The sequence below is a fragment of the Athene noctua genome, chromosome 3 (genome assembly GCF_965140245.1).
Source record: "Athene noctua chromosome 3, bAthNoc1.hap1.1, whole genome shotgun sequence".
Classification (NCBI taxonomy): domain Eukaryota; kingdom Metazoa; phylum Chordata; class Aves; order Strigiformes; family Strigidae; genus Athene; species Athene noctua.
Window position 1 is genome coordinate 2,647,598 of NC_134039.1, and position 288,358 is coordinate 2,935,955.

The 288,358-nt window shown below is 41.2% G+C and overlaps 2 protein-coding genes and 1 long non-coding RNA gene across 5 annotated transcripts in view; 2 read left to right on the plus strand and 1 right to left on the minus strand.

Moving 5' to 3' along the window:
• The first annotated feature begins 7,996 nt into the window (after positions 1–7,996).
• Positions 7,997–128,201, plus strand: ATXN10 (ataxin 10). Of its 2 annotated transcripts, XR_012633272.1 has the most exons (13): positions 7,997–8,128; positions 13,415–13,606; positions 16,648–16,730; positions 36,843–36,939; positions 37,890–38,054; positions 50,204–50,284; positions 56,072–56,237; positions 61,259–61,367; positions 64,620–64,786; positions 93,386–93,449; positions 109,693–110,067; positions 126,869–127,014; positions 128,036–128,201. XR_012633272.1 is itself a non-coding variant. In XM_074901192.1 (11 exons), the coding sequence occupies exons 1-11, from the start codon at positions 8,004–8,006 to the stop codon at positions 109,878–109,880; spliced, it is 1,437 nt and encodes a 478-aa protein (XP_074757293.1). In that variant the 5' UTR covers positions 7,997–8,003; the 3' UTR covers positions 109,881–110,390. The 2 variants fall into 2 exon arrangements, 1 of the variants encoding a protein (XP_074757293.1); XM_074901192.1 differs by lacking the exons at positions 126,869–127,014; positions 128,036–128,201 and having other exon boundaries at positions 109,693–110,390.
• A 30,520-nt stretch (positions 128,202–158,721) lies between these two features.
• Positions 158,722–185,433, plus strand: LOC141958419 (uncharacterized). The gene is made up of 3 exons (XR_012633273.1): positions 158,722–158,927; positions 170,148–170,315; positions 184,783–185,433. It is a non-coding gene; the product is annotated as an uncharacterized LOC141958419 (long non-coding RNA).
• Positions 185,434–200,807: 15,374 nt separating this feature from the next.
• The window catches only part of WNT7B (Wnt family member 7B), a 94,568-nt gene continuing 7,017 nt past the window's right edge, over positions 200,808–288,358 (minus strand). For both annotated transcript variants that reach the window (XM_074901195.1, XM_074901194.1), the window contains exons 2-4: positions 241,380–241,606; positions 212,823–213,094; positions 200,808–201,485 (exon numbers count right to left, since the gene is read on the minus strand). In XM_074901195.1, the coding sequence (XP_074757296.1) occupies positions 201,006–201,485; positions 212,823–213,094; positions 241,380–241,606 (979 nt within the window). In that variant the 3' untranslated portion in view covers positions 200,808–201,005. The remainder of the gene's footprint in view (positions 201,486–212,822; positions 213,095–241,379; positions 241,607–288,358) is intronic.

Here is a 288,358-nt window from a genome sequence, read left to right on the forward strand (position 1 = left end):
CAGGAGAAGCTAATAAAACCCATGTAGTCTAGATCTAGCAAGTGGATAATGTGTGGCCGGCAGATGCAAACAGAGTGGGCTGATTTTATTTGTGTGAGTTGTGGGCTTAAGGAGGACGTTGCCCAGGTGAGCAGACGGACAACACCCTCCTTCAAAACTTCCTTTTATCTCCATACAAGCTGGGAAATTTATAGCTCCGTAACATTATTACTCCCAGTCATTAAAGAGTGTGGGATTTTTAAATTTAGAAAATCAGAATCTTGTCATGTAAATACAAATAATGACTTCTGCAGAAGCTGAACCTTACGATCACAGAATCAATCTAGGTTGGAAAAGACCTTAAAGATCATCTAGTCCAACCATTAACCTCACCCTGACTGTGTAATCAGCACATGCAGATGGAAATTATGTAATTTCTTTTATATTTGTGGCTGCTCAAGGAATTTAAGATGGTGGTTTTAAAAAAAATATTAATCTATATATCCCTTAACTTTAGTCTACTGACATGATCTTGTGGGAAAAAAACCCATAAAACATGGATGGATCAAAGCTTCCCTTCAGATACATAATTAGATGAACATTTTGGACAGCCTTTACATACTGGTTTAAAAGAACCATAATTTTCTTTTTTTTTGGGTCCACAGGTATGACAGCAAAGCTTCATCAGATATTTCTTTGGTGCGTTAAAGTTTTGAAATTAAAAGGCAGTAAAACATCGTCACATCCAGAAATCTTCTGAAGATGTTGCTTTAATAGCAATATTTGTTCCCTTTTTAAAAGTTTAGGTTGCGTGTTTCTTCCACAGGAATATAAAGCTGGCGTGGGACAATTCTAAGAAAATAAGATCTGAGATTTTTAACTGGATATTCACAAGTTTCACAGTATTATATCGCAATTAATACCCCAAATTTTCACTACCCTTTTCTCGTGGCTATTAAACTTCTCTTATAGCCGCAAAAGTTGACAAAGACCTAAAAAAAAAGATTCTGGAGAATTGAAGTTTCAACCCTTCATTTCTCAGTTCTGTATCTGTCAGCCAGTCTAACAAATCTCTCTCTATAATTGGATATATTTTGTCCTTAGAGACAGACAGACAATGCATATGGCAGCTTCCAAGTTACCAGCAGCATCTTCTCAAATATTATTCCTTAAGGTGACATAAGACCTCTCATAAATGCTCCAAAACCCAAACTTTGTAGGTATTTGTTTGCTAACGCCCAAGACACAAATCTCAGTCCTGTTGCCCTCGTTTTACAAAGCTTATCTGCTGACACGGTATTGTCAGTACAGAAAGCCTTTTAAAGTCTTGGCTCTATGTGATTTAGTTAGATCCTAACCTTATCTCTGTGTAGGCGCAAACGAAAGGATGCAAATGTACCTATCATCTGTGATTTCCGTTTACAATAAAGATTTGTAGATTCACTCGTAAAACCGTTTTATATTTCCCAAAGAGAATTAACGAATTAAATGACCTGAACGTCTGCAGTGACTAATACGAACTCCCCACAGGTTTTCAAGAGATGATTTTAGGCCGAGTTCTGCAGCCCATTATTTTACCTCCACTAGATGTCAGACTGTTGACAGAGCTGGAGGGGTTTAATCCCTATTTCATAGTAGAGAGCATGGATCAGGCAAGGTCAGGATCACAGCTACAATTCTTCACTTCCAATCACCAGCAGTAACCCAAAAGAGGAGATACTCTGAGTCACTGCATTGGGTTTTTCTCATTCTTTTTCTCTTTTAGCCCCTGTCTTTGCCCTCCAGGAGGACTACTTCACTTGTGAGTTCCTCAAAAATATTTAAGTGCATGTCATTTTACTCCCTGTCAGCGAGCAGGTGGTGAGAAACGTTTTTATTATTTCTGTTCCTTAGTAGGGATATTTATTTTTATTTTCGGGGAAGATGATATTTCAGAAAGTATTCTCACCATCCAGTAGTATAAGACAACTGAAGGAGCAAGGCTGGACTACAGGCTCAGCAGATGAATTAGATTTCCCAAACAGCAGAACCAGGATAATATTTCCAGGATTGTACACAGGATTTTGGAGGATTTTGCTCACAGATGCTAACCGGTGGCTTCTGCAGCCCCGAAAAGGTAAGTTTCCCACGTGCAGCTCTGCAAACGTGATACAAGCTCAGCATGTCAGGTTTAATGTGCATGTGGAGAGTGACTACACGCTGCATGGAAAAGCAGTGAGTCTGCTTGAACTCTCTGTCCTGTGATACAGAGTTACTCCATGTATGCACAAAGCCTGGTGAGCTCAATATAGAGCACAGGAGTGATTTATGTGCACTTATTTAATAGCAATTTTTTGGATGCTCGGTTGTCCGGGATGCTGAAGTCCAGAAAAACTGTTGCTGCTATCAAAACACAGGAAAAGCCAAGATTTTCACATGAGAGATGAGATCCGATTGTATTTGTATGGGAAATCTATATTATATGGCACAACTTTCAAACTTAGTGCTGCTCGTTGGGAGCATTTTCACACGGGAGTCTAGGACTTAAAATAACACTGGGCAGTTGAAAAGGTCAGGAGACTAGTAACTGCACACTCTCACCTGCACAGTCCTCCTCAAGAATCCTCCTTTCCCACAAAACTTTAAACAAAATGCTCATAACTTATTTCAGATAGCCTGTCTCTATGCAGCGCAATCCATTTCTGGGCATGCCTCTGTAAACCCACTGCTTACTGTCACCTTCCCCACATCCATCTTTTCTTCTTGAGTCTCGTGATCAGTATCGACAGCAGCCTGCCTTGTGGAGAGCGATGTCCTTCCCTGCTTTGGGGACTGTCTGAAGCAGCCCTGTCCTTTCCTACAGACATTAAACTGAATTTTTCCCCCGCCACAGTGTTAAACTATAGCATTGTCAACTGACACTCAAAAAGAGGAAAAATCAGTGACTTTTTAAAGGTTTAGTTTTACTCAAATTTGCATTACTTCAGCCTACAGGAAAAAGAAAAACGTCATTCAGAGTGTCTGATAGAGAGCGGACTGTACTCCACCTTCTCCTCTACGCATCCATTTTCTATTTTGCTTACGCTCACCTCCTTAGTCGTCCCAATCCGTACGTACCCTGGCTCTCACAAAAATGAGAACTCACTCCCCACGTGCCAATCTGAGTCCTGATTCAGTGTATCTGGTACAATAACAGAGAATAACTCCCCACGCTTTGTACAGGTCTCCCTGTCTCTGATACACCACACGCCATGGTTTTATACGCGTAAACACGCATGCAGGCACAACACAGAACTCAGTAAGGGTTTTGCCACTGGGTTCCTCCCAGTCGTGGTAATTAAATCCCGAACGTGAGATTTACTGTTAAACCCTGTAGTAATAGGGAGATTCTGTATCCACAAGGAGAAATTTCTAAACAGGAGGCCTCTCCCTGGCCAAGGATTTTGCTTTGCTTGTGCCCTCGCAGACGGTGATTGCTTCGCGTCACAACTACAAACCAACTGGGAGGGAAGAGGTCGCTGCGGCAAAGGAGGGAGGCAGGGGAAAGGCAAGCAGAGAAAGGCACTGGTTAGGATCTCCCGAGGATGCCTGGCCACCTCACATTCACATTCAAACAGCCCAAGAGGTATTTTCAGCTGGAGGACAGGAGAGGCACAGCTGAGAAATGCGTGGAAGGTGCAGGCAGAGCCATGCACAGCGCCTACGGGCCGGGATGGGGAAAGGACGGAGGTGGTAAAATAGCACGAGTGTTTCCTCTGTCCTCAGAGGCAGCTGTTGCCAAGGGCAAAGCTAATGACAAGCAGAGAAAAAAAAAATGACCTTTCCCTGGGTGTTTCCTGGCTGATACAGTTTAAGATCGGAACACTGGAGAAGCACAGAGGCAATGAGGCAGGGCTGGATGCAGCTCTCGCGCTCCCAGGGCTGACATGTACTTTAATGCTGTGTAAGACAATCTCTGTGTCTCTTACACACAGAAAACAGCAGGACTATGTAAATTAGTGTACACGTAATCTCCTTTAATTTAGCACCAGCCTTCTTGCAGCTGCATTTCCCGCCACACCAGACCAAACCCCAACGTTAAATTCTACATAATGTAAATCAACTGGTACACGAATGAGTTGAAATTAATGTACCATGAAATTGCCCAGGTTATGAAGGAACTAGACTTTGGGTACCTAAATAGTGTCTCTCCAATCCAGCTGAACAGGGCAAGGATTGTGTCTTTCCACATGCTCGTACAGTTGCCCAACATGATGATGGTAACGCCGACCCTGACAAAAACACCACGTGAATGTGGCATAAAAACTTTGTGAGGGGCAGATGATGGTTATGAAACTCCTCGTTCACTCTGGAAACCGGACTGCATCTAACAAATGAGGCGAGAGTATCTGCAGTGGCTCTGAGCCTGACAACTGTGCCGGGGACGGCATTTCATCTGTATTTACTTCTTGGAAGACACCGTTCGTTTCCATAACAAACTGCAAAGCGCTTTGAACATCTCCTCCAGGGCCTTGCAGGCTTTCTTTCCAGATGGAGGGACTTCTTTCTTGTGAAGAATTAAATTTATTTCTGCTATTACATAACAAAGGAGTGACACATACAACTCAACATCAAACGCAAACCCTCTTTTATGGCCCTCAGACATATGTGTAACATCTCATCTGAAGCCAAATAACCTCTGGAGTTGTTGGCTTGGGACTGCAATAGCTATTCTTGGGATGAAGGCAGTCTGCACAGCATCCATTTCATATGGACTCTTCATTGCTCTTGAGTACCTCCAGAAAAGGTAAAAGCTGTTTTGTGTTCCACCTCTGGTGGTTAAGAAGGTGGTGCTGTCTCCTCCCAGATGTGGTCTTCCTCATCTTAACATAGGTGTTCAGAATTCCTCGGCCAATTACTGTAATTTGCCTGGTGTAAGTGGGAAGGTGAGGACAGGCATGAGGGTACGGTGTGCTCCACAGCTCAGGGGATGCGCCATGGGGCTCACTGCTCACCAACAAAGGCTAATCAAAAGCATTTTCCCCAGAGCATCAATCAGTTTCACTGGATCCTATTAAGTACTAGACCAAAAATAAAAGCTTTGGTCTACAGCTTCAAAGCTCTGTGGCCCAAGTCATACTTAATCTAATACAGGCCCAAAATAAGAGACAGAAAACTAATATTTATGCCGGAAATATAACATGCTGTGGGATTTGCTTCTTCAGTGTAAACTTTAGTTTAACTTTAGTGTAACTTTTTCCAGAGCCCAGATTTTACTTTCTGGTGGAAGTTTCCTCCAATAAAAAAAGGGCAAGGCTAGTATACTAAAGTTGTGATTAGACTGCTTGGCCATCTCTCAATTATTTGAGACGTGAAGGATTCAAAGACTTTGACAGGCTTTGCCTCCTTTGCATTTGCTGAAACAGGGCAACCGTCTCCCTCCAGAGTCTCCGCTGGGATGGATCTTTCTCTCCAACCAGCTTCAAACACCAGTGCCTCAAGAGACTGGTCTACCTCTTAATTTTATGCAGAACCCTCAAAAATAGGTTCTGCATAACTTTCTTTTCAGATGGAGTAGTCGGCTCTAGGTGGATTGTTTCCCTTCTTGTAGTTCTTTAAATCTGTGCTAAGTAAAACAAACGTTATTTAGACTGTAAGCTCGTTGAGGAAAAAACTGGATCTTTAAGGGATCTGTCTCTGTTCACAGAATCAGGCAGATCAGATGAGCTTAAGCTGTAACATCTGTGAGTAATCTGGTAAAAATGACTAAATTCTATATTTGATATCCCTAAGATCTTGCAAAACTCCTTTATGAAAAGCCTATCTCAAAGTATTGCATAACCTTGTAGTAAAGGTGGTTCTGAGTATGTTGTTGAGAATGAATGAAAGCAAGGAAAGCCTAAAATGAGGAAAACTAAAAATGCTGTGGCTGTTTACAGCAGAAAAAAAAATAAATCAAGAGAGATCATATACAAGGCAAAACTATTTTTCACAAGGATCCACAAGTAATAATCAATAATACTGATGGAGGAGGCATTTGATGAAACAGGCAGCAAGTCTGAACAGGGTAAAGCTGGCTTATGGAAATTGTTGGAATATCACTAAGATCAGGGCTCTGTTAAGATTGCCAGAAAAAAAGACTTTTCTGTTCTTCATTGCTTTTTAAGTGTTCTTAAAAAGAACATATTTATATGTGGAGCTGCTGTATGCTAGCTAACCTTGCCCCAGGGTAAGAATGAGTTGCTTTTGTCTTCCTTTACAGTCAGCTGGGGTTAAGTTGAAAGTTTAACAATGTACTAGTTTGAATTAGAGAACTAATGCATCCCCATCTGATGTCTTGGACATCCATGGTCTAGTCTGTATTTTCAGCTATTTGATCTGAAATATTTTGCAATGTAACTCATCAGTGCACTGCACGAAAAATCCGAATACTTAATGGAGCGCAGGCTGGTTAACGGTCACCTTAAAACATCAGACGTTTTTTTAAAAAAAAAAAATCCCTAAACAGATATGTTTATAAAGGGTAAATTAAAAAAACTTGCTTACAAGATTTGTGTTTGGCAAAATGTCAGCTAAAAGATGAAGACAGTGAGTTAAACTGGACTGCTGGGCAAACGGCATCCCTTCTCAAACAGGGTAGGATACAACTAAATACAAAATTATACATTTGCAGATAATTTTCACTGAGCACACGTGACTAGTTTGTCAGATTTTAGCGTACTCTGCTGCTTCCTTCATTGAAGTTGTGATCTGCTGCTTGCCCAGGACTACTGAATGGTAGCAAGAATGTGCAGAATGGTTTTGTTATGTGCTGCAGCCAAGTCATCGCTGTCAGGCACAGCATGGCCACAGCCAGGACACTTTGTGACGCTTCAATATTTTTAATCTTGAGTTTCATTGCCTTTGAAACAAATTACACTTTATCCATGAGCAGGCAATTGTTAAAAGTAATAGGAACTGTTAGCAGGAATAATCTGCATGACTGTGATGGGTCTTGACTGGCATCTTTTACTTACTTGAATTCGACTTGTTATCTGAAGCTATTTTTGCTATAGAGCCGTCAAGAGCCGGTTGGTTTTGCATCAGTAATATACAATAATTAGCAGGAAGAGGCCTGGAAATGGCACTTATTAATGTACAAACAAGTCGGAGAGGGGACATCATAAACAGTCCGTCCCACTGGTAACCCAAGACATGCAAGTTTATTTCGAAAAGAGGGATACGTCCTTCAGGAACAGCCACGGAGGGACCAGTGCTGGGATGGCAACAAGGTGCCCTCCGCCCCCCGCAGCGGCCCGGGGAGCTGAGGACACGAGGGGAAAACGGGGGAAGGAGTGAACAGGGAGAAATTAATCACAGGTGGGTTTTTCTGACTTACATTTTCTGTTGGAGGTATTGCTTTCAGGTTCCTTCAGGTACTTTTCTGGTAAATGTAGTTTAGTTCCAGTTTAATGAAGGTTTCTGTTGTGTAGGAGAGTTTTAAAGTCTGGTGAAATTCTTTAACAATTTGGCCACAATTAGCCTTTTTATTCACGGCACGCTTCGTTTCTTCCCCTGATGTGTATGTTGACTTTTCACACAGATGTTTAGAACATGCTGAAATATTTACTTAGACTGGAATTTAAAAAAATAAATAAATAAATAAAATATTTGTTTAAAGGCGGGAGTCTCAAACAGCAGATGGGATGAGGGGATGCACCAGACTCCAGGCAGCCTTCACCCTGCTCCCTGAGGAAAGGCGGGAAGTTGTGCCCACGGTGAATTCTTTCACGGGAGGAGAAGGCAGGGCTTTACCCTCTGTGGGCCGACACAACAAAAATTAAATATTTATTTAAAGGCAGGCGTCTCGAACAACAGATGGGATGTGGGGAAGCACCAGACTTCCTGAGGAGAGGCGGGAAGTTGTCCCCACGGTGAATTCTTTCACGGGAGCAGAAGGCAGCGCTCCCGCCCGCGCCCCCACAGCCCGGCGGCCATTTTCCCGCCGGGCCCCGGGCCGGCCCCACGCGCCGCCGGCCGGGGCCGGGCCGCCGCCATTTCCGTGCGGGGCGGGGCCGGGCCGGGCGATGGCGGCGGCGGGAGCGGTGCCCGCTGCGGCGGCGCGGCTGGGCCGTGCTGTGGCGGCCGCGCCGGAGAGCCGCCTGGACAGTGTGCGGGCAATGGCGGGGCTGTTCCGGGAGGCGCAGCCCAGGTTAGCGGGCAGGAGGGGCCGCCCGCGGCCACGTGGGCCGGGGGAGGGAGCTCCGGCGGCGGGAAGCGGCGGAGGCGGCGGGCCCGGGTGCTCTGGGTTTGCCTCCGCTCCGGGCGCCCTCCTGGCCCGGGGGGTGTCGGCTGCAGGGGAACGGCCCCTCAATGCCCACAGAGCCGGTCCCTGCTGTGAAATCTCTGTCTTTTCCCGCCAGAGCTGTTTGTGAGGGCTCCGGGAGTCGCCTGTGGGGCTCGGGGGGGGTGACTTGTCCCTTCTCCTTTCCCTTGGGGTCCCCATGACGAACTGGCTCGTGGCCCTGCGCCTGTGGCAGGCCCAGGGGAGGGGGAAAAGCTTTGTGCCTCCCAGCTGCAGGTGACAAAGAGTTGCCCTCCTGGGCAGGTGCGCTCAGGGGGACTGTAGCCATGGGAGTAGCGGCTGTGGGACAAAAAAGCTCCAGTGGAGCCCTGTGGGGTGGCCCGAAATGGGTAAGATGTGCCGTGCTGGGGGACTGTGTCGTGCCCGTGCGAGGCCAAGGCCTTGGGATGAGGCGGGTGGTTGCAGGCTTTGGCAGCAAGGCACGTGCTGGGTTGTGGTGGCTTCAGTGGGAGGAAAGGTTGGGGAGGCCCTGTAGTAGGCCCTTTGAAATCAGGAGAGCCCTTTGAAATCAGGAGAGAGAGCATGGAGCTACTGGAGAAAGCCGGTATGGAGTGTTACTGTGTCTATAAGGTCGAGGGGACACCTCTGCAGTACCACACACTGCTGTTTGCTTGGGCAAAGGTTGGACATGCAGAAGTTCAGCTGCGTGACTGGGCTTAGAATCCCAGTTTTTGCTCTTCCTGGAAGGTGGGAGGAGGCATAGGTTGGTCTGAAGCTTGTGTTTCCTCGTCCTGACAGTAACTGTTTGAGGGTTGTTACACCTAAGAATGAAGAAATCAAACATTTTAGCTGAGCATAAAAGTATGGAGGTGTTTTGTTTTGTTTGTTTGCTGTGTTTTTTTAATTCCCAATGCTACTTTTGTTAATTAAATGCACATTTAAAAGTCAGGGAGTGTGGGGGAAGATGTACTCTAAAGCTCTTCTGATCTTTACGTGTACAGGAGACCATTCTTCTGGTGTTCATCTCAATTTCTCGAGGAAGAGAGGGGGACCTGTGCAAACTTTGGGCTTACTTGGCTGATGCTTTCTCTGTTTCCTGCCTTCCTCCCTGAAACATCTGCCACTGTGTTTGACAGAGGAGTGGATGTTCCCCAAAATAGCCACATTTAGTGGGTGCAGGTGGGCTGAAAGAGATATTAATTGCCCTTCCAGAAGGACAAAGCTGTAGTGTTAGCTTACATCCTCTAGGATGTAAGGGAATGGATCTGAGAGCAGCTTTAGCAATAAATTTGCCAACGGCAGAAAATACCGTTGTTGGTGCCGTTGAACCAGAAGGCACAACCCAATGGATGTTTGGTATTTGACGTTGTGATACTTAGTGACAATTCGTTTGTTATTATGTGATTGTTCAGTGCTTCTGGAAACAAAATAATTTTAAAATGTGAGTTCTTGTGGCCTGTAAGTCAGAAGCAAATAAGATGAGGAAATACTGCCCCAGCTATGAGACCATGTTGTGGAATTTGGGAGACTTGAATTCAGCTGTGTGCTTTACTCGAGACTTCCAGTGGTTTTGAGCAAGCGACTTGATTTTTTTATGCTTCCGTTGCAATCTATAAAAGGAAGAAAATGTCTTTATTACCAGGAATATTGTGAAGATAAATACATTAAAGGCATTTTAGGGACTCTGCTTACACAAGTGGAATTGTGTAAGTACCTAAAACATAGAGTGGAAATATAGACTTGCAAACTTCTGGATTGTTTGCATAATTCCTGACTAATTTCATGATATTTGGAGCCCTGGTCTTTTGAACAGCATTGCATTAATGTTTTGAGCTCTTTGTTCACTGTGATGTTATCTGTTCTATTTTTAACAGTCAGGCACTTAGGTCTTACAAGGAGTGACAGTAATCTTCCTTTTGGCATGGATACATGAATTCTGACTCTTTGTTTTGACTTAAGAAATTGTGCATGTCTTCCTTGTCTGAGAGCTGAGCTGCTGTACCCTTTTGTATTCCTGCTGACTACTCAATGCTGAATTCAGGGACAGGTGACAGCAGCAAATTGTGAAGATCCTGTTTTAGGCAACAAAACATAGGAAACAGAAGTCCGTGGAATATCCACAGACCAGTTCTGAATGAATTTCAAGGCCTGTTTACAATAGAAAGTTATTTTTTAATCTAAAAGCTATTTACCAGTCTTAAAGATTAATATTTAAAGATTAGGGAAGAGGCTATGGAAGGAAAATACTTTTCACTTCAAAAATACATTTTAAATACTTGTAGCTGCTATTTTTATCTGTTTGTGAATCTTTGTCTGCTGGGCAAGATTATTTTTTTTATAATGGTTGCAAGCATTGCTGTGGAACAGTTACCTGAAATCACTCCTGACTGATTTCTTAATGTTAGCTAAACACTTCCTGCCCTCCTTTCTAATTTGAGAATTTCACTTCTTGTGCAGAAGGATGATTTTTAAGTAAAATTTCTTTGTAGTACACAAATTTTAATGATGTATAACTGCTTAAGAATTGTGTTTACATTTTCTCTGTATAGAATCCTGCTTCATCAAACAGCCTTTAAGTAATCCCTCGTTTGGAACACCTTTTGCTTGTTCACTTAGGCTTTTATGTTGTAGGAAGAGATTTGATTTCTGCCCAGGAAGATCTGGCTTGAGCACATTCATATTCTTTCAGTGTGCAAGAGCGATTTGGAGGTCAAAAAACTGCAGCTATTTCCACGTATACAGTGAGGACAGGCACTTATGCACCTCACACTTGCTCTGTCAGGACACACAGGAGTTTCATCTTTGTATTTTACTGGAAACGTCTATGCTCTTAGGGTATTTTTACTTTCAATCTATTATTAAGTGAAAAGTTGTCACATCGTGCTTGTGATCCCGCGTCTGACTAAATCTTCTGTTCTGCTGCATAACTCCGTAATGAGAGTAGAAACCCTCCCAGGATAAGAATAACTTTAAGGTGTCCTTTTACCAGTAGAGTCACAAGAACGTGCACAAAAGTACTTGCAGCTTTTTTCATTTCTGTTTTACCAATTTCAAATAATTGAATGTTGTACAATAGTACATGTCTTGCACTGACCACTGGTTTCTGTATTTTGAAGTTGGGTCAGGAAATGACCAGTTTCATGTGATAATCCAACACATGGCATAGACAAGTAAAAAGGAAACTGCAGTTGGACTGAGAGTTTTCCTATTTTAGAATAATTTCAGTGTTTAAAAATTCAGCTGACTAACAGCTAATGATTCTGTATGGCATCTTCACTCACTAGAGAAAACGTGGCTTTTGTGTGTCTGGGATGGGGCCTGGCTGGGTGCTCCTTTCCCAGACTGTAGCTCTTCTGACGTTTGGGAAAAGTTGTGTCTGGATGCATTTACCATGTGTACCGTGGCGCGTCAGCCACTGAGCTGCTTTTGGCCTGCATGACTGTCATGAAGTGGCAGAAGTTGTACCACTTCTTGGAAGTCAAAGGTTCAAGTCCCATGAATGTCTTTTCTTATGTCTTAAAACCAAAACCAAATTCCAAACCTTTCTGGTTATATAAACTCCGCTGTTTTCTTTATGACTGAGAGGCAGAGCTGCTTTTGGTCTTTGTTGTGCCACTTTGGTGTTTTCCCCTCGGTATTACACAACTGTAAAATTATAGCTTCCCCCCAACCCCCCAATAATTCTCATTGATGGTGGGGTGGGGTTTTTTTATGTTTTCATGTAGATGGAGATTATGTAAGTGTATTGGTCTTGATCGACTGTGAGGTTGTAGAATAAAATACATCCTGGAGATCTGAAATCTTATGTTGTAGTAGTTGAATGATATTTGTGCATGTTGTATTTCTTGCAGTACAAGTGCTCTCCCTCCTTTTTAAGTCTGCTCCACACCCTAACAGACCTCAGTAGTGGATGCTCTGTAGTCAGTAAGATGTAGATGAACCTGGAAGTGTCACTGTTGGAGCAGCAATAGGGGTAAGAGGCTTAGAAGACATGAACTGTGAGTAAAGGCTGAGAGGATTGGTTTTAGTTAATGTAGGAAAGAGAAGATGGCAGGAGCAGGAATAGGAAATAGGATAGTCTTCAGACATGTGTAAGGGTGTTACAGATAAGATGCGCAGACGTGGCGCTTAGGGACATGGTCTAGTGGTGGAACTGTCAGTTAACGGTTGGACTCGATCTTCAGGGTCTTTCCCAATCTAAATGATTCCATGATTCTGTGGTTTGGTTTATCGACATGTGATCACTTATGATAAAGAGTAGGTAGAATTTCTAATTGTGCAAATATTTAGACATTTGAGTGAGCAGCAGAACACAGGTAATACTGTATCATCCACTAACATTTGATCAAGAAATTAAAAAATTCTCCTTTAGGAAGAATTTTCTGTGTGAACGTATTTTGTTTAATATTATTTTCCATTTCATCTTTTCCTGCTGTTCATAGCTTAGGAGGTATTTCTCAAGCTTATGTCTCAGATCTAACTTTCCTGTTTGATCTTGAGTACATGACAAGTCTATTTAAGGTTCAAGGTGGCTGCATCTGGATTTCCTTTTTCTGACTCTTGTCAGAAGTTTTGGATGGGCAGATTTATTGAGCTTTCCTGTAGGAATGTCATAAACACTCTTTGGAGTGGCTTCTTTTTACCAGTTGTCTGCTGAAGGAGACAGAGTTGACTTTCTCCCTTGGCTTTGATTCACACGGCAGCCAGCAGCTTTCTTCACCACTTCTCTTTCTCCCTCTGGTGAAATTTGTGGCAGGCTGTTTTTTATAGCAGAGTGTCTGATACCTCCTTCTTCTGAAACATCTAGAGCTGAACATCTAAACTGTGTTCATTATAATTAAAGCAATTCCTAATTCTTGAAACAACATGCAGTGTCATGTATAAATATGGTAACTATATGCATTAGGAAGACTGTTTGTTTGTTTTTTTAATTAAGATTCCAAAGAACTGTTGGAAAGCTGTGAAGAATAGTAAGGCAACACAACTCTCTCACTCTTTTCTCTCTGAAGAGGCTGGTGGTGTGACTGTGTGCATATGTTTTGCTCTTTCTGCTCAAAAGACCTTGTATAATATGAATAGTTAAAGATTGTTGCAGAAACATCTTTGGGTTTACAGTAAGAAGTGTAATTGTCACAATATAGGCTTTTTGATAGCAGTGCATTTTTTGGTTCACTACAAATTTATTTATTTCAGAGAAATGGCAGAAGAAAATGTATTTCGGGATGTCCTGGAAATCCTGAGGAACGCCTCAAGTGAAATTGAGCGGGCCTGTAAGGACTCCTGTGAATTGGTAGATCTAAACACCTGCCTGCTGCTCATAACAGAGTGTTTCAGATGTCTGAGGAATGCCTGTGTGGAGTGTGCCAAGAATCAACATGTCATGAGGTATGGTTATGATCCATTTTAACCCATACAAAAATATAACCTTCTGATGTTTGTGTGGTTTTATAGAGAGATTCTTATTTTACACCGCTGTGTTAGTTGATTTATTAACTGGTATTTCCTGCTTGATGCAATCACTTGAAATGAAGTATGTAAGAAACAAAAATAGCTGACCTATTTGTAGGTCAGAGTTTGGGGCATTGATGAATAATAGAACAAAGCGTTTGTGTCCTTAGTATGTGTTGATTATGCAAATGATAGAAGCAGTTTGGAAGTCTGATTGTAGAACTGTCCTTTTTTTCTCTTTCATTTCTTTTTAATTTTTTGGATAACGTAATGTGTAAGCAGTCAGTTATCAGTTACAGGATTAGTATGTTTTTTTAAGGTACATTTAGATCTGTTTGGCAGTTGTGGCAAGGCACAGCATGTAAAATTCAACTCTGGTACATATACAGGTAAACTGATATTAATGGATAAGAAGTTAGTCTAACTCCTGAAGTTATTTAACCTCTCTTATTTGCCTCTGTCTGTTGCAACATTGAGGGGATGCTTGGGATACAACCAGCTGTAGTTACTGAAAACCTGGTAGTCTACCTGCTAGTTTAAAAAAAACCCCAAAGCAACAACAAATATCATCACTCCCTCCCCCACCAAGAACCCATACCCAGCCAACCAACGAAAACCCCCAAAACATGCTACAAGTCTGTTAGATAATGAAGAATTGTGGAATACAGTCTTGAAATTTGGTTTCTTGGGACTTGTCAAATTTGGTTTATTGAACTAAATATAATTTTTACAGGGGACAAAGTTACATCTTCTGTGCTGGGGCAGAATTTTGTTAATGCCACAAAAGTTGCAGGACTTTTATGGAAAGCTGTTACTTTTAGAATAAGGTAAAGTCCAGACTCTGTTTGTATCTGGAGGTACTAGCACTTGTGATCATGGTGTGGGTCAAGGAACTGATTTGACAGAAAATTTATATGCTTGTTTACAAATTTTTGCTGGTAGATGTTCAGCCAGTCTGGGTTCCTTATTGTAGCTTACTGTAGCTCCCTAGTGACTCGTGTTAACAAAACCTGGGAGGAACAGATTGCTGTGGCTGGGAGTTGGCACAATTGCCCTTTTCAGTAGCATGACAAATACAACCTCGTCATGGCTATCTGAATTCCATTAGAAAGTAAAATTAGTGGAAGATGGAATAATGAAATTCAGATATCCAGCCTGCTCCTGGACAGGAATGAGCTCTGCACTGGTTATTCTTGTGCTGCGTGCTTGCCCTCACTAGGCACTTAAACAGAGCCTTGCTGGTTTAGGAAGCTGGAGGCTAATAATTGTCCTTTAGCCTGCAGGAGGGGGAAGGCCTCTGTGTAGAGAAAGTTCTGACCGTGTTTCTAACAGGATTCGGTGGGTCACTCAGCAGATGCAGTTTTGGCTTTGTAGCAGCATAATAATTTATGCTCCTTCTAATACGGTGCTCCGTGCTTTGAGCCAGCTCTGTATCTGCCATCTGTTTGTGTTGATTTTAAACAGTTGCAAATGCACAACTTGTTTAGGAAACAAATGTCCTGAATGATCAAAAGTTGTGAATGGAAGGGAAACGAATGTGCCTTTGATGTTGGTTTGAAGTGTGCAACATTCAGATATTCCAAAAAAGCACCCCCAAACTACAGATTGTTTGATCCAAATTGAAACTGATTGTTTCTAGGAAAGAATGCAAAGATTGTAAGCACATGGATTGTGTGACAGCTTTTAAACTACTGGGGAATACAAAGCTTTGTTCCTTCCAGGGTCAGGTTGTTTTGCTTTGTGTGCTGTGGAGAAATTTGGGGTCTGAAGGGATGGGAAATGTTTTAATAGATTGTATGTATACCAGTGTGCATGTGTGTATTATATATTTATAAATGTATCTTTGGCTTCTTTTCCTAACTTAATGAGGAGTGTGTCTAGAAAACATCTGCAGAAGACAATTCCTCAGCATTCACATGTGACAAAATGGTATTTTTAAATAACTCGTGCACGGGTGTGGAGGTTAGGTAGAGAAGGTATTGCTGTGTTCTGAAGTTTCAAGCACTCTGTCTTGGCTGATCTCTTCTCAGAAATCTTGACTACTAAAGTACAAGCAGCTTAAAAGCTGAAAACCTCATCTGTTTATGCTGTATTCTTTGAGTTTTGTTTTTTCACTGCTGTTGCATGCACGTCCTGGCCTATAATGTTGTCTACCTCCAGGATTGCTGATCTTTGGCCGTAGAAGTATTTTTTTTTTTTTTTTTTTTTTTTTTGTTTTTGTGTGTTTTTTTTTTTCATTCCAAATGGCTTCACTGGTTTATCGTCACTATCACCATGTTTTTCATGTCTGGAAGGGTTCAAGGCCAGGTTGCATGGGGCTTGAGCAACCTGGTCTAGTGGAAGGTGTCCTGGCCCATGGCAGGGGTGTGGGACTGGATGATCTTTAAAGGTTCCTTCCAATCCAAACCAGTCTGGGATTCTACCTATGATTCCTTCTCACTGGAGAAAGGATAAATGATTGCTAGACCTTCTCTGCTTCCCTCTGAGAGTTTTGTTTCTCTTTGAACTGTCCCTGTGGTTCATCTGATGGCCATCCCTAATCGCTTCATTGATATTTAAAATCCTCAAAAGTTTTTTTCCTAAGTACATTAACGCTTTTCCTGAGCATTTGAACTTCAAACAAAACAAAATTTTTTTACACAGATAAAGCTGTTTAAATTACAGGAAAAACCTGCTAATTTTTAACATCTGATTCAGAAGAATGGCAAAAAGAGAGGAAATGGTACTTAGCTCTGGACGTACTGTATCTAAAATTGTTAATATGCGGGTTGATGCAGTAAACCCCTTTGTTTTGCTTCTGCTGGTAATGATGTGGCTACTGATAGTCAGGCACAGTTAACTACGAGAAACTGCTTTTTATTTTAGTTTCTGAAGATGTTAAAGTCTTGCTGTTAACTTCAGTAAAAAGCCTTTTCACTTTATTTGAGTGTATTCATATCAAGGGATTTTTTTTTTTTTTCCTCCCAATTTAATAATAGGAACTTAGGTCTCATCTCCACATCGGTCCATTTAATCAAGTTGCTTGATGGAATGAAAACCAAAGAAGAATTGTTATTGACCGGTAAGGCTGTGGATTTTGTTAAATATGTAGCCTGCGCTGTATTTTTTTTTAACATGCAAAAGTCTTGTGGTGGTGTGATGTCACCTTACTAATGCATTTTATTTCGTAAGCAGGCGTAATTGTTTCTTGAATTGCAGTTAAGAATTGGGGGAGCCTTCTCTTATGCTGGTTGAACAAACTCTCATCCCTTCTCTTATGCTGCTTGAAAAAGCCCTCATCCCTAAGTCTAGTCCCGTTGCATTTTCCCTTAGCTGTTTTTTGTGAATTGTTAAAGGAAAGATATGTGGAAACTTGTTTAAACTTAACCAGAATATTTGAATAGCAGAAAGGAAAAGTTCTTGTAATACCTTCATTCAAAATATGTTCTGCTGTTTCACTGTCTTTTTATTTGCTCTGCAAACGTAGTGAAATGGAGAAAGACTCTTTATTTTGATGACACTTGAAATAATTTATATGATCCCAGGAAACAAATTTTAGCTGTGACTTTTTAAAAATTACTATTTTTTAAATTTTAATTTCTGTACTGTAGTTGCTGGCCATTTGGGGTAATATCTGCCAAGAATTAAGTACTAATTTGAATAGTGTTCATATTTCCTTAATGGATGATTTTTTTGTTTTCACGCAGTGAAGAGAAAAATCTGACTATGGTATCCTTCCTCCTTAATGGCAGTTATTGCTCCAGATTTCTACCAAACTCACTTCACTGGATATTAAGGCATTTTCTGTAATTCTTCTCACAATCTGCATTTCCCTGTGTGTGCATGTGGAGCTTGATACAGAGCATTGGACCCCAGTTTTTACTGTCTGTGGTTGCACAGAGTACGGAACATTTGGTTTCTCATGTTGCTTTTATTTCTTTTCACTCCCATTACTTGGATGAGGTTTTTACTGGGTTCCTGTTGCTGCTTTTCTATAATTTTGTGAAAGCAAGTGAAACTACTGTCATACAGTAACTTACCCTCAAACACCTTTATGAAGCTGGGAAAGAGCAGTGAAGTCCAGGATACTGTTTTTCCTTTTGCTGCTATATTTGGCTCAAAAGAAAGCCTTTCAGACATGTGATGGTATTATGCTTAAGCCAAGTTTGCTCCTTCACCCGTTGCTGGAATCCTTCATCCAGGGCAGGATCAGTGATGCTAGCACAGCCCTTCAGTGTGGGAGGACCAGAACTAAACCCTACGGGGCGCAAAAAGAGGGCTTGCTCAATCCCAGGATGGTTTGAGTTGGAAGGGACCTTAAAGCTCATCTAGTCCCACCCCCCTGCCCCGGGCAGGGCCACCTTCCACTAGCCCAGGTTGCCCAAAGCCCCGTCCAACCTGGCCTTGAACCCTTCCAGGGAGGGGGCAGCCTGTGCCAGGGCCTCCTCACTCTCGCAGGGGAGAATTTCTGCCCTAGATCTAATCTAAATCTACCATTTTTCAGTTTAAAACCATTACCCCTTGTCCTATCACTACATGCCCTTATAAAAAGTCCCTTTCCAGCTTTCCTGTAGCCCCTTTAGGTACTGGAAGGTGCTCTAAGGGCTCCCCGGAGTCTTCTCCAGCCACGACCATAAAGAGGAGGAACTGGTAACACACAGGAGTGACTCAAGCTGTGTCACAGGGTTGGACAGGGGGGACTGAGAAAAGGCATAGAAGGCAAGAATGTCCTGCCCCAGGGTTGTGAACCCCTTCACAGACCCGTAAGAGGAAAAAAAGAAGCGATGAGAAAGGAAATGGTGATTTTTGTCCCGCCCTACCCTGTCCTTGCTCGGGTCCATGAAAGGCTGTCCTGGGGAAGCGGACTTCCCACCTTCAGCTTATTCAAAGCATTGGGAATAGCAGTGTGAGAACACCACCGGCACCTGCAGGGGAGTGAGCAGGGTGTACCCCTTGCTGGTTATGTGCATGGCCTGAGGTTTCCCCTTTAGTCTTGTGGCTGCTGACCCCTCCTCGATGGATTGTCATGTGCACGTGTGCTGTTCTCCTGCTGCTGGGATCTGGAGCAGCAGCAGCAAATGTTACTCAGCAAAAAAGAAAGAAGAGGGGTGAAACCCAATAATTTGATTAACTGCTTCAGATTCTTTTTCCTAGCCAGTGTGTTGTAAAATCTCTTTTTATCACCTGAATTATGGGGGTCATTGACCAGAAAGTTTTTAACAGTGTTTCAGTAAAACGTGTTTTGTGCCATAGCTCTTCAACAAATCAGTTTGAGTTGTAACTAAAATTTGATGTGTTGACCCAGGGTAGATGGTTGGTTTGATACTGTGTGTAGTATTGATCTCACTGGGAAACATCTGTGATGAGCATGGCTTAGGTGTTCCATTGATGTCAGTACAACAACAAAAAATTATAGACAAGCAAGTGTTGCTAATTCCTTGCTGAGTGATCTGATGAACTTTGTTCAAAGTGAAAATTAAGCTAGTGCTTAGAGCACCAACTCCTTCAGCAAGGTGTACCTCAGAAGTTAAGTTACATTCAGCTGTGGATTATTAATCATACTTTCAAAAGCGAGCCAAATTGTGAAATTGGACTTCGATAGCACTGTTGAAACAAAAGAAGCCCATGAAATTAGGAAATGTTGCAGTGTGTATTAACTGTTTTTCTGCTTCGTGATTCTCTTCCTCATATTTCACACAGAAATTGGGTCGCAAGGCAAGAGTAGCATGAGTATTTTGTTCTAGCAGATAATTATGTGTTAAGTGGAATATTTCAAGTTGTTCATTTGGATATGTATCCTGTTTCCTCCTGTAAATGGTTGCTTGGATTTGATGATCCCTCTGAGTGCCTGTTATATCCTTAAGGTATTTTAAATACCTTCGTGTTGCTTCCATAGCAACAAAATACAAGGATAAAGTGGTAATGCTGTATTGCACAGTGAACAACACTTCCAGTTCATGTCCCTGTGACAGATTCCCAGAGCAAGTAATTGTAGGAGAAATAAATGTCAAGTTCCAACATTATTATATTTATGAAGAGGAGAGATTTAAAATTATTTATGGAGACTTATTTTAACCTGATCTGTGGTATGTTTTCACACTTTTATCTGTTGGTAACTGTTAAGACTGGCAAGTCTGAGTAGCGTGGTATTTTTTGTAGGGAAGTTCAGTGTAGTGAAATTTGTAATGGATAAAACCAGAAATGAAATAAAGTATATATTCTCTGGCCACTACTGTGACCAGTATGGTGCTTCCAAGGGAAGGAGAGGAATTGCCTGTTGTAACGTTGTATTAGTGATCAAAGCAGCAAAAAAGGAGGTGCTGTGCAAAGCTGTGTGGTTAAAAACTGTTGCTAAGATGCATTCATTTAAATCTCAACTCCTTTGCCTCTTTGCTGCTAGGAGAAACACTTTTTTTTAACAGTTTCTCTTAGACCCAAGTGTTATATACGTGGTTAATTTGGCTCCTTGCTTCACAACTCTACTGCAAGTTTTCAGCATATGTCTTTTGGTTTTTAGTGCTATAAAAAGTTAGGTAAATTCCTGCATGCTTGTAATGTACTTGTCCCAGCCAGCTGTGGAAAAAGCTGCTGTTTTGGGTACATGATAAACCACTGAGGCAATGGGCCAGAAAACCTGAAGGTGAGTTGGTATGTCTGTCCTGGAGTAGCTCTTTAAGGCTTCAGATATGTTTAGAAATAACTAGTTAATTCATACATATGGGATATAAAGATTGTCCAACCCCACCTGCAAGCCATCCATCCCTGCGATAATAATCTTGCTTTTTAAAAGAACATTTTTAGGCCTTGCCTGCATGATGTTGCTACAGGTCACTGTTTGTCCTCGTTCTTCCTCCCTTCTTACTTCCCACGTTAGTTTTAGTTGCATTCCATAGCCTAGTTTCTCTTTTCATAATTGTTTACTACAATACATAGTACTAATTTGTCTTGAGCAATTCCTATTCTGTAGGAGAAGGGAACCTGCTCTAAGGAATTGTACAGTGAAATCCAACAGCTAGATGAGCTCAGGGGTTGATAGGCAATGATGCTTAACAAGTGGTGAACAATTTGTAGCCCTTCTGGGCAGCATCAAGACTGATTTGTGTCAGGTAAGTCACATGGACTTGTAAATGTGCTCCGTTTTCTTCTTGCTCCAGAAGTCCTCCCTCCTTCTCTCTACGAGAGGTAGAATTTCCCAGTCAAAGAGAGAAAAAGCCATGTGCTGCACTTCTTGGATGGTATCTGAAAACTGGACTTCATCTCAGTGTTATTAAAACTGTATTGAATGTCTAGGAAGTGGGTGATTGTCTAAGGAGGTACTTAACCTTTTAAATTATGGAGCTTGGATACTCCTGGTGGGAAGACAAAGATGACAAATGCTATGCTCTCCCTCCCCAGTTAAGAATTAATTTAATAGAGATTGAAGGTGCAGGAACTGTACCTATTCATGGGAAAATGCTGCATGCAAGAAGGCCCGTTATGTTTCTTCGTTAACTGATTTAAGACCACAGTCTTCCAACAAATGGGAAAAAAACCCCAAACCCTCAAATTTTTACTTTTAGTCTTAGAAAAAACCCGAAGTCTTTCCAGAATACAGATTTAATGGAATTTTCGTAGTACTCTCTCCACATCCCTTTTGTTTTAGTTATTTTTTTAATTAAAAAAAAAGAGAAAAGCATCATTATAGCAAGTTGGTTTTTGTTTTTCTGCTGTGGGTACAAAGACCAAGAACACTTGCCAGAGGAGCAGGCTGATGAAGCTGCCAGATGAACTTTAACTGAACTTAAAGCAGACCCAGATCTCTTAAAAGCTAAGAAGTAGTTCAGTATGTTAGGGATTGCAGCAGACATAGGAAGTATCCTTGTCAGAAGCCCAAGTAGAAAATCTCCTTCACTTCATAGCATGTGTCTTGGTTTGGTTGTGAGGTTCGTTTTTTTTTTTTCTCCTTTTTCCTATGGCAAATCTTAAGCTTTCCAGCAGACCTTTGGGAAGGTACGTTGAGGTTTGTCAAGATGATGGATCTTTAGATTTTAGAGTGTGAGATCTGGATTTAGGATTCATCTCTGAAATCTGAAAAAAACAGATTAGCTTTGTTTCTCCTTAATAAATTGCAGTGAAGGAATGCTTGTTTTAAAGCAAGCTTGTGTTTGAGAGGCTGTGTCCCATTTGATCCTTTCATTGATTCCTACCCCCACCCCATCCCGGACAGAAGGAGCTTTAATCTTTTTGTTTGTAAATAGATCTTCTCAAACCTTTCACCGCTTCAAAATATTGCCAGTGCTGAAGAATGTGCTTTGAATTCCAGCATAATTACTCTAAAAGTATTTATCTGCCAAAATACTTTTCTCTCCTCTAGAATGAAAAGGCATTGAATGCCTGATAGCTACCCTGCGTGGGACAATTTGTTGTGCAGGTTCTCTGAATGAGTTGATTGTCCTCTCTGAGCAGAACTGAGTGCAACTGCATGACACCAGCCCGAGGGAGGTGCTGGGAGCGTCGTGCCAGCCTTCAACCTCAGTTCCAGGTGGCTGGTGGTAGCTTTAAACCCAGCAGCACGGGTCTTGTTATTGTTGAGCTGTGCTGATGCTGTGCCTCTTTAGGTTTTTAGGGGGTTTAACCAACCAGGGTAAGCCACATAAAAATGCATTAGTGGGAGAGCAGTAAGAGAGTACGTTCATGTCATGGGTATTCCTGGAGGTCTCGGTCAAAATCAGGGCCCAGATGTGCTAGCTGTTATACAAAAGTTTAGGTCGTTCACTGCTCTTAATGTTTGGATGTCCAGAAACATTGTGTAAATTATAATGGATGATAACCTTGAATCCTTGAACAGGAATTTGACTTTGCTTCCAATTTTCTGAAGAGCATTCAGGTGTAGTTAAACGACTACAGATACTCTTTTCAGAACAGAACTTAAAACGTGCCTTTAAAAGCAGTGATGAAAGATGACTCTATGTAAATTTTTTAATACTGTGCTTATTATAGTAACTTGAGCATTTTCTGGTAGGATGTTGAGCAACATGAATAGCGTATGTCTAACACCTGTTCACACCTCCTTTCTTGAGGGAGGAAGTGTGGGAAAATATGGAATATCATGTTTGAAACATTTTTCAAATACTCCAAATGCCATGTACTTACAAGAGAGCTCACAAGGGTTCAGCTTCAGTCAGTGCTCTTTACGTACTCAGACTGATTTGAACCTGATTAGCTATCGTGTATTTTCTTTTAGTTAATGAAAAAAACCCAACTGTTCTTGACCCATTGCTGCCTTATGGGTTGACTGTGGTCTAAGAAGAAAGTGTGTTGGAAAGTACTTTTTAATCAGTCAGTGTGGAAGAGAAGTACTCTGTAGAAGAAATGACAATAAGTAACCTTGGAATTCAGAACTCTGTAAAAATAAAACCAACGCTCCTTCGTAGAGATTTAAAAGAAAAAAAAAAAAGCATAAGGGTATGCGTGTGCTTCAAAAATAAGTGGTAATTAACCTAGGCTGTATAGAGCTTCCAGAGAGGATATTTCTTGCAAAAGTCAGATGAAATGGAAGGATTTAATCTTTGATGAAATAACAAGGCAAAAACTTTCTCCTGAAGTTTGCAGGAGAATGTCACACGATTGAGCAAAGAAGGATACTTGATTTCTTTGTAAACTCTTGAAGGTGAAGGCACGCTGTGTTTAAAAAGCCACTGAATTATAAGCTGTAGGAGTTTGTGCAGTACTAGAAAATCTTGTTGACGTTTTGTTATGAGAGATTTCTGACAAGAAATAGGGAAGAGGAGATCAGAAATTCCCAGCAGCTGCACTGGATAGCTTATCCCTTCTAAAAAGTTATTAATTGGAAGTACTTTTTAAGGGTTTACGGAAAAGGAAACGTTTTTGTTCTGCTGATGGAGAATCTGAGTAAAACAGGGAACTTTCAGTTGTTATGTTTGCAAAAGTATTCCTGAAAACAAAAATGAATGAATACCATTTAAGTGACACAAGCGATTTCTACTTCCTCGGGAGACGCTGGGAGAAATAAACCTTTCAGCTCTGTCCTCACTCAGTGAACTGACACATGTTTCTCTGCTCTGACCTGTTCCTAGTTCTGCACTCAGCCATTCGCAAATTGGAATTGCACTGGAAAACTGAGACTGGCTAATTTTGAGGGTCTGGAAAAGCAGGGGAAGGTGATGTTCTCAAACCTGGCAAAGAACGCTAAATTGATTTTCCTTTCTTCTTCTATAAGTGGGCAGCCGTGTTCCTAACCATTTTTTGATTCTTGTCAATATTTATTTACCTATTTATTTATTTTCTTCCCCTAGAAGGCAATGGCAACAGCATCACTGTTACTTTTGGTCCAGTTAAAGAGACTGTACCTTGGCACTAGGAAAAGGAGCTAGAAGTAAATACTGAGAACTTTTCAGAATGCATCTGAGTGGTACCTCTGCAGAACCAGCTAGTTTAAAAATCAGGGAATTTAGGGCTTATGTACTGGATAGGATTCTACCTATGGACTATTTTTGATACTTTCTTTTTTTGTGTACCTCATCATTTGGAATGACCGGTCATTTGGCAGTGTGTTTTAATTTAACAGGAAAGAGAAAGAGTGGTCAACTATGGAACCTAAATATTTTTTAACGAATGCCAATATTGACCAAAAGAGTCTGTCCCTCGTCTCTTGTGCTTCTCTTTTATTTCCTATTGAGTATCTTTCCTGTTTCATTTTATTCTTTAGAAAATTTGCGTTTTGCTTTCACTGGTTTTTGTAGTTCTTTAATCATGTTGCACTGAACAGTTTCATTTCCAAATTACTCCTTGTATTTTATGTATGAAAAATAAATATATTAAAATATGCCTGGAAAGTGGGATGGAACAGTAAATTTTTACTAGACAAGCATCACAGCAGAGTGAATATCCAGAGCTCACCCAATGCATTTGGGAAACAATTGCTGAGTTTCATTGCTTATAAACAGGTCTCTTTTTGCTGTCTGAACACGGGCTTGATTTTGGATTTGATTGTAATGTGACTTCAGTTGGAGATGATGTAACTTTTATACTGTATCCTGAAGGCTCAAACACAATGGCTACTAAATTTAAACCAACAGGACTTAGGAAGGAAACGTTAATCCTTCCTCTCTTCCCACATCAGTGCCCTCTATTTATCTCTGGAGGAGAAAGCATGCCGTTTTGTTGGGGATTTTTGTTGTTGTTGGTTTGTTTTGGGGTTTTTTTTGTGAGCAAATACTGTAAATCACTATGCAGCAGGTTTGTCTTACGAGTCATGTTACATGCTGATTTATGTGCAATGAGAAAGTTAAGTGGTTGTAAAGCTTGAACCATTTTACTTGTACAGTCAAAACATCACGAGCTGTTAAGAGGTGACATTTGTCAATTTAAGTTCATATTGATGCTAGCTTTTTTTTTTTTCAAGGGAGAGGAAGTGGGAGAGAGCAATTCCTGAATGGACCCACAGTCCATGGAGTTAATTCCCAAAAAGCAGAATGAAAGGAACGTGCCTCAGTTGTTTGGAAGAAAAGAGAATTTAAAAATCTGCACTTCCATTTATTTTTGTATTTGGGGTTTCCTTTTGCTTACTGCTAGCATAATTAAACTACCTATGTTTTACAGCTTAAATAAACCAGATGCTAATTTAAAGAGACTTTTTTTAGCCATATAAATAAGGGACAGCCCTCATCTTAAGGGCTGCCAGTTTCCGTGTGTGATCTTTGCTTTGTCTGTCTAGGCTTTTTGTATGGAGGATTGGTGCCAGTACTTTGCTGCCACTGTTAAAGTAAAAACTATAATTACATTGTCAAAATAATATTTATAGTATTTTCGGGGAATAATTGTGGGAGTGTGACGAATATATTATACTCATCAAACTTTTATGTAAACATAAGCATGAGTTTTTTATTTGAGTTATTGGTGTTGTTTTTGGCCTTTGTGTTTTTCCAATCTGTAAAAATAATATTGGGATTTTCATGGTCTTTGTAGCATTTGCAGAGTGTATGCCCTAACAATCAGTTGATACATTATCTGGTAGAAGTAAACTGCTATTTGCACTTGTATTGGGATTTTGGTTTCATGTTTCCATAGTTTAAGAAAATCCTGTGTTTTTTTGAGTTTTGCTATACCCTAATTATTATAGCTCAGAGCATTTTACTACGTTACCAAACAGGAAAGTTTTAAGTAATTGGTTTGTTCTCTTGGTACCATTTGAGGTTCTTCGGGTTTTTTTGGTTTCTTTGTGTTTAGCTCATTAATTTTATTTTTTTTTTAAGTTGTATTTTATTTTTTTAATTGAAAGGGAGCCTGAGTGCTTTTGAAAGGTGACTGTGAGCATCTCCCAGGAGCATCTATGCTAGGAAACAAGTACAAGGTTTTCTAAGAGTAGACAATTACCCCTTTACCAGTGAATGGTCCAGGCAGGACAGAGGCATTCTTGCTGCTGGGTGATGGTAAGTTACCAGATGCAAAAATGCCTCAGCCCTGCCCTATACTGCAGTTTTAACTTCACAACTGCTCTCTCTGTGCTGTGTTTTGGTGAGTATTGCCACAGCTTTTTAACGAGCTGTCTGTCTACAGAACATCTACAGCAAGGATTACTGCTGTGCAAGCTTCACCCTTCCAAAGCACGTCAACCCGATGCCATCTCCTCTTTGGTCCTCATGGTTTTGTCCTCATAGTTTGGTCCAAAGTCCTTTAAATGCTGTGGAAAGACTCTGATTTGGGTGGGCCTTAGTTCAGGTCTTTGTTCCAGGTCTTTGTTCTTTGGCCGTTTTTCAGAAACTGCAAAACAGGGAGCCAATTTCTACACCTCTTTCAGCTGTCTGCTGAAGGAAAAGAGCCAAACCTGGACTAAGAGGAGTCGAACTGAATTATCCTGATTTAGCAAACACTGAGTTCTTGTGCGTGTAGTATTGCCCCTGCGGTTAATTCTTGCTCCGTGCTCTGAGAGTCCCACACTGTGAATCTTGTGCAGTGTGTAAAGGTACAACTAACTGCGCCCTGCAGGGTTAGTGCAGTAAACTGCATTTCTGTGATGCAGCAGGAACTGTCATTTTGAATAAACGTCAGTGCTGCCAGTGCTTTCAGCCTGACACATCTGCGTTCGCTCACATGGCTTGGCTGTGACTTGCTATTAACACGGAAACTTTACTCATGCTTTAATGTCTTGTCTTCTCATAACGTCTGGAGCGGAGTGAGGTTTGAGGAGCGCAAGTTCAGATCCGCTGAAGAGGGCAGCTTTAGGACCAGGGACACTATTTAAATGCACTTCTTATATTCATGGGAGAGGAAGAGTTGGGAGTGGGGCTTCCAACAGGCCCTGGATCGTCATTACTAGACCCTTGATACCACAGGCAACTAGTTGTAGGATCTTGTGTCCACATACATTAAGCTCCAGCCTGCTGTGTTTATCCCTTGTTAGTCCCTCTTATTTTAAAACCTTTTCCTAACTCAGGTCTAAATGATTCTGTAAATATCCTACTGAGTTTGAATCCAGTGGTTCTTGATAGTGTTTTTTTTCCCTGCCTAGGGCTTGACTATTTACTGGAGTCCTGTTGCTTCTGCAGTGACTGAGTGATTGAAGCTGTGCTGAGCTGAATTACTTTATTTACTGTGGCCTCTGAGTAGAGGAGTGTATTATTGCAGCGGCTGGTTAAGGTACAATTTGAAGTACAGACCAGATCCTGCCTAATAAGATTCTCGTGTCAGATACTGATGGCATTGGAAGCAGGCTGTGGAATAGTGAACAAAAAATGGTGCTTTCTAGAAGTTCAACGCTTGTTGCACTGATGATCAAAACTGTCCTTTCCATGGTACTCATGGAAAGAAAATTTTATGGCCATGGTGGGAGACGGAGGCAGTGATTGTCTCAGAGCCAATGTAAATCATTTTGCTCCTTCTAGGGGAGATACTAACCTGAGCTAATATCCTGAAGTTACAACAATTAGTAGGTCAATGGGCTGCCTTGCAGGTTTCCCTTTTCTCCTTGCTGATACTGCTTTTAGGCAGTGTGTATAGCTGTTTTGTTATTTTTCTTGCTACTGCAATTTGGAGGCTTTCTAGTAAAGCCTGCCAAGATGTTGCTGATTTATGACACATGCATAGTGGTTTTATAATGTGGACTGATATCCACTTGGAGCACAAAGGAAATGGGAGTTTGCTGATGTCTATTTAATTAGAATGGTTTCTGGTTACTTTGGTTGAGGCTTGAAATGAACAGTGATGCCTGTATTTCTGTGGACTTTTAAATACAGCGTTCTGTAAGCCCTTTCCTTCCTTCCTTCCTTGCTCTTTACTGTCCCCTACCCTACCAGCAAATAATGTCGACAAGATTCATAATGAGGCAGGTTTCTCATCTACATAAATATATGTGAATCAAAACTTGCAGAAACATCTGTAGGTTTAAGAGGGTTGCTGTTGGTTGACTGTAAAGGGGGGTGGTGGGGAGGAAGACCGTTGTATTATAGATGGAAAATTGATTCCTTGCCTTTTTCTTTTGATGGAAAGGCTGTGGTGGTTTTGCTTTGCTCTGACATTGTGTGCTGAACCAGCTGCTGCACAGGGCAGCTCTGATGTGAGCAGGGCCATCATATTTTGATCATCTTACCTTACAGCAGCTGCTTGGTGGCTGTTTCTAGCTTCCCTCTACGTCAAAGATGGGAAGAGAAGCCAATCTTTATCTTGTAACGTGCTGCTAGGCTTTGGCCAGCAAAGGGCAGGCATCAGTGGAGTTTGCCAATTAAACACCGTCCCTGATAGATCCTGTGGTTATTGGCAGTGATGGGCGCAGTGCAGGTCACACGCTTCTTCCCTGCCTGTGACTGTGATGGAGAAGAGATAAAGGATACGTTTATTGTCAAAATTACATGATGTTCTTACAGGATATGACCAGATCTAGGTTGGTTTTGTTTTTCCCAGCGGGAACATCAGGATGGTAAGGTCAAGGTGGGAAGAATGGGGCAAACCAACCTTTTAATGCGAAAAGAGCTTCCTAAAGACAGAGCATCCTAAAGATAATGTAGGGAGAAAAAAACCGTAACTGTTTTCATGTATACTGGAAGAAAATGGCTGTACTGAAGAGCCTCTCACAGAGGGCTGAGAGCTCTAGGGTTCTTTCTCCAGGGAAAGGGAAGATGGAAGCGGGATGGAATGGAGCTGGAGGAAGATCCAGGCAAAGAAAACAACGTGAGGCATCTGCTTGTCTTTGGGTAAACTGTCACCTGTTTGGATAAAAATCCAAGTAGTTATAATTATGTCGAAGTTTACTATGGCATTTTGGATAAAAATCCAAGTAGTCATAATTATGTAGATGTTTGCTATGGCATTCTCTCACCCTTTTGATGATCATTGCCACGGTGCAACTCTTATTCTCTCCAGTTACATGAGCGTTGTTCTGGTGGAAAAGGAGAGGTCTGTCTGTAACTGTGGCTTTCCAGACACAAGCTGCAAGATTCTTCCACTCTACAGCATCCTTTTTTTGGTAGCAGCATTGGGCTTGGAGAGAAATTCTTTGTGCCTGTCCTTCACTTTTCAGTGAGAATTTAAGGGAATCTTGCCAGTGTAGAAAGGGAAAAGTCTCCTGGTACAAATCTTGTAATGTCAAGTTCTTGCCCTTTCTTCCATTCTCTGCGCCCACATCTTGTGTGATGTGATACGGACCTTAACAAGGCAATGAGAAGAGGCAAGCTGCCTTTATATATATAAAAAATAAGTAAAAATAACTGTTAATGCCCAAAAATGTGGTCGCTAAAACTGGTGTTGTATATTAATGTGGGTATGCAAGTAAAAATATTAAATGTAAGTGTTCTTGTTGATCCCTGTCTATTGCAAAAGGACCATGATCCATTTATTAGCCAGACACAATATAAATGGTCCAAGGGGGAAAACGAGTCTGATACCCTTTCTCCAGTCTTACAGAAAAAGATCACTTAGCTTTTCTAGGGAAAATAGAAGCCCTTCAGTGGAAATTTTGGTCTAAATGAAACAACATCCACAGTATGCCATCAAAAATAATTGGAGAAATTTTCTCATAATCCTGGTTAGTATTTTACATGTTAATTTTCTTTTTTTTTTTAAGACCTGTACAAGGTATCATGTAGTAGTGTGTCATATAGTTAGATACCACGAATAACACATAGTGGGTGGCCAGTCTTTTTTGTTATTTTTCTTGGTTTCCTGGCATGGTTTAAGTCCAGGTTGAGACTCCCCAGTACTTTCAAACTTGCTGATTTTGCTACAGCAGGGTCTTTAAAGAGACATTGTCTGTTAGATTTTAGGCTCAATTTTTAGGTTGATTCAAGAAAAAGAGTTTTACATCCTAACACATGCAGGAAGCTTGTAAGTGCAGTTCCCAAGTCTGCAAGCACTTACACCTATTTTACTTCACATAGGAGAGTAATCTCAGGCATGTGTTTTTGCTGCTTGTGGGGATATAACAGGAGTCCCATTTATTATGCCTTTAGACTTTAATAGATAATTTATTAAAGGAATGACCACACTTAGTGTTTGCTTTCTAAAAATAAAATGATTGCAATGAAAATACCAGCAGATAAAGAGAATGGTGCTGTATTTAATAAGCATTGCTAATACCGTGTGAATAGGAGTCAGTAGGAAGCTGATCTCATGTCAGGCAGTGGACTGTCAAACTGTGTCTTCTCCTAGTAAATGCCCAAATAATTTTTTTTTAATCTATCACGATGGGCTCTCATTAGAACTTAATTTGCACCAGAAGCCAATCTGATGAGTGGTCTGATGGTTTCTTCCAGCTCCCTTCTAACTCATTCGCAGCTCCACATTTTTAATAGCCTGGTGGGGATTTTTCTTGCCTTTGAGTCCAATTCTCCTTTTTAGTAAGAACAAAGTGTTGATATTTTGCCTAGACGTTTATCTTCCAAGAACAGAATGGTTGTCCAGTCACTGCACATAACGTTCTGTTAATATTAGAGTTGGCATTTCTGAAGGGAAAGAAAAAAAATAAGTGTGTTACTTTCTTTTGGAGGTGGAGGAGATGAGGAGTGGGAACAGAAACTTATTAAACACAACATTCTTGGTATTCACAGATGGTAAAAATGGGTTACTGGCCTGCACTGCAGCAAGTGCAGTGTGATCAAGGCGGAAATATAATCGGTAGCTAGACGTTCATTTTATTTACAGAAATAAAATACTAAGCACTATTTTAATAACTTTAAATGACAGAGCCCATATATGTATTGTACATTCTATTTGAGTAGTCTAGACAGACTGTTTTCCAAGGAAAATACATTTTCATCAGTATTTGTGGTATGATTCATGGTGGTGAAGAGGCAAATAACTCTTTTTATGACTGGAAGTCGCTTTAACTTGCAGCCACAAGGAAACAAGTCAATGACCGGATGATAGTGGTGGAAACTAACGTTTTATAGTAATAGAGGTCTACACCTTATGCTGAGTTGAAGGTTTTATTTTTCCAGGGGTGGCAATATCTCACAAAACATTCAGCCGTTGTTTACAAACAATCAGAGGTGGTCTGTGTCGTGGCTCGCAGGCCACAATTGAGATTTGCAAAGCTCACGGGCAACTTAGAAGGTCTCCAGGCTGTTGGGGGGCTGTGATTTGGTGTAAGTGCTTGTAAAGTTTTGAGTGTGCCCCCAGTGTAGAGGGAGCACACCAGCTCTATCTTTCATGCACCATTAATAGCAAAGCATTATAGTTTGCCAGCTTTCTGCTTGCAGTCTGAGTGATGTTGTACAGCTTTACACGTGCTTTGATTGGATTTATTTTATATCTCTGTGTAACTCTGGTAAAGGCAGAGGATTGTGCTTATAACTATCTCTGTGCTGTCTGCCCCAAATTAAAAGAATGGAAATCTCTTCTTACAACTGTTGTGTCTGCAGCTGGGTTCAAGATTTTTCAAAGGCAATGGTGAGCAAGTTCACAGGCTCCTGTTCTTGACTTGAGAAATTGTAGTAAGAATTTGAAAGATAAATCTGATTATCTACCAGGAAAGAACTCGTTTTCTGGAGGGAAGACATAAAAATGCGTATGAATATAAACAAATAATATACGCTATAGCAACATATGTGGTATAGTAACATAATGGTTGTGTGTAGCACTTTAATCAGGAAAGATATTGGGGGGGAGAAATGGCAGTTAATCTTGCTGATAGAGGCTTACCAGCAATAAACTCTTCTAACTTTAGTACTGAAATGTGAATAATTTTTTTCTGAAATATTATTACCTAACCATGTGGAGCAGAATGAAATAATGTATTGAGTTTTAAAATCATAAGGCTTAAATTCTTTGTCTGAATCACTTCAAGGATTTAAGTTTTCATCTAATACACAGTCTGATTCTGCAAATGATGCTGCATGTAATTTGTGAGGAGCAGGACACAGGGTCAGGCCAATGAAAGGTTCATGTGTGTCCTTCAGGCCACCTGGGTAGTACTGCAGTATAACTGTGAAATGAAAAATGTGTGCTAGAGCTGGGTTCAGTTAGTGTGTGATCATAAGAGATTGAAAGGAATAAACGGAGCTGTGGTCTTGAAGGTGCTGAAGTGTTTTTAAGCCATCCTCACACAGAGCCATAAGGTATCGGCTGCTTCATCTTCTGCAAGGTGGCATTGAGTGACTCTAAAAGATCAGTTTAACAAGCGCCAGGCCCCGAGGGAATGGCCTCAAGCTGCCCAGGGCAGGGTCAGGCTGGCTCTGAGGAAGGATTTCTGTGCAGAAGGGGCTGTTGGGCGTTGGAATGGGCTGCCCAGGGCAGGGGGGAGTCCCCGGGATCCCTGGAGGGGTTGAAGAGTCGGGCTGAGCCAGCGCTGAGGGATCTGGGGGAGTTGGGAACGGTCAGGGGGAGGGTCATGGTGGGGCTGGAGGAGCCTCAAGGGCTTTTCCAACTGAGATGATTCTGTGATACATGTAGACAAACATTTAGGTGCCAAAATTCATCAGGGTTTCCCCTTGTACACATTGCCCTGTTGTATAGAGATTATTTTCGTAGAACCTAGAAAATTCTCCATAACCCATTGCAGGCTGCTTATGAAAGCAACATGTAATCAGAGTATTTGCATTTGCTAAAGAACATCCTGCTTTCATAGGAACCATTGAAATCTCACTGGGGGGAAAAAATTTCTTCAGCTCTAGGGTCGATGTGTGTATCAGAAGTTATATCTTAGTACATGTAATTTCACAGTGGTTGACCATCAGGTTAAAAATAGTCTTGTTGACCACACACAGCGTAACATTTTTGTAAATTAAAATTTAGCTGTGCTGATAGCAACAGAATTATTTGTTAAAGTCAGTGCTTATAGAAACCAGCAACTAGGGGGTGGCCTTAAATTGTTAAATAAATCAGTCCTATGGAAAAGACAGACTTTTAAAAATAATTGTTATGAGTAGTATTTCCCAAATACTAGTTTATGCAGCTGGGAAGAGTGGTTGACATTACTTTTTAGCTTCATAAAGATCTGTATGTTTTTGGGGAAAAAGTGAAATAGTCTTGTTGTCATATATTTTTTTTCTTTTTTCTTTTTTCCTTTTTTCCTTCTCCTTTTCAGAAATTATTGAATGGATGGCAAAATGGTTTCAGCTGCTATACTGTGCAATGCAGCCCTCCTTAATAGGCTTCTAGATTTTCTTGCTTTTGCTGTAAGAACAGTGAAATTGTTGGAGAGGAGAAAAGCAGCTTCTGTATTCCACAGATTTCTAAGCATAGTTCAATCATACGTTGCAGCAGTCAAGTCCAATAGAAGTAAAACAAAAAAGAGAAACATGGAAATGAGATGCTAAGGAGAGGCTTCAATAATTGTGAATGCAAAATACTTCACTTTTATTGTAGCATTTGCATTTTTTAACGCATGCGTATCTTGCTGTGAATTAACAGCTCGAGTTGGATTGGGGTGGTGTTTCTTCTTTAAAGCATAAATACCAAAGTATAGATTTACGATGCTCATATCAAAATTCACTGTCGCTTGGTAGCTTGGTGCTAGGTTAGTACGCTTTCTCTGAAATCCTCTTTGGAGAGAAACACTGCGTATGAGACATTTGCATACTCCAGGACCCCCAGGTGCACCTGTGGGCTTTTTCGGGGGAGCATGTGTTTGTTTTTTTAAGCATAACCACCCAGATAATACTGTGGTGTGATTCAGAGGGCATGCTGTGATGAGCTGCTCTAGTTCTAGTTCTATAATGACTTTTAATGCTGTTTGCCCCTCGTCATCATTAACTTTCCATCTGTGACTGCTGGACATGGCACATAGAATCATCGTGTGGTTTGGGTGGGAAGGGACCTTAAAAATCATCTGGTCCCACCCCCCTGCCCAGGGAAGGGATACTTTCCACTAGCCCAGGTTGCCCCAAGCTCCGTCCAGCCTGACCTTGAACCCTTCCAGGGAGAGGGCAGCCACAGCTTCTCTGGGCAGCCTGTGCCAGGGCCTCACCACCCTCATCATCACAAATGTCTTTCTTGTATCCAATCTAAGCCTACCCTCTTTCAGTTTTAAAACTGTTGCCCCCTGTCCTTTCATGACAGGCGCTGGTAAAAATTCTCCCACCATCACTTTTATAAGCCCCCTTTATATATTGAAAGGTCTCCCCAGAGCCCTCTCTCCTCCAGGCTGAACCCCTCAACTCTCAGCCTCTCCTCACAGGTGAGGTGCTCCAGCCCTTGGACCGTTTTTGTGGCCTCCTCTAGACTCACTCTAACAGGTCTATGTCTGTCTTATACCGGGGACCCCAGAGCTGGGCGAAGTTCTCCAGTTCTCTGACCCTATAAGTCTGTCCAGCTGGTTGGTGAAGACCCTCTTGTCCCCCGTGGTCAGGTGAATCCCATCAGCTCCCACAGACTTGGCTTCTCAAAGGCGGATCCATGGTCATAGAAGCCAAAACATAAGTATTGATACTCCAGTACATAAACTGTATTTGGCATATGTCAGTGACCTGGCATCACACTCTGAAATGAGTTTTATTTTTTTTGTAATATGAATTAATTTTTGGTAGGGAAAAGGAGTTCAGGCACTGCAGAAGCAGTGCAGCAGATGCATTGTGGTTGTGACAGCTCAGTTACCTCAGGTGTTTGTAGAATCACATCTTTCTTTTGAATTGCTGAGATTACTTGCATGGGGAAATGTTGCATTATTAAGATATCCTCTTTTTCTGCTTACTTGTGAATAGATACAGTAGCTTTCATCTCAGATTATCTGCTTGCCCATGTATTGACTTGTGTCCTCTAATGTTAACCGTTACTGGTGAAAAAGCACTTACAGATGAAACGCTTTATTTTCTTCCCCCCCTCCCCGGTACATCCACAACATTGTGACCTTTTTCTGGATCCTCCTTACTTGTTCAGCGCATCACAACTGAAGGGCGGTGTTGGTTGCTTTCACAAATATTAAGACTCTAGTGTGGGATTAATGGAGAATTTGTAGATACTTATTAACTGCAAGCATGTTCATAGCATTTCGTCTTTGTTACAGTAAGGCAACTTTTAAAGTATCTTTAACTTCCCCCCCCCAAGTCTGTATTATTTTGTTGTCAGCTTAATCTCTACTGACCAAAGTGTAACTGGTAGCTGAAAAGGGTCAAGCAAATTTCAGGTAAAGATTGGAGTGTAATCAGCCAACTTCATGCCTCTTTGAGATAACTTTCTCATAGTAGAGTAGGTAAGGAGTTCATCAAGAAAAATAAAACCCTGTTCCTAGGATTTACTGCCTTGTTAGTTGGTGTTTTTTTTGTTTGTTTGTTTGTTTGTTTGTTTTCTAGCAGGGAAGTATTTCCATAAAATGTCCACTAGAAAAGTAGCGTGCCTTTGCTTGCTGTCCTTCAGAATAATTCTGAGTCAGCAAGATGGCAACCAGATGGATGGGAGAAACAGAAGTATAATGACAAGCAGAAAATAATAAAAAAGTGCAGATGTGCAGGGAGAGAGAACAGAGATCTCCAGAACTAAAGCACAAAGGAGAATATGACTCAAAATGCATTATGGGGAGGACGTATGTATTTTGGGCTTAAAAAATAGGTATATGGGAAAAAAAGTTACTATTCCCTAAGCCCGTGTGACCTCATTTTTTGTTCTGAAGAGGATACATGCCCAGACCTCTGTAGGAAATCTGGCTGCCAGCTGGCACAGCACCTTTCAAAGTGACCTAATTTTATATTTTCAGAACCTGGCAATATTGGCCACGTCCATCTGTAATAGGCTGCTGTTTGTAATATCTGTTAAACTGCACTTTAACACTTAATTTTAAGTTTCTTTGCCAACCTATTAATAAGGGTCAGGATACTGAGAGCTGTCAATAGGGCCAAGAAAAGTGTTTTAATTTTGTGAGGTCTGTGGGTTCATGCTTTTCTTTTTCATTAATTTACATCTTTTGGTGGGCTCTAGGATATTAATTTGTATGATGAAATAACATCTTCCTATATTTTAAGTTTGTATTGAGGGGAGGTGGGTATAAATCCTTTACAGTGATGGTAGAAATCTGCCGTATTAAATTCAGCGTTAAAATTGCAGAGTTATTGAGAGTTAATTTTTCTGGGATAGAAATCAGAAGGTATTGGGCACATCATTGTATTATATAATGATTTGTCAAGTTAAATAGAACTAAATGTGGGTAGCGAGGGAACAGATTCAGTTCTCTTGCTCTGGTTTTACATGCTGCAACAGAATTTTCAAGCTCTGTCTGCCAGCTTAGGGAGGGTGTCTGGGGAGCTCTTTTAGTAGCAGGCAGAGCTGCTCTTGCAGAGTTCAGGTGATGACAGGCAGCCTATTTGTGTTAATTTAATACAAAGAAGAAAGCTTCCTCAGATCTGGAGGAGGCAAAATGACCACTGCCATGTGGCAGCCACTGGTTGAGCACGGGGCTGCTTCAGTTTGTGCTAAGTGTAGCTCCAAGCTGTCATTGATTTCGATCTGTCTTAAACCTTGCCAGAGTCAATTAGCTCTTGTAATTGCTAGTTACCAGTGTTTGATATTGATAGAAGTCTGAGGAAAAACCCAAAAATATTTGTTTTGGGTATAACTCTAGAGTACTTTGTAAAATTATTTGTGTTAGAGGAGAAAATGCAAACATTTATGTACAGTGGCAGTGAAACACTGCACCCAAAGCTTAATTGGGATGGATTTTGTAGTGTCTAGCTGTAATGTTGGAGATAGTAATTTATATGAAATATATCAGTGTTTCTTTGAATTCCTGTTAATATATTTTTCTGGTTTTTTTTTGGTTTTTTTTTCTTTTCAGCTCTTCGTTGTAGTCTCCAGTTTCTTGGAAACATTGCAGCAGGAAATGGAGATTCCCAGAATAGCATTTGGAAGTGTGCTTTCCCAGATCTCTTCTTGTAAGCATGGATGCGGGTTTTTTTTCTAATGTCATTTCTGTGGTTATATTCAGATCTTTTAGACATGATAGTTGTTCCTCTACTAGCACCATGAAGCTCTGAAAAATAACTTTGGTGAGAATGGGACGGTTGAGACCATGTCCTGTAGATGTGTTGGTTGGTTTTTTTTTTGTCCACCGCAGGGGTCAGGACCTTTTTAAAAACCTGCTTGTTTTAAACTAACAGTAAATTGATTTAATTTAATAGAAACTGGAAGACAATTCTAGTTCAAATTATGAGCTTCAACATAAGCTTTATTTCAGTGGTGTTTTCAAGTAGTTATCCTCATTTCCAAGAACACAGCTTTTTCTTTATTCACTTTGCTGCTGTGCAGACCTGTCAGTATTTGTGGGTTAGATGGAATCTACAGAAGTGACTTAAATTTTATGTCTTCCAATCCTTCTGCCCCCCTTGTAATGTCACCGGAATGTCTTCCTGGAGGTTGGATGACATACATGTGATGAAATAGTATATGAACGATTTTGTGCAGACACATGACAATGTTGTTGATGTGTTTGGCCAGTTTTCTCATAGTGAGCTAGTAACAAAGGCACATTCATTTCAATTTGATAACCATTCTGAGTGTGTTTTTGGAGCCTGCTTGTCAGCACTAGATGTAGAAAGACCTTATGATAATAGAAGCAGATGATTATTATCGTTTCACCCAATTTCTAGATCTCCAGTTAGCTCCAACTTAGCATTAGGGTTTTTTTTAACTGCCTGTTAAGTTTGACCTTCAGTTAGGAGTTAGATATTTTCCTTTGCAGATGTCTTCTATCCCTCTTGGGCAATGACAAACTCACCATTCCCTAACAGACAGCAAAGAACAACTCAACAAGCTGAATGCCATGAGTCTGGTTTTCCAGGGTCAGTTTTAATTTACTGTCTTAACTCCTTATTTTCTCTTGAAGGACATGCCTAATGTACAGTGATGAGAAAATAGTTGCCTATTGTTGTATGGTCCTGTTCACCTGCCTTGATTCAGAGAAAGTGAGAGAACTTCTGGATCCTGGGAACTTGTCTGTGCCTCTTCGTGTCCTGAAAGTCTACAAAGAGGAGTTGGAGTCTGAGTGGTCGTATGTATCTTTAGATTTTCTTTCCCCTCTCTTAATTAGGTGTTTTTCTAGTGTAAATCTCTATTAAAATGTCTAAATCTGTGATGCTAATAAGTAGTAAAAACTATTTAGAAGTTAGTAACTTGGTATAGGGATAATTTTCACAATACTTTCACTGACTGTTTTGCTTTTTTTTATTTTATTAATGAAACCAAGTTCTAAAATGCAAACTAATTTATACTTCTTTGCTGGTTTGTGGAGATTTTTGAAATAAAGTCAACTCAGAATATAGTCTTAAAGACTTTGGTTATTGGGTCACGTTAGGAAGACTTGTATGACTAATTCTTGTGAGTGCTACATAAAATGTGGGTTTTTTCTTTCTTCTTTTTTTTTTTTTAATAGATCTGTTGTCTAGTGCAACATGCAGTCAATTTTACACCAAAACAGAGAAGATGTTTTGTTTGTGAATCTTGCGTGTTTCATTTTCATACTTGAAGAGCACCTAGTCAGTGGTTTTGTGTCATTGAGCTCATATATTTTTTGCTAATGGCCATTTTTGTAAATATTATTGTCAGTTACGCATTTGGAAAATGTTCTGCCCTGCATCAGCAAGGATACACATTCAGTTAACTGTTATATGATGCATTCCAAGGGGGTGAAAAAAAAAAGATAGTTTGTATGGGGTTTTTTGTATCTTTCTTTTGAAGGTCCCATTGAAATTCAAAACTTAATCAGGAAGAATTGTCAGGGGTTTACTAGTTATTTTGAAAGTCTCTAAAAAGAGTTTAAGATGATTCAATGAAAAGCAAATGTCATTTAATAGTTTGCTTTCATATTGAAAAAATGACTTTGTTTGTGTCTGGGCTTTTTTTCATAACCAGGTCAGTTTGCTTAGGACACAAATAGTTTTCTGAAAACAAACTTGAAGTTTCAGGGTCAGGTGACCAGATTTCTATTTTAAGTGACAAACTGAGTCTTTAGTTTTGGCATCTGTCAATATAAACACAGGTGAAAGATTGCTTTTCCAATAATTATCGTGATTATCCTTAATTTTCTTTATGTATTGAAGATACGCTGAAATGTGTTTTGACTGAGATATAAAAGCCAGGGAGAGCTGGAAGATGTTGTGGTGTTAAATTTATATTTTGAAGGTAATTGCAGAATAAATGCAGCATAAAAATAAATGCAGAGGTATCCAATTCCTTGATCTTTCTAGTCTGGGGTTCATTCTGTTGATGTTATGATGAAGATGTCTTACCTTCACCATGGATTTTTGATGTGGATGGGAAACGGTCTCTCTTTAGAGTAGTCTTGAAATGAAAAAGGAGCAAACTTCTATACAAGATCTAAGAGATGAGTAGAAAAGAGTAATCCTAGTCCTACCATAAGACAGCTGCAGAATGTTTGTGCTCAAACTCCTGATGAATGCTAGAGTTCCTCATACAGGAAACTTTCATATAGAAAAAAGCATCAGAATATCTTCCACGCATTAAGAAAATAATACATTTGGTTTTTTGTCAGAGCACTTCATCGTTGGCTGGTTAAGTCTCAAAGCTCATTATCACTTTTCCCAACTGAAAGAAAAAGTGATGAGTTTTTAGTACAAGTTTCTTGGCATTTTATACAGTCATCTTGAACCGAGTTATAAATGAAAATCTTTCAATAATGTTGGCACGGTTTTCAAGTCAGCGTAGGTGAAGTGCATTCACAAGGGCAAAATCTAAACCAAAAAGGGTGTTTCAACAGGGCAGTGTCACGCATTCAAGAGGGATTCAAACAGCATTACCTTGAAATTATAAAAGATAATTCCTTGGTGGAAAGGGGCTGATTTTTCTGTCTTTTTGTAGCTCTACAGCCTTTCTGTGATTAATCTTGTACCTATTTTCCCCTGTTTCTTGATCCTCGCTTTGTTTGTTCTAATACTCCATTTCCTAGATTTCCCATTTCAAGAAACACATTTACTCTCTGGTTCTTCCTTGTGTTTATCTCTTCTTATTCTGAGATAATCATCTGTCATGGCTGATGGTAATTTAAGCGGCATAATATAATCTTTTTTCATCTTAGATTTTTTTCTTTTTAAAGTGATTTTCATCCTGAAAAACTGTGATATTCATGTACTAGAATACATGTAGTATCTTTGGTCTACTTGGTGCAGAGGTGGGGGTATGAAAGTAACATTTTTACACCAACCCCTTTTTTTTTTTTTTTAAATAAAAAAGGATGTAAGAGGTTTATTTTTCATCTTTCCAGTGGAAATCTGCTAGTGTGTACCATTCATTACACAGCACTGATTTAAACAGTATTTTTTTTTGGTTTTGATTATGATTTTTCTGTCTTTTTTTTTTTTTTTTATTCTTCTCCCATCTTCCAGTTAAACATAGGTCAGTGTGTTACACTAATATAATGTTTTTATCTTGGAGCATACATGCATCTTGTGAGCCTGTACTTCACGGTGTATTTCTGTGTAGTTAAAGCAATATCTTGCAATATCTCTCTTTTTTTTTTTTTTTTTCAAATTATCAAGAGTTTTTTCTTGTTACCTTGGCAGTATTAACACAGCATGGAATTTGTAGGCAGCAAGTTGTTCTTAGTTTAGCTTTAATTATAGAGGATATTAATCCTATGAATAACTGACTACATTTTCACAAGGTACCTGCAGCTTGTATCTTGGATCCTTCTTTGCATTTTTCTATCACTTTTCCATTTGTAAAGCACATAACATAAGAGTATTTGCAAGTATTAGACCTGATGTCACACAGCTGAACCTTCCAGTCCAAACAGTTTTCTCTTTTTTTTTTCCCCTAGAATAATAGAATTGGCGTGTTTTGTAGTCTTGAGTTGAATCTGAAAGTCTGTTTCTTTTATTAGCACTAATCCTTCTACTGTGAGATAAATGTGCATGGATACAGTTGTGTAATGTAATGATGATGCCTTCTGTTACTTGCTGCCTTTTTTCCTATTGCTGAGCAGCAGGAATCCAGCTCTTGTGCTGACTTTCTCGCGTCCTGCCTCCTTGAGCAGTTCTCTCTGCTGGTTCTCCGAATTAAGGGGAGAGCTCTACTGATGCCTGCCACGTCTCATCTCTTTTCTGCAGGGAACTGTTGTGAACTTTTCACTGCTCTCTGTTTACTAGTGTAAAGTGCTGCTCTGTTCCCCTGATCAGACAGAGCAGGCAGCACCCCGAAATGGCTTCCTCACATGTACTTCGCTGTGAACGCAAAAGCTGAACAGTAAACAGGATTTCTTATTTTGGTAAAAGTAATGTTGTTTGCTTTGGCTGATGAAAACCAAAGATTCTTGTTTTGAATATAAGAACATTTTTTTGACAATGGTAAGTGGAAAAAGTAGGCTTTGTCCTTCGGTCAGTGTTGGTCCTGATGTGCAGTAATACTGTTTCTTTAGGACAGCTTTTGAAATTTTGTAGGTTTGTGTTACTAATACCTAATCTTTCATTAGAGCTTTCTATTTCTAAAACATTTTTGGATACCAAATGAATTTCAGTTTTTTGCAGTTAGGTATGTGAAAGACAGACACAGTCATTGTTGCTTTGAGAATGTGTTTAGAATAAGTTTTGACTCTGGTGTATTACTGCTTTTGCTTTGGTGTCCATTTTTATCATTGCGTATAATCTTCCTGGTTTAAACTAAGTCTTGGTTCATTACTTTTTTTTTTCCTTGTTGAAGAACTACGTTACCTTCTGATACAGAAGAGTGTGCATGAGATATAGTCAGGTAAAAGTGCAGAAGATCTCTGTCCCTTTTCTTATGAAGTCAAAGCAGAGCTTTGGACAACTCTCTGGCTGGACTGTAGAAAAAACATTTTGTCAGCAATTTATTGAAAACTTGGGGCTGTACTTCAGCTCTCACTGAAGTACATACCACTAGGATTGCTTAAATGAATTTACATAGCCATGGTATTTGCAACAGAGCCAGTTCTCTGTTGTAAAGATTTGGGTCCCTCATGCCACAGCTCGCAAAGTGCACAGCGACCGTTTTAAAGTGGCTGTTACAGCGTTATATGGGTGATCCGAAAGGAAGACTATTCTTCCTCCAGGAGGCTATGCTCACTGCTGGACTCCCAAATGGCCGAAGTTAAGATGTTCTTACTTGTTAAATTAAAAATACTACTTAATTCCTGCCTACCTTTTTGTCTCTCAGCTGGAGCATCCGGTTTCGTATTACACCGAATAAAAAGCAAATGCCACGTGTGTTTATTCCTCTTGGCTGGGGTTTCTTGCTGTCAAATGCTGCTTTTAGCTATTGAAAAACTTTCTTTGAATAACCAGGTGAGTTTTGGTTATAGGCAAAACTTTTGTTTACGATTTTATTCCCTTTTATTGTGCACTGAAATTTATGACTTAATGTTCCTCTAAGTTAGTATCCAATGAATTCCACAAATAAACACTTACGATGCTCAAGTTATTGTTGCAGTTGCTGCCATGAACTGTTGGGACAGGGAGAGGACATCCAGGACAAATATTTGATTTAAGGCCATTGACTGAACTGTAGTCTCTCCCACGGGGTCGTCCCTACTCCGTTCAGCTAGCACATGTTGGGCTTTCTACTCTTCACCCACAACAGAAGGGCAAGCACATCTTCAGAATCTTTTTTTGATGAATTGACAGTTCCTCCTCTATTCAGGATGCCGCATTCATGTTTAGAGTCCAGTTTTCCATCTGCAAGGTGGAAAAGTCCTTAGGGAAAGTTCAGGAGGAGCTCTTTTCAAGTGTGATGTCTTTGGCTTCTCCCTCCAGTCTTGCAGCAGTTCTGTAGGGAGACTTTGTCAGAAAATCTGAGGTTATTCTGAGCAGTTCCTCAGAGCTCCTTTTTTAGAACTAGCTGTTGGTAGCGGACCTTTTGCCGTTCCTCTTCTGTCTGCCATAAACCCTCTCCCAGAAAAAAAGAGAGCGGAGGAGGCATCTCTGAAGGCATGATGTAGCTTTCTGGAATTTTTCTGCCACATTTGCCTTCTTCTCAAATCATGAGATATTCAGTAGAGACAAGGATCTCCTGTCAGGGAACAGGGAATGTCTGAAGTGTAGCTATGCTTCCCTGAGAGGATGGGTTATGGGAGATAAGGCCTCAGTTTAGCAACTTCTGAATCTAATCAGTGATGGAAAACCAAGCCATCTACTTTCTGAGAAGTTTTTGAAACAGAGGAGAGCAATTGTGCAGACCAGCAGAGTGAGATTTTGAGACTATAAACTTAGATGCATTTTTAAAACATGTTTGTGGATTGACAGCATAACAAAAATTGCCTCAAAACTTGGAAGAAAGGGAGGTAACATTCATGAGTGATACACTTTCTATTAAGTATTTTCCATGGCGTGCTATGAGCTAAGAAAGACTTAATAAATTTAAGAAGGAAGTCAGTTCTGTAAGAAATGCCCTGGTCAAATTTGGTATTCAGTCCTTGTATGATCATACCTGTTTATCCAGACCAGAAGGTCTGAAGGCTCATTTCGTTAAGCTTGTGGTTACTTGTAAGCATCAGAAATGCTTCTATCTCTGAAATCTGTGAAGTTGCAGAATGTAATTCACACATTTAATAAATACTCTTTTGATTTAAGTACTGATACCTCCCCCTCTTTCTCTTTTAGAAGCTTGATCCTCTAAACAGCTCCAAGATTTTTTTTTTTTAATGTTGCTACCTGTGCCATCTTTAATACCAGATGCTGAGTGGCATTTTAAAATAGTATTAATTTACATATATTAAACAATGTATTTTTAAACCACCTCTAAACTTCTAGTCAACACAACTCCTGAACTTGTTTCAGGCTAGCAATTCTGTAATCTTGAATACTAGCAGCTCTTCTGAGGCTGCTGCTGCTGCTCTAACTCCCAAGAGCAATGATCTGAGGAGGCAGATTGTGTATCTCCAACTGAGGTTCTTCAAAACATTGCCTGACTGGCTGTAAACCCATTTGTTTTGTAGCTTTTGGCTAAAATCTTAGAGCAAGAAGAAACTGGAAGTTTTGGGGACTGAAAGCCGTTGAAACTTAACCTGTCTTGTCCTGACTGTTTGGATCTGTAGTTGGGCTTGCAAAGAGTGCCCAGAGCTTGCTGCTCTCAGAAAGTTTCAAGGAGTATGATGTTACAGAATGTACTTCAAAGCGTATGTCTTTGCAAAGACACTGGCTCTGCAGAAACAAGTTAGTTTCCTTTCTTTGATTTGATTTATGGCATACACTAATTAAATGATCCTATCTCCTTGATGGTTCTTTGCTGTGCAGTAGTTTTCTAGAAAACGTGTTGTTCTTTGCAACATGCAGCTACTCTCTAGGCTGTTAGCTTAAGAATTAATAACCTCTAAGTCTGGTGAAAAACTTCCATGCTGCTACAGCCTGGTGCGTGAGTGACCATTCCTGTCCTGTCTTTAGTCCTGAGATCTCGTCCTTCAGTGTAGTCTCCCCCTTTCAGGGGTTGGTTATGATCTGTTGCTTCCAGCTTGCTCTGCTCGTGATCACAGTTGTGGGATTAGCATTCCCTCTAAAATACTTCCTCTCGCATGGAAAGTTTTTCAACTTCTCAACTTCAGTTCCATTGCTTCTAACCTCTGGTGATTTTTTTTTTTTTTTGTCTTTTAGTCTTGCTTAGTTCCTTTCTATCTGTTCCCTAGCAGCAGATGATCTACCTTGTAAACTGTGATCATCTTTCTGCATTATGCATCTTTGGGTTCTGCTTCCTCCACCCCTCAGTTCCATCTTCTCTTTCTGCAAAGGGATGAGCATGGTTTTCAAGCCCTTGCGAGACAATAATTAATTTTCTCCATCTTTCCAATATACCTCTATAGTTGTACGCTGATTTAATTCTGAAGTGTGGACAAACTAAGTTGAACATATGTTAAACATGTAAGCAAATATACTTATTCCATAAACTAATTCTCTTTTTCCAGTGCTGCTTTCTTTCAGCAGCTGCTGCCTACCAAAGGATGCTATCAGGGAATTGGACATAGCCTTCCTTTAGGAAACAAAGCTGGAATACACTGCTCAGCAACCAGAATGTATTTCCTACTCACTCTTTTTCTGTGTGATTACTATCAAGGTCTGAAGAGTCCTCTGTAACAAACTCTCTTGCAGTTGCAAAGGAAAAAGAAAGCACAAGCAGAATCCGGAGTCAGGTGTAATATGCTGAAAAGGTTTGCCAGGCACTGCCAATTTAATTTTTTTTTTTTTTTTCAGTAAAAGCATTTTCTTAAAACATGCAGAGGGCTATGTCTTAAGCTCTGGAATAATGTGGAACCTTTAAAAAGTTGCTCCTGTGTGTTTCCCCACACATACACATCTACTCCCTTTTGGGTTTGTATTGATCAACAGCAGCAAAGTGTGTCACACAGTTTAGGAGCTACTGTGTTTAGAAGAGAAACCAGCACAGAATGCCACATGAGATCTATTTTAGAATATTGAACCTGCAAACATATGTGTTTTGTAAAATAATTAGGAAAAAGTAGTACAGAATTACATTATAATTTATCCTTACCGAGACCAGGGTGTATTTGAAAAGCTGTTTATTTTAGAAATACTTCGGTGGTTCCATTAGAGATGAGAGTATAGCTTGTGTCATCAGTTTTTCCAAGTGTGTGCATGGGGCAGTGTAGCTACTATGGAAAGAAAAAACAGGTTGTATTTTTGATTCCTGAAGAGCAAGTAACAAAAATCCTCCATTTTAAAATAAGAGGCGTAATATGCCTTTTGGCTTCCAGAAAAACGATATTAAGAGTGTGGTCAGCTGTTTGGCATGGGAAGTAAGATTTTTTTTTTGAACATCCACTTTCTCTTTTTGAAACCACAACTCCATGATGACTGTAAAGATTAGGATGTGGGGCTCCCCCTCCTCACTTTTTGCCTTCGGTTATTTTGTCCTGGCTCATGGAAAGAAGTGTGGACAGAAACTAGTGCTCCTGTGGCAAGGAGTGTCGCCCGTGGGCACAGACTTAAAGGCAAAGATGGAACTCCTCAGTAGAGTGCTTGTTGCTTAATTGGTAGGCATGTGGTGGAGAAACCAGAAAATGTTACCTTTTACCTTTTTTTTTTTTTTTTTTTTTTTTTTTTCATTTTGGGCTGTCAACTTTGTCTCTTCTCTGACAGTTTAGGGTGTCCTCTGCCCCTTCTTCTACGCTCCAGAAAGTAATTCTAATTTTTAATTCCAGGAAAGTTGGAGTTATTGGAGTTATGTTGCAGGTTCCAAGTTCAGCTGTGGTTTTAAATACTACTGACAATTGGAAAAATTTCCTTAATTGTAGAGTTCTGAGTAACTTCTACTTTCTATTTGCAGTAGCAGTGTATTGGCACGGATTTCCTCAGTCTTTCAAAGCCCAGCCTTACATGTTTATTTATCTTGTCACCTCTTTCTTCTTGTATATTTTATGGAGAGGGGGGAAGCAGGAAGTGATTGTATTGCTAATCATCTTCCGCTTCCTTCTGAGTAGCTCTTCAGAAAAATATCATTCCAGTGGTGTGCCTAATTAAATCTCTTTTTAATGCCTTTCAGATGTATCTATCAAATTGAATGTGAGCGTCTTCTGAGTCAGAGAAATATTACAGATAATCCAAACTCAGTTTCTTAGACATGAGAGTTGACTTGGTGGACAGGATCATGGCCTGTATTATGGGTAATGAAGATGGCAGGGTGTTCACTGTTGGGCTTGATTCAGCTCAGGAGAGGAGTATTGTGATGCTTGGTACTTGGAGTTGAGCCTAAAATACGGAAATGTGTCTAGCTGTCCTTCTTTTGAGCAAGAAGTGCTGGTGTTTGGGATGTATTACCTGGTTTCTAAACGTCTTTGTGACAGCACATGTGTTCCATTTGTTATTAAATAACTTGTAATTGTTTTTTAAATAGTTTTGATAGGGTACTTATGTTCTTGTGCAAGGACAAAAATTACTTCTGCTTCTAAAATATGCTTTGGTCCCAAACAATTCCTCATGAGGCATATTGATTTTTTTAGTATCTGAAAAGGCTGGTGATACGGCTTTGAAAGTTTAGCTGACTAAATTTTCTCCTTTATTTTCTTCAAAATTTGGATGATTTTGTTACATCTGTTTGTTAAACTACAGTAAAAATAACTATTTTATTCTTACTAAGTATTTTGGGTAGAGTGACATTATTGTAGGATGATGAAAAATGCTTTGGTTTTGAGACGGCAAGGGAAGTTTGCTGATCAAATAGAGAATCGCCGTGGCTTTTTCATCTTGCAATTGAAACATTAGTGAGGGTTTTCTTCCTCCTTTTCTGAGACTGAGGACACTGTTCTCTAAACTTGCTAATGGGATCAAATCAAGTTAATCAACTTAATAAGGAGCATGAGATTTGATGATAAAGTTGATTGCTTACACCCGGCTTTGATTGGAGCAAGCTTAGTGGTCATTTGGAATATACTGTGCGCAAATGCAGTTTATACCATTTCATCTTGGCTGCTTCTCAAGTTCAATTTGGTACAATGCAGCCCTTGTGCTATTGTAAAGTCTTTGAACTCCGAACATCTCCTCCTGTATTTATCTACTATGTAAGCACTTGATTTTTTTAGGATTTTAGCCAAACAATTTTTTAAAAGTCAAGAAAATTGGCATATTTAACACTGTTCATTTGTTACTGTGTTACGCTTGCATAACAACTTTAATTTTCACCATTTCCTTTGCTAAATTACAGTGGTCCTCAGTTTATCCCAGTGGTTCTACTGTTGGCCCCCAAAGGGAGTTTAAATCTCCTACGAAAGACTTTTGTGTGCATCTGAAATGCCATATTCAGTCAGTAACCCAAAACCAAATGTCTTTTTTTTTTTATTTTAGGGTTGTGGATGGTCTTACTTTTTCTGTTGTTCTCCCCTGCCCCAAATGAAAAACAGGAGAGCTGTGGACTGAAGATGCTAGATTTAATTTGCTGCATCCTTGCTTAACTACCACCAAAATTTTTGGGCATGGTAGCAAGAGTTGAAAGTGTTTTACTCTACTACTAATTCTTCTATTATCTTTTGGTGATGCTCTTGTACAATATGCTAGTACTCTATGATACGGTAATGCAGGAAGTGGTTGAGGAAAAAGAGAAATTTAAGTACAGAGGCAGAAATTTCATGTGAAGCATGAATAAATGCTTAAATACAGAAGCGAAAATCATCATGTTGTGAAATTAATAGGATAAGAAGTGTATTCAGAAGTCTATGCTCCTTTATAAGGGGAAATTTTATTCTAAATTACTGCAAGCTCCTCAAGCAGTAGAGGTTAGTCCACCAGACGTGAAAGACGTGTGAATAAATGCAAGAGTGTAGACCCAAGTAACGACTTAAAATGCAGGTTTTCCACTTTGCAGTAGTAATTACTAATGTGTACCTAGTAGCATTGGATCTTCATGTGATAATTATGGATTGTTTTTTAACTACAGGGCAAATAGTCAAGATTTCATCAAAATAATGTTAATCATAAAAATTAAGATATAAATTCCTAGTCCCAAATGCAAAATTGAAAAAATCAGGCTTCAGATTGTCTCCTTAAACGCACTTTTACCATACTTCATTGTCAGCTGAAATTTGTATGTTACGAGGCTAAGTACCCTGTTCTGCACAACTCCTATTACACTTTTTTTCTCTTGCAGCTCCAGATAAAAGCCTTTGCTTCTGCTCAGGTCCCTGAATAATAGTGTCAGTTGTTACCATTCTAATGTTTAACCATGGATGGCTTGTGTGCTGTGAATTGTCAGTTCAGGAGCTGTAGAAGTGTTCCCCTTGACTGCACTGCTGATGGCTCCATTCTGTTACAGCCGAGTCTGAGCTGCTCAGTTGGAATACATCTGTACTGTTGACTTTGGGGAAGTCTGTAGGCTCGAATTTATGTTGAGAAACTCTTGACTAAATGCTACACTGCTCAGAATGCCAATTTTAAATTGATGATTCCCTATGCCTATACTGTTGGTTTTTTTTTTCTTGAATGTGTGTGTACAAGTATCAGTAAAAAAAAGGACAGCACAAACCAGCTTTTCATCTCCCTCCCCCTTTTAAAAATGTCTAGTTTACAGTAACTGAAGCAGATCTGGGCTAAGTCCACAGTTACTGTTAGAAATACAATAGCTGTTAATTGTTTGGACCTCTTGTTCTCCTATATCCCCAATTGCCATAAGTATTTGTCCAAAAAATACTTCGTTGCAGCTGGAAGCCTTCTATGTGATCTTCCTGTTAGCTATGTAGTGATTTACAGCTACACAAAATAAAAGGCTGTCAGCAAAGTGTAAAAGTAGGGAGGAGGCAGAAGGAATCTGAAATTGCTTGGTTTTCATATTATTTTAGATATTCTTTCTCAGTAGGTTCATCAGCTCAGAGGATTCTCTGAGATTTGACCTGTTGGTGTATTTAATAGGTAGACATGCTGCTTAAAAAATGCATATACCTGTGCAGCATATATAACACTGCTAGTACTCCTAGGAATGTAATTTGAGGAAAAAAATATTTTTACGTACTTTGTTTTTTCCAGTAATGCTAAAAGCACATGTCTGGCTTGAAATTAATTGACTAGCATCTGCTGTTGAGTGCTGTGAATGGTGCTTGGGAAGGTGATCAGTGTAAATACTGGTATTAGCACGAAGCTAGACTGACCCTACCTACCTGCCTCATAGAGCAAGGAGTTAGAGTTGGTTATCAGCTTAGGCTCCTGTTAAACAGGGAGGGTATTTTTTTTTTTTTTTAAGTTGAGAACAACATTTTGCTGCCTTGCATCTGACGAAGAAGTTTCCATTTACTTCGAAGCTTTGTTAGAAGGTTTTTTTAAAAGTGAAATTATTTGGGCAATTTTTTGACTGAATGGGCTTAAAACCAGTGTTGTGATGAGTAGCATAACAGCTTTCAAGCTTGAACTTTAGCTTTTTGCTGAGATGCCTAAACAATTGGATGAGTGTTTTATGATTTGAATTGTGGTGTGCCTTTTGTATAACTGGCAAAAGACTCTAACCAACTTTCCTTCAAGCATTTGAGTGAAAGTGTGCTGAATTGATGGGAAATGGTCATTGCTCCATTAGGAAAAATACTGCAGAACAATGCACAATTATTTTGTGACGATTTGTATCAATTAGCAAATAGGACCAGACGCATGTCACACGGTCATCTACAAGTAAAAGTAACCAACGCCATTTGGAGTAAATGTAGATGCTCTTTTTGTAGCACCAGTAACACTTTTTTTTTTTTTTTAGGTTCTTGATTGTTACAGACCATTTGCTGAAATGTCCAGAGTTGGTAAAAGCCCTCTATGCCAAACTGAGCAATCAAGAAAGGTAACCCCAAAAACCAATGTGGCTTTTAGTATTTAGCATTCCATATAGAGTATCCTGTTCACATGATTGAAAAACTGTGTGGTTTCATAGTTGGCACAAAATCTCTAAATACATGTTTCTATGTCAGTAATGGTTTTAAATTGGTTGGTTAACATTACAGCTTAGCCACAACTGGCAGTGATTTATGTAGGGTTGCAGAATCCAGGTTGGCGCCATTACTCGGTAAAGAAACACTTCAAAAAAAAAAAAAAAAAAAGAAAAAAAAAAGACAAGATTTCATGCCTGTGTCTTGATTTCATAAGAGCACCACACCCTGCAGTGTTTTACAGCTGTATTTGAAATGTCCTCAGCTGTTCATACTTCTGTTGCAATAACAAGAAATTAAAAGGAAGCTTTTACTAAAGTTGGAAGTCTGTCTAATACTGATTAGCAGAAACTAAAAACTGTAGATGTTCAGATGCCTATGATTACTTAATCTTTTAGTATTTCCACTACTAAAAATATAAAATTCTTCAACAAATCTTCATCTTGAAAGAAACTAGCTAGTTTTCCTTCAAGCCTTTAAGTAAATGTGTTCTGAATTGATGGGAATTGGCCATTGGTAGAGTTGTGACAATCTCATAATTGCTTTAATAGAGAATCGGGGAAGATAAAAAATAATTTTGTTAGAATATTTGACTTTGGGAAATCTTGTACTGTAATTCTACAGCTCCTCCAACTGCTTGAAGATCTTGTGGTCTTGTTTATGTATTCAACATGGCTACTTTGTTCCCCATTTGCTCAGGGAAACTGCAGCTTGCCCCTATAGTTTTTGCAGGTGAAAGAGAAAGCAGTAAACAAAGCAGTCCCTCAGTGTTTTTCTTTCCTGTTTGTTTTGCTGTGATTAAAACCACAGTGTTATTACTAATGGGGATACAGAGTCTGATCACAGGTTACAAAGAAACAAAAGGGATGTCAGGCAAAGAAAGAGTATATGGTAGGTTGAGAACCATAGATACAATATTAATGTATAGGGATGGGATGAAAAAAAAAGGATGGGAATGATAAGGAGGGAAATATTGGCTTCTTCATTTATTCAGGCTGACCAAATGGGAATGAATATGAGCCGTGGCCTTACTGTGCCTGGAGGTGGGGGCACCTTAACCAGTTAGCAGGAAAGAGTGTTTTAAATGAACGAGCTGGATTTAGTTGGGAGGGGATGTCATGAATGGCAGTCTGTTTGTATGTTTTCGTAATGCCCTTGAGGACAGTCAGGCCTGGGTGTTCAGTCGTACTGTAAGCAATAGATGTAATCAGTTTCTAGAGAGGTTTCAGCTGGATTTGTGGCATGGACCATGCCTTGAGTGCAAGGCTGTTGGTGTCAGCATCATATGGCTGATCGTGTGTGCAATGGCTGCTCACAGCATATTCACCAAATTTATTACCAATCCCAAGAGTTCTGCAAATCAAGTAAACTCAATTGAGATTTCCAAAACCATAATCACAGTGCAGTTTATTACGAATTTGATACTGTTTAATTTACTGTCAAACATGGAAGTGGTGTAGAAATAGTCCTTTTGCATCAGCTATGGAAGAAAACCGTGCCGTGGCATCTTCCTGTATAACGTTAGCGTATTTAAGAATGCATTCTTTTGAGATATATGAGGAGACAAGTCCAAATGAGATAAAAACATTTTGACTGTCATTAACTGGAGAAAAAAGTAACCGTATAAACCAAAGCACAGGGAATTCATTGTTTCAAAATGAGACAAGGAGCTTTCACCGCAAGAGTTGCCGCATTGGGTGTCCAATAAGGCTGACTAAGTCATATAAATGAAGAAAGGACAGATGTGGTATTGAGGTGTCTGGGGAAAGCAGCTTGGGCTCATGAATATATGGTAACTCTCAGTTACAGTCTTCTCTATCATGCACATTAAATACACTTACTTTAAATGTATTTACTGAAACAAAATTAACTGTGCTGAGAAAGTTTGCGAATACATACGCTAGCGGTGACTGTTAAAGTTGGCAGTTGCCTTAGATAACCAAAGTATATGCAGTTGCATAACCGCAGTTATTTGCACTATTCACAGTATTTGCACTATTCAAAGTATTTCCTGTAATTGAAATCTAGTGCATTTGTGATACAGTGGCCACGGTGCGTGCCATGAAGTAGTTCTTGTTGTAGAAGCGGATCTGGAATCTGAATTTTCAATTAAAATAAAATTCCTGACTTCTGGACACCTTTCTCTTGCGTTTCCAAACAAATTTAAGCACTTTGGTTGCATGTCTGAGTTTGCAAATGGCCTGAAATAAATACTGTGATGATACGATCAGGTTTTTTAATGGTATCCTGGCTTAGAAAAATGTATGATGATGTGACAGTGCCTGCTGTTTCTCTGCAAGTGATTCTTGCAGAAACATACGGCTATGGTATTGAGCCAAAAGATTGTAGATTCTTGAATTCTTTGCCAGATTTGAGATTTCCCTGCACGTGTGTGCAAATATTTGGTAGAAGTATTTAGAAGAAGCTTGCTTTGCTTTAATCCAAGTTAGCCTTGAGCGTGGACAGTGTAAGTTAATGCCTTGATAGTCCTAATTATGTTGTAAAAATCTTCAAAATGAGTACATCTGTGTTGTTGTCCCTTTTAAGAAGGGGTCTTGTAATGAACAGCAAAAAACCCGCAACTGAATAGCAAGTGAATAGCTCCAGGCGTTTTTAAGATGCTCAACTACTTACATCTTTAGTTGTGAATTTTGTGTTATTTCTTGTGAAGTGTTCTCAGTGAATGTTGCAGCCTGGAAATGGACACTCAAGTAGTATCAGTGGCACCACTTCTTGCTTATGCTGTGGTGGGTTTTTGTTCTTGGTAATGCTCGCAGAAACAGACTAGCTGAAGGTAGTGTTGCTTTGTAGTCCTTCGCAAATTTACCAATTTTCATTCAATAGGATGCTTGCAGGTATTGTTCGAAGAGGCAATAATTGAAAGTTTTGAGGAAGGACCTAATTTGTCTCATCAAACAATTGCTGACAGTGAAGTGTTTTAGGAAAGAGAAGTCTCAGTTGCAGAGGAAGAACGTCCCAGGTGTCTGGCACTTGCTAAGAGGTTATGAACCAAGCACGCTTGATACAAAAAATTATTTGGCAATAATAAAATTGATAGAATTTTACAATACTATTTTTAGACAGGCTCAGCTAGGCTTCACTTTAGTTTGTAATAATGAGCTATCAGATATAAATTGCCTTTTAAAGCTGTGGTTTATTTGCAGACTATAGGAGAGAGTAATGTGTTTTACTGATGATAGCAAATATTTTGTAGTAGTTGTTCTGAGTTCTTGCCAATTTGGTCAGCTTCAGGAAGAAATTGTTTAAATTTGGCTAGGGGGGGGAAAAAAAAGCAACAGATTGACAAAAAGTCTTTCTAAGTGGTGCCTAAAGAAATGGAAGATGACACAGCATGATCATTTCCAAGTAGAAATATAATAATAAATATAAAATATAAAATTGTGTTTCAGATATTGAACTGAGTGTTACAAAAATTCACGTTGAGACATGCTAAACCTGGTCGTCATATCTGTTGTATTTAGCTATAGGCAAACAAATAGGAACAAATTCTCTCCTCTGAAAGGCTGAAGAGCTGTGAGATTGTTTAAAAGAAATGAGCAGATTGCATTGTGTGGGAGAACTAACTTGGAAAAATCCGGGTGAGTCTTGGAAGAAAACTGAGAGAAACAATAGAAGAAAGGAATGTAAGGGAACTTGCCCCAGAACAAAAAGTGTTGCTCTCAGGAAATTGTTGGCTGAATGGCAAGACTTGCTTGAAATTCAGGCGAAAGATGGGCATGTCCTGAATGACTGCGCCTGGAAGAAAACTCAGGAGAACATTTTTGACACGAATACCTAAAGAGAACAGAAAATTTTAAAAGAAAGTACATACAGGTGGTGTTTTAATGCCACTCCTATTTCTCTGGAAGGATTATGGTTGTCTGTAAGGGCACCTGATTATATGCAACAGGAGGAGTAATGCAGAAAATTTCCCTATTGGCAACAGTTTCATCTCACTAATCGTTTTTGGAAGTACGGGGTGACCCTCCAGCTTCTTTACAAAAGGATTGCTTGGTGTTTTTAAACATGTATTCTTTGGATTATTGGTGCAACAATAGCTGACTAGAATTCTGTTATGCGGGAGGTAGCATTTTACTGGAATAATTCCTGTAATTGTAAAGTCTGTGAGCAGCCTGTTTTCTTAGCTGAGTGTGTGCTTGAAAGGCTCTAAACTTGCTAAAAACTGGCATGTCAAATCCAGCCCTGTCTTTGGGGATGAATGACATATCTGTGCACTTAAGTAGATTTTTGTATAGTGTGCCAGATCTGAAAGCCTCCGCTCACGTAAGGATGTTGGGTAAGTGGACTCCGGTAGGTTGTCGATGGGCAAGTGTGTGGTACTCAGCTGTAACCTGCAGAGCAAACAGCCCGAGTGTTGTGTGTCACTGCTGCGTCACCCACGTCAGCGAAGCCTGTGAGAGAGGGTACGGGTGTTTGACAGCTTTCTGTCTGGAGTCCACCCTCTCCCAAACAGTATTTCTGTGCTACTGTGTTGAAAAAGCTTTTTGTCCTCATTCAGGTAATTGTTTAATGCGGCTGTATTAATGACACTGAGGGTTGAGTTTAGCAAGAACTGAGTAGCTGTTACGTGATTAATAGGGGTGGGTTCTTGGAGGTTAATAAAGCAGTGACCATGCTTTTTCCACAGAAAAAGACATTTCTCTTCCCCTTGTGACAACCTGCTCGGTAAATTTAAAAAAAAAAAAAAAAAGGAAAAAAAAAAAAAGAGAAAAAGCATTTGAACTATTCCACATGTTTTAAATGTCAGTCCTTCCATCTGAATTGCAAATATTTTAGTGAAAGAAAACCCTGAGCCTGCTCTTGAATTCATTCAATAAATAGGGCTCTTTCAGGTTGAGAGAATTACAGTGGGACTTCACTAACCCATGTGCTCCTCTGCGCTGGAGTTGAACGGGGAAGCTGTAGGAGGGCCTCTGCCACGTTAAAGTCCTGCTTCCACAAAATGCTCCCAGTTTGCCCTAACAGCATGAAGGGATATTGGAAATAAAATGACATTAAACCTGTTAAAATAAATGACCCAAGTACATTTTATAGAGCAGCTTCGTTATGTATCCACTTACTCACTGGTTTAATACACTGAGTAACTCTTAGTGGGCATATGAGTAATTAACTTGGATTTACTCTAGTCCATCTAGTGGCAATTATAAAACAGCTGTAAAGAACTGAGTGTGTGTATCAATTTTTATTTCCCCGTTTCTGCTCAGAATTACTTTGGGCTTGGGAAGGAGAATTAGTGAAAGACTGTGTGCAAGGCAAGGGCTGTGAAAAGCTGCTGTTTTCAAACGGAAGCTGTCAAATAGCCTGTGTTTATTTTGCTGAATTTAACAACAGCTTTTAAGAGCTGTTCTGGTGGAAATTCTAGGCACAGGGAATATGCAGTCACAGTAATGTTGTGTTAGGACGTAAGAAATTAGAAATTGAAATAGACTTGAGAAAAATATTGACTTGACTGTCTGGCCAGATTGTATTAATTGAATAATGAATTAAATTAACGGTGTGCAGTAATAAAGCAGCGAACTGGAACCGATTGCCAGTGTTCGTAAGGCTTCTCAATTTTTAAAAATCAGCTCTGTTACTAACATGCTAATTTGTACCATTTTTAACAACTGTATCTGCTTACTCTGCTGTTAATTCTATATGGCTTAGTGAATTTGATTAACAAGTTTTTTTTCTGATTCTAGAGTTACTTTGTTAGAGCTGATGATGGCAAAATTAAGTGAGAAGAACCCAGTTACCAGTGAAGAAATGAATGTGTTCATAAAACATGCTGACTTCCTTGCAGGCTGTTTCCAAGAGAAATGTGAAGCTGTGCTCAAGTTAACTTCTGCAGCAGATGCAGAAGATGAGGTATGACCGATGAAAAAACATTATACTGCTAGAATCTGAAGTGGTGAGTCTTTATTGCCACTGTTACCCAAGTGGCACCTGTGTACATTCCCAGTTTTTATTGGGAAAGCAGCAGCAGAATTCACGGTAGAATCTATAAGACAGCAGCCCAATTTTCCTTTTAATTCCAGGATGACAAAGAATATGGTACTTTGAGATAGAAATAAATCTCCCACATCATTAAAAATCTCAAAATTTAAAAAATGTTCAAAATTTTACATGTTTGGATGTTTTATTATGTTTGTCCTAAGGATCATGTCTATAATTTATTTGGGTTGCGAGTGATATTTTATTCAAATATAAATCAAAACAAAATATTTATTTTATTTATAGGTGGGAAGCAGAGTCTCTTTTTTTTTCCTCTTAAAAAGTGGGGTAAAAATGGAGTAAATGCTCTTTCTTTCTAGCAGCACTAAAGTAGATATTAGGTTTTTCTTAAAAAAAAATTAAATAACTGATTATAACTTGATAATGATTATATCATTTAGGCCCCAAATCCTAGATCTTTGAAAATACATTTTGCTGCTTGAAGGGTGGGTGTTCCTGATCTGACTGGGACCTGGGACATCGAGTTCTGGTCATGGAGAGCTGTGGGGGTGTGTGATAGGCTTAGTGGAGGGGACCTGTCCGAAACGTACAGTGATCCTCCCTGCAAGCCAGGGCTTGGCTTACTGAGTCTCCCCCATTTCCCAGTGATTTTGGGGCTCTCGTGGCTCTGACGGGGCGGCGCTCCTGGGGCCAGCTGGTGTCCACAGCATCAAGTTGCAGAGCTTGCTGGGCTCTTCGTGGCAGACAGCTCCTGTCTCCTGAGCACCCGGACACTTGCCCCAACCCCAAGTCCACTTGAAAGAAATCTGTTATTGCTTCAGACTTAATGAACTGGTTCTGTTGAGGATGGCCACAATGAAGTCCCTCTGCAAGCTAAATAGGAAGGCTTTTATGGGTCACAGATGGTTTGTGGATTGCACTTTGGGAACCTCTGATGCAGAGCTGAGTCCTGCATGGCCTTCTTTTATTTCCTCCTTATGAAAAGAGTTGCTGACTACTTGCCACACCATATAGTGCCGTAGGGAGGTTTAGGCCATCTAAGGGCAGAGGTCTTTTCAAATAGTCTGGTGTTCTCTTTTTCCACCCCCACCCCCCCCCTCCCTTACTTCCAACAAGCTGCTTGAGGATCTAACACCACCTTTGGAAACACAGAAAGCAACTTGCACCATAACTTGCAGTGACCGTATTTGGGCTCTCTTAGGTCACCTCTTAGGTCTTGTGAGCAGGCAGTGCCAGGTCTTACGGGTCTCAGTTCTTGATCCATCTTGCAAAGATAAAGTTTTCTTGGTTTTCAGCTGATGTAGGGGTGAGTTCTTTAGTTCTTTTTTTGTTTTTTTTTCAAAAAAAGAAAACTAAAAGTCTGAGAAATGGTTTAGTTAAATGTAGAATTAGTTAATCACTCATTCTCACTGATTAGTCATGCTTATTTTCAGAAGTCAGTAATATGTTTTCTTAATAAGATATTTAAAAATAAATTTTAAAAAAAAGTCACATCTTCTGTCTTGCCTAGTGACCACAACAGTATGTTGATATTGTTACCCATTATGGGTGTAGTCAGAAGCATTTTATTATTAAAATAAAATTAACATGTAATAGCTTCATTTGTAGAAACTCTTGAGAACAGCTGTCACAACAAATTTACTATCAAAGTGAAAAAAGTGATCTTTAAACACTTTTATATGATGTTATACAGTGTTCTATTTGCTGATTATTTTTTTTCCATTTAAATAGACACAGGAATTTTAAATGTATGTTGAGAAGTGTTACAAAAAGATATCAAAAATCACTTTGAGGAGATGATAGTTGGATGCGTTAAAGAACCAACTACACAGCAATCTCTTCTTATCTGTCTGAGAAGCACAGCTTTCCCCCCTTCCATGCAACTGCTTAGTCTGTTAAGTTAGAAAACTTAATTGACTACTTCTGGAAAAGGTATCAGCTTGGCAGTAAGAGGATGTATGCTGAGACAATTCCATCTCCCCTCTGCCTTGTCTCTCTGTTGCTTTCTTTTTGTCTTCCCCCTGCCCCCCTCTTTCTATTTTTTTTATTTATTTTTTTTTTTTTTTATTTATCCTGTGTGGTTACTTTCCAAGTATTCTGTGGTTTCAGTTCTTGGAAAAAACCATTTGTATGCGCCTAGCAGAAGGAGGTCTCTGTCCAACTTGAAGGTGCTGGGACAGCAGTATTGAGGATATTACTGTATAACTTGCCCTGCTTGATACTGACTTTTTATTCTTCTCTCACATAAACCTGATATATGATAAGTATCGCTATTTGGTGGGAAATGTGGATCGTTTAATGAGCACAAAATATAAGTCATAATAGCTGAATAAATGGAGTGCAATGACAAGAATAGTTTAAAAAAATGTGTGTATGTGCATATTGTGTGTAAACATTTATTCATAACATATGCTGGCAATGGGAGAAGAGAAATTGCAGCTAAAATTCATAAAACTGTTTCTTTTCTTTCTAGAAATGATCAAAAATTGCACCAGATTTCTCCTTGATGATATAAATATTTTAGTCTTTGCATAACAGTTGAACTTAACTGAAAAAAAATGCAATTGTGTATGTAGAGTCTGTCATTAAAAACGCTTTAGGTGGCATCTGTGATATTAAACTAAACTCGGCCTGGACTTTCCTGTGGCCCTGAAGCCAAGTGCCTTGGTCAGGCTGTGTCTGTACTAGTAAGCTGCCTCAGCCTCCAAAACTGCGAGGCCACATTTGAAAACTGTCTTTTGGGAACAGTCCTTGAACTGGCCTGACTCCCAAAATGTTGTCTGGGTGTCCCATCCAGTGTTTAATTTATTATATGTAGACGCTGTCTTTTTTCCCTAAGGAACCTCAGGTCTTGCAGCTTCCATCTTAAACCAATGAAAAGCTAATCATATGCTTCTGCAGTGCTTAAACCAATGTTTAAAATAGCTTTTCCATTATAAGCTTGAGTTCAGCATCAGTTTGCTTTCACTAACTTTCAACCATACTTGCAAAATAAAACCCTTCCCTGGATTTTAAATTCTTATTTCATGTCTTTATAAAGAACATCTTTTCTGAGTCTCTCTTGAAATACGTTTATTTAAAAACTCTTTGATTATTTCCTTATTTACTTTTCAGATTATATCCACATCAAGATGGCTGTCAGACTTCAAAATATTTTGGGGTTTGAACAGCATTTTACTGTTGAACTTGAAGTATTTTGCTTTATTGCCTTCTGTACAGGTGGAGGGTGGAAAAAAAAGTAAAAATTGGGAAGTTGGGGCAGGGGGGTGGAACCTAACCAGAGATGTTTAAATAGGTTTTTTTTAAAGTATCGAGTTGTGAATGTAGATCAGAATCTGGGGGGTGTGTGTGTGCTTTTTAAGTAACCTGTTCCTCTTCACAAATCTAGGTGGAACAGCTGCTGAACTAAGCCAGCTGGTAGGATAAGAGAAAGGGAGAGATGGTGGTGTAAAGCCTTGGGAAGAAATATGTAGAGGGCAGTGAAAAAAAAAAAAGGGAGGGGAATGGGTGAAAAAGGATAAGCCTGAGAAAGGAAAAGCCACAACTCTTAGTATCTGCTGCTACAGAGCTTCTGTTATGTCTGTGAGTAATGGGGTGCACAGGCAGCAAGGGCTGTTGTACCCTCCTGCTGTGATTTATAGTTGCCTGTTGATATTTGTTTGCTTTACAGTTGTAAAGCCTGTAACACTGCCTTGTGCAAAGGTAAGTGTTAAACATACGAGGCAAAGAGGCTTTTGGTTAAGCTACTGTCTTGTAACAATGGAAAATGGCTTAAAAATTGTAAATACCTGCCTACTGTCTCTGAACTACAGCTGGGGCATTCTTACTTTATAGCAGGACAGTGACCAATGTATTCAGAGGCAGGTTTTCTGCTCTTGGAAGCAATGTATTGAATAACTTAGGGCAATACCTGCACCTTCCTACACTTATGTGAGGGGGGCAAAAAATTTAAATACAGCTTTAGGACCCTATAACAATTTGTTGTCTTCAAGGAGCGTAGGAAGCAACAAGGAATGGATATAATCATAGTACTTAATTACTGAACATTACTGTTGATGATTTCAGTTACGTTATGTTGATTATACAGGTTCAAAAATAATTTTACTGTTGGTAAGTAAACGTTTGGTCCAGGACAAAGAGACAAGGTAAGAATAGTTCCTGTGACCTACGTCTAAGCCTTTTCAAGGCTACTAACAGTTTACGTACCACACCTTGTGTGGAATCGTCCTGCAGTCAGAGTCTGGTTCTTGAGCAATATGTGGTGTTCCACATTATGCTGTGCACTCCTAAGGTAGTTTCTGGAAGTGCTGGATTGTCATTAGAAGCATGCATCAACATAGTCTGTGAGGAAAAAATAGTCCTCTGGCTGAATAAATAATATGCAAATAAAATTGTGTGTCTCATACCTAACCAAAATGCTGCATCTATGATCCCAATCCTATTTACCCAAGAATAATGTAAATTCTCGCAGCCAAAGTTCATTTGACCACAGAACTTTACAGAATTCCTGCGGATAACAAATTGGTGTCTTGCAGGCGGTGTTTGTGTCTTTAAAGTGGGACACTCCTACTGAATAAACTCAAAGAAAACATTTATACAGAAATAATTTTCTCAGCTAGTAATTTTCTGCATTTCTGCTTTTGGAAGCTACTGTGTTTTTGTTAAAATTTTATCCCTTATGGCTCTGTTTTGGTTTCCCCATGATTTTTCAGGGCACGTATAACACTGACTGCAGAAAAGAAATTATTGCAGTGTAATACATTATTGTTACTGTAAAAAGATGTCCTCGTTTATATAAATTTATTCTTGGCGGTTTAGAAGACCTGCAAAGAACCTGAGTGCTGAGAGCTCGTGTCCTCTGTTTAAATCATCATTTTTATGTTCTGATGGTATCCTTCATAAGCCATTTTCAGAAATGTAATTTTCATTTACAGGAAGCATTGGTTACAATTCGTCTTCTTGACGTTCTTTGTGAAATGACTTCAAACAACGGACAGCTAGAAGGTCTACAGGCTTTGCCTGGTTTGCTTGAAACAGCCATAGGTGAGTGAAAAGCCACAAGGTTTATTAACCGTTGGATTGCTCCAAATCATGTTGCTCTGAATGAAAACATGTTTTTCACAACTGGTGATAATTATCATTCTGACCTTTTAATAAAATAAATAAATAGGAAGATTGAATTAATCTACGTTTTCGAATATTTGACTTGTTCCTGGAATTTTTCTCCTTCTCTGCGTGCTCTGTTGGCCCCTATTACCCAACAGAGCCTTGATTCAACCGTCAGCAATGCGCTCTTTATACAGGAAGAGTTGGGCAAAGGACAGCTGCCTCCTGTGTTCTTCCACTGCCTGAATGTGTGTGGAGGAATTTCCTCAAGAAGCAGAAAAAGGACTTTTCCATGCTTATTCCCTTCTGCTTCCCAAATTCCTGAAAACTCAAAGTAGGTAGGTTGAATGTTTGTAACCAAATGCATTGGCTTTGAAAGGTCAGTTTGAAAGGAGCTAAGAAACAGCAAGCAAAGTGCTGTACACAAAGAAAATGAAGCCAGGATGGTTCAGAGGGACCCTGCATACTCAGGGAGGAAGGAGGTATATGTGTACTGACTTGTGCCTTCCTAAATCTTAGTACTTTCTGAGACTGGTATATGCCACTGTTTTCTGAGAAAATTGTGCAAGTTTATGGATTTTAAAGAGAAATATACAATATTTAGACTAGAAAGAAAACGGGTGAAACAGCTGTTAATTGTTACTATTTTGAGATATTTAGAAGGTCCTTGCTGTAAAACAAACAAACCAACCCAAACCAAAGGAAAAAACCCAAACAAAAAACCTACCCCAAAGACTGAAAAATATCCCAATCTCTATTTTTGGTGACAGGTTCACAGTTTTATTGCTTACAGTAAGATGACTAACAAGATGATGTGTTTTGTGCATGTGTATGTGTTTTGAGGAAACTCAAAGTTACGCATTGTGTCATCTGAATGCTTGTGTCAGTCTTTCAGCTTAAACGAGAATTTCAAGGAGCTGCAGATCAGTTAAGCTGAGCAGTTTATAGGCCAGCCCTCCCTTCCCTAGCTGTGCCCAGGCTGACTTTTCTCCACAGTGGTCTCCAGGCTAAAACATTGCTACCATGTGCATCCTACATATTTCCCACATGCCCTCAGCCAACAGGAATTTATCAACACATATAGTTTCTCTTGAAGACTAGCTTTTGGCTACAAGACTCCTTTAATCCTGGATTAGCAAAAAGGATGGAAAAACTGTATTGATGTATCATCTTCCATATTCAGTTCTGAAGACCAGAAGAATAAGGATAGTGTGAAAGGTTTTTATCTAATAGATCTTTTGATGAGGTAGTTCTCATGATACAAACTGAAATTTCCTGTTGGAAATTACTGAAAGATTGATTGAAGGATCTGAAAAAAAAGATCATTCAGATTTTAAGTATCAACTAAGGAGTGTGTCTTGCTATTTTCAGTAGTTGTTAGATTAAGTTAGAGAGTAATTCTCTAAGTGTTAATAATATCTTTAGCACTGTTAACAGCTCGATTGCACAGTGTTTGGGAAATATCACCAGGGAGGGAAAGGATCTTTTGGGCTGAAGGGTGTTTTGGAAGAATTGCTCTTTGGGATGATGAGGGAACGGCAGGCTGAGGTGTCCTTTAGTTGAGAGCACGGGGGACATCCCAGGAGCAGTTGCTGTGTTGTGTCGACGTGCAGCGTTTGAGGGGAGCACTCCTCTCTCTGGGTTGGCACCGTGCATGGAAGGTGCCTGCTTTCCTTCCACCTTTTCCTGTGCTTCCCCTTCCAGGTAGGTGCACTGCTCGTTGCATTTCTTGTCTGCACAGCAATAAAATTTGAAGAGTTTTATTTACTTTTTTGAAGGATTTTTGGGTTTGTTTTTTGTTTTTAATCCTCTTGTTCAGGGGTCTCTCTTAAGGGCAGGCAGAAGGTTTGGGAAGACCATAGAATTCCCTCTTAGGTGTTTCTGTGGGGGAAAATACAAAGACTGTAAGGCAAGGAAGCACACAAAGTGGAATGCCACGAGAAGGATATGAGACACTGCTGATTTTTATGAATGTATGGTTTTTAGGGTTAGTCAGGAGATTGATTGATTTTTTTTCCTAGTTCAAAGTATGAACAAAAAGAAGTGGTAGCTGTCATACGGGAGGCTTCTAGGCCCTAGTTAAATAGTTTCATATTTTAAAATATAATAGTTAATAGTTTCATATTAAAAAAAAAAACCCCTACCAAACATGTAGTTACCTCTTTATCAGCACAGGAGATTTTTTTCTTCTCCTGTATCATCTGGGAGTGAAACTATAATATGAGGACTTATGTAGTTTCTTCTGATTGAAATCCAGGAAATCTAGTGCCCATTCCACTACGGATGATGTCATATTTTCAGCAGGAGGGCTTATATAACCTGTGCTATATGTGCTATAACCTGATTTTTGCTATGTTTTTACTGTTCCATCTTAAGTTGCATGAAGCTTCTGGGGGACAATGGCATGCCTGGGCATTTATTAGTATTGCAGGTTGCTTAGAGGAGAAATACTTGTTAATTTTTAAATATAGGCACAGCCTTTAGTGAATTGACTTCTCAGCTCTGTGAGCTCTCAGGTGTTCACATGATTTCAACTTCTCTTTTAGGTGTGGTCTCTTTGTGGAATGTTGTTTTCACAGATTTTAGTTTCTCTTCTCCCCGATTCCTCTCTGGAGCATTGAAGAAAAAAAAAATCCTAGTTGCTGTAAACTAGCATTTACCATATAGGAACATTAGTATTTCTTAGCTGACAAGGTTAGGGCACTGAAAGATTTGTAAAGATGTGTCAAGGTGCTAGATGTACTCAAAATCTTTTCTTATACTCCAGGGTTAGGAACAGACTGGAGCAGAGAGGAAAAAGTAATTCTGTGATTAGTATGTATTGCTGTGACAAGTTGAAAATAAAGGAAGTTTTCTAAAAAACTTGGTTTTAGCAGTATATTTACGGTGCCAGAGTCATCAACAGCCTACAAATTCTGACTCTTCAAGTAGAGACTGATGGCACCAGCCTTCAGACTTCATGTCTGAACTATGTAAGTGTGTAAAAAGGACACACAAATACCTTCTGCCATGGCCTTTTATGGTTATACTAGGACAAATTAAGAAATTAAGGAAACTTTCAAAGTTCTTTTGACATATTGCTGAATATCTGAAATTATATTGATTAACTTTTAACCTAAGAGTAGTAGAGCTCTGTGTAAAGTGATACTAATTTTCATGTAGTAATTAAAATATTCTTGTTTTCTGTAGATACTCTGAGATTAACTCATCTTGCTGGGAAACAGGCTGTAAATATTTTCACTGCCACACATATGACAGGGCAAGAAGAAATTTCGCATCCAGCTGTGGGTTTTAAATCTCATCTCATTCGTTTGATTGGAAATTTGTGTTACAAAAATAAGAAAAACCAAGACAAGGTAAGTTTATACATTTTTCTGGCAGAACTCTGACATACCTGACTGTGATTTTACTGAGAACAATATACTGTTGACCTGTAAATAGAGATTAAAATTGGTCATGTAAAGGAGATATTTTTTTTTTCATTTTTAGCGTTTTTGAATTATTATCACAGGTATGCTAACTTTTAATAACAATGTGATGTGTGTCTGTCTACCTTCTACTTCAGTCATATAGAATTCAAGGCAGTGCCTAACTCCTTTACTGTATTCATTTCTGCACTTTCTTTGAAAAGAAAATATCTGAGACTAAACCTCAACTTTGCTTTGAAGAAATGGATGAGAATTGTTGCATGAACTTAATTTTAAATCTTTGAATTAGTCTCTAATGCTTTTTCCCCTTTGCCACCCCTTCCCTAAAGTTTTTTATTAAAAATGTAGGTCTGCTTCCATCAAATCTCAGTAGCCTCAGCTTGGTGAAAGGTTTCTGTTTCTCTAGCTCTTCCTTGTTATAGAGAAACCCTCTGACTTCTGTATCTTCCTTTCCTCATAGAGGTGTCATACCTTACAGCAGCCTTGTCCTGGAAGGAAATGGTCTTGAGTAGCCTTTGTTACTGATATTAGTTATTGAACAAGGAAATTTGGGATTGTTTTTCTTTCTTTATTAATTTGAATCAAAATTTTCACCCACTCTCAAGCAAGCAATTTTTAGCCTAAAAAAGTTAAAAACACAGAAGAAAGGCTGTATGAAAGAAGGATTAAAGGAGATAATGGAGTATTTTACTTCTCTTTTATGATGTCAGATGAGACCCATGTCAGCAAGCACCAAAACCACAGTAAATTAATAGTGTTTATTCTTCAGGGAGCTGTGTATGATGAGATACTCTTGAGTCTAATTCTGTGTTGTGAAGGAGCTATCGAGACATCAAGTACTGAAAAATCCATCTCTGTTAGAAGCTTCTGTTTCCTAATTTATTTATTTTTTTTGGTGATTACTTCATTTTACAAAGATAATAGAATCTTTTGTATGATGCCATCAGCTCTTCTTTCAACAGCTTCAGTGTCTACCAAGTTAGACTTTTTTATAGTGGCAGCAGGGCATTTTCACAGTATATGAGAGCAGCACTCCCATTTCCTTGTCGTTTTTTTTTTTCTGCAGAGAAAAGGAAAACCTGAGGAATGCATTTTGTCTGACAAACAATAACAATATGTGTATATAGATGGGAAATAGGGTAATGATCCTCCCTTTCCCCATTCATATTACAGTATATAATAAAAGGTTTTAATATTTCTGAAAAATCCTATTAATCCCATTAATCACTCTTGCATAGCTTTGTCTCTGACCGTTATGATGTAATATGTGTTTATATAAGTGAAATACATTTTTGTGGAATACCTTATGATAGTGGAGGGGAGGGTGTTGCTTTCATTTTGAAAGGGTTGATTTACTGCTTATTGTTCATTTTCGTTCGGATTTTCAAAGGCCCCTGGAGCAATTAGGCATGCAAGCTTAGTGTTTTCAGTGGAAGTTGGGTATTAACTTGCCTTAAACTGCCTGCAAATATTATTGCTTTATGCTGTCTTGAAAATTACTTAAGATTCTGGTGTGTGATATCATGGAACATTATTTAAGTACCGTTGAAACTTTAGAAATGCCAATAGTATGATATCCTGTCTGCACCTTCAGCTTCTTTCATAAAATTTAAATTGGTTCTAATAAATGCACTTGTCGTTTTTAAGGCAGTTTCCATATGTACACACATGTTTGTGAGGAAAGCAGCCCATATCACTGCCCGGACAAGAAAACTGAAGTTTTGAGATGAGCGAACTGTTCAAAGCGGTGCATGGGTCAGACCTAGAACTGGATGAAAATGGGGTTAGTTCATGTGTTCCCACATCTCTCTTCACAGTAGTATCTCACAATATATGTCTTCTTTTATATCCATTATTGAGTTTACACAGAGTTTACTTTCTGTACTCAGTCAGAAGTAATTTAATACAGGGTAGATTGTGGCATTATTCTATAACAAGTCAACTGATCAAAGCATCTGAGAAACCTTGGGCTTTACCATTGACTGTCGTTTTTTTGGGACTTACCATGGGAATTATAGGCACAAGATGGGGAAGTGGCTTCCTCTTTGGTCAGTGTAGCTGGTTGCCTAGCATGAGGGGGCTGCACATCACTTACCAAAGGCTCCTGACCAGCAACGTTAATATTCTGATTCTTAAATGAACTGAGGCTTTCATACTTGTTTTCTCTAATATTTTTCTGTAATTTCCAGTCCTAGCAGAGCTCTTTTCCCAGTAACAACGATAATGTTGTAGTAAATGAAGTAATAGCACACTACTACTAATAAATAATAAAAAAATACAGCCTCTAGTTTTATAAATAACCTTGTTTGGTGTTGCTCTGCCTGACTTATTCTGAAAACATAAGCAGTTCCCAAAGACCTGGGGCTCAAACGGTGACTTGAGCTAAGCCCTCCAAGTGGACAGAGTTGCATCACTGTTTTCAGGAGCTTCTTCAAGACCCGAGTGACAACCTGCTGGTTCTTTGTGAGGTGGGTCTTGGAGGCAGGCTACACCTCAGGCAGTGTGCCTCTCCTGAAGTACAGTGGTGCGGTCCTACGTGTCGGGCGCTGGTGACACAGGTAAAGCAACAGTGAAAACCTGGAGGGGGAGAATAATTGCTCGGCAAAGGCTGCTTCTTCATTTCTGTTCATGGTCTCTGCCTGCTATAAGGGCAATAATTACAGGGGATTAGTGCACTGCCTTGTTGGCAGTGGTGAAAAATAGTGTAATGCTTTGGAACAGAGAAATATCTTACGAGTGTTTTGTTGCTTCTTCGCTTTCTGTTTAAAACCATTCTTTGTTGTTAGAAAGCATTCTTTAGCTTGTACTCTGTTAGCATTAGGAATGCATTCTTTACATCTTTTCTTCCTCATAGTTTTACTTACACTGTTGTGATAAGTTCTTAAGATATAAGGGAGTGGGCAGACATGTAAGCCATAAACTGAGATGCAATTATTAAAATAGGTTTTGCCAGGTTTACTGCCCACTTGGATGGGTTGGTATTTGTAAGAAAAGTGTCTGATAAAATGTTTGTTTTGGACTCATAAATGTTGGGTATGTGGATGTCCGGAGTTACACACACTCCTGCATGAAGAGCAGAGAAGAGCAGATAGAAATGCTGAACTCAGGAGTGTTGTCTTGAACCTGCCAAGAGTCTTCAATGGATGTGCAGTTCTGCACTTGCTTTCTCTGTAGGAGGAAGAGGTTTCCAGAGTTCTTGTCATGCATGTGGGGCAGTCCTGTGACTTCTGTTTTGTTACAGAACTCCTTCACAAAGCTGGATTGTATGTTTTGAGTAAATATACTGGAAGGAAAGAGGTGGGTTCTCGGGCTGAGCAAGGAGTGGGGTTTTTGTCTGGTAGATGATGAAGTTATCCAAAGGAAAAAGTGAAAATTCCTCCTTACTCCCCTCACCTTGTTTGACTTGCCTTCTAAACACCTCAGTTTTATCATCTGGACAGAATTTATACTATTTTCTGGAGGGGGGGAGGCTTTAGACCCTTATTTTCCACTCTCACTTTTAAAGCTCTGAAGTGATGAATTCAGTGCAGCTCTTTCTGCTTGTTTAGTATAGTGGACCTGTTTATTTTAATAATGAATAAAACTTAAAAAAGAAACCTAATGAATGAAGTATAGAGGATGTAATTCTTTACTGTAGAAACAAAATACAAAATGGGTCACAACAATTGATCTGGATCCCTATTTCTTTGTTCATTTACAAGACTATGTACTGGAAGGTGAGTTGATGAATCTCTGCCGTATTGTGACAGTTTGCACTGCTCTGCACAACCTTATTTCCCTAAAACTTGTTTATGTTGTGAGGTGTTTAAAATAGTTGATTGAATTGCAAGTGTCATCAGTACTTGAATAAGCAGTGGAATAATGTAGACCTTATTCTGCATCGTTTCCCTTCCTCTCTTGTAAAGGCTTCAATCACTTAACCTTGCTGGAGGTAGTAAATAGGGAATCAAAAGGAAGTAGAAAGCTTGACAAAGTTTAATTGCAGTCTTTAGTCACTGTTCACTCTGGTTCACTATTACCTCGGAGATCAAACAGGGGAATCTGAATTGCCTGGGGCTTGTGTCCTGTGAAAACCATTACCGAGGATACAGCGCTGTCTGGAACAGGCAAGATGTGAGACATGAGCTGGTTCCTTGCAACGGGGGAGCAGCCAGCTGGCAGAACATCCGTGTGCTGAGATCATGCTGTACTCTTGCCTTCTGAGAGGGATCCTGAAGGGAAGACTGTGACGTTTCTGAATGCAAAGTTAGGCTTAACTTAGTAAGAACAAAGCGCTTAGCTTGGGTTTGGAGCTGTAATCTGGTTGCGTTGGCTTTGCCATTTTTGACTGACTCTTGTTACTAGTAGGATGGGTAGTATATTGCTACCTGCTTACTTTGTCTAGCAATTAGTTTGATACATGCCCAGAGATCTCTATCCCACTGCAGAACAGTGAATACACACAAGTATATCTCTGAGATGTCTCTTTTTTTTAAATCAGGTGGTTAAAAGCAAAACCAATCCCTTCAGGAAAAGAAAGCAATCCATACCCTTATGCCAAGGACATTGTAGATACCTGGGATGCTGATGGACCCTCTGAACATGTGTGTTTCATTGGTAAAGTTATCCTATTGTTTATGTAGGGGGAAAAGTTTTAAATACAGAATTGTCTTTGGTACTGGCACCTTCTTACCTGAATGGAATCACTCTAATGGGGTGAACAGTTTATGAGGGCAATTTTTTCACATGCCTGTTTTTATTGGAGGTGACAGCAATGCTGCTTCTCATGCAATTATATTGGTTTTTGTCAATGCAAAGTTGAGAAAGGAAGTCCTCTGCAAGAGAAGGGGAGAAGAAAAGCTTCTACAGTTAAAATTAATCTTAATAAAAGCAGCAATTAAAACATCTGGATACGGTTTAATATAACTTGAATTTTTTTTTATGTATACATCTAAGCCAAATTGTTTTATATGAGACTCCCTAATTTGAAGACTGTTGAAAGTATGAACAAGATTTGACTTGTTTGGAATTCAGTTTTCCATTCTCTTTTTCAGTGGGGCAGGGTGTGCAAAGAATTCAGTTAGAATACAGTTAGAAAAAGGTGCCAGCATCCATAGATCAAATTGTCACCATTCAACTGCTTAACTTAATCTTCTTGCTGTAGTGATTATAAAACAGCAAATTTCAAACTAAATACTAAAACTTTGTTTTATTTAACAGTTGGCTCTTTCTCACCTAAGGTTTTAAAGAAGACTGTATGAGCTTATCTGTTCTTTTTCTTCGGATTTAGTTTAACTTTTTTAAAGTAATTATATTCTTCCTGACATGCCAGGATTTGGAGTTACTTGCAGTGGAGAGTATCCCACATTTATCTGCATAATCCCTTGAGAGAGGGAGGAGAGAAATAAACCACTCTTGATTTCTTCATTAGAAACCCTCATAATTGTGATGGTTGCATTTTCCTAATGTTAAACATAAGCCTGAAATGGAATTGATTCTTGGTTGAGAGTTGAGCAAAAAAGGAGGAGCCTTTTGGATCTGGATGCTCTGAAGTGATGAGCTTCTGCACACCTAACTAAAGTTCTGCATGGTTCCACTGTTTGAATGGGGCGATTCTAATGTTGTAGCTATCTATGGTTTAATGCTTTGCTAGATAAGGACAAAACAATCAGGGTGTTGCACGACTGAGCCCTTTAATTGATAAGTTTTGTCTAGGTGTAGCACTGCAAAAGTCATCAGTAAAGCTTAAAATGGGCTTTCTCACAGAAGTGCTTTAAAAGCCTGGGTTTTGCTGTGGAAATGAGATCTCTACCTAACTAGAATTGAGATACCCTGAGTAGAAAAGTATCTGTGGTTCCAGAGTGTCTTTAAAAGTATGTGTTATGACATATAAGGTAACTGTGTCTAGTGCTGGTCCCATATGGATTTTATGTTAGTCTTCAGCTTTGTCACAATCATGAACCCTTAATGAAGTGCCAAGATTTTAATTAAAATGCTAGAGACAGTTAAACAACAAAGAATCATGACATCTCGAAGTGGTGGGACAATACGAGTAGTAAAGGGTTGGTGCGGAGTCTTTTTGCCCTGAGGTCGGAGATGCATGCCTAATGCAATATAGTTTGTAAAGAACTGAATTATTTTTATAACAACATGGTTCATTTGTTGTTAGAGAATAATACAAAACTTTATTTTGTTGTGCTGCTCCTTTATAGGCAACAAGCTAACGTTCCCTCTTGTCCTGTTCCTATTCCCCCTTCCGCTCCACCAGCTTTTGGCAGTTGATCCAGTCGTTCCTTGTGACTTTTATGGTTTGACCAATTTCACTTGAAGCCTTGACCATAAAATGTATTGAAAGTTTTCTCTTGCAAGGAACTTAGATGCACTTAGGTACAGTCAAAGTTTCATATTAATGGAAATTTTAATAGTGTGTAAGCTATTTCTTTGTTTTTCTTTTAGGTTTTATTTTAAACAGCTTCCACTTGATATTTAAATTGCATGTTATATAGAAACATCTTCACATATTGATTGTCTGGATATCCTCAATGATTAGGTGAAGGCTGATGTGTGAGTACCATACTTCCCTTCTAGTGTATTACTGGCCTGCTTTATGTGGAGGATTACCATAATTACCATCCAACAGGTGTATAAAGATCAATCTGCTTAGTATTATGTTCTCGTGATTCATAGACTGAGACTTTGAGCAAACCTTGAGTGTACATAAATGTAAACTACTTTGGCTTCTCCCAATGTAAAGATGTCTGTAGAACGATGATTTTATGCAACATGCGTTTGTCAAAAGCAAGAATGGGACTTGGGCATTTTGGAGCAAAAGAAGGATTGTGGGAGGAGGATTATTTTCGTGAAGTTCACAGTGTTTTAAATTAAGATGTTGGATAGCTCTAGAAATGAGATTAATTGCTTTGATTTATAGCGGAGAGGGAAGATAGAAGAGAGTAAGTTGACTAGATGTCTTCTAACGTTCAAAATTAAAACAAGCTGGCTCTGCATACATTTCCAAACAGTCAGTTCCAATTTACAGCCTTGTTGGCCTCTTCTCCATTCTGAACAGTTTTTTGAACCCTATTTGGTGTTGAACCCCACTACCATTGTGGCACAGCACAGGACTAGCCCTTTTTAAAGGAAAGCTCAGCATGCTGTTGTCAAACAGCCATTTCCAGACCTTTTTCAAACTCACAGTAAGCACTCAGAGTAAGTGTTGAAACTGCCTCTGTAGCATTGATGTTTAGTGTGCATGTTGAAGATGAGCAGCTCATGTAAAAATACTCATTTTAAGTCAGACTGAAGTATAAAAATAAGGTATTGACCTTTATGTGGAAGAATTTTCAGAGGTTTCTGTGACTCCTTTCCCGGTCCGGTGGGCTGAGTAGTTAGTTAGCGTACATGTGTAATCTTGGTGTTCACCAGAGTCTTTTGGCCTGTTGCACGTTTTTTAGACTTGCTGGTTTGCAGAATTATTTGGAAGGTGTATTGTGTGACATTCCTCTCTGCTTGGAGTAATTGTTACATACCCCAGGGTGAACCATACGATGAGAAGAGGGTTACAGCTGTGCTGTGGACATCTCGGGTGGTTCTTGGCATGTTACCTCCTTTGTAAAACAGAGGAGTGTTCTCCTGGGCTTTGAAGGGGCTTTTGCTCTTCTAGAATAGCCTCGGCATCGGTTTAAGGAACGCTGAAATCAGAAAATGCCTTTGCTTTCCTCACTGATCTCGGTCAGCCTCGTCATTTCTTTTTCTGGGTGTATATTTTGAGGCCTATAAAGATGGGAGATGATGTGACCTAGCTTGTCGAAGAAGGACCCTGAGAGTCATGACAAATTTTTTTTCTCCTTTCTCCACCTTGGATTCAGATGCTTTAGTAAGACATGGGATGTTTAAAGTTCTAGTAGCTTGCAAAATATTCTCAAGTATTCAGAGATTTTTTTTGTTGTTGTTCCATATATCACTCTCAGTTAAATAAAGAGCAATGTATCAACCAAAAATGTTTCTTTCTAGTTTACTAGATGGTGAAGAACTGGATTTGTTTGGGGTACTCAACGTTAGGAAAACTGTTACTAAAATATCCACCTTCTGATGTGGCTAATTTAGTATTTAAAAAAAAAAAGCTCAGAAGCCGTACTGTACCCAGCACTGCAGGAAGGGGGTGTATCGGTGTTTCCTGCTTTTTGCCAGTGTTATTGATTGCTGGGAGCAAGGCCACCGTATCTGGAAGAATGTCAACCTTTTTGAATACTTTTTCTCCAGCTCAGATTTGAGCTGTTCATCTCAATTCTTTCAACTTTTACTAGTGTCAGATACAAGTGACATATTATTTTCCATTACGCTAACAAGGAATTTCACTACTTTTCTATGTTGTTTTTCATTGTTCTAACCTCAGCATGAACTTTTTGAGTTTCCCTGTCTTTTCCTAACTGCTATCCCACATACAATTTCTTTGTTTGGGTTTTTTTTTTTTTTTTGGGGGGGGGGGGGGGGGTGTTGTTTGCTTGTTTTAAAGCTGCACCAGACTTCACAATGAGCTTGTGTTATAATACTGTGAGTGTTGAACATGATCCCTTCTGGATACATAAAACTTTATCTTCCTTTCCACTTACAAGAGGTTGCGTTTGCTGTTTTAATTATCCAGTGAGGCACAGGAGTCAGTCATCTTTTCATCTGTTTCCTGGGTGGTTCCTAAAGTTTGGTTACTGTGAGATAATGAAGTTTCTCAGCTTGTATTTTTATGACAGTCCTCAAGTTTATAAACATAGGCACAAGCAAAAAAAAACCCACAAATTTTCTATTTTGTTGGGTATTGAGATTTAGCTACTTGTAATTTGTCAGTTCAGTTCATATTTTGGAAGTACCAATAAAATAGTTTCATTGAGGAAATAATGGAGCATGACCTATGTGATAGATTACATTTTGTGATTAATTCACTGCAGTAACTCTTGGTTTTAGTGGTACTCTGTGCTACGTTCAGGGCGAGGAGGACATGAAGGAGACTTTGTGTGAAGAGGGGGTGGGAAATCCCTTACCAGTGGTCAGCAAGTAGGATGCTGAACGCATACTACCAAGTCCTGCTATTAGCTTTCCCACCAAAATCAGGGAAGCATTGAGCTCGACAGAAGCTTACAGATGTGCTTACAATCGTCCAGTTTCGGTGTCCTCGCAGTGGGGTTCAGTTCCTTAACTCCCTCCACTCCTGTGGCAGCCCATCACTGCGTTCAGTCGAGCTCTGATGTCTCGCAGGCTTCAGCCTGGCTTTGTCTTATCAAAAAAGCAGCTGAGAGCCTGTGTAACTTCTGTCACTAGCCCCGATAATTGTTTTCTAAAACTCCTGTTGAGGCTGTATCAGAGCACCTAGTCTTCAGATTTGGTTTTCTTTAGGTTTCTCCCCCCCCTTTCTCCTGTTTTTCTTTGTGTCTTTGAGAAGAGAAAGGGAAGTGCGGTGACTGTCATCTGCAGTTTTGGATTTCTGCCATTGGGTGATGCTGTTTGTTCTAAATTGTAGACCTGGAGTATTCTTCTCCTCACTGTTCAGCATGGGCATGCTTGAACGAAGTTTAGTGATGCCTGTGCCCAAAGGGAACTAAAATACTTGTATAGTCTCATTTCTAAAGCCTGCAGAAGCGGTGAATGAGGATGCCCATGTCCGAATAGGCAAAGGTTCTGCCTATTCAGATCTTATTTGCAGGATTCCATTCAGTTATCTTTTCTGCTTGAAATGCAGGGAACTTTGAAGAGCCCAAATATTGTTAGAGGGCTGCAATAATATCAAAGTAAGTGGTGATCATTTTTGCATCCTTTTATTAACTATAGATTATCTAATCTCCTTACTATTAGAAGAAGCCTACCTTGCTTTTCATGCCTGCTTTTATCTGTACAGTGGTAGAACAGGTAAAGAGAGAACATCTTTAAGAAGATTCTAGAAAAATATCTCAGTTCTTACATTGTTTATGGACTTTATAAGCAGCGAGGATCTTCTGTCTGTGTTTTGATGGAGAACAGAGTAATAATCCCTCTACAGTCTACTGATATCTTTATTTTGGCAATTCACGTTAACTGTGCTTTTCGAAAAATTTCTATTCTTTAATCAAAACAGCTCAGTATTTCCATAAAGAAGTGGCAGAGATAAAAATTACCTCATTAATGAGCATTTAAATGTTTAAAACTGCATGTCTCCAAGTTCACACATCATAATTGCAGTCAGACAGACTTGTTCAGGCTGTTATGGCAGAAGTGGTTTGCTGGAAGGATTTTGAAGGGACATTGACCGAAGATCTAGTAAAGACACTGGAAAAACAGTTGGGCGTTAGTTTAAGTTCCTTGAATAGAGCTCTGCCTATATTTAGATATTGTAGTGATGGGAGCAACTTCAAAGTACTATGTCAAGTGATCTCTGTGCTGAAAGTCAGAGCACCAAGATGATGTTGAATTAATCCTCTGCTGTTTGTGACATGCAGAATGAGCTAAATTTGCAAAAGTCAAGATGGTGGCTTGATTGTAGGTATTAAGCTTTAGTTGATTATAGAGACTGCTGGCAAGATTTCTTCCATCTTCCCTCCAAGCATTTCCTTTGGAAAAAATCACAGGACTGGTTGCTTCCATCCCCTATCCTGATGTGAAGCTCTCCTCTAAGGAAAGAGGAAACCTGTGTCTCCAATGTGGTTTTTCTTCTCACCCATAAGGTTATTCCTCCATAGGATAAGATTAAGTTCTTGCTAATAATTGATGTCTATTCAGGTGGAGGATCCCTGTGGGTTTAGCATGAGAGAGTAACCAACTAGACAACAGCATTGCACATCTATTTATTCCCCTTCCAGACACTGATACAGGCTCCTGTGGACTCTAGCAGGGTTATATCTGCTTGGAAAAGAGAAGTGATAATACATAGTATGCCCAAACAACCCTCACCTCCGAGACTGACTTACTAAATTTTCAGATGCATCCTCACAGTCTGAAATTCAGAAATGCGCTTTTTTGCCACTGACTGAGAGAAAATAAATGTCTGTGTGCGTGTTGTAAATGGCTAAAACAGGTATAGAAACTGTTGGCAGTTGTGGTATACAAATAAGGGATGATTTGACCAAAGTCATTCTTCCGTTGTGGTATACAAATAAGGGATGGTTTGACCAAAGTCTGTCTTTGCAAGATAAAACAAGATTGCAGTTCCATATAATAACTCTTATGTTATCATTCTGGTGGGTTCTAAATGTCCTGTAGGTATAAAAGTTTAGTGATCTGATGAGGTACAGAAGAGAACTCTACTCTGTTTTGCATGTAAGCACTAACCCACACACTTGTACCAATTTATTTCTGAAATTGGAAATACAGCCTTGCTGTCAAGGGGGTGCTCTTGTCTTATTGTTCATTGTTCTCATTTATGACATGGAATAACTTGTGTAATTCTAGGGAATAGGGTAATTGATAATCAAATTAGCTATTTTCTGGTTTGCTATCTGTAATCTGTATAATTTTAGATAAATATATAGGGGGGTGTATCTAATTTTATATAAACATATAGGGGTGGGTGTCTGTACATATAAAATATATATATGAATATAAATATATAATATATATGTGAAAAAGAAGCGTGGACAGTAGGTCAAGGGAGATGATTCTCCCACTCTACTTTGCTCTGGTGAGACCCCACCTGCAGCTCTGGGGTCCCAGCATGAGAAGGAGACAGACCAGTATGAGCCAGGTCCATGAGACCCACGAAAATGGTCAGAGGGCTGGGGCACCTCCTCTGTGAGGAGAGGCTGAGAGGGGCTCTGGGAGACCTTACTGCAGCCTTTCAGTACTTCAAGGGAATGTAGAAGAAAGATGGAGAGAGACTTTTTATCAGGGCATGTAGTGATAGGACAAGGGGTAACAGGTTTAAACTGAAAGAGGGTAGGTTTCGGTTGGATATAAGGAAGAAATTTGTGATGATGAAGGTGAGGAGGCCCTGGCACAGGCTGCCCAGAGCAGCTGTGGCTGCCCCCTCCCTGGAAGGGTTCAAGTCCGGGTTGGACGGGGCTTTGGGCAACCTGGGCTAGTGGAAGGTGGCCCTGCCCGGGGCAGGGGGTTTGGAACTAGATGAGCTTTAAGTTCCTTCCAACCCAAACCAGTCTGGGATTCTATATACATACAAACGTAGAGGTGTATATATACACGTACACACACACACAAACTGATCTGTTGCCTCAGTATAGTACTGTGTGGTGACTTCTTTGGAAAAAATACAGAAGACAGGTGTTATTTTTAGTTGAAACTAATTGCATTGTACAACTTAGATTTACTAGTCTTCCTACAAGCAGTGTTTACATTGCTTTACCCATATATACTGTGAAAGAGATTTTCAAATACAAGACTAATCTCTTGAGTAAGAATCCTAACTTTTGTTCTATTCCTTGGAAAAAAGTTGCATTGTTAGTTGTTTTTTTTTTTTAAAAAAAAAACCACTAGAATAAGTTCTATGTACTTAGATCTTATTTTCATTGGTGGCAAGATGCTGTTTTTTGGCATCTCTCAATGAACTTTGCTAAGAATGAGTTACGAATCAGTCTTGATGTGAAAAGAAAAAAAAAAGAGAAACAGCACTGATACTTGAAAACACGAAAAATTTTGTATGAACATAAATTACACGAATTTACAGAGGCTGAAAAAAATCTTACTTTGCAAGCCAGCAGTACTTTGAAGACTGTGAATGCCAAAACTGTGCGAGTCTTGAACAGTGTATGTATCCCACTGTGCAATTTAGATATGATACAAACCATGGAAGTTATATTCCCCTGATGACAGTTTCCTGAGGAACAGAGCACCCAGTATAAGGAATCTATTTGCAATATGAATGAGTATAGCCAAGACTGCTGCAGTATTTTAATTTGAGTTTGAGATTCATTTTGCTTGTGCAGCTTCAAAAGTATAATTTTTCTGCTTTTAAATGTAACAAAAAAATTAGGGTGCCTCTAAAGGAAAAAAACCTAGTGTGCTTCATTCCAGGCTAGTAATTGTTGAGGTGATTTGTGCAATATTTCAGGTTGCTTTAATATTTTTAATTTATTACAATCTGGCTGATATTTCCAGTGAGATATAGAAACTAGGTTTAATATGAGGATTAGCTTCATCTTGAGAAAATAAAAAGCGTTCGTATCTATCATAAACTAAAGTAAGTATTGAGTTGTTTTCTTTTTTTGTGTGTGTTTTAGCATTACAGTCTGCTTTGGTTTGACATTAATCTTACCTATGACAAAATAAGGATTTAGATTTTGGTCTAGAAATTACTGTCCTAGACCACAGTTATGGAGCTCAGTAAATTCATATTGAAGTTGGCGACATTTCCGTTGAGTTTTAGTAAGGGTAAATGGCAACATTGACCTCCAAATTGGGTTTTGGTTTTTTTTTCCCCTCTCTTTTTAGAAAAGGAGGGGTGCTACCCATAGAGCTGTTCAGGGCCTGCAATTTTCCATAGGACGGTTTCCAACTTTTCTAAAAATGCTTTCACCTTTTAGTCCAGCAAAGTTAAGTTTGTGCATTTGAGTCTGGAAACATTGAAGGGCTTTACTTCAGGCAATTGTTCAGTATCGTAGTAATAAATAAATAAATAAATAGTGCAGTGTTTTGCCTGCAACAAAAGGGGAAACAGCTTAGTGAAAATTAATAATAAATCGGTAAGTTCCCTTAAACTTGCACCTAAGTTACGTTGCCTTGATCTTAATTAGACGTCACTGCCTCGGTATTTTCTAACCAGGTCTGTTTAGTTATCTCAGCTCTGCTGGTTCCTCACAGCTCCAGTCATGAGAAGCTGATGCAATTTGAGAGGGCATTCACTACTGCCAGTTCTTCTGGAATTTGCCATCCAGTTGGAGTATTTGGTGGTTGGGAGTGTCGCCTTTTAATCCCAGCCTTTGAGTCGTACAGTCTCATGAGCACCTCCCTATGCAATGCATTTTTTTGAAAGTGCTTTTAGTATTTGTAGCGGCTAAGAAAAAAAAGCTTTAAAATGCTTTCTTAATTTTAAAAGTAAAAATGTCATTTTTAATGTCCCTACAGTAGATCAATCTGGTGGCAGCTGATCGAGGTTCTGATTCCATTTTTTTTTTTCCTTCTCTCACCTTCTGACCCAGCATTACTGTCAACCTGCTCCTGCAGGCTTTTCTATAAAAGTGTTGACCTGTTCCTTTGAAAATCAACTTCAAAGAAAACAGTATTTATTAATAAACTCTTATAGAAGTTTTCTTTGTTCTTCAAAAAAATAAAAAATAATCGTGACTTGTAGATCTTAAGGATTTTAAAAAAATGTTTCTAATTTTATAATTACATTTATTTTGGTACAAATTTCAGCTACTGAAATGTACCCTCCAGCTCTGCTCTCATACAAGATGTTTTTTTTCTTTAATGGACTCGCTAGGAAGAGTTACTGTGCACGTGTAGGTTTCCTTTAATGAAGTTTTAATAACGTGATATATTTAATAACATGCTACTTAATGCAGAGTAATGAAACTGTGTCTTGAGACAAGAACTTTTTCAGTTAGAACCTGCGGTCTTAACTTCATAGGTACAGACCTGTAATCAAATTAATGATCTGTTGCAAAAAAGGAAATAACAATGTCAATAAAGCCAAACAGAACATTTAAAATTTTGTAAACAATTGGCATAGTGCCTGGGGATATATATACGTGCCTTGTTCTGCACAATATTCTCATGTAAATTGACTATATGAAAGGATACATTTATTAATGAGTTTTTAAAACTATTTGAACACCACCTTTACAAATTTAAAAACTTTGAATTCTGTTCGTCGTGGATATATGAGTTCAGGGGGAAGCTGGCAATTTTACTTTCATAGTACCTGCAGTTGTTATTACCAGGCTGCAAGACATTTAGAGACACAAATACGCAAAAAAAACCCAAAACCCTCTGGTAGTTGTAATTTAGAGGTAAATTAAGAAACTAGTATGCAGTCTCCTTATGTACAGCTTCATGTATCATCTCGCTCAATCGCCTGAGGCGTTAGCAAGCTTTCAGCATGAAATTTAGTGCTAGAGCATGCATACCTGAGTTATTGTATATCATGCATACTAAATATATGGCTTTTATAGACATATAAATCACAACATCAGGATTCTTGTGTTTTCTAAATGTAAAGCTGATCTTAATCTCAACAAGGTGGCTAAATTTATCTTAATAAGAGAATCTGATCCTGTGCAAAGGTTATGTTTGGTGAATCATTAAAAGAAAATGGGTATTCTTAGAATTTCAGGTAAATGTAGAGAATAATCGCTTGACTTTCTGCAATTCTGGTTCATCAGCAAAGAAACACAGTCAATGTCACATGAGGACTGGGCCAGTCCCTAGTGGGTACAGCAAGTAAAGTGTGTCAGGGACCATTTCTAGCTTTGAGGGCAAGTTGTGGAGTTTGGCATGGCTCGCATCTGCATGACAGCTTCTCTTCCTTCACCATAATCCTCCTCCAACAAAATCAAATCACAGAACTGCCTTTCCCATACCTCTCCTTGGGAAGAGCCCACAGCTCTATATACCCAACCATTCCTAAATGTTGTCCAGAGGAGTGCTCGCTGTCATGAGCCAACAGCCCCTCCGGCACCATCCAGAAAGTACAGCAAGAAACAGCCACCACAAGCTGGTGCTGAAGCCCAGCATCCTGGCTCTGCACCCCTTACTAATGCAATTAGAAACTGCTGAAGTGAGTTGGAATGACCCAAGGTTGGTGCAGCCTTCAGGCTTCGCTAGCGTATTGCTCACCTAAGATGAGGTTCATTATTCTTTCCCTTCCTTCCACCCAATGTTCTGCATCTCCTGTAATGATTCTTGTACTTATTTTGATCACAATAAGAAGGATTAGACCTTGGGGGTCTTCAGATGAATTGACTTGGGCCATGGAGACCCCCACCTCAAGACGTTCTGTGTAGGTAAACCCTTGACAAGTTCTTTCTAGTTTCTTTGCAGATCTCTTGAATTGCAGCACATGGTTTTAAAGCTGCGGTGCCCTGCTCCTGCATTAACCTCCTGACATTCCCTGGTTCCTAACCCGTTTCAGTAGTTTGTTTTCCTTGAAAATAGTTTTCAAAACACAGATAGCTCTCAGCCTGCAGGAGAGCTTTGTTAAGTACTGCATTTATCTGTGTGTCGAAGGGTGCTCCGGGGGATAGGTATTCAGTCAGCGGTGGCATTTCAGAATGTAGTTGGGCTGGGTTATGAAGCAAGCGGACCGTGTAATTTGATAACTGATTTCCTCAGCTGTCACAGGGGTGTAATGTATGGTGCAAGGATTTATTTTGCTCTTATATATTGGTATGTTTGTAGATAACCCCTGAAGGGCTTAAGTATTGAACCATTACACCAGTGTAACCTAGAGTGTAATTTGGATTGTTTTCTGAATCCTTTTGTGGTTTGGCAATTTGGAAGTTTCCAAAACTATAATGGAAAAATTATGAAAACTTTACACTGCCAGAATCACACTTTGTAATGACAGTCAGTGGGAAAACTCTCTAGCAGTTATTTTTAACTGCAGTTACATTAGCAAAAGGGGTTGGAAGTATCAAGAATGATGAACAGTCATTAAAAAAATCAACATTCAGATTTCTTTTTCAGTTAAAAATAAACACCACTACTAGCAAAATCCTGGAATTGTTGAGGATTTGGTTCTGTTTGTATTAAAGCTGTAAAAAAGACCCCAAATCCAAGTAAAACCTTTTTTTTTGTTCTGCAACGTGAGGAACATTAAATGCTTGAATAGTATGTGTGCACAGGGATTTCCCCCACTTACTTAAGCTGATAAAGAATAACACTTAAGTGCAACTGTATTGGTTTACAAACCTTAAGTTAATATTTTTCTCTTTAAATAACAGAAAAATCTGGTTTGTCATCTTCCCATGCGTTGGTATTTTCCAAGTTTCATATTAGCAGACGGTGGTGCTAGCCTCTCCGTAATACTTGGCGATTCAAAACACCTTCGTTAGTACAGCTCTACGTCTCATTAAATGACTCGTTTATGTAAGACACGGCTGATGACAAATCAAATTTGATTACAGAAAATCAGATTTATGAAGTAATTGTTGAAATAGTCATTGTTTTTCACAGGGTGCCATAAAGTGAGAAGAACAGACACATCATGTTACTGATCGTTAACTTGAATAAAGCCTCTTTTCATGTATTCGGACACTTTTTCTATTAAAAAGTGTTTCTCTCATGCCCCAGTTTCCCTTATATTAATACGATGAAATTTTTTAACACGTCGCTGAAAGTATTCTGTTTTCTTTTAAAGTTCAGTTTCAGCATGTGGAAAATTATTTAGTCTGTCTGGGATACTCTGTTTTCAAGAGAGTGTCTTCTTCAGGCAAAGTTCTTAACCGCAAGGGTTTTTTTTATTCATAAAATGTGTGCCTATAGTTGTCTCAGTAAAAATGTTGCTGAAGTAGTTTGTGGCGTTATTTTAGTCAAGAAGAAGTAAATTCAACCTGACTTGTACGCAGTGCTAAACTGAACCAAAAGTTACTCTGTTCATTTTATAATCATTGACGGTAATTTCTTATTTTTGATACTGTTTACAATTTGCTTTACATTACAGTAGATTGTTTCTACAGAAGCACAGTACCAAAAAGCAGCATAAGAAACTTAAATACGTAAACCCCACTGTGTCAGTCAGTCTGTTATTGCTACATACGAAGTAAACATGGTAAGTTTTAATTGCTGTTCCTCTAGGTAATATGGGAGGAAACTGATAGCTGAGTACACAGAGCTTGTGAAAGAGATTGGTGCTTGATGACGTTTAAAAGAGGACTTAGTCCTCATTATGAAGTTCAACTGAACGCTTCAACCTTCTCTTACCTTTCCTGAATGTTCCAGTGAAAGTTAGTGGGATTTATTTGTGTATTGAGAATAAATTTCTGTTCTAAAATGACTTGGAGGAAGAAATGAAAGGGACTTACAGGGAAGTACTTAAACCAGGATCGATATTTTGTACTGGGTTATAAAATAAAAACGAAGCCAATGAATTACTTTTGAAAAACGAAAGAAAGTGTATTTGTTTGCTTTGCATTTGGAGTGACATGCCACCTATTTTATTTTGGATGAAGAATACTCTGACTTGAAGGCATCATAAAGGAAAAAGTTACTGAGAAGATATGACTTGGTCTCAGCCGAACAGGGTATGGCTAAAGCTTCTTTCCTCCCAACTCGAGGCTTGATTTGCACCTGCATTTGCCTCCTTTGAAACCATCCCCAGTAGGCTGTACGTATTGCTCGGCAGCAAATTGAGACCACATCTGTTACTCCTGAAACAAAGCAAATTATAATTGCAAGATTTGGTGGGGTTTGGTGTTTGTTTTGGTTTTTTTTTTCTTTCTTTCAAAAGGACCATAGTTTTGTTATTTATCTGTTCCTTTGGAAAATGTAAAATTTCATATAAAACGGAATATAAAATGAGTATTGCTCAGTGAGAAGTATTATTTACTGCAGTTTTAAGGGATGGAGTTGTATGGCTGGCTGCAGACTGCTGGAGGCTTCCCTGACTGGTCTGATTTAAAACACAAGCAGTAAACACCATTAAACTGTCTTGCGGCTTTAGTAGTCAGCCAGGTCCCGCGGTCTACCATTTACCATTTCTGTTAGAGTTCTAGAAAGACATTTTACTGTCCTTTCCTGAAACACTTGCTTTATTTTACTATGCTTTAGCCTAATGAAAAATTTAATTATCATCAAGGATAGTTTTATACTTAGCGTGTAATGGAGTGCACGTCCTTTACACACATACCAACAAATTAATGGTTTGTTCTTTGACCTGTCACTAAAATCTTGGAAGCTCTGCATACGAGGGAATGTGGAAACAGAGAACAGTGAATGCCATTAATAATGTCTATGTGCTGTTTCCAGTCTTCTAGACTACTAGCTTTCTCTTTTTTTTTTTTTTTTTCTTTCCTCCCACCCTCCCTTGGCCGTGAAGTTTGGGGTGATATAAATACACTCAATAACTTATTCTTTACAGTTCCTTAAAACCTTTTATCACTACTAAAGTCACTTCACAATTGGACTTGCTTCCTACGCAGTAGGAAACTCCGGGGAATTACAGGAAACTGCCACCACTTGGGTGGTTGTGGTACTTTGCTTTTAGTCTTGAGGCTGTCGTGCACTCCCAAGTGCTACAATTCAGTGTGGCGTGCTGTTGTGTTTAGCTGCAGAATTTCACCATGAAACGCAGCAATCACCAGCACAAATCATTGCACATTTTAAAGTTGTCCTAGATCTCTTCTCCCACGTTATTTTCATCATTTGAGTATTATGTGTTCTATCTTTGCCACAGATGAACTTATACGTGTGACATGGAATTTTTTTAAACCCTTGGCTCTAAATGAAATAAAAGGAGAATGCTAAAGTAATGCTGGACACAACAAAAGTAATCATTAGAGCACAGAACATCTGACTGGCATTTATTTTTGCTTTCCGAATTCAGAAGTTTCCAAGGAAGAGTTGTAATGCTTTGATGTTGGGAGGGGAAGCAATTTTGGAATACAGTTGAAATGTGGGAGAGTGATGACACGTGGCCTCAGTAAGGCTGTGTATTCATCCAGAGACGGTAGGAATTTGAATTGCTTTTCCTCCTTTTCCATTTCCACTCACTCTTAAGTGGTGGTTTTCAGGGTATTTCATCTGAACTGGAATTCAGGGAGCAATTGGAATGTTGAGAGAAGGTAGCAGCAAAGCAGGTGTGCAGGCTGCTGGGGGAGAAATGAAGTAAGTACCAACATTGGCATGAGTAAGAGAGCAAAGAGGTTAACAGAGTCACAAGACTGTTGTGCTGATTTTTGGCTACAAGAGTGTGTGATCACGTGTAGTACGGTAATGAGGAAGTCTTCAACAGAAGCATCCTGTGGTAATCTATTTTTTCTGTCAATGACAATGATTTTCAAAATTGGGGTATTTTATAGAATGCCTGGAATTTTTGTTCCAGAAGAAGAGTTATTCAAACATAATATAAAATGTGAAACTGAAAAAATAGCCACACACACACACACAAAAGTACACACAACCACCAACAACAAAAAAGTCCCTCATCTTAATTGAGAGATGCTGAAAATGCTTTGTGAAGCTTGACATGGAAGACAAAAATACCATAGCAACCAAACAGAGGCAGCTTGCCAGAGTGACTTGGAACTTCCTATTGCAAATAGCGATTAAAACAGCTGAAATGAATCATGTGACTTACCCAATCTTTCTATCTGTATTTTTTTCAGAACTTTGGAGTAATTTGGAGTCTTCGGTTTTCACTCTGCTTTGGAACAAAACACAGTTTTGAAATTTTGATTATCTTATAAAAGTTGTGTTCTCAGCCCAATTCTAGACACGTAGCTAATTCTTACACTTAATTTCCTTTAACTTGTCTTTTTTTGTTCCGACTTAAGGAAAAATTTGGCAGAACAACTTTTACAACAATGATTTGAAATCAGCAAAGACCCTCTGATTACTGGTTTTAGTGGACTGAGAATAAGATAGTGACTAGAAATAGAGAGACATACTCTGTAGTTAATACAAATTTGTACAAATTCAACTGATGTGAAGTTCAGGGGATTAATACTGGATAATGCTTAGCACCATTGTTTTCTCTTACTGCTGCTGCCAGGATAGGCAAAGACCACACTAGCAAATATTGTCTGGTCCAAGCAAAATCTGTCCTGTGTTGGACTCCACTTTATCCACGTTAAGTAGCAGATGTAAATCTAAAAAGAGCCTAAAAAGAGCTAAGAGCCTGCTCCTCATAGCAGCATCTGTTTGTTACTGAAAAGTGGCTTCTGTTTCAGGAACTGTAAATAAGTGAATGATGAAAGCTGAATTGTTTAAAAACCAAATGAACCAATTGTGTTACTGTCTCTTGCGGGAACCTATTCTGAATTCTCAAGTGTTTATATTATCATCTCAATGGCTGGAAACTCCTGTGTTTTGCCCTTGGAAAGACTAGCGGAAAAAATTATTCAGCAACTGAGATGGTTTGTTACCCTCTCCTGGTAGCGGGACACTCCAGCTTCTGCTTGTTTTGGCTCGGTCCTGGTTGTGTACTTGGTACCTTTATGTTCTCTTCTCTTCCCCCTCAGTAAGGCCAAACCCATCATCTTCCAAATCAGTTCTCTTTGGAAGAGTTTTAGGACATCACAGAGGAAATCCCGCTTTTAGATTCTATGAATTTTTTCTCCTAAATTTTTTTTTTTTTTTTTTTTTCATCTCCCAGAAAGAACCAAAGGTCACATCTTTTGGGAGAGGTGAAATAAACCTCATGTCTCTCCGAGAAATAATGCTGAAAGGGGGAGAATATATTTGAAATTAATGTAGCAGGAGCAACAAGTATTGTTGCCATGATTTCCGAATCTCAAACATGTTAAATATGTGGTTACCTAAACAGTGTAGTAGGTGGATGAGTATTCTGGGGATGTGGCCTTGACTAAAATGGATTTCTAAAGATCTCTGATAGCTCTCAAAGTCATTCACGCTGGTGCAAGGAACTCTCAAACTAGCTAAGCAAGTCTGCTGTGATGTCCTGGAGAAAGGAGCCTCTGTCCACAAGTATTTCAGTAGATCTGCAGGATGTGGTGAACTCCAATAATAGACTTGGTTGCCGCAAGCCACAGCTGCCTCTGTTCTAAGCCAGAGTGCCTGTAGTCTGCAGTAGACCTAGGAATCCACTCACACTAAGGGATTAAAGTGTTCTTTTGTCCTCTGAAGTAGAATCTCCTGTGTATCTCCTGTCGCTTCTGCTGCTTGGAAAAACAAAACAAACTCCTCTGAGACTCACAAATGAAACAACATTTTTCGGTACCATTGTAGCTGCAGAGGAGCCAATTTGTGAACCTGATGAGTTGATGTATTCCTACTCTTATTACGCTTCTCTGTTACTCAAAGCAAATGCTGGGTTCTGCCCAGATGTTTAATTACTAATTACCTATCTTGTTGAGCAGGTCTCGGGGAGAATTGACTCCCGTTGGTCAGCCTGTTTGGTGACAGGGCCTGAAGGGTCTATTTCTCATTACACAACCACTACACAGTCCTCACGTGGTACTTCCAGAAGGACTAAGGCTTAAACATATCTTTAGTGATGACCAAAGATTGGCAACAAGTCCCCAAATGTGTATTTCGTTGGATCACTTTTCTTTTGGCGTGTTTTATTCAACTATGATTTTCTGTCTGAGGAAGTCATGCAGACTTAGAGATGGAAGGGATTCAAAGGAGCCTAACCATTCCCTTGTCCAGAGCAGGACTGGTTAGAATATTCATGGTTAAGAATTGCCCGGTCATTGGTGGAGTCTTGCAATATTGGAGACTGCTCCAGGAGTATTTGAGACTTGTGTTTCGGTGTATTGCCGTGCTTGACTGACCATTACTCTTAAAAATATTTATGAATGTGTAATGTGAGCCTTCTGTTCATTAGACTCATTACTTCTCATCCTTCTGGATGTACATAATAGAACATACTTTTTTCCTTGAAACTGGTTAAAGGTTATTTTGTTCACTAGCAGGCTTCTGCTGTAGGTTAACCATGTTGTCTATGCTCTCAGTCTTTTTATTTTTTATGAATTGTGGTTTTTAGACCTCACTTTTATTCCTTTATTTTCTTCCCAGTCAGACCAGATACTTCTTCAGTATATTGGATTGTGCAAAATTCTTACCTTTTACTCTAGAAAACATGAAGTTGTCTTGGTTGATCTACTGGCTATGCTGCTGTTGGTACATCTTAGGATGCTGTTGTTTCATGTAAGATGGATGTTAATATCTTGATGATTTGGCTCTTGAAAAGTTTATAATAATTTCAGTAATCTAGGGCTAAGAGAAAACAGAAAATATAGTCAATAGGTTTGTTGTCTGCGACCTCAATACGTTCTTTAGGTTTTCTGTGTTCACGCCATCCCAGCAGTGTTATTCTTCCCCTTCTTCCTTACTTTACCTTCCCCAGCTTTTATATCCATTAGCCAGTTTAAATCAAATTTGTCAGACAAATATGGGTATCGGAAATATTGTTACGCTCCTTTTTGCCTCATGAGAGTCAGCAGATAGGTAAATGAGAAACCCAAAGCAGTGGTCGTCAGAGGGGAAGTTGGGGAGTGGCGGCTTAATCCCTGATCCACTACAAACTAAGGCTGGTGTTTGCCAACTGATCGACACACCTGTGAACCATGTGCTGCTGCTCGCGTGGTTTTGGACACTTCTAGCTGTGTGATGGAACTAGGAGCGCTGCGAAGGGTGAAGGGAAGGAGCCAAATCTGTAAAAACATGAAGCTTTCCAGTTTTGTTGCTCCCAGAAATCTTTATTTCTTTTAAGTTCCATAATGTGAATTGAAATGTAATGCTCTGGAGGCACACGTTGTTGGAGACAGGCTTTTCCTCTGGTAGGAAACTGGGGATATGTAATGAATGACCTATCTGGAGTTTTCCCTATAAATGGTTCCTGCTTGTTCCCAATTTTTGACTCTAGACGTTTTTTGTTTCTAGAGTGTTTCCTACCCCCAACCACCTCTTAAACCAGAAATGTGTCTATTTGTCAATGTACTTATCTGTAACATTTAAAAAGAAGAGCAAGTATTAGAGTGGATTACTCAGTAGTCCACTTCTGTTCAGGACAACACATTTCCTTTTGCTTATCTAGAGTTAGACCAACCAGAATTCTAAGAAATAGAAGCATTTCTGTGGCTGAAACAAACACGTTTGTCATTCTGCCTTCTGCATTGATCCAGGACTGAGAGTTGGTCGTGTTCTGGTGGAAGAATAATTTCTGTTCACGTTGTTGTTATCTAAAAGCATAAATGTTCTTTCTGCAGAACAGTGCTCTTTTACTTGACTAGGTAATGTTACTAATGCCTGAATGTTAATGATTCTTTGAAGAGATGATTTTTGCTGGAGGTGTTCTGTTGCTGTCTGTATAGTTGCCGGACCTGGAGACTGAAGTTGCGTTTTAGTAGATGCACGCAGATTCAGCAACAAGCACTGTCATGCTCGGAGAATTTGAATTCTTACCCCTGAGCTTGGCTCCACTGCTGCTAGAGGGAAAGATTCAAGAAACAGTCTATGGTTAATTTATGCTTTTCCTGGGCTCTACTGTGAATAATTGAGTTAATGATAATTAACTGGGAGATTATCGGAAGTATTTCTGATTTTCAGAATCAATAGTTCAGGCATTTATCCTTAATTATGCTACTGACCTTATTTATATATTGGTCAATAAACTTGAATTCTGTAAGATAACATAAAAGCTTTAATTTTGGTCTGAATATTTTCATTGGTTATGGACTGTAGTGTCCCAAACCATCTGAATAAAACGCTATGTTGTGCCTTGGTCGTGAGAACGGTGGGAATATGCGATCTGGGCTGGTCACTTTTGTAAGCTCTTGTTTAATACTTACATAGCACCTCTGCCTACAGGGGCTTCTGTTTAGAGTCCGGTTTAAGGAATTGAAATGGATTCTTAAATTCCAGGTACAGGGAAAGAGTAAAAACCTATCAGTTACTTTGTCACTGGGAAAGTCATCTTATTTTAGGTATAATACTTTTCAATTTCTCACTGGTGTGATACTGATCTTCATTACGTTTTGAAGGCAAGTACAGAAGACAAGCGGGACAGCAATATAAAGCTGTGTTGTGAAAAATATCTCTTTTTTTAACTGACAGAGATGAATACCTGCCATTGAATGCTGAATGTTCTATTTTTCTGCTTTTTAGAAAACTATTTCAGAAACTGGCAATAACATTAGGGCAAAAGTTTTCTTACTGGCTTGACTGAAGTACTAGAGATCACTAGCGCAGGGCTGTATTTTTTTCATTTTAAACTTGTCTTAACCTTTGTAATTAACTTAAATGTGGTCAAGATTTCAGTTTACACAAGTTGCAGCTTCATTTGCTATTTCAGTGTAAAGTAATATAGTTCTTCATAATAAAATAACCTTGTGGTTTTGTTACAGTCTGGTGCAGTTCTGTGTTATTGGCCAACTATGTTGTCAATAATCTAAACGGAGAATAGGTTTAGTGATGTTTTGTATCACAGGCCAGTGTGAGCAACTATGTTTACAAGACAGACACCACAACTGTCGAATCCCTCAGTTTCTGTCTCTAGTTTCTTCCAGAATCTGGATGGATTACAGCCAGTTTCACACCAGCCCCTACATGCTTTCCTCCCAGGATATTTTGCACCTTATTTAAAGTGAGACTCGAGGTTGTGCAATCCTGACTCCTTTCCCAAGCCCTGCAGAACATCCCTGAAAAGCTCCGCTGCCTTACTGTGCGCTGTGCATTTCATGGACATTCCTCTTCAAAGGAAAAACTTTGAGGCCAGTAATGAGTTGGAAAAACTCGGTAACCTTTTTGTGTTGGGCAGTATAGTCCGAATAAATCTGTGTAAGAGGTTGAGACATGGAATGATGGTTTTTTATACTTATAAAATCTGCTGATGTGGGAGGTTACAGGCAGATGAGAGTGAGAAGATTTGAGAGACTCTCACCATACAAGTGGGACAGCCTGGTGGGGGACAGTGATTCCTTCCTTTGACAGTCTGTGGCACTCACATTGCAAAAATTACTCCTCTACATGCAGAGCAATGGCTGAACTGGCTCACATTGCAGCCCAGATCATCACAGTCCACTGGCATGAATTTTAGGTTGCCATAAAATGCCGTTTCAGTGGATGAAGGGTGCTTCAGGAACAGCTGGCATGGACTGGAACTTCTCTAGCACTGGTCACTCAGGAATCAGCTCTTTGCCTCACGAGTCACTCTGAGAAGTATATGGATTTGTCTTGGATGGACACATTGTAAGGTTTGTACTCTGCACTGGTGAGGCCACACCTGGAGGGTTGGGTCCAGGTTTGGGCACCTCAATCCCAGAGAGATCTGGAGGGGCTGGAGCGAGGGCAGAGGAGGGCAACGAGGCTGGGGAAGGGCTGGAGAATCAATCCTGTGAGGAGCCAGGGAAGGAGCTGGAGTGTTCAGTGTGAGGAGGAGGAGGCTGAGGGGAGCCCTCATCCCTCTCTGCAGCTCCTGACAGGACATTGCAGAGAGGCTGGGGCTGGGCTCTGCTCCCAGGGGATCAGGGACAGGACAAGAGGGAACGGCTGGAAACTGCCACAGGGGAGGGTCAGGCTGGGCAGGAGGAGAAAATGTTTCCCAGCAAGAGTGGTCCGAGAGTGGAACAGGCTGCCCAGGGAGGGGGCAGTCCCCGTCCCTGGGGGGGTTTCAGGGCCGTTGGGATGAGCTGTGGGGGATGTGGGGTAGGGGAGAACTTTGTAGAGTCAGGCTGAGGGTTGGACTCGATGATCCCGAGGGGCTTTTCCAACCTGAATGATTCTGTGATTCTGTGTTTCTTTTCCTTGGTTCATTTCACAGTGTAATAAGTCACAGGTGACATAGTAAAGCTGACGTCATGGTGACAAAAGCGATGCCTAACTCGGTCAAATTATATGTACAATTTAATTACACAATGTTCAAGGCACTCTTTGTGGGGTGTGTAAGGCAGTGGTGGTTAGGAACTGTTTTTTACGTCAAGGTATCACTAAGGCTGTGGTTTGCTGCTTCTGTTCCTACTTAACTTGGAAGGAATCTCATTATATTCCCGCCATAACTTTTTGAAGCATGTGTGGATTTTAATTAAAATTTTATTTTCCCTGAATATTTACTTACTCTGTTAACCGAATGTCTCGTTTGAATCGAACTGGAACAGATTGCATGGTTTATTTCAGTTGACAGCACTTAATCTAGATTAATTTGTACTGTTCAGCATTTCACCGATGAAAAATAAAGGTAACATTGTAGGCATATCAGAGTTTGGCTGCAACATGAAAATCAAAGAACTAATGTTTCCCAAGCACGTGCAAGTACTATATTACTGAAAGGTCAGTTTGTTCAAGCTTTGAAGTATGATATCATACACAATGCATGACCTTTGGAGAGAACACAGAAATTTTGTGGAAAAAATGAATATTTTAAAACTTGTGTTATAATCTGTATTTGATGTAAGTATAGTTATGTGTGTTAGCACAGATGTGCCAGTTAGGTCTTAAGAGCTGGCAATGCTCTTTGCTTTTCTCACGTGTAAGCCTTGGTGTAAATCCAGCTCTGTTACTTTCTCATGTTATAGCTTGAGACTCTGCCATGAGATTATCCGGAAGGGAACTTGTAAGAGGGATGTGCTCAGATTTGTCTCTGAATTCAGTTTTACTGATCCTTAGTCTGTTTTGGATTTCACATCTGAATCTCTTCCTACCCAACTTTACTCTCTTATGACAAAACTTGCATTTCGGAAGGCTGAACCATCCTGCAGGGTAAACTTTGTGATCTGTTGTTTTACGTGGTACATAAAATCGCATCTTATTTAGGGCAAAAAAAGATGGAAGAGGGAATCCCATCATCAAGCCGCAACCTCATTTAACATTCTGTCTGAATTCCTTTGCCGCCCAGTTCTTGGTTTTAAACTAAATTTTAAAGAATTCAAGAGTTTCAAGATTTTGATAAGTACCATTTGGGTGTCACAGAATGGTTGAGGTTGGAAGGGATTTCTGGAGGAACCTCTTGTCCAACCCCCCTGCTTAAATGCAGATCAGGTTGTCCAGGACCGTGTCCGAGTGACTTAAAGAATATAATCAATTAATCCTTATGCTCTCAAATGTTTTTGAAACTATTTTTTTAATTAAAAAAAAAAAATTGCTTATATGCCTTAAGATGGTATTTCCAAGGTTGAAATTTTGCAGATAATTAGAACACTTTTCATTTAAATAAGTAACACTTTCTTAAGTTATAAATACGCCTGATGATGTATGGTGTGACAGTGTGCCTTAGAAATCTAGATAAATTTCTTAAGGAATATACTTTTCTTAAGATAATTATGTTAAATGTTTATTGATAACATCGGTTTGTCCTGGGTTCTTGGTAGTGTGGATGTATATGTATGTGTGAGTCTGTTAGGTTATTCTGATATTAACTCATCCACAGACACTAATGTTTTCATGTAATTTGTGAATTCATATGTGTATGTATATATAGAAAATAAAAAATTACAGATCTCATCTTTGCTGTTTTGCTAATAACATAATGAACACCTTATTGAAAGGAAAAAGTTAGTGTCTCTTGATATAATTTGTGCTTAGGGCCATACAGGTAACACATTGCTTTTGAAGGCTACAGAGACACAGAAGACACATGGCCCCGTGCTAACTTGTGTGTATATGTATTTTTTGGTGCTTTTTTTCCTGTTTTTTTCACTCAGATTTTCATGGTTCTTCCTTCTGAGGCAAGCATGAGCTGTCAATAAGCAGCTTTGCTGGCTTGGTTTGAGAAGCTCGACATAGGCAGTACCTCAGTCAAACACATGCTAAATGAAGGAAGAATGTGAAATTAATGTCTGCTTGTGTTACTGTTCCGTGATGCTGTTGATAATACCAGATTTACTCTGCAATTTATCTTAACATGTTTAATATTTTTGATGAAGCAAACGTCCCTGCTGTGTTTTTACATATTTCTTGCATGAAGCATCATTAATATTGTTGAGATATCTGTTAAATTAAACTTCTGGTTTTATTTAGGTTTATGAGTTAGATGGCATCCCCTTGATCCTGGACAACTGCAGCATTGATGACAACAACCCTTGTATCCTTTTCAAAAGAATTCTAATTATTGAACGTGACTCATAAGAAGAGGTGTGGGGTTTTAATATATTTATGCCAGCATTGCTTTCACTTGGCACCTAAGTCTAACTGGCCTCATGAGTTTCTACGTTCTATTTAAGTGCTTGGTTCAAAAGTGAGCAAACTTATAAATATGCTTTCATGAACTGGATTCAAAGTAAGTTTGAACTGTGGTTATATTCTGTTTCCTAAAATAATAAACATAACCGGTTTACACATGTCAGTTTGGAGAGCTGTGATAGAAATCTGAATTAAGACTATGTGTGGTCATTGTATCAGATCTTGGAGTTTTTGCTTCAACAGAAATATGTTCTGTAGGCTGAAATGAGTATGCCATCAATTCTTGTTGTACTTCCCCAGTCGGATTCTGGTCAAGGGCACTGCTGGGTGCAGGGGAAGGGCAGGGAGGGTTACCTTTCCCTAAGCAGAAGAGCAGCCCTGACAAAACCTCGTAAGGAGTTTTGATCCTGAGTTACTCTTCCTTTGCTGGAAAGCACAGCTGTGCAGTGACTTTTAGAATTTCTTTCTAGGATTAATTCTTCATTTTAGCTGTTAGTAAAAGAGGATAAAAGTTTGAGGCCTTCAAAGGGCAGAGGTGTAATTTATGATCTTGAATTAAATGAAAATAAAATACCATGGGAGCCTTTACTGCCTTTTGAGCAATGTGGTACTTCTTACACCTTTAGATACAGGCAGACATTTTATGGTTGTACCATAAACCTCTTACCAGAGGATAAAACTTTGCTTACTTGGTTTTTAAAGACTTACTGGACATAACGACACCTCTTAACGTGAGCTTTCACCACTGATCCGTAGTGTACAGGATTCAGGTATGTGTAAAAGTAAGTAGCAGTTGGGCAGAGGGCTGACTAGCCTGTGTGACAAAGTCTGCTGTGTCAGCTCTTGGAGCTCAGCTACTAACTACTGCTCTGTTCATCGTTTTGACCTAGAGCTATTCCAGGTGCTCTTGTGCTACAAGAACTTAATGCTCCCTTGCTTCTCTCCTGCTTCCCGTGTCTTATGCAGGGAAGCAGGAGTTTGCAATTTGTGTCTCTCTCTACTTTCATCTGCTTTGCAGCATATTCTGCTACTTCTAGACACCACAAACCAAGTCCTTAGTAGTGTGTAGGTGCCTGACTCCATTGCATAACTTTCCTCTGGAGAGATTCAGCTGTTTCTCTCTTCCCTCTGCACACACAAATCCATTTTATGATGCTTGTAAACCAGAGCAATGGTCTTATTAAGATTTGAAAGTCTCCTTGCTTAAAACTGAAACATCCTAAAACTACTTGCATTGTAACTTTTCCAGAGTGAATATATATTTTGTCTGTTTTCTCTTTTCAAGGAAGACTAATTAAAAGGAAGTATTTAGGCAGCTCTGGAGCTGGGTGTTGGGAGAGTTGTTGAAATTCAGGTATGGTCCCTCAGTGGTGCTGCAGCTTGCCAAGGTGACATAGAAAGCTGCAAGGGAAAGCTTAGTGTAGCTCTTCAGCCGTGGTTCCTTCAGGGAGTCATGTCCAGAACCTCCTCTTTACATTCATGTTTCTAGTGCTTGTTTTTGTGGTTTCAGGGCTGTGTTACTCAGATTTATTTCTCCTTGGATGAAGCTGACTGGAAAAAGTTTCATCCAGATTCCTTTTATATAAGAACTTCTTAGATTTCTTAGTAAAGTCGTTGTAGATGAACATCTCTGTTGATCTTTATCTGCTTTGGAGACACCCAAGCTCTGGAGTTACGATGTCATTATGTTTTCTACTGCAAACAAAGTTGATACGCTGCTTTTCTACATTTTACTAAGTTCTGCCTCCAAATTACATGTACAGAATTTTCCGGAGAAAAACGTAATTTTTGTGGTAAAAGCGAAAGGATTTTTTTTCTGGATGAAAAAAAAAAAATTCCCCTGAAGTATGCAATTCATCAGGAGAAGCTTGAATGCCATGTTAGATGTTAAAAAGAGCTCTTTATTACCTTTGAGAGGAAAAATCCTTTGATAAATCGTTTTATTTGTGGCATGTGGAAGCATACTGAAAGAGGAAATGGGTCTGCTCTTATCCTAAAATAAATTCCTTTGTAAACCTGTCATTACCTTAAAATTGCATCCTTTGAGATCCTGAACAGTTCTGGAACGTGGATAGAAATATCAGGAGGATTGTTGCTCACGAGATCACTAGCTGAAGTTCAGCTGACGTGTTTGCATTGCTCTGACTTTTTAGGTTTGAATTCATCTTTCAGTGCCCATTTCGGGCGAACTGTTATCTTGTCTAATTACATCTCAGACAGATTTGTATCTTTTATGTTTATACTAACAAAAAGTATTTTTTCCTTCAGGATATTTCATGAATAAAAGCAACAAAAAACCACCCCCACCCTCATTAATAACAGGTGTGAGGATGTTTATGGACAGTTAAGAACAAATTTGCTGTACCTCTTGCAATTATTTGAATTGGTGTGTTAAATTTTCAGCTCCTGTAACTTTGCATGGTTCCAAGTAAATTCAGTGAAGAAATGCTGAAAGATGCCAGATTTTCGACTGTAAGTTATTAGGCTTTTAGCACAGGGGAAAAGGTGAACACAGTGAGGCTGGGAAGATGCAGTTTATCATGGGCCTTGGGGTTAAACTTCAGAGAAGGCTGAATGTCACTAACTTTTTCATACCCTTTACATCTTCCATCTTCGACTGGCTGTATCCTAATCATAACTGTAATTCTGTATTCAGAAGACAAAGGGGTGTTTCAAAATGCAAGTGGACTTGTTTGCCTTGAGATTAAGGAGAGGTTCTTTCATGAGATAAATTTTTGGTTTTGAAACTTTAGGTTTTTATTCTGCTTCTGAAAAGTTGGTTTGTTGTGCTTTACCTATGTACCCCATGTTTAAAAACAAATAAATTAAACCTGCCACAGAATAGCAGAGTGGGTTGGAGATGCCTATCTGGGTAATACCAGTAAAAAATTTACTCTGGATCCTGCTTTTCAGGTTATTTGGGTTGAAAAGGTGTTCTAAATTAAAATATCTTGTGTTTTGTTCTCTGAGCCACCATCTTCCTCATTTCTGACTGGCTTTAGCATCAGATGAGAGCCTTTCTTTTTGTTCTTGTCTTACCTCATCCTAAGCTCTTTCTGCTCCTTCCAGCTTCATTTCTGACCTTTCACAAATTCCATTTGCTTAAGGCAAACATAAAGAGGGAGGCCGGCCTGTTATGATCAAAAGACTATTGGCCCTGATCATACGAAAAAGGTGCTTATGAAAGACTTTAAATAAGCTAACCTGTTTATTATTGAAGACTTTTCAGTCAAGTTGTCTGTTTTTTAGCTACTTCCAAACATTTACACTCATGAGTAACACACACAGATGTGCCTTTTTTTTTTTTTTAATTTAATGGCTGTCCTTAGAAATATTTATTATTATTTTAGGAAAAAACATATTATCCACAGTACTGCAATGTAATAGCTGTTAGTGGTAAAACTTGAAAATCAGAAGTGAAAGGCAGTTTTGAAGATGGAATATTTTTATTTTTTCAGGACGCTTGCCAGTCTTAACCTTTGGAGATTCTTATAGTAGGTCTCTTGATAAATTAATTTTGTGAATGTCTGAATGTAACTGGAATGACCTTATGTAAGTGTGTCCATGTTATATTAACCCCTACTCAGGTATGTTTTTCTGTTAGCCAAAAGTGCAGTAACACTTGAATTAAAAATACCTTGCTGTGGGGGGTGTGTGCGTAGAATCATAGTAGTTTGGGTTGGAAGGGACCTTAAAGCTCATCTAGTCCCACCCCCCTGCCCCGGGCAGGGCCACCTTCCACCAGCCCAGGTTGCCCAAAGCCCCGTCCAACCCGGCCTTGAACCCTTCCAGGGAGGGGGCAGCCACAGCTGCTCTGGGCAGCCTGTGCCAGGGCCTCACTGCCCTGTATGTACACACACATGTACATTTTATATATATGAGTAAACACCCAGCTGGCTATGTTTTAGCAGCAAGAATTTTCAGCATTTGTGAAAGGAAGACCTGTGGTTGCTGTGGATATCCATACATAGGCCCCTTAGTTTGGATAATGGATGAAAATGTAGAAAATACAAGTTACTTTTCAGTTACTCCTTCCCTAAGCTGCTTCTGTAATACTCAGTCTGAAAGTCATCTAAGAGGTAGATTGAAAATACTTTTGACTTCATGGCAGCATCAAGTATAATTGTGGTTCATGAAAACTCTGGCTAAAGCTAGAAGAAATCAAGTTGCCACAGTCTACAACAATGGCAGTTTGTGAGATGCCAGCAAAGAGTTTTAGGGGAGCTGACAGACTTTTTATTTCTAAGTTACAGAGTGCAACCTAAAACAGGCCACATACTGTAAAAAAAGCCTCACAGCTGAACAGAAGCCAGTAGAAAGCAAAAATAGGAGTGTGAGTTGACTTTTTAGAGTAAACCATCATACAGTTGAACATTTGCATGTAAATGTGGCTATCTCATGTACGTTGGCAAGAAAAGACAGCATAATGTTACATCAGCAATGGTTGCCTTTGGAAAGCTCACTCTAGACACTGCCAATGTGTTTAGTAGTTTGAGGTGAGTTAACTTGGTTCTGTGTTTTCATAAGCATATAAAAAAATCGTATTATTTCAGTGGATATGGTCAATGTAAAGGACCTAAACTACTGATAAAAACAGTGATGACCTCACCGTGCCCAGTCAGATTCTGCCCACTTGGAAGAAACTACCCTTTTTCTCATCCCATTAACACTTTCTTTGCTGTAGAAGTAAGTTTGAAGTCTACTTGGACTAAATGGAAGTGTATTCTTTGCTAGAGGGCTTTGATTCTGCATTATCACAGGTTGCTGCTGCTGCAACCCTTATTCTTGAGCACAGAGCACTTAGAATCTCATTTTCTGTAAACCAGCACTGATTGTGTCACTATGACTTTAACAAAAAAAGGTACATAGTAAGTTTTTAGTGCCCCAGCAGTGATTGAGGTCAGCAGTGAGAGAATGGGACTTGTCAGCATAAGTAAAGAGCAGAAATTTGTTGGGCCCAAACAACAAATTTCATAGTGCCAAAGACAACACAAAATATCAGCTGAGTGGAACCCAGCTACCATAGATGGAACGAGGATGAAAAAAAAAATAAGTGGACAAGCAAGAAGAAATCACTGTATTGCCATACTCCAGACTAATTCAACTCCTGTGTGCTGAGAATTCCTCTTTAAAGAAAGAGTGGAGGGTTTCTGGTTTGTGGCATATGCACGAACCTTAGCTCCTTCTCTGTATCTTACAATTATATTCAGATGAACTGGTCAGACTAGAAGCTGGAACAGGTACAAGTGTGGTTATTCGTTGAGCAAGAACAGTCTGAGAGGGGCTTATTTCTTTCACCTTATTCAGCAGACCAAATCCTATCCTGTTCCTGCAAGTTGCTGGGAATTCTTTATAGCTCTATTTTGTTAGATACTAATGGAGTCTGGGGGTCTGTGTGGCTCACGAGGGAATCCCTTCGTGGTGGGATTTTTTGTCTGCATTAGGGGGCCAGTTTCCTAAGTGATTCCCAGGAGGCTTCAATCTTTTTGTTATTTCTCATGATGAAAGGGGAAAAACACAGCTGTTCCCGAACACCGCTTTCAGTTTTAGTTGGGAAGGTCATCTGCCCACCAATGCCTACTTCTGTTGCTATTTTTATACTCTTGAAAGAAGCATTGCAAGTAAAAAGTCTTGTTCTTACAGAAGTGTCAGTGGACTAAAGAGGTCTGGATTCCATTTCTAAACAGTGTTGAATAAAGTGCCCTGAGTGGGATTATTATAAAACTCTGGAGGGGGAGGATCTAGGTGCATGCTCCCTGTTGAAAAGGGTACAGGAGGCATTTGTGTCACCTAATTTTATTTTAAATCACCCTTGACATTAGCTTCACATCTGAAGAGTTGGGATAATACAGCTTCCCTTGTCTTAACCCGTTGTTTATTTCTGTATGTTGTAAACTTTGGAACAGAACTCAGTTAAAGGTGAAGAACCAAGCAAGAAAAGGTACCACGGTAAGCGTGGTATTTGGCAGATCTAAATTCTGACTCAAAGGCTGCGCTTCTGAAATGTTTATTGCAAGAAAATGATTACTTGAGAATGAAACCAGAAATGTGGAGTTTTCTTGTGAGATGTTCTACATCTACTAGCTATATCAGTTACCCATACTGTTTCCCAAGAAAAATGTTCTCTTTTCAAATGCAACATTCTCCTAATATGAAAAAGACTAAGACCTCAGAAGGAATGCAGTGTGTGGTATGGGAAAAGATAGTCTGAGAAATGAAAGTGATGTCCTTTTTTTTTTTTTAATTTCCTTCTAGAAATGATCACAGATTTAACAAAGTTATAATTCTTAGTGGTATATTTCATGTTGCCGATTCCGTAATTTCAGGAAGCAAATTATTTAGTGCATCTGCACGATGATTAAAATACTGAAATTCAGAGTTCGGGAGGGCTGAAGTATTAATTTTCTTGAGCGTATATAAAATACTAAAACAGGTTTGCAGAGATGTAAATATCAAGTCTAATCTTCAGTATCTCACTTCTACCCAGCTCCTGTAAGTGACAACTCCTGTCATTAAGAAACGTGTGATGTACAGGGTCCCTCTTAGAGCTGGAGGAAGGTTAACAGAGGTATACACATTGCAAGAAGGCTCTTTCAAATGTTACATTATAATATTTCTAATCCCTTGAGAAGAATAATCTCTGTAGGCACCAACTCATGCATGTAAAAGTGAGGAATTAAAGTTAATAACTCTATTTCTAAACCAAATATTGTCATATTTGTCCTCTGTCCTAATCCTCTTGGTGGATTTAAATCCATGACAGGCTTTAATTCTTGAAAGAAAGCGGATCTTTAGTTACCAGGAGCACCAAAAAAATAAAAAAGAGAAAATATAATATTTCACTGCTTTTATAGCTCAAACAGCTTGCTTGATTTTTCTGTAGACTTTCTTCTGAAAAATTCCCCTCTGGGCTGAGACGGAGCACTAGAAATTTGAGACCCAAGGTTTTTGTTTTTTTTAAATAAAGCTTAGGAGTGGTTCAAAAATATTGTTGAGAATGGAATGCCTTCTCCAACCACCTTATCATATTTCAGTCTGTCTTCTTGACATTGTTTCTTGCATGCCTCCAAAAAATATTCCAATGTCATATGGCCAATGCTTTGCATAGTATCTTCATTCAGACGTTTTTCCGTTGTCCCATTTTTGGTCATTATTATTAAAACAAGCTGCAACTTCAGCTGGCAAATGCATTGTCCTATGTAGATCCTTAAATCGTTTTCCCTCACTTCCTCAGATCTTTGTTTAGATCTTGTTCTTTCTATTTCTGAAATGGTTTCCAAAATCTAGCCTTTCCTTTCTCACTAAGGATGTATTTGCAGTCCGTTCCACTTAACCTTGTCGATTTGTTCTTGTCTCTTGGTGTGCTTTCTTCAAGGAGACGCAACCATTTCCTGAAATTGTAGCAGATATAATTGTGGCTAATGGCTGTTTTGCAAAACGTGGGAGAAAAACTTCAGTTGGTTGTAATTTAGCTGCATCTTTCAAAACACCCATTTATTTAACCGTTACTATTTTTGGATGCATGCTGGACATCTTCTGGTGTTTGAGACTGGAACTGCATTTTCATTTACCTTCGTTGTCATAAAGTGACATTTGAAATTACCAAAATTACCAAAATCAGCAGGGGCTATGCTCTGTAAGTTATTCGGAGACCCTGAATCCATAAAATACTCAAGTACGATGCTGAGAGATAAGCTGGCATACAGATCCTTACTGAATCTATATAAAGAGATGAATCTCTAGAGATTATGAATAGGAAAAAAGCTTCCAAATTGTGAGTCAGCTTATCTTGTCATCTACCTTAGAGTGCTACATTATAATTACCTTGACCACATCTTGGATATTAACTAGGTTGGGTTTTTAAGTCTAGTGCCATATTTTGGAAGTTTTATTTGACTTCCATAATTTCCCTTTTAAAATGTTTCAGAAAAGCTGTTTGTTTCTATATGTATGATATAAATGCACATGAATATATTTCTGTATGTAGGTGGAGCTTTTTCCTTTGCATGTCCAAGGAAATTTAAAGTGACTGCAGCCTGCCTCTTACTTAATCAGTTTGTGAACACAGTTACTGTCCCTCTGTGCTTTAGTGCTTTACATCTCGATGTTCCTGGTAGGTTTTAATAGTAATTTGATACGTGAGTTTCAACTTAATGGAATTTTGCCTTTTTTTTTCTGTACCTGGGAAAAGAAGATAAGCTAAGACATTTCTAACAGTTAGGTAACAGCAATTGAAGCTTTTTCTTTTTAATGTAATAACCTGCTAACTCTCTGGTACCTCTTACAGATAACTAACAGATTTAGTTGTCATGAATTCTTAAAAGGGGATTAGTGTAATAAAAAGGACTGTAAGAACCAAATATTGTAACTGTGAAGCATTAGCTTGAGATTGATCAAGGGTGTGATTCTTTCTGTTTTAAAACCAGATGATTTATAGTTACTCAAAAATTATGGGTTTCTATTAAAAATGTAAGTCATAATTTAAAAAAAATTGGCAGCCTAAGCAGCAAAAATGAATGTGTCATATTCATGGTTTTAAGCTAGCATTACAAGTCTGAGTGTAGGACAAAGTAAAACAAACTAGAGGTTATGGCTCAATTTTTATTTTTTTTTTTTTAAGTTCTGTAAGTTTTGGCATAAGAGACATTATAATAAAAATAGCCTGACATAGCTAAACATGTACTATGGCTTTTGTAGCTCTGGGGTCCTTGACTGAAATTTTGTGTTTAATTTCATAGTATACTACGGTGTGTTGGCATTGTGCTCTGCAGTCCCACAGAGCATGAAAGGAGGCACATAGGATATGGATTAAATGTTGAGGTGGCAGGTGTTACAGACTGATAGCAATCTGGGTATATAATGCTCTTCAGTGGTGTCTTGTGTGATTTGTTAACCTAGAAGTACCAGTGATCTGGGGAGAAAAATCATCACGTTGGTCTAAGAAACATCCTAATAACCCAAATTGCTGCAGTAGTAAACAGCACTTTAAGGAGCATTGGGTGGCATTTAGCTGGGCATCACTGAAGTGAGTTGAGAGTTAAAAGCAGTTAAGCCTTTTGAAATGAATGAACTTGGAATGAAGAATGAACTTCGTGATTTGGCTCTAGGTGTCGGAATTGGACAGTGCTGAAAATGCGTTTCTGAATGACCTGGAGAATTTGGACTCTGCCTGTGGGACCATAGCTAGGAGTAAGAGGGCAACTGAATTTTGTGAGCTTTTGGTTTTCACTTCTTTTGAATTATTAATAGGCAGAAGGAGCAGGCAACTGCATTGCACCTATGATCAGCCATATAGAAAATTTCAGCAGAATTTGTTGCATAGCTCTGGTGCCTGTGCTTCGGAAGGGATGCTGAAAAATACAAATGGAGGGAAGCTCTACAAGAATTGGGCAAAACTTGGAATATCTCCCTCACTTTCTCTCTTTACTTCATGCAAAAGGTGTTTATCAGGTGCTTTGATTATGATCTGTGAATTATTATTTTTTTAAAATTTATAATGACAATCTGTGTTTGGAAACAATTCTAAACAAATCTAAACCAGAAAGAAATCACAGGCTGTAATGAATGAGATATTTAGTCACTGGAACAGTTTGTTTAGGGACAGAGTGAAATCTCCTGATCGGTGTTGGATGTCTTTGAGAAGAAGGTGTGAGGACATCTTGTACATGAAACAGAATTAACAGGCTTCATTTCAATAGTGGCTGGCCTTTGCTCGTCTAAAACGTTGAGCAAAAGAGAGATAATTGTCCATTCTGGTCTTAAAGCATATTTGTTGGTAGATACTTAAATAGATGAACTTTCACTGGAAGTTAGACATGAGGTATAACATGCCTGTTGATTATACAGAAGATCTCAGTCCCATTTTAAAGAAACCTGTATCCCACAAGAAACACCTTAAGAAATGGATTCGTCATTGCAGATGATGGGTAGGATGTTCAGAGACTGATCTAAATACAGGTAGCCAGAAAGATGGTGTTTGTCTGCTAGAGGAAGAGGTAGCTGCTGGCATGGGAGGTTAGTGAAGGCTTTGGAACTGGAAAAAAATATGGATGTTTCCCAGTTTCTGTCGGCTGTGAATTACAGAGAATGGTGCCTTAGCATTGAAACTATTTACTTTAAACTGAGTGGTTTTGCCATTTGTCTATTCTGACCCGGCATCATTTGAGACCTTTCTCTGGCAAAGCCGTGTTCTTCTACAGAGTGGAATTTGAACTGTATACCTCAGTTCAGGTTTTGGGGGATAGAATTTCCGTCTTGACCAAAATATGTTGTGGAAGCAAATTTTTTTTGTGTGGGGAGTAGTTGCAGTAAGCCTCAGCAGCCCACCGTGGTCTTTCTGTCCCAGGAAGGTGCAGGAAGGGGCTGGTTGCAGGCATCTTATTCCACGCGTTTCCAGTGAAGCTTTGCTGCCACGCAGTGGTGGAGATTGGAGCTTGTTTGGCGATGGATGGTCCAACCCTCCTACTGATCTCTTGGACCAGGTGAGAGTTACCTGTAGCAGAAATGAACCTCTGCTTGAGGTTCCCCAGTGTTAGAAATCTGACCCCTAAAAAGTCTGATCAGGAATAAATGCCTCTTCCAGCATCCAATGGTGCCTCTTCACCTTGGAGGATTCTAGGTTAGAGTTGTGCTGCGTCTGCTCTGCGAGAGCCAGGGCAGGGAAGGAAGGACAGACATTCCCAGCTGATACAGCACTGCCCGTTTCTAGCTTTTAAACCCAGAATTTGGTGACTGCAGTCATAGGTGATAATAACTGCTATGGAGTAAATAAAAATACAGGCAACCAAAAAATTTTAGACCTTTTTATTCTAACTTCTAGGCAGAGTATTTTAAGTTTGTATAGGCTGAATTCCTGAAATTTTCTCATGCTGATAGTTTAGTGTCAGGTATAAATAGAGTCCAAAGCATTAGTTCTAAAGATATGAATTAGCTTATTTAAGTAAATAAATTAAGATAAAACCTTTAGTTCTTCACAGTTTCTGTGATTACTTTTTTGGTAATATCTTAATCACAAGTAAAAGTTACATAAAAAGGGTAAAGGAGTTGTGAGGAATTACTATCATCTTATACAGCTTCTAGGACTTCATAAAACTACTAAAACCCCCAGCAGGAAGAAATTCGTGGAGCTTTGTAAGAACTTTGGCTGGCTGTGAGGGACCAAAATCCTGACTGTCTACTACGTGTGGTCAATCACAGCCCGTTAATCCAAACTGTGATTAACAATTGCAATAGCTGTCTGGAGACCTCTTTTAATGGTGAGAAGAATTATCTTCAAGTCACCGTGAAACAAAAGTACTTAAAAGGACTGAGAGACTTGAGGGGGAAATGGTTTATGTCTTTTCAACGTGGTCCAGTCAGGTCTGTAAGTGGAAGCGATTCTTCTAACATGATGCTTTAGTACTTCATTCCTGTCTACAGAACTTTTAGTGATAATTGTGTTACTTGTTGAAGACCAGAAAGAAACATAATTAACAAGAATTTTATTTTCATTATCTCTGGTTTCTATCCCAGGAGACCTGTTCCAGAAAAGCTCTTAAAGAAGTTGGGTGGCTTTAGCTGTTGCATAAACGGCCCATTTGACTAGGGTTCCAACCCATGTGGGTTGTCTTTCTTGCTAACATTTTGTATCTCTTCTGTATTTCATTAAAATGTAGTTAATATTTAAATAGTCAAAAATCTCTTTTAAATGTGGTAATGGAATTGGGCAAAGAATATTCTCTTTCTCTCATTAGGCCAAATGACTCTTAAGGAAGAAAGTTTTCTCAGTAATTGTTTGATTATTGACAATCAGCTGTAGTGCAGGGGCAGTCTAACTAAAAAAAAAAAAAACAAACCAAAACCCCACATATCTACACTGCACAATAAATCAATCTCTCCACCAAGGATATTATGTTTAGAAATTCCTCAGTATTATTAACTATCAATGGGACTGAAGAAAACAGATGTAGGTATTTCATACTTTTTGTCACCACTCTTCAGTATCCTGTATTAGTTAATGAGAATACTTAACTTTTAAAGCTTACTACTTGCCTTTTTCAAGCAAAATACTTTCAAGGTTACTTATGCATTGCAGTATAGCTGCCTCATCAGACTGAAGCCTTATTACAAATTATGTCTACTGTCTTTCATCCCTAGAATCCAAATTGTTTTATAGAACAACTCATTGGGGTTCTGATGGCTGCAGTAGACTTACCAATAACTTCTAGTCCAATTTGGACCTCCTAATATGAGAATGTAAAGCTGGAATAGTCTCTCTGGGAAATGGTTTGCAAGTTGTCCTCTCCAGTAATGCATCACAACGGGATGTTGGTTAGCAGCTCCTGACAGTATGTAGTTGTATTTTCACACACCATTAAACTTACAAAACAGTCACTGTGCTATTGCTAGCGCTGACTCTAGCAACCCCCTGTAGTAGAATCCATATGAAAAGAAAGAATTGTGAAAAGTTCCCTTTGCAGTCAGTGGCAAAACTTCCACAGGATTTAATGGCATAGATTTTTGTGGTTTATCCCAGATAGTAAAATTTTTCATCCTCCAGGGCAGATTTCCAGCACATTTTCTCTACCTCTCTTCCTTCCTTCCTGTATGCCCTGCTCCCCGACAACTGAAGTTACGGCCCAGAGGAGTTTAGATGATAAATTTTCAATTGCTGTATGAAGATGTTACACAAGTATGGAACACAGGGCAAGTCAATTAAGTTTTGCTGGTGTTGGTATAAGTCAAAATAACATAGGAATCCCATAGCATACGGTACTGATGATTTCTGAAAAAGAGGTGCTATAAATGTCTACAAACGTTTGCTTTCGTTTACTACACACAGGTAGTCTAGTAATGAATCTCCTGCAAAATGCAATGGAAATTTTTATTTCTTTTGCCTGCCGTCTGCAATATGACAGAGATATTCTGATCTTCACTTCCTTGTCTATAATGTTAATTCATTTGAGAGTGCAGTATGTCCTCTTGGAAAAAATCTAGACAAGTCTACGCAATCAGATCTTCTGTGCTTGCTGCATTTCTTTTCTTTTATGTGGTTTCACAAGAAGCAGGCTCATGCTCTTATTTGTAGTAACTATGGAAACTTTAGAAGCTCTTTCTAAAGCTGAGCATACAATAAAGTGCTTAAAGTGTTGGTAAGGATTAGAGACTCTAGAATATGTTTAATTTTCTCTCTGTGTCTCTATCTTTGGAGAGGAGCAAGAGGGTAATGTGAATATTAGCTGGGGACTAGCTTTAATCTCTGCTGACACTTAAGTCTGTCTAGGTCTGCACACAGCCATCCAAAGGTCTTAGCCTCACGCAGCATGCGAACAAGGGAAATCATGCATATTCATGATGGGATTTACAATGGAAAACCTACATGCAGAAAAGAGGTTTTGAGTGAGTGAAAACGTTATTGAAACCATTTTGCAGCTTCAGCTACAGTAGTCAATAATGATAAATGCCATAATGATGATAGAGTTCATAAGATAATGGGGATGTCTTAGATATTATGTAAGCATGAATGGATATGATAATAGGAAAACATTTGCTGTGGGGTTTAGCAGTGGTTTTGTGTTGAAGGACATAAAGATGATGGTAACAGGATTATTCCCAAGGCTGATACATAAAAAAATATTTTGGGGAGTACTTTATGTGGCACTTGGCACGATTGAGAACTGTCACTCTTTGAAAAGAATTTTTTTTTTTTTTTCTTTTAGGAGGTACTCTTTTCTGCAAGTGCTGTATTTTATGCAGAGTTGCATTTTAGGAACACAACACAATAAATCTGCTCCTCATCCCAGGAGCAGAGCCAGGGAGGGTGGTAGCATGTTTCTCACAGTTCATTGGGAGATCTTCATATTAATTTTTGGCACTTGTGAAATGTCTTAAATCACACCTTGGAAAGACCTGCTAGGTATCAGCCTTTGTTCTTCTGTTTGTTCACGTGCATTCATCAGCATACTTTACTATCTTGAAATTTATTTTCACCATTGGACCTGATGAGTGAGATTCTGCTTATGTATGATTTGATTTCTTTGGTATTTTATTGTTGGTTTATAGACTCCAGTGTAATCTTCAGTGGGACTACTCGGTTTCTGTAACTTACATGTAGTTTAGCACTTGTCTTTTCACTTAACCATAGTAGTGATGCCCTGACAAAAGAGAATACATTGCTATTCTCAGTCACATTCACCTATTAAGACTTTGATGTGATACATAATTATTTTTTTTTTCTTAATTTCTCTCCTGTCATTACCCGACCTGGATCCAGCCTTTGGCCAGAATATTTTAAACAAAGGAGTTACACAGCATGGAAGAAGAAAGTCTGAAGAACTCTTTCAGAAAAAAAGCCCTATAGTTGTTACTGCTTTGCCATTTTTCAGTCCTGGGTTGCTTGAACGTGAAAATAAAAATGAACTGCTATTAAGAGGCAGGGGGCTGTTCCACTGGTGCGTGCTGGCGCAGGATTGTTCCCTAGCATGTAGGTTCCCCGTGACACTTGTCCAAGCCACTCTTCATTTAAACCTTTCTCTGTCTGATGATTCCTCATGTGCTTTTTATTTCAGTCCCTTCTCTAGTCTCTTTTGGCAGTGAAGTAGAGCAGTGGTTAGGTATAGTCATAAACTCATTTTTTAAGTCTCCTGTATTCTCAGTTTATCACTTGCTCTCTCTTAAAATATCATCTTGTGAAGGCAGGACCAGGTCTTACATTAAACAAGCTGTTCCTGCTACATTCTGTTGTTTGTCCACATTGTCTGGTGCATCCCATACCCCTGCAGGAGCGACTGTAAGATGCTGAATGGTGTAAGCTGAGGGCTAGCTGGAAGTGGCAGCAAGGTAGCCACAACAGCCAGTGCAAGGCACACAGAGAAAATGGCAACACTGCTACTGTAAGAATGTGCATGCCGTGGTCCTGGATTTCCCAAATGCTGTCACGATAGATTGTGTAAGAAAGTCCTGTATTTTATTGTTTTGGCTGAAGTTCCCTTCTTCCACAACTGAGGAGTTTTCCCCTTCAGTCACCCCCTGGCAAATGCCCATAAGAATACTGTCTTATCTCTGTGCTTAGACACTGTCCAACCCAAAAGATGTCAAGGAGATGAGTAAATTATGCGTATTCTTCTACTGGATGTGAAGCTACATGTAGTAAATAATTGGTGCCCTGCAGGCAAACCACTTTTGTGTGATTCAGAATGGCTTGCCTCCCGTATGGGTAACTTGGGAAAGATTATATCATAACAGAGCTTTTCAGCTGCAGAATTGGGGCTAACATCTCTGACACATCATAAAATGAACACTGTAGTTCACTTGGAAGATGCCTGACTGATAATCCTGGGAATTTAAATCCTTTATCTGTGGCCCTGACATGTGCCTCAATCCTGGCCTCAAGGGACCACCTTAGAAGGTGAATGAGTTGCAGCTTGTGCCCATTTAAACATGAGCAGGAGCTACCTGCTGGTGATCTTAGTGTCTGTTCTCTTGGCATGTTTGTGAAAGCACCCAGGCACAGACAACTGAGTTTAGGTAACATTAGAAGTTAAAAATTGTGAAGCGTCTCCCACACTATTTATGCTACTTTCAGTTGTTAACCTACAGAAGAGACGTTTCTCTTTTTCTAAATTTCTTCAGCTTGTAGAGTGAAAATAGCAGTTGTCGTCTTTCTTGTACCTGGTTTACAGCTCATTCAGTTTGCCAGTTCTTGGAAGTGCAGTGTCAGAAGCGTTCGGATCATAAACACAGCGACTGATTTTTTTTATTATTATTATTATTTTTTTAAAATCTCACTCGGAAGATCATTGGAACATTTCAATTAACTGTAATTTTGGTTTAAACAATATGTCCTTTTAATTCCTGGAGTTCATTTCTGTTTTGGTTTGGTTGGGTTCTTTAATTCAAGATAAAACCTGGTAAACTTGCCTGAAGTTAATGGACATACCTCATTTAAGCTTAAATTACCTCATATGCAAGTATTTGCAGGTTCAGAGTCATTGCCTGTAAATGTCTTACTTTTTCTAACCCTTGGTTTCTACTGTTTTTCTGGGTTTGAGGGATGGGGGGGGGGGTGTGGGTGTGTGTGCAGCAGGGGAAGGTGAATGCAGTCATAAATTAAAACAAGTGTTGTTTCATCTTTAAATAAATAAATGATCCTTAACTTTGTCCAACAGTTGTGAACCAGTGGGCAGTATATGCTATCCGCAATCTCACTGAACAGAATGAGAGAAACCAAGAACTTATTGCACAGATGGAAGAGAAGGGACTGGCAGACAATTCCACCCTTGAGAGTATGGGTTTAGAGATAGAGAAAAGAGATGACAAGTTAATTCTGAGATCTGTCAAGAAAAAGCCCTCGTGAACAAAAAAATTAAGAACAGTCAAATCATTAAAAAAGGATTTATCTTTTTGAAATATTTTTCCCTGCTCAGACAATCAAGATTTCTTCTGTTTTAGTTCCAGTCTGCTGGAAGTGTTCAGTTCATTCTCAGAAAAACTGCCTCGCTGTTGTAAACAAAAGGACACCTATACATTTTCTAAATACCTAGGTAAATTAACCTGGGGAAACAGATCCTTCTTTCTAAATAGTTTAAAATTTCATTGCTTGCTTGTTTTTTCAGTAGGAGGATGTCACGCGTGCAATATTAAGTGGTTATAATTTCCATTGTTGAACTTGGAGGTAACTGTCATTAAAAACTCAGCAAAGAAATAACTGCTTTGCAGGCTGCCTTCTCCAGTTAAACGATCTGTGCTGAGTCAGGGCTAAACAGGGAAAGCTGCTCGTTTTCAATCATGGTGCTTAACTATCTCTACGCTGGATGTACATAAATATTTAGCGAATTAAACACAACGTGCCTTCTGTGTATTTGAATTATTAGTAAATAGTTTCTTCTACCTTGTTACCTTTCAGTCTTCATGACAAGTATATTAAAAACAAAGCTGAAGCTGTTGTGGCAACAGATGCTACATTCCTTTGCACTGGGGCATGTCTCTGTTTTGGAGACTTGGGTGTTTGTTTGAATTTTATTTGTTCCTTTGGATGGTAAGTCAGCCCACTTTCCTTTTATTTTGCACTTCTCATGGGTTTTCTGAACTCTGGCAGACTGCTGAAGAGGTAGTTTCTCACTGTGATTAATTCTAGCAGTTTCTTTTCACCCCTCTGCCTTTCCAAAACATTGACAAAACTCATTTCCAGTTAATTAATTCAAGAGAGGCAGAAGAATGGAAGGCCCTGCCTCTTCATTTTGGGTACCCTCCTATATTGTTGTTGGACCCTGCCACTGTGGAATGTGGCATGAATGAGATGGGGGGAGAAGGGGGGGGGTGAAGAAAGGGCGGGGGGGCACAGTTAACTCTGTGTGTGCCATAGCTTTGCCCTGGTAGCCAAGTGTAATCCTCCATGCATAAGCAAAACAAGAATTACAGCTTAATATTTCTAGTGCTTGCGTATCGTCGTCGTTTTGTTATCTTCAGTTTGTCTAACAGGAAGGTCCCAGAGAAGTTGAATTGTTCATGTTGTTCTCATCATTTAATCCCATTCTTAAATGCAACGGCAAGTTTATGTCCTAGAACTGCAAGTGCACGTAACGGACACTCAGCCACGTGCATCAGCTTTTGCTTCTCCAATTTGTTGTTAAAAATGGAAAAAAAAAACCCCACATGATACTTGGAACAATGAGAAATACATAGGAATACTTCAAACTGCTGGTGAGTAGAGCCAGACTGCTAAGGTCCTTTCAGGTTAACCATGAGAATGCAGTGTCTGCCCTGCAAACCAGTGGGACTTTGGAGCTGACCTGGTGAGATTTTCGTCACCTGTTGGTTTTCAAGGCAGTGATAGGAAACTGCTGTCTTCAGCCGTTTATTAAGTAAAGGATTTGTATAAAGGGATAATGGCAATAGGAACAAAGACTACAGCTTTGGTTGCTTTTAGTGACTTCTTTAAAAACAAATAGGGGAGAAAAGCGTTCTTTGTTTTAGCAACAACTAAATATGACTGTAAGCCAAGTGCTTTATTTCTTGTGCCTTTCAAATTATTTTAAAAACATTTCAGCAGATATTAAAAACTTTGTGTTTAGGTGGTGGTTTACAGAGTCATTTCTTACACAGGTAGGTGCCTTCTGCTAGCTGACTGGAAAAGGATTATATGGGTTTGGTTCTTCTTGAGGACATTGTCTGTCAGATTGTGGCTTCTCAGTGATTTCCATAAGCCTTAATTCTTGTGTTTAGGCCAGAATGCATTTAGCAGTTTAATTACTGTGTCACATAAGATATGCAGCTGGTTTTGTTTCATTTTTTTAATCCTTATCTCCATAACACAATGGAAAATTCATACTTCTGGCACCTAAATGGAAAAAAAAAAAATCTAATCTGAAAAAAAAAAAAAAAGTTTTACTTAGAAGGCTACATTATTCAACTTTAAAAGGAAAGAATTAAGCTTCTTCTAACAAAGGAGCATTGAATATAATAACACCTAGAAATAAAGCAAAGTCGTTTTCAGATGAATAATTACAAAATTTCTAACATTTCTTTTTTAGCACCACTAGTTAGGAAACTCATGCTAAGTAATTTGACAGAGTGAGAAAGAAAAAAAAAACACAAAACAAAACCAAAAACCAAACCAACAAAAACCAAACCCCCAAACCCACATAATTATCCTGAACAGAAAATGAACTTTCTGTGTAAGGAAAAAATGCAAAGAATTTCCTTTTATTTAGGGTAATAAAGAGTTAAAATCCTGTTCACAAAGCAAATCCAGAAAGAACTTTGGTTGTGGAAAAAGCAGTGGGAGTCCCTTTTTCCTTTTAAGCAGTTGGGAATAGAAGGGTTTGGTTTTTTTTTTTTTAACTTGATGGTTGTATACCCACCAATGGAATACACACAAACCCATAAATATAAGCCAAATAATAACAAACACAAATAAATAAAAGGGTTTTGTGTGTTTCAGTACATAATGGAGTAATAGTTGTGTTTTCTAAATGGGAAATGTAGGGCTTTCACAGTGGAGAACATGCTGATTACTGTATTGTGAGTGGCTGGCTTTTGATTTTCTGAGGTGGATTAATTCTCAGAACACAACAGCTTCCCTGTCCTCCCCCAGTGGAGTCCCGGTCTCCAATAGGCTTGTTTTATATGCTAGGGATTAATACAGCACAGCAATCAGTCATAAAAAGCAAGCTTTATTGAGTTTGTAAAGGGGCAGAACAGTCAGATCAAGTCTTGTGACCATCTTACTGCTTTCGAGTGCTTTCAAACAATAGTGATCAGATCTTTTTTTTTTTTTTTTTTTAAGGTCTATTTTTTATTAAAAGGGAATAGGGAGTTGGTTTTCATCAGAAGTGGATAGATTTTTAAAGAGCTGTCTCGCAAATTGTGAGAAATAAGCTTAAATGTGCGCAAGCTCTGAATTTTTACAGCTTCTAATAATTTCGCTTTGTTTTGCTTTTGCGAAGTACCATTTTTAAATGCAACTGAGCAAAAATAAAATGCCGGGCAGTTAATGCCGCTGTCGCAGTCTTTATGTTGCAGTTGATTTTTGTAGTTTGAGGTTGGTGTGTCTGCATAGCGAGACTCCCAACAAAAACTCCCTTTTATTTGCAAATGATAAAGTACTAAAAGCATCAACCTGTACCCAAAATGACCTTAAATCTTTGTTTGTCCCCAGCCTTAGCTATACCATTGCTTTATGTTGACTTAGAATTTGCTGTTGGCTTCCGGGGCTCTAGGTTGACTTCTTCCTAATAAATGTTGGGGATGGGGGGAGAGGAGGGAACAAATAATTTATGAAGTGATGCAGAAAAACGCATTTCCCTGTGCTTTTTCACTTCCTTCCCCAAATCCCGAAGGTCTCCCCGTGGATCCCACCCCCCAGCCCGGGGCTGGAGGCGGCGGCCGCGGCCGCTGTCCAAGGTCCTGACGGAGCTGCCCGGCGGAAGGAGCTCGCCGAACCTCCCTCAGGTGGCAAGCGATTTCCGAGTTCAGTTGCCACCGTGTTCCTCATTTTCTGCAGTACGTTGAGGTCACAGCTGAGTCATGGCGTGCGTGCTCTTTTTAAAGTATACTGGAAGACAAGTATTTCGTCCTCTGTTACGTGTGTTTAGGTCTTTGTCGTTTCTGTCTTTAGGAATGTGTTGTTTATGGGTATTTAGGTCTTTGTTATTTACGGGAATTTAGGTCTTTAGGAATTTCTTGTTTATGAGTATTTAAGGCTTTGTTGTTTATGGGAAGACCCGTTAGCTGTGTCTCTGTTCAGGGTGAAGTGATGCTTTACACGTTGAGATCCGGTTCTGGTTGCTTATTGCTTGGCCAAACTGTAACCATTCAAGTGGAAATTTTCCATGCTACTTTAGGTTTCAATTGGTTTCTTTATGGGAACTTTCTCTCACAGTGATTTCTGATAAGATCCAGTATTTTACAATGATGAGAAACTGTCATTGTTTCTTTTATATGTTAATAGTATCCCCAAAATATTTTTTTAAAAGGCTAACTATTCCCGATACAAATGAGAGTTATGCATTTTTCCCTGTCATAATGCCGTCCAAATCTGGTCGTATTGTAATCTCTGGAAACCCTTAGTTTATACACTAAGTAGAGACTTGAGAGCTGAGCTACTAAATTTGCTGAATTTGTTTTTGCACTGTCTTTGTTCCAGTCATGAACCCCGGGGCTGTACAGGGCGTTTTCAACAGCTCTTGCTCCTGACTAGTGTGGTGCTGGCAAAAGAAATCAAGAACTGAAAGGTTCTATGCACTTCACTGAGAGAAGTCATTTTCAGTTGAGTAATTATAAAACTTCTAACGTTATTTTAGCAGTAATACTTAGGAAACTCATGCTAGGTAATTTGATAAATTGAGACAAAAGAAAAAACAAACAGAAACCTCATGTAAGGCCTGGTGGTGTCCATCTTACATAGAGTTAGGAACTGCTTACACCAGAGAGAGCAGTAACAAAAATGATCTCAGAGATGGAGAGAGGGTGTAGTGCAGGTCCAGGAGAGGACTACTGGAAGATAGGGAATACATCATCAGTCTGTTTGTAAAATTAATGACGGAGGATGATTATTTTGCATCATTCCCCCTAGACTGTGACATTTGCAGAAGTTTGCTGTCCAAAAGGTGTCCTTTAGGAAGAGCCTCCCCTCTCCAGACTAAGTTCAAAGCAACGTTTACTTTTACCCCAAATTTATTTTGGACAGGATTGGCTCTGTACTGGATTTAGTTGCCTTATCAGAATCAAGGATAGTCTGCTGTCTGGCTCAGCATTTTCTGCAGCCTTACAGCTTACTCTAAAAGCAGTATATAATTCAGAAAATACTTAAATAGTTAAAATATTTAAACCCAAACCAGAAAATATATAAATAAATCAGACAATTCTAATTTTTCATGTCTTTTTCATAGCAAAGGAAAAAGCAGCCAGAGGTAAAGACAGATGGAAGTCCAGAGCGTTCAAGATTAACCTCATCCTCTTTTTGCTGCATGGTTCAGACACACAGCCAGCACCTCCCCAGTAGTGATGCAGAGACATCACCGAAGCTCTGTCAGTAAGATGCACTGTTATTTGCACTTGGTCGTCTTTAAATTTCAGAGGGCCTCCATAACATATTTAGGCTTAACTTAAAAAGTTTCCCATCATTTTTGAGTACAATCAAACATCAGTTTAGAGACATAATTGCGTAAAAGGGATTTCTGTTTGAATTTTCACTTTGTCATTCAAGAATTATTCCAACCTGTCCATCCACTTGTGGAGTTGTTACACAATTCCTTTAGTTTTTGTGGGATGTTTTGTAATAATTCAGGAGTTCTGAATATCTTCACTCTTCTGATATATGTTCATAGTCAATATTTGTTATAAGATGAACAGTCCAATCTCTACTTTTTTTTTTTTTTTTTTGGTGGGGTTGTTCTTAAGAGGCTTTCTTCTGTCAGATTTTGAAAATGTGATCAAACTAGGCACAAAGGCTATGTTTTCTAAGGAAAAAAAAAAAATCTAAAAAATCTGGGATGGGTGAACTGATCAAGCTTCTCAGTGGTGGTGTTAACTCTAGGACATAAACATGTTGGTGATGATAGCTATTCTACTGTTGACTTTTTCAGAAATACATTGTATTATATTTTTCAGAAATACATTATGTTGTATTCACAGCACAATAATAAGGAAAAAATATGGATTATGCAATTTATCTTAAATATCAAGTCCTAAATCTGGGTATAGAGAGGATTTTCAGCTGTTAGCCGGGGCAATTTGAGTTTTGAAATAGTGTTTATAGTGAATGGTTTGCTGAAAGTGAAATAGTTTGCTGAAAGTTGTTACACAGCTGAATCTTTCTGTTATTACACACCTTTGAAAATCTGTCCCACGTGAGCTGTTTAATGAATGCTTATAAAAGCAGTTTCTTGAATTTTCATGATAAGTCCTCTCTATATATTGCCTGTTTTAAATATATTTAAACAATTTTAATGAGAAATCAGTTTAACACTGAGCATGTAATGTGTTTGACACATTTCTCACAGAACACATCATGAAACTAGTGTATATGAGCTGCTGTGGGATAAACTGCTGATGGGCAAAGCGGGGAAAAAATAGGGAAGAAAGTATTCAGGACAAAGGACTTTCTTGTGGCTAATTACTTACATAATTAACAGCATGACTAGCTTCAACGGTAAGTGATGGTCTCTTCCCAGTAATTTCTGAAAATATTTTGTTACTGGCAATGTGAGGAAGCGGTGCTGAATTTGGGTAGAGCAATGCCTGGGAAGAACAGTGCGAAGAGTGATAAGAGCCTGTCATGGGATGCCTGGAGTTGTGGTCTCATGTTGCAAGATCAGTGTGTTGTACTGGGCTTTGCAATGTCTTTTATTTTTTTGGGGGGAGAGAAAAAAACCATTTGCTGCTTCAGGTTACCTGTTCATTAACTGTGGGTGAAACTGCCTACAGTTCTGACAGAACTTTTTCAGCTGTTAATGTTATATGTAACAATTAAAGTGGAGGAGGGAAAGAGCATGCTGGAAGAATATATAAGAGGAGCTGACTGGAGAGGATTACACCTTGAAATACAGATCTAAACAGCCTAAGCTGTCAGTGTTTAAAAAAAAATAATAAGGCAAGCCTTGCAGATCAAAGCCCTCTGGTAGGGCAAAAGTAGCTTATTACTTTGGGGGGGATTTTAAAAGGAAAAAAAAAATTGTTGATAAATTTTTAAAAAAAATATGTTTCACAGACATAGGGTGTAGAGCAGGTGATGTTTCTGTTCAGTTCCTTTATTCTTTTCTTCTGCACATCATAGACTGTTCCTACTTTTGATTAAAATTGAGGTTCAGTAGGCTGATTTATATGAATAAGGGAAAAAAAAAGCAAGATTGCGTGTCCACTAATAAATGGGACAATGTTGGGCCAACGATATTAATGAAAAGAAACATAAAACTGGCTTGTATTATCCCAAATTCCTGGGGCAGCCCTCCTGTTCTCCTTTTTATAGGCCCATCGTGATGGGTTCCTCCAGAAGCGTTAGTTTGTTAGCAAGACTGAGCGCTCTGCATCAAAGGCAGCCTTGCTCAGAATAATTAAAATAAAAGATTTAAACCCAGCTTTCTCTGTGAGATATGTATATTCCCCTGCTTGTGGTTTCCCTCAGTGCAATTTGCGATTTGTTTTCTCAAAACGCTTTGAGAAGTCTTGGCAAAAATGTTGAGAAGACCACTTTGCAAGGAATAATGGGTAAAAATGCCTGGTTTCTTCCTGAGGGGAAAAAAAAACATCTGCCCTGACTGATACCTGCGAGGAGTCTCGTCCTTATTGTCAGGTCTCAGCTGAACCAGCAGGCTTGTGAGCATCACTCGTACCCCTCGCTGAGGGCAAAGGTACACTGTTACAAATCACCAAGGGATTTCACTGATGGCATCATTCAAATTACTGCCCATTCTTTGTCATTCTGAACATTTGTGTATCGCCCAAGTCTTTGCGGGGTGGCTTCACTCTCTTTTCCTTGCCTTGTAAACTCTTCTGTCCCAGTTGTCACTGCTGCATTTAGACAGACCTTGGCGCCTACTCTCTACTCTCAACTGCTCTCTGGGCCACCGTTAAATATTATTTAAGAAGCAGTTTTTGTCAGCCACTTGTTTTAAGAAGCGGTGTACTTCCAACCTTTGGCCCAAGCCCATTTAATGATCCCAAGATGTGTCTGAAGAGCCTCCCCCTCAATTCTATTTTTCATTGTCAGTGCTTCACTCTAAATTGCAGCTCTCCGTTGTGAGCCTGCACTCCATGGGTTAAAGTGTATTTTGATATCAGAACAAGCTTTCATTATGTTTTCCCTTTTTCCCCCCTTCTGCCACCTCCCACAATTTGGAACTTTAAGCTTTCTAGTTAAGCTATTATGGTGGCCATAAACAGGTGCGTGCTTTACAGAGGGGCTCATTCTGTGGTTTCCACTGGCATCCCTGGCCTTCTGAACTCCCCTTTGCTACCTCCTTCCCCCTCAATAATTTTTTATGAATGATAGCTTTTCAACACCCTGGGAACAGCTTGTTGGGAAAAACACTCTTCATGGGGTGCAGTCAAATCCTACACATTTCTTCAAGGGAGTTTTATGAAAGGAATGGTACTGTGTTGCAGGTATGACATATGCGTGGTCTCCCCCCAACCCCCTGCCTCGATGATTCACTGGGATAAATTTGCTTTTTCATAATGCCAGTAGACTTTCTCACCACAGGTGCTTCTCAATTAAAATCCACTTTGTTTGAAAACTGGAGGCTTGTTTAAGTGAGCCCCTGGTGAGAGTTGTCAGATCCCAGGATAGGTGACAAAAATAGATTGGTTGCCCTCTGGAGTTGCATTGAAAATACCATATCCTGAGGTACCAGAGGGCAGCGTCGCTCTTAAAACAAATCTGCAAGTTTGAGAAGCCCTGGGTGGAATCCCTGGGACTTGTCATTTTCAGGACGGGGCTTTTCTTAATCCATCTTTTAGCATTTTGTTTTGTTCCTGCTACCCTTCTCACACCCCCCCACCCTCAAATACTTTCGCCTTCTTTCTACTATTGGTTTGGCTACTTAGGAAATATAAAGGTAAAAGGAATATTATTATTTTTTCATTAGCATTCCAGTTATATGGGCAAGAAATTAATTGGAATGGCAAGGCAGGGTGAGGGGAGGCCTTTTATATATTTTTTTAAAAAAACAAGCTTGAAGTGTTAGAATTGTGGGTTTTTTTTTTCTTTTTTTTCCTTTATTTTCTTTTTATACAGAAAGGAAAATTTACTTTTTGGTGATCTGATCTTTTCCTGGCCCTCTTAGACATGTATTTTTAGCATTTTGAACACATGTAATGTCCCTCAGATATTGCTTACCAAAGCACTTTGAAATAACTATGCAGGGTGGATGGGATGACTCAGGGGACTGGTAATGGAATATGGAGCCTTTTCACCTCGAAGTCACTAGTTTGAATCTAACCCAAGTTGCCAGCGACCTCGTGGTTACCCTCAGATGGCTGTTTAGTGGCCTGTCTGAAGTGAGTTGGTGGTCTCCGTCCAGCTTTTCTCAAGCAGCCCTCCACATCACAGAAACCACCACCACAGTTAGTGCTAATTAGCAGCCTTGTTGGCAGTATCAGTAAGGCAGGCGAAGGACTGAATTACCCATCGAGCTGTCTTCTGCTGTTAGAGGTGGTCTCTCCAAAACAGAGCCAAGGCACTGGCGCTGCAGCAGCAGCAGCAGCTTGGTTTTGACGCTGTCTAGATTGTCTGTGCACGTGTATTTTCTCCCTCTGGGGAGACTATAACTTCTACTCCCACAATACCAAGCTGTGAGCCATGGCCCTGTTTTGGTTTGGTTTTGCTTTGCCCTCTGCAGTTTATCAATTCCTGTGTTCGGGGGCATCTCCATACCTGCAGGGTGGACTTCCCCACGCACCTTTTATCTGTCAAATAACTCCCCTGACATCGCTCTTGTATCTGACACAAATAAGATTCTTCACATTTCAGTCCATTTGTTTCATAATGGCAGTCACGCTGGTGATAGCTGTCGGTTCCAAAAGTTTCCCCCCATCATTCTGCAGTCCTCTTTCTGAGGTGCTTTAATCCAGAAAGTTTTGTTCTTTTCTGAAGCTAAACCAAAATGTAGTCATTTGGAAAGCATGAGGATAAAACAGATAATTCCGACCTTTTAAAATACCTTATAGCTTGGAAAAAAAAAAAAAAAAAAAAAAAAAGAATCTTGCAATAAATATCTTGTAAAATATCTTGTATTTTGGAAGATTTAAGAGTATAACCCTCGTGTACTCTGGTCCATGAATGGATTCCAAAGCCTACAGAGGGATCCCTCTGCTGGTAGTAAGATTTTTGGGTCAATGCAGAAGTCTGTCTGTGGTAATCTATTTGCAAGATCATGAAAATTTTCACATGTAAAAAAAGTTGAAGCAAACGTGGCTTACATTTTCAGCTGTAGGCAATTCTTTCTGAAAACAGGGAATTCAGTATGCATACTCTGAATTCCACTCAGGGAACAATAGTAACACAATTCCAATCAAAATACAGTGTTTTTCTTCTCAAGTACTAAACTAAGCTCTGTAGGAACCCATTTCTGATTTTTTTCCCCCCCTGATTTTTAATGTTAACAGTGGTTTCTGCAAAAATAAACATTCCCTCAAAGTATTGGCAGCCCAAATACAAAAGCCGAAACTGAAGGTTACAATAGTGACCTTATAAGTTTTTTCTTCTGTAACTTGGGAGAAATTACTGAAGTGAAGAGCACAAATAGGAACAATGTAGATTTTTAAGCTTTTGATTCCTGGTATTGGTAAAAGGGTAAGGAAGAATCTATATAATAGGAGGGTTTTTTTGAGGAGGAGGACAGGGTTGCAGCCTTTGGAATCTATGGTTTAGGTTAGGGGCAGCATCGTGCTGCACACTTCCAAGTAACTAATTAGGCTGACTACCATTTCATCCTTTCTGGTCATGGACCGATAGATAATCAGGTCAGGCTTCACTGGGACTGGATGCATTTTGTGTGTCTTTGTGGAATATGGTTTCTTTTTAGCCATAAAAAAGAGGGTACGTGGGGGCAGGTGGGAGAGCTGCTCTCTAGCTGGGCACAGCACAACTGGAGGCAAAGGGAAGCCTAGCTCTTACGTTTTGGACAAACTCAGAAAATAAACTCTCTTGAGCTGATTGGAAGTCTACAAGGAGACTCCTACACTGGGTGGTATCTTGAGCAGTCCAGAAAAAGAGGCAAAAACGGTTGCTGTTTACAATCTGGGAAGAGTGAATTAAGCCAAGAGAGCGTTTGAAGTGATTTGCCTCCGTTGTGAACAGATGAATAATTAATCAGGATCTGACAGCGGTAGAGAATTCCCTCTTCAAAGCTCAGGCAGGAAGGAGGGTTGTACCCAGCAATGCCCTGAAAATGTGTCTTCCAATAAGTGTTCTTAGTAGAAGCACTGGAAGTCTGGAGGAGATGAAGTCTTCTAAATACTGATGGGTTTAGGGAGGAGGTCATGGAGGAGGAAGGAGATGGAAAGAACTGAAGTGGAAACAGTTGGCAAGGTCAGTCTGTCTTGTTGTCACAAGAGTGGCGGGAAGGAGGCCTCCAAACAAACCGAAGCCCCGGGAGTGAGGCAATCACCGTTTCTTCCTGCTCACATCAAATTCTTGTTCAAGGCATTTCCAAATAAGGGTTAGGAACCGAGCGCTGCAACCGCAAGATGACAGTGCAATGCTGTTAAAACCAAGACTCCTTTTTCCTTCTACTTAAAATAATCCATGTCCAGCCATGAATGAAAGCGCCTCTGTAACCTGCCATGCTCTAAAATAGACTGACAGTAACATACACAAATCCTCCTGAAAAAATAAATGATGAAAAAAGCTTTAGCTGGCAATTCCAGAGTAAGAATGATTAGCAAGTTGCACTGTTGAGTTAACGTGACTTTAATCATGAGCTGCTCGTTAATCTCAAGGGAAAAGGCACCACGATGTTTCTCTTCTGTGAGTGTAAGGCACACAAAAACCACACAGCAAAAGTAATTTGTGCCTCATGGTACCAGTAAAAACAAAAAGAAGAAGAGGAGCAAAATTTCTTGGCTGATACAAGTTGACCTGAGATCTGTGGGTCTTTACTGATCTGCACCAGCAAAAGGTCTGCTGGTCACTCGTACCCTTGAAACCCTCCCCTTGAGCTTGCTGATGTTAGAGCAGCAAACAGCCATGGACTAGTTGTTGAGATGCCTCACTGAAGAAAAAAGCAAATCAGTACTATACTGAGGAAAAAGGAAAGAGCACTTTTAGCATTTAAGATTAGGGCATGGCTGTGGGGGCAGGAGCAGCTTTGAGTGTGCCAGTACTTGAGCCTGCTTTCCCTCTTCTCAAACTTTTAAATATTCGGGGAGCCTTCAGTGATATTTTGATTTCAAAAGCTCTTTGGTGGCCTAAATCTCCATACTCAACAATTAAACCAATAAATTCAGAGGCCAGTCTTTTAAAGTTCTGGGCTTCAAACGCTGCCACTAGTGCATTATTCATGGATTTGTTTTTTCCTTTGATATCTCTCTATGGTGTGATCTGTATAGCAGAAAATAACCCACATCTGTCTGTTTACACCACCCTGGAAATTCCTGTGGGCAACCAAAAAAGTCAACCACAAATAACTGCTGGGCTACCAATAAACATAGGATCTGGAGTGCCTCCACCCACCTGCCATTGGGCAGATTTCTGAATCTTATTTGAAAACGGGAAAAATTGGCTTGGGGTGGGAGATAGCAATAGTGGGAGGGATGGGGGAAAGGACTAGTTTGAAAAGCTAAGCTGAAAGTAACAGAACTAGTAAAGGAGTTTTAAAAACTTTTAGTGGACTAGGTTACGTATGGGCCCAATTTCCATTGGTTTGAAAAGCTTCTCAACATCCAGTGACGAATTCTTAACCAAGGCCTGTCTTCACTCAGAGTTTTTTTTATTATGCATGTACCTGAACTAAAGCATTTGGGTACCTTTGCAAAATCAGTGGAAGGAGTTTTATTCTTAAAAGTAGGCATCCACCAAACGGAATCCCATCCTGAGACTCTTTGTATCCTTGATAAGTGTGGGAAATATTCCGATTTGTTAAGTTGATCCTGCATTGTGCTACTTGATTTGCAGTATTCAGTGAGCCCTTAACTGTACTTTGTTACTTGTCTCACACTAAGATCCAACCAATTAGATGTTCCACTTTAACTTGATACATGATTAAAAACATAAAGCCACAGTGCGGATGATACGCAGATTTTGTTGTCCGTAAATAGTTTTTCAGTCAGGTATTTATCCTATTTTTGAGCCTTTAATTCTTGCTGAGGTAGTTTCTCCCTGATGCAGATCATCTATGTACTGGAGTGTACCACACTTAAATTGCCTTGTCCCTTTGGAAGTTTTGTTACTCTTACAACTTTTATTTCCTGCATCTGGGTAACAGTTTTTCCCTTCTAGTTGTATTCAATTTTCCGATAAATACTTTTTCTTCTTTCATTTTTTTCAAGTACCATGTCATGACCATTTTTTTATGAGGAGACATTTACATTTGCCAGGATCTTATGGCTAGGTAGCAATACTCTCCACATCCTGGACACCTTAAAAAATAAAAATATTTTTTCTGAAAGCTTTTTTTAATCTAGTTTTTTCTTAGTCTGTGTCTTAAATCAGAAACTTTTTTTAAAAAAAAAAAAAATCTCTAAACTTCCAATCAACTGAAAGTCTAACCAGTTTTGGGATTTGGGGTGCCTTTTTGGCTCCTCCTGACTTTCTCCCTTGTTCTGTTTATCTTTATTGCGGAAGATGGCCACAATTCCTCCATTTCGTGCAAATTAGAGGTAGTGCTGGGGTCCCTGGCAAGTTCCCAATACAGGTCTCAGATGACTTAAGTCCTTCCCATGGGTACATCGACACATTATTGAGCAATTACATTCTCTTGTGGCAGTCATCTGTGGAGTAAGTAAACTCCCTCTATTAGCCACACAATGATATCATGCACCATAAATGCATGCTTGGCCTCCATTGTGTCAACAATCAGTTACATGCTCAAAGGAAGAAATGCGAATATAATTCTAAAACGACACTGACTAATAAACAGGTCAGTTTTATTACTTGTTTCTAACTTGAATGGCAAGATCAAATTTAATTTAAAAGAATACCATAAAAGGAGAAGGCGTATGGGTAAGCATAAAGTTGTTATTCATTGTAAATGTGTTATTAACTCCTGGGATGGGGAGTGGGAAGGGAGGCCAAAAGAGGAGAACAATTTACATTTAGGTATTTTTGGGTTGTTTTTTTTTTTTTTTTTCAAACTAAATGAAAGCCAGTCATAAAGATAATTTTCTCATCAATAACTGTTGCAAGACTATGACGTACGTTACTGATCGTTCATGGATCCGCTTGCACAAGCAGAAAGCTTATGCAACGACACCTCAGGTGACCCCCTCTTGAAAATTAGGAGATCTCTGATTACGCAGCCTAGTGTACAGTTAATATTGTAACAAGTCGGGTTTTTTCTTTTTTTCTTCCCTTTTAAAAACATGCATGTAAACGTTTTGTGAAGCTTTAAAAACTTCCAAGGGCAGAGTGTATCTAAAACCGGGACCCAACTTCCTGGGTACCCTTTAATACTGCACAGTAACTATCATTAATCAGACGGCCTGTGTTTGGATGCTTTCTTCAGCCTCCAAGTGTCTCCGTTTCATTCAGTGAGGTAGTTGAGGCTGATCACTTCCACAGATAAAATAATTTGCTACTCTGTGAAACTACATTCAGTGATGCCTGTATAATGTGAAGACTGGCTTCCTCTATACCCTCAAGATGGGATGAGGCTAGCAAGCAGAAAAATCCCCAAACCCCAGAAAGTATTTTTACAAGGGAGGGAATTGGGAAGGTTTTAAAGCTTCATACTGTCCTTGGATAAATTTGATGGCCACCACGTGGCTTGGGAGCTCTGAAAGGGAGAAGCCCAACACTCTTTCCTGCCTTGATGACCATGAAGGTGGAGGTGGGCAGCACTGGGTGTCCTACACACAAGACCAATCAGGGGTTGTTTCCCATGGTTCTTATATTCTGGCTGGGGACAGAGCACAGATCCCAGTGCGCTTTTCAAGGTTTTAAAGTATTATTCAGTCTGGATGAATGACTACCCTTTGCTTTGTCATCAGAGAATATTTATGACCATTGAAGCAAGGCTGAGTTCCTGGAGACGGGATAACGCGTGGCTTTATGCTGCCAGACAGAGAGTTCCTTTCGGTGGTCACACCAATGTTTTTTCATACTCCCACGGACACCACAACTTTTTTGGATAAGGAAGAAGATGATGGAACACAGATGAGGGAAAGAAATGGCCTCAGAGAACTTGGATACGTGGGGGTATTTTTACCCTTTGGGGTTTTTTCTTCCTGAATTTCAATGAGTGACTTATTGGAAACTTCTTTGGGTTTGAAGTGTTTTGTTCTTGTTCCACACACACAAAACTGTTTTGGGTTGTTTTGTTTGTCTTTATTTGTAATGCAGCTGAGATAGGGTGACTTGATATTTTTAAAATAGAAAACTGATGCCTTCTGAGGGAATGGGGGGAACAGAGGAGGACTTTACTAGCTGGAAACATGGGTCATGCCAAGGACAACTTGTTGTTGCGAAGGATGTGTTGGAAATGGGGGGGAGGATTGTGTGGAAGCTGGTATGGAGGGAAGAGTAGTGCTGCTTCTCCTTGAGTGCACAGTCCACTGAGCGTTCTCCAAATGCTGCACCCCAAGGGTTCCTCCACCACAGTCACATATCTCCTATTTATTACTCTCTTCCTCTCTTTCTTTTAAGGCAAATTCTAGATTAAACTGTTCCAGGCTATGAAATTAGCAACTAACGGGCACTGAATGCCAAACAGATACCTTTTATTTCATTCACTGCTGTCCTACTATCTTAAAAAAAAAAAAACCAAACCAACAACCCACCAAAAACTAAAAAAAACAACCCTCTCGTCTCACTGTTGAAGTGACGAAATCAAATTTTGTGAACTGCTGAGCAGGAGAACCCTAGAGAAAATGCTCAACATCTCATCCCTTCTCATTTTAATCATTAGCAGAGCCTATGAGGCACTGTGAGTTTAGGAGCACGCTCTTTTGGAGCCTCCTACGCCCTGGAAACTGCCCAGCACACCCTGGAGTAATAGCAAATTGTCAGAGAAATAAATTGTCAGATGGGTTGTGGAACAGGAGAGTAATATGCCAATGACAGAGTGTCTTCCAGGGATTACCAGTCAAACCAACAGCATGAGTCTCCACATGAGACCTATTTGTTTCTACTTTATGCTTGTTAGGAAGAGCCTGGTCCTGTTTTCCACTTTCACTTTGTGCAACTAAATTCGTGAGTAGCATGAGGAAGGTATTCTGGTTTTTTTCAGAACAATTTAATAGTTTGAAACTAATATTTCCTTGGCATTTCTATGTCTGTAGTATAAAAAATATGGCAAATGCAATGATGATGGAAGGCATAACTCAAATATTGACAAACAATCACTTCAAGGTAATTCTCTTTGGTGATAATCCTCTTTTCCTTACGTGCTGTCATTGCCATTCTTCAGCTTCCTCACTTTTCTATGGGAAAAGCTGGTTAAACTGGAGACAAGGACCAGAAATAGTATTGAAATAAATTCTGTTCTGAGATTTCCAAATAACACATTCCCCCTGGCACTGGTGGCGTTCAAATACAAATTTGGATAGGCTTTGCTAGCTCCTGCTGGTGGACTGAGAGAGAAGGTGGCATTGGTTTGCATATCCATTATCACATAATTCGGATTTTGTTGCTGTGAAATAGTTCAGATTTCATATATTTTGAAAAGTTTAGCAAAGGTAGGCTTTGTGCAGATTCCCTTCAGCAGATGCTGAGAGACAGGAAATAATGTTGGACAGGGTGATATTACAGTCATTCCTTCTACCACTTCCTTCTGAACTGATGTAAACAAATACATGTTTTCATGTTCTTTCCCTTGGGAACGGGGGAACACTGAACTCAGATGATCAATATGTGGTTTTTCTGTGGTTACTCATGAAACTTCATCCAAAAAATCTTTTTTAATCATGAGTTGTCTGGCATCTATCGACAGGATCTGGCTTTTCATATTCGGTCCACTGTAAGGTATGGAATTTGGCTAACAGGAACAAATCTGGATGAACTGGTTTATTTAACAATAAATCCAGGTATGTGTGTTTGTGAAAATTAAGGAGTTTTAAAAAGGGAAATAATCAACTGTTTTTAAAATGGGGATTAATTTAAAATTTTATACGCGCTGTAGACTGCTGTGTTAATTTATTGCTCTATACAAACATTTTTCAGATTTGTTTCATTTTTTTTCCCCTCAGCTTTTTTAGCAGATTTGTAGAAGCTGGACCTGATGGCTTCTGATGTGCCACAATTTCTTTTCACTTAATGAGAACCTGAGGCACTCCACGTGTGAATGCAAGGTGCAGCAGAGCCATTTTGTGGTGATCAGTGCCAGGACACACCGGTATGCAATTCCTGGATTGTATTTCTGGGGTGTGCTTTGCAGCTCCAGACAAATCCCATCGGGGAGGCTTTCGAAGGCACACGTCTGGTATTTATTTCCCGTTGACACGCAATAACATGAAGCAGTTAACAGCCGGTTGTATTTTTCTGACACACACACCACACACCCCCCTACAGTCTTTCAGTTTCTATGTTCTCAGTTATCCCCAAAAAAAAGTGAAAGCTTTGGGGTTTTCCTTCCTGGAATTTAAGTTCTGCAAAAATTTGCAGAGGTGGTGTTGACTGCATGGTCCTTCCAAGAGCACTGGTGGCTTGCTCCTGCATCTGGCTGAGCATGGACCTCCCAGACCAGATAGGAAAGGGGTTTCTGAACCACAAGTAGGTTCAAGCTACTAACCAGACTGAGAAGACTCACCTACCACGTTCAGCTGAGCAGCTACGCTCCCGGATTTGCAGGTTTAGCAAAGCGATTGCGAGGCAGATGGTGTTCGAGAGGTCGGGAGAAGGTGGGAGGTCTGTGGGGATGTGTTCACAGGACTGGTGAGAGGTGGGAACAGCGGTGAAGGGGGCTCCTGGACCTCCATCCAGGTTTTGAGGGGGGGGTTAGGGCTTGTGAGGCCAAACAGGGGGGTTATCAGAGATAAGAGCTGCCGTTTTCTACCAGTATTGAGAGCTCTTTAGCAGAGCATGGTGAGGGCAAACAATATATACAGGTACAAAATAATAATACAAGTTGGAAGACACAATAGTCTTGTGGTTCAGACAATGGATAGGAATCGGGAGTTCTTGGAACAGTTTTTGACTTTGCCACAGACTTCCTGTGTTAGTTTCAGCCAGGCACTTAATCTCTGCATCCACCATCTGTGAAACAGCAAAGCTTGGAACAGTTTGTGTCTCTGAAAGCATGTATGTAATTTAGCTGTTATTATAGAAGTTAAATATCAAGGAACTGTTACATTATCATAGGATAAAACCACGCCACGTCTTATTTTCACCGTGATCGTTGTTCTTTTGTTTTTCAGGAAAAACAATGTTTTCACTACATAAAAATAAGCAGAAATTCATGATAACGTGCTGTGCGAGCCATACATGTAGATGTGATGTCTGACACCGCAGTAGGAGATGCCCATTAAATGCCACCAGATAGAGTTTATTGTTCAATAAAACGAAGCTCAGATCTGGACATTGAAAGTGAACAAATAACATCGGACTCTGGAGAGGTCAGTCTCCCAAAGCTGTTCAAAAAGTTCAGTAGCTTTTGTCTAAATGTAGACACTCCTCGTCCACTTGTCGACAGGCATGCTGCTCTGAATTCTTTGTTCAAATTTCCATTAATATTCCGTGTCAGAGAAGGGAAATAACTTAGATAAGATCAATTTTCAAACATGTTTCTTCAGGAAGGAACTGAAGAGCGATCCTGAACACTACCTCCTGGAATGTAAAAATTCTGATCTTTGGGAAAATAAAGGAACCGCTGTGCGAGATGAAAAATGTCACTGTGTTTGGAGGACAGGTGAGTTTGTTTGCCAGGCTTATTTGCACACTTCAGGTCTGTCTTTTAATGTGCGCGGTCAGTTGGTGAGGAGGTGCTTCCAGATGTAGGAAGCACTGATAAATGTCAAAGCAATTTGTGCTATTCACGTCACGAAACGCGGAAGCTTCCTGTGACAGCTGTCAATCTGTCTGTGGAGGGGGAGATGATGACGGAGACTTTTGGAAAGGTCAGTGTGGGTTTAGTTCTGTTTTTCAGTCTTCATTAATACCATGAGACCTAGTTGAGGTCTGGAGGAGTCTATTTACCCAGCAGAGCTGAAGGGACGTCTGTAACACAGTTACATAGCTAAACTGACAGGGAAAGAGGCAAAAGTGTGGCCGTGCATGTGCCATTCAAACCCAGCTGTTCAGCCAAGCCGACTCCATCAGTGTCTTTGTTCTAACTGATAAGAAATTTCACAGCATAAAGGCAGCTTCCAAGGGGTGAAGGCAGGTCTCGTCTCACCTCCCCCCTCCCCGCCCTAACCTAGCAGCATGATCTAGTAATAATGACCCATAGCCTTTTACAGAATTTCAAATATTTTACCTGTGTTGTGTCTACGCTGTCACATGCACAGATATGTCATCCCTGAAGCATTCATATTGCTGGACTAAGTACCCTGTCTCAGCTATCTCAGCTTGCTTTCTGGAATTTTTTTGGTGTGAGATACTCTTTCGGTAAAGGCATCATCTTTTTCCTCCACTGAATATTTAATATGGTCCACAGGCTATTTCAGACTGGTTATGAACAACTCCAGAGCAATATCTGGGGGAACTCCTGCTCTGAGATCTATAATGTAAGGTCTCTTTCCAAAAACTCCAGAAAGCGTGCCTAGAACCATCGAATCGGGGAGGTATGCAGTTGGAAAATCGTTCACCTTTCAGTGGAAAAAACCCATCCGTATTCTTTGGATGGCCTTTTGTAATGCAGGGACTGTTACAAACCTCAAAACCAGAGAGCTCCTTCAGCTTCTGAAACGGCTGCAGATTTGCACAGTTGTGTTCTGGGATGGTTTGGCAGAGCTTTAGCAATGCGGAGCCTTGCTCCGAGGCGTCTTTGTATCCCGGCCTTGTCTGCTGGGACAGATGTGTTTGGTGAGGTCTTAAACCTACCGTGAATTCCTCGGGTGCCTTGCTTCAGTAGCATCTCCCGCAACATATGTTACATTGCTTCTTCTAATAGTGGCTGTCTTTTATGTCACTGGAGTTAAATCAGAGCAGAGCTGGCTGATGCTTGTATCATTCTGTGCAAACTTGAGGCTCCAGAGTCTAAAATCCTTGGGATATTCTTTTCTTTCTGTGGAAATGTCAGGAACCAAACACCGTTAGAAAGGGTAGTCTGAAGCTAATTAAATTTAAAATTTTCAATGGAGGGCTTCTACACCTCAGGTCTCCACTTGGAGTTGCACAAGTCGGAACCTTTTAGCCACCCAGAGCCTTGCAACCATAGACAAGGGGCTCCGAGGTCTCTCCCCCGGGAATCCCATTGCCAGGAACAGCGTGATTTGTGCAGGAACCTTCCAAAGAAGTAGCAGAAGTCACTGCTTGGAAGGCCCACTGGGCATTATAGTAGTGTAATATACTTGAGAAAAAACATGTTATAATGGATCACACATGATCTAATAGATCCTTTCTACCTGTTTTCTCTGATACATGTGCTGGACCTTAAATACCACATGACACTAAATAAGGCAAAAGGCTTCATTTCACATTACTCATTTGAAGATCAAACAAATTCTGTGTCTGATAGTGTCTCTGACAGTGGAAGGCAACAGAATATTTTAATTAAAAAGCTAAAGCAAAGCACTAATAATACATGTTATCTCACCAAAACCACAGTCATCTCCCCTGCAGCTACAGGATTTGCCAAAAAAATAAAAAGCCATAGAATAATGGATTAAAGATGCTTTCCAGCCTGAAAGCGTTAGACAATACATTACCAAAATATGATTCTCAATAGGAATATTGTGAGGAGCATCATCATTTAGAAACCTAGCCAGCAGGCATTGGATTAATCTTTTTTTTTTTTTTTTTTTTTTTTTTTTTAATCCTTGCAGGCTGGCAGTACTTCTCTCCAGATGTACCATTTGGCACATTAAGCAATTCTTTTCTTAGAAGGGGAACCTATGGTTTTGCCATGTAATGCAAAACACCAATGGAATCACTACATAAGCAAAATGCCAGTAATGGTATAGTGGTCCAGCCACAAACATCGGTATGTTAATTTTGTTTTATTTTTCCCAGTGTGTCATCTGTAGTACTGTATTTTGTATCAGGACTATGGCTGGGCTGTTTAGTATCAGATTTTAAAGTGAGTTTTCAGCAAGAGATTTAAGCTAGGAAACTAATGGGTTTGATGCTTTGAAAAAAAAAAAAAAAAAAAAAAAGAGGGAGGGGGAAAGCTGTACTTCATATGGATCTAACTACCATTTTAGCCTTATTTTAGAGACCAGGCCAAATTTTCCCCTCAATTATAGATGTTCAACCTTTCAGCTGCACACATGTACTTTTGATAATGGTATCCAAATATATCGGAAAGCGAGCAGTTTACACTAAGACTGTGGCTTATACTTGCTGTTGCTTCCTAAAACTAACTATGCCTTCAAATAAAATTTTGATTTATTTGTAAGAAAGAGGATGAAAATAATTATAGCATATTCGGTTTGTATATGGAAGGCAGCGATTGGCCTCTCAATCCTCCGTGCTAGCTTAGTTCTCTAATGGATCATCAGATTGTTTAGTTCTTGCAAATGCAGCAGTGGTAGCTCTTCTGTCTGTTGTATTTCAGCTTACTTTCTGAATTGCTATTGCTGTTGTATGGAGAGCAAAAAAGTTACAAAAAAAAAAATGTTTTCAGTCCCTTTGTGTTTCTGGCAGCAGAAAAAATGGAAGAGGGGGGAGAATTGCATCGTGAGGGGGTTTATCTGTCATTCCTCTGTTTTTGCATGCAGAAGCAGAACATGAGTTGTTCCTTTTTTCATTTGACTTTGCTAGATGAAGATGGGATTTAACCTACAATTTCTTCTGTAGATGTGGTTGAGGACCATCCAGGATGAGGGCTTGTTTGTATTAAGTGCTGCTCATACATACTGCAAGGCAGCACTGGCCCAGGTGTGCTTCAGCCTAGAGAGGAGGAGGAGGAGTTGGGGGCAGGAGGGCAGCCAAGGTCGGCACCCAAGGACCAAGCACAGGTCTGTGAAGCACATCAGCAGGAATATGATCTAGGTTTTTTCTACAAACCCTTCCATTGATACTGGGGATTTCTGGAAGTTGAGGAGGTGTAGCTCAAGGAGGATTGTTCAATTCTTGCTATGTTTCTCATACACCTCCCCTGGGTGTCTGCTGCTGGATACCCTCAGAGGCAGGATACGAGGTTAGCAGGTCTAACCTGGCATGCTCTTACGTAGACATTTCCTAAGCTGGGATCTGTTTTCTCACCCATTTTATGTCAAGTAATCACAGAGCCTGTTCCCTTTACCTACCACCTTTGTCCTGATGAAATACTTCTGTTGGCGTTTGATAGGAGAAGAGGGAATGGCCTCAAGCTGCCCAGGGCAGGGTCAGGCTGGCTCTGAGGAAGGATTTCTGTGCAGAAGGGGCTGTTGGGCGTTGGAATGGGCTGCCCAGGGCAGGGGGGAGTCCCCGGGATCCCTGGAGGGGTTGAAGAGTCGGGCTGAGCCAGCGCTGAGGGATCTGGGGGAGTTGGGAACGGTCAGGGGGAGGGTCATGGTGGGGCTGGAGGAGCTGCAAGGGCTTTTCCAACTCGGATGGTTCTGGGATTCTTGTTTCTGGTTTATGCATTATAAGAGGATTGGGTCTGCACTCTCTCATCATGGCAGGTGATAGGCTGAATTCAAGGAGGGAGTACATGCCCTGCACTCCCATGGTGATCCTGTTTCTTGCTGTGTCAGACCAGTCCCAGGCATGTGTCAAGTCCTGAGTTACAGAGTGAAGGACAGCAAAGGAGCAAGGACGTTCCTCGCTTCCCTCTGCCACTACACAAACTCTTTATGTGTATTACAGAGTTTCTTCCCATCAATAAGCCTACCCTTTCCTCTGTCTGAAGATTATTTATTTTTTTTAAGAATCTCTGCACTTCACACAAAACATTTCATTTTCAGTTCCCTATATGAGGAGGAGGCAGCACTTCCCATGGGACCATAGTCCAGAGCAGCAGGACAACTACCTTCCTCCTAGCCTTGGGGCCAAGGGAAAAAAAAGGTTGGCTACGGAAATAACAAATTTTCCCTTGACAGGACTGCTCTTTGCACTGGGGGAAAGGTTGTCACCTTGGGGAGAGAGCTGCAACATACTGCCCAGCCTGACTCCTGGCCTGGCTTCCCTAGTATTTTTTCTATTTGTTATAACAAATATCCTGTAATTCAAGCTCTCCGTAGGTGGGGCCAGACTCTGCTCAGTAGAGTTTCGGTAGATAGCAGGTTTCTTTCTATTTATTATGACAGGTGTTTAGTTTTTAACTGGCTCCTGCCATTCACTGTAGATCTCACCTTTCCTCCTCCCAAGTTAAATATGTCAGTTCTGGATTTTGCCCATCTGCAGAGTCTGCAAACGACAGCTTAGCCACACATACAAAGCAGTGGAAGATCAACAGTAAAAATTAAAAAAGTTATTTCTGTCCAAGTTTTTGCTTAAATTAGGTTGTGTGACCTTTCCAGTTTGATTATGTAATTAATAATGACCAGGTGTGGTAGGGTAGGCACTTTGTTCTGGGTTTTGGTTTTTTTTTTTCTGTCCCATGAATGCTGGGGAAGAATGCAAGGAAGGCATTTAGTTGTGAGAACACTTTCCCTCTCCTCTTAGTTCAATTTCTAAAATCTGATTGTGTTTTAAACCCCCAGGAAGAGGAATAAGCAAAATTTCATTATTTCTCTTCAGGCCTTTAGAGGCTAGAGGATTTCTGAAAGGAAGCTAATCCTCACTCGTGGTCAGCTGCAGAAGTGAGAAGGATGGTACTAATGCTGTTCTCTCTTTTGTTTTTTTTTTCTATTTTCTTTTCTCTTTGAAGCTAACAACCCCGGGCAAAACACGGTTGTGAAGGTTGAAGCTGAAGTGGAGAGACTCGCCACCATGTTGCTGTGAGCTCTGGCACGCTGATAGAGCATGGGGGGAAACAGGATGCGTATTCAAGGTAAACCGCTTTAAAAAAAGTTAGTGGCTAAATGTTTCAAGTCATATTTAGGCTTTTCTCACTTCCATTTCTGTTGCAGAAAGTGATCCCCTCCCAGTTGTAGGGTGCCTGGGGTGGGGGCATTGAGGTAGGCTCTGAGATTACTGTGGGACTGTTTCTTCTTTGAGGCAAAGATGTTAAATTCGGTTAAAGTTTGACTTGGCAGGTGAATATAACTTAAAGCACTGGCACTGCTTTACTCACCAGTGTGCTACGAGTGAGAGGGCATCCACAAAAGAAATGAGGCTATCGACCTGTGGAAAGCTTTTCCCTGCAGAGCACCATCTACTCTCCATGTTTGCTGTATTTTCATAAGACTTAGGTAACTGAGTTTACATATTCTCTGTTCCATTTTTTAATACTTTTTCAGTTACAGGTGGCTTTTCATGCCTGGCTGTCATCCAGATTGCATGTTGAAGGTATTTCTGAGGAAACTTGGGAAGTTTTAGAGCGTTAATAAAGTGTTGCCTGCTAAAATAAAGCCAGATTGGTTCAACATTAATACTGAAGAGTATGTAAATAGTAAAGGCTGAAATGTCAAAACAAATAAAGATAATTAAAAAGTATCACTCTGTGCTCAAGGTATGTTGGTGACATTTCATTAGCTATTTTAGTAAAGACTGTTAAAAAAGATGCATTACCATATGCTGAATACATCAGGTTTCCCTTCTGCTGCTGCTCAGATGTCAGAGGATACTCCTATAGTCATACAAAATCACATATTATTTTCCTTCAAAATCTTCCTTGAGCCTGGACTGCAAGAATGACTACAAAGCAAGTTTTGTCTACAGCTTGTTGCACAACTTTCACAAGGCTGTTCTCCTCCTTTGTCCCTGTGCATCTTCCATCCTTTACCTGTCTGCCTGAATCTACATCTTCTCTCTTGACCTCTTTATGTGGAAGTTCTCACCGAATTTACTTTCTAGGTGCATACAGCACCTAGATCCTTGCCCATAATTAATGCTCACTCTCCATATACCCACACATTCTTCCTCAGAAGAATGAGTCCTTTCCTTAAGAGAGGAGTTAGGTTAGTCTTGGATAAGGGTAGTCTTTTAGGTTAGTCATTTATTTTGTATATTATTACAGTTTTGGCCCCAAAGCAGTGGTCGCTTTACAGGAGGTTTCAGCCAGAAGAAGAGATGCCGAGCTCATTGATAAGACACACTCTGCAGGCTTTCCCCTTTACCTCTGCCCCACGCTCTTCCATGTGCTTTTGTCCAAAAACCTTGGGGCTTGGGCACGATGGGCAAAATGGGGTTGTTGGTGCTTTCTCTTGCTGAGTTCTTTAGGATTACAATTGGCCGTTTCATGGAGACTTGCACAGACATCAAGAGGAGAATAATTCTGGTGCTGCTTCCTGATCCACTGAGATCCAGTGGGTACGTTTTCATTTTTACGGGATTCCCTGACAAGTATGATGCTAGTATGTTGTTGCTGTCCAGGAAACAGGAGGAAGAAGAACAGAAAGACTGGGAGAAGTGGTTGGACTTGATGATCTGAAAGGTCTTTTCCAACCTAAATGATTCTATGAATGAAACTTTTAAAGGCTTTTCATGGTTTAGCACAGAAACTGGGTTCCAATAACATCAAGACAACCTTTACCACTTTTTAAAGATGCCTTGAAGAGCATGTAAAATTAAATTTTACATCAGTTTTAATAATCTTTCATACTACTAGGCTCCACTTTAATATCAAAAGCAACTATTGAGTGAGGTTGGATTTGATGTAAAGAATAGCATTATGTCATCAGAAAGGAAGGTGCTCCTTAACCACTAAAATCTTTTAAAAATATTTTTCTGAGTAGATTTGTTACTAATTATACTATATAAATTTAAGAGTGGAAATTTGGTTTCTCCATCATCATAACTTGCGTGTCTAATATTTTGCGCTGAGCTTTGGAGTGCAGCCGAAGTGCAACTCTCCCTGGAAATTTGTTTTTCATATAATCCCATTTTCTAGTTAAACATTTCAAATTAAATATACAGAGCAAGAAAAAGAGGACTACTTTGTTTGGAGTACTCTATAGGCAGAGGATTGCCTGAGGACTTCCTTATTGAATGTACCTTATCTTGCTGTGTATCCAGTAACAGATCGAGTTGGAGTGTAAGGAACCTCAAGCTCTGTTTGATTTTCTTTATTTTTTTTCATCTCCAGCTACATGGATTAGAGCTATTAAGATGTTGGTCTAAGTCACAAGAGTTTTGGAGACCGGAAATACTTGATTTCAGTAGATGAATTTAAACTTATCTGAAGGTAAATATCTCTTATCTAGACGGTGTGTAAATTGTGTATTCATCTGATTTCCTTTCCTTACTGGATATCGTTTTCTCTTGGTGAGTGGTTCGTTTGACTTCCTAAGCAGAACTAGACAAACTCCCAAATCACTTCATGCTTTCAGTGAGCTGTGTCACCTTAATTTTTTTTTTTTAATTTTATTTTATTTAATCATTCTTTTCATGCTTCCGGAACGATTGAGCTGCAGTATTGCGAAAGTTTTACTATCATCTTCTGTGTGCTCGACTCAGACTTCATACCTTAAAATGAGTGTGTTTGATATTCAGCCACTATCTCTAATGCATGCTTCGGGGTTTGTGATTTCTAACGTGACTGCAAACATTACCTTTCTAATGATACCTTGTGTTGGATTAAAGGACGCAAATATGAGAATTGTGAATAGTAGAGTTACGTGCCCTTTCCAGGCTCGGGAGCTGTAGCCTACTGCTGTAAACTCTTATTCAGGTTTCCCAAAGATGCCTTGCCCAAATCCTTTAGTATATGGCTACAGTCTGTGGCTAAATAACTTGTGCAGAGCCCAAAGATGACTAAATTCCAACAATAATCCAAGTTTTCGAAGAGGTTGTGTGTGATGGATACCTGGTGCTTGGGCATCTTTACAAGTGCCGTGTGTGCATACACATGCACATTTTTTCTAATAGCAAGTAATTATCAGTAAAATCAATAAATATCAGTAATGGATTAGGTAACCAAATGCTTTCCATAGGACATTTCTACTTTGAAAAGTCATTCTGAAAAAATTTCACCTTTCCTCCATAGCATTATCGCTTTGTAACATATCATTATCGTTCCGTAACACGCCGTTATCAGCAAATACCTGATAACATACCCCTATATGTTTGCTGCTGTGAAAGAAATTAATATTTGCTACTTTTATTGCTGCAAACATTGCTGAGGTGTGCAGCTGTCTCAATTTTGGAATAACTCTTGGCATTGTTAACTATTTTGCTACTGTGGTTGCAAATCCTGCCTTTAATTTACCCTCATTCTACCTTATTGGAAACAGGGAGTTGTCCACATTGAGTTGAGGGTAGAGCTGGGCTCCAGGAATCTTTGTTACTGGTGGTTCTGTGTAGGCCAAATGAAAACCAGCTTGACTTCAGTCAGAGTCTGGGCTAACTTTTCACAGCTTGACAACCAGATGTACCATGCTGCTCAATAAAGTGTTATGAGGAAGGGTTGATGCCCTAATGTTGCTAAGTCAACTGTATACTTTATGGCAGTACAATTGCAGTTGTTAAAAAAAAATTCTCCCAGCAGCACTAACTGGATCTTCCTGCAATCCCTACCTGTTCTCTGCATGTGCAAAGCTGCTGGTTCTGCATTGACTAGGATAAGGGGCATAGAAAGTACTGCATGGAGGCACTTGTTTTCATCTCAATTCTTGATGCCCTTTCAGAACTATGAAATTAAGAGGCTGATGCAGCCTCCTTTGAAATCCCAGGGGAGGGATGGAGGTAGGAAGTGGAAGTTGGGTACCACCCACATACATCTCAAATGATTTTGAAGCCACAGGAGTTTGGAGGGGCTGTAGAAGCAAAGAATGTAGGCACAGTCTCAAAATCACATGAAGCTTTAAAGATCTGTCTTAAAACTCTGACTATGCTGATGTATTAATTCGCTAGCTGACGGACTTTGAACAGCCTCATTTTCAGTCTCAGTCACATGGAAAAAACAGGGTCAGTACTCCGGTCCTGTGGCCTTTTGTGCTATTTTTTTCCTACGTGATATAAGGGATGGTCTCCGCCGCTGCATGGCCTTCCTGAATAGGAATAGCGATACCCTTCCAGTTGGACTGAGACAGCGATTCGCTTTTTGGTGGCATTTGTGTAGCCTCCTCTGCCAAAGTTGTGCAGCTGCTTTGTATTTCATCTCGGGAGTAGCATTTCCTTGAAACCAGTCTTCAGGAATCCAGTGTGTAACTTGGAGTGGGGGAGGGTATCCTCAATTTCATTAAAATCATATCCAGGACTTTTGTGGAGGAAAAGGCTTGGAGAAAGGGAAGAAGCCAGCGTGCTATTAATGAAAACATTAGATTCCTTGCAGAGCGCCACTTTCCTCGCAAGGCAAACACCAAAATGAGGAAGAAGTGATTCTCGGGTTTCTGATTTCTGTGGCCCTTTGAGCTGATTTGCAGCCGTGAGAAAGGTGCCAATATCTTTGTATTGTTTGGCAGGGAAAAGATTACCTTGTAACTCATCTTGTCTGGCTATGGCCTGGCACTGGATCATGACCAGGTTGATGGCAGCCTGACAGTTTTAAAAGAATATGTTGGCATTTTATGAAAAGGGAAGTTATTACACTTGAAAGGAAGTAAAAACAAAAACAGAAAACCTACGCTTGTCAGTTTTATGGCAGAGAGGCAGTAAAAATTCTGGCATGTTACTTCAGCCAATCCCTGCAACAAATTAGTGAACTAAATTGATTACAAAATCAAAGATGAATTTACATAAGCATTTGTGTTTTAGTTACCCTGCTCATGCAGTGTGTCAAACACTCAAAAGAGTCAACCCCATGCCCCTTACAGTTAAAATTAGTTTACAGCCTAAATTTAGATGTGTGGCAGCAAGAAGGGAGCATGGAAAGAAAAGAAGAGCATGGGAAGGGATGAGACCTCCTGGGTCACTGGCTCCAGTCCCTCCCAGTCTCAGGAAACCACATTGTGTTACCCTCTTTCAGACTGTGTTACAATCTTGACATACCGTTAGATGATACAAAAGATGGAGGTTTAAATTTACAGATTTGTCCCAGCCCAGTATAGTTTTCTTCTGTCTCTATTAATTGTGGGATGGGACCCACACTGGGGCCTATCGCAGGTTTCTGCTGGTGGCTGTGTTTTACGAGGAGGCGACGTGCCAGGGAGCTGGGGACCGTGGAGGGCGGCGGCAGCGACGTGAGCGAGCAGCGCATGGAAACCGGGGAGGATTCAGGGCTGCTCTTCCAGCAGCCAGGAGGAGCATGAAGTCAGAAAATAAGGTTTCTGAATGTTATTTTCTGTTACTTTCTTTCCCTGAGCTGCTGTCAGAGGAGTGAAAGCAGGTCGCTTCCCACGGGTACACCTACCCTGCAGTGAGCCAAGGAGGTTTGGGTGCTGGGGACAGGGTGAACTGGTGCCTGGGGGCCCCACGCTACACCAGCTGGGGGGTTTTCCATCCCCATGCTAGCTCGAGTATCCTTATGTTGTGCACTACGCTGTCTTTGGAAACCCTTTCTCGTGCCATCCTTCAAAACCCATCAGCGAGTATCACCTTCACGCTCGTGTGGGACTACTTCAGTATAGGAATAAGATGTACAAAGAAGGGTTCCTCGGTGAGTGCCACGGCCTCAAAAGCGGTTGTGAATTATTTTGCTTTGTCAGTCAGAACTGTAAACTGCAACCGTATGGCTTTAGCTCTGGAGAGGGCTGAGTGGAGTTCCTAGCATTATAGCGTGTTTTTACCCAGGCGACGTAGCCAAAGCAAACGATAAAACCAGACTTCTTCTTGTGGTCAGAAAGAAACAAACAATTTGTTTTGATTGAAGGCTCGGTGCTGTGGAGAAGCCTGGAGTTATGAGCAGCTGCATAGGAAGCACAATGATACGGGCTGGTGGTTGCCAATGTGAGTTACATCCGTCGCAGCTGAACCGACGGCGTGCTGAGAGCCTGGAGCGCTGAGAGCAAGGCGTGCAGCTGGGGGAGAAGGAGAGCTGTCACGGCTGCCAAGAGGGAGGGCTTGGCCAAAGTGGTCTGCTTTTCTTAATGCCAATCAAGATTTTTGAATATCGAATGTGATTGCCTGAGTAGATGCGTACCATCTTGAGACTGGCGGTAATTTTCTGCGAGAGTTATGTTTTCTGTTTTGGAAAGGAACAGTGCAGTGGCAAGTACATTGGGCCAGTAACTCATGGTATTGCACCTTCCTGTGGCCAGAGCGTCGGTCTTGCTTATGCCTCCGTTCCTACAGTGCCTGCATGCTCTGGATAACGCAGCCTTGTGCTGTCTGAGGCTGGCAGCTTTTGATTCTTTTTTATTCTTTTCTTGTGGGACAGGACTTTGTGCCTGAAGCTGTGCTCCGTCATTGCCCCGTCTCAGTTCTGCCCAGATGGCACTGGTGCATCTTCAGCTAAAACTGTGGAAGATGCAACATAAGTTTGCATTTAAGAATAATTTTAGCTCAGTTTAGAGAACTGAAGTAAGACAGAGGTCTTAGTGAAGTAGTTCCTCCCTTTGCGTTTCAATTTTGTCTGCATTCTACTCTCCTGTAATAGCCTTTTGGACCAAAGCGGGACAGTTTGTCCAACCTCTGTGAACTGCAGTGAGTCAGGTGAACAGAGCTAAATATAATGCTCCAGTAGTAGTTGGGCCTCCAAAATTAGGAATGCACTTCAGCTTGTCTTTTAATACTGTAGTTCCCCTTAATTATCATTGCTTCCTTTGCAATATGAGCTTGAAATCAAAATGCTCTTGCGGTGGATTTCTCTTGTACTTGACAAGGGCATACGTGTTCCTTAATGGCTAATGGTATAGGTGGAACCTGAGACACATTAAGCGAATACTTTTTATTTATGGCATGTGTGCAGAAGACAAAGCTGTGATTTTTAAAGCTTTCTATTGCAAATTTTACTGGAAGTTTCTCCCAGAAATAGTTATGAGCTCAGAGCAAGTAGATGTGCCCCTATATATTGGCGATGTTCTGAGGGAAGGTCACCATTGTTCTGCTCTGAGTGCACCTTTGAGATGGGATTTTCTTGATTTTGTGCTGAAATCTCCTCTGAATCCTGTCACATTTAGAAATCATCTCTGTTGTTGTTTGTTCTGAGGGTGGCTTTCATCTAAAGCTTTGTTGAGGTGATTCAAACTTGCTAATTTTATCTATGGTTTCATTTTTGAGGGTTTACCAAGTGTCAATATGTTTTCTTTAGATGTTAAAAACAAAGTCTGTTGCGTTTGGTATTGAACTCAATATAGGAAGCGTGTTTTGGGTATGCTCAGATTCCTTCAGGGATTTTAGGCCTGAGGACTCCTAATTTGCCAAATTTCCCAAACAGGGTTTTGCATGAGTTGAGAATAAAGACTCCCTATTCTGTTGAGAAGGTTGCAGTCCTGTGCAAGCACAGTGGAAAAGCTTTAGGTGCTTAAATATAGTTTTTTTGCTGACAAAAGTCTTGCCTAGGCAGCGTGTTTGTGAAAGACATGCTCAGATTTTAAGAGTCCAGATTTCAGCTCAATGATATTAGATGCTTATGTTCAGACTTTGCCTTTTATTGTGGGGTTGGCAGAGGAGGAGAGGAGTATCTGGTCCTTCATGTCTCGGTGCCTAATTCCTGTTTTATGGATGGGAAATTAATAACACTTCTTAACCCTTGAGGGGTATTGTTAAGATAAATATTTGATCAAATGGATAACGCGGTAATGTAGAGGTCATAGATATGGTGAAATGTAGTGAGCACCTAAGCTTCTGTCTGTCGAAATTTCTAGTTGTTATGTGACAGCGTAGGTGAGTAGAAGAATCGGAGCTGCCATTTAAAAATGAGATTTGCATAAAGCTGCATTGAAATTGCTTCCTAGGAATTTCTGCAGAACTTGTTGTTAAAGAAAACATGCTAATTTTCCCTTTGAATCCCTTAGCAAGAACCAAAACACAAATAAATGGGGTTTAGAGTTTCAATTTACTTGCAGAGCTCTACCATCTACCAATTATCTGTCTGTCAGTCAGTCAGCTGTTTGTCCCTGTAAATCTCCATGATGAAATATGGCTGAGACCAGCAAGAGCCGTGTATGGGGATGGGAACTGCCTGGCGGGGCTGCCTTCCTCCTCCAGAATACCGTCAAGCTGTTCAAATAAAGATGAGCTGGGACAATGTAACAGCTGGCCGAGATGGGCATGGGAAAGAAAAATATGGTGATGGGAGATGCAGAAGTGACTCGGTGTGTTGGCATTCCTTTCTTTTCAGGGCAAGGACATGTGAAAGGGCTTGTCATCAACAGAAAGAGCCTCTCACGTTCTATTGTGGTGAAACCTTCAGCCTCCAAATAATACCACAAGTCGTGTGTTTCCAGATGTAATTGGCGTACACGCATTCTCACACCGCGGGAATTTGACTTCATCTTCTCACCCCACAGCCTTGGCGACTCGGGGATCTGCTCGTTTACTCAGGCAGAGGGTTGGGGGTTGGCTTATTTTATGTTTTCAAATGCCCATTTCTGGTAATTTGCTTTTCTTTTTAGCGATATATTAACATGCAGGCTGAGATCCTTCTTCTGTGATTGATTAACTGAAACTCATCGATAAATCTTTAAAATGAGAAGGTTTTCTAATTTCCATAGATTGACTGCACTATGGGACTAAGAGACTCACCTTGCACCTCCAAATGTCTGAGCTCAAACTTTTAGGTTAGTGTAAGCAAAGCTAATTCCAGGGAAAAAGTGGAACAAAGGAAGAAAATAATAGTATTTCTAAGGAAAAAAAATTGTAATGTACAATAGGGGGTTTTATCCATCCGTATTTAACATGAAAGCCTGTGTTGATTAGGAGCTTTGTGAAAAGTTGATTTTCCAGTTCAGCAAAACTTTTAGAAAAAACACTTGCTTCAGGTCAACTGCAGCTATTTTCCCTCCCTCTCGCTCATTAAAATGAAAAGCAAGTGTTCCCACTTCATTCAGCCTTGAATGACCTGTTTGATCTAAAGCAGAGCTTCTCCCAGACCTAGGTCCTGGTCACCAGGCTCAGGAGGATTCTTAATTTCTGTAGTTGTGGTGGTTCTTTAGGTCACGCATAATTAGGCCCCAAAACAAGGAACGCAGTCCAGGGTCCCACCCCTAGATGGATGTCTAACCACTGGGATGTCAGCGCTTGTGCAATAAGTTTTCATCTGCCTCTCCTGAGGAGCTGCCTCACTTTGTATCAGATATCTGGTGAGCTGGAGAGTGTGAGGTAGGATGTCGATCTGTAGCTGATGGAAAAGGAAGGTCAAGAAAATAAATTCTCCACTAATTATATAAAGCAGAACATTGCTGAGTAGTATTAGGATGCTCTCGTAGAGCGTAGGGGGTGACATTAGCACCTGAATGGGTAGAAAGGGTGACTAGATTAGATTCACTGTGTTTGTGGAATAACTTTTCCAGATGGCCATAAATCGACCGTTTAATCACAATGTTAAGGAGGGTTTATTTTTTCCGTAATAATTTTGGTTAATTTCATTACAATGTGTTTCACTTTGCAGTCTAGTGATCTTCAGTGCTAGTAGAGTGGCTTCAGAAATAGAAGGGAGAAGGGGCAGTGAATCAAGTGTGTCCAACCCTTAGCTTTAGGACTAGTGTCATGGAGTTTCCAGAGCTTGCAGAGCAGTCAAGACAACATTTTTATGGTCTTTTTTGAAAAGCCTGCCTTCTGCAAGTTTGGAGAAGAGAGCTCTGCTTATCTTCGTGATGAAGCAGTGGTGCTGAGGTGGTCTTGTCACATCTAGGTGCTTTGGGTGTGATCATATGGGTTTAATACTGTGCCCGAGAAGGTATGAGATCAGAGTATGATCTCATACCATCTGTTTAACAGATGGGTTTTGTATGGTAAGGCTAATGGTTAAAAACCTGGCTCCACTTAGGTCAGTGGTATCAAGATTTTACCCGTCATTGGAGAGGAAGGAGAGGGGAAAAAAAGAAAAAGTGTCCAAAGATAGGTTTCCTAATCCATAATCATTTCTAAATCCATAATCATTTCCTAGATGCTGGGAAAGCCTGTAGGCTCCAGAACCTCCTTTATTTACTGTTCTGTCATTTGGCTGCTAGTTATTTGTCCTTGGCCCTCAGTCAGAGTATTTGATCTTTGTGTCTAAATCTGCATGTTTGCTAGTGCAGACTGTTAAGATACGTAATTCTTGAAAGGTATGGAGAAAGTAGAGCTCTTACTTCTTATGAAACTGTGAACATCATTAACTTAGGTGTTGATCAGATTCCTGTTTGTACGTATCTGTTCTGCAGTGCATCTAGCACAAATATCATTCACATTTATTGATATGTTCAGACGTTCCATCCGCTGCACTAGACCAAATGGTTGGGTTGTTTTCTTGTCGGCTGAATTGGCCTGTTTTCTTTTCTCTTCTTTAAACTCACAACAACACATAAATCATCCTGGGATTTCTTTAACCCACAGAATACAATTGTTCTACCCTCACTGAAATGTTAAAAGTAGTTTGTGGACTGGAACATGGCTGGGTGGGGCACTATTCAGTTTCCAGCTTAAAATCCAGCAATGGCTTCTAAAATACAGTCCTCAACAGATTAAATCCAGCTGTTGCACAGGTGCACTGAGGCTGTGCAGCAAGGAAGTTTACCCACTTACAAACTTCTGCCTGTGTGCGTCATTAAACCAAGATATTTTTGGTTCTCAAATATATACTTTTTCTTTTTTTGATTAGGCAAGGCAAGTGGTCTTCATTAAAGCCACAGACAGCAGAATGGTTTCATCTAAATTCATCCCTGTAATTGCAGAAAGACAAACCCAAGTATCATAACGCCCTGATTCCTCCCCGTTCTGCTCATTCAGCCATTCTTATCACTGGGAGCGAAGCCTACAACATCTTGTTTGTCTAATTTGACGCTTTAACATCCAGTCTGCACAGAAATAGTTTATGTGGAGTTACATTTTATAGATTTTTGCCATCGACTCTGAAAGAGCTGTGATATCACATGAGGAAATGGCCTAGGGAGTCGATCTAGTAGAAAAGTTGTTTTGAAGAAGTAGGACGGCGTATTTACCTGAGTGATTTTATGTGCAGATTCAGACTTCTCTTGCCTCTGTTGGGTAAATAATGTGTACAAGACACAGAATTGCTTTATAGCCAGGAAATACGATTTACCTGTGCTTACTGCACTTGTGACTGGAGTGCTTCTGTTAACTGTTGTCGTGGTTTAACCCCAGCTGGCAATTAAGCACCACCCAGCTGCTCGCTCATTCCCACCCGGTGGAGTGCGGAAGAGAATCGGAAGAGTAAAAGTGAGAAAATTCGTAGGCTGAGAAAAAGACAGTTTAATCAGTAAAGCAAAAGCCGCACGCACAAGCAAAGCCCGAGCAGGGATTCATCTCCCGCTGCCCCTCGCGGGCAGGTGCTCGGCCATCCCCAGGACAGCAGGGCTCCGTCACGCGTAACGGTGACTCGGGCAGACAAACGCCATCGCTCCCAACATCCCCCCTTCCTCCTCCTTCCCCCAGCTTTACGTGCTGAGCACAGTGTCCTGCGGGCTGGGATGTCCCTGGGCTCAGTTGGGGTCGGTGTCCCGGCTGGGTCCCCTCCCAGCTCCTTGTGCCCCCCCAGCCACTCGCTGGCGGGTGCTGCGAGGAGCAGAAAAGGCCTTGGCTCTGTGTAAGCGCTGCCCAACCAAAACATCCCCCTGTTACCAACGCTGTGCCCAGCACAAATCCAAAATATAGTCCCATACAATCTAATATGGGAAAAAATTAACTGTATCCCAGTCAAAACCAACACAACTGTCATCTGTAGTGTGATTTTTCCAATACGGCAGACGTGGCACGTCCTCCTTTGTAACATAATCATTCAGAAATACTTATACCTTAAATCACCTTGGATTGTCACATTACTGAATTTATCCTCCAGGAGATTCTTTCTGGAGCTAAACTGATCATTGGCCCTGAGGTTTCTCTCTAACCTATCCCACATCCAGTGAAATTACCTCCTGTCTTTCTGAGCAGCGAAAGATGGGAATGCTTGGGAAACCCAGGCAGTCACCATCCTGCTGCTTCTTACTGACTCTAGCTGGAGGTGTGGCTGATAAGGAAGAAAACGCCAATTAGGTCCCATATCTTATTTTTGTTTAAAGATAACTCTTCCAACGTGTGTGGTAGTTGTGGAGTGTGCAGCCAGTAACAGTGGGGCTAATTGTAAGCTTTGTTGTAACCTTTCCTGCCTTGAAAACAGAACTTGTCATGTGCGATGTCTCTTTCTTGGGTTGCAGCTGTGGTCTGGAGGCATAAAGCTTAGCACTTCCATAATGATTAAGGATGGAGAAAGGCTCCAGTTTTATGCAACTTTCTATTTCCATACCACTGCCTTTCTGATTGTTGGCTTGTCCCTGAACAGGACAGGAGGAAAAGACACATGCCTGTGAACAGGGATCCCTTGGAAATCACGTATTTTCCTTTAGATGCTTCTCCAAGGTTATTTAGATTAACAGCAACATCTCGTATTGGTCATCCTTACTATATATTCAAGGCTCACTCACTGGAGAATCCTTGTTTCAGTTCTCTTCCTCATAATGATTTCCATGCGGAGTCACCCACATGTCCTCCTGGCCCAGTATGTTGTCTCCAGTGTGGGCATTAATGGGTGCCAGTTGTAGCACTCTGTTTTCCCCCAGTGCACTCTCAGGTTCCAGCTGTCAGGGGCACAGGTACTTTCTTAGGCAGAGGTTCAGCCTGCATTATGTTTTTAATAGCTGCTGACACATACATTGTCCGTGGAGTTAGCTGAAGATTTTTTTATCTCAGTCCCCAAACCTCCTGTATCACTGAGGTCTACAACTTAATTGTGTTCTGTGAGAAAGTACTTTCTCTGGTTTTTAAACTTACTGTTTGATAATTGCTTTGGGTCTACATTTATACTGTGTTTGGAACCAGGCTAAAAGTAAGATTGACTGTAATAGGATCCAAAGAGAAGTACGAGCTTACCATGCTGATTCAATTACATGTCTAGGACCTATGTACTACATGTTGGTGAAGGCCCTGAACATGCTCAAGAACTTTTTACAGTCACTGAAATGCATCTGCTGCTAAGTTGAAAATGACAGCATGGCAAGACGTTGGCAATAGCAAAGATATCTCAAACCGAAAGCACATCCAGGTCTTCATCAAGCTGTCAGTGTCTGAATTGGGATTTGGTGCAGAAATCCCATCTGGTAATTTATTATATTGCTGAAAAAAATCACTATGAGGAAGTTAATGTAAATTTTAAAATGGAATAATGTATGTTGTTTAACTTTCGTTACATTTACGTCAACTTCTATTTCACTGTTTCATAAATCCATTAATATTGTTGCTATGTGAACTCTTTTCCCTGTCCTCAACTGATACGTAGCTGGATATCAGCAAAATTTGGTGTCAGACTTCACTGTTAAGTACATCTGTGGCTTAATCACAAATCATTTATAGTCGTCCGTTGTTCCCTTCTAAACTGATCCAACACTAAAATCCAAACAGCTAACAGTAACCGTCAACCGATCCAGTTGCTCATTCGCAACGTCAAACTAACATATTTTCTGTGGAAAAAAATTTTGACCTCTCACAAAAAGCTGAAGTCTCTGGGCAGGACATCACTTGAAGGCAATAGGGCTTGAGATTTCTGATGTGCATCAACGCTACCAGCTCTTGTCTAAATGCCAGATTTCCAAGCACTCTTCAGTCCCCACATACATTTTGATTGCCTTCTCCTCTAAAGTAATCAAGCCCATAATTTGTTAGATCATTTTCCGAAAAAATGTTAAATCCTGGTAACTGAACCTCCTGAGTGGTGACAGCAAATAGCGATGGATGTGAAAGGCTGGACTCAACTGTGTTTGGTTCTACTCTGGATCAAATTATGAAATGATAATAGTGTAATTCAGGAGTGACTCCATTATCTCATATTTTCCAAGTCACGATTTCTCCCTGTTCCTGGACAGATTCATAGGGTACCTGTGCATCATTGTCCCTCTGCCTGTCCTGTCACACAGGGCCGGGTGTGCCTTTCTCTGTCCTTTTTCAGTGCAGATACTTTGAGGGTATTTTTTTAAAAGTTTCTGATTTGTTTACACACTTTTATTTTCTAACTCTCTGGAGAAGTTGTTTTCCCCATTGTAATTATCTTCCCTCTTGTTCTAGGAGCACTGAAGCGAAGACCCGGTGGGGCATTTTTCCTGGAAATGTTTGTAGCTTTGAATGGTTTCCCTTTTCTGTCAGGTCTTTTGTTTCTGTTATAATATTTTCCTGTGAGTTTACTTTTGAGTAAATCCTCTCATTTTTTTGCACCATCAAAACAATTGGCCCCTTTACAATGGACTGGAGAGCTCCATTTTGCTCCAGCTCCACAACTGACATTTTGCTGTAGGCTGTGGGTATTAATATTGTGAAATTAAATGAGTAGATGAAAACTATTGTAGGAACATGTTCTTTACGTTACTGCATTATGCAATAGATTTCACTGTATGGGAAAGCTGTCATCAAGGTGTCATGTACCTTCAACTTGAATTCTTCAGAAATCTACCTATAGATAAAGCTGTGATAGCATCAGAGAAATAGATATTTTAAATTTGCATTTGAAAATGAGTGATAAAATCAGTGCCTTAGTTCCCGTGTGGGTTGTTTCTTTGTTTTTACTAGATTTTATTTGAGCGTTGGAGTAGGGGCCCACATTTTAGCATGGTGTGGGCCACTCCATCATCTTCCTTTTTCTTCATGGCTGATGTTCTGCTGAGATGCATGTGACATTGCACATGACTCCAGTCTTGCTTAGGGCAGACCACAAATTCAGGAAAACAAGTTTTGTATTCATTTATGTGGTCTTCCAAAATACAAGCCTTCTATTGCAACTGTGGTAGAAAAAAAAAAGAAGGGGGAAAAAAAAAAAAAAAGCTCTATTGTTCTGGTTTTATTTAATAAAAGCTGATATTTTGGAACTTAACCTGTAGCCAGTGATAAATTGTGCTGCAAACGCCAGCACCACAAATGATTGAATTCACAGTGTTCTGCCTGTAGCGACATCAACTCTTACCATGCAGAATTCTGTTCATTCCCATTCCATTTTTCCTCAAATTATCCTATGGGGGGAAAAAAAAAAAAAAAATCTTGATATATCTAGTCTAAAACCATATGTGAACTTTTTTGGAAAGGTGGTGGAAAGTCCTTAGTCCCTTAGGTTACAGGAAAGCACTCTCCCCTGCTGTTGTCATCTGCAGCTTTGGAACACCTGAATCAAAAATCTTGTGCTTAGCATCTGTCTGTGAGAATGTTTCCACTTCATTTTGTGTCTGTGTGACTAGAGAGCAGCTGACAATGAAATTTTTGTGTGATTGAAGGAGAAAAGGTGAGGACAACGGGACTGAAGATGAGGAAGAGATTATTTGCTTTTTTTTGTCTTACTTTAGGCTTGTTTCTTGTATCATGGTAAATGTATAATCCATACTCTGATCTAAAACTTGTCATTGTCTCTGATTTTCCTTATTTTCTGTATTTCCCTTGAGGTCAACAGCATCAAACTTTTTAATATATCTTCATACAGAAATATTTTTGTACAACAAATCATTTCTCTAACAGCTATTTTCTTGGGAATTAGGGTAAAGCATATTGCTAACCATTTAATTTAATTTAAAATACAGTGTCTGAGATCAGTTTCTCTGTCATCATTGCTCGTTATGAGGTTCTCATCAGATGTTTTGGAATAAGATGTGAAGGTACCAATTCAAAAATGTATGGGTTTGGACAAATAATAAATACGTCCCTGTTAAGGTAGCAGTTCATTTATTTAGCTTGTCACTGGGCGACTTTGTGTCAAGTGCTGTTCAAAATTTTCCATGTAGCTATAGCATGATACTTCTTTCTCAACTTGTAATGACCTCTAGTATTCCAGTCCAGGCTTTCTTTCAAGCAAAAATTTCCAGTTGTGCAGGATTGTATGGTGGTTTTTCAATGTTGACAGAAGTCCACTAGGATGCAAACCACCAAACTCATTTTCACTGTGACCTAAACCAGGATTTAAACTGAAGTCTCTGGAGGTGAAAAGCTAAACTACTAGCAAGTGATGGGCAAACCTCAAATAGCTCGATTCAGATAAGAATCTAAAAGTTTAACTTTTCTGAAACCATTCTGGTCCAGAAATCAGCCTTCTTGTCCCGTGAGAGTAGTCTAATTTATTGCATATCCCGATTGGGTCTGGATTTCTGAGACAACATAAAGATAGGGGGTTTTTTCATAATACTTTTGACTAAAACCAGTAAATGAAGACATGCGTTAAAACAAAGGGAAAAAAAAAAAAAAAGAAAAAAAGCTCATGTTTTTAAATCTTAAGTACTGGATTTATTTTAAAAAAATAAATGCTTTCCATAACAGTAAGTGGCAATATTAGGAAGAAAACTTTGTTCTTCACAGTGCTGGTTAGGACAAGGACTGGGTTTAAATAGAAATTATGAAAAAAAAAAAAAAAAAAGAAAGAATAGTGAATCACTGGGACAGGAATACCTGGGAAAATGGGAGTCATTTCCATCACTGAAAATGAGAGAGGCTAGCTAAAGCTTTTGAAGAACTGACAAATTTAGGGCTGATGCTGTCTTAGGGTGGGAGTGTGCATTGCATGATGATGTCTTCAGTTGCCTTCCAGGTTTATGATTCTGTGATTACTTGTCTCTTACAACAAAGCTCTCGGGTATATTAATGTTCATGTGAAAACATCTCTATGAAAAGAAATTTGGCTCTGTTAAAGAACACTCCTCATTTACTTAATTTGAAATAGTTTAGCAAAGGCTTCTCTGTTAAAAATGTACCAGCGTTTGCTTGATGGGGCTTCTCTTTGTGTCTTCCACAGCACCTTTGCATGGAGCAGTTGGGAGATGCTACCTGACTGGTATCTATGTCCTGCAACTGCTGTTGAGGTTTTTAACCCCAAAATAGTGGTTCATTTTGCATACTGGGATGAATGGGGTGTTCCCACTTCCCTTATTCTTGATACTTGAAAGTTGAGATATGTGTGGGAGAGATGCAGAGGAAGAACTGATGATGTGAGAAGTACGAGATACGACTACTGGAAATGATGGTTCCAGTAGATGAGACCCAGTCGGATAATAAAAATGTGAGTCAGCTCTCACTCATGTGCTAACATGGTAAAAGTCAAATTTTCTCTGACCAACTGTCTTTAAATTTTCTACATAAACACCATGATGCATCAGGATATGCCTAAAAATAATTTTTCCTCCCCCCAGCGGATATATCCACAAACCCTGCGCAAAACCACTCGTGCTTCTCAAACACAACTGCTGTGCTGTGAAGCTGTGGGTGAGTGAATGGGCTTGGTTAAGATGAGTTTCAAGAAAATCTTAGCTAAAGATGAGAGGGGGGAATAAAAATGTAGAATGCCAGTTCCAAAAGACCTGAATGTGCCACCGTGGCACCTTCTCACTACTATTTAAAGACAAATTTGTCAAGTCTCACACTGCTCATTGGCGTGATGTATTTCTCTGGGCTTCCTCTATTTTAGCTGGTTTTTGGAAGTGCTGTATCCCTGTTAGCACTGCTGTTTAGCTTGTCAAGAACCATTAGAAGTGCCCCTCATCTGAGCTGGGTAGTTTCACAGAAAAATTTGAGCTGAATCAGCACCTGGCAATAAGGTCACGAGACATGTCGGTTTTGCTGTGGCCAGCTCCAGTGGGAGCTAGGTGAAAGGAGACTGGCAGATAATATTCGGAGCTGAATGTGGTGGAGGGAGAAGGGTGTTACGCTGGAAACCAGGAAACAAGATAGTTTTTACATTTGTGGTTTTGCTTATTAGTAACACGCCTGTAAACTTTCATTGACCTAATACTGGTCTATTGCTGTTTATTTCCTTGAGACAAAGGACATTCTTGACCATTGGTTTTGTGTTGCCACGTTAGGTGGGACTTGTTGAAGTGTGCCCAGGGGGTGGTGCTGCTACATATGGCCGGGTTTTGGGGTTGGCTGTGGAGCTGGTTATACGCTGAGGAGGAAGAGGGATGGGGCAGCTTTAAGGTTTGTCGTAGCATGGAAAGCCTGCTTTCTCTGAAGCACTGCAGCCAGTGACAGGCTTTCCACTGACCTCTGTAGGAGTTCTTCCTGAGGACCGTCCTGAATAACGTAACCTCTGTAGAATTTACTGAGGGGTTCGGTATAAGCTAGACATAAGCAGCTCAGCTGCCATAGCTTCACTGGAAAAAACAACGCTGGTCTCAGCAGTGTTATGGCTTTTTACTCCAGCTCACAACCTGTTACACAAGCTGTACAACACCGAGCATCTCTCCCTCCTGCTGGTTTCTCGCACCAAAACCTGGGTAAAAGCCCAAAGTTTCTGTTTTTTTCTCAACCCAGATGTTGAAGTTCCTTCTTGCGTTCTTTTTGAGTCTTGAAAATCTCTATTCTTAAGAGCGTTAGTTCATTACCTGGCAAAAATGAGCTATCATGACCTAAATGAGGTAATAGCAGGGATCAACTTGGGATTTTCAGAAGTCTTCTGTAATGACCTAATTCTGCTCCCATTTAAGCCACCACTGGCATTGAACTGGGTTAGAGTTAGGTGCAATATTAAATGCGTTCAGAAATCCTGTCCTAAAGTACAGAGGAAGAATAGTTAAGGATATCCATGTGGTATGTTCTTCAAAAGAAATAAAAAACCAAACAAAAAAAAACCCATTTGAAATACGACTTCAACAGATCATGTCATTTTATGTAAACAGGCGTTTCACAGATATGTACAGTTTCTACAAAGATAACTTCAGCGTTAGAAGTTGAAAGATTAACAGTCATCTTTAACAATTTAAAAAAATATATTTTTGCTGGCTGGGTTTTCCAAAGCAGTTTCTAAAATTTAAATATAAAATAGTAGAGCGTTGCATGGATTTTATTTTGCCTTAATCCTTGAGTGCATAATCCTGAAATAAATTTTGAGCTAAATCCCCTGTGACCAGAAATATTCCTTTAAACTCTAGGGATTCAGCCAGCTATAGTTATATTTTATGCCAACTAGCCAGATGTATTTAAAAAGAAAATTCTATTCTAAGTAAAATAAATTCAAAACTCTTTACCATAAAGTTTAAAAAATAAAGCTAAAACCCAACACAGACTTTATTCCCACAGAATAAATATGAAAAAAAACACACGTCAGATGGGATCAGAACTGATGTTTATGCATTGCAGGGTATTGCCTCAGCAAGGACCAGTGCAGTTGCCTGGGCTCAGGGGAGAAGTGAATTGGTGAAGGCGTTTTATGGTTGTTAGAGGCATCTCCTCTCTTGAGTAACACTGAATCCTTTTTTGGTCAAGGAACTGAAATTTTTGCAACTTCCAGTGCTTGGCTGAGTTTCAAGAAGCTCTTGTTCGGCTGAAAAGCTCTAAATAACCAAAAAAAAAAAAAAAAAAAAAGAGCATGGGGCTTGACAGGGTCTGATTCTGAGTGCGGTGAAGCTGGTGAGAGAGTCTCCCCTGACGTGACTAGGCATGTAAGTATTGGGATCTGCCCACACAGCTGGCTCCTAATAGGGATTTATAAACAGGGATTTAGAATTGTTCTGAAGTTACATCCTCAAATGCATGGTAGAGCCTGAGTTTTCTATCCTTTCCCTCCACCGTTCTTTCCTTGTGTTCCCTTTGCTATATTGGTCCTTTCCCCACACCCCCCGCTGCCTTTTTTCCCCCGATTTGCTGCCGTTTAACGTTACATCAGCAGAAAATCGCTGCAGGAGTGGCTTCCATAAAACAGCAAGTAGACTTAAAATCAAGGAACAGTTTCAAAGATGAGTTTGTTGTGTTCCTGTGAATATATCATAACTATAATGAGGGTTTGGAATACATCTACACACACCATAGGGGTAACCTCATCGTTACCCACCCATGGCGACTCTGATCTCGAGTGATCTCATTCCATATCCTCAGCATAGTTCTGGCATGTTCCCTCTGCATGGAGGGGGGAGTAGAGAATGACCTTCCTTTGAAATCCTAGATGTATTTACATGAGAGAATGCCAAATGCATTAACAAGTGGTGGAGTGAAACCCCGAGTGAGTAAACATGGTCAGCCCAAACACGTGTAAATAAATCTAAAATTTCGGAGGATTTCATGCCTGCTTTGATTTACACCACAAACTATAGGAGGAAATGTTGGGCCAATGAGAATCTGCTCTGTTCATTTATTTTTAGTTGCTATTTTGCCGTGGCATAAGCGTATCAAGCTCTCGGGGAACTGTTTTATCTCCTCTTGGCAAAGTAGATTTGGTTCAGGTGTCAACCCTGTTTCGCTGTGACTAACATGACGTTTCCTTGCACGTGGTAACAGCTTCTGGCGGTGGATATTTGGGATGCTGCGTGCTCTGTAGGCTCGTCTCTCTCCTCATCTGCTTCACTCTCACTCAGAGAAAAAGAGAAGGCTGCTGCTACTTAAGCTGGAAGCAGATATTTGGCTGAGTGCTGCCCTGGTTTTGGACGGGTGTTCCTACTTTTAGCAGCATGCCTAGACTTTGAGAGGTACCTTATGATGAGTGAACAGCTATATGAGGAACTTTCAAACTTTAAATTGTATCCAAGGAACCTCCGGTAATAAGGGCTTCAGCTTGTACCCACAAGTGGTCCTGCGGGAAAACTGGTCTTTGGCTTTTATTTCCTGAAAGGAAGGATTGTATGGCAGTGTTGGGGCTTCGGGGTCTGTATAATCAAGGCTCGGCATGATGAATTTGATGTACTGGCATCTGTTCTGTATGCTTTGTAAGGCTTCCAGTAAAATATGAATAAAAAAGAAATATGCTTCATATGTCTATGTAGGACATATGGCAGTTAAAGCTTTAGATATGGCATTTTTGTTGAGTTAAGAGGGATATGTTAGAACACACATAAGTGGCACAGTTCTTTCAAAAACAGAAAGGCAGGAAAAATTGAGGAAGGCAATCAAGGCTGAGCTGACTTTTTTTTTTTTGGGGGGGGGGGGGGGGGGGGGGGGAAGGGGTTTCTTCAAGCTTGAATGCACCTTTGAAAAAGCTGAAGCTCCAAACAGCATCATGTTACTGTATGTAATCCTTCAAAGAGGGCAAGGTGTGAAAACAAGCCAATAAATGAGTAAGGGGTGAAGGAAGATTTTTACAGATCAGAGTCAAGGTTGCCAGCTTTTCCCCACCACAAAACCCCAACGTCCCTCTCCAGGAACTCAACCCAGAATATTATTTTTGGATAACTGCCTCTGCAAATCAGTACAGTGCAGATGAGGGCCCTCCCCCACAATCCACTTCCAGCCCCTCTGAGTGCAGAAAAGGCAAAAATAAAGGACGAGGCTGGAGTTTGGGTGATTTTGGTCAGCAATGGATTTTCCAGCACTATCAATACGCCCTCTCTTTCCATAATGAAAATTAGAAGCATGATTAGTTAAATCAAGTGTTTCCTATCTTGCTTGTGCTTTCTCTCAAAGCAAAACCCAACTAGCTTTTTCTTTCTCATGTTTTTTCTGCAGCTGCTTCTCCCTGCTCCTTCTTGGCGCTCGCCCACGGCGCTCCAGGCCACCTCTGATGTGGGGCAGACACCAGGGAAAGAGCCACGGCGGGAGCCTCCCCACATTGCTCAGGGGTCACACCTCAGCCCAGCCCTCACCCGTGGTCCTGCAGTTGCAGGCACTGGTAGGAATGTTACTGCATAGTCCACAGAGCTCTGTGGGGGAACAGAGAGGGAGTTTTGGTGACCCTTCAGAGGAGAAAGACCTTTGAAACTTTGGGGTTACACCCATAAAGCAAAGGGTTGTTATAATTTTCTGTATACGAACTTTCCAGATGCCATTTGTAGGTTTCTGAAGGAGTTAACAGACAGAATTGAAAAAGGGAAAGCTCTTTCCTCTGGAGGTGGTCCAAGGGAATATTTGTGGAAGATACTTCACAAGCAGTGGGTAGCTTATGAATCCCCTGCCTCAAATTTATGAGACATGAATTGGACAGAAGATGAAATGCTTTGTAACATGATTTGGTTTCAGTCATTCAAGCTGATCATGAGCTGCCCACTGTTCAGACTGGCTGTTTGTGAGAGCAGAAGAGTTGAAGAGTACTTACTCGGTGCACTGGCCTGGCAGAAAGCAGCTTCTCATCAACCTGTACCTTCCTGTTGGAGAGCATCCTCTGGACCCAGCACCACACGGTCTCTTCCAGGTGGTTTGGGTGGTTTTGCTCTTGCCGAGTCCCCCAGGCCTGTGAAACATCTGAGTTCATTCTCCTGTTCTTCTGGCCCAGAAATGTCCTTTCCTGCACCACAGCCGAGACATAACTCACTGTAACAGTACGAACCCATGTTCCACAATTAGAAGCAGTCTCCTGAGGATGAAGACCAATGGCTGCTCCTACTTCCCAGTGCTCTTCAGTGTATCTGTGGGCTGGACCCAGAACCCTCTGAGGGAGAAGAACAAAAATTTCATTTCTCTTTCAGAGCAGACAAAGAATCACAGAATCACCTCTGTTGGAAAGGACCTTGAATATCATCCAGTCCAACCGTTAACCCAGCACGGACCGTTCCCAACTCCCCCAGATCCCTCAGCGCTGGCTCAGCCCGACTCTTCAACCCCTCCAGGGATCCCGGGGACTCCCCCCTGCCCTGGGCAGCCCATTCCAACGCCCAACAGCCCCTTCTGCACAGAAATCCTTCCTCAGAGCCAGCCTGACCCTGCCCTGGGCAGCTTGAGGCCATTCCCTCGGGGCCTGGCGCTGGGGCCTTGGCTCCAGAGACTCATCCCCCCTCTCTGCCCCCTCCTGGCAGGGAGTTGCAGAGGGCCAGGAGGTCTCCCCTCAGCCTCCTCTTCTCCAGACTGAACCCCCCCAGTTTCCCCAGCCGCTCCCCAGCAGACCTGTGCTCCAGACCCTGCCCCAGCTCCGTTGCCCTTCTCTGGCCACGCTCGAGTCATTCAACGGCCTTTTTGGGGTGAGGGCCCAAAACTGAAGAAAGAAAGAAAGTACAACTAATTTCTCATAGTGGAGTACAGCTATAGGAGGACATTTTGCACAGTTTGGGCTCTGGCTGGGAAAGGCAAAGACCTTTTCTGAGACTCATCTAAGAATCCCCCTTCCCGGGAAACCCATCAGAGCCACCAGCCTGTGTGGACTGCTGTGATGAATTATTCTGAAAGGAAGGGGAGTCATGAGGTGCTCAGCTGATGCAGAGCAGTACAACTGCTCTGGCAATGTAATTTATGTCAGCTCAAGATCTTTTATTGCTGGAAGCAGAAACTTAACAAAGAGGCAAGTGGAAAGCTGCGCAAGGTGAGGGGATCCCCCATGAAGGAGATGGGAAGGGACATGGAAACATTTCGGATTATTTTATATTGAGGCAGAAACCATCTACTCATGGTATATGTTGGGTAGCAGATTCTTAACGCCTGGTCAGAGGCCTCCGGATGCTGTCACCATGCACACACATTCATTTCCTTTCCCTGGGACAGGTCCCCTCCCTGCACCCTTCTTTCAAGAGGATATGGTAGTGATGACTCTTGGCCTTGGTCACAGCTCGGTATCGCATATGTACGATCCTGTGAAACCAAAACATACTCTCAAAGAGCTCTTGTACTCCAGGGCTTCCACTTCAGGAAGGATATTAGATTTCAAAGCATATTTACATATTTACTATAACACTTCCAAGAGCAGGTTTTTTTAAAAGGTTATAGCAACATCTGTTTGCCTTTGATGGGGACAATTGCTCATGCTTATGTTCCTTAGACTGTTAACTCCTGAATCTTACAGAAATCTTAAGCATTTTAAATTGCCTAAAAGTTTTAATTTTTTTTGTTATAAGAGGTTACAGAGTATTCATAGATGAAACTAGGAGCAGAGCAGTATGCTCTGAAGACCTCAGAGTTATGCTTCTAAGTGTGTTGCATTTGCTAAACTTACAGTCAGACTTTTTTTTTTTTCTTTATCTGTGGTTTGTCCTGTGTTGTGTGTGGTACACAGAGGCACAAAGGCAAGAGGGAGAGTTTTCTGGTTACTCAATAGCAGTGAAGCAGCAGAAAGATGTGGAAGAAACTCCCTGGTCAAGTAGCTTTGTGAGTCTTTGTGGGATCTTAATTGTTCAGGAATCAGGAGTTTAATAACACTATGATTGGATTAAATATTTGAAATGCAAAGTGTGAAACTGGGAGGGTTGAACCTTGGAAACAAATATTGGTTATACTGTCTAGCTATTTGTTGCAGCTATTCAGTTCAGTAACACATTTTTCTTTAAAAGTTAAAAGCCCATATTCCTTGTGGCTGGAAAATTTAACATCAAATACTGTGAGATACACCAGTGCAGCTCAGTATAAATGGAATAATCCTAATAAACTTTGCTTGTTTGACTGTCAGCTGTGCAGTCCATGTTCACTTGAATATAGGAGACCACTTTATAATAATTTATTGGAGTATGTTAATGTGATAGATTTATGTGATTAAAAGAGCTACGGCAACATTATCCTCAAAAAAAAAAAAAGATTTTGAAGTCTGTTAATGAAAAGTGCATGTGTTAGTCTTACCTTCACCTCAGCTTCTGTCTGTTTGTTCTGTTGATAGCTTAGCATGAACTTTGGGAAAGCTTGTGTTAATGTTGCTTTCACACTTTTCAATTTGTGTGTGCCTTGGAAACTTTGGCTTTCAACTGGAAGTAGATATGGCAAAAGACCAACATATTCATTTGGGAATTACAGAGGGACAAGTTGGGTCCAGCAGTGAAAGGACAAAAATATCTTGGGGCAGCTTTTTTGAGGTTTCACCATCCCCTTTCAGCATTTAGATCTGAAGTTTCCTGAGACAACTCATTCTCAGCCAGTCTGCTTATCCCTGGAGGCATAGGTATGGCTCACAGGTACCGGTGGACATGGGAGGTTTGTGATCCTCCAGCATAAATTCCATTCCACTGGGACTGAAGGTGGATTGATGCTTGATTTATAGGAAAGGATACTATCTGGACTCTTGATCTCTCTTTTATCCCTTAGGAGTCTGATCGTCTTAAAGGCACGACATGGAAAAACCTCAGTTTTTCTTTTACCCCATGACCCCTGCCAGCCAACCCTGCCGCTCAGCTGACACGTACCACGAGGGCACCATATGGACCCACGTTCCCAGTGAATCTCAGCTTTCCAGCCTCATATGAGGATTGTTTCGAGTTAGCACAGTACAGACGACGAGAGAGATGCTAGTGCCTGTGAGCTGACCCACAGCTGGTGGTAAGATTGTTTTAGATAGTGCTGAGTGCATCACACGGTCACGGCTGTGTCTGTTGTATCTTCTTGCGTGTTTTCCTCAAAGAGGTATGCAGAAGAACTCGGTTGATTCAGATCATTTGCCCCCTGTCAAACTGCACATGTGTTTATAAGTTGGGCTCAAGTGGTCTTTCAGGTGGGGAAGAGAGACACGGTTGGAGGGTCCATGAGCTTTGGGAAAATACTTGATCTGAAGCAAATGACTCTCAGTCCTGTTTTGATGTAGAGGAGCAGCAAGAGCAAGAATTGGAGAAATGTGAATCCTAGTCCCAGTTCTGATTCTAACTGCAGGTGTTCAGAGAATGGATTAGGTCCCTGGTCTTCACTTTGAACAAGAAAACCACAACATAAAAGGATAATTTAGATTCACAGTTCCTAGAGCTGTCCCAGCTTTAAAAACTGTGGCTGCCAGACCTCATGACTTCTCCTAATTTGTTCTTCAGGGAAGTGGAAAAATTATTGAACATTTGGTTAATTTATTTGACAGATTCTTCCAGTGAACGTGAAGGGATGTAGAAATTTGAACCATGCAGAGAGTTAAGCTCAATATTCCCAAATATTAACCTGTAAGTGAAATCACAAATATGACAGTTTTATGTTGATATGTGCTGGAGTGAAAGCAACGATAGAACCAGGGAGAAGAACCATGGTTCTCTGGTTTTAGGTCTATTTCTAAAATACTTGTGTTTTCAAGTGGCAGTTTAGAGCAGACATTTATGTTTAATTAAAGATGTCTTATATCTTGGAGGATCACTCCTACCACATGTGTAGCATCTTCCCAATTCTAATGGCATAGCTGGATAGTTGTGGAGTTAGAGCATCAGGTAGCAGCAGAAGACAAGCCTGCCCTCAGAAGTCATCTTGCAGAGGGAGACTAATACCCTTGTCTGGGGAGGGGGAGGAGGAGGAGGGTGTTCTCCTCTTACTCATGCAAGGCATCTTTTTGTCCCTTCCTATCCCCTTGAAGGGAGTACAGGTGATCCTGTGTCTTCCAAAGATCGGAAGTAGTCAACACCTGAGATTTGCTGACTTCTTTTTTCTTTGTAATCACCTTTCTATTCTAAAAAGAATAAAGAGGAGAAGCAATTTTTGTAATATCTGGATTAAGATTATTTGTTTGGTACAGTTAAAGTTCTTTATCCCACAGCTGCAATTATTTTAAATAAACAAAACCTTGTGTTTTTGTCCCGTAGAAAGGTTTTCTATTATTTTCTGTATGCTAAACCAACTCATTTGAATTATGTTGGGGATTAGCCTGGGAAATGTTATGCAAATGGCTGATGTTTTAAAATTTTATTTTAACAGATCAAAACCCCTTTGCAGTTTATGAAAGCCTTTTTCCCATAATTGATATTATTCCTTCTTTTTCTTTCAAGTCCTTAGAGGATTATGAATGTCAGTATTAGAATAAAAGGAAGATTGCTTTAGATAATTTTATGTGCAGGGCTCTGTTCCAAAGGAACCAAACTCAGATGGGGATCTTTGAGAACACTGGTAAAGGGACATGATAAAAATAAGGTGGGGTGACAAAGACCAAGGTGGAGGAGGGGAAAGAATAAAAAATCTACAAATCAAAACTCAGCAGAGGTTTTCAATAGAGCTGACATTCTGCACTGTGGGTCATTGCAGTCCATCTGGAACATTCTGATGCTGTAGCATAACATTGGTTCAAGTTTGTTTTCACTTAATACTGATGATTTTTTAATTTTTATTTTTTTTTACTGACTTCTGTGAAGCTTTCCAGTAATTGGAGTAACATGATGTTACCCTAGATTAACATAGGACGTGACTCTAGGGAACCAAAGGCCTAGAGACTATGTCGTTTAAAACTAATGTCCTTAAGACTAATGTTTTTTAACTCAGGAGCGGAAGATGAAACTTTGAAGGACAGTTCTTAGCAGATAAAGTCATATTACTTCAGTTCCCACAGGAGGTGTTCTCCCCTATCACAGAGATGGCATGCTAGCAAACCCCTCACCTACAGCTCGAGCCCGAAGAGCAGTGGTCTTTTAAAAGTGGCTGCTCTTAACCTGATTTTTAGTCCATCTTGATGCCCGCCCTTTAGTCCTTCTCAAAGACCACATCTGAAGAACATTTCCTCTCATCTCCACTACCTGTGCCTGGCAAAGCAATGTCTGGAGAAACTAACTATCCCACAGCACGGCTGTGTGAGCACGCAGGGTCTGAGGGTGATGAAGAGTGTCTTCTGGCACAGAAATATGTGTTGTAGGACCAGTCCAGCTGCAGAGGGGACACAAGGTACATTCAGGCTCCTCCCCGCCCAGTAAATCTGCATGCTTCTTCTGCAACGCTGTTATCCCAGTGTAAGAAGTAGAAATGGCCGTTTCCATGCAACTTATTGCTCTGTGGTGTTGCCAGTGCAAAAAAAGACTAGTTTAGTAAGTGAAAATAAGTATGATAGCACCTTATTCATCAGATAACTAAAGTAAAACATAAGAATAAGTATGGTTTCCTCTTTTCTGTGATGTAAATGTTCAGTAATGCTTTTGGGATGAAGTGCAATATAGTTTGAAACCACACCTCCCATTAAAAAACTACAGTGAGTAAGTCTGGAGGGTGTCTTTTGCCATTAATTTGAGCAGACATAGGGGAAATGTCCTAAACTTGTACCAGTCAACCTACAGGTTTTTGTTGGCAGGCAGCGATCAAGATTAAGTTTTCCTCCAACTTTTTAGTGCGTTGGCTTGTAGCTACCTTAGAGTAACAGGGAGAGAGGTAGGGATGTGAAGGAAATCTGATCAGCCTAACACAGCTTCCTAACAACGTACGTCCTCCATCGTAGATGATGACAGGGGTGCTCCAAAGGGTAAATCTTTGGGGATGATCTCTTCCACTTTTCATGGAGAGCCTCTGTTAGGTTGTTAAGTCTAGCCCACCCAACACAGTCCAAGTCTGAGTGACAACAGTAGCATAAAAAGAGCAAGATAAGGGTCTGTTGGCCTTTTTTTAGGCTTTGGCCACTCGTGTGTCTTGCGCTCAAACCGGTGTTAAGGAGCCTGATGGAGAGGAGCCCGGTTTGTCTGGCAGGGACATGGCTGTCCTGATCCTGGCCACTGATCTGGAGGCCTCACGATGGTCAAGGTGTAGCCAGTTTCAGGTGACATCATGAAGTCAGCCAGTCCCCTTTGGTGTGGGAGAGAATCAGGCACAGAGGTTGTTAGACTTTGAAGAAATGTTTGTTGTTTCCCAGGTAGAAGTTATCCAGCAGGACTGTGGGGAGGCCAAGGCTCTCTTTGGAGTCCAGTTAGCAACTGGGAGCATTGAGAGTGCAACTGGGTTATCGTCCTTGGAAGGTTTCTGCCTGGTAGCTTAGTTGTCCTGAAAATGCAGCTTTTCATGATAGAAAGTGATGCTGTGCAGTGATTGTTTTGAGGAGGGATAGATCAGAAGTCGGGATGCTGGTTGAGAAGTGAAATAACTGGTTTCCAATCTCAGCATCATTACAAATTTATTCTGTAACCACAAAGGTTATTATCAAAGTATAGTGGTCAAGACAGCAAGGTTGGCCCAGGAAACTGCCTCCTAAATTAATGTAACCCAGGAGAAGCATTTTCACAGCAAAGCTTTTGTCCATGTATGTTATTCCTATACTACTGTATGGGTGTTGGGCCATATTTAATTTTCCCTTGGGCTAAGGTGGTTTTTTCCTAAATACCTGTCTAAATAATGCCCCTGATGATTCAGCCACTTCAGGTGTTGATACCTTTAAATCTGCAGAAATGCCATTGGGTTTAGAAGCTGCAGAACTGTCAGCCTAAAATCCAGAAAAGCAATGAGGTTTACTTTACAGTAAGGGTAATAATCCAGGCTAATTCTAAAAATTAGTGCCTCAGAGTTACAGTTTAATATATGAAATATTTTAAAATAGATCATTATGATGATGGAACATACATACATTAGATGAACATTTGGAATCTCACTCTAAAATAATATGCTACAGTCCAGAAATACTAGAAAGTTGATGAAGTCATGAAACCATGATGTGGCACACACCTATTTCTGGTACCATTTAGAGGTCCCGTAAGTATTTCCCTTAGGCCCAGTTTTGTGCCATCCAGACATTTCTTAACATTTTGATCCCACGCCATCTGGTTTTACCCAGCAACTCGCTTCCTAATGGGTACATCGTGTGACTGGTGGAGATTTAAACTGTTCATGACAACTTGAGCAATTGCTGCTGAATGATGTGGAATTACAATCCAGTGGAGAGCCATTCTTGTCAAGATCTTTAAGCCCACAAATGAAAACCTGTAATTCTAATTTGCTGTATAGGGACATGAAAACAAGATCTATGTTTTCTATAAAGCTGGGCCTGCACCTGATATCTCCTGTCGGAAGATGCCTTATACTCCAAATCTTAGAAAACCAAAGCTGATTATCAGAGTGCTCAAATAAGGGTTTAGGAATGGAGTAGTCACCACTTTGGGAAATCTCATCTCTGAAGAGAAGCAGCTTGGCATAAAACCACCCTGACAATGAAGCAGTACAATCTTCCCCCAAAAAAGTGAAAGATGTCATGGAAGCTGGCCAACGTGAGATCAAAGCAGCCGTAGCAAGGCTGGAGAGGAGTCGGCTGCAGATGAAAAGAGATTAAAAACTTTGCATATTTTTCTCTGAAGCCCTATGAGCTTGCGTTCATGTGGGTGAGTATCACTGATTTTCTAATGAGTCACTGGAGCAGTTGAAGCAAATGATTAAATGAAGGGTAATTGTGTTGCAACGAAATGCTAAAGGAAGCAGGATGTCCTCAGTCTCCTGGTGTCTTCAGAACAAGCCTCTTCTGGAAGATGAGCGCTGACAAGACACAAGTTACCAAGTCCAGTGCTGGGTTAGTTGAGGGGTATTGGCTTGTTTTACAGGGGAGATCCTTCTGACCTCAGGACCTGGTGGGTTCTTCAGTGAAGAGGTGACTTGAATACATGGTTATGGTGCCATGTTAAATCTTTAATTCTTCTGCTGCCTAGCAGGAGCAGGGAACAGAAACCAGGTCAGTAAGAGCAACAGCAAGAAGAATCATTTGGACGTGCATCTCTGATGACTGGCTGCCGAATACCCATTGTATTGTTTATTTGCCTGTAAGGGGGGACTTTTGTCTCACTGGCCTAATCCAAACAGCTCTTTCACAAGTTTTCTGGTCATAGAACAAGCGTGGGTAGACTCTCACAGCCACAGACTGGATGTTTTCCAAAGCCATAACTGGGTTAAAATTCTCCAGGAATCGCCCAGGTGGTGGATACCCGTGAGGGTTCCCACCTTTACCTGGGTAATGATGACTCAGGTGAGCTGTTGCAATCAGAGGGTTGTTTTCATGCTCACTTGCTTTGCTGAATCGCAGCATAAATGTCTTCCCCTGCAAATCTATCAGAAGACAGTGCACAAAATTCAGAGTCCTTCCCACTCTGCACTTCCCACATCCCACTGGCAAAATTGTTTCCCGTTTTATTGAATCGCTTTATTTACTTCCAAGTAGTTTTGCAGCAGTTAGACTGGTCTGCACCCCAGGATGTGCCTTTCTTCAGTAAGAAGGAATGTGGTTCTAAGTAGCTTCAGTCACAATAACTGTAGTTTTATCCTTAATAATTTACAGTCGCTTCATGATTGCACCTTAAAACATAAGAAGGACTGGGTAAATCTACAGAGTTCTGGGTAGGAGGTTGTTTTGCTTTACACGCAGCTTTCAACAAATTAGAAATACTTGGGTATTTTTTCTTTTTGTTTCATTCCAGTAACTGGAAAAACTTGGATTCAATGCCACCATGTAGATTGTCAGTTGGACAGGATGATGCCACTGCCTTGTATATTATTATAAAAAGACCACATCAAACTATGCAAGTGTCTTTTAATGTCGTGATTACAGTGTTAGACACGCACCAGTTAAAAAATATGACTAATTGAGTATCAGAATGTTCCTTCAATTATATGTTTGGCTGTCCACACGGATATAGGCAGTCTGTTAAAATATTATGTCAATTTGCCCTATGGCAAGCGTGGAAGGTTTCCTGAGAAGGAAAAAGAGGGCCTGGAAATGCAGCCTTGAGCATGCGTTGTGGCCTCACCCATCTCCTCAGAGCCTGCTCATGGGGGAAAGCAAGAGGAAAGAAAACCCCACTGGAAGACCCAGACATTGCAGGGAGGTGCTGTTGGTCGCCAGGGTGAGGGCTGCTTTTCCAGCCCGAACCCGTGCCCTGCTGGGGCGTGAGGTGGCCTGTTCTGGGTGATGGGTGAGACCGAGGTGCCAGTCCCAGCACGGCTCTTCTTAGCGTCTGTGCAAGGACTTGAAGCGCTTTTTGAAAGAACCTGATTTCTGTTGCCAAATTACAGCCTGTGTAATTATATTCTGGTTGCCTCAAGTACTGCTGTTTCAACTGAATGCGCAAATAAATAATAAATAAATACTGTGTTTTAAAAATGCTAACTGGGCAGAATGGCAGAATGGCAGAAGGCATAGCGGTGTGGCCATAGGGGTTGAAAAAGCATACTTTATTTTATTTTTTGATACTTTTGCCTGAAATAGCCTCATATTTTCAGGTCAGCTTATGGCCAAGAAAAACATAAGTCGAACCAAAGCCCACAGGAAACCGTAGCAGCCCTAAGAAAGGCCAGCGAATGAAGGGTGTAGAAAAATCACTGTGAATGATATCATTGACCACGGGCAGTGGGAAACTCTGAGGGCTTGTAGCTGTTCGTGAAGAGGGGTTGGGGAAATGAAATGTTAAAATATTCTGGATTTTTATTTATTTGTCTTCTGTTTTCTAAGAATCCTGGGAAAAACAGCTCCGTTATGATTGCCACCCATTGCTTTCTGACTTTTAAGGTCCCATGGATGCAATTTATGCCTCTGAGTTGCTATAGATACAGGGGATGAAATCCATTCCTGGCCTTACTAAAGTTGCTGGGAGTTTTGCCATGCAGTAGGGGACAGATTTCACCGTAGATTTTCAGTGGCAGAGTCTTAACTTCTAACAAAGACAGAAGTAGTAAAAATGGTGCCGCTTCAAAGAGCAGCAATTTGCAAAGGAAATGAACCTGTGTTTAACCATTTGTGGCTCAGAATCACTTCTGCTTATCAGCATTGTGTCCGTGAGCACAGTGTGAATTAAGTACACAGAATAGGCGTTTGCATCTTTAATTAGAAGCAGCTTTCTCTCAGCTGTTGACGTGGACCTAACCCTAGAAAGCAAAAGTGGGTAAGCGTAGAAGCAAAGTGAGAGTGCTTCAAGTGGATATTGAGCTGGACTTATTAGATCACAATCATCTTCTGATGATACAAAAAGGGCTTTGTGTTCAAGCGTTTTTTTAAGACTGGCCATGATCTTTTGTTAATGGATCTGAATGCACTGGCTTGTGGGCTGGGGTTGTATCGCTGTCCTCTGCTGCCTGTCAGATTTCATTCGCGTAGTAGACTCCGTTTTAACACAAAGCTTGTATCACAGATCACCTTTCCTGCCGTTTCTGAGCACAGATTGTGCTTCTGTAGTATCTGTTGCAATGATGTTAATTGAAACGTGACACTGGGGAAGCAGAAAAGATATTGTATATCGTCAGTCCATGGTTTCCACTGCTCAAAAGTCAAGGAGCAAATGCCATGTGATGAGGCAATTCTCAGCAGAGCAGGGTCTGGGGAAGGGGGAGTGTAGCTGCACTGCCCCAGTGCTTTCCTGGTTGGCTCCTGAGCTGGCTCCATTCTTTGGTGTGTAGGCCACCTCTCATTTTCAGTTCACGGGCACAGCCTCTTTGTGCTTTGCTGCTGCTGCTTATTGGATGTGGGACTGTAGCACACAGGGAGCCCCAGCTTGCTGGTAGTTGCAGGTGTTTCTACAAAAGCTCGCTGCAAGATTACAAGAGCTAAAACTGAAGCAGAGGCGAAGTGAACCAAGGTCACAAATCAGCAGTAAACTGGGGACAAATCCATAGCTTTGTGTCCCAGCCTAATGCCCTGTCCACCAAGCTCAGTGGATTGGCTTATGGTGCTATCCCAGCCTCAGCATCTGGCTGATGCTGGAATAAGTTGGCTAAAGCTCAGTCCAAACAAAGCAAAGGTGACATAGGTAGGTGTTGGTGTGGTTTATCTCGTAGAGGTGGTGAAGGAACTGCGTTAAATACTGCACTTTTCTCACTATCATCATTCCCCGAAGAGTCACAAAATACTTTACAATGTTAAATTATCTGTATTAAAACAGTTTTTCTGATGCAACTGGGGACCACCCAGAACTGATCCTAGATACAGCAGCATCCTCTCCAAGGAGCTAGGCTGAAATTATTTGGAGTTCACCGCCCATAAGGCATATTCTGGGCTGGATACACGCACGCAGGCAGTGCTCAGGGGACTTGTCTCGGAGCGCTGTGCTTCTGGTGTGCTTTGTTTGCATTTGTGTAATGGAACCATTTAAAAAATAAATAGTTTAAAAATAAATGAGTGATTTTCATATTTAATGTTTATCTAAGATAACTGGCATCCATGTCCATGCTTAAAAAAGACCTTTACTGGCTTTATGAATCTGTTTATTTAAGTATCTGTATTTCAAATGAGTCTTATAATATTTGCATGTTAAGTAGCACACAATTTCTTTTATCGAGAAGGTTTCTTCCCTGCATAATTCTACGCTGAGAAGAGAATGTCATGCTTTACAACAAAGCTTCCAACTAGATTTGCCCGAGTCTCAGGAGCACAAGTAGCTCCAGTGTAGTTTTGCTTTGCCTTAAAGTCTTTCATCGTAGACTCCAGACTTGGTGCAAGAGCAAATCAAGAACCTGGCTATTTGAAATGAATTCTTAGTTTGTTCAGTTGGGAAAAAAGTCTGTACTGGCATCACCAGAGGACTTTAGAGAGAGTTTTCTATGTGATTTTTAAGTGAAAGACAAATTACTTACCAGGCATTGATTCTGCATGTGCAGCCTTCATGTATGGTCGGAGGCAGTGTGAATTATTAAAGAGGAGGGTTAAATAACAAATTGAGAAGATCAGAAAAATCTAAGACATGCACCTTTATCACCACTCATTTTGGATGTCTCTGTGTGGATTGTCCCTTGATTTTTACATTTGGCATTTAACAGGTTGTCCGTTTTGTCCCAAGTAGTCACTTCTTCAATGGAACTGGCTCTATCCAAGTCCCCGTTTGGGCTGTGGGCATTAGGTGTCCTTCTGCTGAAGTAAGCCTGAGCCTCATTCCAGCTGTGTAAGAAAGTTAGCTGGTGTCCATGGTGCTAATATGAAATATAACACCCCAAGTGATGTAATTTAATTGTCTAAAGCCATTTTGAAAAAGCTTGAATCTGTCTTAACCGGCCCGAGTGTGACTTACGTTGGAGTGAGCTTACTGTGGGGATTTGAAAAGACAGTTGTGGGGATCAGACACCGAGAGTTCATACCCGTACGAAAGGAACAGAAGAATTACAATGCTCTGCGGAGCTTTGATTAACTGTCTCCAGAGTAAATACAACCTCTGGAAACAAAAGCTTTCTCTCACACCAGGCCCCAGAATTGGCAACTTTAGCACATTCTCTTTGTTCACCTCCAGGATGGCTGGCAGGTTCAGCCAAAGGAGAGCGACTGTAAATTACAACAAAAAGGGAATTAGAAGATGTTATTTTAATCAGGCTACTGAATGACTTCACTGCCGAGCTAGCGCACGGTGCGCACAGTAATCAGACTTCTGTGGACCCGGTGCAGTAGCTCTCACTGTGAGGTTGTGCTGGAGGAGCCTCGGAAAGAAATCTTTCAGCACACCCTTACGGTTGAACGACCAGGCAAGTCGTGTATCGCTTCCCTAGTACTTCTGTCGTATCTGCTTCAGATCGCTCTTTGCATAAGCTGTAAATTCTTTCAGCCAGGACATCAGGCACCGATTTTGCAAAACGCCATCTCCTCCTGTAGACCCAAGTGCCCACGGGGAGTCCAGCATCGCTCCAAAAGAGGGTCAGCGGACCCTTGCTAGGAGCTGCTGTTGAATGATTAACTTTCACCCAAGTCCCCTGCATTATTTTAAACTCTGCCCTCGTTCTTAGAGAGAAATGCGAAATATTGTAAAGTTCCTTGTGCTGTGCTATGTTTTATGTTGTCAGAGCTAAAATCTCACTGTTAATTACTGGATTTCGCTTCCTGCTCTGCCATAGCTCTCCTGTGCAGGCAAGCTGGATTTCCTTGCAATATTTCAAGTGAGACATTTACTGCCAGTGTTAGCCAAAGAAAGGATTTTTTAAATGCTCCCTTATTTTGAATTATTTTCCCTGTTGGTTGTACGCTTCTTCAGCCTCACTTTCCCTAGGCTCTAAACATCTCTCAGAAAAAAACAACCTGTCTTTCCCACGGCAAGGCTCAAGAGTTGTCCCCCAGAGTCAGTTCCTGAGAGTTGGTATGCGTGAAGCAAAAACAAATTGCAGGATTGGGTTTTTCAAGGGAACGTACCTGCCATTATTTAAAGGAAAAGAACATTTTCCCTTGAACGTTGCCATCACGTAGGTGACTGAACAAGAGGCCGCAGGACTAACAGACTGTAACATAGTTGGAATCTTAATGAATAAAATTACTAGTTGTGAATCTATTTAACAGGAGAATTTATAGAAGAACGTTAATCTTCTGAGTGTTTCTGTGTAGCTTAGCAGAGTGGACGCCACGACTAGTGGAAACTTTAATATGGGGAGGAGAAGCTGGTGGTTCAAATCAGGAATATCCTTTAGTGGGAAGTTGTTTATTTGGAGAGACTGTGTGTGCAACCGTTTCCCAGGTGAAGATGCACACCACCACCACCAGAGGAGGTCCATACTGCCTCACTCCATTTTCTAAAAGCTCTGGCTCAGGTCTGCTCAGGGCAAGTTCCACATCCGTATCTTCTGTTGGTCACTCACTTTTCCTGGTACATGCCTGCTAAATTCACCTTGCCCAGTAGCTCTTTGAGTCACCAGGCAAGGAGATTCAGATTCTGAGTCAACCTTGTCGTGCAGCATACTGCTCTGCAAATTTATTTGTACTTATTCTCTTAGGAAAGTGGCTAAATTGTGCTTTTAATTTTCTTTTTTTTTTTTTTTTAAGTTGCTAGTTGGCCTTTAATTTTTAATGAGGTCTATGATTATTCTGGACTGTGTTGCCTCCAAGTGTTGTTAATCATCCTTTACAACAATACAGCAGGTTTTCCATGTTTTGTACCTTTCCTGTGAAATTCCCAGGATGGCAGCCTGTGTTCTGGCGAAGTCCCGAGGGCCAGCCGAGGGGCAGAAAAAGAAGCGTGGGGCAGGGACCTCGTGTAGCAGCAGTGAGTGGATGACTTCTGAGAAGAGGAAGGAGAAGATGTGTGCTGAGGGACTTCAAGATGTGCCGAGACTTCTGCAAACCAGGTAGGTGCTACCCCACTGTAAGCAGAATTATGGTGAAAAGCAAAGCAAACCCCAAGAGATGCACCCCCAAACCCCAAGGACAGATTAACTTAAGGTGGAAAGCAGTGATGCCTACTATTGCATGGGGCACAAGGTACAGCTATCTGTGAAATGCTCATCTATATAGAGTTTCCACCAAGCCTGTTTATCCTAAGCCTCCCATGGGCCTGATTTTGAGAGCCTGAGGTTATTTGATTCCCTCAGCCCACTTTCCAGGAGGGTAAATAAGCCCAGACTGCTGCCAGGAGAGAAGGTCACCTAACCTGGACAGCTCCTGTGGAGGGAAAAGGGACTGCTGTGGAGACACACACAAAGAACCTTTGTGATAAACTGTGCCCAGAACATGAATATGGCTGCGTGGCCTGGTTTGGGAGATAAAGGTTAAAGACAAAGCAATTTTCTGTGGTGGCTGCATGGCGTGTTGAATGTTCTCTCCTCATACAGTGCTGCCCCATGCCGGTGTCTGCAGAGCTCTGAGTGACTTGTCTCGGGTGCAGCCAAGAGGGCAACACACAACTGCCTGGTGCTGTTCCCTGCAGAGCCTTTCCAGGCACACCTGGCAGCCTATCAGACCGCTTTGTCTCCTGAAGTACGCGGGGTCCCTTTTGTCATGGAGGGACGGCGTGGGGCTGCACACTTGCAGATGTGTGGTGCACCCAAGCAGCAAATTGGATCTTGGCGGGGGCGCCAAGTTGCTTCTCCAAACGCAGCATGAACCTTTCCCCTGCGTGGTCTTTCCGTGTTGTCTAGAGAAAGTCTGGAAAAATCCTAATAGTTTTGTTGGACTGTGCTTAGCCCACTGACTGATGAAGGCTGGGGCTGATTGGCCTCCGCACTGGTTTGTCCTTCAGCACCTTGGAGCCAGGCTGCCCCTTTGGCAGGGGCAGGGGTCTGAGGCATTAGGCACTCTTGTTTTACCACTTCATTACTTACCTGGACAGCCATCTCTCGCAGCATATGGTTTGCTGTTGCTGGCATCATATTAGAATAAAAAATATTAAAAAAAAAAAAAAAAAAAAAAAAAAGAAAATGCCCACATAAAAAGCAAAGCCAAACCCAAACAAGAATTCAGAGTTGCTCCTTATATTTGTGACTTTGTTGCTCGCATGAAAGAAATGAGGGACTTGGGTTTGTTCCCTCCCCCTCAGCCTTTCTTCCATTTTCTAATTTCTTCTGGTTACATTCATTCTCTTTCCCAGTTGCAGTTCTCTCATCTTAAGCCTGTGCTAAGTCATGAGCCAGGGGTGTGTGTTGTTCATCACACCACGAGGACCTCACGAGCTGTACATCTTGATGCAGTTTCGTGTGGATGATTGCAGAGTTTGCAGATCCTTTTCCCCCTCCCTCATGGCTGTTTGTGAGGTTTTTGAGCCCTTTTCTTCTGCGAGCCTTGCTGCCATGGTTTTCTTTTCAGTGGTTTGGATGCTGAGGCTAGCATTAGCGCCAGTGCCATATTGCTTGCTTTCAGCAGCACTGCTGGACTATTTAACTTTTTTCCTGACTCGGATCTAATCTCACAGTTTGGTTATCTGTACTGTTTGAAGTCTGCCTCCAGGCATCCTGGAGGAGCTTTGGAGTCCTGTGGGTACTGGACTGCTACCGAGATCAGCTTCACTCTGTGATGTTGGAGAATCATTTTGGATGCAGTTTTCAAAAGCACTGCTGAAAGTAAGTGAGACTTCTGCTCCTAAGCTACTTCAGCCTTTCAGAGTGTTGTTCTGTGCCTTTGTCACCTGTTTGCCTTCCCACCTGTCCTGCTAGTGGCTTGCTCGGGCTGCCAGCTCTTGGGAGCACTGCTGCTTCTTGCTGCTCTTCCTGTGTACGTACCTTTGGCCTAAGGCGGTGGGATCCTGGTCTCAGTTAATAGTGATGGCATCTCGGGGTGGACAAATGCGGGATCGAACTGGAGCTCACTGTGGATGAATCTAAAATCTAGGCTGGAATGCCCTGACCAGGGGATGTTGATATTAAATGTTCTTTTCTGTTAATCAGTTACATATGGTGGCCTGGATAAATAGGTGTATGCAGGGCTGGGTGCAGCCCTGTTTAACGTTCAGGAGTTTGCATCTGCAGGCTTGGGTCACAGACAGTGAGCGTGGAGGAGCCAGGGGCCTTTAGTGAGCCCACGAGTCATGGATGTGTCTGAGCCACGTGGGCAGGGCAGCAGCTGCTCCTCGGAGCTTGCCAGTGCTGTACATCCAGTTCCATCATGCCCTGACCCGGCCAGACAGCAATCCAAGAGCCAAAGCAATGCGCTGCCAAAGCTGCTGCAAGTGGAGGAAGGAGGGAGTAAAGACCCATTAACCACCCTCAATAACTCTGTACCCAGCTGTGATATAAAGAAGGGTGCAGAAGGGACAGGTGGGACTGTGGGCTAGTGCAGGTTTTTGTTTTAAATCTCAGTTTGGTTGAGGAAATAGAAAATACCGCTGCGTAAAATATGGCCAAATACACACATTTTTTAAAAAATTTAAATACAAACGTTGCCAGGGGGTTTATTCCTCCAGCATTTCCACATACATGTCAAGATATTTGGATCAATGTTTTAAAAAGAGGAATTCAAACCAGAAAACCCGACACATGAGTTTACCCAAATGAGTGATGAATATGCATCGGTACTGTCAAAGGTTGGTCTGAGGTGCTGCGGAGTGGGAGTCGTTGCTCTTTGTGCCATTTGTTGGCAAGTGGAAATTTGGGGTCTTAACTTTATGGTTCTGTTTAGTAAATCCAGTCTAGCACTGCTCACTGGAAAATGTTACAATCTATGTAAGTATTCTGTGCCGCAAGCCTCACATTTTCATCTCTTGCCTGTGACACTACCCGTGTGTAATTAGCAGCTTGACATCAGATGATAACTCGAAAGTTACGTTAAGGTGGAAAACCTAGGCAACCTGGGTTTCTATTTTTATTTTAAACAGACGAGAATAGACACCACAAATGCATACTGGTCCCTTCTGTGGATGTATTCTCTCAGACATTTCTTAGAGGCTTTACTCTTTTAACCAAGGACATAACTGGCTGCAGGCATATCAAGCGCATTGTTATTCATGCTAATATTTTCAAATTAGTAGCTATCTGTGGTGTATTTTACAGAAACTGTTTCAGTGCTAGCCAAAAGCTGAAAGCTGCAGTTACTGAAGGTCTGGCAAGACAGAAATCTGACGCTGGTTTAAAGGAGCAATGCCTTGTGAGTGCTCGACTTGCCTTCAGGAGCAGTTCTGACAGGCGGAAGGTTTTAAGCTTATTAACACTGTAAGTCAGGCAGATGGTTTAATGCCTGTGTAGTCCATGCTGAATGAACATAAAACTGTCCCAGAAAGGCTGGGCTAGAGTAGAAGGTCTGTTCAGAGCAGGAAACAACAAGGAAATCTCTGTGTGGTGGCTCCTGGGTACCAGCCAGGTTTCCTGAGGTGCCCGGGGGAGCGTGGCACCTGAACCCTGTGGCCTTGCCTGCTTAAATGGCAACCAGGAAAAAGTGAGTGTCAGCCCTGAAGCATGCACACACACCTCTCAGTTTTACGATACTCCCACCGTGTCCTTTCCCCAGGACTAGCTCCTCTGACGCCAGGCTGCAGGCAGCGCAGCCACACGAAACCCATCTGGCCGACTGCGAGGTTTCTGGTTACAGAGCCAGCTTCAGCGTGGACTTGGCCCCTGCTGCAGAGTTAATTGGAAATATTTGTCCAGTGAACTTGCCTGGCGGATTTTGTGCGCTGTCTGATTTCCTCATTCTTGGTGTTTAATCTGTCATATCAGAATGTCTGGCGTAGCGTACGGCTGGTACCGTCTCGGGGAGTGGGAGGGATGGTGGGTGAAGCCAGCAGACGGTGCAGCCCCCAGCGAGGCGACTCACAGGGATCCCCACCTGCTGTCAAACCCGATGGGGACGAGGGGGGTGAGTTTTTGGCCAGACATTTTGGAGGAGGAGGGTTGATGGACGGCTGCCTGCTGATAGCAGACGCTGGTTGGATCATTGGCATTCAGTACAATGCCCTCCTTTGGGTAAAAGTGATAGAAGTGGGATATCTCTGTGCAGGATCGTTGGCTGATTACCCCAGTGTAATTGCCAAGTAATCCTAATTGCATTTGTTCTTTAATCCAAAATGTTCTTAACCAAGTCACTCTTTAAAGTATTTGTTTCATTGCTGCTCTAAAAATAGGTAAATCTCTTTTCCCTTGCTCTTTTTAAACTAGTTGAGCAATACCTTGACTCTGTTTTAAAGCCCTTTTGCCAAGTTTTTGTCTTAAGCACCAGTGACAAGAATATGAAAGGAATTAGAAAATTATTATGGGATTAAGACAGAATCTTGCTCATACACAAAAGACATGTTGATTCCTTGTCCTCCAAAGAGAGCAGCAGAGATTCTGCAATTAAATCTGATGTAGCCAAATATAAAAGGAGCTCATGTGCAGTAATGTATGTGGTAGGTAGGAAGTTATGCATGGAACAAACTTTGATTAAAAAAAAAAAAACCACACGCACCCCACAACCCCCAAACAGTCTTTAAAGGAATAGCCAGAAATCTCTTTCAGTTTTCAGTAAACTGAAGAAAAAGTATTCTAATATGTGAAGAAATGGTTATGTCTGTCTGTGGTAAGTAGCAAAAGTGAGTATGCCTCTGACTTGCTGATTTTAAAATGGTTTGGTTCTGTCTCTTTCTCATCAGCAAAAAGATGCTTTGCTGCATGGACGGACATTTTTCTAATTCCGTAGTAATTTCCTATATAGGGTAAAATTAGACGGGATACAAAAATGATTTCTTTGATACTTCTTTGAGAGTTGTCCCCCACATCCAATTTTCAGCAAATAGAAACGCCCCTTCCATAGCCTCTTCCTTGCAACCACAGATATGTCCACAGTTTTCATAACAATGCCATGTACATCAAGGAAACTTTTTTTTTTTTGGTGGAAAATTGCATGCAGCGCTCTGGATTACTGCTTGTTACAAAATCTGGCCAAAAAAATAATTTTAAAGCTCTACAGAGTGGACTTTCAGCTATTTGAAACTCCCAGTTAACTGACGGTCAGTCTTAAACCATGAACTCTAAGCTTAGTGCTGGCAAACCATAAAGTTAATGGCAATGGGAATCTTGCAGCACTGAGGACTTCAGGATGTGGCCGTGTGCATTACTCTGTTGCTTATTCCAGTTCCTGTTTTCTTCTCCCTTTGAAAGTCCTGTTTGAAGTCGCTTCTTAATCTCCTAAGTTGTTGACTTGAAAGTGCGTATCGGCCCTCTTGAGTATGAGTCACGCCAGCCCTCAGTCATCAGCGTTGTCCAGAAATGTAATGTTTCCCTTCTCATCTCTTCTTACCCCCTTAACCAAGGGCAGCTATGATTCATGCTGTAAAAGGGCTTGATTTGCATTTGATATGAGTCAACAACTAATTCAAGATCAAGAAACAGCATCAAACAGGCCTTACAAAAAGGGAAGGAAGCTTTCTTGTTTACCGTGGCTGAATCAAAAGTAGAGGCATAGACATAATACTTGAAAAATCAAAAGGTAGATGACCCTGTTTTGAAAACCCCTTCACACAGATACTGCACATGTTTGAAGAAATAAATATATGTTAAAATATACTATGTTCCAAGCAAATCAAAATGTTGTTTCTTTCTTAAACAACCCTGCCGAGGAAACATTTCTGCTTTTTTTTTTTTTTTTTCGTACAGAGATCTTTGTGCTAGACTCTTTACAGTTGAGCAAAAGAAGATGAAAACAATCTCCCATAAGAAATCCTTTCAGGAATGCACTTAAAGTGTGCAAATCTCATCTTTATTTTAGACATAAGCAATTATATGCTTACCTGCTATTGATGTCTGTAAGCTTTAATCGCCTCTTCAAAGTTAAGTACGTTTATAAATTGTTTTCCTCCACTGAGGTCTAAATGCACAGAATGGGACAGAGATCTAGGGAGTGGTCAAGACAAGGCAAATGGCTACAATAAACCCATAGTTCCCTGCTTGCAAATCTAGAAATTTCCTTCAGGGTTCCTGAACTACCACCACTGATCAATTCTGGATGAGTAGTCAGCTGACACTAATACACCCCATGGTCTCAGGGCCATTTTCCTTGGAGCAAATTAATATATGCGCCGTGACTCTTGTGTGTCTTTTACCCTCGCTCAAAGCTCACTTTGCCCAGAAGATGACTTGTTTCTTTAAACCGCCTTGAAAGAAGATGCTGGAGGAGACGGCAAGGGAAATTTTAAATAACATAGTAAAGGAATTAGTATGCCTGTTTTACTTCTGCTTGTCTCTTAATATCCAGCTTCTGTTGCTTCCCTTTTCCCAGCTGCCCTCATCACGGTTGTCTGCCTGGACTCTAAGTTCTGCTTGTCTTGTGTCTTTAGGTGGTGGCCAACGAGTCACCTGGCATTTCCAATGTAACCTAATGACCGCTCAAAGGAAGAGTTCAGGAGAAAGGGAGATGGATCCCTGATCAAAATCAGGTTGCTTACATTAATAGCTGTAAAATAAGTAGACAAAATAAGGTGTCAGACCTCACCGAGGACTACCATTTCTCCATGAAGGAGGGGAAAAGATCTAAGTGGCCACGCAGCGAACTCTGCAGAGCTCTCCCTCAGGCTCTGAGTTGGCTCTGAGCTGGTGCTCCTTTGCTTGTAGCTCTCCACGATGTTTTGTTCAGTCCCTTAAACCGCTGTTGGCTGATCCTCTCTCTCTTTTCTAGTCTGCTCTGGTTTGGATCTCAAAGTCTCAGAATGTTGGTCCTTCCTCTTTCTTCTGTGCAGGTTTAAGGTGGGCGCTATTTTTGTGGACTTTCTCAGAGAAATCAATAAACTCGTTTTACAGGAAACAAGTGGGTTTTATACCTGCTTTTGCTGCCAAATACCTTGCGTGAGCTATTTTGTGGCTACAAAGACTTCAAGTCATATGATACACTGTCACAGTATGTCTTTTGCTTCAATTTGTGTCAATATATTTATAAACATTTACAAAAATGCGTTAATAGCCTTCTTGGTTCTCCAAGGCAGGTAACTTCTATGCAAACGGAGATTTTATATGTGAGCTCACATATTGCATCATTGCAGACTCTAATGGTGATATTTCTGGAAATTAGGAATAATAATCCACAACCAAAACATGAATAGTTATTCAACTATGTATGTAAATCTATATATATCAAATGTGGCCTGTAGGTCTAACCTAGTTTGAAATTAAAATCAGAGTTTCTTTTTTTTCCCCTCAGTTTCTGAATGTCCCTATTTTTGACATTTATTGTGGTGGTGTTGGGGTTTCCCCCCCCCCCTTTATCTTCATTAATTCTGAGGGAAATACCAAGTGTTTTTAACCAGTATTCTTCATTCCTGGTGCCCACACACCTCTCATGTCCTCGCTTTTGTATTTCCTACATTCAAATTTTACACACCACCAATCTAGAACCTTTGAGCAAAATACCATCTGCAACGTAAATTTCTCCTCCAAAATTGTTAAAGTAGGTTTACTTTCAGAAGGCCAACCAGCTTTAATCGCTGGTATTGCCTTTTGCAAAGTCTCATTTTTGCATTACGGTCTGTTGCAGTGACAGACCGCATCCTGTCTGAGACCAAGAAAATTTTCTTGAGCCTATTTACATGCACAACATCAGACTCTGGTGTTTGTACTACCTCTCCTTTATTGAAAGCTCAGACAGCGTGTCTGCTGACACAAGGTCTTTTCCAGGTTTATATTCTAGCTATAAATCATCCATCTGCGATTGAAAGAATAACCTTTTCAAGGAAAGTTGTGTTTGCGAAACCATTTTCTCCACCATTGTCATAAGTGGTTTGCAGTCTGCTTCTGCAAATGAGGAACTGGATTTTTGTGCACGCATAAGCACCGGAGACTTTTTATTTTCCTGTCAGTATTCACTGGTATTCAGCTTAAGTTGGGTTTCCTGCAGTATTAACTGCAGTCTCTGGTGATCCCTCGTTGTTGTGAGGCCTCACCTAGTGGGCTCGGTTGACAATTTTGCATAGCAATTACCATCAGAAAAGCAAAGGAAGGACGTCTTCTTTATAAACAGTTCTTAGGCTAATTGTTATGATTCGCATCTTTCATACATTATCCGTTTTTTGCCGATGAAAGTTTTCAGATCAACAGTTATGGCAGTCAGACTGGATAGAATTTTTTCAGCCAGATTTATCATTCCTGTGTACTTTCCTTCTCTGCAAGCAGAGAAATATGGATAACCATCTACAGACCTCCCAGGGCCCCTAGATCAGTCCTGGTTTTCCTACATAAGTTAATTATTCACCCCTACATTTACATTGCCATCTGTTAAATTCCAAGCATACACTGCCGGCTCTGCGTCCGTGATACCGTTCCATTCTTTAAACTTACAGCAAAATAACATCAGTAAACTTAAGTATCTTCCCAACCTTGGCTATCCTTTTGTGAAAAATGATAGAGGTGCAGAGCGTTGCCCAAAAGTTACGGTAAAGCTCCGTGCTCAGCGGGCACAAGTTAAAATTTCACGGAGGTAAATTCTCTTTCCAAAGAAGTTTTCCACAACCCAGTTGAAGTAATTAGGGTATTATGAGAGGGAAAGGGGCAAAATACATTTATTAAGAAACATCTTTCCTGGTAGATACGTGGAGTTCTGCGCACAGGCGTTGGCTTGACCCCTTAGGAGGCGGGTGTAGGTAGAGCGTTTCCCCTTTCTCTCCTGGAGCTGGTGAAGACCCTTTCTTAAGGTGCATCAGTGCTCTCTGCTAGATTCAGAGCAGTAAGTCTAATTTCTTCCTTAAGTTTTCGTCTAAGTACACTTCTAAGTATGTGTTGGCGCACGTATAACAGGGAAATTGAGTTCTGTTAACTTTATTTTATATTCCGTTGATGGCTTTTCTATGCCATTAAAAACATCTGAGAATATATTTTCTACCTTCTAATGACTTCTGTCCTCCTACTGTATTCACGTTCTTAACAACCTCGTATCTGGCATTTTCACCCATTGAGTAAGTACTCCCTTTCCTGAAAATGTTTTATAAGAAAACAATTATAAATGTTATTTCTTCAAGGTTTTGTTATACTTTCACATGGAGTTCATATCCACACGTAACGGTTTGATTTCACTCTAATGTCATCAAAGAAAGCTTTTATCAATTCTTTTTCCTAGAAATAGGTTTTCTTTTCCAAACCATTTCTGTAACTTTAGCTAACTAGTAGCCTGTACACACTCTCTGGGTGTGAGAATAACTTATGCACTGAAGTCTAACCTATAAAACCATGATATTTCAGTATCTGGTTGTAGCCATATAGGAAGAGTCCCACAACATTTTCCTCTCTTTTTCTTTTCGCTGTACGGGCATTCTCACTCTGTTTCTCTTTGTCCTGGGGTTTGATTATGTCAAAGCCTTGCTAAAGCCAAGATACACAATAGGCATTGCCTTCCCCAACTGGCCTTTGTCCACAGGGCTGGTCGCCTTGTCAGGGAAGGCAGTGAGGTGGGTCAGCATGCTTTGCCCTTGGGGAATCTACGCTGGCTCCCCCCAGGCACCTTCTTGCCCTTCTCATGCTTGGAAATGGCTTCCGTGAGGATTTGTTCCATAACCTTCCCCAGGACCAAGGTGAGGCTGATGGACCTGGACCACCTTCCTTGCTACCTTCTTGCAGAGGGCTGTGGGATTTGCCTTCCTCCAGTGATGGGGAATCTCCATGGACTGCCAAGACCTTTTGAAGAAGACACAGAGCAGCTTCGCAATGACATTGGGCTCCTCCTTCAGCACCCTTGGACCACCTGTATGTCCAGGTGGGTTAAGTGATCCCAACCTTCCTCTTCCTCTGCTTCATGCCCGCGGACTCTAATAAGAGGCTCGGGGACCTGGGAGGTCTGGGGGCAAAGCCTACCAGTGAAAACTGAGGCAAAAAGGTGTAGTGTAACTTAGCCTTTTAGATGTCCTTTGTCACTAGATCCCAATGAACAATGGGCCTATGCTGTTCTTAGCCTTCCTTTTGCTGCCAGTGTACTTACAAAAAACCCTTCTTGTATTTCACATCCCTTGCTAGTGCCAGTTCCAGCTGAGTTTTGGCTTTCCCAGCTCCATCCCTGCCAGCTCAAGCAGTGTTTCTGTTCCTCCTGGGTCGCTTGTCCCTGCTTCCACCTTCTCTGGGCTTTCTCTTGGTATCTAAATCAGATCAGTCTTCCTCTTCAGTATTAGTTTTGTGATCCTCAGAACCAAATCAAAATCTGATTACAAATTTAAGCAGTCACCATCAAAAAAAATTGTTATAAACGCCTCAGAAGTCTTTCCATCTTTTTTCTCTCTCTTAGGAAATTTCTATCCCTGTAGCTTAATTTTTCCTAAAACTGTATCATTATAATTTCTGTAAATTTAGATTGGCAACTAGTTTGCTCTTCTCCTCAATAAATCTAGTGCTTCTGACCCAGATCCATACATCTTCTATGAAAATAATAGCTACATTTGCCTTCCCCCAGTCACTGTCTCCATGAAGAGGAGAATGTTGCTTGAAACTCTTCCAGTTGTGTGCCGGACGTATTGGAGCAGTGCTGTGACTGACATGAGCCCTGCACCTACCCCTTTATCTTCTCCTCAAGTTCTAGAGGCTGCCTCCAAATTTATGGTTCCAGATAGTGCTCAGGAGCGATCATTACTCCAGTGAGAATTTTGTGTTGCAACTTAGAACCTATAGTGAGTTTTTTATACAATAAGCAAACCGTGAAAAGTGGGAAGAATGGAGAAACTGAGGCAGAGAGGGCTCTCCATGAAGTCAACTAAATCTAAGGGTGGGATAAAATTAAAATGCTCCCTGCCTTTCGAGAGGGCTAGTTCTCTTGCAGCGTGTGTCTTCTTTTGCTCTAACCCACACAAACATTGCCGTCGTTCTCACAGGAGCAATAATATGGGCTTCATTTTAATCATGTTCCAGTTACTCCTCTGCTTGATCTGGAAAGGAAAATACATGAGGCCAACACTTGGCAAACTCTTTTTGTGTAGTAGTTAAGAATAAATAGCTGCACCACGGTGCTAATAGTCAGAGAAAATTTATATCAGAAGCCAATTGTGAAAAAATGTATTTGGTTTTTTGAAAACATTTCCAAACTTACTTGCCTTCCGCAATATTTCAAAGGAACTGTGTTAATTAAGATTTCCCCAGTTTTCTCTGTGAACCATCTTCCTCTGGAATAGTCCACAGACATTCACTGGAGGTATTGATACTCAAGATGATGTTCTGCTCTTTGTCAGAGAATGCTGCTTTATCGTGATTACTTACATTGCATAGATTGTATTTTTAATGATTTTGGGCATACATTTTGAAAATTATTTTACTCCCATATCCAAGCTTTTGGGAATTCACCTTTTCCCAATATGCTTTGTACTGCTCAAATATTTGTTGAAGGCCAAGAAATAATCATAAACACAAATAAGTAAAACATAATTTTGCTTTTCTAATGAGTTATTTACTGATCATCTCACCCACTTTTGCAGTGGAGAAAGGGCAGAGCACCTACAAATAAAAGCTGAGTGCCTGTAAACTCATCTTTTATTTGTAGGTTAATGCAACGGTCGTACAGTTTCAGAGGAATGACACAGAATTATTCTTGTATATTTGTCTGTAAAAGATAGCATAGGTTGTAGAGCCAGACTGATTTTGATTAAAATAAATACAAAGGGGAACAGGATGAAGAAAGAGATCAGCAAAACCTGAATATTTTTCTACATCAGAGCACGATTCAGGTTTTACAACATGTCTCTGCTCTGATGGCTGCAGAGTGATGCTTATGCGTTGCCCATGATCTGTTTGGGTCTTACATTTTCACTTTAAAGAAGTTTACAGGAAAACTTTGATTTCTTAAAATACTCAGAAGTTAAATGGATAGCTTGAAAAATGCCAAGTGAAACGGCACCTTTCATGTTCACAGCTGATTTTCCTATCTTTTGGAGCAATGTAACTCCAAGCCAATGTGTCCTGGTACATGAAGTTCCTGTGAAAGTCGGCCAGGTTATATCCTGTAGGATTGTTACGGAACATGCAACCTCAAAATAAGGATCAGAAACGTAAAAATGGACCCAGAAATCTGCAGCTAGTTAGGGCTGTGCAAGATGTCCACAATGAAAACAGAAACCGCGTGACATTGGTTTAGTTTGAGGATTTATTTGGAAATTCAGAATAAAACCTGCGTCTGTCCAAAGGTTTGTTCAAGTCCACTAACTTGCCTACTGATTCTAAATTAATTTTCAGATAAACCTGGGTTGATTTATATACTGGTATCAAAATCACACTAAATTTATGGGTTTGTACAGTTTAAACTGGGCGTGCTACAAACCCAAGCAGCGCTCAGTGGTTTTGGTTGGGTTTTGACTGGCTGGTTTGAGTTCGTTAGAGCCCCAAGCTCGAGGTGGAAAGCCTGGAGGTGCCACCCCGGCCCTGGTCCCCGCTCTGGCAGGGCTGCAAGAGCCACACAGGGGAGCTGGGTGGGCTTCTGCAAGGACAGGACTATAAGTGAAGGAATTGAAGGAATCTGTCTTTCTCTTGAGAGTAGAGGCACTTCTGCGCTCCATCGCAGACAAAACCGCGCGCGTGTGTCTGTGAATTGCTGAAAAGCTGATTTGGGGAGCGTGAATTCAGGCAGAGAAGTAACTGCTGCAAGTTCAAGACTTATTTATCCAGTTGTGAGCTGAGAGTGTTTCTACTTGCATTATTACATCTACTAGTAGTAACCTCTCCCTTCAACTCATGCCAGATTTTATCAGTGATACGTGTTTTGAGAGACATATAGTAGCTATTTTTGGAAATGCAGCTATTTTTGGAATGGGGCATGTGTTTCTGTGACCCCTTCTTCTGCATCTGTCTTTGGTGATTTGGGAGCAAATTGATCCACTTGTCTTCACTGAAGTGTAACCCACCATGCTTCTCTTCTGTGCATAATTCCACATATTAAAATTTATTTCTTGTGCTGTATTTATTTTAAAATTTTACTCAATCACATGTCTCTGTGTGCATTTAAAAGGAGCCACAAATATTTACAGGCCAGTTTTAATGCTTACCAATTACTTTTGTGGGGCTTGGAATTAGAGTAGGTACTCCAGTAGCTGTGGTTGTATCAACCTTGGCTGATATTTCCTAATTAGTCATATCTAGAAGTGTTATCAGCCATCACAGAGCGTTACCAGCATCATTTTAAACTCTCTTCACCTTCTTCAGTCTGGGTTTTATTTGAAAAGCAGACATGCAGTCCCCAGTGAGAATTAAAGTAGAAGCATTAGCTTGCAAAATATATGCCAATGACCTAATGATTCTGACATTTCCACAATACAAGCTTTACAAGAAGGCATGCAGACAGCAAAGTCTGTTTTTCTATCTCATATTTTTTTAATGGCTAAATGTTTGGAGGAAACAAAATGGATTTATTCTGCTCAATCCAGGGTATAATATCAGGACTTATCCGGTTCCGGGCCCCAGGGCTTCAGACAACTAACAAAACACATCTTACTTCTGCTCTGCTAGTTCTCTGTTATGCTTTTCACATGCAGGAAGAAAGAGTAAAAGCATAACCCAATTGAATAAAGCAGCATGGCCTGCTATTCTTTGCTTATGAAGCATCACATGATAGACACCAAATTAAGAAGAACCCCCCACCTGTGGTTAAGTATGTATGCAACCATCAAGCCGTTTCATACAATATAGAGGGAATTTTACCATCCCCTTTGCTGCCAGAGTGCATATGTTAAAAATGTTAATGTATTACCAAAGCATCCTGCATTATTTTTGAATAATCCGGTTTAAAGAAAATGTTTAAATGTTTAAAGAAAATCAAAGATGCTGCTCCCCGATCTATTTTGAAACGCTCCAGCCTCTCAAAATTTTTTGCTCTGATATATGGAAAGAAAACTAATCTGAGGTTCTCCTTGTAGAGTTTAAGCTGCAATTTGTTTTTTGGCTATTCAGTCGCTGTTTATGTAAGGATGTATTGGGATAGGGCTATCTGCCATGATATGGTAAAAAAAAAATAATAATCTTTTCTAATAAAAATAAAATGCTATTTAAACAAGAGGTTAAAGGAAATCTTCCTCTCCATTGACCTTTCAGATTGTGGTAAGCATAGAACATGCAGTGCCAGTTTTATGACACGGTCACATCAAATAGATTGTATGTGATATATTTTAATTGCGATTTCAAAGAGGGTTTTGATGTAAGAGTTCAAATGCGTTCTTGTTCCTTCTCGTGCGATAACTTCATGGACCAACCACCTAATGCCTAAGACATGCCATATGCAAGAAGATTCCCTTAACCACGGGTTTTTCTGGTTCGTTTGCTTGAAGTACTCCAAATTTTTCCTGTCGTTGCTCTGATAAGTCATAAGCAAAACTGGCCGTGTGTCAAAGCCTTAGAGGTGTCTGGCAGTTGTGTGGATACTGAGCTGGTAATTTTCTCTTTTGTGTTTTTCCTCCCTCTCCTTCTTTTGCAGGCTTCATCTACTTGGGTGATGAGCGAGTTGCAGTGATTTCACATATCTACGTATATCAGGGTCCTTGCAGCAAAATTTCAGAGGCATCCTGTGTACATTAAAACCCTGTAAATTTGGATTGCTTGCTTGTGGCACGGTGCTCAGTAAATAAGAAATGAAGGAATCGCTTCAAGTTCATCGGATTTGTGCCACGGTTGCTTTGCTGACTCCTGCGACAGAAATATTTCAAATACCTGGCTACAGACCAAGGAAATGCCAGCTGCAGAAGTGGCTAGTCACTGCGTGTGAAAACCCCGTCTCAGCGTAAGCAGCATTAGTTGCTTTGGGGGATTTAGGCTGGAATGAAGGTGACTCCTTTTCTTCTGAAATTTCTTCCCTGGAGTTGCTGTTTCGCTCTGTGCATATAGAGGGGAAGCATCACCAGTGCCATCGTTACGGCGTCTCTTTTCTTTCTAACACGGGCTTCTATTTGCCACAGAAATTGAAAGCTGTGGAAGGCTTCTGCCTTTGAAGAACTACTTAAGATGAAATGGTTCTGAAGTGCATTTAAGGGTGTTTACTTTAGGCACTTTAATTTTTTTTTTCTTTATTTTTATTCCTATTGGAATTGGCTAATGTTATTCATTAAACTAACAATTTCTCCCCTGCCTGTTCTTAAGTGTGACTTGTGACCTTGCAATCTGTGTATTTTGTCATCACAATGTGTTACCATGGAACTGATTTTGATGTCATGAATAAGGGCATTGTGAGTTTCCACGTTCCCAAGCATATTTGAGACACAGGTTTGGAAACAAAAATGACTTCACCAGTTAAATATTGTTAGATCCTATAGTATATCAAAGGTAAGAACACTTGTGCCCTATATTCCTTTACATAGAAGAATCTAAGGTTAGGAATTTCAAAGCAGGTATATACAAGAATGACACTACAAATAACATTTCCCAAGATTAAATATTTTGTGAGAGCATTGAACTCTAACCCCTTTATGTTACTGTAGACAAAAATCTTTCATACTGTTCGTGGAGACTTCTCAGACTGTCTAATACGGAGCCTGTATAAAGAGGAAGAATCACAGCGTGCATAACAGCACTGGGATGCTGCTGGGACTTAACTCCTTCAGGACAAGAGTGGCCAAAGGGAATTTTCCACCCGAGATCGCTCACAGGCAGGCAGAGGGCAATGTAACATTGCTGGGTTTGAAGCTTAGGGTAATATTTGGGCGTTTTTTTCAGAAGAGGGCCTTAATGCACAAAGGAAAAATATACTTCTGTCGTGCAGCAGAGTGTGTGTATCGAGTGCCTCAAATTAAAAAAGAGAAAGCGAGTTCCCTCAGTGATCTACCTACCAACATGAGGTTAAAAGAGTTCAATTGAATCTCTTGTCAGGCTGTTCCCCAGGGTGTTTAATTCATCACAGTTAAAGGGTTGATAAGGTTCTGTAATAATGAAAAAGTTTGAAAAGCCTCAAGTGAGGTTAAAATCCTGGCTTGCATAAAAAGCGCTGGTATAACAGTAACCTCAGCTACATTCCTGTTTATCTCCAGATGAGACTTACCCATCCTTTGCATTTTACACTCTAGTTCAGGACCATTTTGCTCCTGGCACCAGGCAAATATGTCCTCATTAAGTAAAATTTATGCTAATACCATTCTGATTAGCCAGCAGTCATTGATATTCACTCTCATTAGCTAAATTGGTTCACTGGAAGACATCCCACAGAGGATTTTTTTTTTTTCCCTGTTTTAAGTGGAATATAAAATGTATGGATTTGCAGAGATGACAGATGATGATAATTATACCCTGTGTTTACTCGAGCAGGGTTTTGGTTTTTTTTTTTTTTATCCTAAAGGCTCCCAAAGTACTTTGCAGCATTTACATCTGCAAGGAGAGAGAAGACTCTTTTTTTCCCCTTCTGGTTTCACTGTTATTAGGGCAGATTGCACAAAGGAATCTTCCATTCTGAATTCAGGAGCACTTTTTAATGAGACACAATGCAGGTCAGTTCATAGGAAATCTAGCTGGGGAATCAACTCAATTCATGCAGTAATGGGACTTTCCACGTACAATCTTTCCGGAGTAACCTTGAGACTCTGACTGAACATCTCTGGGAGTTTTGCCTGCAGTAATATTGCAAAATTAACCTCAGCGTGAACCTTTCATCAAAATGACAAGGATTCTGTCAGCTCGTCCTTACACATCTTGGTTGAGAGGACTGATAATTGCAGCTGAGAATTTTATTATGTTTTCTTGTGTTAAAGCACATATGATTAATTCAAGCCGTGGTTTAATATGGTCTGGTGTGATGAATTATCATCCATTTTCTGTTAACTCTCTTAAAGGGCTCTTGTTCTGCGGGGATGACCAAGTAGGAAGCTGTTATTGCCAAGGTGTGATCATCTTGTCATTAACACTGTCAGAGCTAAGAATGTGTTTCTTTGTACCAGAACCTCCATTTCAAGTGCAATATTTTTTATATTTTAAAAAAATCTCAGTAAATGCCTGTCTATATATACAGGCCTATCTGTCCTTTAGAAACTTTGCCCCTGTGTTCTTCTATAAAGCTCTGTTTATCTTTAAATATTGGTGTTTTGTATACAGTGTTTTATTTAAAGAGGAAGAACATTTCTCTGGTCCACTCGATCCTTGACTTAGCGAGAAGAATTCTAAACAAGGATGTCTCTTCCTGCTAATTTTTTACCTTTTGCATCTGTAATCAATAGTACTTCATTTAGGCTGCCAAGCAGCAAGCAGATGGCGGCAACCATCGACCATCGGCAACGACAAGATGGGAAACGTTGGCCTACAGTGACCTTCGACTGGGCTTGAAATTCTTCGGTTTGCCTTTGAATCCCCCACTGCTGAACAGTTCCCATCACTCCTGAGCCGTAATTGCAGTGTTTTCACATGTGCTCTTCTGTTTCACATCGTCTCACTCTTATATTGATCTCATCTTTTCTTCAGCAATCAAAACTAATTTCACATCCAAAAGATGCTTTTGGAGGGGAGATGTGTGATCACAAACAGTAACGTGAAACCACCCAGATGCAGATAAATTGCCATTCTCTCTCCCTGCGCAGAGAAATTGCGTCCTAATAGTATGGCAATTACTTTGTTTCCATGGTGATGTGTGTGTGTGAGAGAGCACTATAAATAATGTTTGATGTTTATAAACAATTCCGTTTATACTGAATTATACATACTATTTGTATGCTAATATCTTCTAGTTATTTCACAGCAACAGAATCGAAAACAGAAAGCTGAAAGTTTTGGGAGCACGGCAGCGAACCATGTGATTTTTTTTTTTTTTTTTTCCCGTGCATTTACATCCAAAGGAAAAACTACATGAGATGAATCTATTTCCTTATCATAATCTATACACTTAATAACTGAAAAAAATACCAGACAGAAAAACTCACAGAAGATTTTTTTTGCTACCCATCATCATTACTATACCAGGGTTTTGTCCCAAAACGTTTAGGTTACAATTCAGCAAACTGTTTCTGTGCATGTTCATTGTAAAGCCTGTAAACTGATTACGTATCTTAGTTTGACGTGTTAAAATTACTTTTTTTCCCCATTATTGTGTAATAGCAAAATGTTTCCGATGTTTTTTGTGTTGGCATTGGGTTTGCATGAATGCTGCAAAACCAACAAAGAGCCGTCAGCATTTCCTTGAATAAGGTAATAAATTCCCTTCGGTAGCAGCTTGTTTGTGAGTCGCAAATAATTGTCAGGGGGAAAAAAAAAAAAGCGGCTGCTGCTGCTACTATTTAATGTGGTTGCAAGAACAGTTGCAGTGGAGGGAAATTTTGAGAATACACCCGTGAATTTCCCCTGGCAGGTTGAAACGCACGGACACAGGTCTCAAATGAAGGACGGCTGTCGATAGCGACACATCAGAGGCACGAAGGGAATTCCTCCTCCTTCCCCCTCGGCGGCTGGGGAAGCACAGTTCCCTTCTGCAGCTCCTTGGCCACCGGCCAGCGCGATTAAAACGCTGCACCCTACCTCGACGGGTTTTAATTGCTGCCTACACACGTTGTGAGCGGTGTTTGTACTTGTTTGGCTTGGGACCTTTGATAGGCTTAGCAGCCAGGCTGGAAGAGGGAAGCAAACACAAGCGAACAAATTTATGTTAACAGACGGTAAGTGTTCGTACGGCGTAACACCTGTGGGCAGACACGTAGGCAGCGGTGGGTATGCCGTTTAACCAGCCAGAGAGTGCCATTTCCCATTGTTTAGGAGTCAATGAAATACATTGCATTAAATTTGTTCCTTGGCAGTCATCCCAGTCAAACTGCCATGCTGGTTAGCCGTGGACGCCCCTGTATTTACATTAAAATAGTTTGGAAAATTTCGCCTTTATTCAAGCCCTGAGTCTGCAAACACGAGCTCCCCAAGCACGAGCTGCGGAGTGATGCGGCGAGGTGTGCTGAGAGCTGGGCTTACGGCTGAGAGCTGGGCTTACAGCTGACAGCTGGGCTTACGGTGAAAACTGGGCTTATGGCTGACAGCTGGGTTTACGGCTGAAAACTGGGTTTATAGCTGAGAGCTGGGCTTACGGCTGAAAGCTGAGTTTACGGTGAAAATTGGGCTTATGGCTGAAAGCTGGGTTTACGGTGAAAGCTGGGCATATGTCTGAGAGCTCAGCTTATGGCTGAAAGCTGGTTTTATGGCTGAGAGCTGGTTTTATGGCTGAAAGCTGGGTTTATGCTGAAAGTGGGCTTACAGCTGAAAGCTGGGTCTATGGCTGAAAGCTGGGATTACACCTCGCCAGCTCCTCAGGCTGCGCCGTGGCCGTTTGCTGGTGGCAGAGCAGCCATCCTCAGCGGATGGGGTCCCCCATGCCTTTGATTTCTTGACACATGCCACTGCCAAAACGACACGAATGGATTATTTGCTTATCAGCTTGGGGGGAGGGGCGGGGGGTGTTGGTGTTGGCTGTTTGCCTCATCCACCCTTGGAGAGTGCAACCTGTGCTGAAGGTGTGTAACAACACGCTCTCATGACGGCGTGTTTGTTTTGCACTGATTTGTCACTGGTCTTGAAAAGAAAGACATTTGCCACCAGGTTTTGGGAAAGCACCAAGGAAACAAATATGACCCAAGGCTTCCCAAATCATAGAGGCTAAATACTGGGGGACTCAGTAGGGAGCTGGTACCATTGGTAGGACTGTCACTTGAGAAGAGCTCGGTGCTTGGGCACTGACTGCATCTCGCTCTTCTCCCTCAAATAATTTCTCCGTCATTGGCCACCAAGTGTTCTGAGCTGAAGTCACGATAAGCAGAAATGGCCACTCTGAAGCAGAGCTCTGGTTTTCCGGCAGCTCACCTGTAGCTCCCAAAACCAAGCCTTGGAGACTTGCCTTCTGCCCTCTTCTCTCCCGGAGGGTGCAGAAAGGCACCACTCGAAGGTGTGGAGAAGCCAAGCACTTCTCACATCTGACAATAACTCTAGCCGTGAACTGCCTATGCTAAGGCTGTTGCTAGGAGTATTTTTGTGATTCACAAATAGCTGTGGTCACGTTAAAAAAGCCATGCTGCCACAGCAGGCATGTGCTCCCTGGCTCCCCAGGTTTGATTTGCTCTCCCTGAAGTGTCCTCTGCTACACCTGACCTCAGAATCGAGTTCTACCAGGGTTTTCTGAATGAAGGAAAAGGTGAAACTATCCAGTCGTTGGGCAGTGTTTCACAAATGAGATCTCAAGTCTGGCTAGTAAGGTCTTATTTAATCACTTGTGTTTATTTTAAAACTGTGAGGGAATATGACAGCCTGGCTTTGTTTTAATATCAGGCTTCTACTATTTAAATGTCGGTTGCTGCGGTTTGTTTTTTTTTTTCTTTATATTCCCACTGCCTTTAAAAAGTACTCTTAACACCTTTCAGCTTTATATATTTATCTAAGATGAGGATGACGGTATATTCCAGCTTTGTTTGTTTCAGTGTCTGAACTTGGAAGAATGACATCTTATATAGTATATATCTGAGAAGGCTTAGAGAGAAGGAAAAAGAGGAGCTGTCTTCTTTTGGAACTGAAATATGAAACTCCACCACTGTCACATGGTGAGTCTTTTTACCAAAGTAGGAGGGGAAGAAAGACTATGGGCTCTGTTTGAACAGAAATGTTCAAAAAGATAACATGCTCCTTAAACGAGGAGTAAAATGATTTTCCCACTCATTTGGGAAAAATCACACACCCCAAAAAAAAAAAAAAAAAAAGAATCCTGAAAAGTATTCTCTTTCCAAAGGAGCACAAAAATTTATAGTTCTGGGATTTGTTGGATCTAAGATAGGGTCTAGTTTAGACCAGCCAACTTATTTCATTCTGATAGCTGTGAAATCTTTTTGTTTCTTCTTTCTTTTCCTTTGAGCTTTTAGCTTAAATATATTAAAATATATAATTAAAATTAAAAATTAAAACATTGAGGTAGCCTACTCTAAAAAATTTTCTCCCTTGCTAGTGTCTCATTTTTATGAACAGTTTGAGGTATTCATCCCAACTCTACCTTATTTTGGTTTTGATTAGCTTCTCTTTTTTCACCAAAGAAATTTTTTTGCAAAGTTCTCTCACAGGTTCGGAGGCTTTTTTCCAACCAAGGTAAGTGTATGGACCTGTTACAGGATAGATGAATGCGTGCAACTCTGCCAGCCTCATAACTGTTGCAATTACATACAGTTAGGCTCTGGGTTAATGTCACGGTTCTGCACAGACTCCATCTTTTCAGTACTTTATATTTTTTAAGCTTCATGTGAATGCTTTTATGATTTTTTTTTTCTTTCTGGTGCTTCTGTTGAGCGTTTGAGCTACATTATCATTTCCAGACTAATCCTGAAAATCCCTTGTTGAGAGGTCTCTTTTCCAGTAGCTGAATTACTGAAAGGTAGTGAAACCTGGGAATTATGCTGAACAAAGCTTTTAAACAAAAAGTGTTTCAAAATTTTCAAAACTGAAATATTTAGAATGAGGTGTTCAAAAGTCAGAGGAATTTAATCACTTTTAAAGCTGGACTTAGGAAACCCTCTCATTTAGGTCACGGCATCCTCTAGTCCAGCCCTGCTGGACGTAGAGTCGGAGCTGAATTTGGTGATAACTGTCACTGTTGACAAGTTTCGGTCAGGAGCCAGAGCAGGGTCTGGTTTGATTTACTGCTCCTTAAATTGATGGAGCTTACCTTGCAGTAAGAAGGGTAAGCTCAGTTCCCTCCTCTTTCAACTGGAGACGATGGGAGCAGGCAAACACTTCACTGCTCTGAAGTGCCAGCAGAAAGGCTTTCGGGACTGTGGCCAACACCCTCTACAAGTACTTTTTGGATCTGTCTCAGCTTGAGTAGAGACATTTGAACAGGCATCAGATTGTGAGGGAGTGTCGCTAACTAAAAAGCTGAAGTGGAAAAAGAAGCTCAAGTGAACCCATCTAGGGAAAAGAAGCGTCTCTTGAGTGCAAAAGGTTTTAAACAGAAAACTGGGGGTACTGTTTTTAAAGAACAGCAAATGGAGGGCCTCAGGAAAGCACCCATTTGACTAGGTTTTTTTTTAAAAAAAATGATTTCTGTTTGTCCTCTTTGCTGGTGGGTAGTTAGGGATGGGGCGAAAATTTCCGGAATACCTGAAAACAAAAATTGTCAGTTTTCACTGAAAAGTGAAATACATGAGTTGCTTGGACAGAGTTTAAGGCTACAAAACCAGTTCAAATACTGGTAGAAGGCATCTGACTTAGTAAATCTTAATTTCCACTTCAGGAAACCATCCCCAAAGGGGTGTATGATCTCTTATTATCTGCTCGTAAAAATACGTTGAATGAAAATGAGTACTACCCCTCATTTTAAAAAGTAAAATGATTTTTTTAAAATGTGCACTGATTAAAAATAAATATTTTCCACACATACATTATCAATTTTAAGTTTGCAAATACAAATACAGTCAAATCGTATAGTAGCACTACCAGGAAGTGCTTATGGCTCATTGCTTCCTACTTCAGGTCTTTGGGACAGAACGTTGGTATTTACAGATGGAGATACCTCTAGATGAGCCAGCGGGAGCATTACATGCACTCAGGATGTTCTGTTTTATGAACTTGAAGACTAGAGAAGCTGAATGTGAGTAAAGTCATGGGGAACAAGGAAATTTGGTGTTGTGACCTGACACCTTTTGCTACTCCTTTTTTCCTTTTCTAAAATTAATTTGAAAATTTTATTGGGTATCTGTTTCATGGAAACTTTTCAGCACAGAATATATGGACTGTTGCAAAGGAGATGAAGAGTGCTAGGGGTATAAATAGCCAAAATTAGTGTGGGTTAAAAAAAAAAAAAAATCGAGGATATTCAACTTCTGTAAAAAGACCATCAACCAGAATAAAAGAATCTTGCTCAGAGGCTTATACCAAGAATAAAATGTCTTATTAATGCTTAGGAGTGGCTCTGTTTGACTAAGAAAATGCCATTAGAACCAAGTATTTATGACTAAACACCCTTGAATAGAAAACATGCAGAAAAAAACTCTTGGTGGTTCATTTGTCAAAAGCTGCCTGAACTGTACCCCTGTAATAATTATGTACTGGATATCACAGGCAGAGAAGCTGGTGACCGCAAACTGACTTCCTCATTCCTTCTCCTTCCTCCAGGAGTGGTTTGGATTAGGTAGTCAGCTGAAACTTCCAAAGCACATATTTTCTTACCATGCTGCTGCGACCCATCTCCAGGTATTTCTTGCTTAGATTCCCACTAAATGCTTTTTTTTTTTTTTTTTTTTTTTTTTTTTCCCCCTCCTCCTTTTGTCCATGGAATGAAAAGTTTATTAAAGCATCGATTTGATTAAATGTTTCCCAAGCCTCCTCTGCATGCACACACATACAAACGCACAGAGAGGAAAGCAACCTATGCGCTAAAAAAAAATTTAAAAAAAAAGACAGCTGGGCATTGCTGAACGTAATCCAACAACTCTCTGGTTCCTTGTCCTGAACAACAAGATATTCTGTATCACCTAATATTAACAAACAAAAGGCTTTTTCCCACGCCATTATATATTTACATTAGCCTACTGTTGGAGCTTGGCACGCTGGCTTCCTAAGACTATTTGATCCCAGATGCAACTCTGTGCCAGAATTGCTGGAACAAAATGCAGTGGGTGGACAAACCTGTCCTGCTGCATTGCTTCTAGCCTTTTAAAAACAGAAAGCATTTATCTGACTCATTACTGTAAATGTACTAACAGAGCATACCAGTGATGATTTTTCTGACTGAAAGTGCCTGCATCTGCTCGAAAGGTTAACGCGGGTGCAAAGTAAGTGCACATCATGACACATTTGTTGATACCAGCCAGGGGCAAATATTAAGTAGCTTATCTTTTAAAGAGAGAGATAAGGAGGAAGGGTTGTGAGGTGCTTGCCAATAAATGTATGTTCATCCCGACTGACGCTCCCGTATGTTGCAGTAACCACGGCCGGTAGGGCTGGTAATCGGAGCACCCGTCCAAAAACCAAGACATCTGAGTTGTAGCCCTAACTCTTGACTTCCGCTGAGGCCTTTGGCAAGTGATTTGGAACTAAATTCGGCTGCCTGCTCTTCCTGACCAGGTGAAAGGGGGCTGCGAGGCAGGTTTCACACATCCCCACCTTCTCCAACTGTAAAATTATATATATTTTTTTTTCTTTTCTTCGAGACCTACAAACAAAAAGACCTACCAGTGAAAGAAAGGAAGTGTTATCAGGTGTCATCGCAGTGCTGATGACACAGTATATCTGGAAGGAAATGTGAAAAAATTGTATCCCTGTCTTTCAGTAAGAGGCCACAAAACCCACTTCTCTTGAAAACAGAAGAATTGAGGAAGGATCTTGGAGAAATCGCTCTGAATATCTGCGGTGTGTATTTTTCAAATATGCACACGCACACATATATATTTTTAATATATTTGCATATATTTGTGTGTGGGTGTGGAAATACACGTGTGATGTGTGTGCATTTTAGGCTTTTTATTTGGGATATATGATATAATCTGAGGAGTGCCTTTCTTCCTCTCTCTAGTTATGCTAATTCTTTTTAAGTACTGTTATGTATGTGGTACTTTGTCTTTAAAGGATCTAATACCTCAGAAAGGTCTTGAGACAAGTAACCATATTCCCTGTGATGGCTAGCATTACTGAGAATACGTGACTGTTAAATTTCAGTGCCTTTTTAAGAAGCCTAACCCGTAGGCTGGACTCAGCTTTGGTGGCAGGGTGTGATCCATGCTGGTAATTGGGCTGCAGCTGCCTCCGGAGCCTTTTGGAGGAGCCTGATGTGCTCTGGTGAAATAACCAGGAGAGCGTTGGCAGTGGACACCCAGTCAGATCCTTCACAACCAGCATCATAATAGTATTAAGCGTTCACCCCTTTGGATTAAAGTTCTCTGCACAGCGTGGGTGTTAAGAGGAAGTAAAAAATCATAAATAAGCTGCCTCATAGGAAACTGCTTCATCAAATCACTGGATAATAGTCTGGCTTTTACAATTCTCTCTGAAATCATTTCTGCAGGGAAGTAGCTCATGCATAAAATCAGGAGTTGGAGACTGGATGGAAGAGACAAGAACAGGGTGGCAGGAAAAAAGGAAAAGCAAAGCCAATTTAACTGACAGAATAGAGTATCTGTTCCACAACACATAAAATAATAAAGCTTGCAGTTAAAAAAAAAAAAACAGGAAAATATAATTAGTGGCCAAGAGCAGCTGAGGGAAATGGTAGAGGGGAAATGGGAGTTCATTCACACGACACAATTTTTGGGGCTTAATTTCAGCAGATAAATTCTCTGGCATGTCTCCCTGGGGTTTTTCTGCAGTTGAGAAGGAGGAGAGGGCCTGTCAGAGCTGAACTCACGCCTCCCCCAGAGCAAGTTTGCTCTCCCTATTGTAGAGAGAGTCCGGGGAGGCTGTCAGCTCTCTTAGCCTGTCTTTTAGTCTTTTAAGTTGAGTGGTGTGAATAGTCTTCAGAATGCCTTTGGGTTTCCCTTTACCCCAAGATTGAGGGAATGCTCCTTTTCATTCTCAGCCACAGGAATTAAACAATAAGATCAAAATCTTGTAATCTCCTTGGGAATTCCTTTTAGTTGTACGGGAGCTAAAATGCTGGTTTTCCCTTAAATTGCCGGGCAAATGAAGGCAGAGGCTAATCATACAGCCGGCTTTCCATGCAAATCTTTCCAGTGTCTGGTGCAGTGCCATTTGTTTGGGATCGCCTGTGAAGCAAATAATTGTTTTTAATACCCATGCACAAGTCTAAATGTCATTCAGCTGATTCCTTATTGATCTTACGATCTGTTTACAGCTAGAATAAGAGGACCCAGAACCCAAGTAAACTTTCTCATTCCCATTTTTTTTTGGCCTTTCATAGTACCAAGTTATGAAAAAAACTATCCTATAAAACGGAATTGTGCTAGCACCTCCAAACAGGTCATATTTAGTATTTTGCTTTCAGTAAAACCAGCATGACTAGAGATTTTGAATTTACAGCAGTATTATTCCCTCTGCCTCAGCCCCCTGAGGAACACACTACAAACAACAAGAATGTATTAAGTATTAATTTATTCTTCACCAAACAAATCTTTTAAAGCACTAGAAGTATCTTATATAAAAGTATCTTATCTGTACTGCAGGAACGTGCACGGAAAATAAATTCCTAGCTCTTCATTTAAAAGATGAGTTGCCAATTTTCAATTTTCAATTTGCAACTGCGTGTCCCCTGTCAGAAAATGATCCCTTACAGTTTCCTAATAGCAAGTAGAACACCAAAAGGAAAATACTTGCAAGCCTTTGAGTGTACTTGTTCTCCAGTGAAACAGTCTGAATGTGGAGAGATGCAGACAGGGACTTGGGACTCGAGGGGGAGAATGTTTGTGGGTGAAGTTCAGCCTACAGTGGGGTTTGTTTTGCGTGCAGGGGGTTTCTTACAATATCTGAAGTTGCTTACAACTTCCCCTGCCTTTCCAGCTTGGATGTTTTTTTTTCCCTTCGACATAGTTTCAGATGTGTATATCCCACATCTTGTGCCCATCACTCGGAGAGAAGAATGTTGGGTCTTTGCTGTACCACTTACTACTGTACCCCCTTCGCTGTGGGAAAACTGTCACTGCAACAAAAGGTCTGAAGGGCTGGGGAGGAAAACGTGCAGTCATTCTGCCCAGTTATGAAAATTGCTATGAATGCAAATTACCTCTGGCTTTATAGAAGGCGTTTTCTGTGGAACGCCGACGGTGCCTATCGAGTTATTCGCGTGGGAAAGCTGGTGTAAGGGAAGGACTTGATTTGTTACGTTCAGTATCACTGGAGGTTTTCAACCTTAAACTAAGAAAGAAATCCGTGGAAATACGTTTGGAACTTTAAGTGACCTGCTCACAACATGCTTTAGCTTTGCTAAAAGATTTGTAAACCTTTTGATGAGTTTCATCTCCTTTCCAGATGTCATCACAGAAACAAATGGAATATTACCACTTGCTATAAAAGCTTCCTGCAGCTCTATTAACGAGTTTCCCATGATGTAATTAGAAAGAAGGTGCAGTGTTTTCTTTGGCATCCGTGGGTAAAATGCTGTGCATAGTTATGCTGCTATAAACCCAGGGCAACTCAGTTCATTTTAATGAAGTTATTTTGGACTTAGTTCATGTGGAATTTGGCTATAGCTTTATCTATAGCTGGTTATCTGCCCTGAGGGGTGAATACAACAAAGGTTGTACATTTTCTTTAGATTTTGTATAGGAAGATGCTATTCTCAGCATCAAGGAGGTTGCTACTCTACTGGCCAAAGTAAATGCTGTAAAATCTTTCAGGTCCAGATTCAGGCAGAGTTTTCAGGTGTGTCCATAACTTGTCTGAATAAGCTGGAGCACATGCAAGTGCTGAAGTCAGGGCCTTCAGGACTCTTCTCTGCTCCTCTTATTCCTCTCCATTCACTAATCTGTTACGTGAGGTTCACGGTCAAGAACCATTTTGGAGTAGGATGCCACATTTCTATGCAAAAACATTCATCTCCTCCTCATTTGAGCCAACTGAAGTCTCTGGTAGTAGCAAGGTTGGTAGTTGTGCTTGTTTCTTTGTACCACTGGTGTAGGTAGATGACTTTGGACTATGATACCAAACACAGGCAGGTTCATTACTGTTTCTCATGAAAAAACCCACGAAAACTGCTTTGGACTTGGAATCTGCCTGACATTTCTCATCCAGAGAAGCCTGTACACAAATGGCCTTTGCATAAGGCCTTGTTGCCTTCTTTCTGATTTCTAAATGAATAACAAAGGAAAAGGAACTAGAAGGGGAAAAAATTAAATTTTAATGGAAACACATTTCATCTTTTGTTTTCTGCTTGCCATAAAACATTAACATAGTAAACAAATCGATCTTTGCTGTTAAATTCTTTAATAACATACAGTATTTTGAGTTTTGTCATGGCTAAGGTATGGTTAAACCACGTCGTGTTGCTGGTCACATTCAAACCTCTATTGTCACAGTTCTCTGACATCAAACTACATTTTTTTAAAAATAAAAGTCGCATGTATCCCACTTCTGTTCATAGACACCTTCATTAAAAGGCTGCCATTTGGGGGGCATCTCTCAGTACGTTAGTGGTAACGGTGTTTTCTGACCAAAACTGCTTTTTCTCAGGACATAGTTCAAGGTCCATGCGTTCCCGTGGCCAGCCCCTGCGTTGTGCCATACAGTACCTTTCTGAATGCTGCACCCACACACGAGCCAATCTTTTATAGGATGCTCTGAAATGTTATATTCTAGACAGCTAACCCAATTTTAGGACTGTTACCATGGTGTTACAATAGCTGACAGAGCTATTTGAAATAGGGGTATGTAAAAAAAAAAAAAAAAAAAAAAGAGAGAAAGTGTCACTTTGGTCCACTTTTCAGAGTGGTTGGTGTTATAATATATAACCTTTTTTTTTCTTTTTTTTAACGCAGTGTAGTTCACAATAATTTAAAATACTCTATAGACATTTAAACGATATACAATAATATAACTTAATTGGATTCCTCAATTGTACTTAACAAATACTATTCTAATATATTTACAGTATCTAGTACCATAAGACTGTGCATTACTGTATTTGGGAGCTTAATTTGCTTCCTGTCAAGAATGTAGTGAAAGTACAGTATATCACTATTATTCAACAGCAATACCCACGAATCAAAGGGACTTTAAAGTATATGGAGTGACTCCGGCATTTTTGGGGGCCCCTGTTGACTTCTGTGGAGTTGCACTCATTCGCGCCAAGGCTGGAGTTTAGAAACCAACAGCAGCAATGACAAAAATGAGCTCTTCAGTTTTGGATGGCTCCGTGGGAGACTCATCGAAGGGGTTCGATTTTCAGAGGGTAAGTGCTTGGGGTCGGAAAGGCAGGTCCTCAGGAGTGTTCAAACGAAGGTTCCCCAAGTGATTAGTTACTTTTGATAATACAGGCCCGTAAATTACGGAGGTAATCCTGGCTCATTCACATATCCAGCATGGGGGCGGGAGCTCCACCAGCCCCTTGCCCCGGGAGCACCGTTGTGGTGTGGCAGGTGCTCCCGTGTTAGGTGGGGAGGGCTTATGGCTGTGCAGCCCCTCAATCAAAGTAATAAAATGGAACAAAAGCTAGAAATGCAGATATGCAGACATTAGGAAATTTTTAATCCAAGTTTTGAGAAAATCAGGTAGGGACCCTCGCTACAAGCAAACATTTGTGTGATTGAATCTGCTGTGTTAGAAGTGGGCATGTCTGGCTTTTGGGATTAAAAACTCTAGATTTTTTTTTTTACAGTAGTAAAATATCTGAGGATTTTTTTTTTTTTTCTTTAAATCTCTCATAGTGTAAAGGTGTGTGAATTAAAATTGAGTGCTGGTGTAAGAAGTCAGCTTCTTTCTTAACATTCATGTATTTACCAGGGGGTGTGTTATTGCCAACCTTAGAATAACGACAACACAGACTAACTCAAATTTTAGCTTTCTTATGCTCGTGAAGCCACCACAGCTCACAGGTTGCAGCAACCTAGAGCTCAGCAACCGTATTTTTATTACCTTCTCAGTTCATACTAGGCATAAGTTATTTAAAACTATTGGTAATATTAACGTTCAACCGTTAAAGGCAAAATGCAACGCTTGGAAGATCCAGCTTAGTGCATTTGATGGCAAAGCAAAACCTTTGATGCTTGTCGAAGCGTGTCTTTGTATCCTAAAACTCCCTACGAGGAGCTGAGAGCAGGTGCTCCACGCCTCAAGCCTGAGTCTAAAAAGAGTCATTCTTATTCAGGAGGCAAGCGGGAAAAGTCTTTGTCAAGCATTTGTAACCACAGTTTCGCATATTCTTTTTTTTTTTTTTTTGCTCAGTTCTGGTAATTGCTTAAGGCCTACAGTAATTGAACTCTCTAATAGTGGAGTGACAACAGATCAGTAGCATTGAAGAACTTAGGGAGAACCAAATACAAAAGTCATAAAGTCAGAGTTCCAATAAGTTTACATTTAGTACAGAATTAAGACATAGCTACCCGTTAGTGCTTAGAATTTTTTGATACTATTAAAAACATAAATAATTATTTTTAATGTTCATTCAAAGAGTTCCAGTGTCACTGGCAGCTGATGTAATTTTGTGAACGTTATTTTTTTTCCAAACTGATAGCGGAGTATTTCAGCCACAGATTTTTGTCTCCCTACCAGTTGTTTTCTCTCTACCTGCTTTCTTAGAAATTTACGTTTTTGCAGCAAGAGTGCTGTGTTCTAGTCAGTGAAGATTTCATTTCCTTAAAAAAAAAAAAAAAAAAAAAAAAGTCTTTATTTGCACAGGGCTTGGTGGTTTTGTTGTTGTAAAATAGGAGAAAGTGTCTTTTTCTTTCAGATTTCAGTGGAGCTGCAATGCAATCAGCTTCTCTGATATGTATAACTTAAAACACATACTAGGAGAACTCTACAACACCCAGATTGTAGTTAACAAAAAAAAAAAAAAAAAAAAAAAAAAGAGAGAAAGTTTCATGTGGTGGTCAACATCACCTTAATCCTGTTGCCCTTGTTTCCAAAGCAGTTACAACAGCCAGCCAGCCAAAATGCACCATCCTTAGAAGTGTAAGTAGTGGGGAGGGGAAGTGGTTGTGGTGGTGTTGGTTGGTTGCTTTTTTTTTTTTTTCCCGAAGAAGATTAGATGTGCAAAATGATGCTGTCGTCGTTTGTTGTACTCCACTTTCTTCACTCGTGGCGATTTGTTCTGTTCGTTTGCACATGATGCCGTTATTTGCAGGTGAACACCTCTGTCCGCTCGCTACACGTGTTGCACTTCACAAAGCAGCACCAGTGGAATTTGCAATTACACTGCCACACCTTGGTGTACTGGTGTGTGTTATACCCTCTTCCACAGCACATCATGTCGCACCCATCCGCGTTGGGAGAGGTGCGGTTGCAGAGTCGTCCCTGGGTACCGACGCTCCCCGTGGAAGCATCTTCCTCACAGTAGTTGGGTGACTTTTCGATATACACTAAATCCGTTTCCATGGGTTTCTGGTAACTCTTAATCTGCTTGATCTTCAGGAAGGTCGGCTGTCTTAGTCTACTGGCTCGTACCACCTCCACTTGCACCGCAGCATTGTATTTCTCTTTCAAAATATATCCAATCTCTCTGAATTTAGGGAGAGTGGTCCAGCAGGTCTTAGTTGTACAGGAACCTGAAACGCCGTGACACTTGCACTCCAATTTCATTCTCTCTTCGAGAACCTATGTGTACAGACATTTGCACATTGTTACTTCAGGAAAACAGTATTGCAAGCTTGCCTAAACCTCGGCCTGTTTAGTTCATATGAATAGCCATTACTGCATCACTGCTGCTGGGTGACATTTTTCAGATGAACGCTTAGCAATCTTCTCACCTCCCAGCAGAATGCTCGTAACTTTCTGTTTTATGTGGCACCTGGTCGGAAACTCAGTGTTTTGTCATTTCATTAGAAAACATTTGCATGTTATTGCCAACCTCAGAATAACGACGACACAGACTAACTCAAGTTTTAGCTTTCTTATGCTCGTGAAGCCACCACAGCTCACAGGCTGCAGCAACCTAGAGCTCAGCCACCGTATTTTTATTACCTTCTCAGTTCATATTAGGCATATGTTATTTAAAGCTATTGGTAATATTGATGTTCAACCGTATTGGAGGATATTCACTTAAATTTCAGAAGGCGTCTCTTTAGAGCCAAAGTAATTCATGGGACTCCACTGACTTAAAAAAACTTTTGTCCAACCATTTTCATTTTGAAATTAGGAAAAAATACCATTCTTTTAAAGCATTGTAAGATGCAGAATATTTAATCTTAATTGCTTTAAGAATTTTTTTTTTTTAAATTTTTGACCGGCTTTAGTATCACAGAACAGTATAGATTGTGTGTCTGAATAGGCGTTCATGTTCACTGCATAATTAAAAATTTTGCCTATACTAACAGTGGGAATACTAGCATACCTAGTAACTATTCAACCCACAGAGCATACCATCCCCTTTCAAAGCAGCACTCCTTGCAGTATCTAGCCCAACTATCAAGTGAATGTTCACCCACAAATACATTTTTTGCACCAGGGCAACAATTGCACAATGTTAGAGGAAATAAAATAAAATCCACTGAAGGGTCCCGCTCAGCTGTGAGTCAAATTGAACTGGGAGCGTTTATTATTGCTATTGCTAGAGGAGGTTAATCTAGGGGGGGGGTTAATCCAGCATCGAATGGTCCCTAGAAGGTACCCAAACCGGTGGGTGCTCGGGCTCCAGCTCCGCTCCCACCTCCTGGCTGGCACATCCCTCCTTCCCTGGGCAGGGGTCTGTGCCCGGGGGGAGGCGAGCAGATGCCCTCAGCTCCCTGTGCTCAGCAGAGGGGAAACCAGCCTCGCGGAAGCGCCTCTCTGTTTTTCTGCCCTCACGCTACCACTTAAGCCTGACCACAATTACACCCACAGTCATCATTAGCTTATGAAAATCAGGGCCTAAGAACAAAGCAAACTGATCTTTCCCCTTCGCGATGGGATGCTAACAAAGAAATATGAGCTACCGAGCTTGTCTTAAAGCATTACTGATGCTGCAGACCATCTCCTGTAGTGGTTTCGTTGCAGATCCCAAAACATGACTGAAATGGGCAAAGGATAAAAGGGCCGAAATCTGAGTACAATGGCATAATGAAGTAGAAGGGAAGTAAAAAATGCTTACTGCTTAAGAAACCGGCCTTAAAATAAAAGCTGCACAGATCTGGTTATCCCTGCAAATAGAGGGCACCCTCCTGAGTTGTTCGAGTTTCACTTAAATTGTATGTTTTGTTTTTTTCCCAAATTTCTGGGGTTTCAATATTAAAGAGAATATTTGGGTTTGATTCTCCCTTGCCAACATGCAGTAGCATGTACAAGGTAGCTGAGCATCCTATTCAAAAATACCTTAGACCTTCTGAAACCGCAGGCTTTTCCAAGGTCAAGGTCAAGTTAGCCTGAGGCAGAGAAGCTGATTTCCAGGTAGAGTTACTGGGTTAGGGAAGAAGTTTCTATAGCTACAGCTACTGTAAAAAAAGATCATGAAGGCTGCAATGAGCTGGTTTTTTTGTGGACACTGGAAAGGCCACTGACACGCTGTATCACCTTCCTCTCTTCCTTACAGAAAAAAAGCAAAAACTTGCCACCTTCTGCTGCAGCAGCAGTGTTTCAGTGCCAGCGGGCAGAGGAATGAAGGAATTATGGAATTAGGGAATACTCCAGGGTGTTTCAGGGGTCTCCTCTGTGCAGAAGGATGTGATTTTTTTCAGACACCCCCAAACAACATTCCAATCCTGTACCACAAATTTGGGTTAAAACAGTCTATTGCTATTTAGGTGTGCGTGTAGATACGTATAAAAGCTTTGCTTGATATTACTGAAATATGGGGTTTTTTTGAAACTAGCTTGTTTCTACAGATTTCTCAACCACTGGCCAAGAAGCCAGTGGCTGTGTTGCAGCCACAAGAACTGCAAAATCCGTGGCAAAATGTGGATGGAGGCAACCTGCTCTACACCTTCACCAAAGAGCACCAGGAGCCAAGGGCTTCCAGCAAAGAATTACTAATGAGACGGATCTGCAACACCTGACTCATGCTCCTCTTCTCCCCAGGTAGTAAATCTTGGTGAAGAGTACCTGTTTTGTCATGTTTTGCATGTGTTTCTGATGTCTGGTTTTTGGTTGAAAAGGCCAAGTCAGTAACTTGTTCAGAGAGTGGGAGGAGGTGAAGCTTGTGAGGCTCCTTGTGCTTCCCTGATACAACAGAATTTGTAATTTTTCCTGAAAGACAAAGATATCACCCATTCTGGTGTCCTAGGTGATATCTTTGTATATCTGTGCATAATTATATATATGGATGTGTGTGTGTATTTGCTTGAGATGCTGCCATTTGTTTACAGCACTGCCTGGCACCTCTCTGCAGTACAATCTCCAGCAGCTTTATCCTAAGTCTTGATTTCTTTTTTTTGTTGTTGTTGTTGTCTTTCTGAAGCTCCAGTTTCATGAGTCATTTTGCTGTACAGAAATCTGATTTCACTGCTGTATTTTTTTCAGAAGTCGCCACTGTTTATGGTGGTGGAAGAACTTGCAAATGCAAGCCACACAGGCTCAAAAAAGCAGAAGTTTCAAAAAAGTTTTAATTCACGATCCTGAAGCCAATCTCGCAGGTTTGGTTTTTTTTTTTTTTTTATTATTTTTTTGGAGGCTTCTCTCATGAATGTGGAATGCTTGGGGTTACAACACTGAGCGCAGGCCCAATCATCAGGTAGTTAAATTCCTGAATGCTATAATTTGCGTGCCCACAGTCAGCTGTGGGTATAGAACTGTGCCCAAAAACTTGGAGGTCAGGGAATACAAGGCTCAAGCTAAGCAGATTCTAAGCAACATTTTTTTTTTTTTTCCCTTCTTTCCACCCAGATGCTGCAGAGCGTTCCTCTTGGCCGACAAGCCCGCACACTCTGGCTGTCCCAGAGGTACGTCTGCCTGCGCCGTATCTCGAGCAGCTTCCCACATGCCAGCAAGGTGTCACTGGACCTGGCAAAGGTGGCAGGATTTCACCTTGTTCCCTCGGTGCTGTGGCTGAAGAGCAACTAACGTTTTTCTTCCTAAATGTCCCTCCAGCTCAGTTTTCCTCAGCAGAATTCCCATCAGAGCTTTGACCCTGAGCCTTATTTGCTCAAATCTAATGCGCTATGCCAAGCTAGGTGCCTGATTAAAGATTGAAAATCATTAGCTCGTATGGCCCACTCTTGCAGCAGTTTCATTTGTCATATGTCAGTGCCTCGTATCTAATCTAAAGCGTTTTACAGCAAGATCTACCTCCCAGAGCAAATTCCCATCGTTGGACTGTGCTGCCTCAGACTAATCGTAGGAACATTCCTTAGGTCCCTTTTCCACATACAGGCCCACTCCCACCCCAGCACGATCCTGCCAAGTAAAATTTTCTAACTACTGCTACTTTGTTAAATGAATTGTGAAATATAATGTTAAAGATTTCTTATCCCACATATTTTTATACCTATATAAATCATCCACCGAAAATGCAATTTGAAGGTTGTCCGCTGCCAGTTAAGTAGAAAAAGACTTGCGAAGACCGAAATGATAGGCATGAAAATAAATTAGTTTTTTTGAGTTCCATATCTAGACCCAACTGCTTAACATCAGATACAGTTTCTGTACATATTAAAAATCCTATCTGGATAAAATATGTAAAAACAATAGTAACATTTTGTGTGTGTTTGTTTTGGCCTGCCTTTTCTGGTTTGTGTTTTCCTTAGTGGAAATGCACATTTTTGGACCAGATGTTGAATGTAACAAAATCCATATTACTTTTTGACTGCAATATCAAAAAGAAACAGAAGACCTTCGGAGTTTTCCTCCATCAAATATGCAAGTGATCGTCTTTTGTTTTGGGTAATAACAGTACCAAAAGAGATGGATCCTGGTCGCAAGATGTCACCACCCCTTTGATACTCGTGCGGCTGCAGCCGCGAGAGCTGATGGCTTGCAGATGATGTGTGGGCACTGGCTAACCTTAGTCTTGGTGCAGCCTGGGGTCCACTACTGCTGACAAAACGCTGAGCTCGTGGACCCAGCTGGGAAACAACGTTGCGTTGGTTTGGGTTTGGGTTTTGAACTCGGATAGCCAGAGGTGTAACTAATATTAGTAGGGTGTAATGCTACTCTTCTAATACAAACGTCCTGAAAATATTCTTCATTAACAGCAGATCACAGAGCCCAAAATTGAGCGATTCGTGCCGTGTCTCCTCACGTTGTGCCCAGCTCTGTGAAGAGAAGACATGGAGCCAGCAGGAGAGGAATGCAGGTGCTTCAGCTGCATATTTTTCTTTCTGCCTCTTTGTGAGGCTCGTATATCGAACACCAAAACGGTGCTTATGCTCCATGGGATGGGAGATGAGGAACTGAATTACTGTGCTCACTCCTTCTCTTGTCACATCTCTATTTTTCTTATTGTTTGGTTCAATGGGATCAGGGAGCCTCTTCTTTGGAGCGGGTCAATATCCAGCCACAGCATGAGATGGTTTTTCCCTGGCACTGGCTAGAGCTCAGCAGGGTTGAGGACCCTCTAAGTTGCCAAGAGGCATCAATTCACCTTCTCCAGCCCTTCACCTGCCTCCCTGTGTAAGGCATCCTCTCCCAGAGTAGTCCTACTGAACGCATTTATAAACCTGAAGACCCACTGGTCTCTTTACCCAAGTTCTCTTCTTGGCTAGCAGGAAATTAAACCTGGGATTTGGGGACATGCTGCACGTCAGATGGAAGTCCGTACTATTATGGGGATGGGCTATAGAGCCTAACCCATCTGTGCCTCTTCCCTACCTTCTAGAAGAGTAAATAGCTGCTAAGTTTGAGCAACAAACAGCTGCAATTGGTCAAAACTTTCACAATTTTATTTTTACAGCGGAATGTTGTGAAAAGCAAAAGTCTTGAGAAGCACCCTTCAAATCATCCGCACATCGAGCATGATCGCAGTATTTCACTCTCTTTCCTATGGAATCCCTCATAAAACTTAAAGGTAAAATTTTAAATATCATCTGAAAGGGTTAAAAACATTTCACTGCTGGTTTTATTCCGTCAGGCAGCATAGAGATGTCAGGTTTGAGGGGGTGCAGTGATATTTTACTAGATGGATGATCTCTTTCTTGCATACATTGCACGGTATGCATGGGCATGCGCATTTCTAGAATAAAACCATTTAGCAAGTCCTAAAATATTTGGCTATTCCCCCCTCTAATTTTAAAGCAAAATGTTCAAAAAGTAGGATAGTACCAGATGTAGCTTCTGGCAGTCAACGTTAAGGGCGTGTTTCTGGAAGAAAAAAATAGGCTGGTAAATCCAGCCCAACTGGAAGCAGGAGAACTATCCTCATGAGATTTTGAGCCAAAGCTTGCATATTCAGGACATATGGATAAGCATTAGTTATCCATCTAACCCACCCAAGCTGTAGCACCAAACTTTTTGAAACTGGAGTTAGAGCTGTCTGCAAATCACTTTAAGTGGGAAAGTAGAAAGTCTGCCATGAAGCACAACTATCGAAAGCTTTTCTTTCATGAGTGTTCTCACAAGGGATGTGCAGTGAAATAGTTTGTCTCATTTAGAGAAAGAAACTTTCAGCAAATGATGGAGTCAGGGCTGTAAAACCTGGAAAGTCACATTTTTTAAATCGCTGAAATGTCTTAGGGAACAAACTCACATTTTTAAGACTATTTTAGGAATATAAGAGCATAAAATTAGTTGGCTTTCACTTTTGAAACTGGGATTCAGCCTCCACTGTGATTTTGGAGCATTTCATCCGGAGTCTTTTTCTGGGTATTGCTTCTAAATCTTTATGTCCTGTTAGGTGACAGTGAGGGCAGTCTGCAACATGTTAGGGCATGCTGTGCATCTTGCAGAACTGAGCTTATTAATTTAAATTTCATGTGAGGTGAAGTGAGCTAACCCTTTCTTACATATTTTATGCACAGATAGCACACAAATATGTATAAATATCCATAATTGTGTACACACACACTCTACACATATATGTGTGTGTGTATATGTATAATGAATGGTGACCAACAAATCACCTCATTAGTTGTTCTATAGCCAAAGCATGTCAGCAAAAAAAACCCCTTCCCAGTACCACAGTCCTGTGGCGCCAGGAACTGTGAGAATGAGCCATGGCTTCGATGGAAATGTTGTCCCAAGTAATTAAATAATCTCCTCTGAAGAGTCTGAATTTTTTTTTTTTTTTTTTTTGTCCCCACACTCTTATTGTTTTGAATGTAAAATAAGATGTTGTCATCTTCTAGGCATTCCAAAAAAACAACAAGAAAAACCCATCAGCGTTACAAAGGAATAAATATTGGGCTGGTACCAGGCTGAGCTGCTGGCAGCCAGCGTGAGGGGTGTGTTTCTGGAAGGGAAAGAAATAAGCCAGTTTTCCTCCACATAACCACAGTCATTGTCTATCATAAAAGGCTAATTGATTGATAAACTGTTAGAAACATTTATTCTCTTCTTTTGGGTAAAAGCTGTGATCTGCTACCAATTTGTCAGCTTGTTCTTTTAGCTCCTTCCCCCTTAAAAACAAACAAACAGAAAATCCCATTTTTACAATTGAGATTGCCCACGAGAGCCGGTCATTGTTTTGAAGCTTTCAACAAAAAGTTAAGATTAATGGCGTGCATTCCCAGATGTTACTATTTCCAAGTCCGTTTATCCCAGACTAAAGATACTTGTTTCTAAAAATACCCGGTAGAAAGCTGTCTCATAAAACAACATCAAAGCTTCCTTGGTTTTGTTGGTATTTAATTTTTCATTACTCTATCAAAGTTTTGCCCGCAGATCTCTCTGTAATCGTTCAGATTTGCAACAGGCCATTCTCTCAGTAACATTGGCATTAAGCTTGCACTAGTCCTCCTTCGGGGGCTTGTTTTCATTTACCGCACTTGTACTTTCCATCCTGAATCATCGTGGCCATTTAGAACCCGATGGTGGAGTTAGCTACTTCGCTTTTTCACACAGCACGGCGCTGTTTTGCCACAAAGCATAAATCTTCCATCAGTAGTGTCTCATGTCACCAGGAATCACTAAGCATTTATTTCTTCCAAATGGAACCGATGGCAAGTTTATTATTTCATCACTGGTGGTATTCGTTACAAATTTATTAGAAAATTCACAAACTTGCCATTTGCTGAAGCAATTCTTAGAAATGCGATGCAGAGCCATTAGGGGATGCAGTGTAGGGCAATTCATTCTTTCCACAGTCATCAGAAATTCCCTGAAAATCCTAAATATCTTTTTTTTTTTTTTTCCCTGAGGAGGTACTTTATCAGAGTGTTGTGCCGAGCATCTCAGCCCCAGACTCAAGTTAAAGAGCCCCCAGAACTCTTTCCTCTCTCGTCTCTTTGCAAAGTTTGTGCAATTATCTATAGAGTGCTGCTTTTTCCTCACAGAGAAATTCCTCAGGACCCTATTTTTAACAACAGTGAAATACCAGCAGGCCAGCTTTTGGGAACTTCCCTGTGAGAGCAAGACACTATAGTGACCGCTCACAAACGCCTCTGACTCCCAGGTGTGTCTGGGACAAGGGCTGGGAGAGATTGAGGATGGGCCAGATTCCTGCTCAGCGCATGGAAAAGTCCATGCAATAGTTTAAGAGAGAATCCAAATAATTGCTCTGGGGACAAAACTGGTGGTCAGAGTCCTGGATAACGATTCTAGCCATGATCTTCTGGCCACTTGGTAGAGGTCTAGAGAAGCCATCAAAGGCCTTTCACTGACTTCAGAGTGAGTTGAAAATTACTGTAGATGGAGTTGGGAGCTCTTTGCATCCCTTTTTCCTCATGTTTCTATCTTAGGAGGCTCTGGGATTTAAAGAGAAGGCTAAAATGAAGATAGCAGATTTTCTGGCTAAATACTGTTGCTCTTACCTAACTCAAAAAGCCAGTTTGGTATGACGGAATAACGTGATCCTTACCATTATAGCTGTAAATGTAGGTTATTTTAAATAGTGAAAGTGCTGTGAAATCTCTGCAGGAAGCTACAAGAGCATGTATTTCCTTTACTGCCTTGGCATTACCACCATAAAGTTGAAAAGATTATCTGACAACTTCTGAAGCAATAAAAATTTAAAAAAAAAAAAAAAAATCTGAGTTGCCTGTGTTCTCCTTCCTACCTTTTATTTCTATTCATAACAAAGGAAAAATATCCTTATTTTGGTTCTTAATAATAGCCGTCATGAACCAGAACCCTGGCTCCAAACTGTTTCCAAATTTTAAGACATCACATGCAGACCAGCAGGATGGTACTGACAGTCTCCCTCAGAGAGGTACGAGCTTTTCCCAGTGTGTTGTGAGGTTTTTGGAAGGGAAAAGGAGGACGATGGAGGTTCAGTGTTGGGCTTCAGCAAGCGTCCAGCCATACGTGCAGTTATTTCTGACTGGAGTTGAAGAAGGACTGTGTGGGGTATGTCAGAATGACATCCACACATAAGCAAAATCTGGTGTCAGATCTTCTGTCAGGCTCACAATCCAATCCAGGTTTACCCAGGATCCCCCCAAAATGCCAAATTTCAGAATAATGTATGTCAGATTTCAAGTTTGCCTGGATTCTCAGAAGGGACTCCTGATTACATGTTGAAATTGCACAAAAGTCTGTGGCTGCATTTGACCCAACCCAGAAACAAAGAAAGCATATCCTAGTTTCCAGAATTTTGTTCTAACCTTAAGTTTCAGTCAGTCTCGAATGCAAAATGTCTCACTTACACAAACAGCAGATGATCTCAAATGAACCAAAATCGCTATTATATACTGTACAACTTTGCTTATTCATTTCGCGTGAATGTGTGTCAGAGCACCAACATTATTTCGAAACATGACCCCCAAACTATATTTATATGAGCACATTCCTTGGGATTTGATGGATTGTACTTAAAAACAAAAACAAAAAGCGACACCAAATCCTTTCAATCATCCTTAGCTTTTGAAAGCAGTATGATACATTCATGATTACAACAAATATATATATATATGTGGGCTTAAATAACTACTAAAAGATGCAAACAAAAAAAGTGTGTAAATTCCAAAATACTATTTATAAAAAAATGTATTTGGGGGGGAAAAAACCCAACCCTATATTGTCAGAATTTACAAGCCTTTTTATTCCTGTCTCAAAAACGTGAAAGTCAGCGTTATCGTTTGGTTTTGAAAGAACATTTGCAAAAAAATGAAGTTTTTAGAAATGTTAGAAGAAATGCATTCGCATGAATGCTGCTACCAGAAATATCTGTAAAAACACACACTTCTTTGGTTTGCTTCTGTCCCCCTGCTTATGAAATTCTGATGAAGAGTAAAAATATAATTTGCTTAATAAGAATCAGCAATGTGGTCTAGTGGTTGCTGGGCTATATTTAGAACTGGGGGACCTGGGAGCAGTGTCTGGCTCAGATGTTGAGCCGCCTTCTCTTCTTGGGCAAAAGACTTCACTGCTCTCCTTCTATACATCCACTTTTTGCTCTTTTTCCCTCTTTCACGTCTAGGCTGTAACACATTCAAAACAGGGCATTCATCAGCATCTCTCGGGAGGTGGCACGGTGCCCACCACGGAGGGCTACCAGTTTGAGCGGGGATGACGACACATCTAGAGGTAATAAATGCTCCCTTGCAAGTTTAACACGTGGTTTCCGTCTTCTTTTTGCATCCAAACACGATGCATGACTCCGACGTGAAGCACCCAAGCTCAGAGAAGTGATAAGACTTGGAGTTGGTCTTCCAAGCTGCTGGTCTCCCAGGAGTACCTCATACAGCAGTACGAGGTGCTTCCACAGCATGAGGTGCTCTTACACCCGTGGCAGCAAGTTTTTGGAAAAAAAGACTGCCCCTCTTAAGGATGTTTTCCTGTCTGGCTCCTCAGCCAGCTGTCTCCTTCCCATCTGGAGACTTCGGTACTCAACCATCATTCGGGGATCAATCCCGGCTCTACACTCAAGATTATACCTGGTCCCTTCCACTGTGTTGAGTTTCTATAGTGATTTCCTCCCAGTGGATAACTGCCCACCCACCACCTTCAAGCTAACGTCAATCCCCAGGAGGTTTTGTTGCATGGGCTGAGTGTTAATAAACAAAATGCTGGCAGTAAGATAATTGTGCTGCTTCTGCCACCACCAATTCAACCCTCTCTGCCCACCTCAGCAGCTAGTGCTCAGTGTAGGGCAGAAAGATCACACTTTTGGAGCAGAAAATGTCAACTTTGAGGGCTCTGTGTGGAGGGGTGGTACATTGGAGCCTCCTACAACACTGGAGGGTAGAAGCAGCATTTTTTCACCTGGGGAGGAAACACTTCAAAGGGTTTAGTTAAATCTCTCCTGAGGTAGGTATATATTATGCAGAAAGATTTGTTGTACTTTTTAAAGGGCAAGCTTTGAGAGCTATGAGGATTGTTATCAATGGATATAAACCAGCGTAGCTCCATGATGTTTATTGTTTCCATTGCAAGCAACTCGGTCATGGTTGTGGACATGAAACTATTTCTTCTTCCCAAGTGACCCTTAGGCAGCCGTTTGCAGCCCACCGGTGAGGAACGGACAGTTGTGCATTTTCTATGGAGTGTGTATTTCATTAGAGCTGTGGTCAAAGAAGGGGTTTGGGTTTGGACAGAATAAATAGCTGCCAGTGCTGTGAGAGTTCAGCAATGCAGACAGCTCCGTCCTGAGCCCTGACATCTCTTGCTAGATTTTTGCAAAGGAGATGAAAAGGAAAGATTTATCGTTATGGGAAGCAGCTCCAGCAAAGTCCTCTCTGTTATCAGTGGGACTGGAGAAAATGTTTAGGAAGCAGAAACATCTAGGGGAGCATCTATAATACATGGCCAGCTTTGAATGAAAAGAGACAGCAACAAAATGTAAACATTAGAAGCCATCAGGTAACCTGATGTGGGTGTGGGAGAACAGCAGAGAGAGGGGTAAGTTTTGTGGGAATGCCTCCTGCCACCAAGCCAGCCTCCCCCCGTCCTCCAGCGCACACGTTTCCCCATCCCTCGTCCTTTCTGGAATACCTTTCTTCCAGCCTCATTGTTGTGCAAGTTCATCAGCCTCCGTGCATTCTTTTTGATTTCTCGGGCATCAACAAACCTCCGGGAGAACTCAATGCCGTATCTGATATCCGCAGAGCAGCCTCCCCACTTCCAGCCCTCCTCCTGGTTGTAGTAGCCCTGTTTCTCTCGGTCACAGCCACAATTGCTGAGGTTGCCCTGGCTGCAGGCGGCCGTGACAGCGTGTGCAACCCCGGCAGCAGTAATGGCATAGGTGAAGGCAGCCTCCCTGCTTCCTGTGGAGAGAAGCCAAAAGCTGGTGGGTTGGCAGAAAGGCAGCACTTACTAAAGAAAGTACATAAATCATCTACGGCAACAGTGTCAGGCAGCAACGTGAGGAGGGCATGACTACTGCGCGTGTATTTCTCATTCGTGCAGAGTTACATACTTAAAAAATTTGGTTCAGCTGGGGCATCTTACCCCGGGTAAGCACCAGGCATACGATAGTGGCACCTAACCCCCCCCCCCTCACCAGAGGGGAATTTGGCAATGAGTCTGAGCAGTGGTGAGGTGAGGCAACACGATTTGTTTTTACACTGTCTAGTCAGGTTCGCGAGCTGAACTTTATCTATTTCAGATGAACAATAAGCGAGTCACTGGCGGCAACACTCACTGGAAAACAAGAGTTACCTCTAAGCATTGGCACCGCATGGGAAAAGAAAAGCATTCAGGCAACATAAAAAACACCCGACCCTTTCAGATGTGTGAGAGGGCTAGGACACAGATGAGGAAGATTAATAATCCACTTCTATAAATGCTTCAGTAGCATCCCTTAGTGATGCTGCGTGTAGAGTGTTGCAGGAGAGGCCTGTAGACGGGGGAGCTGCGTAGGTTTTGTTCTCTCTCACTGTAAAGTAGAGGCTGCCCCTTTTCCTTGCTGACTTCTCTTGCATCTTAGTTTTGCTGTAATGACCCTTTTCCACTCCCACTCTGACTCAAACCTCTGCATTACCTTGGCTATTGAGCATACAAGGGGTATAGAAGTGCTGCAGCAGCATTTTTTTCCTCTCCAAAACAAGTAAGATACTATCATGGAAGCACAGTCTCGTTTAGAAAAAAGCCCTTTTAGAAAAAAGTTCTTTTTGTTTTTCTACGATGCCACTAGTTGGCAAAGTTCCTCATTCCCAGTTCCGTGTTATGGCTGTTGATACTGAATATATGAAGAAAGGAAAAAAAAAAAAAAACAACAAAAACCTTTCTTTACGGAAAGCTGACGTGCCTGTGGGATGCACATAAGCAAGAAGATACAGAGGCAGAATGAGCAAAAGAGAAGCTACAGCCCATTCACGCTCTCACAGGAGACCACATTCTGTCACTGCCTTCATCACGGCCCTTGGTGTTTCGCTGTTCTTATTTATAACATTTCCCTAAAAGTTCCCTTCTCAGCTCTATCCTCATTTTCTTCTGTGTTTTTGTCTGGTGATAAACAGACAATCTGGTAATACCGCAGCCAAGGAATAACTGTCAAGAATTTGCAGAAAGCTGCTGAAATGCTTTAACGACCACACACAAAGCTTTAACATCGTTAATAGATTTGGGAAGGAAAAAAAAAAAAAAAAAAAGAACACATTTTTTCAGTGGAGAAAAAATAAAAAGCCCCACTAAAACTTAAATGCTATTTTAATTTTTTTATAATATTTTTAGGATTCACAGATACCATAACTATTCTGGGATGACCAGTGCACAGTTGGGGGGGGGGTGTTTATGTTTTATATTTCTTATATTCGTAGACAGCTTCCTGAAAGCTCACACCTCTGCCGGATATGAGAAAGATCCTACAAGAAACAATCATAAACTGGCTTTTTGGCACCGTTTACTTGTTTCTCCAAAGCAATAAAAAGGAAACTTAAGGTAAGAGAAAAATAAAAGCGTGCTGCGTTCTTCAGGTACCAAGAAGGTTAAACTGACTTGTGTATTATTTGAGTACATCGTGCAATAGAAGGACTGACTCTGCTTTCAGACACAGAAGTGTTTTGTTGAGGTGTGCTATGTGTGTAGTCTGGTTCAGTGGTTCCCAAACCGTGGTCCGCAGAACACTGGTGGTCCAGGAGGCCACGGTAAAGGGTTCGCAGCTAATCCGCAGAGCCATATTAAACACTGTTTTTAATAGTGTTTTCAATTAAAAGTTTGATGATAACGATGCCTGGTGGTCCACAAGAAATTCTGAGGGTTGATTGCAATCCAAGAGAGTTTGGGAACCTCTGTTCTAGCTCCTAGTTCTCTATCAATATTCACTCCTCTCTTCTTCACCCGCCAGCTGAAGTCGAAGCCAAGACCCATGTTTTAAAATTTATCCTGTTGACCTGCAGGATTTCTTTCTTCATCTCCTTTCAAAAAAAAAGCCAAACAAACCCAAACCCTATTCTTATCCTATAAATTGAACAATTGGAAATATGAGATATAGTGGAAACTACATATATAGAAACATTTTCCTTCCTCTTTGGGATGAGGGTAAATGAAAGTGCAAAATCAGACCCAGGAAAATTTTTGAGTTCACACATCTTCGAAACACATGTAAGAAACGCTTATAAACAAGCAGAAACATATTGCTGTCAGGGAACACAGCAGTTGTGAGCTACAGTTCAGTAGATCTACTCAGAGATTAACCAGAGAGAGGCTGTTTACATTTTAGGCTCAATGTATTCCACATGTACCCAGAGCCGAAGGGAAGCCGTTTTATCATGGCCACTGTGTCTGTGACCTGGCTGTGAGTTTTCACACGGAGCTTCCCTTGACCGATTTTGTAAACCTAAAGAATATACTGTCTTTATCTGCCTTTTTCTCCCCCTCATTCCCGTGATAGCCCTGATTACCTTCAGGAACAGAGGAAAGCATCTTTCCTTCACCCAACTGAGAGCTACAGCAGTGATGGAATTAACTCAAGTCATGGGATAATACCAAATGGAAACCATATTGACTCTCTGAAGAGCACTCTTCTGTTTCAATGCAGCTCTAAAATAAGAAGAGCTCAGAAGGAAGACCTGGCTTGAAAATCAGATTCCTTTTGCAAGTTGAGTTGTCCTGCTAAGAATTTGGGGGGTGGTGTGTGGTTAGTTTTTTGTTTTGTTTTGTTTTTTAACCAGAGGATGTTCCAAAACTTCCCTTGAACTTCAGTGTAAGCATTACCTCAGCAGTTCTCTAAAGTCCTCGGATCAGTAGAGTCTATCAGAAAATGCTGATGGGGGAGGGAGGGGAACCTCTGTGCTCAGATAATGTGTCTGCTGTACACAAAGCTTTCCATTTGCATGTCATCACTTGGAATCAGTTCTAAGCAAGCCTTTGTCAGGCAGCTAAAAATATTTAAGTAATGTTTGCTGTGATACCCGAATGGAGAACAATAATCTCATTTTATGGAATTTTCTGAGATTTCAAAAATATTCTTGTTCTGCAACAAAACAGAGACAAGTCTTTCCAGAAATATTCGTGAAATGGAGAAAGATTATAAATAGCAGAAGATTTGGGATTTGACCCAATTTTGAAGCTAGATTTTTCTTTTTCCAGTGAATATCCTGGTCACCTTGTTATTTGGCACTATATATGTTCACTATCTATGTCTCAGAAGAAAAATTCTTGTTTGACTTTTGAATGTTTTCTGCCATGTTGACCAAAATAATCCTGGTGAGATTTTATTTTGGTGGAAAAGACACTTTTTTTTGTGTGACCCTTGGATTCATCCATTTCCCTCAGAAAGTGTCAAGACAACAGTTCTGATTTAACTCCCCAAACACAGAATGAATGTTTCCATAAGCAACGTGAATGTTACTCTGTCTGATCTAATAACTCTCTGATCTGATAACTCCAACAGATTGCCACCAGTACTAATTGAAATGAAGCCTTTTGTCTTTGATGAAGGTGCTGAAGGTCGATTTGCTACCGTTCATTTGCACCCTGAAAGCTGTATTTTAGAAGTTCTCTAATACCCAGCAATACGAGCAGCTGCTGCTCAGACAGATATTGGAGCACTAAAATGAGTGATTTCTGGCAGATAAGGTGAGAAGAGACTATTTATTTGTCACTGGAGTTGTGAAGCAGCCTGTACTTTACGCCTAATTTAGATGTCATCTCTGACTAAGTTTTAGACTGCTAACTGAGCGCTAAACTGCATATGGTCTGATGTGGAAATTATTACAAGTTCCATAATTGCTGTAGTTTACTACATTCTAACATGCACACATTCAGCAGCGTATTTTCAGCATGTAACCACAATCAGCTGAGACTTATATGCTATATATATATATATTATATATATCTATATATCTATATCTTGATCATTCAGCTGTGAGGGCAGGGTTAAAGATTTAACTGTTTCGTAGTTATTAGCAGTCGTAACTGGATGAGAATGTTACTATTCCACACATCGTTCTGAAATATCTGATGTCAGCAGCTAGATGAATGAGTGCCACTGAATGTCAGCCATTAGAACTGTAATTTAACTTATTAAACTGGAGAATATCCACTGTTTAGCCAGTAATTTGCTGAATCTTGGATCAACAAGGATAGAGAAAAATACTACACACTGCCGTTAAACAAAACAAACTCTTCATGTCCTTACACCATCTGTACACACCAGATTGGTTATATGACACAATACCATATAGGTCAGTGGTAAGAAGAAACGAACCATGGCAGAAGTTTGATTTTTTTGTTTTTTTGGTTTTTTTTGGCCAAACCTATCCTTTTCAACATGTCTTCTTTTGCAAGTGAAAGCTGAGGACACGTTGAGTTTTTTACGGGAAAAAATAGATACACTAGATGAGTAAACTAAAACAGTAGGGCTGGGTGAAGACTTTTACAGACAAGTTTAGTTCCTTTGTAACATGGTATTTTATTCAACACACTCATTAGCAATTCTCAAGGAAAATAGGACAGACTCTTCTCTTTGGGTTCTATCCAAGGGCAATAGAAGTCAGTGAGAGTTTTCTCACTGTCTGGAGCAGATCCTTTCCCTGTTTGCATTTTTGGTGTAATTAATTTGGGGGCTTCTTGGTTTATAATATAAAAGCAGGGATTGGTTTAATTTCTCTAGCCCTGTAATTTGCTATGCCCAGTGCTGCATGTCAGAACTACACACCCCTGAAATCACTTTGTACAAGCAGAAAAAACCCCACAGAACAGCAGGGTTGGGAGGAAACTCAGGAGGGTCTCTAGTCCATCCCTTAACCCTAGCAGAGGTTAATACCACTGGTCTTCTTCACAACAGCCTTTCATTTTTTCTGTTCTTAAGGAGGATTCCACAACCTATCGCAGTGCCTCAGGACCCCTGTTGGTACAATTTCACTAATATTAACCTGAAACTGTCTTTCTGAATGCAAACCCACTGCTTCTTTCTCTACAGATGCCAAGAACCGATTGCTCCCTTCTTCTAGCAGCAGCCTTTAAATATTGAAAACTTTCACCCCTTTCTCGACATGTCCCGTCACCAGTCCTTGCCGAGCAGTTTCAGGAGCTCTGATCCCGCTGCTCTCCGGGGGCTTTCCCAAGGGGCTGGTCTGTGCCTTGGGCTGGGGGGTCGGAAACGCGACAGGGAGCTCCAGCCGAGGCCTGACCTGCTCACGTGTCTCACATGCTTCACCACTGGTTACTCATGCCAGCATGGTGTTTTCACAGCAGCAGGGTATTTCTGACTCTTACTCAGTTTGCAGTTGTCTTCTGTGCAGCTGCTATCACACCAGATGTTTCCCACCTTGCATTTGTGCAGCTGATTATTCCCACATATAGATCCCTGTGTATTTGTCTTTTTTTTTTTTCCTTTTCTTCTTTTCCAGATCATTTCTACATCATCATTTTCAATTTTGACTCCCAACTTCCTTCAACTTTCTTACAGTCCCTCCCAGCCTGACATAATTTGTAAATTCAATGTGCACAGCTTATTCTCTTGGTCAAGCCAAGAGTATAATGCTGACTGGTACTGGATCCAGCACAGATCACAAAGGAAACCCAGTTAGTACATCCTTCGGTTTTGAGAACTACCCTCCAAGTATGATTTCCAGATAGTATGTGCCCATTTGGTTAGCTTTTCCTTACTTTTCTTGTGAGAATGTCATATAAAGCAGTGTCAAAAGCTTCACTTGAGTCCAAGATCTATGGTATAACCGGCTGCTTCTCTGCCTCTGAGGCCCTGGGTGGCAAAAGAAGGAAATCAGATCGGTTTAACAGTATTTGTTCTTGACAGATCCTTGTTGACTGTTACTCATCTCCTTGCTCTCAGTTAGGAGCTTATAAATGTGTTTTTGTTCCCATATTTTTTCATTTATTGAAGTTGAGCTGATTGGTTCTCTAATTCCTTTTTTTTTTTTTTTTCTTTTAGACAAAGGCAATACATTTGTCTTTTCAATTCTTCTTAATTAGAGTTCTCCACAACTTTTCAGCGCTAATGTCTGTCAGGGCTAATGGGTCTAAAGTGGCTTCATTAAATGTTCTGAGATGAGGGACAGCTAACTGGAAAGCATTCAGCCTGGACAAAAACTTCCCTCTGCCTAACGCTGGGGTTGTATTCCTCTGTCAGTGATATTAGTTCTACAACTATCCGCTCACCATTGACCTTTCTGCTGAAGGCTGATGCAAGAAGTACTTGGCCTTCTTGACATTATCCTTGGTTTACACTCTCCTTGGGCGTCCACTCCACTGAGTAGTGGGCCAGATATTTTCTTCATTTTCCACTTATCGACAAAGTACAGAGTGAATGATTGCTGTGTAGCCTGTTGTCAAAAAAAAAAAAAAAAAGATATAGTCATCTATGGTGGTGAGGTTCTTCTTGTAGCCCCTGTGCTCAGAAGTGCTCTTGAATTATGAACCTAGTGCAGACTGAATATCTGTTACTCTGGCCGGACCTTCTGCTCAAATCTGGTGGAGTCTTCCAATGGTTGCGTTGGTAATGTTCATTTTACAGTATATATTCATTTCCCATTTCCTCCCTAAAATCTTCTTTGGTCTATTAGAGTTTAATTAAAATAGTCTTGTTTAATCTTGCTTATCCAGATGGAGCTAGAGCAGGAGTTGCACATGATTTCATCATCTTCTTCCTAGACTGCTCATGATGTCTCTTTCCAATTACACGTGGTTGGGACAAGAATATTGCAGATTTCAAAGCTGAGAATGTGTAGCGCTGTGACATAATGGTTTGTTTACAGATTCTTCTCTTATTCAACATTTTTAATCTCTAGACTACCACTAAGCTTTTATGGGAGGTGCCAGAATTTTGGCCATCAGTCTAGAATCGCTCTGTCAGCTCAATTGTTTCCTTTGCTCGTGTGGGTTTGTCAAATTTTCTTTTGGAATGGGCTGTACATGAGCCAGATTATTTCACACTTGCCTTTATGCAGCTCCTTGCTGTCACTATTTATATACTTTTGGAAGAATGTCTATTAAAAAGAGCTGTTTACTCTGCCTCTGCTTTTCACATTTTTTCAAGCATTTTTCCAATTTCATGGTTATTTTCTAAAGACTTGGTGGTACTTTCTGCAGGGGTTGCTGTAATGAGGCTTCTAACTGTTTACGGGGTTTTTTTTACTTTATGCACTAAACATATTCAGTGAACTCCTGGCAACTGTAAACAATAGTCAGCATTATTTTTTCCAAAGCGAGCATAATTCTGTTGTGTTTTTTACCGTCTTTTGGCAGCATGTCCCTTGGTGGAGTTTTCTGGGCCGGCTCCTGTGAGGTTAGTGATTAGCTGTGATCTCTGGGAAGATGTTTAGCAATGCCAGAGAAATATGAAATTTTTGGTCTCTCCCCTGTAAAACCATATTTGTTGTAGCAAATATTTCTTACTAACTCAGCCCTAACAAACAATCTGTATCTCGTTCTTACAGAAAAAGGGGGAATTAAGTTTTGATCCCAAACCACCACCGCTTGGTTTTGTCAAGGTTTAATCAGAACTCGGTGCTAAGCACCCGTTTAAAGAATGCACAGGAGCATGGCTTGAGAAATGCACAGAGCGTAAGGGGGTAGTTCCCAGATACCCTGTACCACTGAGAAGAGCCTGTGCAGTGTCACAGCCGGCTGTGTTTTCACAGTGCTCCTGCTAATACTGCCAAAGTAGCGTGTGGGAAGCAATAGCTGGAGCAGAGACATCATCTCCTGCCTGTGTTCTCTTCTGGACCTTCTGACGGCCCATTGTGGGGCTTAATGGTTCCCCGCTGAATGGTTGGGGCTTTTTCATTTCAGCGATAACGAGTGGTTTGATATATCATAAGATGTGAAAGCCCAGCTGGAGACATCTTGCAAGTTCTTTGCAGCCACCCCTTGTCGGAAAGCACAGATTCCTGGAGGCATCTCGGAGAAACTGGGTCCTAACATCCTTAAATTAAATGGGGTGATGAGGAAACAGATGTTGTTACATAGTCTTTCCTTTCCCTTTCCTTTCCTTTCCTTTCCTTTCCTTTCCTTTCCTTTCCTTTCCTTTCCTTTCCTTTCCTTTCCTTTCCTTTCCTTTCCTTTCCTTTCCTTTCCTTTCCTTTCCTTTCCTTTCCTTTCCTTTCCTTTCCTTTCCTTTCCTTTCCTTTCCTTTCCTTTCCTTTCCTTTCCTTTCCTTTCCTTTCCTTTCCTTTCCTTTCCTTTCCTTTCCTTTCCTTTCCTTTCCTTTCCTTTCCTTTCCTTTCCTTCTTTCCTTCCTTTCCTTTCCTTTCCTCTTTCCCTATTCTATTCTATTCTATTCTATTCTATTCTACTCTATTCTATTCTATTCTATTCTATTCTATTCTATTCTAATAATTCACCTGCCTCGATCTATTCACAGTAACAGTTATTATCTGTAGGACTTGCCAATGCATTATGATCTCTTTTTTTAAGGTAATTTCACAGGGAGAAATAAAAACAATATTTAAGAAAAAGGGAAGGGTATCTATAGCTATGTGGGCATGTATTTTTCTTTCTTTTTTTTTTTTTTTTAAGTTTGCTCTGGATAGTGTTCTTGCACTACAATATGGCCTGTTAAAGGTTTCTGAGATACCTGTGTGGTGCTCAGCAAAGGGAATAATGTCCACTCTGATTTAAGAAATTAAAAAATATTCTTGCCACATCATAAAAAAAAAAAAAAAACAACACAACAATGACAAAACCAAAACCCAGCAGAAAAGAAGCCACCACTATGAACCTGTCAGGGAAATGGAGGACAGGGCTACCACATTTTTAAATAAAATTTTTTTCACGTCAGCTTCATGCTCAATTTGGTAAGATACAACAGCAGGGTAGGTTGCTACTAAACCATTTCAGTCCCTGAGACTTTCACGTGTGTGGATTCTACAGGCCTGAGCCTTTAGTGAATGAATCAGTTCAGAATGGCTGTTCTCCTTGGTTGTCAATAGAGGATCCTTTCAACCTAAATTATTCTGATTTTGCTATTTGACTTTTCTACGGACCCAATTTCACAAATACTCTGTCATCCCTACTATAATACTCATGAATATTAAGAAGTCATCACCCTGCAGAATCAGGCTTTTTCAGTGGACTTTCTGCTGGGTCAGTATTTTAATTAACTCATTTAAATCATTTCAGTGGCCTGATATAAACATGTTGAAGAACATCTCTCGAGAAGTAAATCCACACTGCCATTTCCATGAAGTCATCCTTTCCCGTATCATCTTGTGTCACCTCTAACCTAGATAACAAATCCCCGAGGGCAGCGGTCAGGTCTGTATGTATTCTTTTGTGAACCGTGGTGCACACCTGTGCTTTGCTGTAGAAACATGTTAAATAATAACACCTTTTAAAGGGTTCACTGAATTAGCACTAAGATCCTGTACCTGGGCATGTCGGAGTGTCTGTGGGCGGGTGTCTGTGTGCGCGAATGTCTGTCCACGTTGCAGATGAAATTTCAGCTCTTGCTTCAGAATATCTTGGGGTGGTTTAACTGAGTCATGAATGTTACCTCAAAATGTTGTGCAGAGCCTATTAGTGGGCCGGTACCACTTTGCCATAATTATTGAATTACAGGTATACAAAGTGATTCCCAGCTGGAATTTGTGTTAGACACAAATCTGTTTAGGCAAGAGGCGGTTCTTGCCTTGAGTGTCTTCCAGCTGGAGAGGGCAACAGAAGAGAGACACTGTCACTTCTCTTTCACAGGGACACAAGGAGGTTAAGATGTTTATCCATATGGCAAAGGACCTGTAAGAGAACAAGCTGTCCTCTTGTTGGATTCTCTTTGTTGGGAGGAATTTAGCTGTAGACTTCTCGACCGACAGCTGAAGCACAAATTCAACTCTGTTTTTAAGGAGGATGTCCCCACAGCTGCATGGTGGGACAGGAGAGCTCCAAGAAAGAAGCAGCAGCTCTCGGGACTGGATCTTCTCCGCTCTGCTCTTCCACATATTGTTCTAGCACAGTAGTGAAGTGGTCACCTAATGCCAGAGCCATAAAGGGGTTTGGGCACAGCGGTGTTCAGCATCACCATGCCTGCCAGAGAAATACACAGCACTGAGCGGCCACTCCTAACTCTGCACTCACACTCCTCACATGCCACACCCGCATAGCATTAGATCCACGTCCTTTCTTGACTTCTAATTTGAAAAAAAAAAAAACAAAAAAAACAAAAAACAAAAAACTAATTCAAGTGTCTTGCCAAAAGTTTTGCTGAGGTTGTATCTGCTTTCGTTTCAGAGATGCTACATGTTTCTACGTCCCCATCTGGAGTCGATAATATTTCTTGACTACTAGCAAGATTTGTGCAACTTTAAGCAAGGTCTTAAAAAATGGCTGCTTCTATTTGGCAACACAGACTTTTTCTTTTTTTTTTTTTTTCTCTCGTATGCACTTCTTACGTTAGCCAACACAATTGTTTGATATATATGTAGATATGTACTAATCTAGAAACTCCCTTCTGGAACTACATACAAAGCAAGTGCAGTAGCAAGCAAGCCTAGCCCAAGACATTTTGCAAGTATGAGGTGCTGTTTTCAGATTAGACACCCATGTTTACTGTATACAAAAATAATTACATCTATAGGGCAAGAGCTGGGCACCTAGAGCTAATTCTGCAAAGGGATGCTCGCTGTAAAACCTGTCTTTTAGATGTTCTTCCAGCTCGTCTTTTGCATGTGGCTGGGATAGGAATCCAGCCTTACCAAGCACTGAGAGAGCAGACACCAACAAAGCAAGACTTCCAGAAACTGTCACCCGAGCTGTTCCAGAAGCTGTGGTAACTCCAAAACTGGGAGCAGAAAATGCAAAGAAAGGGTGAAAGTCTAAACTGATCCCATCAGAGAGTTAAGCCAGATTTCCCTTCACAGTGAGCCTTTCCAACTGTGCTGGCAGCAGTCATCTAAGTGTAATTGCTGAGGGTATATGGTGGTTTTAGAAAAGGAGATCCCACCCTTAAAATACTCCACTCTCAGTCCATTATTCTGTTTTATATTCTGACTGGAGAAAAAAGATTTCATTACATTAAAAGCCAGAAAATTGCTTTGTCGGTTTCACTGATTAGGATAAAAATATTCTACTGAATATAATATAACTTCTTCTAGTGTATTTTTTCTAGTTTGTTTCAGAGTATCATTTAACTTGATTCTATCAAGTACAGAATTAGGATGATTTTACATAAAATAAAGTTACCAATTCTTCCTAGTCGTGACATTCGTAAGATGAGGTTTATGAAGTGCAGCAGCATCTTTTATTAAACTGAATCACATACACTAGGCATCTACTTGGTCTAGACAGGATCTAATAAATAAATATTTATTTAAATTATCTGTCAGATTTCCAATCTAAATCCAGAGAAATATCATAAAACGGCATAACCATCTGTCACGTTATAGCTTTCAGTGGAACAGCAATACAAGAGGAGTCTTATGTCAAATAACTATGAAATAATGACATCTAGAAATACTTTGATATACACCCCCTTCTGTGGTAATAGCAGTGAGTGTGGAGGAAGCTCCGCCCAGCCTCAGAAATGCTGACAGATAGGCTGGGGGCTCTGAAAAGTATTTCAGACTAGTGGTCATGGAGAAAGAGCTCTGGTGTGCCTGGGACAACACTTTTCGGGCACAGGAACTGTGATGCTTCATCTTGTCCAGTGACTCTGCTCTTCAAGGTGGCCCTAAGATATTCTTCAAAGGTGCGTAGGCATAGACAAAAGACTGTTTCCTATGCGTGACAAAAAAAAGGAAGAATAACTTGCATCAAATAGCGTACCAGAATGTTGACTTTTTCTGTAAAATTCTGCACCAGAACGTAGCAGAAATGTTCTTGTTGCATTTGCTGGGAACGGCTGTTGGATTGTCTCCCGGAGGAGAATTCTGCATATCGTTCTTTAGGGTTGTCCTACAGATCTGTTGCTGCCATCAATTCCTGGCATGTTTCCTGATGACAGGCAGGACACCACAGAGGTCCAACTCAACATGTCCGTTTTCACATGCAAATCTGTGCCGTGATGTCCTGGTTCAGCTAGGATAGGGTTAATTTTCCCCAGCAGAGAGGCGGAAGGGATCTCCAGGCGGGTTATTCATACCATGCTGACGTCAGATCCGGCGGCAGCGCGGGAAGCTTTCCTTTGTGGCCTTGGTCGCGGGAAGCAGGCGCAGGGGCTGACTGTGTCCATTGCGGTATTTCTCTGTATATCTTTTGTCTTGTTATTATTGTTTATTGTTGTTATCATTGCTACTGTTGTTGTTCAGATTGTTAGTTATCACGCTGTTGTATTAAATCTCTTTTTATTTCAACCCTGGGGTTTGTGCCTCACTTCCAGCCTGACCGGCTGGGGCTGGGAGAGGGACAAAGGCAACGTGGTCTCCGGTCCCGGCAGGGCTTAAAACTATCGCACGTGAGCACCACCACCGCTTGTGACTCACCGTCCAAACTTCAGGTGTGGGGGCCTTGATGTGCTTCTCTGGTGCGTTCTTGGCAAGGTGGGGTTTGACAGGTGAGACGCGGCGAGTCTCGATGTGGCTGTTTAGGATGTTACCACTCCCTTGGTATCTCCCACGGCAGCAGAAGGACCGTGCCTCGTTGGCTTTAGCTTACAGTCCAGCCCAAACCAGCCCTTCCTTGGTGGCTGCAGCAGCGAGGCTGCGTCTGCACATCATCAGGACGAGCCTGCCTTCTGCTCTGCTAATTCTGCTGCAGAGATCCCAGCTTCCAGGCGTAGGGCAAACAGCTGGGCAGTAACCCCAGAAGTCACTGGGGTCCCCTGCCAGAGCTCATCTTTTGTGGAAAGCAAATGAGAAAGTTCTGGTGACAGGGCTGAGTTGAAAGTTGCTTTCGAATTTGCTTAAATATTTTTTCCAAATGCTCTTACACTCCTTGTGTGTCTGCATTCACATTTCTGATACGTTTGACTTGCCTGACAATCCTTCTGGGAAGAGAGCTAGGACAAGTAACGATGGCTATGCTTCTTGGTGTTTAAAGGGTCTTTGCCTGGTAGTCAAGTTTGTAACCCCAGTGAACAAGACATGGCACAAATCACACATATGAAAGAGATTTAAGAGAGTAAAGAGCTCAGAGGGTTTTGGATAAATACACAAAGTTTAGATTCTAGTCCAAACCTCTCTGGTTTGCAAAATGAGTCTGGAAGCATCACAAGAGCAAAGTCTTTTTTTTTTTTCTTTTTTTTTTCTTCAGCTCTGGAGTTTCTGGTCCTGACAGGAGTTGGGGATTGACAAGATTCACCTAAACAAGGAAGAATTGTATGAATCTGCTCAGGATGCAAGAAAGCTCCTGAATCAGTGTTTAATCTGAACCTGTCCAGCTAATCCTATCAGTCAGGCTATAGTAGGCTAGTGGTCGTTATTTATTATTTGCCTTGTGTTAAGCTTGTGTTTTGCCAGGTACTGAGCAAGCTCACCCTAAATTGCTGATCCACACCTGCAGGAGTTTGACAAATGGGTGGATGCTGGCCCTGTGAGTTAGGTGCCCTTTCAGCTGAAAAAAAATGTTATGAGGATAAAAAGATCAAATTTCTAGCCCGCAAAGAGCTTCCATTGTTTTTGAGTTACCCTAGAACTGAAGGATAAGTTTTAAACAAAGATGAGAAGTAAAATCTAGTTTTTTAAGATACTCCAGCTTCAGACCAGGATCCAAGCTTTGTGACCAGGAAAGGAGAGACAAGACCCTTTCTGCAGTAGAAATACAAAAGTATTTCAATAGATAGACTGGTATTAACACCAGTCTTCAAGATGCTGCTTACGTAAAAGTACTTTTGAGAAAGGCAAGTGTCTCTACTGCAAATCCACCATTAAAACGAGATACGGGTCTCACCAAATAATCTTTTCAGCCCCCTGCTTTGTAGCAGCCCATTTCCAGATCTGAACTTTGAAGCTGACCCCTGTCTTTGTGATGGGCCAAACCAAAAGCCAGATCTGAACACCACTGAACTCTGGGAAAGTTCAAATCTATCGTTTGTGGTTCAGGTTGAGCTCTAATTAAAACAGAGCAGTTAGAAAGGCAAATGTCTTAAAACCAAAACAAAACAAATGTTTCACGTGAAAAGTCTTGCGTTAGGCTATATGGTACCAAGCAGTGTTTTTGCCTATCACATGATGTCATGTTCCCCTGGCTAACGCAAACTGACAGCGTGCACATGCTGCTATATGAGATATTCCGGGCAGACACTTTGAATTTAACTTTGAGCAGGAAACAGTATTCACAGAAATACTTCATGCTGTGCAAAAACACATCAATAATCTTACTGCCACTCAGATCTGAGGATAGTCTGTTGCCTTTCAAGCTTCCCATGCCCATCCCTAGTAGTACAGTAGTCCAGGGTCTTTTAAAAATCAGTGTCTTGCCTTCTTTGAGCAAAGCTTATGCCTGATTATGTCAGCAGTATGTGGAATATTGCCACTAATCCCTGAAAACAAACAAGAAAGTGGTGCTGCAGAAACTTCAGTTGTGTAAGAGGGCAGGGAAATCCCAGCTAACCCCCCTGCTAAGAGCTTCTGTTTATACTGTAGTTAATACTACAGTGTCTGTAATAAAGCAACATGGTTGATCAATGGACAAGGGAAAAGCAAACAAAGGGGAAGGGAACTTGGTTTCAGCTTTACTGAACTGCCAAAGTAAAAGAAAATGGGAGAAAGCAAGGAGCAAAAGAAAGAGAAGGAGGGGAAAAGGGTTCAAGCCCCATCGCTGGTGTCAGGATGTCACTGCGCACCAGTAGGTGGGAAAAGAGGGTCTCAGACAGGAAGATTTACTCGAGGAATCACAGCACACAACCAGCAAACGTACCGTAAGTAACCAGCAGTTACCCTCCCTGTGGGCTTTATCCTCTCTCTGTTATGTTACATGTAAGTATTGAACATGTAAGTATTTCCTCTTTGTGAAATTTGAGTTTGGGCTCTTTGTGGACAACTGCCTAAAGCTTCCAAACTTGCTTCTTATGCAGACTAAGCTAATAAACTTACCAGGCCTATTCGGCTGGGATTTTTTTAGTATGGTCTTTTTTCAGGCCTGGACTTGCTTTTTAGAAGACCAAATCCCTCCACGACATTTCTGTCCTTTGCTTACTGTTTGGATAAGAAGACTTTTAACACCGACCATTTTAGTTTGAGGAACCCAGAGTACTTCACAAATGTTTTAAGTGGAGGTTAGAGTCCACATTAATTAAGCTTTTCAATTCCCCACTGAAATTAGTCATCTTTAGCATCCAGACTGCAAAATATGAAGTGACTTGCCCAAGGTCAGAAGAAAAGTATATGGCACAGCTGGGAACAGAGTCCAAGTCCATTATCTCCTGATCCATGCTTTAACCATAAAATGATAGTTCTCACATTGAACTAGGAGCCACAGGGTATGTGAAAAATTATAGGAAGGGAATTGTATTGAGCTTATGGAGGTGACGCCTTCTTCTTGGCTTGGACAAAGAGAATGAAAAATCATTTTATCCATTCTGAGTGAGTACTTCTCAGGTTAAAGGCTATTCCAATGTTTTCACTTTTTGCTCAGAGGAAATCTTCAGTTCAGACATGTCTTTACTGGTCAGGTTGTAATTAAAAAAGCAGCCTTTCTAACTTTCTAATTAATCATTCCCTAGCAATGTATTAAATTCTATTTCCAGCATCCTTTAAAACATACCAAAACACTAGAAAGCAGTAAAAGACATACCTATGCCAAAAAATGAGAGACTCGCAATATTTTCTTCTGCATCAATCTTGTAACGTTCATGAAAGAGGATTGCCAGGTACCTAGGTATTACTTTAGAATTTTCTTTAAAGCAAGAAGTGCAGCAGAATGTGAAGAGAGACCTGCTCGTGTCCTACACATGATAGTGCATTGATTTACAGCAAATCTAGTTGAAAGAATCACATGGTCTTGTGACATTGGGAGAAACATGGCAGAAATTGTATGCTTATCGCCTTGTGCTGAGCTTTCTCTTGAGCAGGGAGAACCACAAGCGCTTAGGAACAAGAAGCAGTTAGAGAAGAAAAAAATGATTCACTGTTTTGGAAAGTTCACCACCTTTGCTATGCAGTTAATAAAATATCCCACGTGTTTTCTCCTGGGATACTGGCATTGGCAGTTTGACAAAATACTGACTTGGACATCAAGACTATGTTTCAGAGATGCCCTGACCTCAGCCTTCTCCCAGCTACCAACCATTAATAGCCAAGACTAGCCCAGCTGAATGAAAGAGCCACGCAGAGCTGATTTTGGAGCCTGCTCGTTGCCATTCACCATTACCAATTTTTCCAGCTCCCGGCCCATCTCTTTTTCTTCCCTTCTCCCTTTACATGCACTCGTAGATCTGCTACACTCTTTCCCACTTCCTCATGTCCCTAGCCAGGCAGCTGAAAGGCTTCCATCGCGGAGATTGAAAACACACTCCATATTAAATGTAACAGAATAGTATGACCGGCAGGTCCATGTTTCCAACACATTCAATTTATATCACAGCTGAGAATAAACAGCAGGGGAAGCAACTTGATGGGTTGCTGGAAGCTGTGGCTACCCTTTCTTGTGGAACATGTCTCTGTCACTTGCTAAATAGGTGCACCATCTGGTGGTAATTTTGGACTCCCACTTGTTCTTAAATTTCCAAATAGCAGCAGTGGTTATGCCTGTGGTCGTGGCTTTTTTTTTTTTTTTTTTTTTTTTTTTTTCCCCAGTATCTGTCTGAAAGTCCTCGGCTAGGACAACTTTTGCAGGTACTACTGGTGACTAAGTACCAAGAATAATTGGGATTTTAAATGAAGATCAAGTTTCCATGTCTATGTGGGGCAAGTAGGTGTGACTTTATGAGTGGACCACATGGTCCCCTGAGAAACATAAATGGAGAGGTGGAAAAATTTCATAGATGAACAAAGATATTAACAAGCTTGATGCCTAATTAGGGAGTCTAAGCTCCCAGGATAGTCAACAGGGACCTTCAGACTGTCATGCAGTCAAACTAAGATCCAAATCACCCTCTGGAAGTGCTTCTCTCTCTTCTCTGACCATACAAGGAATACAGGCTGACTGGGTTCCTATCTGAGACATCTCATGCAAATGCCTGGAGCTATGTGGTATGAAACTGGGCCAAAGAAAAGAAGAGAGGAAGGGGCTCCCCATTTTTCTGTCTTTGTTGTCTGAAGCTCTTTAGTTCAGCAAAAGGGACAGAAACCGCTGCTACCTCTTTGTGCCATTCCCCTCAGAAACCGCAAGGTTGCCCTGGCCGTGTCAGGTGGGACTTTGCATGGACACCTCTTCTGAGGAGGATGGGTGAAGGCTGAATCAGTCAGACAACGAGTTTCCATGTTATCATGAAGAAATGAGTGAACAGGGAAATATAAATCATGATTCATGAGTAAACTTTTTTCGGTTTAGCCATTCGAATAGAGCTTTCCAGTCTACAGCAACTCAGTCCCTGTCTGTGGAGCTTCTATCTAGAGATAGAAATGTCTTCTCCAAGGGCACCAGTGAGCTGTCTGTGGGGAGAGCAGATTGCTTAAAGACTCCTCAGCAATACAAGGTCCCTTTTTACACCGACACTGGTGAAGTCTTAGGAATCATCTTTCTTTCACAGTCCCAGAAATTGGAGATTGAACCTCTTCGGTGGAGAGACAATTATAGGTAGCAACAGATTCCACTTGTAGCTAAAAGTTGTCTCCTACATCCAGTTCCATCCTAAGGCCAAATCTGATCAAAACTGGATAGGTGTGACAGTTCTTACTAGTTGAGGGACCCATCGTCAGCTTGATCTTGCATGCTGGCTGCCACCATGACTTCTGTATTCTGCAAACTACTCGGGCACGCATTTAAAGTGAAATGCTTCCAAAGCAGCTTTAATAAGACTTTAAACAGTTTAAGGTTAAGCACATGTTGGGTAAACAGAGCACGACTTAAGTTGTTGGCCAGTTTGAATCCTGAGAGAACAGCTACCTTAGCGCTAACGTGCTAGATTCATTTTTTTCAAGCCTCCAAATAATAAATTATATAGTCCTCTTTCTTGCTTGATTTATTTCTTTCATTTTAATTTGACTCTTATGTCAGTAACAATAATATACTTCACACTTATGGACACACAATATGTCAGCAAGAAACAAGCTACAGTCATGGGTAATTTAACCCAATGCTGAAAAGTCGTGCACGATACTCAAGAAGGAAATTTTGTCAATTCGAAAATAAGGTATTTGTCAGATGTAATATTTTGGAATACGCCAGCCACTTCGTTAGAAAAAGAAATTGCTCGTGACTGGAGGCAAGACAGCAAACTGCACGGATCGGTGCTCTAACCCTGCATGCTGAAACATTTGTTTGCAAACCAAAATGTACAGATCAAGGACGGCTGTGTTGTTTTGTAATGTTTGTAAATGCCTCTCTGTGCGTTTCAAGCTTTTCAATTTAGAAACAGATGGTTTACCAAACAGAATGTATCCCAAAGAACAGAGGAGGAAAGGGAGGGATGCTGCTACACATGTAACTCTGAAGTCTAATGTTATGTTTAGCCTGTCCTGCTTGATGTAGAGGTTGAACTAGATGACCAAACCTATCATCTGTAATTCTAGGGAAGAGATTTTGACAACATAGTTAACCGCAGTAGTAAAGCTCAAGGAATCTCCAAAGTCATTAGAACCCCGAGTTATTCCAGGATCACAGACCAGCAGGTTAGCTGCCGTCCCAACCTACCCGTCATCTCACGTAAAGAGCTTTTCTTTGCAGTGGCAAGATTTGGCAGCATCTCCCTGTTCGCAAAGTTGCTCTGCACTTCAAGTGATCAAGTGTTGTAGAGCTGATTTCCATTTAACTAATCAGGTTTTAGCCGAGTCCCTGCTACGGAATTCAGCTCCACTTTGAACTTCTGCTCGTACCCAAAAGCCAGGAGCCCTTTTAGTGGCTGTAAGATCCTGGCTCTGGTGAAAGCAGTGGCAAAATTTCTGACAGCAATAGCACCAGAATTCAGTCCCTGTCATTTTGGATTAAGCCCAGCACAACTTTATTTAACTTTAAATATTGTTTGCCTTCCTGTTTTAAGCATGCATTACGTTGTAAGTCACCGATCAATGGGAGTGGGACACTGGAAGTAACTAATGGAGTCAGCATGCTCTGGATCATTTGTAGCCAGCAATTTTATTACGAAGTGACATGGAAAAAAAAAAAAATTATGTTAAAGGAGCGTTAACGTTCCAAGTGAGGCACTCAGAAGTAAGGAATTGCCAAACTTAATGCTGCTACGCAAAGTTAGCCCTGTTGTGTCCAAATTTTGGTACAGTATTCAATTAAATAATAGCCTAGAATTTGCATATGATCTTTTCCACAGGACCTCTGACTCACTCGTCCCAAGGCAGACCAGACAAGTGACATGGAAAATTTTATCCTGAGTAGCTAAACATGAAGTTAAAAGCAAGAGAAAAAGGAGGATCTTTTTTTTTTTTTTTTTCTTTTCTGGCCAATGCTGAGTAGGAGAAGATCAGAGTTACAGGTCATTACAGACTCTGCCTGTAAGGCCACATTATACATAACAGTACCCTTTTCCACTACAGCTAATTACATATTTATTAGGATGATTGCAGAATGCCAAAACCCGCAAGTACCCACCCCTTTCCAAAAAAATGTTTATTTTCCATACTGACATTTAAATGGAGCTATTCCACTTAATAAAAAACAGGTCCATTCAGTTTTGAACCATTGAACAAAAGTATTATAATAAACTGCATCTCCATGTCAGTCCGTTGTTTTCTGAGAGACCTGAGGTTTAAGGTCACGGGAAGACAGTGTGTTATGCTACGTGATGTCTCTTATCAAGCTGTGTGGTGTGTTACAGAACTTTGAGTCTCCCCAGTTACTGTTCCCTACATCAAATTACATCAATGCACTTAACTAATTTAAATTAAGCGCACTAACAAACCAAAATGGAGTTGTTCAGCCAGGTATATCAGTGTATGCTAGTTTGAAAATGTCTACAGAAAAACATCTGCTCCAAGAAAATCTTCATTTTTATATGTAAAAATGGAACGACACAGAAGTTTAAAAAGTTAGGACTTCCCTCAGGATGGAAGTTCCAGATTTCATTCAAGTCAACATCTACCATTTCTCATCCAGCTGCAAGCCACGCAGAGTTCATGAAGTAATTGTATTAACATATTAGTGTTTTAAATAAGGATGTCTGCCTTTTAAAGCAAGCCTGCTGCCAAAGAGATAAATATTTAAATGGCAACAATGACATTTTAATTTGAGAAAACTTGTACTTTTCCTCAAACTCATGACCCTTGAGGGAAAAGAAAACACAGCTGAGCTACACCTGAACTAGACAGTAGTACCTTACGAAAAGTCTAGGGAGTAGAAAATTGGGAAATGCCAAAATTTGTCTGTTCATGATTGGCAATTACTGTAAGCTACTGATTATATATGCTAGACATTTCTTTTATAGGGAGACAAAGAAAAATACAAAGATGATTAAATGTAGCAAAATGCCATTTTTTTTAGTGAAGTCAAACAAAATTTGTTACTCTCGACTCATCATTTACAAATAGTACTGTCGACTCACGTTTATCTTTTCACCTATGATTTACACTGTGTTTTGAAAACATTGCTAAAGCCTCACCAGATCATTATGAGACTCTGGCATTAAGGAATTTTTAAAGCATAACCAAATTATCACATTGATTCACTAAGATGATTCGTCCATCCTCTCAAAACAGGATGTTTCCTTAATACAACAATACTTCCTTGTAATAGAAAGGTATTATTTTTCTAAAAACCTGCAAGTGACAGAAACCTACAAAAATGAAGACGAATCTGAACCTACCGCTCTCACAATAGGCTGTCTCCTCAGTTAAAATAATATAAATTCTTAGCACAGTAGTTGTTTCATAACTTTTTAACCAGTCCTTCCCAACCTCAGCTACCGCCAGCTGGGAGGTTTATTTTCTTATTCTGGTTTGGGTTACTCTCTTGCTTTGCTACTTGTGATAGTAAAAAGCTTATCCACCCTTCTACAGTCAGAAAGTACGAGCTGCTTGACTCAACGCCTTAATTTCCTCCAAAGATGATAATGCAAACTAAAACAACCTTCTCGCTTACTTCACCTTGTAACTACTTATCACAGGTTTTTGACGGTGTTTAGCTTTCCGTCAAAATGAATTGCATTGGAAAAAAAACCTGTCCGTGTAAGGCAGCTCGCGTGCCTTATGGCACTTACTGCCTGTAGGGTAACTAATATATGAGTGTGGGTCTTCAGGTGGAACAGCCCAGCTCTGTTCCAGAGTGGCCTTTCTGCTATTGAAAGGCAACTTGTGGGCTAGTCACTACCATAACTGAAATCTTTCTGCAATAATATATATCTAATAAGCTAGAACAAATATTCTGAATATCCTAAAGGTGAAGGAAATTTTTGCTTCTCCTTCCGGCAGCACGTCAGTTGTGAAAAGAAATGTGCTGTTTGAGACACTTTAGGAGAAGGCTTTGCAATGAGTATTTGTGGTGTGATAAATCTACAAAAATGAGCACACTGAGGGCGTCCTCAGATTTGGGTTGGATTTTTTTTTTTTTTCCCTTTACCAGCTGCCTCTGCCTGCCTGCCTGTCAGTTACCCAGGTGGTGTGGGTGGTGGTTCACTATGCATGTCATTTTTTTTTTTTTTAATTCAGCCTAATAATGAGAAAACCCTTTCTCTAAATAACCAAGAATTATACATCTTGTTACACACCTCTGGGCTTCTATTAAAAACTACCCTTGCATAAGTGTCAGCTCATTAAATCTGTTAGGTTTATTTTGCTAATGCCATTTATAGCTATAATGCTATAACGGTATTTATTGCTGATGGTATTTATAGCATCTGCTAGTCTAACTAAACCACACTTGCCAATGCAATGCCTCCACAGGCCATTTTGTGACATGGATGTTGGCAACTGCTCCAAGGTAGCTGTGTGGGTAATAAAGACCCAGTTTGTACTGGTCCTGCTGGTCTTCTGGAAGATGCACACAGTCCCAGTACAGATTTCAGCTGATCGAATGCGTCCTATGCGCCTCTCCTGGCATCCCGCTGTGCTAGGACTCGAAAGCTGATGCCATCTCCTGAGAAGCCACCTCTCAAAGTGACGTGGCTCTTTACCCTATCCTAGTGCCAGAGCAGACATCCAGTTCAAATTACTGAAAACAAGTTTCCTTCAGAGCAGTTGCTTGAGCACTCAGAGGACATGGTTGTCTGGGACCGTGCTATATGACAACAACAAAAAACCAGACATTTTTCCACATTAAAGACCAAAAGCTACCGTGCAATTGAGGTTCAAATTAACTGACAGATGCCTAAACCAATCATAGCACCTACTGCTATGACAATGATTGCTGCCTTTCCGACGGTGAAGCGTGTACCCTGCTCTGTATCACATTTAAAATAATCTAATTCCAACTCTTTTTCCCCCTCCAAATTGTTTCCAGCTGTATGATTCCTTTCTTTCCCCCATATTGTTTTTATTGGATATAACGCAAGTCCGTAAAGATAGATTTTCCCATAATAAATACACAGATGTTAGAATAATAAACATACGGTCAACCTGATATATGAATATTACAAAGCATTAGTAAATACATAACTAACAACATAAATTGATTAAAAAATGAGAACATAAAGTAACAGAGAAAGAAATGGCAGGAGGAAAGAAAGGCAAAATAGTGAGATAGAAATGTACTTACTTTAGGCAAACTATCTGGATTCATTTATGGTTCCCTTTATTGATTTGCTGATAGCATTAAAACACAAGTATGGTTGTAAAGCATTCCTAAGGATGCCGCGTGTCTTCATGTCTTGAAAGTTTTCTGCTCGTACTGAAAGTCAAGCTTTCCAAGTTGGCCAACTCATACCGTACTAGATACTACTGTGCTAGATGAATGTATCTGCTTGGATGTGAATTTCCATTTTCGGAGAATCGTGAGCCTCTCTACTCCTCCCATTTTTGGTAGGAGGTTTTTTTTATGAACATTTGGCATCTCGGTTAAACCACCATCATAGCCCAGAATAAAAATGACTGGATTCATATGTGAGCCTGAATCCAAATTTAATTAAGCCTATATATGGCCTGAACCAAGAATAATTTCCTGACTGACACCCCCTCAGCATGTATGATAAGATGCCAACCGTTTCTCCATGACGCCATCATTTTTTCATGCCCAATTCCCATCTTCTTTCAGGCCTGCAACTAAAACACTGGGATCCAATGTGGACTTAGTTACCTGTTTCCAGTGCAAATACAGAAAGAATCACTTTTTTTTGTTTGTTTTAAAGAGTATCTTTCCTTCAGAAGATGTTGCCCTCCCTTCTTTAATCTTCTGTTTGAAATTATGTTGTCTTCTAAAGAAGTTTATGTGTGCGTGTGTATATAACCGTGACATTCAACTTTATTTTCTGACTCTCAAAACAACCTGTAAATTCTTCCTTACCTGTGAGTTAATAAAATCCATGCACAGATTTTTTTAGTCTTTAAAATTGTAGTTTCTGTCCCATCCCTCCCCCTTTCTGCCTGAAAAGTGGACCAAAAGTTGAGTGAATGTGTAGCGAGAGGAAGCTTCTTAAAATTAAGTTCTTCTCCTAAACCTCCGATCATAAACCGGGCTTTAACCTCCCTTCAGATGCATCCTATCAATGTGCCAGAAATCTACAGATCAATACGAAAGGTCAGAGACTTTTTTTAAAAAAAAACTTTAGAACTCCCTTGGGTTTTTGCCTATTTCTTGATTCTTCCCTGATGAGTGTATCAATGATACATCCAAATGAATACTGATCGTGATCATTATCCACATCATCAGTCTGACAAAGGAGATGTCTACAGATTACTTTTGATTTCTGAAAAGCTATATTTTTCAAAACACCTCATTTTTTTGCCCTGGATTCAGCACTGATAAGAGCAGTCTGTTTATAAACACTCCAATCTGGAGAATTCCAGCAGAAATGGTCAATACCCAAAGAATTAGCCAGAATAATCCACTTTCAAAGATCAACAGTAGGTTTAACTTCTGTTATTCATTCTGACTCCATACTTCAGAGGCTGTACTGCTTAGTTTTGGCTTGGACTCACTTGCTTTCAACTGCTACTAATGATCTGTAACTTCTAGAGGCACCTGCATGATAGATTGCTCCAACCATCATTTGGGGAAATAGAGACCAATCCTTAGTGCTGGAGCATTTTTGCATCAATAACCTGAGAGGACCAGAAGCTATACTCTTCCAGATCAGGGTCTTTGCCTTCCAAAAAATTAGAACAATTTTTTTTCATCAAAAGTTATCAATAATAACAATTGATATATCATTCAGGAATTAATTAGTGGATCCATTTGCCGAAGAGGTAAATCTTTAAAGAGGTAATTTGTTAAAGAGGATTACAGCAAGAGGAATGAGTGGAGAGTACAAAAGATTACTTTGTGAGACACCGGCATCAAAACTAGGGATGAGCACAGGAAGGTGACAAATCCATGTACAGGGACAGGATGAGTAAAGTGAGAGGAGTAGTTACTTTTCTTTGGGGATGGCATGACTATGGAAAAGTTCCCAGCTATAAATACACCAACAAAAGCTACACGCAATGCTTGGCTAATTCATCCCATCCTTTGTTCATGCTACTAATTTGGATTTCTCCATCACTTTTTATCTCTGGCTGCTATAAATCTTTCACACCAGTGTAAGTGCCCCATGACTAACATAATTTCTATGTTGTTATTCTGTCCTCTGAACTATTTCAATTGTTTTTAAAACAGACTCCCATGTATTATATAGGTGGTACAACCCTCATTCACTGAAATACCTCTTTGAAAAAATAGCTCAGCACCGATCCAGCTTAGCTTCCTGGGGATTCTACTGGCACAGTAGGATCCCCAGAAGTTGCTAGGATGGACATTTGCTCCTGTGCCTTGCCATCTGGCTGCTGCTTGGTTGTGGCTGGAAGATGCGCATAGTTGGAGCATAATGGCACCCAAGAGGTGGTGTTGGCAACAGAACAGGGGTTGGAGAAGCCTCATGTTGGGGGAGTCTGGGGGTTTGCTTTCAATTTTGAGGGGGGAGTGTTGCATTGGGATACCAATTAGAATAACCATAAATCTGCACTTGTCAGTGCTCGTGGCAGAGCCTTGGCCCAGTGGCTAAAGAGTAGATCCCCTCTTTCCCAAACAGACTGAGAGCAATTAATGTCATGCTGTCATAGTTTACTTGCCCTCTCCACACTACGACCTGAATAACTTGCCCTGATCGTTCTCCTCCATAAGCAGTTCTGGGAAGAAGCTAGATGAGCTTTCCTTTGGGGTGAAATGAAAACCATGCCTGTCTTTTTTAGTCTTAATGCTTTCTTCAATCTGTTCAGGCAGAACCAAATGTCTGGCTTAGTGTTTCTGTATGTGTCAGACACGGATGTGTTTTGTTACACGTGTGAATATTTATGCTTACAAGTATTTTGTACCTTTAAGTGGTTTGGGTTTTTTAAGCTTTGTCCTTTTTTTTTTTTTTTTTTTTTTTTTTACTTTTTTTACCCCTCACTAGTATAATAACGCCACTTCCTAAACCCTGTCCTTTTCCTAGATATTGACCACATCATCTCTGGGTGCTACTCCACTAATAAAACAAATAAAGACATGTGGAATATGGGATCCTTTATAGACCTGCATGGAACTCATCTGGCTCAGCTGGCAGGGGTCATGTAAACCTCCTCCATCCGTTAGAGTTTGTGTGGTTTCACACCCAACAAATGTCAAAGCAGAACTCAGCTGCAACTGCCAAGTTTTGTCTGTGTTTGGGTTAAGCCATAAAAGAACCCACCGAATTCCACATCAGTCATTTCAGAGTTGTAAGAAACCACCCAGGTTCGGTGAAGAGGTCAAGAATCTGGTGATCATTTTGGCAAATAAGGATCAAGAAAACCCTGTTTTTTCAAACTTGGTATAGTCTGACCAACCTGATAGCTGGTCCATCCTGATGCCAAACAATTTTTGTTCCTTGTAGCTCTTATTTTCTTTAGAAATGTTGAGAATTGTGGCACAGGCATGACTTGTAGTCCTCTAGGCATTTGGACTGTGCTCACTTGCAAGATTTCCGAGGATGGAAGGAGTCTCTGGTGAAGAGGATTATCATCCATGAGTACAAGGATGGAGCTGATGAGGTGCCACAAGATTTTCAGCTTGAAGAAGAAAGCAGGAGTGGTGAAAGCCACAGGAAGCTTAGTGATGACACCAACTCTGGTACAACCATCCAGAGAGTGTCTCTTCAAGGACATAAGCGATCTCACAGAAGTTAACAGGACTTATTTATCTAAGGGTCAGAGCATGCCTGCAAGCTTTGGCAGATCAAGACAACATAGCGCAAAGAAGTACCACGGTGGCATGCTTGGTAGCTGTATATTTTCTGGCAGCAACCTCATTTTGGACATCAACTTCACACAAACAAGCACAAGACCAACCAAGGAGAACCAGACCTGTGATTCTAATAGCCAAGGCAAGTGACTAGATGTTTTTCTGGTTCATTTAAAGCTGAAGGTAAAAGTCAAATGTTCGGTTATTTCCTGTATATGGTGTCTTGATAACGTTTAATGCCTTCTACTTACACTCTTTTTAAGAAAAAAAAAAAAAAGTTAGGCAAGAAGTTTTACCTAAAGAGAATTAGAAATATCTTAGAACAAACGTAGGAAGAGACACCAAGCAAATTACTCACCACCAGTTTTTCAGCATCAAAACCAATTTCTACCAAACTTTTTTTCTAAAGTTCAAAAGTTTCAGGCTTTTCTTTTGCCATCGATTTGTTTTACTGAGTCTTTTTATTACTAGTTTTAGCCCTCTCCACTTCTGTGATCTGGTGTGGAGTAATGCTCACAGAAGGACAGAGTCTTTGCAGGTGTAAGTCAGTTCCCCTGATGCCAATGGATTTACTCAATTACAACACTTCACAGCTGGGCCACTGTGCCCTTAAAAAGCCCAGACCTCAGCCAGACTCTCAGACTTGCGTGTCTTTTGAAAAAATATTCAGTTCCATTGTTGACTTAAGCATACCTCAGCTTTTGGTGTTCATTTCACAAGGGTGTTGGGAAAAACAAACAAACAAACACCAACCCAAACCCTTGATCTCTAGTAACAACCAAAGCACCATATAAGTCGTTTCCTCTTTGCACAGATGGGATGCAATGTTTTATCTTTTTTCCACGCAGCTTTAACGAGAGCATTTATCTGACCACATTCAGTTGTGTTGGAGGCACAAGACTCACCCAAAGCAATGAATCCAAGAAAGAGGTGTCACCCAAAGAAGAACCAGGCACAAGGAGAACAGGCTACAACCCCACCGAGAAGCTGGATGGTATCACTGAGTGTCCTTGTGAGAGCCACACACTGCAAAAGGTTATCCCAGCACTGAGCAGCAAACACTATAGGGGATGGTAAGTGGGCAGCTCTTGGGGGAGAGGGAAAAGGTCAGGAATGGGCTAAGGATGCTTAAGCTGTGTGATGATGAAAATAATGGTCTCAGTGCTGGAAAAAATTTGCATAATGTCCCCTCTAAAATAATATCAGATGTAGGGTAAATGACAAGTGATCAATTTAACTTCTGTCAGCTAACAGCTTGTCAGGCCAAGGTCCTATATTATTTTCTTTGAATTTGTTCCCTGCCTCAAATCATTTGCAGTATTTTCTTTACAGTACAATAGCAACACTAAACCAGTTCTGTGTCCCTGTCATATACTGGAAGGCCAGTGTTGGAGGCACGATACTTCCATCAGTTAATTGAGACTCTCCCATTGCTTAAGCCTGTGAGAAGTCTGCAGAGGGATGTTTTTGGAGCTGTTTTTAGTTCCTTTCTGATTGGCCATAATATGCACCGCAATGATCATGGCAAGCTCTAACAGGACGACAACTGGAAATACTTTTGCATGGGGTGTGATGACTGCTCTTGGGTGCCTGTGCAGGCGTCTGGGTCATTGCTGGGTATGAAGTCACACAGCTTCATCCAGAGATCATGAGAGATTTTGTGTCTCAGTTACTTTTCAACCAATGAAAACATACAGAGCACAGTTGTGGTGGGAGCATCACTGTTGAACTCCGGTAGGCAAACACCGGAGGGTTATAAACCTTCACAGGACAACAGTGAGAAATCGAAAAGAAAACCAGCCCCAATGTATCGCTTCAGGACCGTATTAGAGACACCCTTACCTACTCGAAGCTCTTGTCCAAAGACTGTTTTCTCTCCCAGCGCAGAGCAGTTCCACCTCCCGTACCGAAACTGGTACTGGCATTCATTGATTCCCATTTGTGCCCCTTCCCCGATCACAATGATGGCATCAGGGCGGCTCTGGCAGATCGCTCGCTGCCGAGGGGCCAGGCCTGGGATTTTGTTGCAGATGATATTAGCTCCTAAAGCCACCACGGATGACAAAGCTCTGAAGAAAAAAAAAAAAAGCAGAAAGACACGTTATAACCAAATTGAAGCCGTTAATTGCTTTTGCCATGTGCTGCCACGCAGGCACTGGGCAAAAGGGGAAGGGTTGGAAGTTGGGTTCCTGTAATTTATGACAACTTATCCCAACCTCTCTGGTCTGCTAAAAGAGATTGGAAATCTTGCAGTAATTGCTGATCTGATTTGTGCCAGAAACAACAAAGAAATGGAATTTTGGCACTTCTGCTTCCAGTCCTACACAGAGCCATCAGCTGATGAGATGTGTAAAGCAGGACATAGTTAACAGTGACCACTGATTGTCCACAAATCTCTGAAACTCATGTCTGCTTTGAATGGCCTATGTAGATTCAGGCTCAGTCTTTTAGTTACTGCAGCCAGTTCATCCATCCCTCATTTGAAACCGTTAAGCACAATTTAGAGAAAGACTTGACGCTACCAACCCTCTCGTCCATTATTACCCTCAGGGTATTGAGTGATTAATGAAAGTTCACCAGCGTATCTGTGCTTTTAGATCTGGCAAATATCATGGAGCACATTGGAGTGATCCTTAATATGTGCCATCCAGACTAGAAACATTTGTAGTCCTCATTCTTCAAGTATATTTTCAGAATCTATTATAAAGTTTGCTCATAACTTGCACCTGCCATATGTTTCCACTTTAGTGCGTTTATTTTTCATTTTTCAGCTCGCTTTTCAACATCTTTACAGGCTCATTTTTCAACATCTTTACAGGCTGCATTTTAAGTGGTAATATTTTGAAAAAAAAATGAGACAACATGAGTACACGTTCAGTGATGCCTCAAGTCGCATCTACCGAGCACCAGCCAGGCCCACGCCAGGATGTTTCCACTGGCTCTGGACAAGTCAGCAGGAGCAAAGAGAGCAGTTAGCAAAGCCATCCTTGCTCAGTGTGGTGTCATGGACCCTAGAAAAGCCCCCACCACGCTGCCCAGCTCCCTGTCCTGCTCCTCCGCTGGCAAACTGGGGTGCCGAGAGCACCGCGGCTTCTCAGCCCTGCAAGGAAGGATCTCTACAAACCATCTCCCCTTCTTAGCTTGTCCCAGCTTAGTATTGGATCATACGGGTAATTTATTTCTTTTTTTCTTTTTTTTTTTCCCCATCAAATGCTGTTGTTGGCTGCCCCTGTAACGTAAAGATGCTTGCCCAGATCATGCTGCAGCACCCTGGGTTTAAGTGAGGTTTCACAGCAACACAAGTCACCAGATATAAATAGATCAGTAACAGGATGCAGACTGACTCCCCTATTACCTTCCTCTCCACCTTGAACACTGACTTAAGCCTTTCTCAGTGTTAAAAATTTCCCCCTGGCAATGGTCCTTTTGGAAAATGCTGACTGAAGATAATTGAAGAATTTTATAGGAATTTATCAGCTTCGGCGCAAAGGTAACACCAAAATCACATAAACGTTGCATTTCAACAAAATCAGAGTGTTTCATTTCACCATTTCAATAAACTACAGTAAAGCCAGAGCAAAAAGGGTGACATGGAGAAGTCTTCCCTGGCCAAAATGAAATACCACTTTTACTGTGGAATGGAAATTCCATGATGATTCACTCTGCCTTTAATAGTTATTTGTGCATCTTTTCCAAAGTTAACAATCCATGAGAAATTTGCCAGTTGTCATTTTTTTTTATTATTATTTATGGCTTGGGGGGATGTTTGTAGATCTAGAGATAAGGTATTACAAACACAGAGCATGCATGCCATGTGGTACTACTACCTATTAAACAAAAATAAGAACAAAATGTGGTTGCAGCTCCGACCACTCACAGTGTTTGGAGCCGGAGCACTCAGACCTGTAGCTTTAATTCATGTTTCTTTGGTGCTGAGCAACAAAGCTGGAACATCAATTGCAACCAGCAAGTCTCCAAGATTCCTGCAGGTTTTGACCTAAGGTTTTGTTTCTGGTCCAGCACTACTTAAACAACTGAATAAAATATTTAAATTATGATGTCTTTAAATCAGGACTTTCCAAGAGGTATGTTTCAAAAAAACATTGTGAGTTTGATGTACAGATAATAAGATTCTCTGACCTTTACCAGGGCACTAAAGATATTAATTTGTGGATTCAAAAGTTAATGAAAATCACAAGGGAAAGTATTAATATTTCTTTTTTAAAAAACTCAGGAACTTCTCAACACCGAAAAGTTAAAGTGTTGTTTTCTTTCATAGCTCAGGGAGATTTTATCTCTCTGACTTCAGCAACTTTCCACATCGAGTAGGATGCACATTCTGAGAATGTTGCAGTAAGATGGAAAGAAAAGCATTTTTACTTTACAACTGATGTGTTGCAGTCAGAAACATGCACTCTCTGATGACTCTAAAGTGCCAGCACCCTTTCCCAAATCAAGTTAAGATCCAGGTCTGGCCCTTCCGTGGTTTTAAAGCTGTGTCAAGGGAAAGGTATCTTGTACAGAGTAAGTACCCTTCCAGGAAAACCTAATTCTGAGGGAATCCAAGGTTGGGTCCTAAAAAACAGGCGTGCACGAGCATTCAGAATTTATGCTGATGCTTGATACACGTGCACAAGACATGCAGTTCTGGTCCCCTGGCTGCCCAACACTCATTTACTTACTGAGGCCACGCAACTCACTTCCTGATAAAAATTATATATAAAAATTATTTGTACATGGTATCTATTTTAATTAAAAATACCGATGAAAGCTATGAGCTAGCTTTCTGACATCATTTTTTTTTTTTTAAAGTGCTGAGCCCCCACAGCTTCCACTAACTATTATCTCGAGTTGAGCAGCAAAATCATGACTTTCAAAACAAAGGAAAGCAAGAAAGGTTTGGCTACAGTATCTACCCCACGTATAATTTTCAGTTTAGTTGCTTCCTCCATACACATTGCTACTGTCTCATAATTAGGTTAAAGAGTGTATTCTTTGGTCTCCCATTGTTTTTGGAGCAGGCCCTTGGTCAAAGTATTTTAATACAGTGGGCCAGTTTATTTATCCAGACAATAAGCATGATCATATCTGCCTCAGAAGGTTTTGTGAGGATATCGTCATTATTATGTGTTTGTAAAGTGCTTTAAGACATCTCTCATTAAAAGAATTAAACTGCAATTATTGGGGGTGGAGGAGATCTTAGTTTTTTTATTATTACTTCCAGGGACTTCCCCCTCTCTGGCCTGAATTTACCAGCATATTCCCTCAGACTTGTTTAACCTACTTTTAAATTGTTACTATAATTTCAGTGCCAAAAGAAATGCTGAATCATGAAACTGAGGTTTTGGAAAACTTTATTTATATTAAAGAAATGCACCCAACAGCATTTCAAGCTTCCTCTCTGCTATTTCTTGCGGCGTCCCTCAGTTTGTGCATCTGTCACACATTCAGGAGGGTTGTGCCACTCTCCTGCCCCTTGGCAGGTTGAAGGCTACTTTTATTTTTAAAAAACAAAGTATTTTTTTTTAACTAGATGGAGAATGTTTCACTTTATAACTGTCAAAAGGCAGATTCCCCATGCCACATTTTGGCATGTTCTCCCATCTAATCTTTCTGTCGGGCAAACTTCTTTGATTCTTATCACAAATCCTGAGCGCAGCATTTTGTTAAGATTTCTGGGGCAGTTTACAGTAATTGAAACCATCCCGCACCACGACAGCCTGCACATGCTTCAGAGTTTTAAGTTGGGTCATCCACGTGGGTTATCCAATTAAACATCATCCACGTGGGTTATCCATCTAAAAAGTGTTAGTGGAATAATGTCACATTTCCTATGCAATTAACAGTAGTGGCTGGCGTATGGAGAGTCTTCACGTTTTTCCATCACTCAGTCATTAATCCAAGGGAAGCACCAGCACTGACACTGAGCAGTAGTTATAAACAGTTACATCCAAACTAAAATAACACTGATCTAGGCTTGGATAGGACCTTGCAGTTCAAACTTCCAACAAACTAAACCTGAGGAGCAATATATTGGAAGGACGGATTTCGGCATCAGAATTCTGAAACATCAAGGGTTTTATTCTTTGAAAAAAATAACTACGACTGCAGTCACAGCAAGCAAAAGTTCATGGCAGTGGGAGGCAAGTTTCAGCTTATTTTCTGAAATAATGCTTAATTACGCAAAGATGGATGACTACTGTAGCAAAAAAATGAAAATTCTCCCGCAAAATGTATTTCCTATTGTGGTTGTGTCTTCTCTCTGGGACCTAAACAACTACAGCTTCCCTTTTCACAAAATTATGTGAAAAAAACCTGAAAGATTGCAACCACAAAAACTATTATCTATTCCAAGCAATTAATAAAAGTAAGGGTCTTTGAAAACACTTCCAAAATTAAACACTAAGGCCTGAGTTTTAAGAACATAAAATTTAATGCAGTATTGCTTGTCGGAAGAGGAATATAATCCTCATTCATAATTTGCTTTCTTGAGTTTCTATTTTGTGGGCGTTTGCTTAACTTAATCACATTAGTCATTTCATTGATTTCAAATGCAATCATGTTCCTGAAACTTCAGATGGATTTCACATATAGGAAGGTTGTCACTTGAACTGTAGTTTATAGAGGGTCTTAGAGCCTTTAAATAAAATAAATAAATAATTAATAAAGAATAAATAAATAAATAATTAGTAAAATAAATAAATAAATAAAGTAAATCCTTATAACAGACAGTTGTACAACCATATGCGCTACATGAGGAAAATTCTGATCAGAAATTCAGAAGAATCTGAATTTTGACAAAAATATTAAATAGAACTAAGTACAGATTAATGGCAGTAACTAACCAGCCTTCAGAGTAGTCCCCAAGCTCCCGTAGAGGCAGAGATGTGTACTGAGATTTCTCCAAGGAGCTTAAAATTCAGTTCCGACAAATATATCACAAAAGAAGATGTAAAATAGAGAGATTAAACCAACAAATTTCATCCAGACAAAGCATTTGATAAAGTTGATTTTAACCTTTTGATTTTTTTAAAATTTTTTTTTTAAATGCCCTAACAATTCTTCTCTAGCCTCCTTGCTCCCTGGGCAAATAACAATCTACTGCAGGCCTGGGGTGGCTTCAGGAGCTGCACCTTCTCCTCCAGCACCCGCGCTCATTTGTATTCCTGGCTGCACAGCAGCACAGCGCGTATTTCCCCCCCGAGCTGCTGAGCCAGCCTTACTGCAAGGCTGAATAGACGCCCATAGGGTCACTGTGATCTCACCCCTAATCCTGCTACTCGATATCCACCTGAAGCTGCTGTTGGGCAGGGGGTTCATTTTCAGCAAGGAATGAAGGGATTTAGCCACACGAATCCCATTAACAGCAGAGGAGCTGCAGAGCTTAAACCTCAGGGCACTGTACCGAAAACTTACCCCACCGTCTCTGATAAAAATCCCCATAATGGATTCTTTGTTAGAAGGAACCAACGAGATATTCTGTGGTGACACTGCAACTCATCTGAAACACTACACCACTACCGAACGCTTTACTTAATTAAGAATTCCTAAGTAAATATTTTGAGCGTGCATCAGTTGCAGAAATTGGCAGGAGCATCCCGGGCTCTGAATGCCATCTGCATATGTTTAGGCTTTCAATTTTGTTTTCCACTGCTGGCTTTGGGAAATCATTGCTCGGCACATGTGTTATTGAAATGGAAAATCAAAGAGGGCTGCGTGGTACTGTCCTGCGGTGTGCTGGTCTCTGCTGGAGCTCCAAGCCCAGCCTTCCAACCTGGGGGCCACGGACAGCACCGCGTTTGCTCCCGTTATAAATGGGAGGTGGAGATTTCTCTGAGGAAATCACCCAAGAAAAAGCTCACTCGATTGTAGGGCGTGATTACTGCCATGGCCAAGACTGAGAGCGGTGGGATAGTTAAGCTTGAGGGATGACTTACACAGGGGCAGAGCGTGCCTCAGGCTAAGCATTGGTTTTAGAGAGGAGTGGGAACAAGGACCCCAACCTTGTATTCAGTAGTGATGGGGGGGAACATCGGCAAAGCCTTGGATTCACGCCCTCCCCTACCTGCCAGCTGGGAGGCGCGGGGTGGCTGCTATGGAGCTGGCAGTGAACGATTAGACTTCAGGAGGAAGAAGAGGAGGCATTGCCTGCCAGAGAGACATCCCAGAGCGGCGTGGTGGCAGCCTGCGAGCTGCCCCTAGGACCCACACTCACAACAGCTCTGACAAGGGGCACCCACGGGATCTGGACGTTTTCAGCTCCTGGGAGATGGCACTTCCACATGACGCCTGCTGCTGTGTAATCTAACGCCACTAGTTTTCTACTTTATACCAAAGAAAAGCCTACACCAAGTACCAGCAGGTGCAGGTGTGAACGTTACGAGACAAAATGGAGATGGTAAAAGCCCCGTTACTCAGCAGAGCACCTTCGTCTACAAGAAGGATTTGTAGCTTGCGCCGTGTCTTTAGCTGCTGTGGAAACCCATGGGATTCCCAGTGGTCCTGAGCCCAAAATGGAGGATAGGTGGGGAGTGGTACTCGCTTTGGCTTCGTTTACACAAGAAACTCCAGCTGAAGGCCCAGGAGCTTCATCTAAATAGCATTATGGCAGGGTAGGGAGACTGGGAGTGGTTAGAGACAAAATTTGACTCTGCAACTCACAAGCTGTCACAGATCCCATCAGAGCTTGGTACCAGCCTTCGCTAATTCTTACTGGTCTTGACAAAGCAATGGGCAGCAAAAGTGTCTAAGATTCATATTTCTGGCGTAATATCTCCCGAGCATTACCCTCAAAATGACAATCCAGTCTGATTGCAAGTTGACTCATAGCTGATTTGGTGCGTGGCTGGTCCACTGTAATAATTTTTATTCATCATTCAGCAAGGCAACTCTTGATACATAACAGCATCTTCTTGAAGACCTGTTAGATGTCCAGTTTACCTGTGTTCAATTTTTTTACACCAAGGGAAGACTCACAGAGAACAGAAATGCCTCACAGGCCTCATGCGTCCTATTGTATAGATCAGACTAGCAGATTGGACGTTTACATCTACCTTGGACATTTACATCAGGCATTCCCAATTTACACATCCTACTATATAAGCTTTTTCTTTCTTGTCTCCAATCACACTATTCTAAGGGCATCTTGTTATACGGTGGAAAACATTCACATCTCGTATATATAAAAATCAAGAAAAGTAAAATAGGATGTTAAAAACATCTGAAGTGTGGGAAACGTCGGTTCCAAAGCAATTTGGGTTTCAAAAAGCATTTGGTTTGCTAAACCAGGGTAAACTGATAGGCCTGTATTGGAAGCTGCAGGAAGGCAACAGCTCTCCTGGCATGCAGGGGGAAATTTGTGAAAGGTTGGAATATTCCTGCTATGGTCTTGCCAGTGATGGGAGTGGTGACACGTGTGGCATACTTGAACTTATCTGAATAAGTTTTATGAAAAACGGCGTTGATATAAAATTATTTGATTCCTTTTAAAAACCCAGGACCTTACCAGATTTAGAAATCAGACTGAAACACTTCTGTTTCATACAATTTTTTTTTCTTATGGATAACACAATCAACAGGACCCACCACGACAGTTCTGCAAGCATCCCCACACCTGTGCTATGCCCTGCAAAGTACAAAAGAACTTCCACCATCTTTAACAAAAAATGTCCATTCCTGAGTGCCAAGGTGGTATTCAGTTGATATTCATGTCTAGTTCTATTATTTGCCTTCCATCCCATTTCTGTTTTCCTTTAGCACTAGAAAGAGTCATGCTGATATCTAACAGAAAGTCACAGAGTTTGCTGACTACTGATCCACCACAGTGGGAAGCAAAATTACCTTGCAGAATAACTGTGGTGGGATATCGCAGCTCCCCTGCGGGGGAATACAGCTTTGAAATACCAAAACGGCTGGAAGAGATAAGCCGCAGATTTTTCTGTGTCTACGCAAAAACAATTCAATATCATGGAGAAATAAAATTTTACGCTTCAAGATTTAAAATCCATGCTTTTGTTGTGTTGTTCATCTAGCAAATAAGAATGAATAAACTCTCTCCATTGCATATGACTATGGGCATTTTCCAAGCTTTATCAGCTCCAAGCACAACTGAAGTGCGTGTTTTGGCTTTGTACACAGTTTAACAGTCTTCTCTCTCCTGTGCAAAGGTTAAAAGGGGAAGAGAAAGATAAAGTCCTTCAGGCAAAGGCCAAGACTTGGCAAGACCAAGACCACAGCCAGCTTAATTTGTGAGATCTGATGAATGTGTGTCACAGTACGGTAGAACAGTCCTCACACACAGAAGCATCTATTCCTTGGGTAGTTCACTCTAAAATGTCATTCCGTTAATAGCAGGTATGCATTGTGGGTTTGAAATCTTAAAGATGGACTGTTGGTGGAATCCATTTTTAAACACATGTTTGTTATACTTTCCATTTAACATTTAAGTCTAGGATATATCTTAATTTTTCGGCTTTGCATGCACAGGGCTTCCATGGATATGATGCAAAATTGAAGGGGGAAACCATGTAATCGTGGGTCTGCAGGAAAGGAAGATACCTTCTTCCCAAAAGGAAATAATCTGGCTTTACTGCTATGGTGGTTCAGGTAGGAACTCATTTTTGTTAGCCAAGATCTGAGCAGTCAATGAGAGTAAATTCTTAAAATATACTAATAAGCCACTACATTGAAATATTAGTCTTCTGTGTTAATTTTAAGACCACGCTGCAGGGGCTGTTCATCATGAGGATGAAATTATATATCTGGCTTTAAGCTTCACCAGAGAAGCCACATAAAGTGGTCTCAGAGGTCCTTCTGAGGAAGGTGTCGAGGCCGTATTGACCCCACACGCAATGTGCAGTTTGGACTAAATGACCACTGGAGGTTGCTATTTGTGCACAGATACGTGACCACCAAACAAGCTGTCTGACTGGTCTTGAATTAGAAGCAAAAGGAAAAAATTAAATTCACTTTGTCAGTGACATTGAATTTTTATACACCGAATACACCAATATATTCTGAGGTACAATTTATTTCTTCTTTTCTTTTCCTCACCACTGTTATGGTGGTAAATCTTTGCTAAGGCCATGAGATATCGGGATATGAAATTAAATAACATCCACAAAGAAAATTAAAACCTAAACCCATAGGCTTGATGCTGCCAGGTTTACTTACTGGCCCGTTTCTACATCTGGAATGGGTGCAGTACTCAAACCAGTGCCAGCGCTTGTTGCTCTAAGTGACCCACTGAAGGCAAGACCGTTGTCTGCCAACACAGAGAACAAAGAGCTTGAAGTCTTCTCTTGATTTTTCTCTACAGTTGACGAAGCTTTGGGATGACCCACCAACAGGGGAAGGGCAGCCTCTCCTGCACATGTGCAGGAGGTAAGGGAGCGGGTGTGAGGACTGGGTGGATGCTTGACAGAGCCCAGGTGTACCAGGCAGGTCGTTGGCTCTTTGACATACTCCCAATTTGGTTGCAGAGCCTTGAGCCCTAGACTTTTTCCTCCTCAACAGCCCACTTGTACCTTTCCCTCAAATTACACTAGTTGGGGTACATTCACCTATAGTGAACGCACTTGCATTGTTTCCAAGATGTGGGGAAAACGGGGAAAGAAGCACAAAGAAGCACCATCGCCCTGCCGTGAGCTCAGCCTCGTGCAGATACATCCAGACTAGCTTTAGGTGAAGTCAGAAGTTGCAGTGCAACCACCATACGAGAAGTAGAAACCATTGACCTCTCCCAGTTTGGCACGAAGGCACATATTCCTCACCCTTTTTTCAGAGCAACTAATTACACCACAGTTTCTCCTGGGTGATCTGCTTTTGGAATTACGATATTTTGTCTCTTCTAATATTTTTCTGTTGATGTAGAGGCCTCACACCCATTCTGTGGTTAGTCCTGTCATGTTGCTACCAGTAAGCAAAGCGCCAAGTCCCATTGGTAGGTCGGCACAACCAGAAAAAAGAGTCCACAGAAAATTACACGGGCACAAGGTGATGGAAGCAGCAGAGAAGCATCTGTTCAATTTTAGGTGACGTGACAGACACAGCCTCCCTCCCGCCCTTGGTGTTGGAGATGCGGAGGGTTGCCCAGCCAGCCCGCCTGCCTCTAGAGCAGGTTACTCCCACACCATCGCCCTGCCGTGAGCTCAGCCTCACGCAGATACATCCAGACTAGCTTTAGGCGAAGTCAGAAGTTGCAGTGCAACCACCACAGGCCTGAGATCAGCACGGGCTGATTCCCTGGCTACTGTCCTGCTCCTGGGACAGGTTTGGCAAGCGGAAGGTTGTGCTATGGCTGTGGCAGGTAGATTTGAGAGAGCTCACTAGCCTGGCTGCAGCGTGGGTGTGCTCCTCAGAAGTGCCCTGAAAGTCCCCTGCACAGCCCAAATAAGACCTTGCAAAGCCTTGATTTGAAGAAGGAAAATGCTGTTAGGACCAGCATATTAACTGAAAGAGATCTGTCACAGATTTCAGTATGCTGGGTGCATGTTGACACCCTTCGCACCATCTCGTCCTATTTGCTTCGGTAGGAAATTTGATATTAAGGCACAAGTCAGACTCACTAAATGTATCAGAACAGGTCCCTGCGTGAAGGCTTCATAGCAAACACCAAGTCCCAAAATGAGTCCAAGAGGTAGAAGCTTTTGCACTGATGCAAAGTGCAGAAATGCTGCATTTGGTAGGTTTTGTATACTCTGAACAAATATTTGTTTAAAAGCAAAAGGGAAAAAAAAAAAAAAAAAAAAAAGCAAGCAGTATATTTTTGAGCAAATACCAAACTGAGCTGCGCTTGTAAAAATATTTTTTTTAATAGCCTATTAGTGTATCAACTAATGGTGCCTTTTCTCTTCAGAGTCTGTTTGGTGCCTTTTCTTTCCCAGTGAAAAAATTATCTGCAGCCTTCCTGCACCATCATAACCAACTGTAAGCAAAACTGTTTATTGCTTTTATGGAGCAGGCCTGCGTTTCTTGCACCCAGCAAAACTCCTACTGGCTCTTGATAATCATGCAAAGAGAAATTCTGATCCATCAGATTGATAATTGATGCTTAACTTCCTTACATGAATTATCCCATTGAAGTTGTGGGATGGTTTTCCTACGTGAGGTTATTCACGTTAGTAAGAGAAGGAAACGGGGTTTGTTGTCAGTACACCGTGAGGCTCATCAGGCCTTCAGAGCTGTTCCCAAAAGTTGGACATTACTATAAAATGGCTGCAATCTAAGAAAGCCTTGAGGGAAAAAATTTAAAAAAAAAAAAAAAAAAAAAAACAAAAAAAAAAACAAAAAAAAAAAAAAAAAAAAAGAGGAAATCCCCCCCCCCCCCCCCCCCCGAAACTGTAGAATCTAAAAAACTTATTTCCTATATAGATTTCCAAACATTCAAAATGTTACTGTGTTCAACATGTGGGTTTTCTGCAAACAGAAACACTGTGTTTTATAATCTGAACTGTCAACACTGGCGCAAAACAATGTAAGCCCCAACAGGGATAGCCATGATTTTCCAAACTTTCTTTCAGCTGCTTAGTCCGAATTTTTTGTTTCGAGTGATGTAAGAGCCATGGTAAGCCACACGGTAACTTTTCTAGTTCCCTGGTTTGTTGAGCTTATTCCAGGTGTTCAGAAGGATCAGCAAAAGCCGTTTTGAGTTGTTGGTTTTTTTTTCCAGAGGGAGTTTCTAAATTTGGTAGGCAGCCATAAAAATTGTGCATCTGTGTTATTATCCCAGTGGCCCATGTTGGGTGTGTCCCTGGCTTTTTGCAAATCGCTATAAGCTTCTGAAAGCAGCTGGATGAAATACTCCCTCTAAAATCTCCTCTCAAAGGATCACATGCACGCTGACAGTCACACACACGTAAGCATTTACCTGCGGTTTTGTTGTGTTGGGTATTGACCCCAATTTAGCGGCTTCTTGCCTTCCAACTGAAGATGCTGTTGGCTACGGGCATCTTGAATGCCTTTTCCCTCTTGTTCTGCTTCTAAACCTAATAATTTGAAGAAGTCCCTTTATGGCCATGTAATCCAACGAGTGAACATATTTAAGGAGGTGATAATAAACGTCTGGGATTCACAGCTGAGCCAGCAGAGGTGGTACTAAAACAGCTACATAAAAATGAGGTGTATGGGATCTACAGGGCACACAGGCAGATGGTGTGGCACACGCAGTGTCAGTCAGCGAGCACCCGGGGCAGGTTAAGCGTGGCTTTGAAAAGCTACATCTGAGCCACGCTCCAGCCTTCATCTTCTGCTGGCCTCACACTCAGATAAATCTTTCTTCACTGTTAATACTTACTCTGATTTTTTTTTTCCCAATGCTGTCATTCTTTTGCCACTGATATTTTTTTAACCTCTTCACCCTTAAGTGCAATAGAACTTGGTAGAGAAGTGTCATTTTTCTGTCTGAATTACATTTATCCATTCTAGAGAAGAAAAACCTTAAGTTAACAGCAGTATCACAGCCTATAATAGTCGTGAAAGTATCAAATTTTCCTAAAAACCTACAACTTACATATCATTAAGCCCTACGGCGCTTACCCACCACTCAGAAGGTGAGGTTAGTTAAAAAGGGTTGTGTTTACAGCCAATAGTCATCAACATCCTCTAAGATGTGAAATCTTCAACCTGCATCCTTAGTTTCTCCCAGTGGTTCCCCAGATGATGTGACATGCCTTGGTGTATGGTGTTAAGCCAAGCCTGGCAAAACAAAGCACGATCTTTAAGCCGGCCCAGCAGAACACAGGCATCAGAGGATCTCTAAGCACATGCCAAAGCACTCTGTTGGACTGGCATCTGTATGCACAGCAGTGTGCAGGGCTGGCCACTGTACGCTCACACTGAAAGGCTCCTGTTAGGATGTTACAAGACCACAAATGCTGGAGCCTGAATGAGCTGCGTTCCCCAGAGGGAGTTTTGTGAGAAAGCAATGTGGTAGTCGCTTCTGTCTGAATGGCGATGGGAAAGCACAGTATTAACAACAGAAGGGAGTAAATAGGAGAGAAAGGGATCTGGAGGAGACGGCAGTCCATCCACCTCCCCTCAGGCAGGATCAGTTACACCTTTCTCACTCTTGACAGATACTTAGTAGTATTAATAAAAACACCCTAACTTTATTTTCCCTCAATTTCTACAATCAAAGCTCAGCGCTTCTTCTCTGACGCCCAGTGGAAACAGAATATTTTTTCCCCAGAGGTCTTGCACAATCTGTTACACTTTTTATAAATCTTCTGCAGAGCAAAACAGTCCTCATTCAGCTTTTCCTCTCAGGCATGAGACCTCTGATCATTTCTGTCATTCTTTGCAATGTTCCCTCACATGGCTCCATGTTTTTCTGCACAGGAAGGTAAACTGAATATCATGACCGGCACTGAAGGGAATACACTCCCCTCTCCCCCTCACTATAATAAGATAACTGGGGTTGCTACCTCAGTGCCATTCTGGATGCTGCCTGCTACCCAGTGATCCTGAGCTGCCCTCAGCTCTAATTTGGGCAATTCCTCAATACAGCCGTGATCAGTCGGTATCTTCTATATCACGCTCCAGCCTTCCTTGCTCACCAGCATTACATCCCAAACCAAACCCCGAAGCGTCCCTCCTTCCTTCATACCACAGTCTGAAAAGGCAGGAGTGCTGCTCCCCTGGGGTTTGGCCCAGTGGAGAGCTGACCTGTATGAGGGGGATAACCCTCTCCACTGACTTAAGTAAGGACCAGAGACCTCAGGCCATCGGCAGCACTGAGGCTCCCTGACGACCCGTGTTGGCTTAACCACCACACCCTGGACAGCTGTAGCTGAGGGGGAATGGGATGATCTGAGAAACTGTTACCGTATTGAGGGTGAAACAATATATGGAGTGTATCAAAACCAACACTGGCTCAACATCGAGGTCTTTGTATCCTTCAGAGCTGTATAGGAGGAAAATGAAGCAAAACGCTGCCAAATCTGAACATACATACACGTGGAGGGAAGAGAGAAACAGAGGTGAGACCTGAAGTGACTTTTTAGTCCTTGTTTTACAGGGAGTTTACACTGCTTCTGGCTTCTCCAGTTCCTGCACAGACCCAGTGTTAAGGCTATCCTGCAGCTGTGTCAAACGGGCCCTTGCAAAAATATTTTGACTCCTTGAACTTGCGTCTCACCCCCTCATTAGTGGAACAGTAGCAGTTGTGCAATTAGCATTCAGTTATCAGCGCTCCTTTGATTTGCAAATAAGGGGAGTTGCAGGATCTGACTTTGAAAACATGGGGCAGATGGAGGGGAAGTACAGTAAAAAGTGTAGAAACACCATTTGCATAGATTATGTCCGATATTTACGTTAAAGCATCTAGTGTCTGAGACAGGGTAAACTCTGGCAAGTAAAAGTGTCCTCACTAAATAATTAAAATACAAAAACTCGAGTTTTAAAAACTTCTGTTTTGAGAGTCTTAAAAATATTGCCTACATTGGCTCCCACCGATACACAGTCTGAATAAATCTAACCCAGGGTTTGGTGCAGTATTGAGTGGAATTATGGCAGAGGAAACGAAAGCCAAAGTAGACTTGACCTCGTTTGGTTTCATTGAGCTTCCGAGAATGGGAACAGCTGCACGGAACTGCTCTCACCTCAGATCTGTGAACTGGCCAAGAGAAATGAGGTGGCATCACTTCCAGCCTTACTGGGTCATTCTCTCATGTCTCAAAACTAAGCCAAAGAAGTTTTTGTTGTAAGGAATGACATGCGTTGGTGAAAAAGTGTCTTTCAGTTGCAGGCTGAAATGCAGTCTCTCTTGGTTTAATCTGTAGGCCAGTCAGAATGCTCAAGGGACACTAGGAGTTAAAGAATAAGATTCCAAATCATTAGATGCTTCTGAATTTGCTATCATTCATGGATTTTCTATAGAATACGGTATAAAACATTCTATCCAATACTGCTTTAAAGAAACATCTCTAGAATTAGGTCAGTGTTTACATTTTTTTATTCCACTTCTGAGCATTTCATCCCTAGTAAAAATCAAAGTGCCTGATTTTATTGGATTACCATTGCGTTATTCGATCAAAGTGAATCCTTAAACTCCCATTTCTCTAGCTCGCACACAAAGGATTTGTGTCATATCCTCAAGCTTTCCTAGCTTAGCCTATAGGATCCAGGGTGAAAGTTTATTTTCGTGGCAAAACAAACACGTAGCACAGGAAAGACATCACTGTAACAGATGATTGTGTAGAAGATGGAAGCCCAAAGTAACTTTGAGAGCTGGGGTTTGGTTTCTTTGGATCTTTAATTCCCAGAATGGCTCAATTTTTTTATCCAAGTTGTTCACCCAGGTCTAATGACCATTGAACAGTCTAGCAGGCACTACACATGCGATAGGATTAGGAGGTCATGGGTTCAGTCCGTAAGTAGGACCACTCACCCCTGTCACAAATCTACTCAGTTGACAGACAATTCTTTGTGATGAGTTGGCCACCCATTTGGAGGGTCAACAGAAATCTCACTTATTTTGAAAATTTGACCATGAGACACAAACTGCCTTTCTGTGTGGGGAAGCCCACCCCACAGATGCCCAGAAAAAAAAAAAAAAAAAAAAAAAAAAATCACAGTTCATGCTGTTCAAATCCATCCTCTCAAAGCTCTTCTCATGCTGGTTAGTGTTTTCCAAACTGAGTGCTTTTATTCTGACTTCTGGACTAAAAAAATACTTAGAGAATGCTGTAAAAATCTTTATTTTAAAGGAAAAAGTAGTTGCAGTGAGTGAACACCATACATATTTGTTCCGTAGCTTTAATAAAGAGAATGTTTTGAATGCTTTCACAAAAAAGGTATTAAAAAATAATACCTTAATGCCATGTCTTAAAGTATACTTTAGACCTCTCTTAAGCATCTTGTTTGTTATGCTTCAAAACTTCCTGTCACCAGAAAGAAAAAAATAAGAAAATCCCCGGCATTCTTTCTGTCTTACAGAAAGGGTAAGAAAATCGCCCCTTTGAGGTTTTTTTGTTTAGTGTTTGGAAAACTATAGCTTCATGAAGGATCTGATAACTAACCCATATGGTGCATGATCCTGATAATACAATCCAAACATCACAAACCAACTCCCAAACGCTAACAAGAATCAACGTCTTTGTTGTAGAACAAAACAATGCAATCTCATGCTAACCCAAAATCCAGTTCCTCTGCAGATACCAAATGCCTAATTCACAACGAAAATAGATGGTGATAGATGGTGACGCACGTCCTACAGTTTCACGTTGCCTCCCAGAGACGAAACAGAGGGCTTGATCTCTTGTGGTGTGAAAAATTCTCTGGCATTTTTTGGAATCGGAGAACTGATGGAAAATCAGATAATCATACTTGCCTGTGTGAAATTCTTGTGAGTATTAACTATATATTGTATTGTCCTCTTTCTGTTTAAACTGTTTTTCTGCATTTGGTCTGCACAACAATCATCCTTGCTTTTTTTCTGGTAAAGCAGAGGGCAAGAAACCTGCTGATTACTTGACTAAATGTGATACCCATTCCTGCTGAGTGGCTGATATTTTCCAGTTCTGAATGGAATAATTCAACCTAGGAAATTAGGCATGGTTTGGTATTTAACTCTATGGCCCAGCCCTGTGAATGTAGAATTGAGCACACATGTTAGAGGCCATGCAACTCTTTGGGGACTTCTTCAGAAGGGACAGAAATATCGTATGTTCATGACTTAGTTATAGACAATGTGTATGAAGTGTACGTGCATGTGTCTCTAACTCAGAAAGAAAAGGTGCATGATTTTGTGTGTTTGTTAGGTTGCTTTCTGACTGGAGAAGCCAAGTGATGCCAGGATGGATTTTGGCCATAACCTACCATGGAGTAATTGTCGGTGCCAAAGCAGCTGCCTTACAGTACTTAGCCAGGCTTACAAAATAGGGTTTGTACTTTTGAACTTAATTCGTGTCTTTTGAGGGACTCTGGGCTTACTAGAAATGGTGTTGGACGAATCCACACTGCACAGAAGAGGGTGATCACCCTTCTTGTTTTGTTAGTAGAGGAAAATGTGATTCACAGAACTGGAGACTTCAAAAGGGAAGCTTGACGTGATAATAATTTTTATACCATAGACCCTTTTGAGCCATAGATGTCATGATCAGTCCTCTAGCCACTTAGGTTATTTAGCTCAAAACCACCCTTGTGCTATTTCAGTGAAAGACATTTAAAAAATGACAGTTTCTTGGTGAAGAGGTTATTATCAGTCCTGCCAAACATTCAGCACAGCGTATCCTCCGTTTCTACACAATATCACTACATAAAACTCCAACGCAGAGAAAAGTTCATCAAGAGTAAGAAATGTTTCCCATGACAGAAAAATCCGTCACTCAGAAGGAAAACGTAAACCCACAAGAGAAATAAAATCGTTTGTGGTATAAGGTCCTAACTCACTGCAGCCCACTAAAGCCACTTTTACCAGCTGAAGTCTACAGCGAGACCTGACTGAAATGCTCATTTCCAGGAATGAGATAGGAAAGACCAGAGAACACTGGAAATCTTGGGAGAAAGAGACCTCCCAGACCAAACCCGCTGCCCTCCATTGATAGAGTGTCACCTGTGTCCAGAATGTAGTCACAGCTGTGACAGCAGCGTGGGAAGATCTATGGAGGAGACCATAGATAAGAAGGTAGAAGGGAAGGCAGTCTGGTCTGAGGTAGCAGCTAGGGCTGCTAGTCCACGTCAAGTGGTAGCCAAGCTAGGCAGGGTCTGGTGATACCAACAGCTGCAACATGCAAAGGGCAAGAGTGATCCCAGAAAAGATGTTGCACTATGGCAGAGGTGACTGAGCTGCTCGACCTTAGATGACTCAGTGTGACAAATATTGCAAAAGAAAATAAAACTCTACATAGCCAAGATTTTAAAAAGTGATAATTCAACAGTGGGTGTTTGCCTGATGGCTTTTTTCCAGTTATAGAAGAAATCCTCCTCCAGCTCTTCCAAGATATAGTTTGTGTATTTTTTAATTTGAGAATGACAGGAAAAAAAAAAAAAAAAAAAAAAAAAAAAGAGAACTTTTTGGCATATTTCTTTTTGTAAGTTTCTAAAACTGATGTTCTCCCTCCTTTATTTCCCTCTCCACACCCAATGACTGCAGTATTCAGCGCTGCAAAAATCTTCTCTGAGGGTGAAAAGGTAGTTCCTTTTTTATAACCAGTCAGTCCCTGAATTCTGTGTAGAAGCTGTCAGTGAGGCAGTGGCAGATAACGGCAGCCGTGGTGTTCTGGGCTGCTGGAAAATATCCCAAGGCTGCTCAGACTCACACCGTTCAAAACGACTAGTTTCATCACGATCGGAACCAATGGTGTGAAAATCAAAAGCTGTATTGTATTTGCCTACAGAACCTTTGCTCCTTGGTGACTGTTTCCTTGCCAGAACGTCGTTACGTCTTCAAGAGTTTAAAATTCTGCACCAAATACTGCAGATTCCACCAATATCACTCACACTCCCTTCTGTAAACTTACGCAGAAGTAAGCGAATATTTTCAAACTGTTACTTCAAGCTATAGGGGATGGAATTGCATATCCCTTGCTCTGAGGCACGGTAAACTGTTGAGTGGCTTTTATTTTTTTTGTCTTATTGACAGATTGTCTTCCTAATGGATGAGATCCTTGGGTTTGATTGCCAGTTGTTGACTTGCAAGCTTACAGCTATCCTGGCCCGCGTTAAGTCATAAGGAAAGTTGTGTAGGAAGCAGCCAAATTGTAACCTGACACTGGTATAGATGACTAAAAAAAAAACCCACATGAACAAGTAGGTCCCTGTGAAGATCTTGTGACTTAACGGCAGCCAGGAATCGAGCTGGACTTCTGCAATTTCTGTACAGCAACTTTATCAAGGAGTTGAGTGCTGCTGCAGCAACTCTACCCTTCCCCTTGCTACAATGCGTTAGTTTCCATTATTTTTTCTTAATTGGCATCAGCTGTCAGTGGGACCCAACACATTCTGAACCTTCCTCTGAGCATGGTAAGACACTGTACAGGCAAACTAAAACATTTTCAAACCCGTCCCGTGTGAAATAAAGAAGAGCCTAGGGTCTTAAAAAATCAGGGATTGAAAATGCCCAGCAATAGCAATAGATGAGAAGCGGCACTGTTAGAAATGTGAATACTGAGGCACAGAACTATGCAGAAGGCTGTTTGTTTTGAATATGAACGTGGCAATTAATCCAAAACATCTCCTCCTTCACAAAGCTTTTGATGGAAAAGCTGGAGAAGAATATCTTTAATGGCTCCCTACCATCTTAACTTAGAGAAATTTTTCACAGGCAGTATCTTTGCCAAGCAAGCTCGCACTCAGCTCCTCATTGCTTATTGAATCTTGCAGAACTACCCGTTCCCTTTGGGGGCTGAGTGATTCCAACCATTATAGCACAGAGTAAAAGGCAGGGATCAAAACCCCACACAGAAGTTTGTAGAAAATTTGCTATAGTTTTCAATAGATATACACCTTTAGATAGGATCAGAATCAAGCAGTTGTCGGACACTAGATTAAGTTTTGCTAGTTTTAGTTGTCTGCTTCAATATCCTCCACATTATAGAAGCTTGCAGCTTCTAAACGGCACAGGAAACCTCCCTGGCATATACTTAGTGCAGTATTTGACCACGTTTACCTTCCTATTGCCTTTCTGAACGAGAGACCTTAGCACTGTAATGTCAAATCAGGAGGATGATAGGCCAGATCATCCCATATGGTTAGGATTTGAAACAGAAATCTGAGAGTCACGGACTCATAGAAAATCAGACAACCCGACTCAGGTCTCATGCTGCTCTGTTCACATCTGGGCTATCAGCTCATTTCCCGTGTCTACAGCCTGGGCCAGGTTGTGTGGGGGATGTATCAGATAGGAGCAGGTCATCGAGAATGTCCTGGTCCGTTTTTTCCAGACACGGGCTAGAGACCCACGTCTCCAATGGCTCAGATACTGGATCAAAATAACAAGGTCTGGTGCTAGTCTTGGCTCTGGTTTGCTGTGTATCTTTGGGCAAGCCACTTCATCGCCTCGTTCTTCTTTCCTACTTCCTTGCATTCATCAGTTTTGCCTTCCCGGACTGTATGTGGGCCAGGATGGTGACTTGCCCGTTCTTGTAATCTCTTCCACGGTACAGACTCAGTGCTAGGCATTAATTTAGTTCAAAAATTAATTAGAAGGCACATACCAACTGACTCCCACATAGGTACCACCAGTAACAAACAAGCTGACAGCAAAAAAGGCAGGCAGTGAAAAATTGAAGAGTACCATCATTTTTAGTGCTTCCTTCTGCCATCCAAATTATCCTTTTCAAAATCTTTTAAACGATCCTGATCGTTTTTGCTGTAGTTGCTGTTATTCATTTGCATAGAAGAAAGGTGTTGGGTTGGGATTTTGTTTTGTCTTTCTAGCTGCCCATAGGGGTTTTTTTTTTTCCTAGCTGCACCGATCACAGAATCATAGATTCACCAAGGTTGGAAAGGACCTTGAAGATCATCTAGTCCAACCGTTCACCTAGCACTGACAGTTCCCAACTATACCACATCCCTCAGCGCTGATGTTGTTGCCAAAGTAGTAATTCTAAAATAAAGCATCCTCTTCATTTTTGCCCAAACATATGTTGGCGTTTCCCAGCTCCAGGGTGTAGGTATAACAAATCTTAAATGTCTCCCTCAGGTGGTTCAGCAGTACCACCTTAAGGACCATTTTTAAATTCAGGTTATGTTAAACAGACTAACATTGACTAACATCCTAGTGACATGCCTAAGATGTTAGTTTGTCTATCAATTATCTCCTACTAAAGACAAGGAGAACATACTGAATATATCATAGCTCAAATTCTTATCATAGATGCAGCCCAAGTACAAACTCAGCAGAAGTTTTGTGAATTTATACATGCTAAGTTGACTCCCCACTTGGCAATAACACACCTCTTCTCTCCTTCGCTGTCCTTTCCTTCCTTGCTTGCTGCACATCCCCCTTGGTCGGGAGGAGCTGAGCCCTAACGACGAACAAGCTGCAGCGCTGCGCCTTGGCGAGTGCAACCATGGGACGCCCATACCTGCACTGCCTCTCACTCCTCCACCTTGCAGCAACCAAGTGGCTGCATACTGCCATCTAAAACTTTGTAACATCACCCAAATCCTCTTTTGACTCTTAAAGAGGTCGCAAATTACTCAGTTGAGAAACCCAGAACTAAAGCACATGCCGGAAAGGACCCAGACTTTACATGAGTGCTTCCCAAAGTGAAGAGCCCATCACTCCCCTTAGCAGTTTGCTCTAGTGACTCCTGCTGTAACGTTTGCTGTCATAAAAATCTGAATTATTCTGTTTTCAGCTTCCAGTCACTGATTCAGACTGTGACATTTGTCACAGAAGAACAAACAGCAGTCAAAAAGAAAACCGAAACCTCTGCGGTAGGAAATTTAGTTCCGCCCTGTGACACTGACAGTAGCATCATATGATATCGTTGCTTTCTCTTTCTTCACTAACCAATCTCACTGCTTTTCCTCGAGGTAGTTAAACGGTGAGACAGCAAATTTAACCCCTTGATTCCCATGGTTCTTCCCAGCTGCCTACTCTCTTTGGGTGTTACAATGCTCGCTCTACAAGTTTAGCCACAACCTAGGGGCCTCTCAGAGGGAGAACTCTCACCTTCCTAGGCCTGTCTCTTAGCCTTGGAGCTAAGGCTGGAAGGAGGGGTGTTAATTACAGAAAAGGCTTGGTGGGACCCATGGGGGAGCTGCTGTTAAGTTACAACATACATTTTCTCCTCAGCCACCCACCAGCTGTGGTGTGACGATGTCTTCCAACTAACGTGGCTCTAGACAGAATTTGGTCCAATCACCATGAAGGTGAGAGATCTCGGTTCCATGAGCTTTGGTCGACCTTAAGCCACCACTCTTCTGTTCAGATGTATTCCACGATACTCTGCTTCTACTCCCACCCTTCTTCATTTACCCTAGCCCAATGCAGCCAAGCTGGTTTGCAGGCTGCACCTCTTACAAGCTTTTTTTCTTAAAAAAACCCCAAAGCAAAACCAGAGATTGCCAGGGATGTCTTTTTCTTTCAAATAATAGTTAACTCCAAATTTGTCACAGATACCTGCACACACACGCACACATACACACATACCTATGCTCACACACATCCAACCATTCCCTTTGTTTTCCTTCTCTTGCAAAGTGTAATCACCTGTAGAAATTACCGCGTGTTCTAACATCTTTATCTAAAAATACAACTTGTTTTAATAAGACCTAGAGTTTAAGAGTTAAGATGGATTTAACCAAGAGCTTATAAGCAGGGTGAAGTCTTCAGCAAACCGCCATGTGAAATTATCACTTAGTGGTTTTCTATCAGCTACGTGGCAAAGTTTTAATTTGCCCTGTGAATGCTTTTGTTTCTTTGGCAAGACACAAAGTAGTTCTTTTTTTTTTTTCTTTTTTTTTTTTTTTCCCCTGCAAAGGCATCCAAATATGTCTCTTCATTTATTGAGTTGTTGACACAAAGGAGCCCAGTGTAATAAATGAAGTCGATGTATCTCTTCATTGTGAGTAAGACTAGCAGGATTAACCTTCCAAAATGAAAGGGGTGCAATAAGCCAAATACCGAAGTCATTAGAGTAATATGAGGGATGAATCTGGGCAATGCCTCTAAAATCCCAAACTGTTAAATAAATTCTAGGATTTAGCAGGCTTCAATTAACTTGCTAATTTAAAAGTGAGTGAGCCAATATGTTATGATACATGTCATAGAGGAAGCCTCAGAAGATCAAGTATGGAAAGAGCTGTTTCTTAAAATGCAAGGGGGGAAAAAAAGAAGACAATTTAGATCAGGGTTTCATGACCTTGTTCATTCTATCAGTCTTTCCATTTAAACCATTATGAGCATACATAATATTAACTGATAGAAAGCAACTCCGCACTGACATTTTAAGGTCATGAGGTCAAGTACTTGTAAGTTAGGAAATGCCAGAACAAGGACTGACAGTGAAACTCAAATTCAACTGTCTTCTGTGTGTGCACAGTGATACAGCCTGAAGTTCAACCGCAACACAACCTTTTCATCCACGGGGACCCTCTCCTCCACTTAGTGCACAGGGTGGATGCCCTGCCTTGGTGAGAAATTGCTCTGTCTTGTTTTCTCCTTGTTCATTGTGCACACCCCAGGCTTTATTAGTTCTTCAAACTCCATTTTATTAACGAATTCTGAGCTTGACCTTGGCTTTTGTATAGTGCTGATCAATACGATGTGTGAGAGAAGCACAGAAAAATTATTTCATTACACCCCTTTGAGGAGAGAAGACATGGTTCCTCCCACCTTAGAGATTTAGCAAGATTTAGCTATCTTCACTGATCCAATGAGTTCAGTTTGACAGCTCTTAGGACACCAGCCTTCAAAATAATAGTTTTGTCTGAAACACTGATCCTTCTGACTTCTGCTGCATCTAGGATTGCACCCCACTTCAGCAAGTCACATCCTGGGAACCCAAATCAAGCCATCAAATACGGGGAACAGCTACTATTAACTTTGGAAAAAAAAAAAAAAAAAATTTATATGACTCAGCCAACAATACACAGGGTGTCGGGCCAGGGGAAGAAATAGGACATAGTTTCTGATGGCAACAGACAAATACTTGACCCACAGGAATCCCTCACTCCCGCCCGAAAAGCCTGTGCTCAATCACAGCCCCAGGAGGAAGGCCCACCAACCCCAAATCGCTCAAAGTAAATTCCTCAGAGCGTGTACCTTGAGGCAGGGATCCTGTAGAAAAATGTGGCTGTGAATTAAAGACTACACACTAATGCCGCTTCCGCGGGAGCCACGCTCAGGGTCCATTGGCGGTGCTCAGGAAAAAAACCAAGTAACTACTAAACTGACATTTTAACCCAAACTTGGAGCTTTCAGATGTCAAATTTGGACACAACGCTAATACCAATTGCAAATTCCTTTCAAGAGCACACAGAAATTATGAGAGAAACAGTCAGGAATCTCGGGGCAGTGTCCTTTTCTGTAGCCTCTTTCTAGGAGTATTCTGAATTGTCTTGCCTGAAATCGCTGAGACAGTCACAGAACAGGAAAAGTCTCAACACCAAATTAAATCCCTCCTATAATTTCAGATTAAAATTCTCCCTCCCCGCCTTGGCTTGTATCTATAGTCTGAATTTATATCAGTTGTGGCCCAGTTTCTCTATCCTTTCTGAATATTGCTCTGCTTAACCTGTAGATGGAACCACCTGAGAAGGTTTAGAGTCCAGCGCTGACAATTATATTTGAAAGTCACTGCAATCTGTCCTCCAGAAAATTTTTTTGTTTAAAAAAAATCACTCCTGCATGCTGGCTATGCCCAAAGTTTAGGCTTTATGTTATAACATTCTAAAAGTCAAAGAAAACTCTGCATTTTCCTAGGGGTTGTACTGCTGCCTTGCCTTCAAAGATGCATTTCTACCATCTTTTTTCCCAATGTCTTTTTTTGTTATTAAAATCAAAAAGCTACGTAAGAAGATTGTTATAAAGCTTATCATTTCCTTCACCCTCCAGTGCATTTTCTGAAGAAGAAAAATGAGTCATTGACCAGCTATTGCACCCCCCAGGGCAGGCCCTTGTGAGAGATAACACTGTGAAGTAAAAGTAGTAAAGGGTGATCTCTGCATCAACAGAGCTTCCCAAAAGCAAGTTTCAGAGTCAAAAATATTTCTGCATACATTGTAAGCCTAGCATTTCGGTGCCATCTGAAAACCAAAGCAAGCAAGACACAGAAAACTGGAATGAAGCAGCACTTAAAAAAAAATAAATTAAAAAAAAAAAAAAAAAAAGTATTGCTATGCTTTTTGTGCAAAACTCACAGAGTTATGGAAAAAAAAGCCGCTAGAATAAGAAGGGGTTTTCTTGTATTGTTCATGCATTCTAGCACTCTTTAAATAAGAGATTACCAGGAAAACAACACAGCATCTTTCTGGAAAAGCTAATCATCAGCTCTTGTTGTCCATGCCACATAATTGCTGCTAATCCAGATTCCATTATGTCATACTCCGCAATACCCCTTCCCTTGCATTCACAGTCCTGTTATCTCTTTTTCCTCCACTCACATCTTCTTCTCTGGTCCATCTAACCACAGGAAACAGTTTTCCTTTACTACTTTCTGAGAGTTTGTGGCTGCTAAAACCTCTCCAGTGTTTATGATAAATATTAGTATCTATAGGATTCAGTTGACTCACAGAGCAGCTCTCTGCTCTCCCATGGTATTTGCCTTCCACCCACATTCTCTACCTTCCCAGATTTGAGCTCGCGTCTCTCGCTCTCTCTCTCTCTGTCCCTCCCTGTGACTCACTCTTGCTGCCTGGAAGTCCCAAGCACACTTCAGCAGCTCTAGAGATTGTGTTACCTCTCCCAGAACGGCTGCTGAACCCCTTACCTGAATTAGAAAACAAGTTTGCTCTGCCTCCTCCTCAACTGTACTCTGACCAGGCACTGATAACCTGTAACAAGGGCTGAGAAGTTCTTTTTCTTCAGCAACAGCAGAGTGTTGGTGTAAGCGGGTCTTCACTATTCCATCTTCAAAGAAATGTTGCTGTCTACCAGTGCCATCACCCTACTCCGTCCAACAGCCTAAAGAAGGCTGCCACTGCTGCAGGGCCTCAGGACTATTTTAATTTATGAGGAGCTTTTAGAGCTCCCATCCATCAGTCGCAGCACAAAGGCTGCCAGTGCTGTATTTTTCCTTACACTACTTGTGACCCACACACACACTTTGGGATGATGGGCACAGAGCAGAGTTTGGTCCTCTGCCCCTTCAGCATCCATCCCATTTGCTCCCTTCTAACTCTTGCATCTCAGCATTCAGGCAGCCAGGCTTGGTCTAAATCCATTTTAACGGGAATTAAAGATGTTTGGCAGCCTTCTTCACTGGGCCCCATCTGCTGGGCCCTTCACAGTGCTGCCAGAGGTGCCCGAGTTAGGCAAGCAGGCACCTCAGGTTCCCTCTGCCATCAAGGAAAGAGTCAGCCACCTCCCAGGATGATTCAGAAGGGAGGTGGATGGAATTACCCCATGCACCTGCCCATTTCTCCATTAACTACAGGAGGCACCCAGGGAGACCGGACTCCTAACTTGAGAGCCTCTCCTCATTGCCTAAATTTGGTTGTATGAATCCACCTCTGCGTGTTGCTGCAGATAAACATTCAAATTGCGACACGCCGCTGCCTTTCACGGCTCCTTTTGTTCTTCTCTTTGTCTGCCTCTTATCATGGAGCAGTTGTGGTTTCCACATATTGAATTTTTCAAAGGAAAAATCCTACACACAAATATGTATTCCAGTTGACTTTTGAAAACAGCTCTGGATATTGACACCGAGGCCAATTTTCTGCTGCTCCACATCAAGTCATCTCTGAGGAGCCACGCTGGTATGTCTTGGCTTTAGCAGGAGCTACCAAACATGAGCAGAAGCTGCGGGAGCTGCCATCCTTCTGGGCCACAGCTAGTGCTCGGTGTGCATTATCAGCCACTCCTGGGCTTGGTCCAGAGCCTATTGAAAACAGCAGGAGTCTTTTCACTAGATTAATTGGACGGGGAAGTCGGTTCTCGGATAAAAAAGAGTACTTTGTACCTTCGTGGTACGTGACGGACGGGTGGGTTTCAGGTGTTTTGGGAGAAAGGGGTCTGAGCTCCGACTGGGTTGAGGGGTCAGTTCTCCAAAGATCAGGGGCCGCTTGGGGCCACTGTTACAATTTCCAGTATCTATACTTTTTAACGCTGCTGGTGGTGCACTAATCTTCATTTGTTAGGCTGGGGATGACTTGTCATAACACATGAGTGGTTTAACAAGTGAAGATAAGAGCCTTTTCTAACACTAAGCTCCTCTCTATCTGCTTCATACAGCATTCTGCATTTGAATAACAGGGCTGTCGAGTAATCTCAGACTTGCACGACCATTTATGGCTTAGCTTTCTACTTTTATGCAATTAGCAGAAGTGGTAGCAGTTATTTGCTTTTAAAAGAGACTATTCCCTCTTTCTCCCTCTCACTGCAACCTCCACACCCTCTCCTTCAAAATCAGCTGTGTCTCAAACTGGGAGGGAGCTGGAGTAATTTGACTCACCCCATTAAAACAAATGATTGTATCAAACAAAGGTGGCCTGTGCCGAAGTCCGTTTACGTCTGCAAGAGTCTCTGGGGACTCCAAGGAAGTGACTGTCCTCACTGGCAAAACATACATAGGAAACCAGGGCTCATTATTGTTGCCTTAGTGTTCCTGTCCTGCGCAGGGCTTTGCCTCTGCACGGGTTTTTCCTTTTCCTTCCCTGTTAGACCAGGGGTGGGTAGTAGATGATGAACTCCACTGGTGCTGGTGACTGGCCCTGCTAGAATCTACTTTGTGTGGGCAGCTGTAGAGCAAAGGCCCAGCTTACAAATAAACAGCAAATATTAGAATGGCACTGAATGGGCAAGGACAATGCTGGGGCAGGACCCAGAGCAGAGCTGGAGAAGACCAGAAATAAAGGGTCGTGCCATGTGTCTGCACACAGGGTGGGGAGGTCAGCTGGGGGTGCAGTTCTGTGAGAAGAGGCACTAGGAAGGGAGCCAGTGCTGTATGCACATGCATCCTCAGCTGGATGGACAGACAACAGCACACACGTGTGAGTGTGAGGCTCTCGGGGAAGGTGATCCCCTTCAGGAAGCTTTTAACAGTGTTAGGGGTAATGGCAGAAAGAGGTAATTAAAAGGAAATCTGTCCAACACCCAGGTTTTCCAAAGAGTTGAAAGCTAGATTGCCAGCACAGGAGCAGTCTGATTTCCTAAAGAGCTCCTATCTCCTTCAGGCATCTACGTGACGTTACACATTCAGCATGTTCCATATGCAGATCCGTCCCTTTCGATGCTGACGGTTGCCTGCAGATTTCCTACAGAGGTCTGAGCTCCTGCGTTAAAGGCAGCTCTTCAAAAGTGACACAAACTGTCCAAGCAAAGGCCTGAGAGCAAAGGGACAAACTAAACAACCCTGGTCAGGGAAAAAATGTAACTGAAAACAGTTTGGTGAAGCAACCGCCCACCCGAGGGAGCGTGCTGTGACCAAAGCACACACGTCACCAGCGGCCGCTGATGGCACACAGCCTTTCAATGTTCAGCCCATGGAGCACGCTGGGCACGAGCCCCTGAGAGCGTGTGGAAAGTTTTAAAGACACGTATGTTCCCACTGAGTTCGAAGCAGAGCCAGTGGGATACTCCCAGGCTTAAGTACTTTGGTGAAATTAGGCCACAAAACGTCAGCCTCTTGCTGAACTGAGCTAGGCGGGAACCCGGTACAACAGATTGCTTTGTTCAGCACATACACTGATATCACTTACATTGTGGTGATATCAGCTGGTAAGCTGCGGAAATGCCTCCTACGTTACTTATCCTGCACCTCTCATACTCTCAGTACTTTAACCCAGGCTTGCTGGAGCCGCTTCTGAAGCTCCAAACCTAAGCAGCAGTTATAAAACCACTAGTGCATAAATAAACATATTTCCCCCCAGAAACGGTATTTCCTACGTCAGAGAGGCAACAGTCAGCCTTGGATGACGGACAGGCTTCATGTGTCATGTAAATCTTATAAGTGTCTTAGAAGTCATGAAGTGCTGGAAAGGAGCGCGCTGTACCGCCGAGGAGATGGGAATTGTCTTTTGTTTCTAGGCCTTATAGGATCATACTTATTGACTCTGGGACAATCCACATTTTGATGTAGATAGTGGCCTCAGGCTGCTGAAAACGCACTCCTGTTATGACGTGTTTTCATCTGCCCCGTGACCTGCAAAGTAGGGAGCTTTTTCCACTTATAATAATACAGTCGCGTTTTCTCCTGGTTGCAAATAACTACACTAGATAACAAAATATCCTGTCCAGCATCGGGACCAAAGAAGACACGATTCTGAACTTCGGTTCCAGATCTACAACAACCACCACGTCATTAGGGCAGGGCTGGCTGAAGGGATTTTACACAAGCGGACACTTTCACGACTGGATGCTTTTGCAGCTCCGCCGTGCTGGTGCTGGATTACAGACAAGTCCCTCAACTCTGCATATTAAAAACACCTGGCTTTAGAGGGAGATGGGCATGACCCATAAAATAATATGTTTTATAACTCTCTCAGGTATTTCTAGCATAAATCTTTTTTCTGTACAGAAAGAATATAGAAGGTGGGCAGCACCGGGCATCACTCCGGGCACATCTGGCTGCAATCACACCCCGACACACGGGAGCGCCCACGGGGTCTGCCTGGGCGTTGCGTGGGGCTCCAGGAAAGCCTTCCCTGGAATACATGATGACAGAGGCAACAAGGCTTTTCTGGCAGAAGTTTACACACACCCAGCAACACTTTGCACATACGCTGGCAGGCTCTCACACAGACAGTAATTGGGGCCAACTACACTAACGTGTCCTCGCTCACTCTTTGGAAGCTGCAGCACCATCCCGATCCTGAGTATTTTCTTAATGAGTTCATTAGCGCTTCAGCACGCAAACTACTGTAACCTTGCTGTTCCCCTCAGTCTGCAAAGAGTCTGAAACACCAGCTCTGAGAGAAATGTGAGCTGCGCAGTCCATGCTACAAATCTGCTTTTCCTGAAATCCGGCGGAAATGGCAATTAGTGAGCTTAACCATTTCCCTCCTAACAATGTAATCAAAAGCTTTTAGGCAACGTTCTTGAGGATCACTTCACGTTGAAGGAGCAGCTAAGAGGGGTGCGGCATGGAGAAGGTTCCTCAGAGCCATTTTTGGTTGTGGGATTTAAGGAAGGAATTCAAGCTCTGCACCTTTGCATAACAGCCCTGCTCCACCTCTTGTCAAGAAGATGTCCCAAGGGTTCAAGACACCAAAAACCCTTCCAGTGTGTGAGAGATGAGAAGCCAGGCCTGTGAGGAACTAAGAAAAACAGGGATGTGACACAGTGGAAGCTTCCCACATTCTAGAAGTGCCAGTGCCCAGACCCTTGTCGCCAAATATCCGCTTCTCTTCTGACAACCTCTTGCCTTAAGGAGGCATGGGGAAAGGATTAATATCACGTAATTAAAATCTGGAGCAACACAAAATGCCATGCATTTTACATCAGAATATATAAATGCAAAAAATAAGTCTTTTAACAGCACAAGAGGTCATGCCCAACTAAATGTCTTATGTGACTTCAGGGGTATAATTTAACTGCAGTGTTACTGTGACACATTTTGCTGTGCAGGTATAGGCCAGGTGAGCACAGCCCCACGTATTCCCTCATAAAATTCAAACTTGCTTCCAAAGTCACAGTTCTAGTGGGATTGGAGATTTTGAGTGTTAAGTTAAAATTAAAAATAAATAAATAAATAAATAAATAAATAAAGTTAAAAAGTTAAAGTTAAAATTAACAGTGTTTGAGTTAGTGCTTGGAACCAGTCCAGCTCCAGAGGTGGTGCAGTGCAGAGGAGGAGAGCAAGCAGATGTAAAAACACTAATGAGAAAGTGTGTAGGACCTTAAAGCAAGAGGTGTAGACGAGTATCGTTCTGATATTAGCTTTCCCCCTGTGCTCTGCAGGATGGTGAGCAGCAAACTCCAGCATTTTTCTATCTGGTCCAAACCATGCCAGCATACTGCCAGACAATTTTTGAGAATTCCCTGCTCCTCAGTAGTTAAATTTTGTCCTTTGCAATTTTCTGATTTCTGACAGAACTGCTGGTGACAGTTGTAATAATATTCTGTAAAATGTTGTGGTGGTGATTCTTTGAATGCCTTTGTGGTTTGCTGTCCAGAGTTATAATAACCTATGTTTGCCCAGATATGTGTTCTCAACTTGGAAGCACTGGAGCTAGAATTTACTCTTCTGCCTGGGTGACTGCACGTGTGTGCCGGCATGTGTTGCTGAACATGTGAGCGAGTTGCTCTCCAGGTGTTTGCCAGGTGCTTCCTGGTCCCTGGGAAGGAAATTTTTGGTTCACATCTCAAGTAAGGTGGGTGGCTTGAGGTTTATTCCAAAGATCAGGATCCACCGATGGGGATCATGGATGGTTTCTGAGCCTCCTTTCAGTTTCATGTCTTTCTCTATTAGTTATTTCCTTCCTTAGGAGTTTCTTTTAGAAACAATAGTGGAGGGAATAGAAGAGAGGGAGAAAAACATAGAGCTCTGAGATATTGCATGGCAAGACTGAAACCAGCATAGCTACACTGAGATTAGTTTTGATAAGATAGTTTACTTCGGATGACAATCTGGCTCTGTTCATCTCAAGGAGTTTAACCTGAGCTCCTCAGAAGGATGAGATGCAATAGCTAGCTTACATTAACATTTTCCTGCTCTTATGTCCACACATATATGTCCTTGGTGAAAACTGCCGAGTGAAACTTTGAGAATCGGGCTTCTGAGACATAGATTGAAATCGTATGTGTGTGTATGAGGCACCAATTTCAACTAAAACTGCGTGCAGCTTTGGAAAGAGAACTCTAAACAAAGCTAAAAAGAAGATCCCAAAACCACTTCGGAGTCTTTCTATGTCTTAAAAACCTTTTATATATACATTTGTGTCCACGAAGAAAACAACAGAAAAGGGCAGAGGGATGTGAAATATGCATGGTACTGGACTTAGTTTTATATAAACAAAGATAATTTACAAAAAATACTTTTCAAAGTAATAAACTAGACCCTGGTAGGATGCTATAAAAGCCAAGGTCTCTATTCTGTGCCAAGCAATAGCTCCTATATATATATTTTAAAAACTGGATCCCAGTCAGCTGAAATATTGAAAAGAGTTAGCTCTAGAGATGGGAAGAAAAGAGCTGAATTTGAGAAGAAAATCCTTCATGGTTTGGCTGCACACGAACAATGCTATACCCCCTGAAAGCCTGGCTTTTGAAATTAATTCATGCTCTAGAGGAAGGAAAAGCTGAGCATCCCCTCAGCAGAGACCGTCCCCGTTCAGCCTTGCACACTGGTATTACACAGCATTTGCTGTGCCTGAAGAATTGCAATGTTATCTACTGCCATTACACACTCCAGTTGTGGACTCCCAAGCCAAAGACTACATTTACCCCAATACTCACGAATAAAATCCTGTAAAGAGAGCCCTTAATCCGTGTCTTTTTTTTTTTTTTTTTTTTTTAACTGTTAGTATTACAGCATTCCTGAATCTCTAACCTTGAGTGCACCCACACAAGGCTTTATGTTTTGTGGATGGTAACATATTGGGATGCTAAATAGTAAAATTCTCCCTAGGAGTTGAAGAGCCTCATCAGAGACCCCAAAATCCTGTGACTGTAGAGTTAAGCACAATTTATATGGAGCAGCCATGCAGAAAATCTTCTTCTAAAGCTGAATTCTCTTATTGATGTAAACTGCGCTTTGTCTCTTACCTCTTTTACATTCCCTCTCCTGCACCTCTCCTCCTGCCCCCTCCTCAAAAGGGGGATCATCCTCTGCCAGCTGAAATTAGCCAGCTCTGAGTCGTGCTCTGTCCTTTGTTGTCTCTCGTCCTGACCAGTGATGGTCAGTCTCATCCTTCCCGGGGAGAGACAAACAAGCCTCAGCTGTAGAGCGGGTGGCTCTGGGCCAAACTGCCCCGCTCACGCTTTCTGATCATACATCCTTACTCCGTGCTTGCCTCCTGGTTCCAGGCCATGCTCCTCTCCAGACTGTGGTCCTCAAGCTCAGTTGCAAAAAAGCTGCTCTCGAGAGATTAAATTTCTGACCGACTGATGAGGCCAGGACTTGGACCAACAGGACAGGTTGAACGACGAACAGCTAAATGCTGAACCTCCCGAGAACTGCCTCCCTCTCTGACAACCATCCTAAAGCCTGATTTGTTCTCCAGCTCCATTTTTTCTGCTTTCCATGCTTCCCTGACTTCTCACTTTCTTCCTTCCAGCTGCTGGGCTCCTGCCCCTTTTCTCTTCCAGGTTCACTCACTCTCCTTCCCGTTGGGTTTTCCACCCCACACTTCCCTCCATTCCCTTCCCCCTGGGGAACACGCAGGCCCTGCCCTGGCTGTCCTTCCCCAGCACCTTTCATCTCCAAACTCCTGACATGGTAAGTTTGGTCCTTGCACACAGCCAACAGGCTGGAAGGAAAAAATCTGACTGACTTACATAAACTCACACGCCCCAAGCTGGGATTTCACTGGCTGACACTCTGCATTTTCAGCTCAATTCTCATGGGCTTGCTAGTGAAAAAGCAAAATTGAGAGCTATCACCACTTGGTTTAGGAAAGAGCCAAGCATGTGTTGGAATCCCTTTGTACTCGGGGAACATACAAGGGTGCCAGGTACTGTGTATGTCCTGTGTTTTCTACATTTGGGACATGGTCTGCTTAAATATAAGTGAGTAACTACAAGCTCTCTTAAAACAATATGCTTACATTTCTCCATGTGTTTTTCTGAATTTAAGCCTTGGCTGATATTGGAAGGGAAACTTCTTTTCTGGAAAGATAAACTGTATATAAAAGGGCTCCAAATAATCAGGGAAACTTTGTAGTGCTGCCTTTTTTTTTTTTTTTTTAAGAATTTTTTAAGAATTAAAGAATTATGATTTTTATACGTATCTATATGAATGAATATAAAATTCAAATACAATTTTTTCCCTGCTTTTTCCACCTTCTTCTATTTCTCTTAACAGAAACATTTTTTCACAGTGGAAGGATACATTGAATAAAATAATTTTTTGTTTATTATTTTAAACAAAATAAAAGGAAATCCAAAGTACATGTTTCACAGCCTAACACCAATAAACCACTGTGAGATATCTACTGCTAAGATGCTCCTGACACTTTTGTTGCTTGACAAAAAGCAGATTCTACCACAGCCTCACAATACCATCAGCTCAACACCATCATTTTTTCCTCTATCTGTTGCTTGTGAACATCCACAGCTGTAATGGATGTGCTCAATATTTTCTATCCTCTTAACAGTCGCTCTTTGATATCACAGCATGCTTCACGTCCACATAGAATAGAGAAGAAGAAGATGGGTGACTCACTGTTCTGAGGAACTGATGCAAGCAAAGTAGTGCCTTCATGCTAGCCTAAATGTAAGTTACCCCCAGGAAAGAAAAAACCCAACCCCCTCTCAGGATTCGCTTCAGCTCAAGGCAGAGGTGGTGCCAATATTGCGCAGCTTTGTGTTACCCAACAGCGTCCAGGAAGACGTTCCTTCAGCGTGCTGACAGTGTGCTGCTCATCCTTGGCCTTCTCTGAGACTGGGTCTCTTCTGGGCAAGAGACCCGGCCCCAGGAAAAAATACTGTTCATTGCCAACCAAACTAAGAGTTTCAGCTGGCCCTAGCTCCGCTCGCAGGTGTGCTGAAGAGAAGAACTGCTAATGGCTTGGAGGCTAGGCTGAGACCAGGAAAACTCCACTCCAGTTGCCTGCCCTGCTGGGCTGTGTGATTTGAGGCACATCATTTAATCTCTGCTCCCTGCAGTTCCGCAGCATCTGTGAAATAAGTCATCTCCCAAAAAAGTGGGGTGCTAATGGGCATACACGAAAGTTTGTGGCGGGTTCAGCAGGGACCACTGACAATATCATTATCTACTGGAAGAGCTACCAGCAAAGACACAATGACACAGACCCAACACAGATATCCTAGGTATCTCCAACAGAACAATAGCAAAGGAAGCAATGTGATCATCTTCTGCTGAATGGCACTTTCCCCGCTGAGGGAATGTCTGTCAAGTTTGAAGCTGTAAGATCAGTCTTAGGTCCAAATATAATGCCAACTGAGGTGCCAGAATGTGCAACCACTGTCTCTGAGAGCTCACTTTGGATCACACCACATGGATCCGCCACCTGTCATCCTCCAAAATCTTCCCCAGCATCTGAACCCTCTACAATCAAGTAACGGAAATTATGCACCTTAAGGGGCCAATATGCACACTAAAAATCAGTAGATCAAAGGAGAGTCTAGGACAATAAATAATGTTTTCCTTCTTTAAAAAATTATTCCGGGAAACTGTATGGCTCAGGGGATTGGTATTGGGATAAGGAGCCTTTCATCGCTGATCCAAACATGACCCAAGTCAGTAGTGACCAAAAAAATGGTTACTGTTTGGCAGATGCTTTGTGGCCTAGAGTATTTGAAATGAGTTGATGGTCTTAATCCAGTTCCCAGTGGACGACTATCCACATCACAGAAACCACCACCACAATTGGCACCCTTATTGGCAGCCTTAGCAGGTTGGCCAAGGATTAAATAAGTCCAGAGACTGAGCCACCCGCTTATGCCTAGCTAGAGGTTGCCCCTCTAGGTCATGGATGAGACACAAGGATGGGGTGGAGTGGGGAAGCTCACACACCCTCTGCTTGTGCTGCGCTGGTTTTGTGGGTAAGGAGAGGAATTCATTTTCCAGGGCTGTGATTCAGGCACCCTTCACAAGCAGTGTGTTCATGTGCATGCGTTTAAACATGAATTTAAAAAGGAGTCAGAAATGGAGAGAATTTCAGAATTTGTTCTGCAAAAATAAGGCGCCAGGTTCATTTCTGGGGAATTAATCAAAGCCAGGGTAATTATACCAGGGCTGGGTTTAACAAAATGTGTACAAGCAACCTGTAAAGCGGCTCTACTTTGAGAAACATTCCTTTTGCTGTGCTATGTTGTCAGTCATCGCTTTAATTATCTCACGAGATGTCTTAGAATGAACATAATCCGTGCCAGCTATTGTCAGAAAGGTAAAGCTGCTTTCTATTTCTGTACACAATGGCAACTATCATGTAAGCAAAGATCTGATACACCTCAAAAAAACATATCTGTGCAATATGAAGAAAAACAAGACTTCTGTTAGCACTGAAAGTGTTTTTCATTTTCAGAGAGATAAAATACACCAGTCCCTCTGATTTATCTTTACCCAACCTAGGAGATCTTCCTCGGTGAGTTGATGGATTTTACCTTTTCTTTCCAATAAACAGCACTCTCCTAACAAAATACTGCTAGCTGAATCCTGCAGTTATTCAGGCAATGAAGCCAAAATTTAAACTTCAACTTTAAACTAGGCAGCACCTAGGCTGGATGAGTGCAGGGCAAATAGCACAAGTTTTGCCTGGGCTTCCCTGTGTGAGGGCACAGAAAAATCTTCCCCACTGGCAGCCCAAGCAGGCAATGCTGGAAGAGGAGCTGCAGCACACAGCTTCCCCAAAGTCACACCAAGACCTTGGCAGCCCTTGAAGCTACTTCTGTGCTGTTTCATTTTATACCTTTTTTTTTTTTTTTCACCCTTTTCCTATTCACCTCTGCGATAGCCAAAGCACCTCATTGCTGTTGGACCTTATTACACCAGGTCTTTAATAAGAAGGTGTGAGTATCTGACTGGGATTTTTCACTACCAGACTGATTTAACACCTAGCTTCCCTACCTACAGTAAGACTGAAATGCAAGCCAGCCTGTGAAAGCGAGGCATTTTCTACCTACAAGAAGGAACTGTCATCTGATCTTTGCTGCAGTATGGCCCTCATATATTTTAGTTTTTTAAGCACTTCTTGCAAAATGGAAATCCCAGGAAGCCAAAGTGGCAAACTCTTAAAAGCTTCCTTGTCTGTGACACGTACGAAACGGAGTGTCTCGTCCCAGGGAGCCATTTCCATTTAGTTCTAGTTGCACCTGAATTAATGCTCAGATTCGTGGGTCTTCGTGAAGGGAAGGTCCAGGTTCAGAAGTAAGCAAAGTGATGAGAAGTAGGATCCCTTTGCTGTTACCTGCAGGAACACCACTCAGCACACTGCACTGCCTGACCCTGGACGTCCACATGCTCCTGCCGTGCCAACACATGTTAGATGTGAAGAGCACCCTAATAGAAGTACTTGACCTAAACTGAACAAATTTCCTAATTGCAGTAAGACAACACTTGAGGGTGTGGTTACCACAGAAAAATCACACCCATGGACAGATTAGGAGCACCTGGCTGCACCTCATGCCTCCTAATGTCCCAGGGGCACGATTATCTCATCAGGTGCCACCTGACAAGTCTTGTTGCTGAGGAGCTGGCTTGGCACGCTGCGTGGCTGGGGTGGGGAGAGGAGAGGAGCACACAGGGGCAGGCACACATGCTTGTCTCAAGTGCATTCCTTAAAAGTGAGTATTTACACCAAAACGATGCCTTGGTTCTGCTCAGAAGCGTTTGGGGGTTACAAAGGAGCAAGCCTTGTGACGGCACCCCCCTGTCCTCAGCACAGCTTTCACTGGGTGTCACTGGTTCATGGACACCCCTGAACTCGCCACTCTCCAGCCACAGCTTTTCCAACCACGCAGTGCAGCCTACAAGAGACCCAATCAGCCTGGAAAATTGCTTGGCTTGGCAATTTGCAAACCTTTTGCCTTTTTTTTTTTTTTTCCCCTCCCAAAAGAGGACAAAGCCAAAGCTGGCTTTATGACTTCCAAAGTGCTCTGACCATGAAAACAGCACGCCGACTTCAAAGTAGATAGCGTGTGTCCAGGTGAGGTTATGCTGTGCACATTGCCCCTGCATGCAAGTCCTTCTCATCTCTGCTATTCTCTTTCATCCCCGGTTCAAGGTGTGAAGCCTAACCTCCACGCAGCAATTAGTGGATCATGGCCCAGCAAGAGAAGACAGACCAAACCTCTGCCTCTGCCAGGGGTGTTGAGCTCCTCTGGAACAACACAAGACAAAGCTCCGAGCCCAGAGGTAAGTTACTCTCGGTCGAAAGGATCCGTCTGGGGAACAAACTTTCAGAGATTAGACTAATCCAGAGGCTGATGACCTTTAGGTCATAGTGCAAGAACTTCCTCTTTGATACATCTTTTACAACATCACCAGAGTGACATTAACAACAATAACCTGACCCCATCCCTCCCTTCAGAAACACCTACCCTGGGCAGAGCTCCCCAGAGACAGAGAAGGGAGAAGAACAAAGACTCCAGGAAGTCTCCTAGGGATGTGCCAATCTAATTATTATGGGCAGTGCTCAGATACTGTGATGAGAGGAGCCAATAAAAGAAAACAACCAAAAACTGTAAAGCTAGCTGGTGTACCCTTTAGGCCATGGGAGCGGAGAAAAAGGAATTTGCTATGAATCAGATGAAGCCATATTTATTTGAACTTCTACCCTTAGCCCTTTTGATCAGACTGGATCTGAAGCTACCCCGACAGGTTTAGTGGTAGTCCACTGCAGTAGGGAATAGATTTAAGCCCCGTCCTTTGCTCCTTGCTCCCTGTGCTGTACAGCAGTGCTGTTCTTCATCCAGCAAAATCCTCCTCTCCTTTAAGGCTCAGCACAACAGGTCTGATTCAGAAATGTTCCCCTTCCTCTTCATTCCCCTTGAGTTTCTCACCCTGAGTCATCGGACTACACTGTAACTTTAATGTGGAAAGTTTTGTGGGTATGTTTTGTTTTCTTTTAACTTCAGAAAAGAAAAGGTACAACCAGAGGGGGAGAAAAAAAAAAAAAAAGTGTCTCATGGTTGAGAGGACTCTTTTAACCAAGGAGTCACATGGCTCCCTGGCGAGCAGCCAAAGGAGTCATGAGAGATGCTGCCATTCCCCTCAGCACTCCCTTAACCATGTCCTGCCTGCTACCCAGCTTGCCACCAGCCACCTCGCACCCCGAGGCCAGCGGCTCTCCTGGGCCCAGCCTTGCTTGGCTGTGCCCGCGGTGGCTGGCTGGCTCCCGGGGCACCATCAGAAACGATGCTCCTGACTTTGGTAAAGCAACGCTCTCCCCCTGCCCTCTACCCGAGGCCGCTCTGGACGTGGTGTTGGAGTAGGCCGATGTGATCGTGCCGTCTCCGCTGCTTGCGGTCAGAAAAAGAGTCACTGAAAGTACTGACGTGGCACTTAGACCGCGTTTTCCGTTTTCAAAGTGCTGCGGCAGCTTTCGCTCTCCTGCCCCTCCCCTACCTCCAAGCCGTGCCAGCGTCGTTATTGCCCTATTAAAGCTGTGGGAAACTGAGGCAGGCAGAAGTCAGGATACTGCTATTCAGCATCTCGGGCATCGGTCCAGTCTCAGACCTTGGCTATCCTCTGAGCAAATCCCACCATGGAAAAGCAGAATCTTTAGAGGGGCCGTCCGGGCGCCCTGGCCAGGGTCCAGATCAATTAGAGATGCACTTGGGCTTTTTCAGATGCTTCCTTGCCTTGCTGCCGGGGCTGTTAGGACCAGTGCTGGTCCTGCAAGTCCATACAGCTCTGCTGGGTGCTCCACAGCAGCCGCTGCATTCCACCCCAGTGGTGTGTGGAATGGTCCTTGCCCAATTCACTTGAATACTGGGAAGATTAATTCACTTACGATCCTTGAATGAAAGAAACTATTATTAAATAGTAGTCATGTTTCATAATTGTGTCTCACTTCAGCCAGATTAGGAGGGTGGATACGATATCCAGTCCCAGTAGTGCAGCACTTAAACAATTTCAAATGAAATACACCTCAAGTTGTTTTCTAGGCCCCACTTGCAGGCAGACAGTGGTTTATATCTTTATGATTTCTGCTCACTTCCAGCTTTGAAAGCTGGGCTGCCCCGCAATGCCTTGCACACAACGAGCAAATGCCACAGTGCTTTTGAAGTGCTTCTCCCCTCAAAAAATAAATAACATTTTGTTTTTATGTCAGCTCCTCCTGGCAACAGAGGCCATAATGATTTTTTCAATAGCCCATAGAACTGATTTGGGGTTTTCTCTGACATGGCCTCCTATTAATATCACTTTCGCTGTATGTTCTTGGGAAATATGGCCACATTCCCTTTAAATTGCGTAATATGGCAGCTGGTGCCAAGGCTGTGCTCGAATGGATACTGGAAGAACAAGGCTTTTGCTGACTTTGTCTTTGGTTCTCCTCTCACTTGCACCAGAGCCGCTCCGTTGAGTTCCTCCCACTTTAACTTACGGACCTGTGGATGTAAACCCCCGGGAGAGAAGCCTTAGGTCCTCAGGGCTGAAAATACAGGACATAAGAGCTTCCCAGAATGCTGCACCGATCTATAGTGATGGCCATCCAGAAGAAAATGCTTTTGAATGCCTTTGTTGTGCAGTCCAGGTGCGTGCTGGTGGAAGGTGCAACTCATCAGCGTTACCTTTGCACCACAGATCTGCCAGGAGAGCCCCTGGGGTTCAATCGGTTTTGAGAGTGGTGCCACCAATTAGCAACAGGGTGGCTTTGATTCAAATAAAAAAATCGGGACACACAGTACAGTGGCTAGTGGACATGGTGCCACTTCACAGGGGAAAATTCTTCCGCCACATGTTAAACATCTGAGGCTAGCTTTTGCCCTCGTTTGCACACTTGCTATACCGCTGGATGTCCTTTTTTTCATATTATTTAGGAACTCAGGGTGAAATTTGACCTTGGACAAAGAGCTGGAACAAAGACTATGTCACCATGATGATTAAGTGGGATTTTTGCATAAACGTGAATTTTATCCTTTGTGGGTTCCTGCCACGAGGGAAATCTGATCCACAAGCACAGGCTGAAAAGAAAATAAATGTTCAAAACTGTAACTATGACATGGGTACAAACTGTATGCACCATTAAAATTATTTCCAGAGAAAGATACATCAACTCTCTAATTTAGCCTGTCTTCAGATTTTCTAAAGAAGGTATGATTTGCCGCAAAATAATTAATAGGTGATAATCATCTTGCTATCAGATCCGAGTGGAAGAAAGATTTTTTTATGATGAGAACAACTATTTGGCCATAACTATCTTAACTTTCGGAGAGCTGCCTATGCTCCTTTAGAACTGAACGAGGAAGCTAACTTTCAGCTCCATCGCACTTTCTTAGAATGAAAGCCTGAGAGGAAAGTGTGGAAAAGACAACTTTATCTAAAGGTATGGCCTAACAACATTTGGATAGTAACACAAGAGAGAAGTCATAGAAATATATTGCTTATGGGCAGAAAAACCTACTGAGAAAATACTTTAAGTCTCTGTATCTAGTATTTCTTCACATTTACTCTAGTTGAAGTATTTGCAATGCTCCTTATGCGTGTGTTGTAGCAAAAGCAAAGGAGCTCTCTGGACAAGAAGTAGCCAGTAAATCCTATGCAGCTCTCCACAAGAGTGGGAAAATGTTTCCTTTTACCTTTGGGGGAGGATTGAAGGGAAAGTAAATGAGAAGGAGAAGGTGCCAACAGCCCTTAGAGGACTGAAAGACATTCTCCAGGAATCCGCTTTTCTTCCGGAGGGCTCCTGTGCCTGAGCTCCTGGTCTTTGTTAGCCTCCCAGGTAACTCTGGGCTTGTAAACCTGAAGCTTTTGGTGACACGTTTGTTGAGCTCGTTGCCCGGGTATTCACGGCGCAATATCATGACCCAAAACTGATGGAGATGTTGCTTTTGCGCGGAGACGTTTTGATCATGGTTCTTATGACTTGACCAAAGGCCTGGCTACTTCCCATACAACTCTTCCACGTAGTGCACTGCCGTATACTCTATCAGTGATACACCTGGGGCAGGTTGGGGTACTGCTCTACAGGAGAGCAGCGAAGCATCGAGAAGGAAAGAGCAAAAACAATGAGAAGAATCAAGCAGGTAGACCCGGAGTTGGGAAAAGCCATCTGTCAGGTAGTTAGCAGGTAGAGGAGGTTTGCCAGCACGCATGAAAAACACCGGTGAGAGTCTGCTGAGGGTAAAACGACATGCAAAGGTTATGGGCTGAAGAAATCGGGCTTGCAACATTAACCAGTTCTGTAATGAGTGGTGTCAGCACGTCTGCAGAACTCCTTTGATCTATAGCTGGTCCCAGCTTTCTGTTGCTTGTGGTGGCTTGGGAGGACTAGAGGGTTGAACTGTATTTTGGGGGTTAGGAATGTCTCTGACAGCATTTCAGTCCCAATGATGCAGTCCCATGCACGGAGAAAACACTTGGCACCATTCTACCTTGAGCATCCCACATTGCCAGGTACACATGGTGCGTTTTTTCCATTGCAGGAAATATGTTTGTCAGTCTGACTCTGTAATTGCAGCTCACTTTGTTTAGCAATTTAACACCTCCTTTGAAATATTGTCTTCTGTGGCATTAGCCTCCTTTGTTTAATATGCGAGCCTATCTGCATTCAGTCCTACCTACTCACCTGAATATTTCATGTTGCTTTATACCCACTTGTTATGTTAGTAATGCAACATACGGAATGATTCCACACTGTCATCCTACAAATGCTGGGTGCTGCCACCTTCCCTTATAATTAAGTCACTATTTTTTTTTCCATTTTAAGGCATGCTCGACATCTAATTCACAGAACCTGTTTGCCGCAAAGGATTGAGAGAGTTGCCTACATCCAAATGCATTTGGATTCAAGAATATTCAGGACTTGAGTGCTTGGCCTAGTCCATGGCAGGGAGAAGGGCCAGTCACAGATTTACCAAAGCTCTGCCAGTTTTAGACAGGGAATTTTAGTCTGGGTCTCTCAGAGAAATGGTGGACTTTATCTTCTAGAGCTACCGAGAAGTCACATCACAATCCCACTCCCATCTTTGTGTGGCTGCTTCAATACATGGAAATAACCTGTACTGGGCAGGTAAACCAAGCTCATGGCCATTATGGCAGCCCAGCATGAAAATATTCTTTATCTATCTTGTTTCTGCTGAGAAAAAGCATTAGCTTTAGGTGATCCTGAAAACAGTCAATACCCTTTGGAGTTCACCTGTCTGGTCTCTAAACCAACACATCTCTGGGGGACAGTAAATTTGAAGTCCTATTCCAAATCCTTTTACAGATTACTAATATGACAGTTCCATGGAAAAAGGAGTAACTAAGGATCTCAACAGAGCTCTCCTCAGGCACAGGACACTGCCCAAACAGAGGCTAAGAGAGTGAGCTTGCCCTAAGGAGCGGACAGTCTGAGTTATAAGACAAACAAGATGCAAAAGCAGGGGAATGATGATTTATGCTGCAGTCCGGTGACCTGAGCCAGCGACAGTTCTGTTCCCCTGACAGCCAGTTTTATCACAGAGGTGGGCACAGCCCTGATCTAACCAGGATGGGAAGCGTGTGCCAGCCTGTGTAGCTCTGCCTGTATCGGCTACTGCGGGAGCATCAGTCACGCTGCCTGGTATTAATGGTGGAGCCGTGCCTGCTGTCCCCTCGAAGGCTTTGCTGGCTGTTCTCTGCTTGTGCAGCTCCCTCCCGCGCTGCTCAGATTAAGAGACGAGCTTCAGGGACTGGCTCCAGCACTCTTAATCTTTAGGGATTAGGTATGAGTACTTTCCTGTAGGCATATGCAAAACATGCGTTCCTTCCCACCCGCTTCCCACGAGCGTGGAGAAGCCCCGTCGTAAAGGATATGGAATGGTGAGGGCCAGGGAGCACCAGCAGAACAGATGCAAAACGTTCAGAGGGGTTTTTTCTCCCTCTGCGTTTCCTACCCAGCCAGTAATATCTATCACTAATATAAATTATCAGCTGTATTGTGGTGTTAGAACACGTAGCTGCTTTGCAGATTTATACTGCTATTACTACCAACAGACACTCTCCCTTACGAGTTATTCCCAATTGCCTTATAGCAAATAACTGCTAGAACAATGTCTGTGTACCAGCAGATAATCCCCGAAATAAGCTGCTTAGGAACCGACTCTCACGTTGCTGGTGAATGCATCCAACCCTAAAGAAGATGAACAGTGAAAGGAGTACACGAACGGAAAGTTAGACTAGCATCATCCTCTTTAGGAGAAGCTAACTGCAAGAAACAGTGCCAGACAGTATTATATATAATCCTGGTTTTTAGACAGTTATACTAATTACATCAATATTATTAAATGTCAGTTTTATACTTTAAATATATAATTGGATTACCAAAATATGTCCAGAGCATTACAATGCATCAATCATCCTACTACCAGCTATTCTAGCTAGAGTTCTCTTTTTGAAAAAAAGTCAGACACTAATTGCTTCTGGTTGTAAAAATGTTTACAGTGTCTCAGAGGGCCAAAGTTTAGTAGGCAAGCACGCCAAAGAAGATTACTTTATCAAAGAGCATACCTACAATGTAGAAATCATTTTTATAAAGGAGTCAGTTCGTTAATTTTGGATGTAGTCGAGCACGTCCAAACTTCACTTGCTTCCCAGCTAGTGCACACAAAACACCGAGGCCCCGGCACCTTTTACATTCTGAGAATTAATTTTCATGTCATCACTGCTCTGTTTTCATTCTGAAAATCCCCGTTTCCTCACGACGGGATTTTTGCTTTACAGTTTCTCTAGCAGAATACCGGAGCTGCACGGTGCCCCCCTCCCCGCTCCGACTCACGCGCACCCAGAGGGACAGAGCACTGACACCCCGCAATCGCTTTGCTCGTCCGCTACGTACTGTCCCTGGTAGGTCCGTCTTTATCCCTGAAGGACCAGCAACTCCAAAGCCCAGGAGTTGTTCCCATAGCCAAAAGATGATGGAGAACTCAGGCAAAATGATCACAACCCTTGAGAGCTCACTAACCAGCAGCTGGGGGAGCATCCTCCCCTCCAGAGAGCGAGGGCAGCAGACCCAGATAACGCCCGCACAGGCTCTACTATGCTTTAATCTTCAAAAGCTACTATTAGGAAGCCAGAGAAGTATATTTACCCACAAGATAAACACCACAAGTTCGCTCGGCTACTATCCATTAAATACTGGAATAACTCCTCTTGCTTTTAACTTTCAAGCGGGAGCAGGGCGAAGTGTCGCAGCGCGCCCAGTTCTCCCCGCTTACCGGGGGGCGATGGAGATGAGGGGGGGGACACACAGAGCTGAGATGCAGCAAGCCCGGCGAGGGGGGGCACTCTGTGTGTGTGTGTGTGTGTGGGGAAGGTGTCCCAGGGAGCTTCTCCCCACCGGCCCCGGTTGCGCTGCTCTGTCCCTCTGGAGTGATGGATGGATGGATGGAGGAGGGAGGGAGGGAGGGAGGGAGGGAGGGAGGGAGGTGCGCCTGGGTTTGGGGCTCCGCTTTGTTGGGTTTCACCTCCTGATCCCTTTCCCTTCTGCTCTGCTGGACTGCAATAGCCTCCCCCGGTCCAGCTCCCAGTGACCTGCCGCTGGGGGGGTGAACTGGGGATGGCCCAGGGAAAGCCGAGGGAGCATTATTTCTCCGCAACAACTCCTCATTGTCGCGGGGCAGCGCTCAAAAGATCCCCAAGCAGTTCGCTCTAAATAAAGCAGGCATTGCTTCCCTTGTATTTGCCCTCAGCAGTCGCCTTAGTATTATTATTATACTTCTATAGCTTTTGCTTTCGGACCTTATAATTATGTCACACAGCAAGGGAAACCGCTAGCATCCCAGCATCTGGTGTGCGGTTTAAAACTTTTGTTTCAAGATTTGAACTATTTATAGAAGGAAAACTTTGTAGGATAGTAATTTCCTACGGTTTTGAGAAAAATATGGCTACGCTTATATTAAAAGGGTGTATTTATTTATTTATTACGACTCCTTCCTCCTGTTGGGGATTTTTTTTTTTTTAAAAAAAGATAGCACTGCTTTTTTTTTTTTTTTTTTTTAACAAGCTATTGGTCACCTACCAGCAGACATCTCCCGCCTGTGAGCAGAAACAGGCAGCTCTGGCTATTCGGTTTAATCAAGAGCATCCAACCGAATTAAAGCTAACGTGCTTCCATAAATCAAGCGCCTTTAAAAATCGGTAGCCAAGGCATGTGCATTTCATTAAGAATTAAGAATGTAGAAATAAGCGTTTAGCTTCTTTTTATGGGTGTGTTTATTCCTACTTTTCTTCCATAGTGGTGGGTTCTATTTTTTTTTTTTTTTTTTTTATATAGCCCACAGAAAACACGCGCGCACACGCGGAGGAACCCACGCACACGTGCTGGTTTATGTGCATACAGAGGAAAAAAAAAAATGTATATATAAATAAATAAAAGGACGGATAGCTATATAAATCCACAGTTCAGGGGGTAGAAGCTCAAATTTTGCACCCGCCGGGGGGCAAAATGATCCGAGCTCGGCACGGGGGTAGGAGAGCCGGGAAACCATCCCGGAGCCGAGGGGAACGCGAGGCCGGGGCCACCGAAGCGGGGGGACCCCCTCTCCATCCCCGCCCCGGCCGAGGGGATCCCCTCTACCGCGGCCACCCCCGGGCCCGATCCCCGAGCCTGGACTTGGGGGAGGGGGGATGCTCCAGGGGGGAAGGAGAAGGGTCCCCGTTTTTAAACCGGCTCCACCGGCCGGGGGGAACCTGCCGCCCCCGGCGCCCTCCCCAGGGCCTCCCCCCCCCCCGCCCCGCAGCGTGGTCGGGTCTCGGCCGGAGCTGGGGAGAGGACAAGCCCTTGAGAGCCGCCCGACACCCCCACACCCCCCCCCGAGACCCTCCGGGCTCCGGCGTGCCCCCCCCTCGGCACCGCGGTGACCCCGACCCGCCACCCCCGGCACCCGGCGGGGACAGGGACCTGCCGGAGCACGACGGCGGACACCCTCTCCTCAGCCCGGCACGGACCAGCCGAGCCGCTAACTTATCCACCGCAACGTTAGATACAGATATAGATATTAAAAAAAAAAAAAAAAAAAAAAAAAAGAGAGAGAGACCGAAACTCCTTGCAGTCCCACCCACCGACTCTCATTTCTCCCACCCCTACCTCCACCCCCTTCCTCGCAAGGAAAAGGTCCTGGAGCCAGCTCTAACTGCGGGACTGGAGATCCCTCCGGAGCCAAAGCAACCGGCTCCTAAGAGCTGCCGCGGCCGGGGGCTCTCCCCGGGCTGCGGGGCCGGTCGCTGGCAGCAGCACATCCCTCCCCCCCACCCCCGTCCCCCCCCCGCCCCGCTCCCCCCTTCCGCCTCCCTTTTTCACGGCTCCTCGGGGTTCTCCGCGCAGAAACACGCTTCCCCCCCCGGCGAGCTCGAAGCGATGCCCATCGCCGCTTTGGCAGGAGGAGGAGTCGGGGTCGGAGTCCCCAGGGGAGCCGCCGGCCGCTCCGTGTGCCCCGTCGCCGCGCCGCCCCCGCTGCGGCC

What these genes read in the sequence shown, in the direction of transcription:
- ATXN10 (XM_074901192.1), top strand. Translation starts at nt 8,004, where the DNA reads ATGGCGGCGGCGGGAGCGGTGCCCGCTGCGGCGGCGCGGCTGGGCCGT. An exon ending in TTTGCTTGAAACAGCCATAG is followed by an intron (nt 61,368 to 64,619) that starts GTGAGTGAAAAG and finishes TGTTTTCTGTAG; the next exon opens with ATACTCTGAGATTAACTCAT. An exon ending in CATTGATGACAACAACCCTT is followed by an intron (nt 93,450 to 109,692) that starts GTATCCTTTTCA and finishes TTTGTCCAACAG; the next exon opens with TTGTGAACCAGTGGGCAGTA.